Raw genomic sequence first — 272152 nt, forward strand, 5'->3', positions numbered from 1 at the left:
ATAGGGCTTGAAAGATGGCTCAGCAGTTAAAGGCGCTTCTTGTAAAGCCTGATGGCCTATGCTCGATTTCCCCAGTATCCACATAAAGCAAGATGTGCAAGGTGGCACATGTGTCTGGAATTCATTTGTAGTGGCAAGAGGCCCTGGTGTGCCCATCCTCCCTCCTTTCTTTCCTTCCCTTCCTCCCTCCCTCCCTCTTCTTGCAAATAAATAATAAGCAATTGCCTTGGGAAGAACTAGTATTTCACAAAGCTTATCTTGCTATTGGAACTTATTTAACTGTTGAAGAAAAAAGCAGTTCAGCAATACCAGAATCAGTTACAGTGAAGATCGGCTTCCAGGGCGTCGTGGCACTTAGCTATGCCCCAGGAAAATCATCATCTTGGAGTGATAAGATGGTTCAGCTGTTAAAGGTATTTTCTCTCTAAGCCTGCCCAGGTTCAATTCTTATGAAGGTCAGATGCAGGTGGCCCAAGCATCCCATGTTCATTTGCAGTGGTAATACACCCCTATACAAGCACAGGTATGTGTGCAAATACAAATTAAAAACATATATTTTCAGAAATTAATCTTGAGCTGAGGGTGTAGCTCAGTGACAAAGTGTTTGCCTGCTATTTGCGAGAACCTACAGAATGACTGAGGTAAGGCTGGACTAGAGGGAGACTGCTTTAAAAAAAAAAAAATCTGGGCAAGGTGGCAATGCCTATAATCCCAGCAGAGGTAGAGGCAGAGACGGGAGGATCACCATGAGTTCAAGACCAGCCTGAGACTACATAGTGAATTCCAGGTCAGCCTGGGCTGGAATAAGACCCAAACTCGAAAACAAATACATGAATAAGTAAATTAGCCCTAATAAACTTAACTCTGTACTTTAGAAACTAGAATAGGCAAGCCAACTGACCCTGAAACTGCTAAAAGGAAGGAAAATATAAAGACCAGAGCACAGATAAGCAAGAACAGAAAAAGTAGAACCAGTGAAATCAAACAACCTTAAGCTAGCCAAGTGACAAAATGACATAACGACACGGAATCCATCAAAATGATGCGGAATTTACAGACATAAAAGGGACTACAAAATAACTGTGTGCCAACATCTCAGAAGATGCTAAGTAGCTTTCGTTGTTAGGAAAATTCAGTTAAGACTCAAATGATCCTATTTCCTGCCTATGAAGATAGCTACAGTGGAAAAACAAAAGAAGTGTTGGCCAGGCTGTGAAGAAAGTGGGACCCTGGGAGATTACTGATGAGAAAGCAAAATAGTGCAGCTGCGGTGGTTCGTTGGTTCTTCCCACAGATAAACACCAGGTGTAGGAACACACACACACACACACACACACACACACACACACGAGTCTGTGGTGGGAAGATGGACAACTCCACATGCCTGGGCTGTACTGAGAAATCAAGCTGGAGCTGAGCTGGAAGCCTCCTCCCTGTTGACTAGCTATCAGAATGCTGGAAAGAGCTATGCAGCCTGTTGGGGGAGAAAAGGCATCAACAGTCTTAACCAGCAGTAGATCCTGCGAGTTTTATGACTGGACAGCCAGGCCAAATGGATCTGCTGGTGCAATGGTGGCAAGTCTGTTGTAAGGAAAACAACTGCTCTCTGATTGGATTTCAGGCCCACTCCATGGTAAGGAATTCGGGCTTGGTACCGAAAACTTAAATCAAAAGCCTATGGCTAGGTAGATCCTAAGCCCTAGGGAGGAAAATACTAGTTGTCCAGCTAAGTGGATATATTATGTCCACCAAACTGCCCTCTAAACGCTTATGTCTATGTCCATCTATTCATGCTACTCTCACTTTAATTTTTTTTTTTAATGAGAGAGAAAATTGGCACGCCAGGGCCTTCAGCCACTGCGCTCAAACCCCACATGCATGCGCCACCTTGTGGGCATGTGCGACCTTGTGCACTTGCATCCCCTTGTGCATCTGGCTTGTGTGGGACCTGGAGAGTCAAACATGATCCTTACTTAAGCTTCTTAGGCAAGTGCCTTAACTGCTAAACCATCTCTCTAACTTGTGGTTAGAGAAGCTTCTCTTTTCAGATGGTGGTGACCACTGGGTGACTCAAAACCCACCAAAGTGCTGAGAAGAAGTGACAGTGGAGTGTCTAGCACTAAGTGAGACAGCTCTGTTACACCCTGCAATGCTCCCTGTCTGTTGTGGAAGAGGTGGGGGGAGGAATGCAAGAGACAAAGGAAGGGAAGGAGCGCTTACAGTTCTGTCCTCTAGACATAAAGTGGTCTTGATATCTGTGACCTACACAAGATGTTCATAATAGGGAAAAAAATGATATCAAAATAAAAAGGAGGGCTGGAGAGATGGCTTAGCAGTTAAGCGCTTGCCTGTGAAGCCTAAGGACCCCGGTTCAAGGCTCGGTTCCCCAGGTCCCACGTTAGCCAGATGCACAAGGGGGCGCACGCGTCTGGAGTTCGTTTGCAGAGGCTGGAAGCCCTGGCGCGCCCATTCTCTCTCTCTCCCTCTATCTGTCTTTCTCTCTGTCGCTCTCAAATAAATAAATAAATAAAATTATTAAAAAATAAAAAAAAATAAAAAGGACTAGTTGGAAAGAAGGATTTCAGTTGAAGCAGGATTTGAGGAGAAAAGGAAGGGTGTTGGTGGGTTAACTATGATCATAATATATTTATGGAAGTTGTCAATAAAGAGTTAAAAAATTTAAAAATGAGGCTGGAGAGAGGGCTCAGTGTTTAAAGGCACTTGCTTGCAAAGCCTAGGTTTGAGTTTTCAGCACCCATGGAAATCCAGATACCCAGAGTGGTGCAGGCATCTGGAGTGAGTTTGTAGAATTCAAGAGACCCTGCCTCTCTCTCTCCTTGCAAATAAATAACAAATATATATACATTTTTATATTTTCGAGGTAGGGTCTCACTCTAGCTCAGACTGACCTGGAATTCACTATGTAGTCTTAGGGTGGCCTCGAACTCATGGCAATCCTCTTACCTCTGCCTCCCAAGTGCTGGTATTAACCACGCCAGGCTGAATGTATATATTTATTTATAATTCCAAAGCTGCCTGCTTGGGAGTCCTTTAAGGCCCAAGTCAAGGTCAAGGCGCCCCTCCTGGTGAAAACTGCTTTCTCCCACTAGGAGTGTTTCACGTGCTTTTCTCAGATCTAGCTTCCTCTTTACACGTGAACCATGACATCATGGAGAAGTCAGGACGACTTTCCTTGTATGGCTGCCGCAGAGGAGTGTTTGCTTAGGGGTTGCTCGCATCGCTAAGGCACATCTTCTGCTCGATTCTCAAGATTGGGTGATCCCTCCTATTTTACTAACCGGGGTTGGGTGACACTACTTCTGTGGACCACATCCTGATGTGCATGTGATGTGCTTCCCAAAAGTGTGTGTGCCCCATTCAGTTTAAAATATAGAAGTGTTTTTAAATATTTATTTATTTGAAAGAGAGAAAGAAGCAAGTAGAGAGAGGGGGATGATGGGAGAGAGAATGGCCACATCATGGCCTCTAGTCACTGCAAACAAAACTCCAGACATATGTGCCACCTTGTGTATCTGGGTTATGCTGGTACTAGGGAATCAAACCTGGGTCCTTAGGCTTCACAGGCAAGATCCTTAACCACTAAGCCATCTCTCCAGCCCACAAAGGTTTTTTTTTTTTTTTTTTGGTTGGTTTCTTTGAGGTAGGGTCTCACTGTAGCCTAGGCTGACCTGGAATTCACTATGTAGTCTCAGGGTGGCTTCAGACTTACGGCAATCCTCCTACCTCCTACCTCTGACTCCTGAGTGCTGGGATTAAAGGTGTGTGCCACTAAGCCCGGCTTTTTTTTTTTATACATACATACATACACACATACATACATACATACATACACACACACACACACACACACACACACTTATATATATATTTTTTTTTAAAGTAAAAAAAAAAAAAAACACAATCCAAGGCACTGGAGATGCAGCGCCATGGTAAGATACCTACTTAGCTGTGCAAAGTTGGAGATTTGAGCCCTAGCAGAAGGGAAGGAGAGAGAGTAAAGGAACAGTTCTGAAGGAGGAAGAAGTGGGGAAAGAGAGGAAGAGTCATGAAGGGAGAGAGGGAAGGGAGGAACAGTTATAAAGGAGGAAAAAGGGAGGGAGAGAAAGACCGACTTGGCACATGCAGGTTATAGATTCTCATTGTCATCTTCTGAGTTGAGGAACATGGGAGCCCTGCAAGCAGTAACAGTGACAGCAAGAGAGTCCAATGTGCAGACCACCGTCCTGAAGCAGGGCCTGGGGGTGCACACGTGCAATCCCAGCAGCCCTTGCAAGGCAGAGGCAGAAGGATGGCAGTTAATGGCCAGCATGAGCTGCAAGAGTGAGTTCTAGACCACCCTGGGCTAACTAGCAAAACCTTGGTGTCAGTGAAGAGGGATGGGAGGATGATGAGAGGGAGAAAGAGAGCCCCCAGCCCATGAATATGTGGTGGTGGTGTTTTATAAAAACTTCATTCAACTGGAATCCCCAGGAGTAAAGTAGTTCTTGTAGGACTGAGACACTGGAGCTAAGTTCTGAGACCTCTATTGTAGTGTTTTTCTGTTTCTCACAGGAATCCTGGCACCACGTTGCCCCCAAATAGCCTTTTAGAGGACATAACCTCAGAATATTTAAGAAAGAAAATACTTTGTTTTTATGTTCTGCAAAGTTAGGAAAAACCACGTAAGAATGTAATAAGAAACTAGGGCACTTTCCTCCCTGACCCCTCCACAGTGCCTGAATGTGAGGCGCTCATCTCACCTTGTATTTCCCACCAGTCAAAAGATCCCAGAGATTTTGGTCTGTCCAGACCACATCATTTGTTCATTTTGGTTTGTAAAGTGAAAAGTATCCTAAGATGTCAGATGGGGCTTTGGCCAGTCTCAAGCACTGAATTAGAACATAGTGCCAGGCTACTGGGTTCTTCCTTTCTGAGGGTGTGTTTAATGTGTGGTGCAATGAAATTTCTCTAAATAGTAATTTTTTTTTTTTTTTTTTGAGGCAAGGGTTCACTTTAGCGACGGCTGAGTTAGAATGCTGTGTTGCCCCGTCTGGCGTTGAACTTTTGATCCTTATGTCTCAGCTTCCAGAGTGTTGGGATCTCAGACATGGGCTGTGACATCTAGCGAATCTACTCGTAAAAATATTTGTTGCGGGCTGGAGGGATGGCTTAGTGGTTAAGGCATTTGCCTGCAAAGCCAGAACCCAAGTTCAATTCCCTGGGACCCACGTAAGCCAGATGCACAAGGTGACACATGCCATCTGGAGTTCGTTTGCAGTGGCTGGAGGCCCTGGCGCACCCATTCTCTCTCTCTCTCTCTCTTTCTCTGACTCTCTCAAATAAATTTAAAAAAAAAAACAAACCTTAAAAATTGTTGCTGGGTGTGGTGGCACACACCCTCAATCCCAGCACTCGGGAGGAAGAGGTAGGATTGCCATGGGTTAGAGGCCACCCTGCGACTACACAGTGAATTCCAGGTCAGTCTTGGCTAGAGTGAGAGCCTACCTCAAAAAAAAAAAAAAAAATTATTTACTTATTTGAAAGAAGTAATGAGTGCACCAAAGCAGACGCATGTGCCACTTTGTACATTTGGCTTTACTTGGGTGCTGGGGGATCAACCCCAAATCCACTTATCAATAAATAATAATAAGGCTGGGAAGATGGCTCCGCAGTTAAAGGCAGTTGCTTGAAAAACCTAATGGCTGAGGTTCGAGTCCCTGGTGCTCCTGTAAAGCCAGACACACAAAGTGGCACATTCATCTGGAGTCTGTCTGTAGGAGCAGAAGCCCTGGCATACCCATATTCACTCTGTCTCTCATGCTGTTTCTCTATCAAATAAAACAACAATAATAGTAGTAATAATAATGAGTCAGCAATAGAACCATTGAACTTGGGGTTGCAGAGATGGCTCAGCAGATAGAGGTACTTGCTTGCAAAGCCTGCTAGCCCAAGTTCAAATCCCCAGCCCTCCATGTAAAGCCAGATAGGCATTCATTTGCAGCAGCAAGACCCTGGCAGTAGCACGCATGTGCGCACACACACACACACACACACACACACACACAGAAAAAAATAAAAAACTAAGGAAAAAACAAAGCAAAATAGGAGAACTGGCCCCTAGCTCAGAGATGCCTTACTGCAACCCAACTCTTTCCTGTTTTCTGATTTTATTATTTGCATCGACATGTATTGATATTTTAACCTTTAAACAGATGTGTTAAGCAAACATAGTATGTTTTTAAGTTCACTTCAGGTCTTTTGGAATGACTACAGAAATTATTACCCAAATCCAGGCACTTTTGAAGATCAAAGAAGACACTGAAAATAATTAACAGTGTCAAATGATCCATAGCAGGGTCCCCTCAGACTTGCCTGGGCCAGTCAGGACATCTAGTGGCCCTACCTATCTCTAGATAAGGGGGATTTCTGCTTTCATCAGCCTTTTCCCACTAGATTTCATCCTCCCAACCCATCCCCACAGTGCTCAGGATTAAACCCAGGGCCTCCTTTGCACAGGGCAAGCGCTCTACCACTGAGGTTCACTCATCACCCCTTTGTGGTGACTTTCATTTATTTTCAAATTTTCTTGTATTTATTTGCATGTTTGTGTGTATTTAGGCATGCCAGGTCCTCTTGCTGCAAAGGATCATCAGGTGCTCACACCACCTGTTGCATCCAGCTAATATAGGTCTCTGGAGAATTGAACCCAGGTTGGCAGGTTTTGGAAGCAAGCGCCTTTCACCACTGAGCCATCTTCCCAGCCCCTGCGGTGGCTTTTTAAAAAAAAAAAAAAAAAAACAATTATTTTTATTTTTTTTTGAGGTCTTGCTCTAGCCCAGACTGACCTGGTGCTCACTCGCTAGTCCCAGTCTGGCCTCTAACTCATGAACTCACAGAGAGGCTCCTACCTCTGCCCGGCCCCTGTGGCATGTCCAGGGCACTTTCTTCATGTCCATTAACTACTCATTCCTACCTGACTGCCTTCCTCCTCTTCCTGGCTATTCACAAGGCCACACACTTAAATCTGGCCAATCTACCAGCTGGCTGCTGCTTGATTGTCTTTATTAAGAATATATATTTGGGGGCTGGAGAGATGGCTTAGTGGTTAAGCACTTGCCTGTGAAGCCTAAGGACCCCGGTTCGAGGCTCGGTTCCCCAGGTCCCACGTTAGCCAGATGCACAAGGGGGCGCACGCATCTGGAGTTCGTTTGCAGAGGCTGGAAGCCCTGGCGCGCCCATTCTCTCTCTCTCCCTCTGTCTTTCTCTCTGTGTCTGTCGCTCTCAAATAAATAAATTTTAAAAAAAAGAATATATATTTGGGGCTGGAAGGATGGCTTAGCAGTTGAGGCCTTTGCCTACAAAGCCAAAGAACCCAGGTTCGAATCCCCAGAACCCACATTAGCCCAGATGCACAAGGGGATGCACATGTCTGGAGTTCATTTGCAGTGGCTGGAGGCCCTGGCATGCCCATTCTCTCTCTCTTTCTCTGTCAAATAAATAAATACATAAAAATACAATATTTTTTTAAGAAGCATATATATTTGGAGGGCTGGGGAGACGGCTCAGTGGTTAAAGGCACTTGCTTGCAAAGCCTGTTGGCCTGGATTCAATTTCCCAGACACCCATGTGTTGCGTGAATTTTTTTCCTTGGGTCAAATGCACATCTTTTCACCCCAAACAGGGAATAGACAACAGGCCAAATCATGATTGCACCAAAACCTCTTTTGGTGAGCCACTGAGTTTATTGGGGTTACTTACAGATCAGGGTGAGGGGTCACTTACAGGAGTGTGGAGACCCCAAAGCAGCATGAAGAAGTCTCACCCCAGCATGGATGGCAACCTCTCCACGGCTACTTAAATGAAGCTTCCTGTCCCTTGTTCTTCTACCTCTGTATCCTCCACCTCCCCCTGAGGCCACAGCTGGCACAGGGCACCTGAGACCTCAGGTGAGGCTCTGACGAACTTCCCCACGCCCTTCCTTCTATGGGGAAATATCAACAGGCCCAATTTTGACTCTCATGAGAACTGCTGGCCGCCTTTGGAAAAGCTGGCAACAATTGTCTTTTTGGGTGGAGGACAGAACACCTAACACTGATCAAAGCCTGCCCCTCAGTGGCTAACTGCTGTAACCTTGGGGCGTGCTTGTGTGTGGTTTCAGCTCTTCTAGACTTACTTCCTAGGGCTCCCTTCAGGAGGGAATATTTTAATTTGGAGGAATTTGCTATATATAACACCATATAAAGCTGGACAGGCATTCGTTTGCAGTGGCAAGAGACCTTGGTGTGCGCACAGGTTCACACACATATCCGCACATATACATTTAGGGTCTGGGAATGTGGCTCAGTGGGCAGAGATGCTTACCTAGAGTGCAAGAAACCTTGAGTTCAATTCCCAGCACCACATAAGCACATGATAACATGTGCCTGTAATCCTAACACTTGGGAGGTAGAGGCAGGAGAATCAGCAATTCAAGATCATTCTTAGCTATATGCACATTCCTAGGCTGGGCCACATGAGACCTTCTCTTTCTCTCCATTTGGAAGGTAGGCACAGTGGCACTTATCTGTAATCCCAGCACCCAGGAGGTAAAGACAAAAGGATTACAAATTCAAGACCAACATGGGTTGTGTAGTGAGATTTTGTGTCAAATACAGACAGACAGACAGACACACACACACACACACACACACACATTTGTGCTGAGGGTATAGTTAAACGGTAGACTGCTTGCCTACCATGTGCAAAGTCGTGGGTTCAGTACACAGCCACACAGAAAAGCAAACACTCCTCCACATACATTTATTGAATGCATGAGATCACCTTGTTTCCTCCTCTTCAAATTACATTCCGAGTATCAAGGCTGATTTAAAGCAAAACCAAAATAAAAGCAAACACTCAGCTCAACTTTGCCCACTCTAGTCTTTCTTTCTTTTTTAAATCTATTTACTTTTTTTTTTCTGAGAGAGACAGAGAATTGGCACACCAGGGTCTCAGCCATTGTAATCAAACTCCAGATGTTTGCACCACCTAGTGGCCATGTGCAAGCTTGCGATTGCCTACCTTTGTGTGACTGGCTTATGTGGGATCTGGAAAGTTGAACATGGGTCCTTAGGCTTCTCAAGCAAGCACCTAACCGCTAGGTCATCTCTCCTGCTCCAGTCTTTATTTTATTTTATTTTTAATATTTTTAGGGCTGGAGAGAGATGGCTTAGCAGTTAAGCGCTTGCCTGTGAAGCCTAAGGACCCCGGTTCGAGGCTCGGTTCCCCAGGTCCCACGTTAGCCAGATGCACAAGGGGGCGCACATGTCTGGAGTTCGTTTGCAGAGGCCGGAAGCCCTGGCGCGCCCATTCTCTCTCTCTCCTCTATCTGTCTTTCTCTCTGTGTCTGTCGCTCTCAAATAAATAAATTAATTAATTAAAAAAATATATATATATTTTAAAGATTTTTTTGTGGACAGCTTCCATAATTACAGACAATAAACCATTATAATTCCCTCTCCTCCCCCACTTTTCCCCTTCACAAATCCACACTCCTTCATATCTTCTCCCTCTCTCCATTAGTGTCTCTATTATTTTGATGACATCATCTTTTCCTCCTATTATGAGGATCTTGTGAAGGCAGTGCTAGGCACTGGATATCAAGGCCAATTTCTGTCTGGACAATTGCATTGTAAGCAGTCCTACCCTTCCTTTGGCTTATAAAATATTTTATTTATTTGAGAAAGAGAGAGAGAGAGAGAGAGAGTGAACAGGTGCGCCAGGGTCTCTAGCCACTGGCTTTACCTAGGCACTTGGTCCTTTGGCTTCGCAGGCAAGTGCACCTTAACATCTAAGCCATTTCTCCAGCCCCCACTCTAGTCTTTCTTTGTTTTAAATTTTTTTTTTTATTTGAGAGTGAGAGCGACAGACACAGAGAGAAAGACAGATAGAGGGAGAGAGAATGGGCGCTCCAGGGCTTCCAGCCTCTGCAAACGAACTCCAGACACGTGCGCCCCCTTGTGCATCTGGCTAACGTGGGACCTGAGGAACTGAGCCTCGAACCGGGGTCCTTAGGCTTCACAGGCAAGCTCTTAACCGCTAAGCCATCTCTCCAGCCCTGTTTTAAATTTTTTTTTTTAATTTTTATTAACATTTTCCATGATTATAAAATATATCCCATGGTAATTCCCTCCCTCCCCACCCCCACACTTTCCCGTTTGAAATTCCATTCTCAATCATATTACCTCCCCATTACAATCATTGTAATTACATATATACAATGTCAACCTATTAAGTATCCTCCTCCCTTCCTTTCTCCACCCTTTATGTCTCCTTTTCAACTTACTGGCCTCTGCTACTAAGTATTTTCATTCTCACACAGAAGCCCAGTAATCTGTAGCTAGGATCCCCATATGAGAGAGAACATGTGGCGCTTGGCTTTCTGGGCCTGGGTTACCTGACTTAGTATAATACTTTCCAGGTCCATCCATTTTTCTGCAAATTTCATAACTTCATTTTTCTTTACCGCTGAGTAGAACTCCATTGTATAAATGTACCACGTCTTCATTATCCACTCATCTGTTGAGGGACATGTAGGCTGGTTCCATTTCCCAGCTATTATAAATTGAGCAGCAATAAACATGGTTGAGCATGTACTTCTAAGGAAATGAGATGAGTCCTTTGGATATATGCCTAGGAGTGCTATAGCTGGGTCATATGGTAGATCAATCTCTAGCTGCTTTAGGAACCTCCACACTGTTTTCCACAATGGCTGGACCAGATTGCATTCCCACCAGCAGTGCAGAAGGGTTCCTTTTTTTCCACATCCCCGCCAACATTTATGATCATTTGTTTTCATGATGGTGGCCAATCTGACAGGAGTGAGATGGAATCTCAATGTAGTTTTAATCTGCATTTCCCTGATGACTAGTGACGTAGAACATTTTTTTAGGTGCTTATATGCCATTCGTATTTCTTCCTTTGAGAACTCTCTATTTAGCTCCTTAGCCCATTTTTTGATTGGCTTGTTTGATTCCTTATTGGTTAACTTTTTGAGTTCTTTATATATCCTAGATATTAATCCTCTATCAGATATATAGCTGGCGAAGATTTTTTCCCATTCTGTAGATTGCCTCTTTGCTTTTTTCACTGTGTCCTTTGTGGTGCAAAATCTTTGTAATTTCATTAGGTCCCAGTGGTTAATCTGTGGTTTTATTGCCTGAGCAATTGGGGTTGTATTCAGAAAGTCTTTGCCAAGACCAATATGTTGAAGGGTTTCCCCTACTTTTTCCTCTAGCAGTTTCAAAGTTTCCGGTCTGATGTTAAGGTCTTTAATCCATTTGGACTTAATTCTTGTGCATGGCGAGAGAGAAGAATCTATTTTCATCCTTCTGCAGATATTTATCCAGTTTTCAAAACACCATTTGCTGAAGAGGCTGTCTCTTCTCCAATGAGTATTTTTGGCATTTTTATCGAATATCAGGTGGCTTTAGCTACTTGGGCTTACATCTGGGTCCTCTATTCTGTTCCACTGATCTACATGTCTGTTTTTGTGCCAGTACCATGCTGTTTTTGTTACTATGGCTCTGTAGTATAGGTTAAAATCAGGTATGGTGATACCACCAGCCTCTTTTTTGTTGCTCAGTATTATTTTAGATATTCGAGGTTTTTTGTGATTCCAAATGAATTTTTGGATTGTTTTTTCTATTTCCATGAAGAAAGCCTTTGGAATTTTGATAGGGATTGCATTAAATGTGTAGATTGCTTTAGGTAAGATTGCCATTTTCACGATATTGATTCTTCCAAGCCAGGAACAAGGGATGTTTCTCCACTTTCTAGTGTCTTCTGCAATTTCTCACTTGAGTGTTTTAAAGTTCTCATTGTATAGATTCTTTACTTCCTTGGTTAGGTTTATTCCAAGGTATTTTATTTTTTTTGATGCAATTGTGAATGGGAGTGATTCTCTGATTTCATCCTCTGTGTGTTTGTTGTTAGCATATACGAAGGCTACTGATTTCTGTGTATTTATTTTGTATCCTGCTACATTGCTGTAGGTTTTGATCAGCTCTAACAGTTTGCTAGTAGAGTCTTTAGGGTCCTTTATGTATAGAATCATGTCATCTGCAAATAATGATAACTTGATTTCTTCCTTTCCAATTTGTATTCCTTTTATGTGTGTCTCTTGCCTTACTGCTATGGCTAAGACTTCCAAAACTATATTAAATAGAAGTGGAGACAGTGGACACCCTTGTCTTGTTCCTGATTTTAGTGGAAAAGCTTCCAGTTTTTCCCCATTTAGTAATATGTTGGCTGTAGGCTTGTCATAAATAGCCTTTATTATATTGAGATATGTTCCTTCTATTCCCAGTCTCTGTAGGACTTCTATCATGAAGGGATGTTGGATTTTGTCAAATGCTTTCTCTGCATCTAATGAGATGATCATGTGATTTTTGTCCTTCAACCCATTTATGTAATGTATTACATTTATAGATTTGCGTATGTTGAACCATCCCTGCATCTCTGGGATAAAGCCTACTTGGTCAGGGTGACTGATCTTTTTGATATACTCTTGTATTCTGTTTGCCAATATTTTGTTGAGAATTTTTGCATCTATGTTCATGAGGGAGATTGGTCTGTAATTTTCTTTTTTTGTTCTATCTTTGCCTGGTTTTGGTATCAGGGTGATGCTGGCCTCATAGAAGGAGTTTGGTAGGATTCCTTCTTTTTCTATTTCCTGGAAAAGCTTAAGAAGCAATGGTGTTAGATCTTCCTTAAAATTCTGGTAAAATTCAGCAGTGAATCCATCCGGGCCTGGGCTTTTTTTAGTTGGGAGATTATTGATAACTGCTCGGATCTCCATGTTTGTTATAGGTCTATTTAAGTGATTAATCTCATTTTGATTTAATTTAGGTAGGTCATATAGATCAAGGAAATCATCCATTTCTTTCAGATTTTCATACTTTGTGGAGTATATGCTTTTATAGTATGTCCCTATAATTTTTTGAATTTCTCTGGAATCTGTTGTGATGTTACCTTGTTCATCTCTGATTTTATTAATTTGTGTCTCTTCTCTCTTTCTTTTGGTCAGATTTGCTAAGGGTTTATCAATCTTGTTTATCCTTTCAAAGAACCAACTCTTTGTTTCATTAATTCTTTGGATTGTTCTTTTTGTTTCTATTTCATTAATTTCTGCCCTAATCTTTATTATTTCTTCCCGTCTACTACTTTTTGGTTTGCCTTGTTCTTCTTTTTCCAAGGCTTTAAGGCGAAGCATTAGGTCGTTTACTTGCGACCTTTCTAATTTCTTAATATAGGCACTTAAGGCTATAAATTTACCTCTTAGAACTGCCTTCATTGTGTCCCAGAGATTTTGGTATGTTGTGTTCTCATTATCATTTGACTCTATAAATTTTTTGATTTCCCTTTTGATTTCTTCATTGACCCACTCATCATTTAGTAGTGTATTGTTTAGTTTCCATGATTTTGTGTATGCTCTGTAGCCTTTCTTGCTACTGATTTGTAGTTTAATTCCATTGTGGTCAGATAGAATGCAAGGAATTATTTCAATTTTCCTGAATTTGTTAAGATTTGCTTTTTGTCCTAATATATGGTCTATTTTAGAGAATGTTCCATGTGCTGCTGAAAAGAATGTATATTCTGCAGCCTTTGGATGAAATGTCCTGTATATATCTGTTAGGTCCATTCCTTCTATGACCTCATTTAGTCCAGATGCCTCTCTGTTTATTCTTTCCCTGGATGACCTGTCAATTGATGAGAGTGGGGTGTTAAAGTCACCCACCACCACTGTGTTTGGTGTTATCTGTGACCTTAGTTCTAATAGTGTTTGTTTGACGAATTTGGGAGCCCCCATGTTAGGTGCATATATGTTTAGGATTGTAATGTCCTCCTGTTGGAGTGTGCCCTTAATCAATATAAAGTGACCTTCCTTATCCTTTTTGACTAACGTCGGACTAAAGACTACCCTGTCTGATATTAGGATAGCAACCCCTGCTTGTTTTCTAGGCCCATTTGCTTGAAACACCGTCTTCCAACCTTTCACCCTAAGATAATGTCTATCCTTGTAGAAAGGTGAGTTTCTTGGAGACAACAAATTGTAGGATCCTGCTTTTTAACCCAGTCTGCAAATCTATGTCTTTTCGTTGGGGCATTGAGACCGTTGATATTAAGAGATATTATTGAAAGGTGTGTATTTATGTTTGCCATTTGTGTGTGTGTGTGTGTGTGTGTGTTACTTGTTCTACCTGTGCTCTCTTCTGTTAACTGGTATTTGAGTATAGCTGGTTTTTTCTAGGTTCCTTATATGTGTGCTTTTCCTTTTGTTCAGCATGGAGGATTCTATCAAGTATTTTCTGTAGAGCTGGTTTTGTCTTCAGATACTCCTTCAACCTGCTTTTGTCATGGAATGTCTTTATTTCTCCATCTATTTGGATGGATAACTTTGCAGGATAAAGTAACCTTGGTTGACAGTTGTTATCTTTCAGAACTTGGAATACATCACTCCAAGCCCTTCTGGCTTTAAAAGTTTGTGTTGAATAATCTGCTGTAATCCTGATGGGCTTGCTTTTGTAGGTAACTTGATTTTTCTCTCTAACTGCTTTCAATATTTTTTCTTTGGTTTGTGTGTTTGGAAGTTTGAGTATAATGTGGCGAGGAGAGTTTCTTTCTGGGTTTTGTCTGGCTGGGGTTCTAAAGGCTTCCTGTATCTGTATTGGCACCTCTTTCCCAATTTGGGGAAAATTTTCCTCTATGATTTTGTTGAAGATGCCTACTATGCCTCTGGAGTGGAGTTCTTCTCCTTCTACTATGCCCTGAATTCTTATATTGGATCTTTTCATAGTGTCCCGAATATCTTGAAATTCCCACTCATACTTTTCTATAAGTTTGTCTTTCTCTTTGTTGGACTGCATTAGGTCTGCCACCTGATCTTCTAGCTTAGATATTCTGTCCTCTCCCTCATCCATCCTACTGGTGAGATTTTCTACAGAGTTTTTTATTTCATTAACTGTGTTCTTCATTGCTAGTAATTCTGACTGGTTTTTCTTTATTATTTCTATTTCTCTATTTATGTCTTGTATTGCCTTCTTTATTTCATTAAATTGGTGTCCTGCCTCTTCTTTGATTCCTTTGATTTCCTCTTTGATTTCTTCTTTGATTGTTTTCATGTGTTCTTTGACCTCTTTGAACATATTTATAATTATTCTTTTGAACTCTTTCTCAGGCATTTCCTCTAACTCTTTCTCACTGGAGGACATTTCTGATGCATTAATACTTTTAGGTGGATTTATATCGTCTTGCTTTTTAGTGTTTCTTGTGTTATAATGTATATATTTTTGCATCTTGGATTAAGTTAATGCTTGGATTTTCTAGCTAGCTGTGTATTCTTAGCTGTATCAATTGATTTGATGTAATATATTTTCAGGGTAGGACCTTAAGGTATTAGGTGTGGCTCTTAAGACTCTCAGAGTATCTACAAAGATGTTCTTAGGGGTTGAGTTTCCCTGCTATAGGAGTATTCCAGCAGGCTGAGTGGAATAAAATACTGGTAGATTCTAAAATTTAACTAAACACTGTACACATTCAATCAAAAACAGCCCCGAGTATGTATGCAAGAGTAGTTATTATAATGACCAGATCCTCTATCAACAAAGAGGTTTAGATTTCTGGTCTGTTGAGGTATCCAGGTCAGCTTGTGACCAAGTGAGACCCTTCCCTGGTGCAATCCCAGTTACCTTGGGTGATTGTGGTCTCAGTCAAGTTGCTGCCTGGGTCGTCGGGCTGCTGTTCTGATTTCTGGAGCTGGGCACTTGCTTTTCCTACGGGGCAAACTGAGCTGCTGCTGCTGCCTCTGCTGCTGTTGTAGCTGCCACCCCCCGGAGCCACCACCGCTGCTGAAGCTGCCGCTGCCGTGTCCACCGCCGCTGCTCACCCCGAAGCCGCTGCTGCGGGATCTGCCGCCGCTGCCGCTCCTGGGTCCGCTGCTGCTGGGGCCACTGGTACCAGTGCTGGAGCCGCTGAAGTTGCTGCCGAACTCTGCTCCTGCTTGGGTCCCGCCGTCAGCCCAAGTTGGCGTGGCCGGGTCCCGGGCCGCTGCTGTGTTCGCTGGAGCTGGGTTCAGGTGGTGGGGGAGGGGAGGGAGCCGTGGCTGCTCTGGTTGTATCGCTGTTCCACGTGTGTTTCTACCTCGCGGTCTGCTCTTCCCTCCGTTGCTCGCTGCCGCTCTCCCCTCACGTTTCCCGAGTCGCGGAGAGCGCGGTGTGAAGGGAAAATCCCGCACCTGGCTTTTCCTGCGGCTCGAGCCGAGAGTCCGGCGGCTTTCTGCCGCTCCGCGGTTGCGGCGGGTGGCCGAGCCGCCCCGGAGCCACTGTTCCCGCCTGTGCAGGCTCTGGATGCTCTGGAACTCTTCTACTTCTCCGCTGCTGCCTCAATTTCCTATACACCTCACTTTTTAGTAAAAGTGTGTATTTTGCTGAGTTTTTTTGGTCTTTTTCCCCCCTAGGCTGCTTTGGCGTGGTACCTACACCGCCATCTTAACCGGAAGTCTGTTTTAAATTTTTATTAACAACTTCCATGATTATAAAAAATATCCCATGGTTGGGCTGGAGAGATGGCATAGTGGTTAAGCACTTGCCTGTGAAGGCTAAAGGACTCCAGTTCAAGGCTCGATTCCCCAGGACTAATGTTAGCCAGATGCACAAGGGGGCACATGCATCTGGAGTTCCTTTGTAGTGGCTGGAGGTCCTGGCATGCCCATCCTCTCTTTCTCTCTCTATCTGCCTCTTTCTCTGTCTGTCATTCTCAAATAAATAAATAAAAAGTAACAAAAAAAATTAAAAAATAATCCCATGGTAATGCCCTCGCTCCCCACCCCCACTTTCCCCTTTGAAACTCCATTCTCCATCATAGCCTCTCCCCTTTTCAATCAGTCTCTCTTTTATTTTGATGTCATCATCTTTTCCTCCTCTTATGAAGGTCTTGTGTAGGTAGTGTCAGGCACTGTGAGGTCATGGATATCCAGGCCATTTTGTGTCTGGAGGGAGCACATTGTAAGGAGTCCTACCCTTTCTTTGGCTCTTACATTCTTTCTGCCACCTCTTCCGCATTAGACCCTGAGCCTTTGAAGATGTGATAGAGATATTGCAGTACTGAGCACTGTGGTCATTTCTATCCATCACCATGATACCTTCTGAGTCATCCCAAGGTCACTGCCATCTGAAAAGAGAAGATTCTGTACCAAAAGTGAGAGTAACATTAATATAAGGGTATGGCCATTAAGAGAGAAGTGCTTACTGGGCAGTTTGATAAGCATAGTATATACATTTAGCCAGACAGCAACAGACATTACACCCCTAGGGATCATGACTACCCTTGTTTTAAGTTTGCAATATCAGAGATGTATTCCCTCCCATGGAGCAGGCCTCCAGTCCAATTAGAGGGCAGTTGGTTTCCACCATGACAGACATGCCACTGTTGCACCCATTGGCTCATTTGGCCTGGTTGGCCAAATATAAGGCTTGCAGTGTCCACTGTTGAGTATCTTCACTGGTGGTATCTCTTTCTCCCATTGAACTGCATGTAGAATGGCTTCTTCCAGCTTTCTGTCAGCTGGTCTACATGGAGGAGGTTATCAGCTCAGTTCCAGCAGGATTTCTCAGTGGTCTTGCAGCCCCAAAATGTGGAGTCATCAGCAATAGGGTCTTGCCATCTATTCCTGGTGGGAAACCAAGGGTCTTGGCAATGGCCTATAATGTTTTGGGGGCATCAGGGACCTCCCTTGCCAACAACTCACTGGAAGGTATCCCACCCCTGGCATGGAAAATTTTTCTAGCAACAATCTATGGCTCCTGAGTGTTCCATTGTCCAAAACTGGAGGATTCCATATGATTTATTTGCATCCTCTTAGATTTTGATTTGCCCTCCCTCCACCTTTCCTTTACTCAATCTCTTCTCCTGACCTCACTTTGGGACTTTTCACCCCCCCATTAATCTATTCTTCTATTTACATATATATCATACCATCCTATTAAGTACCCTTCTCCCTTCCTTTCTCTTCCCTTTAGATCTCTTTTCTAGCTTACTGGCCTTGCTACTGAGATTTTTCCTTCTCACACAGAAGCCCAACCATCTGTAGCTAGGATCCACATATGAGAGAGAACATGCGACACTTGGCTTTCTGGGCCTGGGTTACCTCACTTAGTAGAATCCTTTCCAGTTCCATCCATTTTTCTGCAAATTTCATAACTTCATTTTTCTTTACCGCTGAGTACAACTCCATTGTATAAATGTGCCATATCTTCATTACCCACTCATCAGTTGAAGGACATCTAGGCTGGTTCCATTTCCCAGCTATTGTGAATTAAGTGGCAATAAACATGGTTGAGCAAGTATTTCTAAGGTAATGAGATGGGTCCTTAGGATATATGCCTAGGAATGCTAGCTGGGTCATATGGTAGATCTATTTTTTAGCTCTTTTAGGAACCTCCACACTGTTTTCCACAATGGCTGGACCAGATTGCATTCCTACCAGCAGTGTAGAAGGGTTCCTCTTTTTCCACATCCCCGCCAACATTTATGATAATTTGTTTTCATGATGGTAGCCAATCTGATAGGAGTGAGATGGAATCTCAATGTAGTTTTAATCTGCATTTCCCTGATAACTAGGGATGTAGAACTTTTTTTGATGCTTATATGCCATCCATATTTCTTCTTTTGAGAACTCTAGTTCCATAGCCCATTTTTTATTTGGCTTGTTTGATTTCTTATTACTTAACTTTTTGAGTTCTTTGTATATCCTAGATATTAATCTTCTATCAGATGTATAGCTGGCAAATATTTTTTCCCATTCTGTAGGTTGCCTCTTTGCTTTATTCACAGTGTCCTTTACCGTACAAAATCTTTGTAATTTCATAAGGTCCCAGTAGTTAATCTGTTGTTTTATTGCCTGAGCAATTGGGGTTATATTCAGAAAGTCTTTGCCAAGACCAATATGTTGAAGGGTTTCCCCTACTTTTTTCTCTAGCAGTTTCAGAGTTTCAGGTCTGATGTTAAGGTCTTTAATCCATTTGGATTTAATTCTTGTGCATGGAGACAGAGAAGAATCTATTTTAATCCTTCTACAGATACATATCCAGTTTTCCCAGCATCATTTGCTGAAGAGGCTGTCTTTTCCCAATGAGTATTTTTGGCATTTTTATTGAATATCAGGTGGCTATAGCTACCTGGGCTTGCATCTGGGTCCTCTATTCTGTTCCATTGATCTACATGTCTGCTTTTGTGCCAGTACCATGCTGTTTTTGTTACTATGGCTCTGCAGTATAGGTTAAAATCAGGTATGGTGATACCACCAGCCTCATTTTTGTTGCTCAGTATTATTTTAGATTTTCGAGGTTTTTTTGTGATTCCAAATGAGTTTTTGGATTGTTTTTTCTATTTCCGTGAAGAATGACTTTGGAATTTTGATAGGGATTGCATTAAATGTGTTGATTGCTTTTAGTAAGATTGCCATTTTCACAATATTGATTCTTCCGATCCAGGAACAGGGAATCTTTTTCCATTTCCTATCTTCTGCAATTTCTCGCTTGAGTGTTTTAAAGTTTTTATTGTAGAGATCCTTCACTTCCTTGGTTAGGTTTATTCCAAGGTACCTTATTTTCTTTGATGCAGTTGTGACCAGGGATGATTCTCTGATTTCATCCTCTGTGTGTTTGTTGTTAGCATATAGGAATGCTACTGATTTCTGTGTATTTATTTTGTATCCTGCTACATGGCTGTAGGTGTTTATCAGCTCTAACAGTTTGCTGGTAGTCTTTAGGGTCCTTTATATATAGAATCATGTCATCTGCAAATAATAACTTGATCTCTTCCTTTCCAATTTGTATCCCTTTTATGTGCGTCTCTTGCCTTATTGCTATGGCTAAGACTTCCAGTACTATATTAAATAAAAGTGGGGACAGTGGACACCCTTGTCTTGTTCCTGATTTTAGTGGAAAAGCTTCCAGTTTTTCCCCATTTAGTAATATGTTGGCTGTAGGCTTGTCATAGATAACCCTTATTTATGATGAATGGGTCTGTAGGACTTTTATCATGAAGGGATGTTGGATTTTGTCAAATGCTTTTTCTGTGTCTAATGAGATGATCATGTGATTTTTGTCCTTCAGTCCATTTATATAATATATTAAATTTATTGATTTGTATATGTTGAACATCCCTGCATCTCTGGGATAAAGCCTACTTGGTCAGGGTGAATGATCTTTATGATATATTTTTGTATTCTGTTTGCCAATATTTTGTTGAGAATTTTTGCATCTATGTTCATGAGGGAGATTGGTCTGTAATTTTCTTTTTTTGTTTTTTTTGGGTGATGCTGGCTTCATAGAAGGAGTTTGGTAAGATTCCTTCTTTTTCTATTTTATGGAAAAGCTTAAGAAGCAATGGCGTTAGTTCTTCCCTGAAGGTCTGGTGAAATTCAGCAGTGACTCCACCTGGGTCTGGGCCTTTTTTAGTTGGGAGATTTTTGATAACTGCTTGGATTTCCGTACTTGTTATAGGTCTATTTCAGTAACTAATCTCATCTTGATTTAATTTAGGTAGGTCATATAAATCAAGGAAACCATCCATTTCTTTCAGATTTTCATACTTTGTGGAGTATATGTTTTTATAGTATGTCCCTATGATTTTTTTAATTTCTCTGGTATCTGTTGTAGTGTTGCCTTTTTCATCTCTAATTTTATTAATTTGTGTCTCTTCTCTCTTTCTTTTGGTCAGATTTGCTAAGGGTTTATCAGTCTTGTTTATCCTTTCAAAGAACCAACTCTTTGTTTCATTGATTCTTTGGATTTTTTTTTTGTTTCTATTTCATTAATTTCTGCCCTAATCTTTATTATTTCTTCCCATCTACTGAATTTCAGTTTGCCTTGTTGTTCTTTCTCCAAGGCTTTAAGGTGAAGCATTAGGTTGTTTACTTGCAACCTTTCTAATTTCTTAATATAGGCACTTAAAGCTATAAATTTACCTCTTAGGACTGCCTTCATTGTGTCCCAGAGATTTTTGGTATGTTGTGTTCTCATTATCATTTGATTCTATGAATTTTTTTATTTCCTTCTTGATTTCTTCATTGACCGATTCATCATTTAGTAGTGTATTGTTTAGTTTCCATGATTTTGTGTATGATCTATAACTTTTCTTGCTATTGATTTGTAGTTTGATTCCACTGTGGTCAGATAGAATGCAAGGAATTATTTCAATATTCGTGTATTTGTTAAGATTTGCTTTGTGTCCTAATATATGGTCTATTTTAGAGAATGTTCCATGTGTTGCTGAAAAGAATGTGTATTCTGCAGCATTTGGATGAAATGTCCTGTATCTATCTGTTAGGTCCATTCCTTCTATGACCTCATTTAGTCCAGATGCCTCTCTGTTTATTTTTTACCTGGATGAACTGTCAACTGATGAGAGTGAGGTATTGAAGTCACCACTACCACTGTGTTTAGTGTTATCTGTGACCTTAGTTCTAAATAGCATTTGCTTGATGAAGTTGGGAGCCCCATGTTAGGTGCATATATGTTTAGGATTATAATGTCCTCCTGTTGGAGGGTGCCTTTAATCAATATAAAGTGACCTTCCTTATCGTTCCTAACTAATGTTGGACTGAAATCTACCTTGTCAGATATTAGGATAGCAACCCCTGCTTGTTTTCTAGGCCCATTTGTTTGAAACACTGTTTTCCAACCTTTCACCCTAATATAGTGTCCACCCTTTATAGAAAGGTGAGTTTCTTGGAGGCAACAAATTGAAGGATGCTGCTTTTTAACCCAGTCTGCAAACCTATGTCTTTTGGTTGGGACATTGAGGCCGTTGATATTAAGAGATATTATTGAAAGGTGTGTATTCATTTTTGCCATTTTTTTTATAGTTCTCCCGGTTTTACTTTTGCTTTCATGTGTTAACTGGTATTTGAGTATTGTTTGATTTTTTCCTGGTTCCTTATATGTGGCTTTTCTTTCTCTTCAGCATGGAGGATTCTTTCAAGTGTTTTATATAGAGCTGGTTTTGTCTTCAAATACTCCTTTAACTTGCTTTTGTCATGGAATGTCCTTATTTCTCCGTCTATTTGAATGGATAGCTTTGCAGGATAAAGTATCCTTGGTTGACAGTTGTTATCTTTCAGAACTTGGAATACATCACTCCAAGCCCTTCTGGCTTTTAAAGTTTGTGTTGAGTACTCTGCTGTAATCCTGATGGGCTTGCCTTTGTAGGTAACTTGATTTTTCTGTCTAACTGCTTTCAATATTTTTTCTTTGGTTTGTGTGTTTGTTAGTTTGATTATAATATGGTGAGGAGAGGTTCTTTCCAGGTTTTGTCTGGTTGGTGTTCTAAAGGTTTCCTGTATCTGCATTGGCACCTCTTTCCCAATTTGGGGGAAGTTTCCTTCTATGATTTTGTTGAAGACGCCTCCCATGCCTTTGGAGTGAAATTCTTCTCCTTCAACTATTCCCTGAATTCTTATGTTTGATCTTTTCATAGTGTCCCGAATATCTTGAAATTCCCATTCATACTTTTCTATTAGTTTGTCTTTCTCTTTGTTGGACTATATTAGATCTGCCACCTGGTCTTCTAGCTTATATATTCTGTCCTCTCCTTCATCCATTCTACTGGTGAGATTTTCTACAGAGTTTTTTATTTCATTAACTGTGTTCTTCATTGCTAGTAATTCTGACTGGTTTTCCTTTATTATTTCTATTTACCTTATTTATGTCTTCTATTGAGCTCTTTATTTCATTAAATTGGTGTCCTGTGTCTTCTTTGATTTCCTCTTTGACTCCTTTCATTCTTTTGATTTCTTCTTTGACTCCTCTTTCATTCTTTTGATTTCTTCTTTGACGTCTTTGAACATATTTACAATCATTCTTTTGAAATCTTTCTCAGGCATTTCCTCTAACTCGTTCTCACTGGAGGTCATTTCTGATGCATTAATACTTTTTGGTAAATTTATATTGTCTTGATTTTTGGTGTTTCTTTTGTTATAATGTATATATTTTTGCATCTTGGATTAATATAATGTTTGGATTTTGTAGTTAGCTGGGTATTATTAGTTGTGTCAATCAATCTGATGTTATATATCTTCAGGATAGCAGCTTAAGGTGCTAGGTGTGGCTCTTAAATCCATCAGATTTAACATATAATTTATCCTGATATGAAAGGTGCAATTAGTACTTCTGGTTCAGGGCTATATACCAGGTTTATTAGGCAGGTACTGACCTGGTGCAATCCCAGTTACCTTTTGGGATGATTTTGGTCTCAGTTATGCTGCGCTCCTGCTTGGGTCCCTCTTTGGTGCACTGTGGGTTCAAGTAAGCTGGCTGGGTCGCTGGACCGCCGCTCTGTTTGCTGGAGCTGGGCAATGGTGGTGGGGGAGGGGGAGGCTGTCGATGGTGACTCTAGTTCTCTCACTGGTCCAGTGATCCTCTATCTCGTGATGTGCTCCTCTGTTGTTCACTGCTGTTCTCCCTTCATGTTTCTTGAGTTTGTGAGGAGCTCCAGTGTGAGTGGGAAATCCCCTCACCTGGCTTTTCCTGTGGCTCAAGCCGAACCTGGTGGCTGTGGCCCTGTGGACCTGGCGCCACCGCTGCAGGAGCCACTTCTGCCTGCCTGAGTGGGCTCTGGATGCTCTGGATTTCTCCTACTTCTCTGCTGCTGTTTTAATTCCTTATACACCTCACTTTTTAGTAAAAGTGTGTATTTTGTGGGTTTGGGGGGGGGCCCTTTTTCTCCCCTAGGCTGCTTTGGCATGGTCCCTACACCACCATCTTAACCGGAAGTCTAGTCTTTCTTAATATTTAATTTTTCTCAGTGCCTCAATGTCTATTTCTTTACCTATACATTGTACATGGTTTTGTTTTCTTACAGTGCCATCTTCTAGTTACTGTCACTTTATCACCAGCAAGTTTGTCCCAGTTAACAAAGATGATGGGGAAAGGGTGCCTGGAAAGCTGGCTCAGTAGTTAAAAGCACTGGCTTGGAAAAGTTGTAGGGCTACCCACATAAGCCAGATGCAGAAAATGGCACAAAGGTCTGGTGTTTGTTTTCAGCAGTAAGAAGCCCTTAACCCCCCTCCTACACACAAACATGCAAATAAAAAATAAATAAAAATTATTTTAAAAAGATAACATGAAAAAAGCCAGGTGTGATGGCACACGCCTTTAATCCCAGCACTCAGGAGGCAAAGGGAAGATGATCACTGTGAGTTCGAGGCCACCCTGAGATTTCATAGTGAATTCCAGGTCAGCCTGAGCTAGATTGAGACCCTACTTACCTCAAAAAGAAAAAAAAAAAGAGAGAGAGAAAAGATAACATGAAAGTAGGCCTGGTTTTCTCTGACTCTGTGTTGCCTGGCGTAGCCTTCAGTGTACAAACTTCATTAAATGCACACTTACAGTCTGAACAAATCCTTTCTGGAGGTGGACACTGGGAATGGAACTCAAAGCCTCCCACATGCCAAACAAATACTCTACCACTGACCTACATCTCCAGCCCCCAGACAGAACTTCCCTTAACCACAAAATTCCAACAACATTGCATTTTCCTATTGTTCCTTGACTTTCACTGAAATTGAATTAATCCTCATTCTTCCCACATTCCCCCTGTGTGAATTTCCTGACTCTGGAAAATTTATTTGTAACCACAAGAGCAATACTCATAGCATGGTCCTATGTGGAGAAATATATGCAATAATCACTACACTATGCAACCACATATGTGGAGTTGTATATGTGATAATCACCACACTATGGAACGGCCTGTGTGTAGGTGTATAGCTGATGATCAATCACCATGCTATGGAACCACATACATGGTGGTATATACGTGATGACCACCATGCCATGGAACCATGTACATGGAGGTATATACGTGATGAACACCATGCTCTGGCACCACCTACGTGGAGGTGTATATGTGATGACCACCACAACAAGGAACCACATACATGGAGGTGTATACGTGAGGACCACCACGCCATGGAACCACATACATGGGGGTGTATATATGATGACCAATCACCACACTACGGAACCGCGTACATGGAGGTGTACACATGATGAACACCACACCATGGAACCATGTACATGGAGGTGTATACATGATGGTTACCACACTATGAAACTGCATACATGGAGGTGTATATGTGATGACCACCACACTACGGAACCGCCTATGTGGGGTGTGTATGTGATGATCCCTACACTATAGACCGCCTATGTGGGGGTGTGTATGTGATGACCCCTACACTACGGAACCTCCTGTGTGGAGGCATGTGTGTGTGCAGAGCGGTGAAATGTTCAAGTTTGATGATGTTCCCAGCTGGGGTCCAACAGTACAGTGCTTTGCCTCAGCTCATACATGATAACTCTAGTGTCACTTTTTTGCACTTTTGTGCACTTTGTTGGTAGTCCCAAGCATAGTGCACATGAAGGCTGTAATATGCATTGTGGAGAGAGCAGGTGTATTTCATAAGACTCATCAACCAGGACTTGGAGAGTTGTGGACTGTGCTCACTGCCGCAGCACATACCCTAACATTGGAACAATACTGAGAAGATTAACATGGACTCTAAAACAAGTGTTACTGGCCAGGAGCTCAGTGTCAATAAAGCCACAAGATATATTCTGTCTTTAAGCAGAAATATACATAAAACAAAGTTATGTGTACATATGTATGCATGTATGCATGCATGCATGTATTGCTTGACAGAACATTGTGGCTGAAGACTTATAGGAAACTAGCCCTCTATTTCCTCTAGGAACAGCTAATTCAGTGTATGGAGAAAGTTTGTAGACAATAAGGAATAAAAAAATGAGAATGGCCGGGCATAGTGGCACACACCTTTAATACCAGCACTCGAGAGGGAGAGGTAGGAGAATTGCCATGAGTTCTAGGCAGCTCTGAGACTATACAATGAATGCCTGATCAGCCTGGGCTAGAGTGAAACCCTACCTCAAAGAAAAAAAAAGAAAAGAAAAGAAAAGAGAGAGAGAAAATGAAATGAACTTGAGTGAACCTAGCATTGTTTAGAATGGTGCAATCTGAATGGTGCTCAGGAGTAGATTGTGGCATTCTGAGTAACGACAGATTATACTAAAATTGAACCATCTATTCTATAATCATCAAACATATTCTGCCTATTTAAAATACTTTGTATTTTAAAAAAATCAACTCCATTCTGTAAATAAGTAATGACTATAATATGTTCGATGTGGCTGACATACATGATGACGTTACTGCCTAAGCTATGATAACTCTCCTGGAAACAATTCACAAAGCCCCCCCACTTTTTTGTTTATTTTTATTTATTTATTTGAGAGTGACAGACAGACAGAGGAAGAGGCAGATAGAGGGAGAAGTGGCACGCCAAGGCCTCCAGCCACTGCAAACGAACTCCAGTTTGCATGCGCCACCTTGTGCACCTGAAAGCCCCACCTCCTTTTTAACTTGATTTTTCGTACACAAACATACTGTGATTTGGTCATACTCTCTTCCCATTCTCACCTTTTGTCTCCCCTCCCTGGCTCCTCATTTCAGTAAACCCCTCTCCTCTTTCCAGCTCTCAGCAGCCTCTTATTCTCAGCACTTTGATGAGTTCAGAGTCTCTCCACCCATCTCTGAAAAGAAGTTTCTCTGGACAAGGCTGAGCACAACACTCATACTCTTTCTACCACCGCCTCTGCCACATCCCCTGAGCCCCCAGCAGCAGCAGCCAGGGGCACCCTAGCTGGGGCACAGTTGGGAAACTCCCCCGCAGCAATGGGATGGCTCCTTGCCAAAAAACCTAATTTTGTCAATTACTTCTTATGACAAAAAAAAATGTGTTCAAACTGGGTGTGGTGGAGCACGCCTTTAATCCCAGCACTCGGGAGGCAGAGGTAGGAGGATCGCCATGAGTTTGAGGTCACCTTGAGACTACATAGTGAATTCTAGGTCCGCCTGGGGCAGAATGAGACCCTACCTCGAAAAAAGAAAAAAAAAAAAAAGGTGTTCAAAACTACATCACACTGGGTGTGATGGTGCAATCCTAGCACTTGGGAGGTAGAGGCAGGAGGATTGTGAATTTAAGGCCAGATTGGGCTACTTAGTGAGACATTATCTCAGAAAAACAAACAAAAAGCCATAAACCAAACAAACAAAAAAACACAGCAAGGGAGTCTTGTATAGGTAGCTATAGGATGTTTTTGTAGGCCTGGGGAAAAAGTAACAGGAATATAAAATTAGTAATTAATATTATTTTTTTGTTTGTTTGGTTGGGTTTTTTGAGGTAGGGTCTCGCTGTAGCCCAGGTTGACCTGGAATTCCCTATGCAGTGTCGGGGTGGCCTTGAACTCATGGTGCTCCTCCTATTTCTGTGCCATCACCATGACTGGCCAATTCTTTCCTTCTCTGTCTCTCTCTCCCTCTCTCTCTCTTTCTTTTTCTTTTTCAATTTTTATTTTTTATTTTATTTATTTTATTTTATTTTTGATTTTTCATGGTAGGGTCTCACTCTGAACGAGGCTGACCTGGAATTCACTATGTAGTCTCAGGGTGACCCCTTAACTCACAGCATTTCTCCTACCTCTGCCTCCCAAGTGCTATTAAATCACTGGATGTTCTGAATTTATTTATGTAGAATTCTTAGTTCTCCTAAAGACCTTATTGAATTGTTTGAAAATAAATTCCTTGCAGTGTAAAGACTCCTAAGATAAGCTGAACTATATGTTTTCTTTTGGGGGCACTGCAGGGAAAGTTAGCTGAAAGTCAAGAGCGCAGCAGTCTTTCCCTGAGTTTCACATTTGGGCTTCTGTTCAGTCTTCATATGTTTTGCTCCAAAAGCAAGTAATGGTTGCCTTATGCCTCAGTTGGAACACAAAAAGAATGGTAAAGCCTCTAAACCTAGTCAGAGATTTGTCTCTGCTCCTAAAGTGGTGACCGATGACAGTCCTCATCCTCAGCTCGCTGTGTGTAGTTTTTGTTGTTTTGGTTTTTTGAGGTAGAGTCTCACTCTAGCTCAGGCTGACCTGGAATTCACTACATAGTCTCAGGGTGGCCTCGAACTCACGACGATCCTCCTACCTCTGCCTCCTGAGTGCTGGGATCAAAGGCTTGATACTTCTTTTTTTCTTTTCTTAACTTTTTAATTGATATCTTCCACCATTGTGGACAATAAACCATGATTATTCCCTCCCCTTCCCCACTTTCCCTTAGACACTTCTTGTTTATCCTGAGGTCATTTTGCTAAGGAGTGGAGGGTGCCAAATTTTTTTTTTAATTTTTTTTTATTTATTTATTTGAGAGCGACAGACACAGAGAGAAGGACAGATAGAGGGAGAGAGAGAATGGGCACGCCAGGGCTTCCAGCCACTGCAAACGAACTCCAGACGTGTGCGCCCCCTTGTGCATCTGGCTAACGTGGGACCTGGGGAACCGAGCCTCGAACCGGGGCCCTTAGGCTTCACAGGCAAGCGCTTAACCGCTAAGCCATCTCTCCAGCCCGGAGGGTGCCAAATTTGACAGTATATTAACTTCATTGTATGGATGCCCAGACCCTGTTCCCCATGTGTGACTTCAGGCATGGTTTCAGTTTCTCACAGCTTGAAATCCTCAGGTGACGGCATAAAACACATTAGGACACACACCCCTCATAAATCTGTTTCGTCCTTGCCTCCCTCAAGAAAGATGAGAACAATGTCTGTATAGGTTAGGAATTGTGTCTCAGTGGGAGAGCTGCTTGTCTAGCATATGCAAGGCCTTGGGCTCATTCTCCAGCACAGCAAAAGAAAAAAAGAAGAAAAGAAAGAAAAATGAAAGGAAAGAGGGAAGGGAGGAAAAAGAAAGAGGTGGGGGAGTGTTGAAGAGATGGCTCAGCATTTAAAGGCACTTGCTTACAAAGCCTTCAAGTCCAAGTTCAATTCTTCAGCATTCCATATAAAAAGCCAGACACAGGGCTGGAGAGATGGCTTAGCAGTTAAGGTGCTTGCCTGCAAAGCCTAAAGACCCATGTTTGACTGTCCCGATCCCACAAAAGCCAGATGCACAAAGGTGAAGCAAGTGCAAGGTCACACATGCCCACTAGGTGGTGCAAGCATCTGGAGTGCATCTGGCTGAGGCTCTGGCGCACCAATTTTCACTCTCTCTTTTGCTCTCTCTAAAATAAATAATGATGATGATGATGATGATGATGTAATAAAAGCCAGACACAAAATGGGCACAAGCAATTCCTTTGTAGTGGCAAGAGACTGTGATGCACTCCCCCTGACATACATGTGCAAATAAATAAAACTTTAAAAAAAGAAACAGAAAGAAAAAGAGAAAGTTTTGCATTTTTTCATGTACTTTTTTATTAATCAGAGAAAAGAAGCAGTAAGACCTAGGGAAACGGCTTACCTTTTAAAGGTGCTTGCTTGCAAAGCTTGTCAGCCTGGGTTCGATTCTCCAGTACCCACGTAAAGTCAAGAGACGCCGTCATGCTCATTCATTTTCATTCTCTCTACCAAATAAATAAATAAAATATTAGCCTGACATGTTGGTGCTTTTCTTTTCTTTTTTTTTTTTTGAGGTAGGGTCTCACTCTAGCCCAGGCTGACCTGGAATTCACTATGGAGTCTTAGGGTAGCCTTGAACTCACAGTGATCCTCCTACCTCTGCTTCCTGAGTGCTGGGAATAAAGGTGTATGCCACCACACCCAGTCTGTGCATACCTTTAATCCCACACTTAGGAGAGTGAGACTGCTTCAAAATGTCAAAAAATAGAATAAAAAATATCTTTTTAAATATTATTATATATTTATTTGAGAGAGAGAGAGAGAGAAAGAGGTAGAGAGAAAGAGAAAGAGAGAGAGAAAAAAATGGGTGTTCTAGGGCCTCCAGCTGCTGCAAATGAACTCCAGACACATGTGCTACCTTGTGCATCTGGTTTACATGGGTCCTGAGGAGTCAAATCTGGGTCCTGTGGCTTTACAGGCAAGTGCCTTAATTGCTAAGCCATCTCTCCAGCCCCAAAATATGTATTTTTAAAGGGTTGGAGAGATGGTTCAACTACTAAAGGCACTTGCTTGCAAATTCTGATGGCCTGAATTTGACTCTCCAGTACCCACCTAACGGCAAAGTGGTGCATTTGCAAAGGAGTTCATTTGCAGTGGCTAGAGGCTCTGGCACACCCATCCCCCCCCCCACTTAATAAATAGATAAATCCATTTTGTTTTTGTTTTTTTGAGGTAGGGTCTCACTGTGGCCCAGGCTGACCCTGGAATTCACTATGGAGTCTCAGGGTGGCCTCGAATTCACAGCAATCCTCCTGCCTCTGCCTCCCGAGTGCTGGGATTAAAGGCATGTACAACCATGCCTGGCTAAATAATATATTTTGTTAAAGAATCAGTAAAAGATACCTAGAAGTAAAGCCACAAATTCAGAGCGAATTCTGAGTTCCAGAAAGTAAATATGTGGGGACAGATGTGGAAGCTCAGGAGTCTCAAGATTCTTGGCCACATCCTAGATGCGATTCAGCTTATCTTGATCAACTGTCTGGTGTGGGGGTGGGAAAATGTACCCCTCCTGCTACCTGAGTAATACTGACCCGTAGTTCTTCCAGGCAATTGAGTGTCTGGTACACTGGAGGCCCAGCAAGCTGCTTCCAAAAAAGTTGTTTCCAAATATATTATGGTATGAGTAACAAGTGAATGAAGGAATGGATTTTTTGTTTGTTTGTTTGTTTTGTTTTGTTTTTCGAGGTAGGGTTTCACTCTAGCCCAGGTTGACCTGGAATTTACTGTGTAGTCTCAGGGTGGCCTTGAACTCACAGTGATCCTCCTACCTTTGCCTCCTGAGTGCTGGGATTAAAGGCGTGTGCCACCATGCCTGGCTAGGAATGGATTTTTTAAAAATTTGAATTTAGTTTTATTTTTAGAGAGAGCAAGAGAGAGAGAGAGAGACAGAGAATTGGTGCGCTGGGGCCTCAGCCACTGCAATCAAACTCCAGACACTTGTGCCACCTGGTGGGCATGTGTGACCTTGCTCTTGCCTCACATTTGTGCATCTGGCTTATGTGGGATCTGGAGAGTCAAACATAGGTCCTTAGGCTTCTCAAGTAAGCACCTTAACCGCTAAGCCATCTCTCTAGCCCTGTGTCTCACTTTTACATGGGGTGCTGAAGAATTGAGCTTGGCCTGTCAGGCTTTGCAAGCAAGTGCTCTTAGAAAAAGGCAGATAGAGGGCTGGAGAGATGGCTTAGCGGTTAAGCGCTTGCCTGTGAAGCCTAAGGACCCCGGTTGGAGGCTCGGTTCCCCAGGTCCCACGTTAACCAGATGCACAAGGGGGCGCACGCGTCTGGAGTTTGTTTGCAGAGGCTGGAAGCCCTGGCGTGCCCATTCTCTCTCTCTCTCCCTCTATCTGTCTTTCTCTCTGTGTCTGTCGCTCTCAAATAAATAACTAAAAAATGAACAAAAAAAAAGAAAAAGGCAGATAGAGAGGGCAGGCACACCAGGGCCTCCAGCCACTGCAAAGAAAATCCAGACACATGTGCCACCTTGTGAATCTTGCTCATTTGGGTAATGGGGAACCAAACCTGGGTCCTTAAGCTCTGTAGGCAAGTGTCTTAGCTATTAAGCCATCTCTCTACCCCAAGGAATGGACTTTTATTTATTTATTTTTTGTGTGGTGCTGGAGCTAGAACCCAGGCCCTGTGCATGATACTACAAGTGCTGGACTGCTAGCTATACCACTGTAAGGGAATTAACTTTATTTATTTATTTATTTATTTTTTGAGGTAGGGTCTCACTCTAGCCCAGGCTGACCTGGAATTCACTGTGGAGTCTCAGGGTGGCCCCAAACTCATGGCAATCCTCCTACCTCTGCCTCCTGAGTGCTGGGATTAAAGGCGTACACTACCACGCCCAGCTGGGAATTAAATTTTTAAAATATTTTGTTTATTTATTTGAGACCGAGAGAATGGATATGGGCATACCAAGGCCTCCTGCCACTTACTGCAAATGAACTCCAGATGCATGCTCCACTCTGCATCTGGCTTTACAGGGGTACTGGAGAATTGAACCAGGCTATCAGGCTTTGCAAGCAAGTGCCTTCAACCTCTGAGCCATCTCTCCAGGTCTGGGAATGAATTTTATGAAGTCATTCCACCTTGAATTTTTAAACTGTATTTTATTATTTATTTATTTTATTTGAGAGAAAGAGAGGGAGGGAGTGAGAGAAAGAGGCAAATAGAGAGAGAATGGGCATTTCAGGGCCTCCAGCCACTTTACACGAACTCCAGATGCATGTGCCACCTTGTGCATCTTGCTTATGTGGCTCCTGGGGAGTTGAACCTGGGTTCTTTGGCTTTGCAGGTGAGCGCCTTAACCGCTAAGCCATCTCCAGTCCCCACCTTGGATTTTTACATTAGATAAAATGATCATAGGAACCCACAGTGCAGGTTACAATACTTTTGCTTTAAACTCAGAAGATATGCCATCCCCCTGTTAAAGGAATCTGAGTTTTCAAGCACTTTTAAGATCATGGGCCATATGTACAAAACGCACATTTGCAGCATTCTGCCAATGACCTACCAAATTAGCTGGTTTCTTTTATTATTGCTGCTGTTGTTTTTAGCGTGTGTATGCATGCTTATGTGTGTGCAAACGTTTGTGTGTGAGTCCAAACATACCATGACCTATGTGTGGAGGTCAGAGGCAGGCTGACCTGGAAATCACTCTGTAGTCTCAGGGTGGCCTCGAACTCATGGCAATCCTCCTGCCTCTGCCTCCGGAGTGCCGGAATTAAAGGCGTGAGCCACCACGCCAGCTAATATTTATTTGAGAGAGTGAAAGAGGGAAAGAGACAGAGAGAGAATGGGCATGCCAGGGCCTCCAGCCACTGCAAATGAACTCCAGATTGCATGCGCCACCTTGTGCATCTGGCTTACGTGGGTCTTGGGGAATCTAACCAAGGTCCTTTGACTTTGCAGGTTAGCACCTTAACCACTAAGCCATCTCTCCAGCCCCTCTCTGAATTCTTGTTCTGCTGTTCTTTGCTGGGCTTTGAACTTCCAGGAAGTTCTTTTGTCTCTGCCTCTTATCTCACCGTTAGTGTTAGCATACCACGGCTTCCAGACTTCTATTTATTTTATTTTATTTACTTATTTTTTTCCCAAGGTAGGGTCTCGCTCTAGCCCAGGCTGACCTGGAATTCATTCTGTACTCTCCGGGTAGCCTTGAATGCATGGTGATCCTCCTACCTCTGCCTCCCGAGTGCTGGGATTAAAGGCGTGCGCCACCACGCCCGGCTGGCTTCCAGCTTTTGACGTCAAACTCTGGTACTCCAGCTTGAGCAGTGATTGCTTCAGCGCACTGAGCCATCTCTCTAGCTCTTATCTATTTCTCAACGTACACGGGATGCTGCTCTCTACCTTGTTTCTTGTGGCAGATTCCTTGGCTCCTGAGTGTGTGGCATCTTTTTCTCTGGGAGGAAAGAGAACAGAGTCAAGAATCATCCAAAATCCTTTCAGAATGGCTTTACACCATCATAGCCTGTGCCTAGAGGAACCTGTACAGGTAACATTGGTTTGGTACGTGGGGCACTTATACCCATCGGCACCAGAAATGCTCAGATGCTCTGTAAAGACAGAACCACAGCAGTTTAGGCTCTTCACAGATACCTAGGATTTTTGCTCAGTCTAGCATGCAACACATGCTTACCATAGCTGAGCATGATGGAACACAGCTATAACCCCAGCACTGGGAGTCTGAGGCTGAAGGACCATGAGATCAATGCCAAGCTAGACTACAAAGTTAGACCCTGTCTCAAAAAACCAACCAAACAGCTAAAAACAGAGCAGAGCAGAACACTAGCATGTAACAGCTTCTCAAAATAAAAATATTTAGCCGGGTGTGGTGGCGCACGCCTTTAATCCCAGCACTTGGGAGGCAGAGATAGGAGGATTGCCGTGAGTTCAAGGCCACCCTGAGATGACAGAGTTAATTCCAGGTCAGCCTGGACCAGAGTGAGACCCTACCTCAAAAAAAAAGTAAGAAAGAAAGAAAGAAAGAAAGAAAGAAAGAAAGAAAGAAAGAAAGAAAGAAAGAAAGAAATAAATAAAAATATTTAAAAAATAACATTTTACTTACTTGTGATGACAGAGAGAAAGAGAGAGGGAGGGAGGGAGGGAGAAAGAGAGAGAGAGAGAGGGAGAGAGACAGAGAAAGAGAATGAGAATGGGCACACCAGGACCTATTGTCTCTACGAATGCACTCCAGACACGTGTGCCACTTTGTGCATCTGCCTTTACATGGGTACTGGGGATTTGAACCTGGGTCAGTAGGCTTTTAAAAGCAAGTGACTTTAACTGCCATGTCCCCAGACCCTTAGAATAAAATTTATTTACTGATCAATGTATTATTTTTTGCTGATTAAATATAATTTTCCCTTGGTGCCTAGGGAATTGTTTCCACTACCCCCACTGACAGTAAAGTGCAAATATGCTCAAGTTCCTTATGGAAAGTAGTGTAATATTTGCATATAACCGGCACACATGCTCCATACACTTCCAGCCATCTGTAGATTACTTAGAATGTCCAACACAATGTAAATAGCCTTAACATCATTTAGGGACTAATGAAAAATGTTTAATTTTAATCCAGTCTTGTCTTTTCAAGTATTTTTAATTGTTTTTCTTTGTTTGCACGTGTCTGTGTCCACTAGGGCCTCTTGCCACTGCAAATGAATTCCAGATGTCTGTGCCATTTTGCATCTGGCTTTATGTGAGTACTGGGGAATTGAACCAGTATGGACAGGCTTTGTAAGCAACTGTTTTTAGCCACTGAGCCATCTCCCCAGCTTCTTTTCAAGCAGATTTTTGATGTGACTGGTTGAATCTATACCCGTAGATCCAGAGGTCAACTACACGGCTCATCACAATGCGACAGAGGTCAACGGCACAGCTCCTTGCAATGCATAGCTGGCGCGCAAAGTCTTAGACAACTTCCTGGCATGGTTTTGATTCAATGGAAAAAGAGATCACAATGATAGTTCCTTCAAGTTTGAGAATTACCAATATGGAAACAAAGTTGTTAGCTGCTAGTCCTGTTTCCTCCCAATTTTTTTCTTTTACCCATTCTCCACTTCTAGACTGTTTTTTCCCCCCTTGGACACTTCTTAAATAAAATGGGGTTAGAACAGTCAGGATAGGGAAGTCACACAGAATGGCACAGATTAAGTTACCCAAGACAGCTTTTTATTTCTCTCTGTGATTTCTGCCCCCCAGCAGGGTTCTTTTGAAGGCTGAAATGACTTCAGTTCATTATTTGCATGATTTTCCATTTAGAAAGTTCATGAACAGATCGTGTCCTTACATGGTATAATTTTCTGCTTTGCTATTATAAAGTTTCTACTTAGGGGATTTCTTTCTCCCATTTGCAAATCAAAAGACCCAATGACACCATCAAAGCCTATGAGAGGGCCGGAGAGAGGGCTTGGGCGCTTGCCTGCAAAGCCCACCACCCCAGTTAGCCACGTAAAGCCAGATGGCAGATGGACAAAGTGGCGCATGTGTCTGGAGTTCATCCACGGTGCCCAGAGACCCCAGTGCACCCATTTTCTTCCTTCCTCTCTCTATCTCTCCCTACTGGGTAAATTAATATTTTTAAATCATATGAGGGATGGAGAGATGGCTCAGCGGTTAAGGCGCTTGCCTGCAAAGCCTAAGGACCCAAGTTTGATTCCCCAGTACCCAAATAAAGCCAGATGCACAAGTTGGTGCATATGTCTGGAATTCTTTTGCAATGACAAGAGACCCTGGAATGCTTGATTTCTCTTTATCTACCTTTTTCTCTCTCTCAAATAAATAAATAAATAACAATATGGCATTCACTATGTAGTCTCAGGCTGGCCTCAAACTCACAGCAATCCTCCTACCTCTGCCTCATGAGTGCTGGGAGTAAAGGCATGCACCACCAAGCCTAGCTAATAAATTAAAAAAAAAAAAAAAACAGCATATGAGAAGCATGGGCTAGAGAGATGGCTTAGCGGTTAAGTACTTGCCTGTGCAGCCTAAGGACCCCGGTTCGAGGCTCGATTCCCCAGGACCCATGTTAGCCAGATGCACAAGGGGGCGCATGCATCTGGAGTTCGTTTGCAGTGGCTGGAGGCCCTGGTGCACCCATTCTCTTTCTCTCTCTATCTGCCTCTCTCTCTGTCACTCTTAAATAAATAAATAAAAATGAACCAAAATATTTTTTAAAAAATTGGACCAATGGCTCCATTTAGGAGATCAGGAACATAGGAAAATTTTCCTACTCACCCAGCTCATTGCCAGCGCTGTCGTAGGTTTTCCTGTAGTAGACTAATAATCTTGTTAGTTGCAGCAAGCCATCTCAAACGCATAGTTCTGGCCAACACCTAAGAACAGGGCTCTCTGCTGGTGATGTTAATTACTTAGTTTAGAGACATGATCTATGTAGCCCAGGCTGGCCTCCAAGCCGGGCTTCCTGCGCCCCCCCGGGGGGGGGTTGGGATTACAGGTGTATCCTGTTATATCCTGACACTGGCCATTTTATTTCATATTCCTTTTTCCAAAACTTTTTATTGACAACTTCCATAAATATAGACAATACGCCATGATTATAATCTCCTCTCATCACCCCTTTTCCCCTCCACTGAATCCCTTCTTTCCAAGTAATCTTTTTTTTTCTTTGTTTTTCAAGGTACAGTCTCACTCTATCCCAGGCTTACTTAGAATTCACTACATAGTTTCAGGGTGGCCTTGATCCTCCAACCTCTGCCTCCCCAGTGCTGGGATTAAAGGCGTGTGCCACCACACCTGGCGGCAACTAATCTATTTTGACATCATTTTTCTTCCTATTATGCAGGTTTTGTTTAGGTAGCATCAACTGCTGTGAGTTATTTTATATTCTAGGGAGTTACTTCATGCTAAAAAGAAATTGGTAGAGGGCTGGAGAGATGGCTCAGCGGTTAAAGTGCATGCCTGTAAAGCCTAAGGACCCAGGTTTGATTCTCCAGGACCCACGTCAGCCAGATGCACAAGGGGGCGCATGCATCTGGCGGTCGTTTGCAGTGGCTAGAGGCCTTGGTGGACCCATTCTCTCTCCTCTATCAACTAAAAATAAAAATAATTTAAAAAAAATTAGTAGAGATTCGTTCAGTTCACAAATAGGCAGAAAACATGCGAGAAAAAAGGAGGAAGGGAAGAGAAAGAACAAGAGGAAGGAAGAAGAAAGACCAAAAGGGCTTGAAAAAGAAGGCGGGAGAGGGAGTTCCAAAGCAAAGGCACGATTCTAGCCTTTAATATTTGTAGTGAGAGGGCCCAGCAAGGTAATGCCAGCACCCGGAGGCTGAGGTAGGAGGATGGCTGTGAGTTCGAGGCCAGCCTGGATTACATAGATCATGTCTTAACATCACGTCTGAATGAGTTGCAGGTCAGCGTGAGCTAGCATCCTTTCTACACACCCTGGTGCAGCGGGTGTAACAAATCGGTCTGGGTGTCTCAGCGGCGGCTGGGTCGTGGTGGGCAGCTGTGGCTTCCCCTGTCCCGCTGCCCGTCCGCACGTCTTGGACACTTGGATGGACGCGTGGGCAGCGCGGTAGACAGAGCTCACGCCCCCTGCACTGTTTCCTAAGTCCTTCAAGGTTATTGGGGGGGGGGGGAGATGGCCATGTTTTGCCACAGGAGTGTGTGTTTGTGTGTGGGAGGGGGACTGATGAAGATGTCCCCGTGTCCCCGAGGGAGGCTGGCCCCCAGGGGCCCGACGTGGGGACCGCCAGAAGCGGCGCCTGCGCTCCTTCGGGAGAGGGCAGGGGCGCGCCATCTGGGAGGTGAGAGGAGGGGTTGCCCGGTCCGCTGGGAAGAGACGAAAGGAATGAGTAATTGGAAATTCTGTCACCGAGACCCCGACCCCGACCCTTTGGCTCTTTCACCGCCCCGCCCCCCCCCCCCCCCCCCCCCCACGGAGAGGCGAGGAGCCTGGAGCCACCGGTGGAGGGACGAGTCACGTTTCGGAGAGGGAAGTGAAATAAAGAGGGCGGCACCCGGGGGGACCCGTGCGTCATTGAGGGACCGAGCCGCGGCCAGTGCGGAGGAGCGCTCGGGACCAGGGGGGGTCAGCGCCTTGCTCCGTGTCCCGCAGCCTCGTGGCGCTAGCCCGGCCACCCCCCTTCCCACGCTCCCAGCGGCCCGGCGCTCCGCTCGGGACTCGGCCCCGGGGCGCGCACGATGTGGCCGCCGAACCGGCCCGGATCCCGCGCGCCCTGGCGCTGGGCGCTGGCGCTGCTGGCCCTGGGCGGCCCGGGGCTGTGCCACGCGAGCCCGCAGCCCGGGGACCCCGCGCGGCCCAGCGCCAGGAACAAGTAAGTGCGCTCCCCTCTCCACCACCACCTAGGGTCGCCACCCCCCCCCCCCGCAAAAAAACACCCTAGCGCCCGGGGGTCCCCGCCTGCACCCTCCTCTCCGAGCCGTCCAGCTCAAATCTCTGTCTTGGGACCCTCATTGACTTCAAGGGCGTCATCTCTTCCTGGTCATAGCGCGCTTCCCGCCGGCCTGTCTCTGGGCGTGGGGTTGGGGGGGGGTTGTCAAGGCAGAGCTGAGCGATCTGGCACCGCACCCCAGCTATCCCGGAGCCCCCATCCCAGCCCGACCCAGGGGCATGGGGCTCGCGTCTCTCCCGTGTTCCGGCTGGATGCTCGCCTTAGGCACAGCCAGCACTTTGGGGGGGGGGGGGGAGGCTGCTTTGGGATGCTCCCGCCTGGGAAGGGGGTGGGTGAGTGACAGTCTCCCTGACCTTCACCGGGGTCAACTCGCCCCCACCCCCCTTCGCCTTGCTCTCCAAGTTTACCTTGCCTTTTCCTCTCTCTCTCCGCCCCAGGAACTGGTGCGCCTACATCGTGAATAAGAACGTGAGCTGCACGGTGCAGGAGGGAAGCGAGAGTTTTATCCAGGCTCAGTACAACTGTGCCTGGAACCAGATGCCCTGTCCATCCGCGCTCGTGTGAGTCCTGGAGGCCCCGGGCAGGGTGGGGCGCAGAGACCCGGGCAAGGGCCGCGGGAGTGGGGTGCGGTGGAACTCGAGACCTTGGGTAAATCCCTTCCAGATCCGATGAAGACCCAAACACTGGGAAGTGTGAGCGCTGAGCGGGTCCTGGCCACGCCTGTGTCTTAAAAGAGCGTGTTGCCTTAAGCGTGGATGGGACCTACGGTTTGTGACTCCCTAGGCCACAGGGCGGGATGAACAATGTCCCCACCCCCGTATCTCTCTCTCTCTCTTGCTCACTCTCTCACTCTTTTCGTTTTTATTACTAACATAAGGCAGCTGTACCTAATTAAATCCATATTGTATATGCTGGGGCACACAGACAATTCTAGAACGTATACTGCTAAAAATCTTTCAGTTGTTTCTTTTTCTCTCACTGAGGTAGGGTCTCACTCTAGCCCAGGCTGACCTGGAACTCACTCCGTTGTTCCAGGCTGGCCTCGAACTCACAGCGCTCCTCCTACCTCTGCCTCCTGAATGCTGGGATTAAAGTCCTGTTTCTAAAAAACTTAAAAAAAAATTTTTTTTTTTTTTTGGCTTGTTTAGTTTTTTCGAGGTAGGGTCTCACTCTAGCCCAGGCTGACTTGGAATTCACCTTGTAGTTTCAGGGTGGCCTTGAACTCACGGTGATCGTTCTACCTCTGCCTCTCAAGTGTTGAGATTAAAGGCATACGCCACCACGCCCGGCTCTAAAAAAACTTTTAAATGTAGGTTTAGCTGAGAGATTTGGCTGGCTGGTGTTCTGAAGTAGGTGAGTTTTTGTCCCAAATATCTTCTTGGGTATTGAAAATATGCCCTTTCTCCTTGAAGTTAGATTTGGGGATTCGCTGAGCAGTTATCAGAGTAGACAAGGGCAAGAAGTTTTTTGTTTATAAAGATTTTAGCATCTTGGGGCTAGGGAGCTTGCTCAGCCCTTACCGGTGCTTGCAAAGCCTCTCAGCCCTTGTTTAATGCCCTACCTCTGCTGGGTGCAGTGTGAGATAGAGCAGGATGCAAAGTGGCACATGCAGGGCATGTGTGCGTCTGACCCCCCACACTCCCCACAAATAAGTTAAAAAATTAAAAAGATTTCAGCATCTTATAAAGCACACAGATTCTGCGAAGCACATCAAAGGCACCAGCTTGTCGGAGGTCTTTGAGTCGCTGTGGAAGTCGGATCTGTGAGCGAACGGCTCCCAGTGCGGGAACATGTGATGGGTGAGATTGTTCCCCACTAAGAATGCAGCATTTGTCTTAGAGCACAGTTGTCATTATGGTGAAGAATGACCAGCAGTAGGCTGCTGGGCCTTTGGCAGCCACGGGGACAGACTGAACTCCAAGAAACTTTTCAGGGGTGCAGGAGATGGAAGGGGCTCCGGACAAGTGGGGAGGGGTGGTTGCCATAGACCAGGTGGGCTGCTTTGGGAGCTGCAAACTGGATAGAATAGGTCCTGTACTGCAAAATGAATGCCACACAAACTCACCAAAACTCAGAAATGTCTATTTCTTTTTACATTTTTATTCCTCTCTCTCTCTCTCTGTATGTGTGTGTGTGTGGGAGGGGCGGGGGCTTCTTGCCACTGCAAACAAAGCATAAAGAACGTAAGGGTCCAGCTCGATGTGGATGGCTAGGGAATTGAACCCTGGACCAGCAGCCTCTGCAAGCAAAAGCCCTTGAGTGCTGAGCCATGTCCTCAGCTCCAAGGTGTCCATTTCTTTTCTTCTTCTTTTTAAAAAAATATTTATTTGTTTATTTATTTGAGGGGAGGGAGAGAGAGAGATGAAGAGGCAGAGAGAAAGAGAGAACAAGCTGGCCAGGGTTTACAGCCACTGCAAATGAACTCCGGACACATGCGCCCCCTTGTGTATCTTACTTATATGGGTCCTGGGGAATTGAAGCAGGGTCCTTGGGCTTCTCAGGCAAATGCCTTAACTACTAAGCCATTTCCCCAGCCCAAGGTGTCCATTTCTAACACATGGAGGAAAAGGATAGAATTGAGTCTCTGGTGTCACAGAAATGAGGATGCTATCGTAGCCATTCAGTAGAGTCACCCTATCTGAAGCTAGAAAGTGGCTAGTCCCTGGCCAGTAGTCAAGAGACATTAGAACACATTAAGTCTCCCCCCCCCGCCCCGCCCAAGGTAGGGTCTCATTCTAACTCAGACCGACCTGGAACTCACTCTGTAGTCTCAAGAGTGTCCTCGAACTCACGATGATCCTGCTACCTCTGCCTCCCTAGTGCTGGGACTGAAGGTGTGCACCACCACACCCGGCCTCCATTAAGTGTTTACATTGGGAGAGAAGCACAAATTGAGTATTTGACACAATGTGAATGAATTATCAGAACAATTTTATTCATTTTATACAAGACTTTTTATCTTGTGTGCCTGTATATGCATTTGTATGTGTATGGGGGAGTGTGCATGTGGAGACCAAAGGGCACCCTCAGATGTCAGCCTCAGCAATGCCATCCACCACACCTTGCTTTTTTCCCTGGGTTCTGGGGATAGAGCTCAACTCCATATTTTTGTAAGGCAGACACTTTACTGACTGAGCTATCTCTGCACTCCCATATTTTGCACTTTTCTGTAACTTAAAAATATACTTTTATTTATTTGCAAGTAGAGAGACATAGAAGAGAGACAGAGAATGGTTGAACCAGGGCCTCCAGCTGTTGCAAATGAACCCCAGGTGCAAATGCACTTTGTGCATTTGGCCTTACGTGGGTTCTGGGGAATCAAACCCAGGTCAGTAGGCATTTTATCCCAGGTATTAGTTTACTTAGTTCTTGCAACAATCCTTCAAGTTGAACAGCGCTGTCTGCTTTAAAATATATTTTATTAATTTATGAGAGAGTGAATGCATATGGGCATGCCAGAGCCTCTTCTCCCTGCAAATGAACTCCAGATGCATGTGCTGCTTTGTGCATCTAGCTTTATGTGAGTATATGTGAGTACTAGGGAATCAAACCCAGGCTGGCTGGCATTCTAAGCGAGAGCCTTTAGTCACTGAGCCATCTGCTCAGCGCCACATTGTCCCCCTTTTAACCTGTGAGTGAGCTGCTTCTCTATCCAGGGCTGCTGGCCCTTGTGGACTAGTCTTTGTCCCTATAGCAATGAGGAATGCATATAGCCAGCTGTGTGTGTGGGGGGAGGCACTACCCCAGCCTGTGCACTGTTGTGGGTCCCCCTGGTTGGGTAGAGTGGAGGAGGAAGGGCCTGCCATTTCTTCCAGCCCCGCTTACCTCATGGCTGGTGCTTGGGTGGGTGCCGGTGAAAGATGACTGTCTCTCTTCTCTGTCCCGGACCAGACCTTGTTTCTTTCATGCGTCTCCCATGTTCCTGTCAGCGATTCCAGATAGTTCCAGAACCTCCTGCTGGCCCAGCAGCTGTTAGCATTTGTGGCATTTGGAGGCATCTTGTCCATGGAGCAGCCTTGGTGCTAGCCAGGACATCCAAGGACCCCAGCTGCAAGGCAGGATGCCTTCACTTTGCCTCCCGACTCGGGCTGAGGCTCCCAGGGCTGGGGTGCTCTACTTTCAGATACCACAAATGGCCCTGGGGTTATCAGCATCCAACCCTGCCCAAACCCTCCTAGCCTATGTTTTGTTTTTCTTGCTTTTTTTTGATTTTTCGAGGTAGGGTCTCACTCTAGCTCAGGCTGACTCGGTAGTCTCAGGGTGGCCTCGAACTCATGGTGATCCTCCTACCTCTGCCTCTTGAGGGCTGAGATTAAAGGTGTGCACCACCACGCCTGGCTTTTTTTTTTCCCAAGATCATTTATTTATTTATTTATTTGTTGCAGAGAGAGAGATAGAAAGAACAAGACAGACAGAATGGGCACTCCAGGGCCTCCAGCTGCTGCAAACAAACTCCAGATGCATACACCACTTTGTGCATCTGGCTGTATGTGGGCACCAGGGAAGAGAATCTGTTGCTAGGTTTTGTAGGCAGGCGCCTTAACTGCTGAGCTATCCCTTCAGCACCCCCTCCTAACCTATCTTATATTGCCATAGAATTTTTCCCTTTTTGTTTGTCCTTTGCATTTAAAACATTTTATCTGCTTATTAGTTATTTATTTGCATGTGTGTGTGGTTGCCAGGGCCTCTTGCCAGTGCAAATGAATGCCGGGTGCATGCACCACAGTTTGTGTCTGCCTTTACGTGAGTATTGGAGAATCGAACCCAGGGCTTTGCAAACAAACATTCTTTGTTTTTTCTTTTCAAAATTGTTTTTATTAACAACTTCCATGATTGGAAACAATATCCCATGGTAATGCCCTCCTTCCCCCCACCTTCCCCTTTGAAACTCCATCATATCCCCTCCCCCTCTCAATCAGTCTCTGTTTTATTCTGATGTCATGATCTTTTCCTCCTTTTATTATGGTCTTGTGTAGGTGGTGTCAGACATTGTGGGGTTTGGATATCCAGGCCATTTAGTGTCTGGGGGGAGCATGTTGTAAGGAGTCCTACCCTTCCTTTGGCTCTTACATTCTTTCCGCCACCTCTTCCACAATGGACCCCGAGCCTTGGAAGGTGTGATAGAGATTTTGCAGTGCTGAGCACTCCTGTCACTTCTTTCCAGCACCATGATGCCTTCTGAGTCATCCCAAGGTCACTGCCATCTGAAAAGAGAAGGTTCTCTACTAGAAGTGAGAGTAGCATTAATATATGGGTATGAACATTAAGAGAAGTGCTTACTGGGCAGTTTGATGGGCATGGTATATACATTTAGGCAGACAGCAGCAGAGGTTACACCCCTAGGGCTCATGACTACCCCTGTTTTAAGTTTTCAGTATCAGGGATGTATTTCCTCCCATGGAGCGGGCCTCCAATCAGATTAGAGGGCAGTTGGTTTCCACCATGGCAGACGTGCCACTCTTGCACCCGTTGGCTCATTTGGCCTGGCTGACAAAATATAAGGCTTGCAGTGTCCACTGCAAACAAACATTCTTAACCTCTGAGTCATCTCCCTAGCCCTGTCCTTTGCAGGTTGTTTTTTTTTTTTTTCAAGGTAGGGTCTCACTCTAGCCCAGGCTGATCTGGGATTCACTATGTAGTCTCAGGGTGGCCTCGAACTCACTGTGATCCTCCTACCTCTGTCTCCTAAGTGCAGGGATAAAAGTTGTGCACCACCACGCCCGGCTTGTCCTTTGCATTTTTGATGGAAATATTTATATACCACAACTTATTTATTTGTTTATTTTTATTTTATTTCCAGTTTTGTGAGGTAGAGTCTCACTCTAGCCCAGGCTGACCTGAAATTCACTCTGTAGTCTCAGGGTGGCCTCAAACTCATGGCAACCCTCCTACCTCTGCCTCCTGAGTGCTGGGATTAAAGGTATGTGCCACCATACCTGGCTCTACCTTTTTTATTTATTTACTTTTAAAGTTTTATTTATTTATTTTTTTCAGAAAGAGAGAGAGGGAGGGAGGGAGGGAAAGAGAGAAAGAGAGGGACAGTGTGTGGGAGAGAGAATTAGCATGCCAGGGCCTCAGAAGCTGGAATCAAACTCCAGACACCTGCGTCACCTAGTGGGCACACGCGACCTTGCACTTGCCTTACCCTTTTGCATCTAGCTTGCATGGGATCTAGAGAGTCGAACATGAGTCCTTAGGCTTCTCTGGCAAGTGCCTTAACCACTAAGCCATCTCTCCAGCCCACCTTTTTATTTTTAATTATTTATTTATTTATTTGAGAGAGAGAGGCAGATAGAGAAAGAATGGGCATTCCAGGGACTCTAGCCACTGCAGACAAACTCCAGATATGAGCACCACCTTTTGCATCTGGCTTATGTGGCTTCTGGGGAATTAAGGCTAGGTCCTTAGGCTTTGGAGGAAAGTGTCTTAGCTGCTAAGCCACCTTTCCAGCCCACCTTTTAAAACCTTCCTTCCATGTGTTTTGGCAAATACATGCAGCCACGTAGCTGCCCCCATGATCAGAATCTGGGACATGTCTGCCATGCCCAGCAGCTGCCTCCTGCGCCTTGCAGCTGCTTCCTTCACACCAAACCTACTTCTCAGCGTGTTTTGTCTTCTGGTCCTACCTGTCCAGAAGACAGTGACAGAAATGGAACCTTTCACTCGGTGTGAACCTTTTTCACTTATACATTCACATTTATTTTGGGTGTTTTGAGACACCAAAATAGTGCCCAGGCTGGCCTTGAACTGTCAATCATACTGTCTCAGCTTCTCAATTGGTGGGATGACAGTGTGCCCCACTATGCCTGGTTCATTTGTGCATTTATTTATTTTTTTGTTTCGCTTATTTCTTCTTGCGTATGTCCATGTGCATTGAGCGCACATATGCTGGGGTCTATGACCACTGCAAATGGATGCCCATCTGGCTTTACCTGGATGGCTGGGGAATTAAACCCAGTGGCAGGCTTTGCAAGCAAGCATCTTTAGCCACTGAGCCATCTCTCTCGGTCCCTATACATTGTGTGTGTGTGTGTGTGTGTGTGTGTGTGTGTGTTTAATTTTTCAAGGTAGAGTCTCACGCTAGCCCAGGCTGACCTGGAATTCACTCTGTATTCTCAGGGTGGCCTCGAACTCATGGCGATCCCCCTACCTCTGCCTCCCAAGTGCTGGAATTAAAGGTGTGCACCACCACGCCCAGCTTCCTATGCATTTATTTTTGAGATATGTTCTCACTGTATGGCCCAGGCTGGCCTCAGAATCCTGGACTTAATCCATCCTGCTGTCTCCTCAGCCTCTTGAGGTTATAGGCACTCCAGGGCACTTGGCTTATTGGGACTTTAAAAAAAATATTTTATTTACTTGACAGAAAGAGGCAGATAGAGATAGAGAGAGAATGGGTGCACCAGGTCATCTAGCCACTCCAAATAAACTCCAGATGCATGTGCCACCTTATGCATCTGGCTTTATGTAGGTACTAAGGAATCAAACGTGGGTCCTTGGGCTTTGCTGGCAAACGCCTTCACCACTATCTCTGCAGCCCCTTATTGGGACGTCTGAGGTCCATTGAGGTATTGCCTGTAGTCATTGCTCAATCCCATTTGCTGGTTGAGGAGTCAAATGCTGTTTTCTGTAAGGGCCAGAGAGTAACCTTTACGCTCGTGTGGCCCAGGCAGTGCTGAGTGCGCCGGTCCGCTGTTAGGGAAGGCATGTGAACTTGTGGCTGCAGATGTCGCAGCCCTGCCGGCAAGCTCCACAGGCCCGAGGGCTACTGTGGGCTGAGGCCTGGGCCATCTCACGAGGGTCTGGTTGGTTTGTATTGGGGCTGTTAGGAATGAAATCTCTATAAACACTCAAAAACAGTATCTGTGAAGCCACTTCTCTTAGGTGTAACTCTCTGGGCTTATTTGTTATTCCCCACTTGCTTTCTCATTTATACCTCGGATATATAAATTTTGACTTAAATGGGTTTCTCTAGCCCAGGCTGACCTGGAATTCACTATGTAGTCTCAGGGTGGCCTCAAACTCATGGTGATCCCCCTACCTCTGCCTCCCAAGTGCTGAGATTAAAGGCAAGTGCCACCATGCCTGGCACTCCGACTTAAATTTATTTATTTATTTGCAAGCAGAAAGAGAGAGAGAGAGGGAGAAAAAGTATGGGCATGCCAGGGCTGCAAATGAACTCTAGATGCATGTGCTACTTTGTGCATTTGGCTTTATGTGGGTTCTGGGGAATCAACCTCAGGTAGTTAGACTTTGTAAGATACTGGGGAATTGACCACTGAGCTGTCTCTCCAGCCCCAACGTTGACTTCTTTAAAATTTTTCTTATTTGTTTATTTAGTAGAGACAGAGACATGGAAGGAGGAAGGGAGGGAGGGAGGGAAGAAGAGAGAGAGAGAGAGAGAGAGAGAGGAAGAGAATAGGCAAACAGACTTTAAACACATGTGCCACCATGTGCATATGGCTTATGTGGGACTGGGAGAATTGAACCTGGGTCCTTAGGCTTCACATGCAAGTGCCTTAACCCCTAAGTCATCTCTCCAGCCCTTGAGTTTTGGGGCTAGAGGGATGGTTTAGCAGTTAAGGTGCTTTGCCTGTGAAGCCTAAGGATCCAGGTTTGATTCCCCAGTACCCATAAGCCGGATGCACAAGATGGTACACCAGATGGAGTTCATTTGCAGTAGCTAGAGGCCCTAGGGTGTCAATTCTCTCCCCTCCCTTTTTTAGTGCCTCAGTGTCATCCAAAATATACCACCCAACATTTTATTTATTTATTTATTTATTTGGGTTTTTGTAGGGTCTCACTCTAGTCCAGGTTGACCTGGAATTCACTATGTAGTGTCAGGGTGGCCTCCAACTCAGGGCGATCATCCTACCTCTGCTTCCTGGGTGCTGGGATTAAAAGTGTGTGCCACCGCATGCAGCCTGCCCACCTGTGTGTGTGTGTGTGTGTGTGCGCGTGTGCGTGTGTGTGTGTGTGTGTGTGTGTGTGTGTGTTTTGAGGTAGGGTCTCACTCTAACCCAGGCTGGTCTAGACTTCACTATGTAGTCTCGGGGCGGCCTCGAACTCACAGTGATCCTCCTACCTCTGCCTTCCAAGTTCCGCCCACCTTTCTTGAGACAGGGTCTCTCCTTGGCCTGGAGCTCATGGATTAGGGCCGACAAGCTTAGCCAGGGAGCTCTAGGGATCCATCCGTCTCTGCCTCCCCAGCGTTCCGATTCCAGGCAGGTGCTGCCATGCTGAGGCTGCCCCATCTTCATGCAAGCACTTTACCGACCGAACTACCCCTTCAGCCCCTATGAGATCCTAAAGAAAACAGTCCTCGGAGGGCCCTGGGAAGGGTCCACGCAGGGCCTGGGCTGCTGGGATACTGTGGAGCAGGAATTTGCAGCAGATACTGGTTCTCTGACAAGTTCCAAGACACTTCTAATCCTCAGATGCCAAGGGAAGCAGATGACCGTGAAAGTTGGAAGCAAAGTTATCTACTAGGAACCCCTCTCCTCCAGGTGCTCCGCCTGGTGTTCGCCTTCCCCAGCACAGAGCGCTTAACGCCAGAGCAAAGCTCAGCGGACTGACATCTTCTCCAGTCGGTTCTCTTCACTCTGACATCCCCAGGAGCAAATCCCATCCAATGCAGAAAGTGCTTTGTGTGTAGATAGTTTGGGGGCATTTTGTTTTTCCTTTGTCATTTTTTTGGATTGTAGAGTGGTTTGAGGCAGAGTCTCCTTCTAGCCCAGGCTGACCTGGAATGCTCTAGCTCCAGGATGGCCTCAAATTCATGGCGATTCTCCTACCTCAGCCTCTTGAGTGCTGGGATTAAAGGCATGTGCCACCACGCCCAGCTTTCTCTTTGCCTTTTAAAAAACTTATAAATTTATTTATTTGCAAGGAGATGGATGGATGGATGGATGGATGGATGGATGGATGGATGGATGGATGGACGGATGGATGGACAGACAGACAGATAGGTAGGTAGATTGATAGATAGACGATAGACAGCAAGCATGGGCCTGCCAGGGCCTCCTGATGCTGCAAACAAACTCCAGACTCATGTACCACTCTGTGCATCTGGCTTTATGTAGACACTAGGGAATTGAACCACAGAGACATCTCCCTAGCCCCTCCTTTCAGCCTTTTTTTTTTTTTAAATGTATTTATTTGCAAGGAGAGAGAGAGATAAAGAGGGAAAATGGATATGCCAGGGCCTTTGGCGGCTTCAAACAAACTCCTGATTCATGGGCCACCTTGTGAATCTGGCTTTACATGGGCAACTGAGGAATCAAAACCCAGGCCATTAGGCTTTGCAAGCAAGGCCCTTAATCTCTGAGCCATCTCTCTAGCCTTCCTTTCTCCTTTTAAACAAACATTTTGCACACACTTGCCTTAAACACTTTTTTGTCCCTTGGCATTGAAGGTGACTTGAATCAGCTTGCCTGGGTGTCGGAGGACACCTGCCAGGGAGTTCTGGAATCCCTGTGCCCCAACCTGGGAGCCACTGATGATGGCAGCTGTCCTTTGGAGTGGCTTCTCATGTATCTCCCTGTAGAACTCAGGTTTTCCTTCCAAGTTTCTTCTTTCTTTTGGCCCCTTTACCTCCTAGGTTCCCTGCAGATGAGATGATGTATTTGGAGAGCTATTTCCAGAACATTCCACACTGATTGTTTTATTCTTTTTACTTATTTATTTGCAAGAAGAGGCAGACAGACAGACAGGGAATGAATGAGGAAAAAAAATAAGTGATTCAGGGTCTCATGTTGTTGCAAATGGACTCCAGACACGTGCTCTGCTTTGTGTGTCTGGCTTTATGTGGGTGCTGGGGAATCAAACCCATGCCCTTGGGCTTTGCAAGCAAGCAGCTTTAACCACTGAGCCATCTCTCCAGCCCTGGTTTTTTATTCCTGTTACCAGCTCAGCCAGGGCAGAGCTGGGGTGTGGGTGGTGGAATCTTAGAAAAATAACTTAAATGCATGAAGCCCTGGGTTCAATCCCCAGTACCAAACCAAGCTTTATGCTTTGGGTCCTCCTTTCCTAACTTAAAAATTTTTTTGTTTATTATTTATTTATTTGAGAGCGACAGAGAGAGAAAGAGGCAAATAGAGAGAGATAGAGAATGGGCACGCCAGGGCCTCCAGCCACTGCAAATGAACTCCAGACACGTGCGCCCCCTTGTGCATCTGGCTAACGTGGATCCTGGGGAATTGAGCCTCGAACCGGGGTCCTTAGGCTTCACAGGCAAGTGCTTAACCGCTAAGCCATCTCTCCAGCCCCTTTGCTAACTTTTTAAAATTATGCCTTGGGGGAAAATGACTGGGACTCAAATAGACTCTATGGTCTTAAGAAAAGCAATTTGCTTCTTGTTAAAGCATATCTAATTCCCATTCATTAGTCTTTCCCTGTTGATTTTGTTCCATCTGCATTAGCATATGGTACTTGAGTTAAAATCCCGAGGTGGCCTGAAAAAGGCAGGTGGGTGTGGGTGCGGGAGGCCTGCGGGGCGCTGCTAATCAGATGAGAGCGGCCAGGCTCCCTGTGGTGTGCTCCAACGAACTGGGTGGGGTGGTGACATGTACTGGAAGAGAAGATAGGAGACTTGGCTTCTGGCCCGAGCTCTCTCCACCACAATATGTGACCGCATGCAAGTCACTGGGCCGCTGAGGCATTTTCCTCAGGGCTTCATGGCAGGGTTGATGGTGGGGAGGAGGCCCAAGGGAGGGAAGTGGTCTGTGAACCCTAAAACCCAGCTGGCACACAAGGGTCAGGCGTGCCTTGCAGGAGCCTGCAGAGCACTCCGTCTCTCCTCAGTTTGTGGGGAGTGCTAAGGACTCACGAGTGGCATTATCTTTGAAAGCTCTGGAACTAAAGCTCATGCTGACTTGTTTGAGAAAGGCTGGATGGAGTGCTGAAGATAACGCAATAACCCGGTGACCTAGGATAATAGGAAAACCACATGCTTAAGATCAGCTTGTAGGGTCAGGGCGCCTCAGGGATGACATTGGAAGCAGAATCCAAGTACCATTTCTTTTCTTTCTTCTTTCTTCCTTCCTTCCTTCCTTCCTTCCTTCCTTTCTTCCTTCCTTCCTTCCCTCCCTCCCTCCCTCCCTCCCTCCCTCCTTCCTTCCTTCCTTTCTTTCTTTCTTTTTTTCCAGGTAGTGTCTCACTCTGGCCCAGACTGACCTGGATTTCACTATGTAGTGTCAGGGTGGTCTCGAACTCATGGTGATTCCTACCTCTGTCTCCCAAGTGCTGGGATTAAAGGCGTGCGCCGCCACGCCTGGTTTGGAGTCCCATGTCTTTAGGCACTGTGTGCCAGGGCCTCATGTATGCTATGCATGAGCTATACCATCAAGCGACATCCCTGATTCTTTGGGAAAAGCAGTCCTTTTCCATATGTGGATAATATTAACATGCTGCACTTACTGAAGTAGGTACTATGCACAACAGTTACCCAATGCTTTACACGCCGATTCTTTTTCTTTTTCTTTCTTTGTTTTTAATTTTCTTTTTTTTTTTGTTTTTGAGGGGGGTTTGAAGTAGGGCTTTACTCTAGTCCAGGCTGCCCTGAAATTTGATATGTAGTCTCAGGCTGGCCTCAAACTCACAACAACTTCCTATCTCTGCCTCCTGAGTGCTGGTATTAAAGGCATGCACCTCTATGCCCAGCCTAATTTTTAAAAATATTTATTTGTTTATTTGACAGAGCAAGAGAGAATGGGTGCACCAGGGCCTCCAGCCACTGCAAATGAACTCCAGATGCATGTGCCACCTTGTGCATCTGGCTTACATGGGTCCTGGAGAATTTAACCTGAGTCCTTTGGTTTTGCAAGCAAGCACCTAAACTGCTAAGCCATCTCTCCAGCCCCTAAAAAATATTATTTATTTATTTATTTGTAAGCACAGAGAAAGGAGAGAGAGAGAGAATGAGATGTCAGGGCCTCTAGCTGTTGCAAATGACTCTAGATTCATGCATCACTTTGTGCATCTGCCTTTATATGGATACTGGGGAATTGAATCTGGTACATTAGGCTTTGCAGGCAAGTACCTTTACTGCCGAGTCATCTCTCCAACCCCACAATGACATTTATTTATTTATTTATTTATGAGAGAAAGAGACAGAATGGGTATGCTAGGGCCTCTAGCCACTGCAAATGAACTCCAGGTGCATGTGCCACCTTGTACATTTGGTGTTACATAGGTACTGAGGAATTAAACTTGGGTCCTTAGGCTTTTCAGGCAAGCACCTCAACTGCTAAGCCATCTGTCCAGCCCCCACATTGACTTTTTAAGACCTGAGGCTGATATGCTTCTAGGGCACGGATTACATCCAGTCTCACACAACTGTTCTCATTTACTACTGGTTACATGGCTTCTTTTTTACATTTTAGTTATGCATATATATATACTCTTATATCCCCAACCTTGCTCCCATTACTGGGGGGGGGGCTGCTCAGTGGGGTTATGGTGTTCACTGTGAGGTCATGTAGGCTTCAGTCAGTCTCCATGGGGTAGGAGCAGGGAACAAAAATGTGAATCTGGCTTCTTCTCAGAATTCATTGCTTCTGTCTGGGATGAAGCAGTTGTCTGGGCTTAGAAACAACAGTGAACCACTTGATCAAATGCTATGACAGAACATGACATGTCTTTACAAGGGACCATTTATCTGGGGGAATCAAGGGAAGAACAGGATAGTTTTCAACATGACAGCACATTGAAAGAGAAACAATGAAATGATTAAATCTAAACTTGCCAATACGTTTTCTTCCTTCCTTCCTGTTTCAAAAGGGTGATGGGTGGTGTTGGGAAAAAAAAAAAAAGTAGGGAGGGTCAAATGAACCAAATTCCTGGTTTTAAAATGCTGACAGAAGGCAAAGCTTCTCAGGGTGTGTCACTTAGAAGGACCCAGCTGCTTTTCAGTTTTTTTTTTTTTCACCTAAGAATACCAAAAGATGAGAGATACGCCTAAAAAGTACACTTTGTTGCGTCAGCCTTTTAGGACAATGTACTTTATTATCCATTCAGTTAAAAGGAAGAAATGAAGCCAGACAGGCGTGGGGGCGCACGCCTTTAATCCCAGCACTCAGGAGGCAGAGGTAGGAGGACTGCTGTGAGTTCGAGGCCACCCTGAGACCACATAGTGAATTCCAGATCAGCCTGGGCTAGAGTGAAACCCTACCTTGAGGAAAAAAAAAAAAAGGAAAGCGGTTCGGGGGGACCCTTTATAAACTGGTCACATCCATGAAAGGGAATTTGCTAAGACCATTCAGTGTTCCCCTAGCCCTTCCCATCTCTGGACACCTTTGGGCTTGTGGGGGTCTCACCTGCTGTGGGGGCTTAATTGGGTTAGCTCAGCATCAAGAAGACACTGCCTGCTTCCTTCAGCCCGAAAGCTGTCCTCTACGTCTGATCTGCCCCGCTGGGACCTTGCCAGAGAATCATGAGATAAGGGCATAAAAATGTCTCCTAAACTGTAGTGGGGGAAAATACCGCTTGTTTTTCTGCTAACTGAAGCTTTTCCATGTATCTGGGAAAAGGAGGACGAGAGCTGATTGCGACAGCCAGGGCGGGGGCGGGTTTTGCAATCGGCCCTTACTACGGAGGACTTGTCTCCATTAAGGCTTTCCCTCCCTGGCTCGTGTCAGCCTTCAGCCCAGAGCTGTCCCATGCTGCTGTCTCCCTTCCTCCTTCCCACCCTCCCTCTTTTCTGCGGTGTGGTACTGGAAATTAAACCTGGGGCCTCATGCTTTCTAAGCACAGCCTTGCACCCAGCCCCCTCACGTACTGTTTGAATGAAGGGCTTGGGTCATGGGGCAGCAGCAAGCCTTTCTTAGTATCGTGAACATTCCAGAATTTCCCACCCGGCTTGCAAGACTGTCAGTGCCCAGGCCTGGTTCCTGCAGGCGTCTCCTACCGTGGAGGCTCTTCCAGGGCGAGGATGCTAGGCCAGCGCCCCAACTCTGTCAGGATAGTGTGTTGCAAGCTCTGCTGGCCAGGCTGTAGAGACTTGGCACCGGTCTGTGGCATCATTGCGGAATACGAGACAAAACACAGAGCGCCTTCTCACTCCAATGGGAGCCAAAGCCGAAATGCTACTCTCTAGCTTGTTTCTTGGACCAGTTAGCAAGGTGCCCTCCCCCGAACCCCATCAGGATCATTACTGGGAAAGCTGCTAATCCCAATTGGTGGTCAATTTTTTGCCTTTAAAAAAAAAAACTTATTTATTTATTTCCAAGTAGAGAGATACAAACTGAGTGAGAGAGACAGAGAGAATACGGGCATGCTAGGGCTTCCAGCCACTGCAAATAAACTTCAGATGCATGTGCCACTTTGTGCATCTGGCTTACGTGGGTACTGGGGAATGGAACTTCAGTCATTAGGCTCTGGAAGCAAGCAAGTGCAGTGGCTGGAGGCCCTGGCATGCCAATTCTCTCTCTCTTGCTTGTTCTTTCTCATAAAAATGTTTTTATTTGGCTTCAGGCCAATGAAAAACCCTGTCTTTGAAAGGATACATTTAAAAAATAAAGGGCTGGAGGGATGGCTTAGTGGTTGAGGTGCTTGCCTACAAAGCCAAAAGACCCAGGGTCCATTCCCCAGGACCCATGTAAGCCAAATGCACAAGGTGGCGCGTGTGTGTAGAGTTTGTTTGCAGTGGTTGGAGGCCCTGGTGTGCACATTCTCTCTCTCAAATAAAGAATTAAATAAATATGGGCTGGAGAGATGGCTTAGCGGTTAAGTGCTTGCCTGTGAAGCCTAAGGACCCCGGTTCGAGGCTCGGCTCCCCAGGACCCACGTTAGCCAGATGCACAAGGGGGCGCACGCGTCTGGAGTTCCTTTGCAGTGGCTGGTAGCCCTGGCGCGCCCATTCTCTCTCTCACTCTCTATCTGCCTCTTTCTCTCTCTGTCACTCTCAAATAAATCAATAAAAATCTTAAAAAAAAAGAATTAAATAAATAATATCTTAAAAATAAAAAGAAAAATATTTTTATTTATTTGAAAGAGGTGAGAGCATGAGAGAAAGAGTGTGGCTTCTCCAGGACCTCTTGCTACAGTAAATAAACCCTAGACGCATATATCAGGGTGTGTATTCAGGTTTACATGGGTACTGGGGAATCAAACCTGGGCCTGCAGGCTTTGCAAGCAAGTGCCTTTAATTATGGAGTCCTTTTGTCCTTTTTATAGCAGCTGTCTCGAGGTCCTAGCATCTCTGCTGGGTCGCCACTGCAACCCACGGTTCATCCACATGGCCCCATGGGGTCTCTGTTATACTCGTACAGGGTAGGATGCTAATTTGTTGATCCAAGGGGGGGAATAAAGCAGACTTTGAACATTCCTTGAGCACTCGGACCCCTTCAAAAAGGTATACATTCTTCCTGTTGTCCCAGTGCAGATCAGCTGGCCCAATCTCAATGGCTGAAATCTCTCAATTGCAGCTGAACGGGCAGCCCTTTCAGCACAAAGATTTCACTTCTGTGCTATATCCCTCTGTTCACACCAGTCCATTTCTACTCAAAGCAACCCTGCATAACTTCTCAGGACCTGGCTATAATAGCAAGACTCTCACACAAACTGCTTGTAGCCCAGTCCAGGTGAAGCTTCTCACCCTCACGAGTCAAACCTCACAGTCTATAGTTCTTACTGCATTCACGTCTTTCAATTCCGACCAAAATAGTCCATCAAGCTGTACTTACAGCACTGCAAGGCATCTCTCAAGCCAAGGTTTCAAATCTTTCCACATTCCTCTTGCAAATCAGCTCCAGCCAGACCTGGTGGCACCTGCCTTTAATCCCAGCACTCGGGAGGCAGAGGTAGGAGGATCACGGAGAATTTGAGGCCACCCTGGACTACATAGTGTATTCCAGGTCAGCCTGAGCTAGCATGAGACCCTACTTTGGAAAACCAAAGGGTTAAAAAAAAAAAAAAGAAAGGAAAATCATCTCCAAAAGGACAAAGCCACACACAGTCTGGTGTCCAGCAGTGATCCCAAATCCCGTTCCTCGGTACCAACTTTACTGTTGCAGTCAGATTCTCATTGCTGGCAGAAATCACTCTGCCGAGAGCAGTTTGTGGGAAAAAGGGTGTATTCTGGCTTACAAACTCCAGGGGAAGCTCCATAGTGGCAGGGGAAAACGATGGCATGAGCAGAGGGTGGAAATCACCTTCTGGCCAACATCAGGTGGACAACAGGAACAGGAGAGCGTGTCAAACACTGCCAAGGGGATACTGGCTATAACACCCATAAGCCTGGCCTCAACAATACACTGCCTCCAGGAGGTGTTAATTCCCAAATCTCCATCAGCTAGGAACATAGCATTCAGAATGTCTAAGTTTATGGGGAACACCTGAATCAAATCATGACACCCCTGCTCTTGGTATAGGCTGAGGGCCCTCCTCAGTGGGGTCATGGCGTACTGTGGGGTCATGAAGGCCTTAGTCCGTGCCTATGGGGTAGTGCAGATGGGGGAATGGGCCATGCCGCAGGTCCCACCCCCTCTGTGGCTCTTACGATCTTTCCGCCCCCCTCTGCTGCAGTGTTCCCTAAGCCATGGCAGACCTGTGGGCAGTCTGATTTAGTGTTGAGTTCTTTGTTCTTTTTTCTGTTGTTGCTCTGTTTTGTTTTTCGATGTAGGGTCTCACTGTAGTCTCAGGCTGGCCTGGAACTCACGATGATCCTCCTTCTTCTGCCTCCAGAGCGCTGGGATTAAAGGTGGGCACCCCTACACCCCACTCTTTGTCCTCTTCTTGAACAGGGTCCTACCTAACACAGGCTGGTCTCAAATTTCTGATTCCCCAGCCTCAATGTCCTGAGGGCTCAGATTAAAAGCCTGAACCACTGAGCTGGAGAGACGGCTCAGCAGCTAAGGCGCTCGCTTACAAGCCCGATGGCCTGGGTTCAGTTCCTCAGTACCCATGTAAAGCCAGATGCACAAGGTGGTGCATGTGTCTGGAGTTTGTTTGCAGTGGCAGGGGACCCAGGGCCCATCCATTCTGTCTCTCTCCTTGATAAAACAAGGAACAAAACCCTGCAGCACCATGATCATCTTGGTGATCACTTTTTCTTCCGTTTTCTTTGGCGCTAGGGATTGAACTCAGGGCCTTGCCCCTGCTCAGCATGTGCTCCACCATCGAGCTGAACCCTTGCTCCTGGTTGCACTTTCAAGGCGCTCGGTACAAAAAGCGGGAAAGAAAGGAGGGAGGAGTCTCGGCTCCACAGCAGAGACAGGCTGTATTCGAGAACAGCCTGAGAAGCGCTCTGGCCAGGCAGATCAGAAACAACTCCCCTTACAGACGAGGAAGGACTTACGGGGCACTGGGGCACTGGAATTCTTCGGCTGCAGCGCGCGTGGCCGGCCTATCTTGCCTCAGGGCTTGGGCCTCTTTAGGGAAGTGATAACCTGACAGGGGCTCCAGATCATTCCAGAAATGTGATCATTGGGAGGGATGGTCTGGGTCATTCTTGGGAAACAGAGTCATAATGAAATGGCAGTCAGAGTTCAAAGATGGAGACATTCTTATTTTAATAGTGCTAATGTATTTTTATATTTTATATTTGCAATAATTTTTTTTACTACATTATCTTTCACATCATGATAATTTGAAGGTAATTATTTAAAAGTCCTGTCTTACCTATCTTCCTTAATCATTGATTCTAAGACAATACTTCCAGGGATCATTTCTATAGTTCCTTAATCATTGATTCCGTATTTTTAAAATACTTTTTCATTTTTTTATTGACAGCTTCCGTAATTGTAAACAACATCCCATGATAATTCTCTACCTCCCTCCACTATCCCCTTTGAAACTTTACTCTCCATCATATCCCTTCCCCCTCTCAATCACTTTCTCTTTTATTTTCTCACTCTAGCCCAGGCTGACCTGGAATTCACTGTGTAGTCTCAGGTTGGCATTGAACACATGGTGATCCTCCTACCTCTGTCTCCTGAGTGCTGGTATTAAAGGTATGTGCCACCATGCCCTGCCCTTTTTAAAATTTTTGTGGTGGGGGAGGGAGGAAGAGAATTGGTGAGCCAGGGCTTCTAGCCACTGCAATTTAACTCTAGACACTGCACCAATTTGTGTGCGTGCGTGATCTTATGTATCTGGCTTACGTGGGTTCTGGGGAGTCTAATCTGGGTTGTTAGGCTTTGCAGGCAAACCTTTGCCACTAAGTCATCTCTCCAGCTTGATTCCATACGTTTTGTTTTTGGTTTATTGAGGTAGGGTTTTGCTGTATCCCTGAATGACCTGGAATTCACTGTGTAGTCTCAGGGTGGCCTTGAACTCACGGCAGTCCTCCTACCTCTGCCTCTCAAGTGATGGGATTAAAGGCATGTGCGACCATGCCTGGAAATTACATATTTTAAAATAATACATTTTATTTCTTTATTTGAAAGCAGAGAGAAATAAAGAAGACAGTCAGAGAGGGTGGGCATGCCAGAGCCTCCAGCCATGATTCCATGCATTCTCAAGTGAAAAGAAAAGTTAAGCTTGAGTTCCCAAATTGACGAAAGTAACTGCCATGTGTCTGAAGAGTAACCTAAAATATATGTATACATATATATCATGTACATACATCAAACATACATATATACATATTTGGTTTTTCGAGGTAGGGTCTCACTGTAGCCCAGGCTGACCTGGAATTCACTATGGAGTCTCAGGGTGGCCTCGAACTCACGGCGATCCTCCCACCTCTGCCTCCTCCCAAGTGCTGGAATTAAAGGCGTGCACCACTACGCCTGGCTCTCTGATATGTATTTTTTTTTTAAAGAAAAAGATTACACCCATTTTTTCTTTCTCTTTCTGATGCTATGTACCAAACCCAAGCCCTTGTCCTTGCTAGGCAAAGGCCCTACCACTGAGGTAAATCCCCACCACTCTAGTTCTGAAACTGAAAAAGACTTAGTCATACCAATTGAAGTCATCTTTTAAAAATAGCTACTTATTTATTTTAGAGAAAGAGAGTGAGCATGCATGTCAGGCTCTTTTGTCACTGCAAACAAACTCCAGACACATATGCTACTTTGTTCATCTGGCTTTATGTGGGTACTAGAGAATTGAACTGGGTTTGGAGGCCTTGCAAGCAAGCGCCTTTAACTGCTGATCCATCTCCACCTACCCTCAGTTGTATTTTTAAAAAGTTTTAATTAAATTTATTATTTATTTGCATGTGCACGCACTCACACACATAAGTCAGGGCTTCTTCCCAATACAAATGAACACCAGAAGTTTGTGCCACTTATAGCTTCTAACTTATGTGAATGGCTTGGAAACTGAACTGTGGGGCAGGCAGGCTTTGCAAGCAAGTGCCTTTAACTGCTGAGCCATATTTCTAACACCCCCATATTCTAGTTTTAATGGTGGAGTTATGCACTGTTCATACTATGTAGTAATTTGCTTTCATAGACTTGGAGACTTTAATTAGTTCTTTGTGCTAAGGGTTGAATTGAAGCCCATGTGCCAAGTAAATTGCATCCTATCGCTGAATATTCCTGGGCAGAACTAAAGTGTGTGTGTGTGTGTGTGTGTGTGTGTATTTAATTTATATTAATATTAATTAATATATGTATATTATATATTTTATTTATTTATTTTATTTATTTATTTATTTTACTATCTATATAGTTGGTTTTTCAAGGTAGGGTTTCACTCTAGCTTAGGCTGACCTGGAATTCACTATGTAGTCTCAGGGTGGCCTTGAACTCATGGTGATCCTTCTACCTCTGCCTCCCGAGTGCTAGGATTAAAGGCATGGGCCACCTCGCCCAGCTGAAAAATATATTTTATTTATTTGAAAGAGAAAGAGAGAATGGGTGCACCAGTGTCTCTAACCACTACAAATGAACTCTAGAAGCATGTGCCATCTTGTGCATCTGGCTTACTTGGGTACTGGGGAATTGAACCTGGGTCCTTTGGCTTTGCTCGCAAATGCCTTAACCACTAAGCCATCTCTCCAGCCCCAGACCTAAGAATTTTCTAACACTGGAATGCAGAAATATATAATTAATTTTTTTTCTTTATTTCTTTATTTATTTGGGAGAGCAAAACAGGCAGGGGGAGAGAGAGAGAGAGAATGGACACACCAGGGCCTCCAGCCACTGTAAACGAACACCAGATTCATGCACCCCCTCCCTTGTGCATCTGGCTGAAGTGGGTCCTGGGGAATCAAACCTGGGTCCTTTGTCTTTGTAGGCAAGTGCCTTAACCACTAAGCAATTTCTCCAGCCCTATAGTTAATTTTTAAAAATAGTCTTATTGGGCCAGGTGTGGTGGTTCACGCCTTTAATCCCAGCACTTGGGAGGAGGCAGAGGTAGGAGGATTGCTGTGAGTCTGAGGCCATCCTTAAACTACATAGTGAATTCCAGGTCAGCCTGAGATAGACTAAAACCCTATTTCAAAATAAAAAGAAAAAAGTCTTATTGAATTATAACTGACATAAAGTGTTCATGTTGGGAATTGTGTCACTTAATATTTCGACATACGTGTATACTCATGGAAGTGACATTATGATTGAGAGATGCCCATATGTATCACACACACCCCTCCAAATTTACTCCACTTCCTGGGAACCCGTCCCCCCACTCCTCCCCACATAGCCCCTCCAGGAGCTGCTTTCTGGTGTTGGAGATCCACTTGCACTTTCTAGGGGGTTTTCTGAAAGTGGTGTCACATGGTACATTCTCTTTCGTTGATCTGGCTTCTTTCATGGAGCACGATTATTCTGGGACTCATCCCTGCCCTGCTGTGCCTCAGCGGTCGATGAGCTTTCTCTGGCGATGGGCACTCGGTGGCGTTCCTTTGCACGCTTGCCCTGCCACCTGCACGTAGTCACACAGTGGCTGGTGACTTGCGATGAGACAGAGTATAGAGGACCATTTATATTGATTCTTTCCCCTGAAGAACAGCTGACGCACTACATACATAACAGGCGTAGAACATGAGCTAAAACCTTAATGGAATTCATGAAACATATTTCAGGGCTGGAGTGCTGGCTTACTGGTTAAGGCGCTTGCCTGTGAAGCCTGAGGACCCCGGTTTGACTCTCTAGAAACCACCTAAGCCAGATGCATAAGAGGTGGCACATGTGTCCGGAGTTCATCTGCAGTGGCTAGAGGCCCTGATGTGCCCATTCTCTCTCTCTGTCTCTCTCTTATAAATAAGTAAAAATAAAATTCAAATAAAAAACATTTTACCTTCATAGTCCTAGAAAATGATAGATTAGGGCTAGAGAAATGGGTTAGTGGTTAAAGGGGCTTATTTGCCAAGCCTAAGGTCCTGAGTTCAATTCCCCAAGCACTCATTTAAAGCCAGATTCATAAAATGGAGCATGCATCTGGAGTTTGTTTACAGTAGCAAAAGAAAAGCCCTGGTGTACCCGTTCTCTCTATCTGTTTTTCTCTCTTCTTCTCTGCTTGAAAATAAGTACAAAATATTAAAAAAAGAAAATGATAGATTAAGGCTAAGAAATTAATATAAGCCAATTTGAATGAGCAGAAAGCTCAGAAGGGCCAAGGGAAGACTTGTAATTCAAATGCTAGTGGTAACTGAGTTTCATTCAACAATTTTTTTTTTTTTTTTTTTTTTGTGCAAGGCCTGTATCTGACCCTGAGATAGGCACCTTGAGGATACAGCAAGGAGCCCTTTCCTATCCTCCAGAAACTTACTTCCAATAGATGAAATGAGACAAACAGAAATGATTACTGAATGAGGATTGTACGAGAAATACAAAGTGTTTAGGGAGAAATTTCTAACCAGGAGAACTCTAAGAACTTATTTGGACATGTGATATCTTAAGGCTTTGAAGGAAAGTTCTAGTTGAATATATGCAGATGTGTGAGAAGGCCAAGACCAGTGTGAGCCAAGAAATGACAAATAAGGATCTCTCTGGAGAGATGGCTCAGTGGTTAAGGCGCTTGCCTGTGAAGCCTAAGGACCCATGTTCAACTCTCCAGATCCCACATAAGCCAGATGCACAAGGTGATGCAAGTGTGCAAGGTCGCACGTGGGCACAAGGTGGTGCACGTGTCTGGAGTTTGAGTTCAGTGGCTAGAGGCCCTGGCATGCCAATTCTCACTTTTTTGAATTAAAAGAAAAGGCCAGTCTGCTGGGCTTGCCTCAAAAATACAACAACAAAAAACAATGTATTTTGTAGGGTGTGGGGGTACATTCAAGGTCATATTGAGATGATTCAGAGTTTGGGTGTTAATTGTTCAAATCAAAGGGACTTGTGAGAGATTTTTGAATAAATATTTATTTATGAGAGAGAGAGAGAGAGAGGGAAGAAAATGATGATGATAGGGCCTTCTGCCACTGCAAACAAACTCCAGACACATACTCGACTTTGGGCATCTGACTTTATGTGGGTATTGGGAATAAAATCTGGGCCATCAGGTTTTGCAAGCAAGTGCCTTTAACTGCTGAGCCATCTCTTCAGCCTGGAAGATTTAAAATTTTTTAATTTATTTATTTGCAAGTAGAGAGAGAGAGAGAAAGACATGGGAGGTGGGAGGGAGACAACGGGTGTGCCAGGTCCTTTAGCTGCTGCAAATGAACTCCAGATGCATGTACCACTTTGTGTACATGGCTTTATTTGGGTACTGGCGAATTGAACACCAGCCATTAGGCTTTACAGGCAAGCACCTTAATTGCTGAGCTATCTCTCTAGCCCCCTGGAAGATTTTTTTTTAATTGTATTTATTTATTTATGAGAGAGAGAGAGAGAGAGAGAGAGAGAGAGAGAGAGAGAATGTGCATGCCAAGGGCTTCTTGCTGCTGCAAAAACTCCAGACATATGAGCCACTTTGTGCATCTGGCTTTACATGGCTGATGAGGAATTGAACTACATAGTGAGACAGTTTTAGCTCCTCTCCCCCAAAAAAGAATGAGTTAGAATGTACAGGGGAGTCGGGTGTGGTGGCACATGCCTTTCATCCCAGCACTCATGAGGCAGAGGTAGGAGAATCACAGTGAGTTCGAGGCCACTCTGAGATTACAGAGTGAATTCCAGGTCAACCTGAGCTAGAGTGAAACCCTAGCTTGAGAAAAAAGTAAAGAATGTCCAGGGGAGCCCAGGGTTGGCGACCAGCTCTTCTTCTGGCTGCTTACTGACACATATAGTTCCTTTCAAAAATATTTAAAATAGGGCTGGAGGGATGGCTTAGTGGTTAAGGCATTTGCCTGCAAAACCAAAGGACCCTGCTTCAATTCCCCAGGACCCACGTTAGCCAGATGCACAAGGGGGTGCATGCATCTGGAGTTTGTTTGCAGTGGTTGGAGACCCTGGTGTGCCTATTCTCTCTTTCTCTCTCCCCCTCTTTCTCTGTTAAATAAGTAAATAAACAAAAATAAAATATTTTATTTATTTATTTGAGAAATAGAGAGATAGGGAGAAAAAGAGAGGGAGGGAGGGAGAGTGGGTACCTCAGGGCCTCTAGCCACTGCAGTGAACATACTCCAGATGCATGTGCCATTTTGTACATCTGGCTTTATGTAGGAACTGGGGAATGGCACCAGGGTCCTTAGGCTTTACAGGCAAGTATCTTAATTGCTGAGCCTTTCTACAGCTCCAAAGTTCTTTAAAAGTTTTTTTTTTTTTTTCAAAATTATTTATTTGAGAGAGAGAGAATGGATGAGTAAGGGTGCACAAGGGCCTCTTGCCACTGCAAACAAACTCCACCCACAGGCACCACTTGTGAATCTGGCTCTATGTGGGTCCTGGGGAACTGAAACCAGGCCATCAGGCTTTGCAAGTAACTGACTTTAACCTCTGAGCCATCTCTCCAGCTCCCCCCTCCCATACTTTTTGAGGTAGAGTTTTGCTTTAGCCCAGGCTGGCCTGGAATTTAGTATGTAGTCTCAGGCTGGCCTGGAACACACAGCGATCCTTCTACCTCAGCCTCTCAAGAGCTGGGATTAAAGGCGTGTGCCACAACATTCGGCTCTCCAGCCCTTAAAAAACAAAAAAACTCCTCAGGAGGCAGAGGTAGGAGGATCGCCGTGAGTTCGAGGCCGCCCTGAGACTACATAGTTAATTCCAGGGCAGCCTGGACCAGCGTGAGACCCTACCTTGAAAAAGCCAAAAAACAAAACAAAACAAAAAAACAACCAAAAGCTTATTGATGACCTCCATTCACGTATACAATATTCCTTGATCATAATCCCTTCCCACTACCCTTTGTCCTGCTAAATCCCTTCCCTCCCCCCCCCCAACAAGTTTCTCCTCTATTTTGATGCCATTTTCCCCCTGCTATTATGCAGGTCTTTTGTGGGTAGCATCAGCCATTATGAGGTCACGAATGCCATGGCCGCTTTGTGTCTGGACGGCAGCGTTCCAAAACAGTCCTTCCCTTCCTTTGGGTCTTACATGCCTTCCACCACCTCTTCTGCAAGGGGCCCTGAGCCTTGGAGGGTGTCATAGAGATGTCTCACTTAGTGCTGAACAGTCCGCTGTCACTTCTCAACACTTTGATGAGTTTTGAGTCTCTCCGTAGTCACTACCATCTGAAAAGAGAAACTTCTGTAACCCCAAAAGTGAGAGCAGCATGAACATAAATATCTAGAGGGCAACTTGGTGGGCACAACACATTCACTTAGCCAAGCATCAGTGGCAGCTTCCTACCTGGGGCTGATGACCTCCTTAGCCATAGGCTTTTTCTGTTTGTTTGTTTGTTTGTTTGTTTCTCAAGGTAGGGTCTCACTCTAGCCCAGGCTGACCTGGAATTAACCATGTAGTCGTCTCAGGGTGGCCTCGAACTCGTGGCGATCCTCCTTACCTCTGCCTCCCGAGTACTGTAAGGATTAGAGGCGTGTGCCACCACGCCCTGCTTAGCCATAGACCTTTGATTAGGTTTTCAGAACCGGGCAGAAACTACCTCTTGCACTGTGTGTGTGCACATGTGTGCATATGCGCGCACATGTGCATGGTGGGTGTGGGGGTGTGTGCATGCCACAGTGCACACGTGGAGGTCAGAGGACAAGTTCCAGAGCTGGTCTTTGCCGTCTACCTCGTTACAGGCACAGTCTCGTGCTCACTGCTCCGTTCTCCAGGCTACCAAGTCTGCGCGCTTCCGCTTCCCGGCAGTTCTCTCCTCTCCGCCTCCCCTCTTGCGGCGGACACGCTGACAGTACAAACGCCTGCCCGAGCTTCTGGCTTCTAACATGGGCTCTGGACATCCAAACACAGAGTACTCAGGCTTCCCACCAAGCACTTTGTCTCCCCAGCTCTGATCATGGACTTCTGTGCTGGAATTACAGACACGAGCCACCGTTTTCCGGTTTGCTTTTATCCACAAGATAATTAAGACCTTACTGTTTATCGCCTGATGATCTGTGGTTAGCTACAATCCATCGTGTGGCCAACTGAGTCCATTATTATAGAATGAACCTGTGTTTTTAGTTTTCTAAAAAATATTTTTAGTTATTTATTTGAGAGAGCGAGAATGGGTATGCCAAGGCATCCAGCCACTGCAGATGAACTCCAGACACATGCACTACCTTGTGCATATGGCTTACGTGGGTCCTGGGAAATTGAACCTGTTTCCTTTGGCTTAACCCCTATACCATCTCTCCAGCCTTTGTGTGTGTGTGTGTGTGTGTGTGTGTGTGTGTGTGTGTTTGTGTGTGTGTTGAGGTGGGGTCTGGCTGTAGCCCAGGCTGATCTGTAACTCTGTAGTCTCAGAGTGACCTCAAACTCATGGTCATATTTTTATTCATTTATTTGCAAGGAGAGAGAGGGAGAGAGGGAGAATGAGTATGTCAGGGCCTCTTGCTATTGCAAACAAACTCCAGACACACGCACCACCTCGTGCATCTGGCTTTACGTGGGTACTGGGAGATCAAACCTAGGCCATCAGGCTTTGCAAGCAAGCACCTTAACTGGTGTTGAGCCATGTCTCCAACCCTGTTTCCAGTTTTATTATGCGGAAGTTTCATGTAAGGCTTTTTACTACTATTTAACTCTTTTACTATCTGGGAGACAGAAGAGAGGCAACTATGACAAGCCTCAAGTTTTTGTTTGAGGTAACTGAGGAGAAATGTTCAGTTTCTTAGATATAATTGGCCTTTTGCTGAGTTGAGCCAAGTACAGCATCTGAAGCCAGACGTGGTAGTGTTCACCTTTAGTCCCAGCACTCAGGAGGCTGAGATAGGAGGATCACTATGAGCTCAAGACCAGCATGGGACTTCAGAGTGAGTTCCAAGTCAGCCTGGGCTAGATTGAGATCCTGCCTGGAGAGGCAGGTTGGAGAGATGGATGTGCAATCAAAGGCACTTGCTTGCAAAGCCTACTGGCCTGGTTTCAATACCCCAGTACCCATATAAAGCCAGATGCACAAAGTGGTGCATGCATCTGGAGTTTGTTTGCAGAGGCCCTGGTGCATTCTCTCTGTCCATCTGTTTCTTCTCTCTCTGTCTCTCAAACATATGTATATGTATTTCAAGGTAGGGTCTCCTCTAGCCCAGGCTGACCTGGAATTCACTATGTAGTCTCAGGCTGATCTCAAACTCACAGCGATCCTCCTACCTCTGCCTCCTGAGTGCTGGGCTTAAAGGTGTGTGCCACCATGCTTGACTTCAGTCTTTCTTTAATATTTTACTTTGATTTATTTATTTGATAGAGAAAGAGGGGGAGAGAAAGAGAGAAAGAGAATGGACATGCCAGGGCCTCCAGCAACTGCATACAAACTCTAAAAGTGTGTGCCCTCTTGTGTATGTGGCTAATGTGGGTCCTGGGGAATCGAACCTGGGTCCTTTGGCTTTGCAGGCAAATGCCTCAACCAATAAGCCATCCCTCCAGCCCAGTCTTTCTTTTCAAAAATTTATTTATTGACATTCATACCTCCCTTGTACACTTCTCCCTCCTGCTGAACTCCTTCCCAACCAAGGGCTTGGGTCACAAGGCCTTGGGACGGCACATCTGTGGTAAAGCCTCATGCTCGTGGCCAGATCCCAGATGTTCTCATGGTGCACACTGTGGGAACACAAGAGTGAGTTCATTAGGGAGTGCCTGGGAGCTGGGTGTTCTGTGATTCCAGTGCCAGGAATGAGGAAACAGGACTGAGTGTTGAGACATGGAGCGGTGTGAGTGGGGGGAGAGCCTATGGCAGCGGTGGGCTGCCCAGTAAGAAATGCTGATCTGTGGGCCTCACTGACTGCATTATTCGAGCCGTGCAGCATTGGCTCAAGCCCACACTCCACCTCCTGTCCCCACTGCGAGCGCAGTGACTGGGTCTGAGGACGTATCTCCCAAAGTCAAGTCCAACCGAAGCATGCGGCTTTATGGGAGCACAGACTCAAGCTATATTTCATGGGCGGGACATAGCTAGCAGCGGGAGGTGATCTCATGTTTAGCAACGGGAGTTTGCTCAGAAGGCCAGTTCCCATCTTCCAAGGGATCTGACTGCGGGGACGGTTCCACTGTCTACGCATGTGACGGAGACTCGACCTCACGGCTGAGCTGCCTCGGTTTTCTTTGATCCCCTCTCTATTGGATGACCGATTGTTCTTTCTTCTGAGCTAATTCTAAATCGTGGGGCAGACCTACTCATTACACTGTGTGCTCAAGGCAAAGTGCTGAGCGGTAAAAGGACTCTAGGTTTTGAAGCCTCACACTTGCCTCTGTAAGTGCACTGAATTAATTCAAGAGGAAATGGAAAAATCAGCAGCTTACAACTGTGGTTTTCCGGCGACTGTATCCTTTGTACTGGGAAACAGACGGTCTCCTGCGAGTGTTTTCATTCTGAACACGTTACTTTGATCTGGGGTCTGTTACTTTCAAAAACACACAAAATTATTTTGTGATCAGGACCCTTTAATCTGGCAGTCACTACATATTTTACATCTCAAAAATATATTTGCCCAAGTGTTTTGACTGACTTTCCTTCTTTTCTTCCTTCTTTCGTTCCTTCCCCCTTCCTTCCTTCCTTCCCTCTTTTCTTTTGTAATAGTGTAACAAATTTTAATTCACAATAAATACTCTGAAAATAGTGAAAATAAAGTATAACAAGCTCTGAGTTTATGAGTACACCAATAGTCACAGACTAGCTTCACAATTGCCTTGAAAAAAACTGCACATTTCAAAGGCGGGCGTGGTGGCACACACCTTTAATCTCAGCACTTGAGGGAGGCAGAGGTAGGAGTATCATTGTGAGTTCGAGGCCACCCTGAAACTATATAGTGAAATTCCAGGTCCGCCTGGCCTAGAGTGAGACCCAACCTCAAAAAACAAAAGCCATCATAGCAATTACATGTAAGTTTTGTAGTTTAAAATTTTAACAACACTGCCATATTTCGCAGAGGCCATCACACCCTCCAGATCCTCTGTGCAAAGGTGGTCTCTCTGCTGTGCCTGGCTTGGACCTCAGCTGGTCCTCATTGCCAGTTCTGGCATTTTAAGTTAGTTATATAGATATCATGTAGAAAAATACAAGGTTCTTTCTTTTGAGGCAGGCTTTCATTCTAGCCCAGGCTGACCTGGAACTCACTCTGTAGCCCAGGCTGGCTTTGAACTCAAGGCAATCTTCCATCTCAACCTCTTCCCAAGTGCTAGGATTGAAGGCATGCACTACTCGGAGTGACTTTTAAGTTTCAGGTGAATTTTCCTGAAAAGCCAAGTGGCATATTTCATATTTCTTTGCTCCCTTGTGATTCATGTCTCCATGCAGAGACCTAAGGAAACGTGTACCATAGCAGGAAAAGATGAGAAATCCTCTTTTGTCGACATGCTGGGAGCTGCAAGGAGGTCCTTTGATTCTTGTCTCAACTGGGGTCAATTGGAAGGGACATCTGAGATCAGAGCCCATCTCCTAATGTTGCTCCAGATGTCTTTGGAGATGGCTGTGGTTTGAATGTCAGGAGGACAAAGTGATTCAGATGGGAAATGTTTTGAAATTCTGAAATTCCCTTTAGTTCTGACATCACTTCTGACTCCCAACTTTATTGCCTCTGCTGCCTGATGGCATTGGCTTTTGGCAGAATGTCAATAAATAGAAAAAACTCACTTATTTATTCATTCACAGGTGTTTTTTTTTTTTTTTTTTTTTTTACAACCAAACTAAAAATAACAAAACCAGCGTCACAAGTAGTTCCTAGAAGATCAGTCTACAGTCTTGACAGTTTCCACAAGAAGTCAGAGTGGGGGGAGGGAAGGAAATCCTGACGCGCCCTGCAGTGTGGAGGGACCATGAGGATGTGATGCTAAATGAAACAAGCCAGGCACCAAAAGACACTTGCTTTAAGATCCCACTTCTGGGGCTAGAGACGTGGCTTAGTGGTTAGGGTGTTAGCCTGCAAAGCCAAAGGATCCTGGTTCGATTCTCCAGGACCCACATAAGCCAGATGCACAAGGAGGCACATGCGTCTGGAGTTCATTTGCAGTAGCTGAATGCCCTGGCACACCCATTCTCTCTCTTTCCCTGTCTCTCTTTCTCAAATAAATAAATAAATAAAATATTTTTTTTAAAAAGACTCCACTTCTGGAACCATAGAACAAAGAGAATGGTGGTCATCAGAGCTAAGGCAGAGGGAGGGACCAGGAACTAGTGTTGAATGGGTGCAGAGTTGCAGTTTGGGAAGATGATCCCAGAGGTAGATGGTGGTGAAGGTTACATAGCAACAAATCACAGAAATGGTTCAAGTGGCTTGGGCGAGATGGCTCAGTGTGTGTGGTAGTTTGAATATGACAATTTGAATGTGTGGCCCCATAGACTCAGGTGTTTTTTAAAATATTTTTATTTTTATTGATTTATTTGACACAGAGGAAGAGGGAGAAAGAGAGAAAGAGAGGAAGAGAATGGGAGCACCAGGGCCTCCAGTCACTGCAGATGAATTCCAGGCGCATGCGCCACCTTGTGCATCTGGCTAATGTGGCCTCTGAGGAATCGAACCTGGGTCTTGTGGCTTTGCAGGCAAACACCTTAACTGCTAAACCATCCCTCCAGCCCGACTCAGGTGTTTTGTTAAAATTAAGCTTGTAACTTGGGTCTCCAGCGAGGAGATGTCACTGGGGGTGGGGGTAGATTCTGGGTCTAGCCAGACGGTGTGTTTGGGAGCAGATCTGAATTCCAGCCCCAAGGCGTGGAGAGAAAGTCTGCGCTCTGGTAGACGTGCCTGCTGCTTGTGGTGCTGGCTGTTTGGTGGCCTCTCTCTGCTTGCATCTGTGAAAGGGAGCTGACGTCTTTCCATCATGGATGGGACTTCCCCTGGATCTGTAAGCTTGAAATAAACCCCTTTTCCTCCCAAGAACTTTGTTGGCTGTTTGTCCCAGCAGCATGGAATTGACTATAACGGTGGCTAAAGAACTTGTGTGGTAGCTTAAATGTGAAGTGGCCCCCGTAGCCTCCCATGTTTGTAATGAGGCCTCATACTTAACCCCCAGCTGGTGGAATCTTTGGGAGGTGGAGCCTTGCTGGAGGAGGCGTGCCCCTGGTGGTGGCCCTTGAGGTTTATTAGCCCAGCTAATAAATAATGTAATAAGTAAATAAGTAACTTGTCCCGTTCTGGCTCACTCTGGCTGCTTCTTCCCTGCTGATGTGATGAGATGTGATGCCTGGCTGTTTGCTCCTGCCACACTTTCCCTGAGAAGAAGAAACCTCCCCTCACCACTATAAGTAATCCCCTTCCCGCCATACAGTGTTTTTAGTCTGGTGTTTTGTCCCAGTCCCTAGAAGGTAACTGCCACAGCCGCACAGGCGTGTTGACCTGAGGGCAGAGCTTCAGCACATGTGTAAAAGCCAGATGTGGGTATATGCGCCTGTAATTCCAACTCCATGGAAGTAAAGGCAGGATGATCCCCGGGACATGCTGGCTTGCGAATCTAGCCAAACTGGTGAGGTGTAGATTTAGTGAGAGACCGGGATCTCAAAAATAAACAGAAAACAGACCAATAAGGAACAATTGACGAAGGTACTTGACATTGACCTCTGGCCTTTACATGCACACATACATATGTGTGTGCACACACATAAATATGCTTATGAACACACAAACCAAAAAATAAAAATAAAAAACCTAAGGGGGGGTTGATGTGGCTCAGTGGTAGAGCTCATGTTTAGAATGCATGATTCTCTTGAGATTGGTTCCCTAGACCCAAAATGAATGGATGAATGGATAAGATGCTAAATTTCATGCTGTGTCTATTTTGCCTCAATTTTATTTTACTGCTTTTTCAATTATTTAAGAGATAGAGATGAGAGAGAGATAGAGAGAGGGGGGGCGGGAGAAAACACATTAAGGGAGAGAATAGGTGCTCCAGTGCCTTTAGCTACTGAAAATGAACTCCAGATGCATGTGCCACCTTGTGCATCTGGCTTACGTGATTACTGGGGAATCGAACCTGGGTCCTTAGGCTTCGCAGGCAAGTGCCTTAACTGCTAAGCCATTGCTCCAGCCCTCAATCTTATTTTTAAAGAAGTGAATTGCTGTGGGTGGAATGCAATGTTGTTCTTTGGGTGCTTGGAGAAGTAGCTGGATGCTGAATAATCCAGCCTGCCCTGGGTGAACAGTTCCAAATGTGGCCTTCACGTGGCATTGCCCTTCTCAGGGGTAGGTGGTTTCTTTTCCAGGCCCTGTTGGGATGCTCCAAGGAGAGTCATTCTTTCTGGTTACTGTACCCATCCACTGTGTCAGAGGAAATGCACACGCTAAATGGACCCATAAGAGTTGGCTCCAGGTTGTTTGGGGCAAGCCAGTGAATGGAAGGGAAAGAACTCATTTGAAAAACGTGTTCTTGGGAGAAATTCCAGCCCAGAATATATCCCTAGGGGGCATTGGACTTTGGATTTATGTACAGTTTTAATAAATAAAATAAAATATAGGTAAATGCCAGGGCTGGGGAAATGGTTCAGTGGTTAAAGACACTTATTTGCAAAGCCTGCTGGCCCAGGGTTAATTCCCAAGCCACCCATTTAAAACTGGATGCAAACAGTGACATAAGGACTAGAGAGATGGTTCAGTGGTTAAGGCCTTGCCTGCAAAGCCTAAGGACCCAAGATCAGTTCTCCAGTACCCACGTAAATCCTGGTGTCCAAGGTGGAACATGCATCTGGAGTTCGTTTGCAGTGGTTTGAGGTCCTAGTGCGACTATTCTCTCTCTGCTGCTTCTTCTCTCTCTCTCAAATAAATAAAAAAAAATACTTTTTTTTTGTTCACTTTTATTTATTTATTTGAGAGCAACAGACACAGAGAGAAAGAGGCAGAGAGAGAGAGAGAGAGAGAGAGAGAGAGAGAGAGAGAGAGAATGGGCATGCCAGGGCCTCCAGCCACTGCAAACGAAGTCCAGATGTGTGTGCCCCCTTGTGCATCTGGCTAACATGGGTCCTGGAGAATTGAGCCTCAAACCGGGGTGTTTAGGCTTCACAGGCAAGTGCTTAACCACTAAGCCATCTCTCCAGCCCAAATAAAATATTTAAAAAGCGACACAAACATCTAATATTTGTTTGCAGTGGCAAGAGGATCTGGTGTGTCTATAAACACACACACACATACATGCAAATAAATAAATAAAATTTAAGAAAGGAAATTATAGGTAAATGTCAAATGCAGAAGGAAAAGTCTCCTTCCTTCAGCAGCTATGCAGACAGTGGCTTTCCAGGGGTGAGCGGTTCTTCTTGGCACAGTGTTTCATTTGAGTTCCCAAAAGGGTGTGTTGTCCAGGCCACCTGCTTGTAGTCTCGTGCGCACAGAGTGAGGGTGACGGGTAGATGTGGGTGTGAACTGTAGATAGCCTGTGCTGCTTTGTTTACCATCGCCTGGGTCTGTGACTCCTCCCCTAGAATTTTCTGTCGGCTGGGGGTGTTCATGCCATTCAGTACTTGAAATGCGGCTTTCGCGACCAAGGAATTTAATGTTTGGACCTGCTGCATTTCAGCCTGTGAAAATTTTTTTAATAATTTTTTTTTGTTTGCTTATTTATTTATTTGAAAGTGACAGGCAGAGAAAGAGGCAGAGAGAGAGAGAGGGAGAGAATGGGCACACCAGGGCCTCCAGCCACTGCAAACGAACTCCAGATGTGTGCACCCCCTTGTGCATCTGGCTAACGTGGGTCCTGGGGAATTGAGCCTTGAACCAGGGTCCTTAGGCTTCACAGGCAAGCACTTAGCTGCTAAGCCATCTCCAGCCCAACCGCTAAGCTGTCTCTCCAGTCCCTGTGCAAATTTTAAAAGCTACATGCGGCTAACAATCACCTTCTTGGACAGCAGGTCTGGGTCACCCTCTGCTGTGCAGTCCCTGTGCACCAGGGTTATGGGACTTAGCTGAGTTCTGGGAATACTGAAAATTCCTATCTGCTTAGGGTTAGGCCAGAGGAGAACCATTTTGTCATTTGTTTAAAATATATGGATGTTGAGGTTGGAGAGATGGCTGAGCAGTTAAGGTGCTTGCCTGCAAAGTCCAAGGTCCCATGTCTGACTCTCCAGATCCCACGTAAGCCAGTCCCACAAAAGTGAGGCAAGTGCAAGGTCGCGCATGCTCAGTAGGTGGTGCAAGCATCAGGGCTGTGGCCCTGGCATGTCAATTCTCTCTCCTTCTCTCTCTCTCTTTCTAAAATAAATAAAAAAATGAATTTAAAAAATATGGACATCAGATCCCCAAAACCTTGGCAAACAGACATGGTCCCATTGGTTACTCAACTACTGATCCAAGGCAGACTGTGCTTAGATAGAAGAGCGGACATTTCAGACAATGGAGCATTTCACAGCCCTCGAAAAAATGCTGTTGGGGGGCTGGAGAGATGGCTTAGTGGTTAAGCGCTTGCCTGTGAAGCCTAAAGACCCCGGTTCGAGGCTCGGTTCCCCAGGTCCCACGTTAGCCGGATGCACAAGGGGGGCGCACGCGTCTGGAGTTCGTTTGCAGAGGCTGGAAGCCCTGGCGCGCCCATTCTCTCTCTCTCCCTCTATCTGTCTTTCTCTCTGTGTTTGTCGCTCTCAAATAAATAAATAAATAAATAATTTTTTAAAAAAAATGCTGTTGGGTTGAGCGAGTGTCTCAGTGGTAGAACACTTACTTAGCAGGGATAAAGCTCCCGGAACCAGAAATGACTATTACCGAGTGACAGAAAGCACCCTGAGATGTCCACGTACGGAGTGACTCCAACTACACGACATCATGGCAAGGCTAGTGGGAAAGTGGAAATGCCAATGGGCACGGTGAAGCGTGGGAAAAGTAGGTGGGTGTGGGGGGGGGGTTAGGGCAGTGAAATGGCACTGAGAGACTATATGACATGGATACAGGTCAGCATATCTGCCCAACACTGAGGGTGATCCCAGTGTGCACCGGGGACTTGGGGTGACAGTGATGCAGGCATGCAGGCCCGCTAGTTGTAACAATCGCACCCCAGCAGAGGAGGCTGTGAACAGAGGAGGCTGTGTTTATAGGAGTAAGGGTCATGTGGGAAATCTCTACGCCTTTTGTTCCTTGTTTTTTCCCCCTTTGGTTTTTTGAGGTTGGGTCTCACTCTGGCTCAGGCTGTCCTGGAATTCACTATGTATTCTCAGGGTGGCCTCGAACTTGTGGCGATCCCCTCCTACCTCTGCCTCCCGAGTGCTGGGATTGAAGGCGTGTGCCACCACACCTAGCTTTTTGCTGGATTTTACTCTCAGTTTAAGCTGCTTTAAACAGTGTGTGCGAGGTCAGGGAGATATAGTTCAGTCAGCAAAGTGCTGTTTCACAAGCATGAGAATCCAGTTTTGATTTCCAGAAGCCACGTAAAAATGTTAAAGGTTTTTGCTTACAAATCTAGCTGGCTAGGGTTCAATTTCCAAGCTACCTACATAAAGCTGTACACAACAAGAGGTGCAAGCAGTAGCAAATGGACCTTGTGTGCCTATATACACTACACATACAAACTTTAAAAAATGCTAGGGGGTGGGGCTGGATGGATGACTTAGCGGTTAAGGCGTTTGCCTGCGGAGCCTAAGAACCCAGGTTCGATTCCCCAGGACCCACGTTAGCCAGATGCACAAGGGGGTGCACGCAGTCTAGAGTCGTTTGCAGTGGCTGGAGGCCCTGCCGTGCCCGTTCTCTCTCTCTCTCCCTTTTTCTTTGTCAAATAAATAAGTAAATAAAATTTTAAAATATGCTAGGGATGGGGTCCCATGTGTAATCCCAGCGCTGTGGAGGTGGAGGCAGGAGGATCCCTCGGGCTTGTGGGACAGCTAGTTTAGCCTCTTTGGTGAGTTCCAGCCCGTTGAGAGATCCTGTCTCAAAGGTGGATATTGCTTGAAGAATGTCATTCAAGGTTTTCCTCACATACATGTACCTACACATGCATGAGCTTACGTGCACACATGTGCGCGCATACACACATGCACATCTATACACACAAAAGACATTTGAAAAAATTAGAGCCCAGTGTGGTGGTGAATGCCTGTAATCCTAGGACCCCAGAGGCAGGAGGATCATGAATTGGAGGTTAGCCTGGGCTACAAAGTGAGTTCCTGTCTCAAAAAACAAAAATTCCCCAGGACTGATACACGAGGTGGCACATGCTTCTGGAGTTTGTTTGTAGTGGCTGGATACTCTGGTGTACCCATTCTCTCTCTACACCCCTCTCAAATAAAAAAATAAAAATATTTTTAAAACTTTAAAAATAATAATAAAAAACCCCAGAGATGACGTGAATGAAGTCAGCGGCAGTTCAATGGACCTGTGGCCTGGCAGGGAGGAGGAGGAGTAACGGGCTCTGAGCTGCAGCCTGTAAGGAAAGAGTCACTAGGAAGAAGTAAGTTGCTCGGATGGTTCCTGAACCCTGACTCAGTAGTTCCAGATCTTTCCTTTCCAGTGAAAGCTCCCGGGCCAGTCTGGCATCTTGGTATGAGTAGTAAACTCCTAAAAATATGGCAAATGCTCTGTGACCCCCCCCAAACAAGGATTTTTTTTTTCTTTTGGTTTTTCGAGGTAGAGTTTTGCTCTAGCCCAGGCTGACCCGGAAGTTACTATGTAGTCCCAAACCAGCCTTGAACTCATAACAGTCCTCCTACTTCTGCCTTCTGAGTGCTGAGATTAAATATATGCACTACCATTCATAGTCCAAACAAAGATTTTTTTAAAAATCATTTTTATTTATTTATTTGAGATGGGAGGAGAATTTGGGCATACCAGGGCCTCTTCCCACTGCAAACAAACTCCAGACACATGCATCTCTTCAGGCATCTGGCTTTACGTGAGCACTGGGGAATCGTACCCAGGTCGTCAGGCTTTGCAAGCAAGTGCCTCCAGCCGCTGAGCCATCTCTCCAGCCCAAGCAAGGACTTTAGTATGGGAGCTAGGGAGTTGGAGGAGGCAAGGAGAGCTCACAGGGACAAGTGGCAGGGCTGGAGGCTCAGGGCCCATGGGTCAGCCCTAAGGGCCTCCACAGAGCCTATGGCAGCTGTGGTCAGGACCCTCCAGAGGGACAGGGTGCTGTCAGGGTTCCAGCTGAGCCTGGGAGGGGAGCCAGGCTGTGACTTGAATGCACTCACTGCTCTGTCTGTGTCCCTCGGCTCGGCCGCCCCATGCTGTCCTGACTCTGCTGTGTGTGAGCTTCTCCCATGTACGCACCGCCCAGCGGCTCCTCTGGACTCACGGCCCTGGGCTAAGCTTGGCCTCTCCTGTGTTCAGAGGCATCGGCCCCACGGAGGAGGTGGGTCTGCGCCCTGGAGGAGGATATGGAGCCCAGGTCAGGATGCTCTGGACTTGGGCTGCACTAGACATCCACTTAGGGAGTTTTGAAAGGTATAGGAATTTTCTGTCCCAACCAATTCAGTTAAAATTGGTGGTAGGTAGGAAAAGGACTTGACTCCTTTTGGGAAGGCACTAGGGAAGAACTCAGACTCCATGACAGGCAAGCACCCTGTCACACCACGGCTTGGAGGCCAGAGTATTTGCCTGCAGTGCCCTGGATGATGGGGCTTGGGAGGCTGAGAATCCTCCATTTTTCTGGGGAGGGGCCACCCTTAGGTTGGTCACTGTGTTACTGGGAAACTGATCTCTCTCTCTCCCTCTCTCTCTTTTAAATTATTTACTTTGACTTCTTTATGATAGAGAGAGAGAGAGAGAGAGAGAGAGAGAGAGAGATTGAGAGAGAGAGAGAGAGAGAGCGCGAAATTGAGAGAGAGGAGAACAGGCATGCGATAGGACCTCCAGCTGATGGAAACTCCAGATACATGTACCACCGTGTGCATTTGGCTTACATGGGTCCTGGGGAATCAAACCTGGGTCATTTGGCTTTGCAGACAAGTGCCATAACTGTTAAGCCATCTCTCCAGGCTGTAAATTTTCTTTCTTTTTTTCTTTCTTTCTCCCTCTCTCTCTCCCTCCCTTTCTTTCTTTCTTTCTCTCTCTCTCTCTCTCTCTTTCTTTCTTTCTTTCTTTCTTTCCTTCCTTCCTTCCTTCTTTCTTTCTTTCTTTTATAAACTTCCAGGACTGTAAACAATATCCCATGGTAATTCCTTACCTTCCCCCACTTTCCCCTTTGAAGCTCCACTCTCCATTATATCCCCTCCCCCACGCAATCAGTCTCTCTTTTATTTTGATGTCATGATCTTTTCCTCCTCTTATGATGGTCTTGTGTAGGTAGTGTCAGGCACTGTGAGGTCATGGATACCCAGGCCATTTTGTGTCTGGAGGAGCACGTTGTAAGGAGTCCTACCCTTCCTTTGGCTCTTACATTCTTTCCGCCACCTCTTCCACAATGGATCCTGCCTTGGAAGGTGTGATTGAGATATTTCAGTGCAGAGCACTCCTGTCATTTCTCAGCCCCATGCTGCCTGAGTCATCCCAAGGTCACTGCATAATTTCTTTTTTAAAAAAAATATATACATACACATACATACATACATACATACATACATACATACATAGCAACAGGATATACTCATCTTCCTCTCACCCTGGCTCGTGTTACCCTGGGAGCCCTCCTCCATGGGGTTATGGGATTCAGTGTGGGGTCATGAAGGCCTCAGTCAGTCCTGAGAGGTGGCAGGGGACCATGCCTCAGGGTATTCCTACCCACTCTGTGGCTTTTACAATCTTGCTGCCCCCTCTTCTGCAACGGGAACCTGGTTTCTGCTAGGAAAATTCTAATAGATTTATGGGGGCAGAGAAACTCCTTTGTAATACCCTCCTGAGGCCCCCCACTGAGGCCTAGAGCCATTGAGCAGGGCTGGAGGCCACCTCTGGGATCTGTCATCCTCCGGCAGGGAGAAATCCCTCCGTGAGCTTTCCCACGGCTGGAGGTGGCCATGTGATCCTTTCCAGCTGTCGCTGGGGCTGGGATGTCCCCTTCCCCACAATAGACTTCAGATCTTGTCAGGAATGCTGTCAGCCTGCCGGGGGCAACCGGGGTCAGAGGGGCGGGGAGACCATGTGGGCAGGCGGGGCAGGGTGGGCCTTCGCTAAGCGATGAACTTGTTCCAAAGGTACAGCCCTCCTGGACAGTAACGAGGGTGTTGGGACAGGCAGCACCTTCTCACCCTCGGGCTCCTGATGTCCATGGTTAAGGACGGGCTTGGGAACGCTGTGGACAGCACCTTTCAGATACTCTTCCAAGGGGCCGAGCTCTGTTCCTGCTGGCTCAGTCTTTTTATCTGAGAGGTTTCCCGCAGGTTGTCATCCACGCGTAGATGAATGAGATCCGCAGGCAAGCCCGTGTTCACATTCCAATTTAATACTCAGAGGAGCAAAGTTTTCTGAGGCTACACATTCTTCCAGCATGATGCTGTGCTTGAGTGTGTAAGGTCATGCAGGGCAGCGGTCTATCTGTGTGCAAGGATTCTTTGGGGAGATGCAGTGGGAGGGGCCGGGGCTGGTGGGTACCTGGACTGAATTAGATGCTCAGGCTTCTGCTGTGTGGGGAGGTGAAATGCCTCCTCCTCTAGATTTTAGGGCTTGCTAGAGAATCTCCAGATGGGTGACTGCTTAAATCTCAGGGCATCTGCCTTAAAAATGGGCTGGAGAGATGGCTTAGCGGTTAAGGTGTTTGCCTTCGAAGCCTGAGGACCCAGGTCCAATTCTCTCTCTCTCTCTCTCTCTCTCAAATAAATAAAGAAAAAAAAATTAAAAATGGCTGGGAGCTTCTGCAAGCTGGGAGGACCTTGGTATGGGGGGGGAGGGGAGAAGAACACTGGGATTTCAATTCCAGCCTTGTTACTTCAGAGTGTTTGTACTTGGGCAAATCACTTGCTGTCAGAAACCTACCTTGACATTCTCTCTACCAAGCCAGGCCTTACAAATCTTAAAAATATTTTTATTTATTTGCAAACAGAGGGAGATAGAGAGAAGAGAGACTGACAGAGAGGAAAGGATAGGCCAGGGCCTCCAGCTGTTGTAAATGGACTCTAGACACATGCCTCTTTGTGCATCTGGCTTTACGTGGATACAGGGGAATCGAACCTGGGTCGTTAAGCTTTGTAAGCAAGTGTCTTTAACTGCTGAGCTATCTCTCCAGTCCATAAATTTTCTTTACATTACTCATTAAAAAAAAAAAAAAAGAAAGAAAGAAAGAGGAAAAAGTAGTAGGGCCAATGAGGGCCCTACTAAAAAAGGGCCTGGGGAGGCATCTCGAACCCTTCACTAAGCTCCTTCACCCGCCATGAGCACCCCTTGATTTTTGTCTCCGTGTGCTGGGCCTCCTTCTTTGGTGTTCTTTGGAAAGTTTCCTCAAGGGCACCTCAGAATCCTCGGGCTTATTAACAGAGTTTCTCTGGGGTGGAGGGCGGGGTGTGAGGGCATCAGTCTTTTTTCATAGTCCCTGTGTGGTTGTGATCTGGACTGAGAACCACCGCCCTGGGAAAATGGGGCGGCTAACCAAGGCTGTCTTGGGATTCCGCGGGGTCCATTGCACTGTCCCATCCAAGTGGGTCCTTTACAGAAGGCTTAGCTACTGTGGTTTTGACCCTTGGGGGATATCAAAGGCCCATTCCTGTTGTCATTTGATTTTCTTTTCTTTCTCCCCCTACATTTATTATTTATTTATTTAAGAGTGACAGACAGAGAAAGAGGCAGATAGAGAATGGGCGCGCCAGGGCCTCCAGCCACTGCGAATGAACTCCCAATGCATGCGCCCTCTTGTGCATCTGGCTAACGTGGGACCTGGGGAATGGAGCCTTAAACTGGCTTAGGCTTCACAGGCAAGCGCTTAACCGCTAAGCCATCTCTCCAGCCCCTCTCCCCATACTTTTCTTGAGGATTTTTACTATATGAAAGTACTCTAACTGATTACATTCTCCTTCTTTTGTCTCTGTCCCCTGCCTTTATCCCACTGAGCCCCGACTTTTGCTAAGTGGCCCCTCTTTCTGTCCTGATGTCTCATTCTTTTTGTTCCCTTCATTATCTATATCAGCATGTAGGACTCAGAATTGTGCCTGTCTTGCGGGGTGTGGCTGATACCTTCTTGTTGCTGGCAAAAAGCACCCGACCAAGAGCAGCTGATGGGAGGAAAGGGTTTATTTTGGCTTACAGACTCAAGGGGAAGCTCCAGGGGAAAATGCAGTATGAGCAGAGGGTGGATATCACTTCTTGGCCAACATCAGGTGGCCAACAGGAACAGGAGAGTATGCCAAACACTGGCAAGGGGGGGAAAGCTGGCTATAATATCCATAAGCCCGCCCCCAATAACACACCTCCAACAAGGTTCCAATTCCCAAATTCTCATCAGTTGGGAATCAAACATTCAGAACATAAAAATTTATAGGGGACACCTGAATCAAACCATCACGTGGGGGTACCAACAACCACCGAGAGGCCATGAATGCACCAGTCAGTCCATGTGGGAGGGCCAGTGCCCCAAAGTACTTCTTCCCATCCTATGGCTCTCACATTCTCTCTGTTCCTTCTTCGGTGTTCTTCAAGCCTTGGACCGTATGGTAGAGATACCTCATTTAGCACTGAGCCCTCAACTGTCTCTTCTTTTCAGCGCTTTGATGGGTTTTGTGTCTCCTCACCATCTATCTATTACTATTATCGTAGAGACGCTTCTCTGGCTAGCTCAGAGGGCAGCGCTCACACCCTTCCCACCGCCTCCTCTGTTCCCTGCAACCTAGCAGATAGGATCAGAATGTCCCGTCCAGTGTGGACCTGGACTGTCTATTGTTATCATCACCTTGATGAGTCTTGGGGTTTCCCTGGGACTCACCACCAGCTGCAAAAAGAAGCTTTCTAATCCCAGGCTGAGAATTGCCCTAGTCTCGGGGCATAAACATAACCATTTAGAAGGTAATTTGATGGACACACTGTATCCATTTAGCCAAAGAACTTCCCCCTGTACGGTCTATGACCTTCCAAGCCACTGGATTTTGACTCTGTTTATTTGTAATTTGCTAGGTAATGTAGCTTAAATTTTTTATTTTATTAATTTATTTCTGAGAGAGAGAGAGAGAGAGAGAGAGAGAGAGAGAGAGAGAAAGAGAGAAATAGGTGTGTCAGAGCCTCTAGCCACTACAAACAAACTCCAGACACATGTGCCACCACGTGCATCTGGCTTCTTGGATTCTGGGGAGTCAAACCTGGGTCGTTAGTTTTCTCAGGCAAGCGCATTAACCGCTAAGCCATTTCTGGAGCTCAGTAGTATCATCTTGAGTCTAAGCTTCAAGGCTGGTACCGACATGGAGTTGCTTGGCTGGCTGAGCCCCACAGCCCTCCCACAGTTCCCACACCTGGTCATCCCAAGTCCCCTACCTCCCCCCACCCCGGCCCCCCATGAGCAGCACGAGGCAATCCTGAAAAAGTGACCCAGAGCTCCTCTTTCTGGGAACTGGCCCAGAGACGGCCAGCTGCTAGGGCTGGAGGGAGCCTCGCGGAGAAAGTGAAACGGTTCAAGGGCGCCGTGGCTCTGAGCCAGAACCTGGAGGCTGTGTCAGTGAAGGACTGTCCATGTGCCTGAGGCTGTGGTCAGTGACGCGGGCAGAGGCACCTGGTGGGGCTGAGCTCTTGCGCCTGTCCCCATGCGTAGCTGCTGCACTCTCTATTCTAGGCCCAGCCTGGATCTGGAGGGCGTTACAGCTCCCGGGAAAGTTCTCCGGTGTTCTGCTCCATCAGGGAACACACACTTTATTTTTTATTTTATTTTTTTAATTTTTGGTGTTTTGAGGTAGGGTTTTGCTATAGCCCAGGCTAACTTGGAATTCACTTATGTAGTCTCAGGGTGGCCTATTTTATTTTATTTTATTTTTTTGTGAATCGAATGTAGGCAAGGGCTCTCCATTGCACTATCTCCACTGCTCTGAACGTGCACTTTAATAGGGTGTTTTTAAAAAATATTCTGTTTTTCTTTATTTATTTGAGAGAGAGAAAGAAGTAAGGAGAGAGAGAGAGAGACAGAGAGACACAGAGAGAGAATGGGCACACCAGGGCCTCTAGCCACTGCAAATGAACTCCAGAAGCATGCGCCACCACGTGCACCTGGCTTATATGGGTACTGGAGAATCCAGCCTGGGTCCTTAGGTTTTGCAGGCAAGAGCCTTAACCACTAAGACATCTCTCCAGCCCTTTAACAGGGGTTTAAAGCATCTGTGTTCACTTTTTGTTACTGTAATGAATATTTGAGAAAAACCAAGTTTATTTTGGCTTGTGATTTCAGAGCTTGCAGTAGTACCCCGGGGCTTTGGGGCCTGAGGTGAGGCAGCATGTCATGGCAGAGAAACTGTGAATGTCATGGCATCTGAGGGGAAAATAAATAGGTAGGGGCTGATGTTTCAGTAGCCTCTTTAAGGAGCCCCCCCCCCCCCCCCGCCGCCCAGGTAATGACCTCATTTCCTTCCGGTAAGCCCCATCACCTATGGGCTCAACCCCAGGCTGATGCCCAAACCTTTACCATGTGGTCCTTACCAGGGCACTTGTCCAAACCATAGCAGCTTCCAAATCTTTGTGATTTCTGTTCTTGGCAGTGTGGGTCCAAATGTTTTATCTTTGGGAAAAGATTTGAATACAAGTAATGTGAGTGTCATTGCCAAAGGCTCACAGCCTGCTTGCTATCTATGGGAGTGTTTGGGAAAGAGGGTGCCCTAATGTGGGAGGAGGGGTGTTGGTCTTGTGAGAGACAGGGACTTTGGGAATGTTTCTTGGAAACACAAAGCAAAACAATCCTGAGTTGCATCTGAAAAAAAAACTCCCTATAAAGCTATGTGTTACAGAAGAGAAATTTGTTATTGAAACAAACGCTAATTTTGAGTCTGAAAACATTCACATCAAATGCCCATTGTGAGACTGTGTTTTTTTCATTTTCTTTCCTTCTTTTCTCTCTCCTTTCTTCCTTTTTTCTTCTTCTCTTTCTTTTCTTCTGCCTTTCTTCCTTCTTTCCTTTCTCTCTCTCTCTTTCTTTCTCTCTCTCCCTCTCTTTCTTTCTTTCTTTCTTTCTGTCTGTCTGTCTGTCTGTCTGTCTCTTGCTCTCTCTTTTTTTCTTTGGTTTTCCAAAGAAGCCCAGGCTGACCTGGAATGCACTATGCAATCTCAGGCTGGCTTCGAACTCATGGTGATCCTCCTGCCTCTGCCTCCTCACTGCTGGGATTAAAGGTGTGTGCCACCATACCTGGCTGTCTTTCTTATTTTATTTTATTTTGAGGTAAGGTCTCACTCTAGCCTACGTTGACCTGGAACTCACTCTGTAGTCCCAGGCTTGTCTCAAACTCACAGTGATCCTCCTATCTCTGCCTCCCAACTGCTGGGATTAAAGTAGTTTGCCACCATACCCAGCTTCTCTTTCTTTCTTTATGTTTTCTTTTTCCAGGCAGGGTCTCACTCTAGCTCAGGCTGACCTGGAACTCACTCTGGATTAGTTACTTGTGTGGCACCCTGGCAACATGCATGACAGAAACAACTTACAGAAGGGAAGGGGCTGGAGAGGTGGCTTAGCAGTTAAGGTGCTTGCCTGCGAAGTCTAAGGACCCAAGTTCGACTCTCCAGATCCCACATAAACCAGACGCACAAAGGTGAGGCAAGTGCAAGGTCGCACATGCCCACTAGGTGGCACAAGCATCTGGAGTTTGATTACAGTGGTTGAGACCCTGGTGCACCAATTCTCTTTCTTTCTATCTCCCTCTGTCTCTGACTCCCTTCTCTCTTTCTCTCTAAAAAAAAAAAAAAGAAAGAAAGAAAGAAAAAGAAAAGAAAAAAACAAGAAGGGGGCTGGAGAGATGGCTTAGCAGTTAAGGCATTTGCCTACAAAGCCAAAGGATCCTGGTTTGACTCTCCAGGACCCACGTAAGCCAGATGCCCATGGGGGCGCTCACATCTGGAGTTCATTTGCAGTGGCTTGTGGCCCTGGTGTGCCCATTCTCTCTCTGCCTCTTTTTCGCTCTCAAATAAATAAATTATATATATATATATATATATATATATATATATATATATATATATATATTTTTTTTTTTTTTTTAAAAAGAAGAGGTTTATTTTGGCTCATAGTTTCAGAGGGCTCAGTCCATGATTGCTTGGTCCTAAGGGCTTAAGCAGAACAACATGGCTTCAGGAGCATGTGACAGAGAATAGCTGTTCACACAATGGTGGACCAGAAGCAGAGTGAGACAGGAAGTGCCCAGCACTAATATACTCCCAAGGACCTGCTGCAGTGATCTACTTCCTCCAGCTAGGCCCCACCTCCCAAAGCCGCCAGAGCCCTCCAAAACAACACTACCATCCGGGGTCGAAACATTCAAAACAGGAGCGTGTGTGAGCTTATTTTGGATTCAAGACATACAGAGTCCAATCAGGGAGGGCCAGAGGAGCTCCTAACATGGTCATTACAGCTAGGTCCTGGGCTGGGGAGATGGCTTTGTGGTTAAAGGCACTTGCTTATAGATCCTGCTGACCCAGGTTCAATACCCCAGTACCCATGTAAAGTCAGACACCCTTAGTGTGTGTAGAGTTTGTTTGCATGGCAAGAGGCTCTGGTGGGCTCATTCTCTTCCTCTTCCTCTCTCTCTCCCCGCAACACACAAATAAATATACTCAAAAAAATCAAGTGATGCACTGGAGAGATGGCTTAGCAGTATCTCTCTTAAGGTGCTTGTCTGCAAACCCTGTCAACTCAGGTTCGATTCCCCAGGGCCCACATAAAGCCAGATACACAGTGGCACATGTGTCTGGAGTCCATTTGCAGCAGCTGGAGGCCCTGGTGTGCTCATTCTCTCTGTCTGTCTCTCATCTCTCTATCTCTTTCTGCTTGCAAATAATTGAGCAGAAACATTGAAAAACAAAAATAAGTAAAGCGAGATCCTGTCCCTTCCGTCTGCAGGTATCGGGTAAGTTTCCGACCCAGATACGTCACTAGGTACAAGACAGTGACCCAGTTGGAATGGAGATGCTGTCCTGGTTTTCGAGGAGCCGACTGCCGAGAAGGCCCCAAAGACCCCATGAAAAGCCCCCGCCCCACGCCTGCCCGACCTCGAAACAGCGTGAAGAAAGCTACAGGTAACGTGCAGTCGGTGCTTGGCTGTGCGTGGCGCGTGGCCACCTTTGATGGTCCCCATGCAGGATTTGTGACGTGCACAGTTGGGCACATAGTCTCTTGTTGGAGAAATCTACTTGAAGGAGCACGAGCAATTGGAGGATGAACTCTCTGGCAAGCAAATTCCTTCACTTGGGTCGCTTGTGGAAGAAGTACCTCGATCCAGGCAGACGGGCAGAGGGTTCAGAGCGGGTGGTTTGGAGGCACCCAGTTTAGGGCATCAGGCCTCCTCCATCCTCTGTGTGAGCACGGTGGTGGGCTCAGTATTGCGCAGGTCTCGAGGTCACGATGCCCACCGTGAGATCATGGCTGTGCTGGTCAGTTCATGTCCAGGTGACAGTGCCCCAAAGTCATTCTCAACCTAATGTCACATCAAAACAGAAGGAAAGGGCTACTTGGAAGGACCAGGGGCTCAGTGAAATGGGGTGGGGGGGTACAAAAGAGGGTAGTGGGACAGGAATATGATCAAATTTTAGCATGTTCATGCACTCTCAATCAAAACAAAGCGAAATCGGGGCCGGAGTGATGGCTCAGTGGTTAAAAAAGCAAAGCAAGGCAGGGGTTCAATTTCCCAGTGCTCATGTGAAGCCAGATGCACAAAGCGGTGCATGCATTTGGAGTTCATTTGCAGTGGCAGGAGCCCTTGGTAAGCCCATATACTCTCTCTCAAATAAACAAGTAAAACTATTTTTTTTAAAAAAAAAGCAAAATCAAAGCTGGGTGTGGTTGCACATGCCTTTAATCCCAGCACTAGGAAGGCAGAGGTAGGAGGATTGCTGTGAGTTTGAGGCTGCCCTCAGACTACATAGTGAATTCCAGGTCAGCCTCGGCTAGAGCGAGACCCTGCCTTGAAATACCAAAAAGACCAAAAAGCAAAATAAAAAACAAACAAACAAAAAAATCAATAATGACTTCAAGGCCAGCCCAGAACTACAGAGTGAGTTTCAGGTCAGCCTAGGCTAGAGTGAGACCCTACCTCAAAACAAACAAACAAAAACAACAAGAAAAAGCAAGGAAAACAGTGACACGTCCAGTGATGCACTCTTCTATCCGTTCTTCAGCCTACAAAAACCCTACATTTGAATTCAAAAGAGTTAAAATTATATTTAAGGACTGGAGAGATGGTGTTGCAGTCAGGTTCACATTGCTGGTAGAAATCACCCAACCAAGAGCAGCTTGTGGGGTGGGGGGAAAAGAGGTTTGTTTTGGCTTATAGGCTCGAGGGGGAAGCTCCATGATGGCAGGGAAAACAATGGCATGAGCAGAGGGTGGACATCACCCCCTGGCCAACATAAGGTGGACAATAGCAACAGGAGAGTGTGCCAAACACTAGCAAGGGGGAGCCGGCAATAACACCCACAAGCCTGCCCCCAGCAATATACTGTTAAGTCCCCAAAACTCTATCAGCTGGGAACCTAGCATTCAGAACACCTAAGTTTATGGGGGACACCTGAATCAAACCACCACAGATGGATGGCTCAGTGGTTAAAGGCACTTGTTTGCAAAGCCTGACAGCCTGGATTGATTTCCCAGTACCCACCTGAAGCCAAATGCAACAGAAGGCGCATGTGCCTGGAATTCGTTTACACTGGTGAGAGATCCTGGAGCATCCATACTCAGTCATTTATTTTTTCAAGGTAAGGTCTCACTCTAGTCCAGGCTAAGCTGGAATTCACTATGTATTCTCAGGGTGGCCTTGAACTCATGATGATCTTTCTACCTCTGCCTCCTGAGTGCTGGGATTAAAGGCATGCGCCACCACGCCCGGCTTCATACTCAGTCTTTTCTTTGTCTGCCTCTTTCTCTCTGTCTCTCTCAAATAAATAAACAAAAGTATTTTTAGAAATCATCTGAACAAGTATGTTAAAGGGATTACGGAGGTGGTTCAGTGGATTCATTGCTTGCCACAGAATTCTGACTACCTGAGTTGGGATCCCTAAACCTTACGTGAAAAACTGAAAGCCCCAGCAGGCTTCTCTGATCCCAATGCCTTCATCAAGATGTGCAGCAGAGACAAGAGAGATTTCCCGGAGGCTTGCCAGTGTGACGGTGGATGAGACACCCTACCTCAAAGTAAGGCGGAAGGCGAGGACGGGCCTGAAAGTCGTCCTCCGATCCCCGCGTGCGTACTGTGGCACAAACGAGCTTGCGCACACACATACACATGCACATCCTAAATAAACAAATAATAAAAACATAAAAATAGGGCTGGAGAGACAGCTTAGCAGCTAAGGCACCTGCCTACAAAGCCAAAGGACCCAGGTTTGATTCCCTAGGACCCATGTAAGCCAGATGCACAAGGTGGTGCGTGCATCTGGAGCACATTTGCAGCGGCTGAAGGCCCTGGCATGCCCAATCTCTCTCTCAAATGCATACATAAATAGGTATTCCTTAAAAAATTTATTTAAAAAAGACAAAAAAAATTAAAAATGGGTTGAATAGTCAGATGTGGTGGTACAGGCCTATAATCCTAGCACTAATGAGGTTGAGGCAAGGGGATTACTAAGAGATTGAGGCCTGTATGAGCTAGATAGTGAGACCATCTCAAACAGACAAAAATGGAGAAAGCCCATGTGGTAGTTTGAATGTATGTCCCCCATTGATTTAGGTGTTAAAATTAACACCTTGGATCTCTAGCTGCCTGGCTGCAGGAAGCGTCACTGGGGGCAGACCTAAGATGCCACTGGGGGAAGATCTGAATTCCAGCTCAAAAGTGTGGAGGGCAGGGAGAGCTCTGGTGGGGTCCCGTCTGCTGCTTTGTGGTGTTTGCTGGCTGCTGGTGGTTTTCTCTCTCTGCTTGGATTTGTGAATGGAAGCAGCTCTTCCACCATTGATGGAACTTCCCTGGATCTGTGAGCTTGAGATAAACCCCTTCCTCCCATAAAACTGTGTCTAGTTGGATGTTCAGCCCAGCGCTGTGGAGCTGTCTACAATAGCCGATACAGCAGCGGTACACACCTGTAATCTCAGAAAAAGGCATGAAGATCTTGAGTCTGAGGCTTGAGGCCAGCCTGGGCTACACAACGAGGTCCTGTTTCCAACACACATGCACACAAGAGTAAGACACATAAAACTAGATAATTGAATTACTCTCATCCCCTTAGGGATAAGCTGCTTTGCAAGGCTGCCTCAGGATGGTTGCTGGTCCCTCAACTTCGCTCTTCTGTTTTCTTCTTTGTTGATACACAGGCTTAGTTTCCTGTGTACTCTCCCCCTCCCCCGCCTCTGCCCATCTTCCTGCTTCCTTAGGCTACTTCACCCTCCCTCCTTAGGCATTCCCCCTTCAACTTTCATCACTTAAGATCTACCACCTTTCCTGCCCTTCTCCCTTGAAGCCTCTTGGATTTTGCCCTCTCATGAGCCCCTTTCTGGCTTCTTGGCATCTCCATACTGCCCATCACCCCCACCTTGCACATTCACACACACATATATCAAGGTTCTAAGCTAGGATCTGCATATGAGAGGGAACATATGGTATTTGTCTGCCTGTCTTCCCTCCCTCCCTCCCTCCCTCCCTCCCTCCCTCCCTCCCTCCCTCCCTCCCTCCCTCCCTCCCTCCCTTCCGTCCTTCCTTCTTTCTTTTGGAGAGAAAAAGAGAGAGAGGGAGGGAGTTGGCATGCTAGGGCCTCCAGCCACTGCAAACGAACTCCAGACACATGTGCCACTTTGTGCATCTGGCTGAGCATCTGGTACTGGGAAATCAAATCTGGATCCTTAGGCTATGCAGCAAGTGTCTTATTAGCTGAGCCGTCTCCCCAGCCCCACAATATTTGTCATTGTGTGCCTGAGTTACCTCGCTTAGTATTTTCCAGTTCCATCCACTTTCCACCAAATGGAATCTCATTGTGTATATGTGCACGTGCTTTTTGTTCCTAAGTGTAACATTAAGAGGATGAGTTTTTTGCGGATCATTTCTTTCCTTGGTATTTTGCTGTTGTAACACTTAATTTTCTCTCTTTTTCGTTTCAAAGAATAGAAGCTTAGCTTCTATGAAATGACCTGTATAAGTTGTTGGCTTTTATTTTTCCCATGAAGTATTTTCAGTTTTGAAATCAGTAGGGTTTCAAAAACATATCTGTAGATTTAAAAATAATTTTTAATGTCAAAGTAACTAAGGAATTTTATTTTATTTTTTATTTTTATTTATTTCAGACTTTTAATTTTATTTATTTATTTCAGACTTTTCCTCACCTTCTACCTTATTTCGAGGCAGGGTGTCTCATCCACTGTCACATTGGCAAGCTTCCAGGAAATCTCTCTTGTCTCTGCCACGCATCTTGATGAAGGCATTGGGATTTAAATAAATTCATTATTTATTTATTTTTATTTTTTGAGGCAGGGTTTCACTCTAGCTCAGGTTGACCTAAAATTCACAATGTAATCTCAGGGTGTGGCCTCAAACTCACAGCGGTGTGGCCTCAAACTCACAGCGATCCTCCTACCTCTGCCTCCCGAGTGCTGGGATTAAAGGCGTGCGCCACCACGCCTGGCTTATTTCTTCCCTTTTTGATCACAGTCATTGTCTCAGTCTGTTTTGGGGTCCCCTAATAGAATGCCAGAGACTAGGTAATTTATAAAGAAGAAATTATTTCTCCCAGTTCTATAGGCTGGAAATCCAAGACCAAGGTCCTGGCATGTGGTAGAGGCCTTCCTGGTCAAAGGGACAAATGAGCAGAAGCCAGGAGAGAGAAAATGTGGCCAAACTCCTTCTCTCATGAGACAGCCACCCCTGCAGTAATGCCACAAGCCATTTCTTTAGTCCTACACCCGAATGCCCTTATAATGGCAGGTAACTTTCAATTTGAAGCTTGGCGTGGTGTTACATTCCTATAATCTCAGCATGCTGCAGATCGGGGCATAGACATTGTGAGTTCAAAGCCAGTCTGGGAGACCTTGTCTCAACGAAACCTAAATATATAAGTAAAATTCAACATGGGCTTTGGAGAGGATGTTCAAACCATAGCTTCCACCCTAACATTTTGTTTTAGAGCATTACTTTACCTGCATATACATTTTGTCAAAGTCTATTCATTCTACAACTATTCGTTAGGCTTCTGTATCTGGCAGGTGGTGTACTGGGTATGTGGGATGAGTGGAAAAATAAAGCAGACACTGTTCTTGACCTTTGTGGAAGACAGACAGTCGGTAGAGATTATAATATGCTGTGACAGCTACTCTGATGAGAAGATGTGAGGTGGGGCCTGATGGATCCTAATACTCCATCCTTGTTCTGTTTAGTTTTGGGGTATGTGTGTGTATGGTGTGGTCTGATGTGTATGGTGTAGTATGGCACCCCATTCTTGCGTATGGTGGGTGTCCCACTCCTGTTTTTTTTTTTTTTTTTTGAGAGAGAGAAAGAGACAGAGAAAAACAGAGAGAGAGAGAGGGAGAATGGGAGTGCCAGGGCCTTCAGCCCCTGCAAATGAACGCTAGATGCATGCGCCCCCTTGCGTGCAGGTCCGACATTGTGCAGTTGCGTTCACTGTGTGTCTGTCTTACGTGGGACCTGGAGATTTGAACATGAGTTCTTAGGCTTTGTAGACAAGCACCTTGAATGCCAAGCCATCTCTCTGGCCTGCAGTCTTTGTCTTTTGAGCTGGAGTCTCTGTCCTCTGATTCTGCAGCTTGAAGGGCTCAGACAATTCTTGGTTCTCTGCCCCCTGTGGGACTGAGGTTGCAGGCATGTGCGGCCATAGCGAGCTGTTTATGTGGGATCTGGAGATGTGAATTCAGGCAGTCTCAGGCCCCCCTCAGGCTGTCATGAACCACTGCATCTGTCTTTATGTGGATGCTGGGAAATCAAACCCAGGTTGTTAGGCTTTGCAGGCAAGTGCCTTAAGGACTAAGCCATCTCTCCAGACCCCCAGCTAATTAAAAAAAAAATATTTTATTTGAGCCAGGCGTGATGGTGCACGCCTTTAATCCCAGCACTTGGGAGGCAGAGGTAGGAGGATCTCTGTGAGTTTGAGGCCATCCTGAGCCTACATAGTGAATTCCAGGTCAGCCTGGAGCAGAGTTAGACGCTTTCTCGAAAACCAAAAAACAAAACAAAAAAATTATTTGAGAGGATGGTGGGGGGGGGGGAAGAATGGGCATGCCAGGGTCACTAGCCACTGCAAACAAACTCCAGATACATACGCCACCTTGCACATCTGGATTAACATGGGTACTGTGGAATTTGGCTTTGCTTGCAAGTGCCTTAACTGCTAAGGCATCTCTCCAGCCCCTAAAAATACTTTCATTTTCATTTCACTGCGATCCTCCTACTTCTGCCTCCCGAGTGCTGGGATTAAAGGTGTGCGCCACCACGCCCGGCTGCTCACTTATTCTTGATTATTTTCCAGCATAAATTTCTTTTTTCAGGCAGACATCTTAACCACTGAGCAATATCTTCAGCCCCCCAATTTGTGTGTGTGTGTGTGTGTTTGTTCTTTATTTTTCAAGGTAGGGTTTCACTCTAGCCCAGGCTGACTTGGAATTCACTATGTAGTCTCAGGGTGGCCTCGAACTCATGGCGATCCTCCTACCCCTGCCTCCTGAGTGCTGGGATTAAAGGCGTGCGCCACCACGCCCAGCAGAATAAATTTCTTACAGTGTAACTGAAGCACCCCAAACCACATTTCTATACATATGGTCAACATATTTTTTGTTAAAAAATTGTAGCAACTTGCCCACTCAGCAGTGTGTGCAGGGGAAGCAGTCGTTTCTTTCCGTGGTATTTCCCCATTCTTGTCTTCTTCGAGTGTCCCCAGATAGAATAAAAATTCCAGTGTTGAAATAAAGTGTCCATTATAGTTCTCTGTAGGAATTTTTTTTTTCACTTGAGTGTTTGGACATCTGGATTTTAGCACTGGCTTCCTGCCAAGATGATTGTAAAAGCTGCTGCTATTGTAAGAGGCGAAGAAACAGCAACATGAAATCCCAAGACCTACCGCAGTCACGTTAGATTTCCAGGGTTTCTCAGCGTAGCACATTAATGCATTCCGTCTCATCACAATCCATGTTGTTTGACTTTTTCCTCTTCCCATAGCATCTCTCTAGAGTAGCAGGTTTGTCTGTGTTAATCCTTGTCCAGTGTTCCTGTATTCTAATCTACTGCCTTTAACAGCGTACAGGGTTTTTTGTTTGTTTGTTTGTTTTTGTTTTTCGAGGTATGGTCTCACTGTAGCTCAGGCTGACCTGAAATTCACGATGTAGTCTCAGGGTGGCCTTGAACTCAGATCCTCTGCCTCCTGAGTACTGGGATTAAAGGCGTGCACCACCATGCCCCACTAGTTTCTTTCTTTCTTTTTTTTTTTAGTTTCTTTCTTTTTAAAAAATATTTTATTTATTTATTTGAGAGAGAGGCAGATACAAAGAGAGTGGGTTTGCTAGGGCCTCCAGCCACTGCAAACGCGTACCAGATCATGTGCTACCTTGTGTATCTGATTTCATGTGGATAGTGGGGAATTGAACCTGGGTCCTTAGCCTTTGCAGGCAAGTGCCTTGGCCACTGAGCCCTCTCCCCAGCTCTATAGTTTGTTTCTTTCTTTTTTTTTTTTTCTGAGGTATGGTCTCACTCTAGCCCAGGCTGACCTAGAATTCACTATGTAGTCTCAGTGTGGCCTTGAACTCACAGCACTCCTCCTATTTCTGTCTCCCAAGTGCTGGGATTAAAGGCATGGGCCTGGCCATACTTTCTTTCTTTATTCTATTTTGAACTACTATTGGTTTCTGTAGTTTTTCTTTTTTTTTTTTTTAATGCTCTATGTGTATGATTAGTTTATTTCCATTTTATGACTCGTTCTCATTGCTATTATTTTTCTCTCTTTTGGATTGTTTCCCTGAAATTATTTTTCTCAAAATAAGGTTATCAGAAATTGAATGCTTATCTTTGGCCTTACCATATATGGCTAGATGCTGGCTCTGGCTCTACTATTGAGAGACCAATAGATATTGCTGTAAGTCCTCTCCCTCTCTCCTTCCTTCACTCCCTCTTTTTCTTTCTTTTTTTCCTTCCTTTTCTTCTTTCTTTCAATGTAGGGTCTCACTCTAACCCAGGTTGACCTGGAATTCACTCTGTAGTGGCTTCAAATTCATAGCCATCCTCCTACCTCCAGAGCGCTGGTAGAGAGAAACAGAGAATCCACAAACCAAGGCCTTCCGCCACTGCAAACAAACTCCAGATGCATGCATCACTGTGTGCATCCGGCTTTATGTGGATACTGGGGAGTTAAACTCAGGCTTTGCATGCAAAGCTCCCTAACCACTGAGCCATCTCTCCAGTCTGATCTCTTTCGATTGAGCCTCACTATGCTAAGCAGCCATCTCTTGTGTTTATTTTCCCCAATTTCCTAACAGGCCTAAATGGGATAGTTTTAGAATAGGGCTGCTAAGAAAAGTAAAACATCTAGGAGTTGTTTTGAGGAACTCTCAAGTTAATATATGATGTTAACACTACCAAACATCTGGATCCCACTAATGTGGCTTTGTATAGTTTTACAGTAGGCAGTCAGCTATTGAGATGTGACAGTCCCTTAATGCGGGAAGGATGTTTCCACATGCTAGAGTAAATAAGGAATGCTTCCCATCAGGGTGAAAGGCATCATCGCGCTCCATGTACGTAATCTCTCTACAGCCCTTGGAGGTTTTGTCCCTCCCCTGTGCAGGCTGCAGAAGATAGTTAGCTTGTGGGCAAATAGTAAATGGCAGCACCAGAATACCACGGGGAAGGTCTGTTTGCCTCCAGAGCCTCTTCAACGCTCTACCACATCACTGCCAGCACTTAGGCAGCTGGACTCTAATGGAAGGTTCCAGTGTATTCTGTAAACACCCCCTTTATTGCCTTTGCAGAAACTGGCTCTAAGTAGAAACTACATTCATGTCCAACATTTTATTTAATATTTTAAAATTTATATATTTACTCGAAAAGAGACAGATGAGAGAGAAAGAGACAGAGAATGGGCACACCAGGACCTCTAGCCACTGCTAACGAACTCCAGATGCATGCACCCCTTGTTCATCTGGCTTTACATAGGTACTGGGGAATCAAACCTGGGCCCTTTGGCTTTGCAGGCAAGCGCCTTAACTGTTAAGCCATCTGTCCACCCCTAACTTTTAAAAAAATTAATTAATTAATAGATTTGCAAGCTGTGTGTGGGGGGGGAGTGAGAATGGGTGCACCAGAACCTTCAGCCACTGCCAACAAACTCCAGACGCATGCGCCAACTTGTGTATCTGGCTTATGTAGGTCCTGGGAAATTGGACCTGGGTCCTTGGGCTTTGCAGGCAAGCACCTTAACCACTAAGCCATCTCTCCAGCCTACCAGCCCTAACTTTTTAATTTTTTTAAAAAAATTTTATTTATTTATTTATTTGACAGAGAAGGAGGGAAGGAGGGAGGGGGAAAGAGAGAATGAATGGGTGCGCTAGGGCTTCCAGCCACTGCAAACAAACTCCAGATGCATACACCCCTTTGTGCATCTGGCTAACACGGATCCTGGAGAATTGAACTAGGGTCCTTTGGCTTTGCAGGCAAACGCCTTAACCCCTAAACCATCCCTCCAGCCCTAATTTATTTTTGTTTTTGACAGATACGGACCCAAGCCGAACCTCACAGCCCAAGGAGACTTTATCACCAACAAGTGCAGCAGACCCAGGTCGGAAAGGGGATCTGAAACAAGAGCCTGAAGGACTCGAGGGGAGGAAGGTGCAGATGCTTGAGGAGAAGGTTGTCCGACTCACTAGGATGGTGCTGGACCTCCAGTCCTCCATGGCAGGCATGAAAGAGAATCTCAAGCACGCCATCCAGGATGACGCCAGCAAAACACCGGGCTCATGGCTCGGTCACCTGCCTCCCCAGCCGGCTCCCCACGGGACCACTGTGGGAGCCACCGAGGCCGTGCCGCAACCCAGCGTGCCGGGGGGCAAGGAATCTGGCATGAAGGACATCGAGTCAGAGCTGGCCGAAGTCAAGGATACCCTGAAGACCAAGAGTGACAAGCTGGAGGAGCTCGATGGCAAAGTAAAGGGCTACGAAGGACAGCTCAAACAGCTGCAGGAGGCCGCCCAGGGCCCCACGGTGACAATGACCACCAACGAGCTGTACCAAGCCTACGTGGATAGTAAGATAGATGCCCTGAGGGAAGAGCTCATGGAAGGCATGGATCGAAAGCTGGCGGACCTGAAGAACACGTGTGAGTACAGGCTGGTGGGCCTGCAGCAGCAGTGTGATGACTATGGGAGCAGCTACCTGGGGGTGATAGAGCTGATAGGGGAGAAAGAAGCGAGTCTCAGGAAAGACATTGAAGCCCTTCGAACCCGGCTGCGGGAGCCCTCCTCCACCCAGCCCAGCTGCTGCGGCAGTGAGAAGAACAGCGACCTCGGCCAGCAGATCAAGGCACTGGACCAGAAGATCGAGAGAGTTGCCGAGGCCACCAGGATGCTGAATGGGCGGCTGGACAATGAGTTTGACCGTCTCGCAGTTCCGGAAACAGACGCGGACTTCGACGCGAGATGGAACGAGCTGGACGCGAGGATCAACGTGACGGAGAAGAACGCGGAGGAGCATTGCTTTTACATCGAGGAAACCCTCCGGGGGGCCATCACCGGCGAGGTGGATGACTTGAAGCGGCTCCTTGATGAGAGAATCCACTCCTTGGAAGATCGCCTAGGGAGTGTTCTCCTGCAGGTGGTCAACGGTTCGGATGCCCAGGCTGGGCCTCCGGGCTCGGTCCTGCCGGGGCTGCCAGGGTCCGGGCACGAGCAGGTCTGGATGGAGCTAAGCCACCTCAAGGACAAAGTTCAAGTGGTCGAGGACTTCTGCCTGCAGAACCTGCCTCCGGGCCTAGAAGGCACCTTGCCAAGGGGAGATGACCACACAGGGGGGAGCCTGAGCCTCTTGGAGTCTCTCAATGATACGATGCATAGAAGGTTCCAGGAAACCGATCGCAGCATCCAGAAGCTTCAAGAAGGTTTCCACTTGCTCTATTCTTACCTGAATAGCACCGAGAAAGAGGTGACTCGTCTTCAGAATGAAGTGGGCGATGGTAGAGCAGGTGAAAACGGTGAAGCAGGTGGGTTTACGAAGACTGGGGAGCAAGCAAGGACGGTGGGGACCACCATCCCGTCTCCACAGACCCCTGTGGCCCCGTGCTGTGGCCAGCTGGAAGAGCGGTGGCAGCAGCTGCAGGAGCGGGTGCTGGCTGAGCTGGGCACGTGTAAGGAGAGCACGCACGAGGCGCAGACGGGGTTGTCTGTGGTTGAGAGCAGGGTGTTGCAACTGGAGCAAACGTGCAGCAGGCTGGACTCCATCTCAGGGGGTCTACAGAGGATCAAAGAGGGGCTCAGCAAGCACGTGGGCAGCCTCTGGAACTGCGTCCGGCAGATGAACGGGACGCTCAGGTCGCATGCCAGGGACATTTCTGGCCTGAAGAACTCTGTGCAGCAGTTCTATAGTCATGTTTTCCAGATTTCTACTGACTTGCAAGATCTGGTGAAATTTCAACCCTCAGGCAGTAAGTTTGAACTTGGTGATTCCATTTCCTGTATATATATATTGCACGTGACAGTATCTGGGATGGCTTTGGGGGTTAACTGCATCGGTGCTATCTCAAGCACAGTTCATAGAGCAGTACCAGTCTGTGAATTAGTAGTAATAAGATAAATAATGCTACCATAGAGGGCTGGGGAGATGGCTTGGTAGTCAATGGCACTTGCTTGCAAAGCTAACTGTCCTATGTTCGATTCCCCAGTACTCTCGTAAAGCTGGACCCAGAAAGTGGTGCATGAGTCTGGTGTTCGTTTGCAAGAGACCCTGGTGTGCCCATAACACACACACACACACACACACACACACACACACACACACACACACACACATACACACCACAAATAAATATTTTTAAAAATGCTACCATTGAAGATACATACCAGAAACAACTAATCTATCTATCTTTCTTTCCTTCCTTTCTTTTTTCTTTCTCTCTCCTTTCTTTCTTTCCTTACGAGCGTGAGAGAGAGGGAGGGAATGCGTGTCCTAGGGCCTCCTGCCACTGTGCATGAAATTCAGACACACGCACCACTTTGTGCATCTGCCTTTACATGAGTACTGGGGAATTGAACCCAGACTGACAGGCTTTGCAAAAAAGTGCCTTTAACTGCTGAGCCATCTTCTCAGTACCCTCAAAACTTTCTAAAAATAATATCACTATAGCATTCAAGCATGGGATCTGTGTGTTTCATAGTAGCATCTGTTCACAACATATAGAAGGTGCAAAAGAAAAGCTGGTCTTTTATCATAGATAGAGGTCAAGAATAAATCTAGGGCTGGAGAGATGGCTTAGTGGTTAAGGCACTTGCCTGCAAAGCCTCACAATCTAGGTTCAATTCCCCAGGACCCATGTAAGTTAGATGGGCAGGGTGGCATATGTGTCTGAAGTTCATTTGTGGTGGCTAGGGGCCCTGGAACGCCCATTCTTTCTCTCTCAAGTAAATAAATAATCTTTAAGAATATTTTTTAAATATTAAAGAAAACAAGGCATGGTGGCGCACGCCTTTAATCCCAGCACTTGGGAGGCAGAGGTAGGAGGATCACCGTGAGTTTGAGGCCACCCTGAGGCTATATTGTGAATTCCAGGTCAGCCTGTGCTAGAGTGAGACCCTGCCTCAAAAAACAAAAACAAAAATTAAAAAAGAATAAATCTATATCATATACTGGGGAGCTGAGGGTGGGGCTCAGATATTTGCATAGTACCTGGGGGCAGTGTGTACTTTTGTCCCCTCCTGAGCCAGGGGAATCTGCCCAAAGCTCTTCCAGTTACCTCTCCATGGCCACCACATTTTGTTTTTCTTCTCATAATCCTCGTCACCATCATCTTTGCATCCTAAAATCTGTAACTTAGATCATGGAGGATCTGTGGTATCTGATAATACTGTGGTATCATTTCCAAAGACACAGACAGGACCATGGCCAAAAACAGGTTAGGGGCAGTAACTAGAAAGGCCCATAGTGCCACAGCCCAGAAAGCTTAGTCACAGGACCAAGAGCAGCATTTGCTGCAGATTAGGTAATCAGTGAGTGAGTGAATGAATGACCGAAGTTTGATAGTTTTGTGTCATATATTCTTATCTGTATTCTTCCTTTTACAAGCCTCAATAATGGCCAGTCTCCCCTTTAAAAAAAATAATTGAAAGATTTTAAGAAATTAGGGGGGGATGGAGAGATGGCTTAGTGGTTAAGGTGCTTGACTGTGAGGCCTAAGGACTCATGTTCAACTCTCCAGGTCCCACGTAAGCCAGACACACAGTGATGCAAGCGCACAATGCCACACATGTGCACAAGGGGGCGCACGCATCTGAAGTTTGATTGCAGTGGCTGGAGGCCCTGACATACTAATTCTCTCTCTCCCTCTTTCTCTTTCATATATGTGTGTGTGTATATATATATATATATACATACATACATATGGGAGGACTGGAGATATTACTCAGTGGTTAAGGCACTTGCCTGCTGACCTGGGTTAGATTCCCCAGTACCCACATGAGGCCAGATGCACAAAGTGGTCCAGGCCTGTCTGTCTTTGCTTGCAAGTAAATAAAGTATTAAAAAGAAAAAAAGAAAGAGTGAGAGAATGAGCATGCCAGGGCCTCTGCAGCCATTGTAAATGAACTCCAGATGCAGGCAAGTGCCTTAATCACTGACCCATCTCTCCCGTCCCAACCCTTTCATTTTTTAAATATTTTTACTCATGAGAGAGAGAGAGAGAAAGTGGGCATGCCGCTGCAAATGAACTCCCAGATGCATGTACTACTTTGTGCATCGGGCTTAAGTGGGTACTGAGGAATCAAACCCAGGCAGGCAAGCTTTGTCAGCATGTACCTTTAACTGTTAAGCAGTGTCTTTATCTACAAAACAAGCGCCATGCTCTGCAGACAAAATCCAGAGCATGTATACAACCAACTACTTCCTGAGGTGCCAAGACGGGCCCTGGCTCTCCCCAGCAGGGCCACAACGACCCCTTTGCCCCCCCACCCCACCCCCAGTTCTAGCCAGTTCCTCCTCAGCGGCAGCCTCATGAGAAAATCCCACAGGCTCACCAAGGCCGTGAAGATTCAGCTCCGCGGGGTGGTCCTGGGTCATCCAGAGGGAACAAGTTAAAAGGGCCTGGCTTGCATGGGGGGATAGGAGATGAGAAAAGAAGCAGAAAGGAGGTAGGGAAATGGGTTCCCTGGTAGAAGCCCTGCTGGGCAGAGCCAACTACCTGAAGTAGTTGGGCACATGATCTGGATTGTGTCTCCACAGCGCTGTGGTCATTTTGCAGATAAGGAGTCACCAGGGCCAGGCAGGGCTATGCCCTGAGCCACTTGGCCCCTGTACTTCAGGGATATAGAGTTAAAGTCATGAGACCTATGTGTGTTCATAGAGCAATTGTCCCTTGTGGGAACAGTGCTGTCTGGACTGTGCTTTATAAAAACAGACAAAACCAGATATTTAAAGTTGATTTGCAGCACTGGGCAGTGTGGGAAGCTGTGTGTATTCTTTAACTCCCTGTGTACTTGGAGATAATGTGTGTGGAGAGAATCTGGCTTTCAGGGTGTGCTCATTTGCACTGGAGCTATGCTGTGAAGGCAGACCTTTTGGACTTGGCAGAACTTGGGATTGACAGGAGCCAGAATTTTTTTTTTTTTCCCCCAAGGTAAGGTCTCTAGCTCAGGCTGACCTGGAATTCACTAATTTACTATGTAGTCTCAGGGTGGCCTCGAACTCACAGCAATCCTCCTACCTCTGCCTCCTGAGTACTGGGATTAAAGGCATGTGCCACCATGCCCAGCCCTTGCAAATAAATAAATGAAAATATTTTAAAAAATTTTATGGGGCTGGGCTGAATTCCAGGTCAGCCTGGGCTAGAGTGAGACCTTACCTCGAAAAAAAAAAAAAATTATTTATTTGCAAGAAGACAGGGGAGAGGGAGAGAGAGGGAGAGAGAGAGAGAATGATCCTGGGCTCACCAGGACCTCCTGCCACTGCAAACGAACTCCAGACACACATTCCACTGGCTTTATGTGAGTACTTGGGAATCAAACCCAGGCCATCAGGCTTTACAAGCAAGTAGCTTTAGCCACTGGAACCATCTCTCTAGCCCCAGAAATAAATAAATAAATAAATAAATAAATACACACACACACACACACACACACACGCACGCACACACACACATATATATGTATGAGACAGAGAGAGAGGAGAGAGAGCGGGAGAGAATAGGCACACTAGAGCCTCTGGCCATTGCATATGAACTTTAGACAACATGTACCACTTTGTACATCTGGTTTTAGATGGCACTGGGGAATTGAACCTGGGCCATCAGGATCACAAGTGTGTGCCTTTAGCTGTTGAGCCATTTCTCCAGCCTGAGGAGTCAGAAATAAATGAACAATGAATGTCCTGTGACTGCAGAGCACCCGAGCCCAGGGAACCTGTAACCTCAGTGTGTGAGCTCCAGCTCACACACTCGGGCCACAGAACGTGTGTGTGTGTGTGTGTGTGTGTGTGTGTGTGTGTGTGTGCGTGTTTGTGTGTGTGTTTTGGTTTTCTGAGGTAGGGTCTTACTCAAGTTCAGGTTGACCTAGAATTCACTGTGTAGTGTCACAGTGGTCTTGAATCCACGGCGATCCTCTTACCTCTGCCTCCCAAATGCTGGGATTAAAGGCGTGTGCCACCATACTCAGCTCCATTTTTTTTTAAGATAGAGAATGGGTTCCTCAGAACCTCTACTCCCTGGAAACCATCTCCAGATACATGCAGCCACAGTGTGCACTTGGCTTATGTGGGCTCTGGGGAGTCGAACCTGGGTCTTCCAGCCCAATGCTGTTATTAATGTATCTTGTTTAGTGCTAGGGATGGAAGCTAGGGCCTCTCCCATACTATTCAGGCACTGAACTCTCTCTCTCTTTATCTCTGTCTCTCTTTCTGTGTGCGTTTTGGAAACACAGTCTCACTCTGGCAGACCTAGCTAACCTGGAGCTTATTCTGTTAGCCCTGGCTGGCTCTCTAACTCTCAGTGATCCCCCTGCCTCAGCCTCCCTAAGAGCTGGCACATCAGCCCCTGCCCAACTATATGAATCTGGGTTAGCAAGGGCTGCTGAAGGCCTGAGGTGTGTGTGTGTGTGGGGGACCTCGAACCCAAGCCATCCTGCATTGTATGGCCAGGCCACACACTCACCTTGTAGTCCTGCGTGCGCCTCAGTTCCAGCGGGTACGAGAACTGCTCTGGGTAGATGCAGTGCCATGGGAAGGAGAGCCAGCAGCCCGGCTACGCTGAGCTTCCTGGCGACTGCACATTTATGGAGTGCTGACTGTGTACACGGCTCTGCGAAGGGCCCAGGGAGCTTGGCATGATCTTCCCTCAGGAAGCTTTCTGGTGGGCTGGGGAGATGGCTTAGTGGTTAAGGCATTTGCCTGCAAAGCCAAAGGATCCTAGTTCGATTCTCCAGGACCCACGCAAGCCAGATGCACAAGGGGGCGCATGAATCTGGAGTTTGTCTGCAGCGGCTGGAGGCCCTGGAAGCTTTCTGGTACAGAGCGTGCAGGTCTGGAGAGTGAACCACGTCCTGTGGAAGCACAGTGGAAGGGTTTCTTTGCTCAATTCATAAGCTCACTGCAAGCCTCCAGCAGGCGACTGGGCAGTGGCTTGGTGCGCGGGGAATGTGGACACAGTGGTTCCAAGCAGACACAGTGGGTTTTAGGAGTAGAGTGAACCTAAACCTCCCTGGACGGGAGACGCACTCGGCCGTTGTGGAGGCCCAAAGGACTTCTTTGACAAGGGGGCCCCAGTGGGGAGCCTTCAAGGCTGAACAGATGCTTAATGAGCAGAATCGAGAGGCTGGTGGAGTGAGCAGGGAGGGGAAGTGAGGAGAGGAACTTCTAGAAGGTGTTACAGGAACTGATAATTGAGCAGTGGGTGGGATTCAGAGAGCAGGCAGGCAAGGCATTTACAGGAGGACTTGATGTAACAGGATCAGTTATTTTTGAATATTTATTTATAGTTATTTATGACAGAAAGAGAGAAAGAGGGCCTCTAGCCACTGCAAACAAACGCCAGACACATGCACCACCTTGTGCATCTGGCTTACATGGGACCTGGAGAATCCAACCTGGGTCCTTCGGTTTTGCAGGCAAGCTCCTTAACCACTAAGCTATCTCTCCAGCTCAAGGATCAGTTATTTTTTTTTTTTTTGCTGTGTGACCTCCTGTCCCACATCTTGGAGGTTTATAGCAGAGCTGCATTATTTCATATGAGTCTTAGCAGGGCACACTTGGTGGTTTCGTTCTGTGTACTGTGCATTGCCCACTTTAGTACCCACTCACCTGTGATTGGTTGGTGCCTGGCAAGAAGATCCAGGCCAACTCAGCCACAGGCCTGGTGCCTCAGTGTCCCTCCATGTGGCTAGTGTGGGTTTCTGGTCAGCCTGGTATGCTCAAGCACTTAGATTTATGACATATAGGTGGGGCCCAGAGATGTCCTAGAATCGGTTTGGAATTCTTAAAATTAGATGCAGGCCTGTGGAGACAGTTTAGTCAGTAAAGGACTTGCCTGGCAAGTACGAGGACCTGAGTTCAATTCCTAGAACCCACATCAAAGACCCGGGCATGGTGGCATGCGCTTGTAAGCCCAGCACCCGGAAGGCAGAGACAAGCGGATCCGTGGGACTTGGTGGCCAGCCAGTCTAGCCCACTCAGCAAGCTCCAGGCCAGTGAGACCCCGTTTTAAGGAAAGGCGCACCCTGCCTGAGAGGAATGACACCTGAGGTCGTTCTGTGGTACACACACACCTATGCACAGGCGCACATGAACATGAATGTGCACATGATGTAAAATTTATATGCAAACTTTTTTTTTTTGATTAAAGTATCATGGCTTTTACTTAAGGCTTTGAAGGGTTCCTAACTTCCTACAGGTGAAGAATGGCTCTATTGTTGTTGTTGAGAAACAGGCCTTGAACTTGAGATCCTACTGTCTCAGACTCCTGAGTGCTGGGATTACATTATGCCTGGCTTAGCCATTGTGTTATTTTATCCCTTTCTTCATGCGTGTGTGTATGTATGTATGTATTATTTATTTGCACGTACAAAGAGAATCTGAATGAATATGGGTGTACTAGGGCTTCTTGCTGCTGTAGATACGCTTCAGAGACATTCACCTCTTGGTGTGTCTGGCTTTACGTGAGTACTGGGGAGTTGCAAGCCACACCTTTAGCCACTGAGCTATCTCCCCTGCTCCACTTTCTTCTTTCTTTCTTTTTTTTTTTCCCAAAGTAGAATCTCACTTTGGCTCAGGCTGACCCAGAATTCACTCTGTAGTCTCAGGGTGGCCTTGAACTCTGGGCGATCCTCCTACCTCTGCCTCCTGAGTACTGGGATTAAAAGTGTGCGTCACCACGCCCGGCTCCACTTTCATTTTTTTCACTTTATTTTGAAAAAATATTTCATTAAGCCGGTGTGGTGGCACATGCCTTTAATCCCAGCACTCGGGAGGCAGAGGCAGGAGGATCGTGGTGAGTTTGAGGCCACCCTGAGAATACAGAGTGAATTCCAGGTCAGCCTGGGCTACAGTGAGACCCTACCTTGAAAAAACCAAAAAAAAAAAAATTATACACACACACACACACACAATGTATTTTTTTTTATGAGAGAGAGAGGAGCAGACAGAAAGAAAGAGAGTAGAGAGAGAGAATGGGTATGCCAGGGCCTCCAGCCACTGCAAACAAACTCCAGATGTACATGCCACCCTGTGCATCTGGCTTAAATGGGTACTGGGGAATAGAACCTGGGTCTTTAGGCTTTTCAGGCAAGTACCTTAACTGCTGAGCCATCTCTCCAGACCCTCCACTTTCTTTTTTTTTTTTTTTTAAACTAATTCATTTATTTACACAAAGATGTTGTGGGGGGCATCTAGGGTCTCTTGCCACTGCAAATGCCCACCTGCCCAGCTTTACATGGGTAGCTGAGGAGCCGAACACGGGCTGGCAAGCTTTTTAAGCAAGTGATTTTAACCACTGAGCCATCTCCCTAACCCCTGGCTGGGCATTTTTTCAAGTAGAGTGAGCCCTGGGGTTGCATATCGCTGCACATAGACACAAGGTCATCTTTCTTTTTCTTTCCCTTTCTTTTTCTCTAAATTCAGAGTGAAATGAGGCATGTCAATGCCCAGACATCTCCTCTTTCAGCACTCACAATGCCATGTATAACTGCTTTTGTTGGCTGGAAGCTCCTTCTTTTTAAGTAAACCAGAAGGCTTCCAGGCCCTTTGTTCTTGGAGCTCGAGGCCATCAGCATGTAGCTCCGGGTCCCCAGGTCCCCTGTTACAGTGGATCCTGTTTCTCCACGTGGGCAGGAGGTTTTGTTCTTTGAGTCACATCTTCCGGCCTCCTTGTCATTTTCCCAGTTTCACCTCACCTTGCGTGGCGACAGTCACTCACCAATGTCCCTGTGAGCTGACGAATGTTGTGGGGTGTCCCAGTGTTTTCCTCCTGGGGTGGGCATGAAGGGCAGAGGCTAACCTCCTGCCAGGGATCCCGGGTAGCCCTAGCCTGTGACACAAGTGTCAACCAGGCATGTGATGGCTGGTCTCTAGCCTGGTTCAGTCATCGGCCTGACACTAAGTGTTGGCAAGACTCCTTCTTTTCCCTGTAGCCTGGGTGAGGAGAGGGAGGGCCCCCAGTGCTCAGGAATGAGGGCAGTGGGACACGGCTGTGGTTAGCAAAGTCTGTCTATGTGTCACACTTCCATGAAGGGACAGCCCGGCTTAGACACCACAGCAGTGTTTCAACATCCTCCAAGGACAGGACGGTTCCTATTTCTTTGCTTCCAGCCCTCTGTTCAGATGTCTGGGTAATGATTCTTTGAACTGGATTCCCTTGTATCTCATGAGGATTGCGGACTTAGGAATCCTGTTTGTGGGGGTGTGTGTGTGAGCGTGTATATTGTACACATGTGTGTGTACAGACGTGTGTGCCCTGTGTGCTTGTGTGTAGAGGTCAGAGGAGAACGTTGAGGGTCATCCAATATCTGTCATTCGCATGTTTGCTTGTGTCTCTCACTGAACCTGCCGTTTTCAGGCACATTCGCTGACCAGCAAGCCTCAGAGATAGTCCTGTCTCCACTCCCCGCAGGGCTGGGGTGCCAGGTATGCATGGCCATGCCCCCACATGTTTACGTGGGTGCTGGGGAACCAAACTCAGGGTCAATCAGACCCTCTTTCAGTTCCTTGTGCTCGCACGGCAAGCGCCGTGACCCACTGAGCCATCGCCCCAGCCCTAAGAACCCTAATTTTATCAACTTCCTCATGTTAAGCTGCAACGTGGAAAGCTTCAGGCTAGTCAATGAGGACTTCCACCACGCCGTGTGGCTGGCGCCCATGGCCCGCCTCCAGCAGCATGATGGCTTTGGCTGTGAACTGAAGATCGACTGAGTCTTAGGCCCGCTTGGGTAGCACCAGTGAGCTGTCAGTTTTATGAATTTACATAAAAAGTAAATAGTGTATTTTTGGACTTCCTGAGAGAGCCTGGTGGTTCCCAGGCGGCTCTTCCCTGTGGGTGTCTGGTTTGTGTAACACCCTACTTAGGAGGTAGGGTCTCGCTGTAGCCCAGGCTGACCTGGAACTCGGTACAACTCCAGGCTGGCCTTGAATTCACAATGACCCTCCTGCCTCAGCATCCCAAGTGCTGAGACTAAAGGCATGTGCCACCACATCTGGCTACTGCTGCAGCTTCTTTTTTCTTTCTTTCTTTCTTTTTTTATTTCAAGGTAGTGTCTCACTCTGGTCCAGGCTGACCTGTAATTATGGAGTCTCAGGGTGGTCTCGAACTCACAGCAATCCTCCTACCCCTGCTTCGCAAGTGCTGGGACTAAAGGCGTGCACCACCATGCCTGGCTCCTTCTTCTTCTTCTTTTGTTTTTTCAAGGTAAGGTCTCATGCTAGTCCAGGCTGACCTGGAACTCGCTATGTAGTCTCAGGGTGGCCTTAAACTCTCAGCGATCCTCCTACCTCTGCCTCCCAAGTGCTGGGTTTAAAGGTGTGCACCACCATGCCTGGCTTTTTTTTTTTTTTCTCTCTCTCTCTTTAGCTCAGGCTGACCTGGAATTCACTATGTAGTCTCAGGGTGGCCTCGAACTCATAGCAATCCTCCTACCTCTGCCTTCCAAGTTCTGGGATTAAAGGCATGTGCCAAATAAATAAAATAAAAATTTATTTTAATTTAATTTTATTTGAGAGGGAGAGGCAGACAGAGACTGAATATGGCCATGCCAGGACCTCCTGCCACTGCAAATGAACTCCAGACATATACAGCACCTTGTGCATTTGGCCCTACATGGGTACTGGGGAATTGAACCTGGATCATTGAGCTTTCAGGCTTGGTAAGCAAGCACCTTTAGCCACTGTGCCATCCCTCTCGTCCTGGCTTCTTTAGTGTTGGGCATAGACACTGAACTCGGCCATTCCAACCTGAGCTGTGAGCACTTTAACCACCGAGCAATCTCCCCAGCCCGACAGCTGCTTTTCTCCATCTCACCCTTGACTTTGGAACAGCAGCATTCTAGAACAGACAGAGCTGTCCTCCCAGCCATGTGTGATCTCCCAGGACATAAGAACTTGCTCACTGGAAAGATTCCACTCTGCAGAGGTGAGGTGAATTTCTAGCAGAAACCAAAACATAAACAGTCCAAGAGCTGCTGCCCCTCACTGGGGTGAGCTCCTGTGGGAGTCAGTGACAGCCAATGACTTCCAGTTCAGATGTCTTGCTGTGGATGCGGCTACGGCCGAGCCAAAGATCATTACAGTGTTCTCTGGTTTGGACTGAGAAATTTTGACCTGTATTCCTTATTTTTCCCTTTTCTGTTCCCTGGGGTTACACTGCCATCTTGTCTGGACTCCTGGCTTCATGGAGTGGCCCTCCAGGGTCTTGAGGAAGAGTCACTTTGTCTCTTTTTATTATTTATTTATTTTTCTAAATTTATTTATTTGATAGAGGGACAGAGGAAGAGAGAAAGAGAATGAGAAGATTTGCTGCTGCAAATGAACTCCACATGCATGCACCACCTTGCTCATCTGGCTTATGTGGCTCCTGGGGAATTGAACCTGGGTCCTTTGGCTTTGCAGGCAAGCACCTTAACTGTGAAGCCAGCTCTCCAGCCCTTGAGCCTTCTCTGATGCGAACCCTCACAGTGCTGGTTTTTATGAGCTAGAGGTTTTTGTCCTCTTCATTCCAACCAAGGCCAGAAACCTGAGAGGGCCACAGGGCCGGAGCAGAGCTATTCACTAGATGTGGACGTGGCGTCCCCTCCACGTTGTCGAGAGAACAATTCGGATTGTCTAAAGACTGGCTTCTCAGTCCTGAGGGTCCTTCCGCATGCCCGCCCACCAGCTACCCTCCCCGCAGGCCTCCAGTCCAGCCATCCTCTCATCACCTCCGATAAGGAGGTTGGCAAGTGTTTGCTTGGAGAAGGCCGTGGTCTGCCTCACTCAGGGAACCCCCTGCCTTGGAGCCCCAGTTTCTCTTGCCTCGGGCTGTGTGGGAGGCGGCTTTACCCAGAACTCAGACTCTGCCCCTTGGCATGGCCATCTCCTGTGATAGTAGTGCCTCGTGCCCATCAGTTAGCATTGTGCGGCACCGCATTCTGCTGGATGTGTTTTATTGTATATTAATTTAATTAGCTTTGACAACATTTCAGTGTGTGTGTGTTCATGTGTGTGCAGGCGCATGCATGCCACGGGGCACTTATGGTGGTTGGAGGACAACTTCAGGGGTCGCGTCTTATCTTCCACTTCAGTGAGAAAGGCTCTCTCATTTATTTATTTTTTATTTTTATTTATTTATTTGACAGAGAGAAAGTGGGAGAGAGAGAGAGAGAGACAGAGAGGGTGCGCCAAGGCCTCCAGCCACTGCAAAGAAACTCCAGACGTGTGTGCCACCTTGTGCATCTGGCTAACGTGGGTCCTGGGGAATAGAACCTGGGTCCTTTGGCTTTGCAGGCCAATGACTTAACCGCTGAGCCATCCCTCCAGCCCTCTCTCATTTATTTTGAGGTAGGGTCTCACTGTAGTCCAGGCTGTCCTGGAATTCACTCTGGAGTCTCATGCTGGCCTTGAACTCACGGTGATCTCCTACCTCTGCCTCCCGAGCGCTGCCGCCACACTCAGCTCTCTTATTCTTGTTGCTCAACTCTGGGCTCCCCAAGCCAGCTGGTCTAGGAGCTTCTGGGAAATTCTGTCTCTGCCTCCTAGCTAGCCATTGGTGTGCTAGGGTTATAGAAGACCGGCAAATCTTGTGACTTTTACATTGGGTCTTGGGATTGAAACTCAGATACTCAGATTTGCACACTGTATTAGTCAGGGTTCTCTAGAGGAACAGAAATGATAGAATGAATCATATTCAAAGGGGATTTATTGGGTTAGTTTACGGCTGTTCAACAATAGCAGTTTGCAGACCTGAGAGTCAAGGAACCTGGCAGCTGCTCAGTCCACGAGGCTGGAGGCCTCAGCTGTCCCAATCTGGCGCTGAAGGCCTGCGTGTCCTGAGAGCCGCTGCTCCTCTGTCCACACCGGTCTTCAGTCCCCGCTGGGAGGCAACAAGCAGCACCGCAGCCAGGTGGTTCTCTCTCCCAGAGCTTCCTTAGACAAAGACCCCCTCCCAGGGGCCACTTGCTCTAGGGGACACACCCACTACTTTATCCATACAGCTATCTCCCTAACCCTAATTAATTTTTAAAAATATTTATTTATTGGAGAGAGAGAGAGAATGAATGCATCAGGGTCTCCTGTCCTTGCAAACGAACTCCAGACACATGCACCATTTTGTGCATCTGGCTTGATGTGGATACTGGAGAATTGAACCTGAGCTGTCGGACTTTGCAAGCAAGTGCCTTTAGCCACAGAGCCATCTCTCCAGTGATGTAATTAATTTTTGAATCAGGAAGCTGTTCGGTATAGCCATCTTGGATCAGACCGCAGTTCCAGTCTTGCCAGGGCAGGCTGGCATCCATGGTCTTTTAAGCCTGTGTCCTCAGCTGACTGCAAAAGAAAGCAACCTTGCCTCTAATCCCTGTCACTAGGCACAGAACTGCAGCCTCGCGGATGCTTGGGGAGTTAATGAGTTAAGTCTTGCTTGAGTGAACTTGAAATTGGATTTTAAATATTTTGTTTTTATTTATTTACTTAAAAGAGAGAGGAAGAGAGGCAAATAGACAGAGAGAGTGTGTGTGTGAATGGGCACACCAGGGCCTGTAGCCACTGCAAATGAACTCCAGACACAGGTGCCTCCTCAGGCATCTGGTTTACGTGGGTCCTGAGGAATCAAACCGAGGCCCTTTGGCTTTGCAGGCAAGTGCCTTAACTACTTAGCCATCTCTCTAGCCCATTCTACCCCTTAAGAAAATACTTATTTATCTGCGAGAAAAGAGAGAGAGAGAGAGAGAGAGAGAGAGAGAGAGAGAGAGAGAGAGAGAGAATGGGCATTCTAGGGCCTCCAGCCACTGCAAACAAATTCCAGATGCGTGTGACCCCTTGTGCATCTGGCTAATGTGGGTCCTGAGGAATTGAGCCTTGAACCAGGGTCCTTAGGCTTCACAAGCAAGCGCTTAACCGCTAAACCATCTCTCCAGCCTGGAAACTGGCTTTTAATCCAAGCTTTGGAGGGGAGGAGAAGATGGGGCTTTCTACCTGGGTGATGTATGCCCCCGGTGAGGCTGCCTCCCTGCCCGCCCATTCATGTGGCACAAGGCCACCATCCCTCGGCAGTCAGGCCAGGTGCTCTGGTTTGATCAGTTCCTCCTCACCATTCATTCCTCAGGTGCTAACCCTCCCCAGCAAGCAACTGGGACTTTGGTGACAAATTCACTTTCGGTGGTCATGGGCTCCCATCACTCTCCAGCTGTGAGAGTTCTCTTTCCAGAGTGTGGAGTGTGGGTCCAGGCCCCGCCTTGCTTTTGCCAGGCCTTGGGCACAGAAGTCACACCATGTGACCAGGGTGGAACCTGGCCTGGAGAGGCTGGGCCTGGGGGCCACAGGCTGAGTCAGTGACAAGCTCTTCACTGTTGCCCTGCTGAGAGGGTGTTGGCTGTTTCCCAGCATGCTCTGCCCAGCCCTGGACTCCCAGGAGATGAATCGGAGATTCTTGGCCCGTGCAAAGATCTTAGCTCACTCTTTCGCTCTGTCTTCTGGGTGTGATGAATAGGAAAATGAGAACCATCCTCGTATGCCTAGACTGCCCTGGTAGGACCCGAGAGGGGCAATGATGGGGGGAGCATTATGGTGCCCACTGCACTGGCTGGCAGGGGTTAGAATGACTGGCAGTGGCCTCTGCTTTCAGCCCCTGTCCCTTTACCAAGCACGAAAATTGCTCAGCGTCATGTGCCTGGCCCCGTGCCAAGCCCTGGGGAGGGGAGATAATGAAGAGGTATACTCCCCAGCCAGCCGGAGAAAACGTAGACAAAATCGAGAGCGTTCCAAAGGGCTTCCTGGTTCAGAGGCCAGATGGCTCCAGCCCTGCTGGGCGGATCTCAGAGGGCTTCTCAGAGGAGGTGATGTTTGGACTAGACCTCAGGGATGGGTGCTTGGCGGTGAGGGTGGGGGGAGGGCGGTATGTGCAGCAAAGGCACCAAGCCAGTGAAACAGAGAGCTGGGCCCCAGTGAAGGCGTGGGGAAATAGAATGGCAGAGAGAGGAGAGGTTGCTTTTGTGGGCTGTAGAGAACCGTGGAAGTTTCCTGCTATTTTTTTTTTTAACTAGTGTATGTGAATTGTACAAAACAACATTTCATTATAGCATTTTCATACATGTATATACAATGTACTTTGATTATATTCACCCCCTTATCTTCTGGTTAGCCCTCCCCTCCTGGTGGTACCCTTCTCTATAGACTATTAAAATTTTTTTTTTATTTACTTGCAACTTGAGAGAGAGAGAGAGAGAGAGAATGGACATGTCAGGGTCTCTTGCCACTGCAAATGGCTCCAGATGCATGCACCATTTTGTGCATGTGGCTTTATGTGGGTACTGGGGAATTGAACCCCAGCCATCAGGCTTTGCAAGCAAGTGCCTTAACCACTGAGATATCTCTCCAGCGCTGACTATCTTTTTTCTATAGACAATTTAAAAAATATTTTTATTGAATTATTTGCAAACAAAAAGAAAGACAAAGAGAGAGAAAGAAAGAAAGACAGAGGGCACACCAGGGCCTCTTGCCACTGCAAATAAACTCAAGACACATGTGCCCCTTTGTGTACCTGGTTTTACATGGGTACTGGTGAAGCAAACCCAACCCAGCATGCTCTGCAAGCAAGCATCTTTAACCATTGAGCAATCTCCCAGCCCTTATTTATATACTTATTTGAGGGGGGGAGGGGGATGGGAGGAAGGAGGGAAAGGAGAGAGAAAGAGAGTGATGTAGCACACCAGGGCTCCCTGCCACTGCAAATGAACTCCAGACACATGTGCCACTTTGTGTATATGGATTTACAAGGGTCCTGGGGAATTGAACCTTGGCCAGCAGGCTTTGCAAGCAAGCGCCTTTTACCACTGAGCCATCTCCCCACACCCCAATACAACTCTCTGTGCATAAAACATAATCAATTGTTTTTCAGTTTATAAAACTCCGTCTTCCTGATTCATCTGGACTGCGAATTCTCTCGCCTCACCACAAGGCTTTCTGTCCCTTCCTTCACTATGATCCTAGAGACATCTGTCATGTTCCTCCTGCAGGGCCCTCTTCCCCTCAATGTCTCTGTCACCATCTATCCCTGTGTTTCTGTAGGAAAAAACCCCCACAGGGGGTCCCCACGCTCTGCCTGGATAAGGCGACACCCCAAATCACTCACTCACGAGAAGCGGTCTTGATGCAAACTGCAAGAGGATTTTATTCCAAGCGCGCTGGGGCCCACAGTCGTACACCGCACAGGGGTAGAGGACTGCAGAGCCCCGAATGCAGGAATGGGGTAGTTTTTATAGGGTTTTTAACAAAGCCTGTGCCTTAGACCAATCATTTTCTAATATTAGGAGCCCCGCAGGGTGTTAGCCAGTCAGTTGGTGCCACCCCATAGTTTCTAAGCCAATTAGTTTATGACCTTGGTGGTCAGCGTTTGCGCAGGTCCTTGGGTGGGAGTAGCAGAGTGTGGTATCAGTCTCCTATGACCTTGGTGGTCTGAGGCAGGCTGCTACAGCCTATGGTGCGAGTTACTAAGGCTTACAGTGTAGGCTACTAAGGCTTACAGTGTGGGCTATTAAGGCTTATGGTGTAGGCTATTTACAGAAACCAAATAAGTGGTTTACTTCATTACTCATTTCCCATCCTTGAGGGCTATCTCATGCCCTTTTACCTAGTTTTATATTAGGAGTGGGCTCTGATACAATGAGAAGAGGGATTCTTTACTTGCTTCTGACAGAGAGTAAAACCTGGAGTTTGAGGTATGCAGGTGGCTCGCTTAAGCTCCCTTTGGAGCGTGATAGTATTTCTGAGCTTCTGAATTCTTGGGCCTTTCATTTCAAGGGGTCACCTCTTCTAGGAGCTGCTCAAGAAAAGACTACTTGTGACTGAGCTTTATTTTAAAACAGGGTTTTAATTTAATTTTATTTTATTTTTGTTTTTTGTTTTTGTTTTTCGAGGTAGGGTCTCACTCTGGTCCAGGCTGACCTGGAATTAACTCTGTCATCTCAGGGTGGCCTTGAACTCATGGTAATCCTCCTACCTCTGCCTCCTGAGTGCTGGGATTAAAGGCTTACACCAACACATTCGGCTTATTGTTTGTTTTTTGAGGTAGGGTCTCTCTCTAGCCAGGCTGACCTGGAATTCACTATAGTCTCAGGCCAGCCTTGAACTCATAGAGATCTTCCTACTTTGGTCTCCCAAGTGTTGGGATGGAAGGCATGCACCAGTACGCCTGGCTAAAAAAATGTTTTTGAGACAAGTTCTTGTTAGTTCAGGTTGGCCTGGAACTCACTGTGTAGCCCAGGCTGGCCTCAAACATATGATTCTTCTGCTTCCGCTTCCTGATACTGGGTTTATAGATGTGCCATTATCCTGCTTTGTTTCTGTATGTGGAAAGGAATTAGCTGGATACCATCCTTGGAAGGACTGAGATAGAACTTACTGAAATTATTTTCTGTAGAGTTTTTTTTTTTTTAATGACATACTGGCTAGAAAAAGCTGAGAATTAGCTTTTCTTGGGATGATCTGGCTGTCTGGCTCTGTGGGTGGAAGGGGTGCTGGTATTTAATCTGCTATTTTTATCATAGAAAATTTTAAAGCAGGGCTGGAGAGATGGCTTAGCAGTTAAGGTACTTGCCTGCAAAGCCAAAGGACCTTGGATTGCTTCCCCAGTGCCCACATAAGCCAGATGCACAAGGTGGCACATGCATGTGGAGTTCGTTTGCAGTGGCTGGAGGCCCGGGCACACCCATTCTCTCTCTCTTTCTCGCTCTCCCTCACTCTGCCTCTTTCCCTCTCTCAAATAAATAAATGAAGATTTTTTTAAAAAAAGAAAATTTTAAAGCAAATTTAGACAGTGGGCCAGCATGTAGTCTTTGACTGCTGATGGTACCTGGTTAAAACTGTACATCCCTGGGCATGGCAGGCACCAGACCGATGGAGGAGTGGGGCCTTTGTATTTGTAAGCCTAACTTTATTATTATTATTAATTTTTGTAATAGAATCTCACTCTAGACCAGGCTGGCCTAGAATTCACTATGTAATCTCAGGATGGCCTCGAACCCACAGAGATCTTCCTACCTTTACCTCCCAAGTACTGGAATTAAAGGTGTGCATCACCATGGCCAGCTACCCTTTTTATTTTTTTTAAGCTTTTCTTTTTTGAGGTAGGGTCTCACTCTAACCCAGGCTGACCTGGAATTCACTACGTAGTCTCAGGGTGGCCTCCAGCTCATGGCGATCCTCCTACCTCTGCCTCCCAAGTGCTGGGATTAAAGACGTGCACCGCCACGCTGGGCCCGTTTTTAAATTTTTTATTGAAAACTTCTGTAGTATAGACAGTGTACTATGATCACACTCCCCTCCTGCAACCCTATTCCCCCACACAAGTCCCCCCTCAGCTTCTTCTTTCTTATAGTTTGATGTCATCTTTCCCCTACTACTAGGCAGGGTTTGTGTAGGTAGTGTCAGCCACTGTGAGGTGACGAATTTTTTAAAAGTCCCAGGGGCAGGGAGGTGCTCAGGAAGGGCTTGCTGGAAGGCCAGTTCCAGGAATGTATTCAGAGGAGGAAGGGGTGGCAGCTTCCGGCTGAGTCACAGTCCACCTAAGAAACTCAGGGAAGAGTGAATCAGGAGGTTCCCCTCTAGGAAAGTCCCTCTCCTGGTGATTCAAGGGTGTAAGGAGATGATGGAATGGAGGAGATGCTCATTTGGGGTCAATGCCAACTGCAGAGGCAGCCTGGGGTCTGACAGTGGGGTGTCGCCACAGTAATCAGCTGGTGTGGCCATCAGCTGTGGCCCTGAGTCTGGCTTGTGCTCAAGGGTATCAGGTCCCCATTGGTAATTTGATCTATGACGTAAGCATACAGTGCAAAGAGGAAATCTGGGTTGGAGAGAGATGGCTCAGCAGTTAAGGCATTTGCGTGCGAAGTCTAAGGACCCAGGTTTGATTCTCCAAGCCCCACATAAGCCAGATGCACAAGGTGGCATATTCGTCTTGAGTTTGTTCACAGTGGCAAGAGGTCCTGGCACACCTGTTCTCTCTCTATCTGCCTCTCTCTCTCTCAAATAAATAAAACATTTAAAAGATAAAGAAAAGAAAGGAGGAAGTTTTCGGTGCTGATGCCAAGATGATGCTGTTTTGGAGAGCCACTATCTATACACAGGGCGTCCTGAGCCAGACGACAGTAGTTCCTTCACAAGGTCATAGGCAGGCTGTCCCCAGGCGATACTATTGCTCTTTATTTCTATGTCCTAGAGGGGACATCAAGCTGTAGATGTCACCAAGACGTCCTTTGCAAGTGACACAAGCGTCATTGAGGCCACACGGGGAGAGGGGGCGGAGGGGGGACACGGATGGACAGACCTGGGACCGAGCCGTGATCTGTAGACGTTTCAACCCCGTGCTTTCCCCTTGCCCACTCTGCAGCAGAGGAGCCCACAGAGGTGCCGCAGACCCCGGCAGAGAAGACCCCGCAGGTCCCCACCAGGCCCCCAACCGAAGAGGCCCCCACCGAGCTGCCTCAGCCAACTCCTCCACCCCCTCCGCCACCTGAGGACCCTACTGGACCACTGCACACGGGCCAGAGGCCTGTGCTGCCCCAGAGGCCCCTACAACCTCCACCACCACCAGCCCGCCCTGGCCGGACAGGACTGCCTTTCCTGCCTGGCTCCACTGGAGTCATCATGGAGACGGGCGAAGCCGGGCCTCCGGGGAGGATGGGTGTGTCTGGACGAGGCCTGCCCCAGGGAGTGGATGGCCAGATGGGGCAGAGGCCCATCCCCAGTGCAGAAGGCTATGCAGGTGCACCAGGTAAGTCCATCGTGGAGGTAGTAAGAGGGTCAGCAGCACATCATCTGAGCCTGCCAGGTCTCTGTGAGGTCAGGATCCTACCGAGGGGTCGCAAGTTTAGAAAGGTAGCCTTCAGGCCTACAGGGATGGCTTAGTGGTTAAGGTGCTTGCCTGCGAAGCCTAAGGACCCAGGTTCTACCCCCCAGCACCCACATGAGCCAGATGCACACGGTGGCGCATGCGTCTGGAGTTCATTTGCAGTGGTTGGAGGCTCTGGCACACCAATTCCCTCTCTCTTTATCTATCTGCCCATCTCTCTCTCTCAAATAAGGAAATAATTTTTTTAAAAAAGAAAGAAAGGCAGGGGGCTGGAGAGATGGCTTAGCAGTTAAGATGCTTGCCTGCAAAGCCAAAGGACCCAGGTTCAAGTCCCAGCACCCATGTAAACCAGATGTACAAGGTGGCACATGCATCTGGAATTCGTTTGAGTGGCTGAAGACCTTGGTGTGCCCATTCTTTCTCTCTCTCTCTCTTTCTCTCTCTCTCTCTCTCTCTCTCTCTCTCTCTCTCGCGTGCGTGCTCTTTCTCTCTTTGCATCTTCCCCACATTTTTCTCTTTCTCTTAAACAAGTAATCTTAAAAAATATAAAAGCCGGGCGTGGTGGCACACGCCTTTAATTCCAGCACTCAGGAGGCAGAGGTAGGAGGATCGCCATGAGTTTGAGGCCACCCTGAGAATACAGAGTGAATTCCAGGTCAGCCTGGGCTAGAGTGAGACCCTACCTCAGAAAACTAAAAATAAAGGTAGCTTCCGAAGGTGGCAGAGATCCGAGGATCCCTTTGTGTGTTCTGACATGAGGAGGCTAGGACACCCCAAAGACAGCATAGGAAATTACCCTTAGAAATGTCATCGCCTAGGGGATTGGTTGGCAGCTCGCCGGCCTTCTCACAAGGAGGGCAGGTGTGCATGAGGAGCCAGCTAGCAAAGGCAGGTGCGCGCCAGGCCCCAGGGCTACATTGGCACAGCCCTGGGACACTTAGTGGAGCGTCTGACCTCCGCGTACTTCCTTTGGCTGGCATACGAGGCCCGGTGCTTGGCTAGGTAGCGCTACCTGGGAGTGGCAGTGGGCAGCACCATTACCATCCCGGGGAGGGTGATGGTGGTGGCGGAAGCAGTGAGGGTGCAGCTAGCAGGGAGAAGGAAACAGTGAGGTCACAAGCCAAGGACGCAACGCAGCTCCATCTCCTCCACCAGCACCAGGGTGCGGAGGAGCGGGATCGATTGTTTCACATGCAAACAAGTGGCCTTGTTGGGGGGCAGGCCATGGCAGCTGGCAGGACAATGCAAAGTGGCCAGGCTGACTGACTGACCATCAGGGGGTCCCAGTCACTGGCAGGGCTGAGGTTGGTCCCTGCCAGCGACAGCCTTGTGCACCAATGACTGGCAGTGTGGGACATGCTGAGGAGACGTTTTCTCCAGCCAGCTATCCTTTTTCCGGTTCCTTCCTTCTCTGGCCTCTGAGCTACGCTGTTTGCAGCTGCAGCCTCCATCCTGGGTCTTATTCTAGCCCTAGCTGGCCTTGAACTCTATGATGATTCTTCTACGTCAGCTTCCCAAGGGCTGCGATTAAAAGTATATGTCCCCATACCTACCTTAGTTACTGCTACTTTTTCATATTTATATATTTATTTATTTTTAGCCCAGGCTGACCTAGAAATCATTTTGTAGTCTCAGGCTGTCCTTGGACTCATAGCAATCCTAGCTCAGCCCCTAGTGCTGGGATTAAAGGCAAGAGCCAAAATGCCAAGCCTCTTTTTAAAAAATATTTATTTTTATTTTTATTTATTTATTTGAGAGTGACAGACAGAGAGAGAAAGAGGCAGATATATATAGAGAGAACGGGCGCACCAGGGCCTCCAGCTACTGCAGACGAACTCCAGATGCATGTGCCCCCTTGTGCATCTGGCTAACTTGGGTCCTGGGGAATCGAGCCTCGAATCAGGGTCCTTAGGCTTCACAGGGAAGCACTTAACTGCTAAGCCATCTCTCCAGCCCCCAGGCCACTTTTTTAATTTTAATTTTTTTTTTGTCTTGTTTTTTTGAGGTAGGGTCTCACTGTAGCCCAGGCTGACCTGGAATTCACTAAGGAGTCTCAGGGTGGCCTTGAACTCATGGCGATCTTCCTACCTCTGTCTCCTGAGTGCTGGGATTAAAAGCGTGTGCCACCACGCCCAGCTAATTTTAATTTTAATTTTTTACTTTATTTATTTGAGAGCGACAGACAGAGAGAAAGAGGCAGAGAGAGAGAGAGAATGGGTGTGCCAGGGCCTCCAGCCACTACAAACTAACTCCAGACGTGTGCGCCCCCTTGTGCATCTGGCTAACGTGGGTCCTAGGGAATCGAGCCTCGAACCGGGGTCCTTAGGCTTCACAGACAAGCACTTAACCGCTAAGCCATCTCTCCAGTCCTCTTTTTAAAAACTTTTTTAAAAATATTTTTTATTTAGCCAGGCATGGTGCCACACACCTTTCATCCCAGCACTTGGGAGGCAGAGGTAGGCGGAGTGCTGTGAGTTTGAGGCAACCCTGAGACTTAATAGTGAAATCCAGGTCAGCCTAGGCTAGAGAGAGACACTACCTCAAAAAAATATTTTTTTTTTTAATTTGAGAGAGGAGAGAGAATGAGAGAATGCATGCACGCAAGGCATACCAGGGCCTCTTGCCATTGCGAAAGAACTCCAGATGCATGTACCACTTTATGCATATGGCTCCACATGGGTTCTGGGGAATTGAACCCCAGGCCATCAGGTTTTACAAGCAAGCATCTTTAAACCACTGAGCCATCTCTCTAGCCCACGTTGCCTTTTAAAATATGAGTTTGAGGGCTGGAGAGATGGCTTAGCGGTTAAGCGCTTGCCTGTGAAGCCTAAGGACCCCGGTTCGAGGCTCGGTTCCCCAGGTCCCACGTTAGCCAGATGCACAAGGGGGCGCACGCATCTGGAGTTCGTTTGCAGAGGCTGGAAGCCCTGGCGCGCCCATTCTCTCTCTCTCCCCCTCTATCTGTCTTTCTCTCTGTGTCTGTCGCTCTCAAATAAATAAATAAATAAATTAAATTAAAAAAAAAATAAAATAAAATGTGAGTTTGAATCCTATTGGTTCTGTGTCTTGTGGATGCCCATGTTCTTTTGCTCTGTTTATACATTTGTGCATCCGGGAGTGTGTACATTCAACCATCCACAGGTTCGGATAGAGGCCGTTTGAACAGGTAACACGTGGAAAGCTGAGGAGATAGCTCAGGTGGTTAAGTGTCCCCGCCCTGCGTCCCCTCGTGTCGTCCTGTGTCCCCTCGAGCACGCATCCTTGCTGTCTGCCTATTTCTTTAGTAACTGAGACTCAATTTGATCCCATCGATGCAAGAAGGAAAAATAAGGTTCAGAAAAATGAACTGTTGAGGTTCTTGACATTCCATCCTTTTGTTTTTCAGGCTACCCTAAATCACCTCCTCTAGCCTCACCAGGTATGTGTCTGTTCAAGAAGAGCCCAGGAGGGTGGTCTGACTTGGTGGTCTTGGCCCTGCCCCTCCTGCCTTCGCCCTCTGGGCTGTTAGAGCGGTTGGAAGAACGCAGGGCCCAGCTCTTCCGCACCCACCAGTGTTGACTGGCCTTTGTGGACTGAATCCCCAGAGAGACTGGGAGGCAGGCCAGAGACAAGGCAGTTTCCCTCCTACTTCATTTCTGCTCATGGATCCCCCAGAAATCACTGGGTGGGCTGTGCCCTGGGTGGTCCTGATGAGCTTCCTGGGACCCAGGCTCTATTGGCTCACCATGCAAGCAGCTCCCTAGATGACTGTTCAGGCCCCAGCACCGGCCCGACCCCACGCGAGCACCCATCTCTGCACACGTCACCTCAATCTCTCAGTGCCCGTTTGCCGCTCACGGGGAGTCTGCTTCACTCTTTGACACAACATCTTTTTCTGTGTCACACACTCCAGTGTCAAATTGCCTCAGCCTCTGATCTGACAGGGGGGACGCCTCTGGCCCTTGGGTGGGAAGCATAGTTTCTGTCCAGTATGCTTTCACATATCCAGGTGATAGACAACGGGCCTGCCATGTAGACCTCGTTTCTAGGTCCTGCCTGCGAACCTCAATATTCATGTCTTTTCTCTGCTCCAGGGGCACAAGTGCCAGCCCTGGTGTCCTTTTCCGCTGGGCTCACCCAGAAGCCTTTCCCCAGTGATGGGGGTGTCGTCCTCTTTAACAAGGTGCTGGTGAACGATGGGGATGTTTATAACCCCAACACTGGTGAGGTTTTTTTATTTTTTAATTTGTGTGTGTGTGTGTGTGTGTGTGTGTGTGCGTGTGCGTGTGTGGAGTTGGGGGGGGATGCGGGGTGGGGGGAGCCAGGCCCTCTTGCTGCTGCAAACTAACATCAGGTGCTAGCAGCACTTTGTGCCTCTGGCTTACAGGGTGGCTAGGGAATTGAGCCCTGGGCCTGCACGCCTTGCAAACAAGCACCTTTTGACTGTTGAGTCACCTTCCCAGCCCTACTGGTGAGCTATGGAAGGAATGTGGTGTTATCTCCTTCCACCCAAATGCAGTGCTCTTGACACTTTTCCTATGTGGGTCCCATGGGGCTGGGGGGGGGAGGGGGAAGGAACATGGCCCAGTGTGGTTAAGACCTGCCCTGGGCAATAGCGTTTTCACCAAGTGTCTAGCTTTGGGGCTGCATGGTGTGTGTGGGTGGGGGGGGGGGGGGCGTGCAGGAGGGGTGGGTGGGGATGACAGCACATGGTCTTAGCACCCACTTATGGAACTGTTGTTCATTTTTTAATGGTCATTAAAAAGGCTCTGCTGGCCATGGCCTGTCACCCTGGCCACCTCCTCCCAGAATTTCATGTGTTTATGATGAACAGAGGCAAACAATGGCCTGAGCCTGACGTGTGCGCCTCATGCGCTGAACCGATTGTGCATTTTGGAACTCATCTGCTGTCCCCTGTCCAGGGCTGCTTCTGGGGACCCTGTAAGGACAGTAAAATAGAGCCTGTCCCAGGCTGTGACAGCACAGCCTTCCTTTCCTCTCACTGTTCTTGGGGGATGGTATGAAGCTCCTCCCAACAGCCAGGTGTGGGGCTCTCTGGGTGTGAGCCTTCCACTCCAGGATGCTTCTCTCCCTGGACCACTGGGCAGCCCAGAGGCAGGTGGGAGGTCTCTCTGTGACCTGAGGTTCCTGTTCCCATTCATGGGGATGTGAACACAGTCCTGTCTGGCCATGGGATGAAGGACTTCACTGCCTCCATGGGGGTTTTGAGTCACTGTCCTCATGTTTGCCTGCCTGGTTACCATGCGGCTAAATGGTACCTGCTTTGAGGGCACTGATTCTGCTGTGCCAGGGGAGGAGAGAATTGGGGTACCACAGGCTGTTGAAAGCAAAGCTTAGCATGCTAATCCATTTTCAGAAGCTCAGAGCCTGGATAGACAGGAAGTAGCTATTTCCTCCTGGGCACAATTGCTGGGGCTTCTGACAAGGTCACCCTCCCGCATTTCAGGGTGCCTTGCTTGGCGTGGGCTTGGGTCATCTTTGCAGTGGGCCAGGAACTTGCAATGCTCTCATTCCCAGAACTGGTCTCAGCCAGGCAGCTTGGACTCAGTCCAGGAAGTTACAGGTGCTCTTTCGGTGACAATGTAGGGCCTGACTTGTCCTCGGGGTCAGGCGCCTCCTGAAAGAGTCCAGAAGCTTCACAGAGAATACTGTTTCACCCTGGGAAGGGGGCAGACCGACAGCCCAGGCTCTTACACAGATGCCCCTCCCTTCTGCTTTCCAGAGCCCACAGCTACTCTGCAAACGCAATGTTGACAGATCTTACTGGCTTCCTTACCTCCAGCCACCACTGCCCTTTTCTCCCTAGGCCCAGCTCACGTGGGTCCATGGGTAACTAGATAGTGCTTCTGGCCACACATGGATGCCACCCATGTATAGGAGACTGGTCCTTCTATATGAGGACTGGCATGGCTTGGCTCAGCATCTACTCTTTACCAGGCAAGGTGGCAAGCTGTTTTTATTGACTCTGCCTCAGTGGCATTGTGCCAAGTGGTGGGGTGGGCATTTGGGTGGTCTCAGTGAGGGAGAAAAGTCCTGGGAGGCATCCAGGATCTGGACAGGTGCTTCATAATGAGCCAGGGGCCGAGCTCACACTCACAGGAGTACATGCTGTCCCATAGCACCTGCAGAAAAGTGACCATGTAGGGCTGAGTCTAGGGGAACGTCCATTACTTGTGCCAAATTCTGGGCTTTGGGAATTACTTGCTGTTCTGTGGACATGACAAGCACGAGTCTGCAATGAACAAGAGTATGCTAGCTGAGGTGGTCCGAGGCTGGGCAGCTGCAGCAGAAGGGGTCACACTGGGGTTGCAAATAGAGCACTTGCCTAGTATTGCGGGAGGCCATGGGTTTGATCCTCATACTTAAAAAAAAAAAAGGTGGGTGGTTGGGGTGAGGATTGACCTTCCACCTTTTTTTAAAAAAAAAAAAAATTAGGAGACAGAGAGAGGGAAGAGAATGGGTGCACCAGGGCCTCCAGCCACTGCAAATGAACTCCAGATGCATGCACCACCTTGTGCATCTGGCTTATGTGGGACCTGGAGAAGCAAACCTGGATCCTTAGGCTTCACAGGCAAGCACCTTAACCACTAAGCCACCTCTCCAGCCCCAGATTAGCCTTTCTTTTATAGGTCTGGTGATCAGCTATCCTAATCTGTTTAGGAATTTGGGCGCTAAAACCCAGGCAGGCAGTCTAGTCCATGGTGTGGGCTACGAAGGTGCCAGTGAGCTCACCCGCCTGTCTGCGTGCCTCCCCCTAGGCATCTTCACAGCTCCGTATGACGGGCGCTATTTGATCACGGCCACCCTCACCCCGGAGAGAGACACCTATGTGGAAGCTGTCCTGTCGGTCTCCAATGCCAGCATTGCCCAGCTGCACACAGCTGGGTACAGGCGCGAGTTTCTGGAATACCACCACCCTCCTGGGGCCGTGCACACTTGTGGGGGGCCGGGGGCCTTCCACCTCATTGTGCACTTGAAGGCAGGCGATGGAGTCAACGTTGTGGTGACTGGAGGCAGGCTGGCCCACACAGACTTTGACGAAATGTACTCCACCTTTAGTGGGGTTTTCTTGTATCCTTTCTTTTCCCACCTCTAGGGTGGCCAGGAAGTGTGAGGGGGAGGTTGTAAAAATTCCAAAGCTTTAATATATTCAGTGTATGTATGTAACTGGAGCACTGGTCTAGTTTTCGGCAGGCATCCCTCTCCTTGCCCCCAGGATGAAGGCCTTGCCTCACTGTTGACGCCACCACCCCTTAAGAGATCCCAGGCAACAGCAGCAGAGACTTTAACTGTGGCCCCTCGTCAATCTGTCACTCTTAACTGGAAGACGTGCCCAGCACCCTCATCTGGAGGCTGCTCCTCCCTGGCATTCCCCAGGCCTACGCTGCCTGTGGAGGCTTGTGCTGCTTCCGCATAGGGCTGGCCACTCACGACCACTGCTGGGGGACAGGGATCAGCGAGGGGCAGGTGGGGGATGCCGGGGACCTGTAGCTGGCTTCAGCTAGGCTGCCGCGTCTCTTCACACTGCACGCAGGAGAAAGGTTGAAACACTGAAATGCTGATTGGGTTTGTCCACTGCCCAGGGACCCAGAGCTTCCACTCTGGGCTGTCGCACACTTGGCTGACAGCTGCTGCCTGGGGCTCACCTCTGCTCACCTGGGTCTGGGCCCTGCTGTGAAGTGGAATGTACCCAACGTTATTTATGACACGTTTTGGGCTCCTTAAATGACATGTGCAACTTAAGTGCAAAGATGGGGAGTGTCAATAAAGATGTCAAAACAAATGTTACTTCTCTGAGTCTGGTGCCTTATAGGCTGTGGGTTGATGCTGAGAAGAAATCTAGGAAATTGGCTTTTTGTAGTTGTAGAATGTAATCTTGCACTAAGTTAATCCCAACTATTAAACCATTATGTGTCAGGATCCAGTTTGTATGCTTGGGTTTTACTTTTGGCTAGTAAACACAGACCAGATGTGTTTGGAGATCAGGGGCCCCCATGCTTCTGCAGCCCAAGGGGGTTCCTTTGGGGGAAGCTGATCTGGTCTCAGGCTAATGAGAGCGAATGCGAATGCTCAGTGCTCCTCTGCAGCGCTCGCTGGCAGATGCGTTTTATTAATCTGGTTCCTTAGCAACATGAGGCCCAACATCAAGCTGATGGCTGGCTGGAAGCAGAGTTCATCTCAGACAGCACAGTCTGGTCCAGGAGGCCCAGCATGGTAACCCTTCCCCAACAGCTGCAGAAAGCTCTAGGCACGTGGGAACCTCAGCTCAGGGTAGTTTTTTTAAAAAAATTATTTATTTATTTATTAGAGGGAGAGATAGTGAGAATGGGTGCACCAGAGCCTCTAGCCACTGCAAATGAATTCCCAGACGCATCTGGCTTACGTGGAACCTGGAGAATTGAACCTGGGTCCTTGGGTTTCACAGGCAAACACCTTAACTGCTAAGCCATCTCTCTGGCCCTCAGGGTAGTTTTTTATTAACCAGGTTGGGTAACTTCTTTGTCAGACAAGCTCCAGTAGGAACATAAGTTCTTCAGGTCCCTGGTGGAAGGTGAAGATGGAAAAATGAGCACTTTAGGATAACTGGCCTGCTCCAAGCAGAAGGGGCTGGAGCTATAAAACGCCTTGAGTTTCAAGGTCTGTTTGCAAAGAGAATTATGGCAGGGAGGAAGGGACTGTGCAGTTGAGTCCTCACTCCGTTTCTACAGCCGGGAACTGGCTAGGGAAGCCACCAGAGTATGCTTGGCAGTCCTACAAATGACTCATGGAAAAAGCCCCAGCAGAGTGTTTTCAGGAAAGCCCAGCTGGCATATGCACATGCTTTTGCCCTCTTCTTTCACACTGTGGCTGGGGTCAGGAACCTGACAAAGACAATGGAGAACCACTGCATCGCTTCTCCATCCTCCCTGGCCATAAAAGTTGCCTAAAAGGTGCATGTAGTAATTACTGCCAACAGCTGGAGAAGGGAGGAAGGCCAGACCCTCACCTGTGTAAGAGACAGCAGGCTTACAAAGGGGGAGCCGTTTGTGGGGATGGAAAATGATGTCAGCCAGGCTCCCAAGCTGCGGGTGACTTCAGAGCAGCTCCATTAAGAAGTCAGTACACCCTTGATGTCATGGACCCTTTGCTCGGAGATATACACCAAAATCTCAGTACTTACTCAAGTTTACAGGTTATGACTTCTTTTAAAATGTTTTCCAAGACAGGGTCTTCCTATGTTGTTTACACTGGTCACAGACTCCAGAAATCCTCCCAAGGGCTCAGGACTACAGGCACACACCACAGGCCAGGCTAAGGCTACAACTTCCAAAATTAAAGAGCTGTTGCTAAGAAAAATGCCAGAGTACTTCAGACAGGACAAGGACATATTACCTCTGACATTTTAACACTACCAAATGGTTCACCGAATTTAAAATGATCACTAAATAAAACCTGCAATAAAAGAATGCAAAGCAAGGGCTGGAGAGATGGCTTAGCGGTTGTGTGCTTGCCTGTGAAGCCTAAGGACCCCAGTTTGAGGCTTGATTCCCCAGGACCAACGTTAGCCAGATGCACAAGGTGGTGCATGCATCTGGAGTTTGTTAGCAGTGGATGGAGGCCCTGGCGTGCCCGTTCTCTTTCTCTGTTGCTCTCAAACAATTAAAAAAAAAAAAGCTATTTGGACTGCAGAGATGGCTCAGTGGTTAAGGCACTTCCTTGCAAAGCCTAATGACGTGGGTTTGATTCTCCAATACCCACGTAAAGCCACATATACAAGATGATGCAGGAATCTGGAGTTTGTTTGCAGTGGCTAGAGGCCCTGGCTCTCCCATTTTGTTTCTCTCTGCTTGCAAATAAATTTAAAAAAAAAAAATGAAAATCATGGCCTGGAGAGATGGCTTGGTGGTTAAGGACCCAGGTTCAATTCCTCCATACTCACATAAACCAGATGCACATAGTGGCACACATGTCTGAAGTTCATTTGCAGTGGCTAGAGGCCCTACTGCATCCATTCTATCTCTTATCTTCCTTTCTTTCAAATAAATAATAAAGGATTTCAAAAAGAATGTAGGGCTAGAGGGATGGCTTGGTGGTGAAGGCACTTGCCTGCAAAGCTTGGACCCAGGTTCAATTGCCCAGCACCCACGTAAGCCAGATACACAAGGTGGCCCATGTGTCTGGAGTTTGTTTACAAGTGGCTAGAAGAGGCCCTGGTGTGCCCATTCTCATTCTCTTTCAAATAAGTAATATATTTTAACAAGAGAATGCAAATCAATCAGAGCTGTACTTTATTTCACATGAGCATATCACTCTGGCTTTTCCAGTGACTGTCATGTTTGTTTTTTTGTTTGTTTGTTTTACAAGGCTAGGGTCTTGCTCTAGCCCAGGCTGACCTGGAATTCACTATGTAGTCTCAGAGTGGCCTCAAACCCACAGTGATCTACCACCTCTGCCTCCCGAGTGCTGGGATGAAAGGCGTGCGCCACCACGTCTGGCCTGTCATGTTTGTCACAGATCATGTGCAGCTTGAGAGAGTGGTTGTTTGTGGACACTGCCAATTCATGCCCATAACTGCTCTGCACACATATACCTGTACTCTCCATAGGCCCTGCTATGAGTGTGAAGCAAGGACACATGCATGTTACAACAGGCTGCAGCACATGCAGAAGGAACTGAATTAAGCTGGGTCCTCTGAGCTCACAGATGGGTGTCCACTGCCCCTCTCACAAGCATTTGAGGCTATTCTGAGTAAAAGAATATTTCCATTTTATAATCCAACTGACGCTCTTCCTTTTCTATCCCAAAGCATACCCCAAAGACCTAGGGCTCTTGTCAGCCTGGCCTCTTGTCATTGGTGAAGAAACTTGAAATACAAAACTTTCTTTGAAGGCCCTGTGATCCAGTATGGGCCCCAGTGACGTGGGTAGGAAGGGCACTGACTTCCGCCATCTGTGGGATGTGAGGTTTTGATTTTACTCTGAAACCACACCAGGGCTATTCCCAGGTACACAGCCGAGGAAGGGCGCGGTGGAGTCGCGAGGGCTCTGGACAGGACTCCCAGGAGACTCTGCAGGCTGATGTGGCCACCAGCCAGGCTACAAGAGAAGTTATACATGAATTAATCATTTCCTGGAAAAACCTACAAAGCAAGAGAGTTAGTTCTTGTGAGTTTAGACTCACTTCTGGAATCAAGTTTTAAAAGTAATCACTGAGAAGAAACATGTCCTCTGATAGCTAAACTTGAGTGTCAGCAGAGATCAAAATGCCAAGTTATGAAAATTATTAATTTCTGGCAAGAGTAAAGAAACATCTAACTGTCCGCGAAAGGAAAGAGCCAAACGCACAGTTATGTTAGTTTATTATTGTAACATTTTGTTTTGAACATCAAACACTGCACCAGAATATGAGCCATTCATTGAGGACACCTTTCCACGACTGAGCACTATGCTGCTGCTGCTGCTGGTCACCTGACAACCTAAGTTTCCTAGTGACACTGCTAACAATCATACTTCATCAGCTGAATGTGATTACTAAATCAAAAGAGCAGTTGTCCCTGCCTGCATACCAAAAAGTAAACAAACAAAAATTTAAGGTTTTCACTTGGAAAGAGAGTTTACTTACTTTAACCAGTTTAAATGAAGCCCAGCATGCTTTAAAATGTGGGAAAACAAAGCTTCCCCGAGTACATAGGGTAAAACATGGAGAGGCAAAACTCCCCGGAGGAATCCATTTTCACCAATCTCAAAAAGACGAAGTGCTGACATCTCACTAACCGTTTCTCCTTGGAGGCCCTGCTGCGCCTCTGCGCGGCCACAGAGAGCCGTGCGGGGCCCTCAGCGCATGGCGTGCGTGGATGCAGGCAGCACTTCTCACCCGCTCAGCTTGGTTCCTTGCCTGCTCTCTCCAGTCTGCCTTTTTTTAAGCAGCTTTTGTTTTCGGATATCACATTAGTGCATTTTTTTTTTCCTTTTTCCAACTGAAAACTGCAGATGTGCTAAGCACAGGGAAACGCAGTCCTGACCACAGGCTAAGTCTGCACGCTCCAGGTCCACAGCGCACCTGGTGCAGCCTTCACGGCCGTCAGCAGTACAAACAAGCTTCAGGACGTGACATCAAAGCAAGCGCTACTGTCAGACTGAACTGGGAGGATGGAGGGCCACCTCACCAACACAACAGCAGCTCGCAGAATGACTTAGAAGAGCCCAGTCTGCATGCAGTGTCCCTGTGACAGCCACGGTCACTGGAGACCATCCTAAGGGTGTGTGTGCAAACACACTTGAGAGCATCTCTCTTTCACAGAAAGAACAAATGTCATTTGTACCAAATGGCAATGGATTTTTAGCACAAACATAACACTTTTGTAACACTACAGCAATAGTAACCATCTACTTTCAGCTAAAGGACTCCTTTAAGTAAGGAAAAACATTCATCAGCCTAAATACCCACTCATCAACCTGCAGTGACAAATTCTAGGGCTAATGGACACTGGGACAGAAGGACCAGCCACCCTCAACACAGGACAGGAGACTCAGATCTTAGGCGGGACCCTGTAAGAAGGCCCATGTGTCCAAAGGCAAGAGCTCTTCCTGGAAAAGAAAAACTACCTAGGCAAAAACTTCTTACAGGACAAGCTAAAAGCAGCTAAAACAGGATGCAGGTTAGGATGTTCAGTACCACACATGTGCAGAGGTCCTACTAAATTCAGGCTTAGGACACAAAGCTTGCAATAATCCCCTAAATCAAAACTGAGCTAAACCCGAGGGCATGCTGATGGCACCTACGAGTAAAGCAGCTGCAAGGCTGCACTAACAGAATCTTAACCCCCTCAGTGGACTGAGCCTTGCAAAAACACAGCCACGTTCCTGTGCCTCCTAACATAAGCTCATGAAGGAAGCCTGGGAACTGTTCAGGATGACGGCTGGCACCATGAAAGCTTGCACCACCCCTCTTCTGGGAGCACGGCCTCCAGGTCTTGTCACTGAGAATTGTGTCAAGGGGTTTTAACATCGCTTGTATTCAACTGCACTGGTAACAGGGCAGAAATCAGGCAGGACACTCAACTCTCCAATCTGGAAAAATAACCAACCATCCTTTATCTAAATCAACTCTAGGATCAGTATTATCTTGGGTGAAGCAAAGTAAAACATGAAAAAGTAAAACACGAAAATAAGTCACCCAACAACTACAGGAGCAGAGCTGGAAATTATGCCACTGGTCTGTATCGGCAGTGGAAGACCATGACCCGGGCCATTTCCAGTCTCCTGGAAGCCCCCTTGAACAGTTCTGTCTTTAGGACTGCAGTGACCAGCTGATCACAAGCTCTGGAGGGGATTCTAGCACTCAACCCTTTCTGGTGCCATCCCTTCCAACATCTGACATGAGCTCGTGACATAAACGGAGCTGCCTAGTGTATTATAGAGAAAATTCAGGGGAATCCCATGTTCCCACATAGGGCAACTTCTGCACTGCCAACTATAGGAGTGGCCCCAGCTGGTCTAGGGACTCTGCTGAGGTGCCGGCTGCTCAGCAGGAGCTCCATGACCCCTTTCTCCCATGGCATGCATGGACTTGATTACATACTGTGATTCAAATTACAAAGCCAGTGCTCTGGCCAATGGCTTTTTTAGCAGGTTCCTCTGTGCTTCCCTGACAAATCTGAAGGCTAGAATTTCATGAATCCTGTCCCAAAACATGATACCTACCCAAAAGCCCACCTAAAAACTAGGCAGCAGACAGAATGAGAGAGCAAAGGGCTGCTCCCAGAACCTAGGATAACTGCTTATCTACATTTCTGAAATGAAGTTGTTGCTTTTGTTTGTTTGCTTTAAAACCCAATTCCCCATATTATTCCAACATCAAATATAGATCTGCATCAAATATACATCTGTTGTTCAGGCTAGGCACAAGAAATAACTGAAAAGGCTTCTCACTTTTGCAGCAGTCACAGATGAGAAAATGATGAAGGGCAATCTTTCCCCAGAAGCCCACACTGGTGCAGCTGGGCTCGGTGGCTCTCAGGTCTTGGGGGGCTGCCCAACTTGGCACACTGAGCAGCTATGGAGAAGTCTCAAGGAGAGACACACACAGGTGGTTTTAACCAGCAACACTAACTGGACCTGTGCTGGTTCACTGAACCTTGACCCTCTGCTCTGGAGAAATCCCTGGAGAGAAACAATCTCAACTGCCCAGTGGAAATTATAACACTTTACTATGTGCAGTAATGTTTTGGTCCATTCTTTTCAGCTATGCAGCTGAAGTGGTGCACAGCATACAATGCTGCAAGAAGCAGGAGAGGCCATGTGTGACTTAGCACAGGCTTCTAACCCGGGCTCAGTCCCTCACTCCTTCCAGGCACTGAGCAGTGGCCTTGGAAGGTGAAGGAGGGCAGCAGTGCCAGCTCCAGACTCGGTCCCTGTTCTGACAGTGGGCGTCTGGTCTTCACCTGCAAGAGAGCAGGCCACTTCCCCTGCTGGCGCTGAGTGACTGTGGCCCCGACTCCACCACAGGTCCTGTTTCAGGCCAGGTCATCCAGGTCCACTTCAGGGATAGGGTCTCGCCAGTAGCAGAAGGAACTGAACTCTGGGCATGGAAAGGCTGAATTCTGCTCCTTATTGAGAAGTGGAAACATGTGATCCACGAGCTCGCTCAGCCTGTGGTACCTAGAAGGGATTGGGGAGGAGCAAACTGTTACAGGACTGCAGGGTACAAGACGCTGGCTATTCGGAGTCCTCACGTATGCTGAGGTGCTGGCTGCTCTACAGCTAGTCAGCTAGTCGGGGTTCAGGCCCACCCCAGGGTCCAGACTTCCTTTCACACACCCAGGACAACCAGAGATCCCTTAACCAGCTACTCTGGATGCAAAAACCACGAAGACAACGTGTAGTTTTGATCCTGCTGGCTGGGCCCAAGATTAGCTCTGTCCTCAGCTGCAAAGCACTGGCTGAGAACTAGGAACACACTTACGATGACTTGTTTCCTTTGGTCCTTTCTTGTATCAATTCACCCTTGGGGTTCACGGTGAATATCCGACAGTCAGGAACACCAACATGTGTGTAAGCAAAGACATCCTGCAAAGACAATGAACTGAGAAGCTCTGCTGGCTCCTTGAGAGCCACAAGCACTACATCAACCCAAAGCCGAAGACTTTGGACAACCCAAACTGTAGTGGCACCAATCCAGAGGACAAACGTACCACATTTGCTCTCACGTGTGGACACTAGCTGGCACTTCTAGTTTTCATGTATTTGTATTTAGGTACATAGAGGCCAGAAAACTCGAAAAGGATTTCTGAGAGGAGAGATCTTAAGAGACAGGAGTGGTGAGAGTAAGGGAAGACATGTGGTTTGAAGGTGGAAGGGGGTATTCCTGGGACAGAGAGCAGGGAGATGGGAAAGAGGTAGGTGTGGGAGGAAGGTCAACTAGAACTAAGTATGTATGAAACTGCCAAAAGGAAACCTGCTATTCTCTCAGCCAATTAAGAAAGCATTAATAATTTTACAAGGTGCTGCCAAACCCAGAGTGTGCGCTGGGAGAGGAGAAAAGCAGGGCCCTCTGAGCACATGGAAGCAGCACCGCGAGCATGCCTCACACTACGGTTCGGGGGGGTGAAGCCCAAGGCTTAAAGCCACTAGGACACAAGGCAGGGCTGCCTGCAGAAATGGCATCAAGCTGCAAAAACAAAGACTGTCCTTCTGAGTACAATTCTGGGGCAGATAGGTGTCTGCGGTGCCACCCCAGTAGCTATGGAAATTCGGAGTAAACTGGACCTAGCAGTGCAGGCCTGCAATCCAGCTACTCAGGAGGCTGAGCCAAGAATAATGCATGGCCAGGCTGGAGACATGGCTTTAGTAATTAAGGCGCTTGCCTGTGAAGCCTATTGACTCGTGTTTGACTTTTCAGGTCCCACATAAGCCAGATGCAGTGATGCAAGCACACAAGGCGGCACATGGGCACAAGGTGGCACATGTGTCTGGAGTTTGATTCCAGTGGCTGAGGGCCCCAGCATGCCAATTCTCTCTCTCTCTCTCACACACACCCCCCCCCCAAAAAAAAGAAAAGAAAAGAAAAAAATTATTGCAGGTTCAAAGGCCTGCCTGAGCAACATAGTTCAGTGCCAGCCTGGGTAACTTCAACTATCTCAAAATGAAAAGTTAGAAAAACAGGTTAGGGGCTGGAGAGATGGCTCAGTGGTTAAGGTGCTTGCCTGCAAAGTCTAATGATCCATGTATGATTCCCCAGTACCCAGGTAAAGCCAGATGCAGGAAGTGGTGCATGCATCTGGAGTTTGTTGGCAGTGGCTAGAGGCCCTGGTGTGCCCATTCTCTATCTGTGTTTGCAAATAAATAATTTAAAAAAAAACATAGGTTAGACTCAATGGTACAGTACATGCCTAGAATGTGCATGGCTGCAGGTTCAGTCTGTGGTAATGGGAATTGGGGATCTGGAATACATTCAATGAAACCCCACTGAGTAGACCAGCCACTCCATTTTGCTTGCAGAACAAGCTTGAGAACCGTGACATGGCTATGCCTAAAAAGCCTCTCTCCTTGAATTTTGCTTACATCAAAATCCAGCAGGAACCCAGGAGACACTTACATTGGGTCGGTTTCCAAAAGCAGCATAAAAGGGCTGCTTAGACGGGGCAAACAGGTTCTTAATGTCATTGAGACACTCAATTTTGAACTTCTCTGGCTTCTTTTCTATCACTTCCCTAAAGAAGAAACACAATCACCAAATTCAAAACGTTAGTTTTACTAGTGTGTGTTTCTGGAAAGATCTTAATGCTCACAAGCACACTACTTTCTTAATCATCTGGAACTGGTACCCTTATTTCTTCTTCTTTGTCAGATGGTCTCATGACAGAATATTTGAATTAGGGGCCTAAGGAAGGAGAAAACTTTTCTTTACTATGTCTGACTACAGTGCTTCAAGGGAGCCAATGAAGACAGACAGAATCATTACAGCCAGGGGAAACCCTGCCAGAGTCCTCTGTGCTCACACACTACACGCGGGCCCAGCCCACACACGCACACATACTGAGGAACCCAGGTCTACCTGTGGAAGGCAGAGAACAAGCTGCTGGGGGACAGCATCAGAGGGCCTCGGGGCAAGATTGTGCCCTTGTCATTGACCCAGTGCAGGTAACCACGGGTCATGTCGGCCATGCCAATGGCACGGGCAGAACAGTACAGAAACTTGTAACCATTCCTAAAATAAAACAAACACACACACATATCCTGTTTAGTTTACATATTCTGGCTAAAGGGAAAACAACAACAAAATCTTTTCTTTTAATAGATCCAAATCAAGTTCCTCTTCCTGTAAAAATCAGAATCTGTTTTAAAAATTTACTTTAGGGGCTGGAGAGATGGCTTTGCAGCTAAGCGCTTGCCTGTGAAGCCTAAGGACCTTGGTTCGAGGCTTGATTCCCCAGGAGCCATGTTAGCCAGATGCACAAGGGTGTGCATGTGTCTGGAGTTCATTTGCAGTGGCTGGAGGCCCTGGTATGCCCATTCTCTCTCTCTGCCTCTTTCTCTCTCTGTCACTCTCGAATAAATAAATAAAAATAAACAAAAAAAAATTTAGTTGGATGAGGGGAGAAAGAGGCAGCTAAAAAGAGAGCGAGTGAGTAGGCATGCCAGAGCCTTCAGCTGCTGCAACTCAACTCCAGACACATATGCCACCTTGTGCACCTGGCTTACGTGGGGATTTGAACCTGGTTTCTTTGGCTTTGCCGGCAAGTGCCTTAACCACTAAGCCAATTCTCCAGCCCTAAAAATCAAATTCTTGAACTTGGCAGGAAGTTAGTTAGGACTACACAGATTTGATCCTCCATGGGAAAACACCCCAGGGAAAAGTGGAGGGAACATACAAACAAAAATGATGTGAACTTCACTAGTACTTTAAAGTGTGTGCGGCACCCAGGCTGAAAGAGCAAGGTCTAAAATGGACCAAAACATGGATCACCTTTAAAGGACACATACAGGGGTCTTATTTGCAGGATAAAGAGCACAGTTACACCTGAATAAATGATGTATTTATAATTTGCTATCATGGCATTCCCAACTCATATTGATGGTAGCAACACACATTACCAGATCACCTTTATTCACAGGCACTAAAATTCCACAAAGGTCATGGCATGGTTTTACATCAAGAAATGTTTTCACATGTGCCTGTACTATTTACTCCAAGAAGTATAATTTTAAAAGGCCCAGTAAATAACCTGAAGATTAAAATCAGTTCTTTTGCTACATTCTAGCTAAAAATAATTGGATTCTCATTATACATGAAGTGCCAAAAACTCAAAGCTGAGAGAATGTAGGCAAAAGCTGTACCATGATGGCAGGTACACACAGCTTCCATTCTGTGAATGGGAGGCTATAAATACCCAGTTTATGTGGGCTGAACCTTTATGCTGTTTTCTCTAGTTCTTGATTCAAGCTCACTGGAGCAAATGGACACACAGGAAGAACTACTCACTCGTTGATGGAATGGTAGAGCTTTGCTATGCCCTGATGAGTCCAGTCTTTACCCAGTTGTGGGAGAATCTGCCCCAGAGCATCAGACCTGAGAAGAGGGCAGAAAAAGGAAGAAACAGCTATCAGGGAGCAAGCAGACAAAGAAAGCATTTCCCACTTGGCTGAATGTGAGCTGTCAACACTGGTTGGGGGAGCAGTCTAGGGACACCCTATCAAGCTGATTTCATCATGTCTTCATGCGACAGCAAAGAGCCCTGTTAAAATAAACCCACTGAAGTGTTTCTAAAAGGAGTCACATGAGAGCCTGACATTCATTTTCAGAGATAAGTTACCACCATACACCTTCTCTATCTCTTCCCGAATCCCAACAATTCATTTTCTTTGAACATCATAATCTAGAGACTAAATACCCAACTCTTTTCAAAATTTATTTTTGATTAGTCATTTATATGGTTCCACCCATCTAATCCCCATCCATAAAATGACTCCACTGGGACTACTTTCAGACATCTTAGGGAAGATGGTTTCCAGGTCACTCCTTATTGTGGCTCAGGGCTGAGTGCCCCCAACACTAACTGTCCCTCCCTGGGCACAGGACTGTTTCCTGCCATCCACAGTAGGCTCAAGCTTACTTCGTGATTGTTCCATCAATATCAGAAATGATGATCTTGTCATTCCAGTTCCACAGGTAAATGGTGCCTGCACAACGGCAGGTACCCTGATACTGGGTTGTGATACTGAACACAACGTCATTGGGGCCATCATGGAGCTTCAGTTTTGCCTTTTATACAAAGCACATGAATAAAGAAAATGAGCTGAAAGCATAGTTTTTGGAACAAAGTCTAAAGCTTTACAGCAAAACTTAGGACAGCGGGTGGGGGGATATATATGAATCAAAATACATTATGCACATGCATGAAAATGTCATAATGAAACCCATTATCATGAATAATTAACATATGCCAATAAAACCTAAGAGCATACAAAGTCAAGGTATGTGGTTTCTTTGGTGTGAGCACGCAGCTCAGCCCAGGGCAGAGTATGCTTATCATCTAGGCAGAGGAAGCCACTACTGGAGGATTGGTCTGTGTTTTCAAGGATTTGCTGATTCCCCACAAAACAAAGCCTCCTGGCTTCCTTTAGTACCTGAGATCACTGTCGTGGCCATGGCCCTGCTGGACCCAGAAGGCCATTTCATAATAAAAAATGTCTCCTATAATGTCACTGCTCCACTGCTGTGGCTCCCAAGAGATAGCATGCTGTGCAGTGCTACGTGAGCAGCATTAAGATGTACCAGGGACGTGTGCAAAAAATACTGATTCCTTGGTTCACTCCCAGAAGCTGAGGCAGGGGTCTGGCTCGGGACAGATGTTACTACTGGACCCACAGGATCACTCGAGACTTACGATCTGCTCCGAGGAGAGCCGGAGAGACTTCTTATATGACGTTGTACTGCAGTGACTGAGAGTCTCCATGGGGATGGTGTCCACTTTGATCGATTCCTCAAACTCCTGTGACCCCTCATCACTCGATGTGTCATCCTCGGCTGGCCTATTCAATATCACAGTTACTAAGATGCAGGAAGGTGTTCTATCTACTGATGGCAGGTTTTAGTGTTAGATCAAGAAGGTAAAGAGAGTCACATGACCATAAATCCAGCCCTCAGGAGCTGAGGCAAGAGGATCTCAAAGCTCAAGGCCAGCCTGGGTTATTACACATACTACCTCAAAAGCACTCAATGTTTTCTAGGATGACAAGTGCTGTTTCTGACTTGCCCCTAACTATGCACACCATTTACTGAAAAGGGCAATTTCTTCCCCGTGTAAGTGGCACAAAATTACTTTCTGCCTTTGACTTATTTTCTGCTATGTCTAGTGAATGCTACAAGGTCTTCCACTCTTGTAGACATGGATGTGTATGTTTTAAAAAGTATAGATTATCAAATATAGATATACTGATTTTCTAAAAACTGTTGGGTCTAGGTTGCCACGGGGAGTTAGAAGATGGAGAGAGAACTTGACCGCTAGGCAGCAAGCAGCTCTTCTAAGGCCAGTTAACTCAAATATCCAAAGGAGAAAACATGCACCCCACCTCGCCCTCCAGGTTCCTTGGGAAGGGTGGGGTTCACAATCCCTTTTCATAGCCCTACCTTTTCTGGCAGCTGGTCCATGGCTTTGTGATGGGGGGGGGGAGGTATTTAGGGAAGAAACTGATAAGGTTTTAGGAAAGCAGCTATTATCTACTGAGTGGCACTGACAAACCACTTTAATGTAATATCTATCTGTAGGAGTGTGCTGTTTCTGACTAAAAATAAACAAAATTGCCAAGATCAACTTTGATGTAGTGGCCAAGTGGGTAATTTCCAAGTGTTATGAGCTGGGAGAAAGGACAGAGCCCTCACCTGGCACTGGTTGGCTCCTTGGAGCTTGACAGGAGGTCACTGGTCGGCGGTACCTCAGACTTTCCCTCCTTGGTCTCTGGCAGCTAACAAGAAAGACGATAATGGCAATGTGCAGTGTTTTCCTACAGACGAGCCTAATTCAACAGCAGCCCTCACTAGGAAAGAGAAAACCTGAATCCACAACTGAAAACTCAGCAAACAGGCTTTCTTTACTTTGAGCCAAAGGACAGAAACCTTAGTGAGAAATTGTGTGCTGCCATGCAAAAATTGGTCTGTTCCATGGAGCCAGCAGTGAAGACATTTTACAAGAGAGCTACTTCAAGTCAGAAAATGCAAGTTGCCCAGAGGTTGGGTCCCTGTCTATACAAAAGCCAGGACCACGCCACAGAAGTGACTGGTGCAGCAGCCTTCTCCTGGGAGTCACTTGGCACCTCCCGAAGGGCGAGAAGGCAGCTGGCCCATGTTGACGTGGGCATGAGCTTGGTCCAGGCAAGACTACCCTCCTGAAAGCTGAAGAATAGTGGACAGAAACCCCCCAGACCGCACTCTAGAAGGAATCAGAAACAGGTGTGACCTGCTGCTCAGTTGGGTGGTTCTCTGACAAGCTCTTCTACTGGCCCTGGGTTGCACATGGGTCTGTGCAGGGCTACAGCCTCCGTACACCAAGGTCAGCTCAGCACCACCCCTTACCCAGCTCTATCCTCTCTGTGCCCACACCCACACCATAGAATGGCACTTCAGACATCCCTTGTCCTGGGCTGCAGACGAGCATCAGCATAAGCAATTGCACTCAGAAACTTCAAAAGCAGTGACCGATAAAGCTGCAAAATAATGCACTTAGCTCACTTTCTTGTATGTGGTACAAAGGATTTTTGAATAAATGAAAGATTCATCACCTGCTTGGTCATGCTTTCTCTCTTTCGCCAAAACCACCAGCGTCCAGATTTCTTTGGCATCTTGTCTTTAACCCACGACTCAACAGTGGCCTGTAAACATTCCATTTGGGGGAAAGTGGGTAATTTAGTGACTGAAAGCACTTGACTCCTCTGTACTGTTAGTCTGTGGGATAGCACCTTCTTGTTGAATGAGTGATGTTCTGCATATCCCCCAAAACACTCTTGGAAAGAAAGACCAGGTCCTGCTTTGGTGGTGAAGCCAAGTGGTCTGACCACAAACTTTAAGGTCCTGGAAGCAGGCCAGCAGGCAGCTCTCAGTTCTGTTTGGCTAATAAGGACTGGTTGGTGGGCTGAAGGTTCTACGTAAAAGGTGTCTTGATCTGACCATATGGGTGTCATGTTTCTGGTGACCATGTGACTCTAGTTTTGCTGCTGCTTTTCATATTAATGTGAAGAAAACTTTTTCATTGATTCCATTTTTTAACTTATTAGTAAAACCTCCCAACTTTCCCTCATTTTCTTCTTTTTTTTTCTCCTTTCTTTCTTCTCTTCTCTTCTCTCCTCCTCCTCTCCCCTCTTCCCTCATTGGCTGGTTTCACTCTCTCACTCTTCTCTTTCATGGTGCTGCAGACTGAGCTCTGGAGTCACGTATTCCAGGCAGGTGCAGTACCACTGAGCTCTATTCCTAGCCCAAACCTCTGAACTTTTCACACATAATCAGGTAACAGTAGTACAGATACTTAACAAAAATGAGAGGAGGGCTGGAGAGATGGCCCAGCGGTTAAGAACACTTCCTGTGAGGCTCAAGAGATTGCTCAATTTACTGGAATACATGTCCGAAGCCTCAGTCGTGCAGGTGAGCAGAGAGTGGGGTCACCGGAGCACCGAGGTCAGTATGAGATCACCGCTCAAGACTGCGTGAGGAGTGGTAGAGTGGGACACCGCATGTCCTGCGCTGGGCACACACACTACACACAAATAGGCCCATAATACAATGTTTTTTTAAAGTGAGGAAATGTGGCAAGTCAGGCAATTTCCCAAATTTTAGTAACACACATAGTAGTTTGGATCTTTTAGATGAGATGTTAAACTTTCAATTGAGACTGGAAAGATGGCTCAGTGGTTATTGGTGCTTACTTGCAAAGCCTGAGGGCCCTGTTTGATTCTCTAGTACTCATGTGGAGCCAGATGCACAAAGAGGCACGTGTGTCTGGAGTCTGTGTACATGGCAGAAGGCCCTGACACATCCATGCTCACTCTCTGTCTTTCTTTTAAATAAACAAAGACATTAGAAAAACTAAACAGAACCTAATTCAACAACACAGACATGAGTTTTCTGTCAGCTGTGATTACTTTGAAGCAGCTTCAGATGTAGATCACTCACCTTCGGCAGGCTCTTCTGGAACACTTGCAAGCTAAGGATCATAGGAGCAGCAAGAGCCCAGTTATAGTAACTGTAAGAGAAGAAAATTGTGGAAATACAGAGATGGTGTCAGAGAAGCAAAACAAGGCTGGGAGAGGGAGCAGTAGAGGAAAGTAGAAAAATAACTATCAACTTGCTTATTCTTTGTAAAAAAAATTTTTTGTTTACATTTATTTATTTATTTGAGAGCAACAGAGAAAGAGGCAGACAGAGAGAGAGAGAATGGGCGCGCCAGGGCTTCCAGCCACTGCAAACAAACTCCAGATGTGTGCGCCCCCTTGCGCATCTGGCTAACATGGGTCCTGGGAAATCAAGCCTCGAACCGGGGTCCTTAGGCTTCACAGGCAAGCGCTTAACCACTAAGCCATCTCTCCAGCCCTCAACGTGCTTATTCTTTTCAACAAAAAGATAATTAATTAAAAAAAGATAATTAATTAATTAAAAAGTAATTAATTTTTTTTCATGTGAAAATTTATTGCTTTAAGAAATAGGGTTGACTCCTTCATTTCCCCTTCGTCACCACCTGCCTGCTGGCCTGTTTATACACAAATGTTCACAAAGAAAAACTGGGATGGTCAAAAACAGCACAGAGTTGGGCTGGAGAGATAGCATAGCAGTTAAAGTGCTTGCCTGAAAAACCAAAGGACCCTGGTTCTATTCCCCAAGACCCATGTAAGCCAGATGCACATGGTGGTGCATGTGGCTGGAGTTAGTTTGTAGTGAGTGTAGGTACTGGCATGCCCATTCTCTCTAGATGCCCTACTCTCTCAAATAAATAAAAATAATTATTAAAAAAACAACAGCGGGTATTTAACAGTGATCAAGGCGAGATTATTTACCGGTTATATATCCGTATTACGAGGTTAGGATTGTCGATAAGTCCAGGGTTTTCTGCAAATTCGTGGTAAGTAATGATATGCTCCATGAATTTTTCTGTAATGTAAAATAATGGCCTCCTTGGTACAGAACACAAGATTTTCTGTAACAGATAGTCACAGTATTTTTTGCAGTGTAGAAATTTTTTCAGAAAGTTAACTTTAATACCCAAAGTCAAAACATTAAACACCTTTTTTTGCCCCAAGGCAAGTAGGAAACTTTTCTATCCTCCCCATTTTCACCCAGCCTGTTTTTATCATACCTTTAGTTCCTCTCAAAGGGAAAGACCAAGGATGGTGCTGGTTATGGAAAGAAAAGCTTCCCTCTGGGTTTTTCTCAAAGTGCGGACATATTAAAAGTTTAGTTTAAAATGAATGTAAAATTGTCAGATATGACACCTCATGTCTGTAATCCCAGCTACTAGGGAGGGTAAGGTAGGACAACTGAGGGTACTGGCCTTCCTGCACTACGTAACAAGTGCAAGGACAGCCTAGGCAACTTGGTGAGACAGTATCTAAACGAAGATAAAAAGAGAGTGCTCCATGGTACAGTATATGCCTAACATGGGTAAGGTCCAGTGCACTGGGGGAAGAGCAAGAACGTGGGACAAAGCCACTCACGGGTGATCTCTCCTGCCTCCAACCTGTTACTTTCTCAGCTTACTCTGTTAGGGGCTTGTGGTCACCTTTCAAGCCTCAGACACAAAGTAATCCTACTTGTTTTGGCCAGGAAGAGGGAGGACCATCACTTTTCTACAACCTCAGGGCTTCTCAGCACCCACCCTCATGTCTGAGTGCTAGTGCTTACCAGGAAGGCAGCTGGGCCCTAGTTCCACAAATATTTCAACAACCTTACAGATGAGAGAGACTCAGCAGTGTGAGATCTGATCTTGCTGCTCTCAAATTCTCAATTTGAAATCATTCTTCCAAGTACATCCCCTCCACAGCTACCCCAACAAGAGACACATTGAAGGACAAAAGGATCTGATAGTTTAGGAAGACAGCTGATGCCCAAGAGCAGTAAAGAGTATACATACCTTCAAATAGCTAAAAGTAAACTTTTCATTAATTTTTTCCATGCCAATAACTCACTGAGCTTATGTCTGCACACAAAGTCAGATTTTCAGTCAAACAATGACCAGGCTGCTTTCTGGGGTTGTAGCAGGGCAAGCACAGCATACCTTTAGAAATTTCTCCATTCTCACTGAGGCCTCCACAAAGGGAGAGGGTGACATCGGGCAAGTCCATGGCAGAGTCTGAGAGGCACTCAGTGCCACTATCTGCAGCTGCACTTCCAACAGACTGTGGAGACTGGGAGCCAGACAGCGTGTCAGACTCGGGCCACTGCCTGGAGCCTGGGTCTGTTTCACTGTGGGAGGACAGACAGATACAGAGACACACATACACACACAGAGAGAGACAGATTTGTTTGATCACAACATTTTATATTTCTATTTTTTGGCTTAGGGCACATAGTCATCTGGAGACTCAAGTCAAACAAGATATCCCTTAAGAGGCAATGGATGAGTAACCAGAAAGACCGCCCCCCCGCCCCCCGCCCCCGTCCCCGAGGTAGGGTCTCACTCTAGCTCAGGTTGACCTGGAAGTCACTATGTAATCTCAGGGTGGTCTCAAAACTCACAGCAATCCTCCTTCCTCTGTCTCCCAAGTGCTGGGATTAAAGGCGTGTGCCACCACACCTGGCAGACAGACAGATCTTTTCTTAAGGTATATTTAGAATGAGGTCATACATGACATTCTGGATACTGAGAAGTTCCTGTTCATAAGAATCACTAGTCACTAACCATAATGTCATCATTTCAAATAGGCTTTCTGATCGTAATGAAAGGATTTTGTATTTATTTGCGTTTCCATAATGAAAATGATAAGCTTAGTTAAGAAAAATCTGAAATTTATCAACCTTATGACCTTAAATTACAAGAAAAAGGCATGGTATATGTCCTGCAGAAAATTACTGTAGGCCAATGCTGTATATAAAAAGAAAAGGAAGACCTGTTCTAAATTCCTCTTAATATTACCTATAAGTAAATTAATAAAAAATCAGAAATTAAGTAAGAAAAATTCCTTAGGAGACTAGATCCATGACAAAAAAAAAAAAGTAGTGAGAAATAAACTGGAAGTAAACTGTCTTTACAGCAGTGAAGTCCAGAACTCAGAAGGAGGTTATTAACTTTTTTTTTTTTCCTAGGTAAGGCACAGAAAGCCAGGTGCTAGGACTGGAGAGATGGCTTAGTGGTTAAGGTGTTTGCCTGAAAAGCCAAAGGACCCAGGATCTACATAAGCCAGATGCATGCATCTGGAGTTCACCTGCAGTGATCAGAGGCCCTGGCAAACCCATTCTCCCTCTCTCTGCCTCTTTCTCTCTCTCAAGTAAATAAATAAATAAATAAATAAAAGTTTAAAAAAAAAAAAAGAAAAGAAAGCCAGGTGCTAGAAGGTGACCAAAACGTAAACTTTTTGAAAAGCCGGGCATGGTGGCGCACGCCTTTAATCCCAGCACTTGGGAGGCAGAGGTAGAAGGATCGCTGTAAGTTCAAGGCCACCCTGAGACTCCATAGTGAATTCCAGGTCAGCCTGGGCTAGAGGGAGACCCTACCTCGAAGAAAAAAAAAAAAAAAAGAATATGTAAACTTTTTGAAATGGAGCATACAACTGGGATGGCACATCACATTTTTTAGTTACAAATATTTACTACTTGATACTTTTTAAATATATTTTTATTTGACAGGGAAAGAGGAAGGGAGGGAGAGGAAGAGGCAGAGAGAGAATGGGCGCGCCAGTGCCTCTAGCCACTGCAAACAAACTCCAGACGTGTGCGCCCCTTGTGCATGTGGCTAACGTTTTGAGTCCTGGAGAACTGAACCTGGGTCCTTTGGCTTTGCAGGCAAATGCCTTAACCGCTAAGCCCTCCTTCCAGCCCTGCTCTACACTTTCTTTTTTTGGTTTTTCGAGGTAGGGTCTCACTCTGGTCCAGGCTGAACTGGAATTAACTCTAACATCTCAGGGTGGCCTCGAACTCACGGCGATCCTCCTACCTCTGCCTCCCGAGTGCTGGGATTAAAGGCGTGCGCCACCACGCCGGCTCTACTCTACACTTTTGATGAAGTATTTAATGCCCCATTTGAGATATTTAAACTTTGTTGTCTTTTTCTAGAAATTTTGTTTTTTTTTTTTTTTAAACACTAGGACTGAGTGCAGGGTCCTCATGCATGCTAAGCAAGCACTCTGTCTGCACTACCTCTCCAGCCCAAGGATGTGTAAGGTTTTATTTAAAAAAAAAAAAAAAATCAAAGCAGGAACAATTAGCATGAATCCCTGAAAGTGCTAGCAGTTGAGTGTGAGGTAGCAGAGTAGACACGTCTTAAGTTCAAAGAAGTTTCAAAATGACTTGTTTTATTTTGCACTGAATGAATGAAAGATTGACTTAGGCTTAGGGAAATGTTCTCTAATAGCAATGCACGCTCGCTTCCAAATACTGAGAGTAAATGGATGGAGAGAGCCTCCTCCTCACTAGAATGGTTAGAAAGCCATGCGTGCTGAGAAACAGTAAGTTGGGGAGGGCAGGGAGGAGCAAGGCCCATGCCGTGTGTTCGTTAAGTGGTCTCCTCTCTCACTGGGCACTTGATGAGGCTCCTCTTGCAGGTGGGCATAGCTGGGTGACTGAGCCATGGACGTGGACATGGACAGTAGCTGTGCTGCACAGTCCTCAGGTGAGGTTCTCTCTCCTTTCCTACCTCCTGCCAGAGGCCCTGAGGGGACGGTGAAACCCTGAGATGAAGAGGGTCCATGTTCCTGAATACATGGGAGCTGAGGAATTAAGCTCAGGTGATCTCAGGCCCCCTCAGGCCCTCACACACTCCTACCTGCTGAGCCATCTGCCCAGCCCTCAAGTCATACTTTCTGTGGAGAAAAAGTTGGGCATTCCTCTAAGGTAGAAATGAACCTGGAATGACAGTTCATGTATATTATATTTAAGGTTCATGTTCAAGTCATTTAAAGATCATGACAGTGGTGGTTTGAATGTATGTCCCCCAGTTGATTCAAGTTTATTAAAAGCTAGTAATTTGGATCTCCAGCCACCTGGCTAGAGGAGGTGTCACTGGGCTGATCCCAGGGTCAACCCTAAGGTCTGGGGTGGATTTGGAATTCCAGCCTGAAGATACGCAAAGGGCCTGGGCTTTGCCTGGAGTTCAAGTGTGCGTGCTTGCTTACAGTGCTGGTGGTAGCTTTGCTCTCTCTCTGTTTGGATCTATGAAAAGGGGGCCAACTTCCTTTGCCACTATGGAACTTCCCCTGGATCTGTAAGCTTTCAAATAAATCCCTTCTTCCATAAACTGTCTGGTCTGGAGGTTCATCCCAGCAATGTGAGGCTGACCGCTGCAGTGAGGATGGGAACCAACGGTGGACAATGTGAAGAACTCACAGTCCCCTGGAACTGCGCCTCACCAGACCCAGGCTAGAGTTCAGAAAAGGCCTCACACTCTTCCGAGGAGTAAAGCTATGCTTATTTTTTGTAAAATGTTCACAAATAAAGATGTATCATTTAAAAACATATAAATAAATATAATAAAATAAATTTCCCCAAGCACACCGAGTTTGCTATTAATAATTATAAACAGGGGGATGGAGAGATGGCTCAGCAGTTAAGGTGCTTCTTGCAAAGCCAAATGACCCATGTTCAATTCCCCAGTACCCACGTAAAGCCAGGTGCACAGTAGCCCATGCATTTGGTGTTTGTTTGCCATGCCTAGAGGCCCTGGTGCACCAATTCTCTCTGTTTCTCTTCTCTCGCTCTCTGCTTGCACATAAATACATTTTAAAAACAATTGTAAACAGCACTGGAGTCACATATCCTTATAAAGGTTTAATTAGTCTGTCATTATATCAAGTGTCTTCACACATAGTACACTGTTAAAGTCTATAGTCAGAACATACTATTTATGAACTGCCAAACCTAAAGCAATAATCAGATTTAGCATAAAGACAAACACTGTGCTCCTTTTCCTCTAATAATAATAATTATGAACTATTTAGAATATCACAGCACTGTTCACCTTTTTTTTTTTTTTTTTTTTTTTTTTTGGTTTTTCGCTCTAGCATAGGCTGACCTGGAATTCACTATGCAGTCTCAGGGTGGCCTTGAACTCATGGCAATCTTCCTACCTCTGCCTCCCGAGTGCTGGGATTACTGTTCATTCTTGAATACACAACATACATGTTACCTTTTAGGAAAATAGAGTGCTGCTACTTCTGGTTCTAGGGCCTTTAAGTCATCAAGGTAAATATCATCAGGTCCCTGGTGCTGACTTCTCTTGTGAACACCTATTTTTATGTGAAAAACAGGAGAGAAAAGTTTAGTTATTTCCCTTACAATTCTGTAAGAAAAAAAAAAGATGGACCATTTACTTAAAGCAAGGCCCTGAGACCACTTTCCCACACTGCAGTGAGTGTTGGGAGGAGTGTTTGTCAGTGACAATGTATTGTGTTTCAAGGGAGAATGTTATTATTAGATTGTATCTTCTAGGGTATTTAAGGATGAAATGTCATGATGTCTGAAATTAAGTTTTAAATAGTTAAAAAATTTACAGTGTGTGAGTTGAGAATTGTGGAGGAAGAAAGCACTCTAGCAAGCAAGAAGATGTGCCAAGTAATGATATTTCAGTCAATGGACCACATACACACTGACAGACCCATAAAATTATAATTAACCTAAAAATTTTATCCCTTGTGATGATGGATGCTGGAGGAAATACATCTACTTGTTGCCAGTCCTGTAGTAGTATATAGGACATGCAATCATGCACCATTTACAATACTTGATAAAAATGACTTGTGTTTTTGATATTTATCACTACATTAGGGTATATATACGTACGCAGAAAAAGTTTACTGTAAAACAGTGTGCCACATTACATGTAGCCTGTATAGCTCATGTGTGCTGTGTCTCAGAGGCCAGGTCCACTGACTTGACATACTACCTAGGTTTGTGAAGAACACTAGGATGTCCACACAATACTACATTGTTTAATGACATACTTTTCAGGCCATATTCCTGTCATTAAGTGATAAGTGACAAAATGTGCCAGGTCCTTCCCTGTGTGCAAGACTGCAAGTCATGATTTCCTATGTTCACGCTAGAAAAACTGGATGGTCTCCTTAACAGTACTTAAAAGAGAACAAGTGATAATAGTTGTTTGGTGAAAGACTTGACAGATGTCAAGTCAGGCCACCATCAGCTAGCTTATGGTCATATTTGGCCACAAACACCCTTGACAGTCCCATTCTTTTATCTCAGACAACTTATTTTTAAATGAACAGCTCTATACCTGTAGAGGATATTTATTAAAACAGTTTGTGTCAATGTAACATTTGGTGTTTGAATTTGTTTAAAAAAATTTTTTTTGTTCATTTTTATTTATTTGAGAGAGAGAAAAAGAATGGGCACGCCAGGGCTTCCAGCCATTGTAAACGAACTCCAGACGTGTGCACCCCCTTGTGCATCTGGCTAACGTGGGTCCTGGGAAATTGAGCCTTGAACCCGTCCTTAGGCTTCATAGGCAAGCGCTTAACCGCTAAGCCATCTCTCCAGCCCTGAATTTGTTTTTAAAGTGAAGCAGGTATTTGGCTTTGTATCGATGGGCAGCTTCAGATAAGGTTTTGCTTCCCTGCACAAAGGATTCAGGGCTCAGGTTCTACCTCACTGTCTCAAGGATCCGTGGAGAACTCTAAACACTCAATGTTCTGAGGCTTGGATTTCAGAAGTGAGTCAAGAGATGGACTCTTCCTTCTCCAGACTAATGTTAGGAGGGAAATTAAACAAAAACCCCGCTGACTAGTGTACATTTATTTTTTAATCCATACCACTGCAAAAATAGTTCTTAACTGGACATTAAGCAAATGTTTCAGGAGAAAACAGGTTTTTTTTCTCTATTATATAAAGCCATCTTATTAAGATTTCACTTCACTGACATATCCAGTTAATAATCAAATGCAAGTTCTGAACCTTGGATAGGATCTAGGTCTGGAAAAATAAACTCGTTAAAATACTTAGTATATCTGGGGGAATCTATGAATTCTTTAAGAGGACAATGGTACTACCATAATCACTGACTCACAAGAAAATCATTTATTTTCTTGGCAAATACTTCTCAAAGGCCTCTTGAGTAGGGTCAGAAGACAGGAGAGACAGTTTAAAGCTTTGCTCTGATGGAACTTACACAGTAACGGAGCAGTCACAGTAGATAAGTCATCCCAGTCAATACATGGCAGGTTCTGACTGGAGAACACAAGTAGGAAGGCAGCTATCACACATTCTTGGAAACACTGACTTAATGCGCCTTCTAAACCCATAGCATGTGATACCTAGCAATTACCTTTCTTCTTGGATGGTGAGTCTACTTTAGCTGCTGGTCTGGGCTCTGAGGGAGCCTCTATGAGGGCTGGGCTGAGAAGGTGGTCGGCATCCAACAGTGAGGAAATCTGAGGTGTCTCAGGAGGAGGCTCGAGAAGTTCTGCAGCAGAAGTTGCATCGCTCAGCTGCTTACACAAGGATCTGGGTTTGGGTTTCACTATAGTACAGATAGCATCTTCAGCGGAAGCATCCTTCTCCACTTCTGTTAGGAGGTTGTCCTCACTGGGGATTACCCGAAAATGGGTATTTTCTGATGGTGTGATTGTAGCTGTCTTAGGGTAATAGTCATATCTTTCTCTTTTGCTGACCTAGAAAAAAAAGTCAGATAATTGCGAAAGTATTAGTTATGATCTATTTCTCATGCATTAAATGTATTTTTAATATCTATTGGGGGGGGTAGAAAGAAGGAGGAAAGGAGGGAGGTAGGGGATGGGCACGCAAGGGCCTCCAGCCACTGTGAACAAACTCCAGATATATGCACCACCTTGCTTATTTGGGACCTGGAAAATTAAACCTGGATCCTTAGGCTTTGCAGGCAAGTGCCTTAACTGCTAAGACATCTCTCCAGCCTGCATTAATTGTATTGTATGTGAAATTTTTGTGTGAACAATTGGCAAAAAGTAATGACTACAATTTGTTCAGTGTCATGGTATGTATTTATAACTGTTCATCTCTGAAGAGTCAAATGCTGAAAGACTGAAGAAACTTAATATTCAAATACAAAAAGATACAAAATGCTCATTTTGAGGGAAACAGCCCATAGTAGTAAATGAAAACTCAACCCAGCTCAAACTACTGCAAGGCTCTTTACATGACTGTAAAAGTGGAAAAGACTAAAGCATAAGCAAAATTTATATTTTTAAAAGCTTAAGTTCAACAAATGATCTAAATAATTTTTTCTTTCAGGAATTATATCTTCCCAGTTTACCCGTAATTCACTATGGGATGGCAAAAGGATTGTTATTGACTCTCTCCCCCTTTCTCAATGCTGGGAAACCCCAGACCTCACTTAAGCTAGGGCAAGCACTCAGCTAACTGGGCCCCACCTAAGCCCAGCTTAATTTCTTTCTTTCTTTCTTTTTTTGAGATCTCTTTAGCTCAGGCTGACCTGGAACTCACTATGTAGTCTCAGGGTGGCCTTGAACTCAGGCGATCCTCCTACCTCTGCCTCCCAAGTGCTGGGTAAGGTGTGCGCCACCATGCCCGGCTTCTTAATTTCTTATTAAAATTTCAGTGTGGAAATTTTAGTTTCCTTTAGGCGCTTTTTAAATTTTCCTATATTAATTAGCAAACAACATTATTTGCTAAGTAGAAACACAAAAAATACAGGATTCCTTTAGCTGCAAGTATCTAAATATGAAAAATGGCAATTTTCAGTGTACTTTTATAACCACAAGAGGGCAATGCAATCATTATTTTCTGTGAGCTCAGTCACAAATTGCTTCTTTAATATTCACTTAGTAGATGAAGGAACTGACCCAGGTTTTTGAGTAAACCCCAGTACCTTGGTGGACTCTGGGAACCCGCCCCAGGTCCACTCCATGTGAGACTCAGATCTGAGCAGGCTCTCGGCTGGTTTCACCTCCAGCTCTGAATCACTCTTAGGACACACTGCCTGGGAATAAGTGCTGGAAACACAAGAGCAAAGACACAAAGGCTTCAGTACTGCTGGGCTACAGAGGGAAAGGAAACAGAAGTTTGAACATATCAACGTAATCTTACAGCTATAAACACTCCACTGATAGAAACATCCATCATTTCTTTCACATAAGTTCTTTTTGATCCCCCCGCTCTTTTTGAGGCAGGGTCTTACTCTAGCCCAGGCTGATCTGGAACTCACTTTGTAGTTCCAGGCTGGCCTCAAACTCACAGCAATGCTACCTCAGCTTCTCAAGTACTGGGACTAAAGGCATGAGCTACCATGCCTGGCTCTTGAGTTTTTTCCCCCCTGGAGTTCCAACTAGTGTTAACTGAGGACTCAACCAAATCCTCTGTAAACATTTTATTACATGCATTGTTTTGTTTGCATGTCACAAAAAATCAATCTGAGAAGCACAAGAACTGCCAGATGCGTGGGCTTAACAACCAGCTAGCATATGAAGCTGTGATCATAGAATAAACAATATGGTGGCATGCATCTCTCACTGTACTGTTTCATTGGTAGTAAATGACTAGACTTAAATAGTAGATGTGCTGATTAGATTTAGAGTTGGCAAACACTATTAGACTGAATCAGATTAAATTTGGGAGAATTAACCACTGGAAAACAAAACAGTTCACATGTTAAGATTTTAGCAAATAGTTGCTCTACTAAATAGAGAAAGAAGTAGAAATACAATGAATAACAGAAAAGCTATTTAATATGCCCTTCCTCTTTCTGTTAACTACATGCATTTCAAGGTACTTACTTCTCTAGTGGGGACCAGTCTCCATCAGATAAGGGGTAGTGATCTCCAGAATGGAAAAGTGAAGGCTCTTTATATTCTTCTTCCTTTAAGGAAGCATTTGAAGGTCCTCTGTGAAAGGGAGAATAAAGCATGTTGACATTTATGTCAGCTTTAAAACATTCCCTTAAATCTACTGACAAAGATAGCTGCTTAATTAGTAATTTATCCTTTTAAAAGAGAAATATGGAGAAATGGGCCAACTGGTCAAGTGCTTCTCTTGAAAGCATAAGGACCTGAATTTGATACTCAGAACCTATATAAAAATGCTGCATCTGGTGGTACATCTGTGTAATCCTAGCACCAGGGAGACAGGAGATCTCTAGGGCTCGCTGGCCAGCCAGTCTAGTCTAATTGGTGAACTCCAGGCCAATGAGAGTCTCTGTCTCTAGGAGGTGGATGGCAGAGTTGGGAAGATTAAAGACAATTGCTTGTAAAGCCTTCTGGCCTGGCTTCAAATCTTCAGCAACCACACATACAGGCAAACAAATACATATATTAAAAAGAGGTGGGAGGCTGGGGAAGTGGCTTAGCAGTTAAAGGCACTTGCTTGCAAAGCTTACTGGCCCAGGGCCACTTCTCCAGTCAGATGCACAAAGTGGCACATGTGCCAGGAATTTGCAGCAGCAAGAGACCCTGGCATGCCCATACTCTCTTTCACATAAATAAAAATTTTAACAAGTACTTTATTTATTTGAGAGAAAGAGGGCGGGGGGAACATGTGCACATGCCAGGGCCTCCAGCCACTGCAAATGACCTCCAGACACATTTGCCGCATTGTGCGTCTGACTAATGTGGGTACTGAGCAATCAAACCTTAGGCTCTGTAGGCAAGTGCCTTAACTGCTAAGCCATTTCTCTAGCCCTATAAAAATATTTTTAAAACGAGTTTGAAGGCATTTCTGACCACTGATCTCCACATGCATGTAGATGCACACACAGAGGGCAATAAAAACAAGGGTGATTCACCAATGCTACCCACAACACATTATTGCAACCATTAGCTATGAAACAGAGGAAGGACAGAAATATGATTAAAAATTCCTTTTTGGTCTGGGAGATGGCTTAGTGGTTAAGCACTTGCCTATGAAGCCTAAGGACCCTGTTTGAGGCTTGATTCCCCAGGGCCCACATAAGGCAGATACACAAGGTGGCGCATGCATCTGCAGTTTGTTTGCGGTGGCTGGAGGCCCTGGAGTGCCCATTCTCTATCTGCCTCTTTCTCTGTCACTCTCAAATAAATAAAATTAAATGAAAATGTATTTTAAAAAATTTCTTTTTATGGGTCTGGATGTGGTTCAGTGGTAGAGCACTTGCCTCCATGCATATGAGCCTGCATTCAATCAACCCCCTCCTCAAATTTCCTCTTGTATCTCTCAGGGTAATAAGGCTCAATATATATTTCCTTCAGGTCCTACAAATCCTAGGTAGCAATATTCTGTTTTAGATACTATGTAATCAAAGATCCAGAGATGCTTAGTAACTTGTTCAAACTCAAAACTTGTGGCCCCCGTTTTCTTTACTAAAAATGTTGCCAATTGTTCTGTGTACTTCTTGGTCGTGGTGAGATTTATGTGGTATATCATACTGAAATCTCCAAAAACTATAAAGACAACCTCTGGAAAGCATACAGTACCTAACTATGTAGATCGAAGAATTTCTTTTAGAACATTCAATGTTCTAATAGGATAGTAAATGTATGTTAGTATCCTGCTGCTTACTTTGGTGGACTAATGGCAGGGACAGAAGCCAGTTTGTTATTCCTTAGTATGTTTGCTTCCCTTCCTTTATATCTTAAGAGAGAATTGGTGCACTAGGGTCCCCAACTACTACCCTTGAATGCTATATGTGTGTGCCACCTTGTGTGCCTGGCTTGTGTGGGACTTGGAGAGTCAAACATGTGTCTTTAGGCTTCATAGACAAGAGCTTTAACTGCTAGGCTATCTCTCCAGTGCTTGTTTTTTTTTTTTTTTTTTTTTTTTTTTGAGGTAGGGTCTGGTCTAGCCCAGGCTGACCTAAAATTCACTAAGTAGTCTTAGGCTGGTTTCCTACTCACAGCGATCCGCCTACCTTGGTTTCCCAAGTGCTGGGACTAAAGGCATGCACCACCATGCCCAACTCTCCTTTTTATCTTAACACACTCTGCTTTGCCACTTGCTCAGACATACCAGCCTGACCTATCACCATTCATATACATGCTGGTAGTCTGGAAAAAAAAAAAAAAGTAATATTAAAGGTACAGAAATTTCTTTTAAAATTACTTATTTCCTCTCTGGGGGTAGGGAGATAGCTAGGTTGGTAAACTGTTTGCCTTGCTATAGCCACCTGATAGTCGATAAAAATGCCAAAAATACTCATTGGAGAAAAGACAGCCTCTTCAGCAAATGGTGATGGGAAAACTGGATATATATCTGCAGAAGGATGAAAATAGATTCTTCTCTCTCGCCATGCACAAGAATTAAGTCCAAATGGATTAAAGACCTGAACATCAGACCTGAAACTCTGAAACTGCTAGAGGAAAAAGTAGGGGAAACCCTCCAACATATTGGTCTTGGCAAAGACTTTCTGAATACAACCCCAATTGCTCAGGCAATAAAACCACAGATTAATCACTGGGACCTCATGACTGCAAAGGACACAGTGAAAAAAGCAAAGAGGCAACCTACAGAATGGAAAAAAATCTTCGCCAGCTATATATCTGATAGAGGATTAATATCTAGGATATACAAAGAACTCAAAAAGGTAAATAATAAGGAATCAAACAAGCCAATCAAAAAATGGGCTATGGAGCTAAATAGAGAGTTCTCAAAGGAAGAAATACGAATGGCATATAAGCATCTAAAAAAATGTTCTACGTCACTAGTCATCAGGGAAATGTAGATTAAAACTACATTGAGATTCCATCTCACTCCTGTCAGATTGGCCACCATCATGAAAACAAATGATCATAAATGTTGGCGGGGATGTGGCAAAAGAGGAACCCTTCTGCACTGCTGGTGGGAATGCAATCTGGTCCAGCCATTGTGGAAATCAGTGTGGAGGTTCCTAAAACAGCTAAAGATTGATCTACCATATACCCAGCTATAGCACTCCTAGGCATACTAAGGACTCATCTCATTTCCTTAGAAGTACGTGCTCAACCATGTTTATTGTTGCTCAATTTATAATAGCTGGGAAATGGAACCAGCCTAGATGTCCCTCAATTGATGAGTGGATAATGAAGATGTGGCACATTTATACAATGGAGTTCTACTCAGCGGTAAAGAAAAATGAAGTTATGAAATTTGCAGAAAAATGGATGGAACTGGAAAGGATTATACTAAGTGAGGTAACCCAGGCCCTGAAAGCCAAGCACCACATGTTCTCTTTCATATGTGGATCCTAGCTACAGATTGGGCTTCTGTGTGAGAATGAAAATACTTAGTAGCAGAGGCCAATAAGTTAAAAAGGAGATATAAAGGGAAGAGAAAGGAAGGGAGGAGGGTACTTAATAGGTTGATATTGTATATATGTAAGTACAATGATTGTGATGGGGAGGTAATATGATGGAGAATGGAATTTCAAAGGAGAAAGTGGGGGGGGAGTTAACATGGGATTTTTTTTATAATCATGGAAAATGCTAATAAAAATTTTAAAAAAACTGTAAGAAAACTTCAAGAGCTAATAAACACTTTCAGTAAAGTAGAAGGATAAAAAATTATACAAATATGTTGAGAAATTAGGGAAACAGTTCCATTCACAATAGGCTCAAACCACCACCACAAACAACAGTAACAAATGAACAAATACATCTATCCACAGAAGTTGAAGACTTCTACAGTGAGAATTTTGAAACACTCAAGAAAGAATTTAAGGCATTAGAAGATCCCATGTTCACGGATGCAGTATGAATATTGTGAAAATGGCCATTCCATCAAAAGCAATCTAGAGATTCAAAGTAACCACAATCAAAATACCAACGCCATACTTTACAGAAATAGAAAAAAAAAAAACTTAAAATTTACTGGATACACAAAATACCCTAAATAGTCAAAATAATCTTTAGCAAAAAGAATGCTGCTATTGTTATCATCACACCAAATGTCAAGTCCTACCACTGACCTGTAGTAATAAGCAGCATGGCACTGGCGCCAAAACAGGCAGATGAATGAACAGAGTAGAGGATGCAAGCCTAAGTCTATGAAATTACAGCTACCTAATTATCTGACAAATACAGAAAAGGCAGCATCTTTAACAAATGGTACTGAGAAAATTGGATTTCTACATGTAGAAGAATGAAATTAGAGCATTATTTCTGACCCTGCACCAAAAAAAAAAAAAAAAAAAAAAACACCCAAAAACAAAAACACCTCAAAAATAGATCAAGAACCTCAATGTAAGACTCAAAACTGAATCAGCCTGAGGAAAAGGTAGGCAGCACACTCCAGATAAAGGCCTGGGTAAGGATTTTCTGAACAGCACTCTGTCGTTCAGGAAATAAGGCAAGCGACTGACAAAAGGGGCCTCGTAAACGTCAGAGGCTTCTGTTCAGCAAAGGAACTGTCCTTTGAGTGAAGAGGCAGTATCTTTGCCAGCCGTGCATCTGACAGAGGGTTCATATCCAGACAACACAAAGAAATAAAAACTAATCAGGAAAATGAACAACCCAATCAAAAAGTAGGCTAGGTAGCTCAACAAACTTTCCAAAAGAACAAATACAAATGTTTATTAATTTTTTTTTGAAGCAGGGTCGCACTCTAGCCCGAGATGACTTGGAACTCACTGTATAATCCAGGCTGGCCTCAAACTCACAGCACTTTTCCTACCTTAGCCTTCTGAGTGCTGGGATTAAAGGCGTGCATCACCACAACCAGGGCCAAATGGTCAATAAATTTTTTTTTTGTTATTTATTTGCAAGCAGAAAGAGAGAGAGAGAGAGAGAGAGAAAAAAAAGGAGGGAGATAGATAAGAGATAGAGAGAATGAGCATGCCAGAGCCTCCAGCCACTTTAAAGGAACTCTAGAGGCATGCACCTCTTTGTGTATCTGGCTTTATATGTGGGTACTGGTGAATCAAGCCCAGGTCATTAGGCTTTGCAGGCAAGTACCTTAACTGCTAAGGCATCTCTCCAGACAAATGCCTTTTTTTTTTTTTTTTTTAAGTGTTCAACATCCTTAGCCACCTGGGAAATGGGATTAAAACTACTTTGGGGTTCTTGCCAGGTGTGGTGGTGCATACTTTTAATCTCAGATTCCATAGTGAATTATTCCAGGAAAGCCTGGGCTAGAGTGAGACCCTACCTCGAAAAACCAAAAACAACCAAAAAAACCTACATTGAGATTCTATCTCACCTCAGTCAGAATGGCTATCATCAAGGAAAAAAATGACAGTAAATACTAGAGAGAATGTGAGGAAAAGGGTACTCTTATTAGTGCTGGTGGGAGGGTAAACTGGCACAGCCACTATGGAAATCAGCATGTAGGTCCCTTAAAAATCTAAAAACTAAAAAGCTAACGTATGACTCAACCATACCACTCCTAGGTATACAACGAAAGAACTCTATTCTACTATAGAGGATGTACACACATCCATGTTCTGTGCTGCTCTGTTTACAATAGCTAGGGAACAGAACCAGCCTAGATTTCCATTAACTGATGACTAGGTAATAAAGATGTGGTAATATACAGATTGCAATTTTGTTCAGCCGTACAGAAAAATGAAGTTAAGAACTTTGCAGGAAACTGGAACTAGAAAATATAGTAAATGAGATAACTCAGGCTCAGAAAGACAAATGCCCCATGTTCTCTGTAATGTGTGGATCTTAACTTCTCATTACCAGATAGTGTTTAAACTGGTGGTACCCGTATAGACCAAGATGGCAGTAACAGACTACGGAGGGGAGAAGGGTCGTTAAGTGTGGGATAGAGCACAAGTGATATAAAGTAATGGGGAGGGCATGGAAAGGGTTAAGCAGGGATGAGGGCAAGTGAAGGGTGAAAAAAGGGAATGGGGTGGGGTGTGGAAGGTTAGTAAAAAGTTATACAAGGGCTAGAGGGATGGCTTAGTAGTTAAAATGTTTGCCTGCGAAGCATAAGGACCCAGGTTCAATTACCTAGGACCCACGGAAGCCAGATGTCTAGCAGAAAATAGGAATAAAAGAAAAACTTGTGTTGCATTACAAAGCCCCCAACAGTCCAGACGTTACCCACAAAGAGCAGAGATAAGTCCTGGTTGCCCTTGAGCCATCTGCAGGGAACAGGACCAGAGAACAGAGAGGTAAGTTCCCTGCCTGTGCTATGAGTCATAGAGGTTTGGGCTGACTGGAGCAGAAATTATAAGAAAGTTAAACTATGCAGCTGCCAGCTCACACCATGTATGCTTCTGAAACCTCGCTTGCTTGTAAGAAGACAGAACTAAAAAGATCCTCTTGTCTAAGCTCCGGCTGTCGCCATTACAGAGAGATCTGAGTGTCAGTCCAATAGTGTAGACAAATCTTCCTCTCCTCTGTGTGCATGACTCTAAGTCTCATTCAGGGAATTCCAGCAACAGATGCTCAAGGTGACACATGCTTCTGGAGTTTGCATGCAGTGGTTAGAGGCCCTGGCATGCCCACTCTCTCTGATTGCACATGAATATAAAAAATGTGAAAATAATGACCCAGCTATAGCATTCCTAGGCATATATCCTAAGGACTCATCTCATTTCCTTAGAAGTACGTGCTCAACCATGTTTACTGCTGCTCAATTTATAATAGCTGGGAAATGGAACCAGCCTAGATGTCCCTCAACTGATGAGTGGATTATGAAGATACAGTACATTTATAACAATGGAGTTCTACTCAGTGGTAAAGAAAAATGAAGTTATGAAATTTGCAGAAAAATGGATGGAACTGGAAAGGATTATACTAAGTGAGGTAACCCTGGCCCAGAAAGCCAAGCGTCATATGTTCTCCCTCATATGTGGATCCTAGCTACAGATGATTGGGCTTCTGTGTGAGAAGGAAAAAACTCAGTAGCAGAGGCCAGTCAGTTAAAAAGGAGATGGCGTGCCAATTGTCTCTCTCTCCCACTCTCACTATCTCGCCTTAAAAAAAATTCTGTTGCCAGGTGTGGTGGTGCACGCCTTTAATCCCAGCACTCGGGAGGCAGAGGTAGGAGGACCACCATGAGTTCAAGGCCACCCTGAGACTACATAGTGAATTCCAGGTCAGCCCAGGCTAGAGTGAAACCTTACCTTGAAAAAAAAAAAAAAAATTCTGTTGTGTTGCTGTATGGTAGGTGACTACAGACATCAATAATCTATCATACATTCTGAAAAGCTACAAGAAAGCATTTTAAAAGTTTTCACCACAAAAAAAAAAAAAATGATGAGAATGTAAGTACAATGATTGTGATGGGGAGGTAATATGATGGAGAATGGAATTTCAAAGGGGAAAGTGTGGGGGGTGGGGAGGGAGGGAATTACCATGGGATTTTTTTATTTTTATTTTTTTTATAATCATGGAAAATGCTAATAAAAATTTTAAAAATTTAAAAAAAAAAAAAAAAGGAGACATAAAGGGAAGAGAAAGGAAGGGAGGAGGGTACTTAATAGGTTGGTATTGTATATATGTAAGTAGAATGATTGAGATGGGGAGGAGATAGGATGAAGAATGGAATTTCAAAGGAGAAAGCTGGGGGGGGGAGGGAAGGGAGAGTATTACCATGGGATATTTTCTATAATCATGAAAAATGTTAATAAAACTTGAGAACAAAAATTAAAAAAAAATGAAAAAAGTTAGACAATATGGAAAAGTCATAAGGAAATGTACTAGTCTATAAACTAATTAAAAATGTAATTTCTCTCTCTGCCTCTGTCAAATAAATAACAATAAAATTTTTTTAAAGGACTAGAGGGATGGCTTAACAGTTAAGTCACTTGCCTGCAAAGCCAAAGGACCCAGGTTTGACTTCCCAGGACCCATGTAAACCAAATGAACAAGGGGGTGCATGGGTCTGGAGTTTGTTTGCAGTGGCTGGAGGCCCTGTCACACCCATTCTCTCTCTCTCTTTCTCTCTGTCAAATAAATAAAAAATATACAAGTAAAAGTAAGAGAATAGGGCTGGAGTTAAGGTTATTTGCCTGCAAAGCCCAAGGATCCTGGTTCGACTCTCCAGGACTCACGTAAGCCAGATGCACAAGGGGGCACATGCATCTGGAGTTCGTTTGCAGCGGCTAGAGGCCCTGGCGTGCCCATTCTTGCTCTCTGAAATAAATAAAATATATTACAAAAAGAATTACTAAAAAAAACTTAAAAACAAGAGACTTTCAGAGGTTTCTGATAATGGAGGCTCTCTTCAGTCCTGGTTTATTTTAAAGTAAAACTTCTCAAAATATGCTAGATACTATCAAAATATGTGACTATAGGGAGACAAGAGGTAGGTCTCAAATCAAGCACATGGCATAAGGACATGAAAGTGTACACATCAGACCATGAAAGCGGCAGAAACAATAGACTGTACCTGTGGTAAACAAGCATGGTGACACAATGCTAATGCAAAACAGAGGGAAAGAACTTAATTTTCAGTTAGTTTAGGATTGATGGGTTGCAGTTGCTCAGGTTCATTACCAGCATGGAAAAGACTACCAGCCTCACAGATCCTCAGCAACAGTGTGCACAGACTGACATATTCCCAGTCCAGGTGCTTACAGAAGAGGCATGGCTACATATAACTCTCAGACTCACCAAACTGCACATTTAGGATCTGCCTATGTTACTGTATGTAAACTATATATCAGCTTAAGTGGAAGGTGGTCACAAAAAGAAAAATCAACAGCTTAAACTGCTTAGTTGGAATAAATTATAGTAGTAAATGAATTTTAAATTATTTGACTGGTAGTAAGAGATAAAGGAGGTTGGTTGGTACCATGACCAAAGATCATAGACTCAATATGATATCAAACGTTTATCAGCAACCTTAGCACTCAAATTCAGTGTGGCTAATGAGGTACATTTGCATTGAGACATAAGATATTTCCCAAAGTCATATACCTCACAGCAGGATCCTGCTTCTCGGCTGTGTGAATGAAGAAGGGCAAAGGCTGTTAAGGTCTGTGTGACCTTCGACACCACTGGAAGGTCTCTAGAAGCCAGTTCCTGACCAGGGGTGAAGAACGTAGCTTCTTGTCAACAGCTGCTCTCTGTGACACTCTTAGGCTCCCTGAAGTTAGCTCCTAGATTCATTTTCTCCTCTGAGATACAGTCTCGCTCTAGTCCAGGCTGACCTGGAATTCACTATGTAGTCTCAGGGTAGCCTTGAACTCTTGATCCTTCTACCTTTGTCTTACAAGTGCTGGGATTAAAGGCATGCACCACCATGCCCAGCCTAAATTTTTTTTTATATATATTTACTTTTAATTTATTTGAGAGTAGGAAAGAGAGAGCGAGAGAGACAGAAAGACACACAAACACACACACGGGGGGGGGGGAGAGAAAGGGGGAGAGAGAGAGAATGGGCGTGCCAGGGCTTCCAGCCACTGCAAAGAAACTCCAGATGCACATGCCACCTTGTGCATCTGGTTTACATGGGTCCTGGGGAATTGAACCAAGGTCCTTTGGCTTCACAGGCAGGCGCCTTAACTGTTAAGCCATCTTTTCTTTTTTTTTTTTTTAAATTAATTAATTTATTTATTTGAGAGTGACAGACACAGAGAGAAAGACAGATAGAGGGGGAGAGAGAGAATGGGCGCGCCAGGGCTTCCAGCCTCTGCAAATGAACTCCAGACACGTGCACCCCCTTGTGCATCTGGCTAACGTGGGACCTGGGGAACCAAGCCTCGAACCGTGGTCCTTAGGCTTCACAGGCAAGCACTTAACCGCTAAGCCATGTCTCCAGCCCTTAAGCCATCTTTTCAACCCTAGATTTAATCTTTTAAGCAAGCCCGCTTTAATTGATTAAGAGTTGAGATTCTTCAGTCTGGCTTAGGTCCTTCATTTTTGCTACTTCTGGTTATATGAAATAACTTCCATCAGTGATGTGGAAACAAAAGTGTTAGAATGAAGTTTTTCAAATCTATTTTGGATATATATTTTAAATATTCTTATTTATTTTCAAGCAAAGAGAGATAGAGACAAAGACAGTGAGACTGGGTGTGTTAGGGCCTCTAGCCACTGCAAAGGAACTCCAGATGCATGCACCACTTTGTGCATCTGGCTTTATGTGGGTACTGAGGAGCTGAACCCTGGTTAAGCTTTTAAGATGCCTCAATCACTGAGCCATCTCTCCAGCCCGATTTTTGCATATGTTTTGAAAATGGTATGTTTTGTACATTTGTAACCAAAATTGTACTGGCATACCATCCAATTTGAAAAGAGCCTTCCTTCCCAAAGGCTAAGAGGCACAATGTTTTTAATAAACATATACACACACAAATGCATGCATACCCATCCATCCTCTGGAAGGAAAAGGTTTCCATGTTATATTCAAGCCCAAAGTTCATCTTTGTGTTTTGAGTTAAGTTTTACTACATATCCCAGTATAACCTGGATCTCACTGTGTAGCCCAAACTGGTCTCTATTTCCTGTATGCAAGAGGTGGCAAGAGAAGCAATGAGAGTTTGAAGCACACTTGGGACTCCACAGTGAATCACTATCTCAGGAAAAAAGATACCAAGCAGGGAAGTTGCACAAGAGGAGAATGTGTCCACTAGAATCTGCTTGGCCAGGGGACAAAAAAAAAAAAAAAAAAAAAAAAAAAATCATTAAGATTAGCTAATGATCTATCTGGCTTTCAGTAACTTCCTGGATGAAATGAACAAAGATATACCACCAGAGCTGCTGAGAGTGACATTTTAGCACCCCATCACAATGTCTGATAATTTCTCCAGAATTGTAAAAACAACAGAATTGTAAAAACAACAACAAAAAAGAGCTAGAGAAATGGTTCAGTGGTTGGAGGCCCTTGCTTACAAACCTGACATCCCACGTTCAATACCCCAGTATCCACATAAACCCAGATTCACAAAGAGGCACAGGCATCTGGAGTTTGTATGTAGTGGCAAAAGGCCCTGACACGCCCATTCACAGTCATATTCTCTCTCCATATATATATATATGTTTTTCAAGGTAGGGTCTCACTCTAGCTCAGACAGACCTGGAATTCACTATGTAGTCTTCTCAGAGTGGCCTCGAACTCACGGCAATCTTCCTAACTCTGCCTCCCAAGTGCTGGGATTAAAGGCAATGTGTCACCATGCCCGGCAAAAAAACTATTTTTAAAAAGAAAATATTCTTTCTCCTGCTTGATTCCATGAAAAAACTGTTGAGGGGGAAAATCCAAACTCACACTATACACCCTTAAGAGCACCAGCCCCTGCCAGCTCCCTGCGCATGAGGCCACACAGGGCACTGCATAAGACCCTGCCCAGGCTGAGAGCCCTACCTTGCTGCATGGGCTCCCTTCTCATCATCGGAGCTCACAGCCACATCACCCGGATCTTCTGCAACCGAGGAAACAGCCTGCTCTTCCTTCTTACTGTCCTGTTTGCACTTCTTTCGCCTGCGTTTTTTCTTTTTGACAGAAGTTGAAGTGAAAACCGTCTCTGCTTCCACAATGTGTGAGATATCTGAACTCTGAGATGGTTTTCCATCTCCTCCTGGTTTCACCAAAGGGGTCTCAATATCTTTAAAGAACTGGTCTTCTGTAGGAATTGGCGAGGTGGCAAGATAAGCAGGAAGCTTTTCCTTAAAGAATATGGAGAAAGAAAAGTCATCAATGACAAACTAGACAGCTGATCACAGCCAACACTTAATCCTCTGAGCAGGCAAGTTTTCCCAGTGGCAGAAAGACATATTCCCTTCAGGTGAGAGGCACAGGGAACTGAGGTCCCGCTGCATGCTAGGCACAAGTAAGCGATAGCTCATTGCAGTACATGCGACTGAGCATGTGGAGAACTGCTATGGAACCTTGGCACAGAACACAGAGAAGCTACAATTTACATGCAGCCAATTCAATTCTCTGCAGAGCTATTCAGAGCAGCAGCAGCAGCAGCATTCGGGGAGAGGCAGCATGTAGGAACAAATCAAGTAGAAGGCAACACGCCTGACACAGGGCGGCTAGGCAGGTAAGTGAAGGGTGGTGGGCAGAGTGGTTCAGGCCAAATTAACTGCGGGTAGAGGAAGGAAGATTAAAATACAGGCAATAATGATAGAGAGCACCCCATACACATATGTAGAAACACCTCCATTTATATAGGCGTGATCTACACATCCTTCTCCTGTCAACAAAGTTGAACCTGGAGGACCAAGCATGTGTTTGGCACCACTGGACAGTTCTCCAACAGGAGAGGCGGGCCCAAGGCCCCATTATGGAGCAGCCTCACTTGTCCAGGTCACATTTGGCTTTGGTAAACATTAGTACCAGAAGAGGGGAGTTTTGTTTGCCTGGAGAACTTTGTGCTCACCACCAACACACTACTGTGGTAAGATATTCTGAGTGCCCCCATGGCACCTAGATGAGAGGCTGTGGGATCTCATGTCTAGGGACGTAATTGAATGACCTTTCCTCCTTCTTTCTTCAAACTGGTTTTGTTTATGGTGGTGTTTCCAAGTTTTATTATAGTAGTGTCTGGGATGAAGGGATGAAAATTACCTAAATACCTATCAATAAGAAAATGGTTGAATATGGGCTGGTTTAGTAGTGCACTTGCCTGGGCTACAACCCCCAGTACCAATGTAAAGCCAGATGGACAAAGTGGTCCGTGTGTGTGGAGGCTATTTGCAGTGGCAGGAGGACCTGGAGCACCCATTCTCTCTCTCTCAACTAAATACATATTAAAAGAAAATGGTTAAATAAACTAGGGCATATTGACACCATGGAAAACTGCAGCTTAAAAAAAACTGAGTCCAATCTAGAGGGAGGGTCTCACGCTAAGTCCAGGCTGACTTGGAATTCACTATATAATCTCAGGGTGGCCTTGAATTCATGGCAATCCTCCTGCCTCTGCCTCCCAAGTGCTGGGATTAAAGATGTGAGCCACCATGCCCGACTTTTGATAATTTATAGTTTTATGAGAAAAGTTTGAAAAACAAAATCCTAGGCAATGGTTTCTTGACAACTATTTTGGCCTGTGTGTATGTGTTTGTGGAGGCCAGAAGTCCATGTTGAGTGTTTTCTGTAGCTGCTCTCCACATTTTTTTTTTTTTTTTAAATTTATGAAAGAGGGGCCAGGTGTGGTGGCACATACCTTTAAACCCAGCACTTGGGAGGCAAAGGTAGGAGGGTCACTGTGAGCTTGAAGCCAGCCTGGGACTACATAGTAGTGAATTCTAGGTCAGCCTGGGCAAAATTTTATCTTAAAATAACAACAAAAACAAAACAAAAAAATATAGAGAATTGGCACACTAGGGCGCTACCTGTGGGCACATATCACCTTGTGCATCTTTCTTACGTGGGTTCTGGGGAGTCAAATCTGGGTCTTTAGGTTTCATAGCCAAGAGCCTTTACTGCTAATCCATCTTTGTAGCCCTCCACCTTATTTATTTGGTTTTTCGAGGTAGGGTCTCACTCTAGCCCAGGATGACCTGGAATTCACTATGTAGTCTCAGGGTGGCCTCAAACTCTCAGTGATCCTCCTACCTCTGCCTCCCAAGTGCTGGGATTAAAGCCCACCATATTTTTTTGAGACGGTGTCTCCCTGAATCTGCAGCTCACCAAACTTTGGCTAAATGAGCTGGCCAGCAAGTCCCAAGAATCTTCTGTCCCCACCTCTCCAGTTCTGAGATTATAGGCATGTGGTAGTTTGATTCACGTGTCCCCTATAAAGGCTCACACCTTTAATACAAGCACTCGGGAGGCAGAGGTAGGAGATCACCATGAGTGTGAGGCCACCCTGAGACTACATAGTGAATTCCAGGTCAGCCTGGGTCACAGTGAGACCCTATCTCAGAAAAAAAAAAAAAAAAAAAATTGCTGTGTGCATGTCTGTATGACTATGGGAACGCATGTTATGGTGCATGGGGAGGTCAGGACTTCAGATACAGGACCTTGCCTTCCACCTTGTTTGAGGAAGGCTCTCTTGCTCGCCGCTGTTATATCAAGTAGCACTATCTATGTGGTAGCCAGCAAGCTTCTGGGGATTCTGCTGTCTTGCTCTCCCATCTTGCCATACGAATGCTGGGAATCTGGACATGCCCTATATGGTTCAGGAGACTTAATCTCAAGTCCTAACACTTGAGTGACAACCACTGCCATCCCCCCAGTGCTTGCTCATTTTTTCTCTCCTAAATCATGAGCTCCTGGAATGCAGGGGCTACATTTTATTCGTGGTATCTGGCTGGCATAGAGCAGTAATTTGCAGCATGGCACATCTGGTCAACAATGAATGCAGTCATGTATGGAATAAGAAAGAGACGGAAAAGTTGACATTATCCAAGTTGACATTGCTCAAGCAGGCTTAACTATTTTTTTGGTTTTTCGAGGTAGACTCTCACTCTAGCCCAGGCTGACCTAGAATTCACTATGTAGTCGAAGGGTAGCCTTGAACTCAAGGCGATCCTCCTACCTCTGCCTCCCAAGTGCTGGGACTAAAGGTGTGCACCACCATGTCCGACAAAAAAATTTTTTTAGAGAGTGAGAAAGAGCAAGGGCACACCAGGGACTCAGCCACAGCAATCGAACTCCAGAAATTTGTGCCACCTAGTGGGCATGTGCAACCTTGCACTTGCCTCAACTTTGTGCATCTAGCTTACATGGGATCTGGAGAGTTGAAAATGAGTCCTTAGGCTTCACAGAGGCAAAAGCCTTAACCACTAAGCCATCTATCTCTCCAGCTCCTTAAGCAGGTTTTGAATAGATCTGTGAAAGTAGCACTTGACCATCAAACCCTCATCTACTGATTTATGCCATGATAGTGAGTGATATGAATTACATGTGATTTTAAGAAACATCAAAAAATGTTTTATTAATTACTGTAATGCTGGAATTTATGATGCTTTAATCTGCTCTTTGCCTTGTTTTTAACAAGGTGATTTTTGTTTGGTAAGTAAATGCAAATGAGGTAACATAGAAACAAGAAAGAGGTCAAGGAAACCACTGCTTGACAAGGCTCCATTTTGTAAATGGTACTAATACAGTACTGCTTTACACCCCAGTGCCCATCAGTTGATGGCTCTTCTGTCACCTAAAAAATGACTTAAAAAATCTCATTTTGCTACTGCTTATTTTGGATGATATTTTACTTTATGCATTTTTTATAAAATTTTTTTATTTAATTATTAGAGAGAGAGAGAGCGTGTGCGTGTGCGCGAGCGGGCATGCCAGGGCCTCTAGCCACTGCAAACAAACTCCAGACGCATGTGCCACCTTGTGCATCTGGCTTAAGTGGGTCCTGGGGAATCGAACCGAGGTCCTTTGGTTTTGCAGGCAAGTGCTTTATCTGTGAAACCATCTCTCCAGCCCTCTTTATGCATTTTTAACACCATCCTGGCAGTTCACCTTCAAAACCAAGAAAGTATCCCTGTATTCTAGTAATCTGTCTTTTTTCTATATGAGAATATATTTCTTACAGAAAAAATATATAATAACTACGAATACATAATTATGAGTTCTAAAGAATCTTTAAGAAGAATCACATTAAATGTATCATGAGTAGTTTATCTTTGTTCAATCTGGTATATACATGCCTGTGAGTCAACAAGGATGGGGAGTTGTGTAAACTATACTCTCTTGTAGGAAAGGCCAATCATATAATCATTTATAAAAAAAAAAAACAAAACAAAACACAGGCCAATTGCTTTAAACATCTTGAGGCCATAACTAATTCTTTAAGGTACTCAAGGTCAGGGATGAAATATTCCTAACACAATCAGTAACTGTGCCTTCCAAACTTAAAGATTACATGTATGCACGCATACATATACTGAAGAGACATGCCTTGCTTACTTGGTAACACTGAATAAATTCTACTCAAGGCCTGCTTATTAAGTAAGAAGCTTTCTGATGTTAGAAAGAGAAGTTTTCTGGGGCTGGAGAGATGGCTTAGCAGTTAATGTTTTTTTTTTTTTAATTATTTATTTATTTGAGAGTGACAGACACAGAGAGAAGGACAGATAGAGGGAGAGAGAGAGAATGGGCGTGCCAGGGCTTCCAGCCTCTGCAAACGAACTCCAGACGCGTGCGCCCCCTTGTGCCTCTGGCTAACGTGGGACCTGGGGAACCGAGCCTTGAACCGGGGTCCTTAGGCTTCACAGGCAAGCGTTTAACCGCTAAGCCATCTCTCCAGCCCGGCTTAGCAGTTAAGATGTTTGGCTTGCAAAGCCTAAGGACCTAGGCTCGATTGCCTAGTATTCATGTAAGCCAAACATGTGGCACATATGTCTGCAAAGGCTAGAGGTCCTAGTGTGCCAATTCCCTCAAATAAATTTTTTCTTTTTTTAAATTTACAAAAAGGAGAAGCTTTCTATATGCTCCCTGTACCCTGGAAGTTGGTGTGGACAAAGTTCTTATTCCTCAGCTACTTTTTTTTTCTTTTTTTAAAGGCTTTCATTTTTTCTTTTATTGTTGATTTATTTATTTTTTTGGGGGGGGGGGCTAGTGGCAGATAGAGAATAGGCATGCCAGGGCCTTCAGCTTCTGCGAACAAACTCCAGACACATGCTCCACCTTGCATATCTGGCTTATGTGGGTTTTGGGGAACTGAACCTGGGTCCTTTGGCTTCACAGGCAAGTGCCTTAACCACTAAGTTCCTTAGTTCCTTTTTGGCAGTTTGATTTGCTTCACAGGCATGTGCTTTAACCACTAAGTTCCTTAGTTCATTTTTGGCAGTTTGATTCTTTAATATAAACCAAAACTTGTCTAAACAGCAATAATCATTTGTACAGTCATGGAAATGGCTCTGTGTCTTGGGACGCACTCTAGAAGCCAGAGCACAGTGCGTGAGGTGGCTGTGCCCCTTGACAACTTACGTATTCTTCTTCAGTCTCTTCCACAAAGAAAGCCTCTCCATTATCACCCAGCTTCATGTGGAGATCCACTGCACTGCCATTGATTTCTATATCAATCTGAGGGGAGATACATGTATGGGTTAGCATTTATAGGCTTTCATTCAAACTCAACTAATCCCAACTCCTGAGCTCTCACAAACCAAACTTGGTACCCCGTTTCTAGGGCTACAGCCTCTCAGAAGCAGTGCTGCCTGTCCAGAGCCCTGGCTTACAAGAAACAAGGGAAGAGAGGGACAGCCAGACACAAAGAAAACGCTTTACTACTTAATATCTTGCGGAATCCCTCTTTATTTTTATGGGAAAGGGCTCTACTATGTATATCCATCTTGCCTCAAACTTGCAGCAATCCTCCTGCTTCAACTTCCCAAGTGCTGGGATTCTACATCTGTGTCACCATGCCTAACTTAATCTGCTAAATATTATAAAATAAGGTAAATATTGTCCACAAACACTTGTACACTTTCCAAGTTAGAGAACAAGCAGGCCTCACCCTTCAGAATTTAGACATTCCCATACTTTACATTACCTGAGTATGTGAGTGGTAAGTAAATTCCCTGTCAGCAAAACCATCCACAGATTACTATGTAAATGACAGATGCTGTTAGCTATCAGTGAGCAAGCAGTGGCTATCTGCAAAGTCTGCTGGTGATGGGCCCCTGTGTACCTACCTGTTACTGAGTTTAGGCCTAGAGCAAAGCCTGGTAGCTGTGTACCGACCTCATTTTCCACTCAAACTCACAGAACGAGAATAATTCAACGAGAAAATCATTGGTCAAGATAAGAAAGAAAGCACAGCCAAAAAACCAAAACTATAAGCTGGGAGGGAGACAAATTTCACTCAAGCTTCACAGTTACAGAAGAAAGAGCTCACTGTGGGGACAATGAGTGTGGAGCCAGTGGACAGACCTGGAAGTGCAGCCCGAGCTTTTATTTCTCTTTTCCTTTTTTTTTTAATTTTAAATTTTAATTTTTATTAACATTTTCCATGATTATAAAATATATCCCATGGTAATTCCCTCCCTTCCCACCCCCACACTTTCCCATTTGAAATTCCATTCTCCATCATATTACCTTCCCATTACAATCATTGTAATTACATATATACAATATCAACCTATTAAGTATCCTCCTCCCTTCCTTTCTCTATCCTTTATGTCTCCTTTTTACCTTACTGGCCTCTGCTACTAAGCGAGCTTTTATTTATAAAAATGTATTTATACTGATATCTACAGATAAACTTTCTATGATGAACTGTAAACAAAAATGGCACAGCAGTAAATTTTTCTTAACCTCAAGGATGATGGTTATCAATTTTGAAGGTGTCTTATGTGCATTTTAAGATTTAATACTGTGCATAACCAGAACCCTTTTTCTCACTGTATGCTATTTATAAACAATAAAAACCAAATAATTAAAGTTATTTCATTTTTAGTTAAAACAGACTTAAACAGATTATCCTTCAAATTTTTACTTTTTGGAGGTTATTCTTACCTAATGTAGCTAGAGAACAGGTGTAATTCTTTTTAGATGCAAATTCCGAATCTAAGTTGCTTATATACCATCTTAGAAAAACCAGTACTGCATAGCCATTACTCAGGTTTTAATTACACTACTCAACATGACTATATGTTATTTTCTTGATTTAACTTTGAATGGGCTTTGGTCTTTCTAGAAGTTTAATCTAACAAATTGTGCTATTGTTGAGGGCACTTTAAAAATATGCAAAAGGGGTTAGAGAATGGCTTAGCGGTTAAGGTGCTTGCCTGCAAAGCCTAAGGACCCATGTTTGACTCTCCATATCCCTGGTAAGCCAGATGTACACAAGGTGGCATACACATATGGAGTTCAATTACAGTGGCTGGAAGCCTGGGTGCATCAATTGTCTATCATAAAAAATTAAAAGGCCAGTCTGTTGGGCTTGCTTCAAAACATTATGCAAAAGCTCTTGAGAAAACCAAGGGAAAAAAAAATTTTTTTTCTGGGAAAAAGAGGTTTATTTTGGCTTACAGGCTTGAGATGAAGCTCCACTATGGCAGGGGAAAGCAATGGCATGAGCAGAGGGTGGACATCACCCCCTGGCCAACATAAGGTGGACAATAGCAACAGGAGAGTGTGCTAAAACTGGACAGGGAAACTGGCTATAATACCCATAAGCCCGCCCCCAACAATACACTCCCTCCAGGAGGCATTAATTCCCAAATATCCATCAGCTGGGAACCTAGCATTCAGAACACCTACGTTTATGGGGGACAACTGAATTACAGAACACCACATAAAGGAAAAAAATTTTAAACATGTTTTTAAAAAAATCTACTTATTTGCAAGCAGAGAGAGATAGAGATAAAGAGACAATGGGTACACCAGGGCCTCCAGCCACTGAAAATGACATATGCATTACTTTGTGCAGCTGACTTTACGTGGGCACTGGGGAAAGGAACCTGGGTCATTAGGCTTCGAAGACAAGTGCCTTAAACACTGAGCCATTTCTCCAGGACAAGCCTCCCCCCCAAAGTTAAAACATTTTAAGAGAAGTACCAAGGTAGAATAAATGCTTCCCAAGGTGATTATCTCAGAGGACACTTATAATATGTTAAATTCTGGTGAAGTGGTTCCTAAAATAACCAGTCATTAATTGCCGTCATATTTCTTACCCTCTGGTTCAACGTTGGCCAATGTATTTAACGATGCTGAAATGGAACGGATACTCAGAAAATACTGGGTGTTGTGGATACCTGGTTTGCTTACCATCTCTGGGTAAGAGTATTTCAGCATCTCTGGGGGATCTGCTCATCCTCACTCATTTCGGACTCATTTCAAGTGGCCTCACTTGTGAAGGTGAGGGTGCTGTCTAAGCCAGACCAGTCCTCATAGTCCACTGTCAGCTACAGGAGATCCAAGTCTTAAGACTCAGTACCAGTACTCTGTGGGAAGCACCTTCTCTGGGGCTTGCTGGAAATGAGCCTGAAGGCACTAGCTCTCACATTTACAAAGATCCCACACAGTCAGAGACAGAGCTTAGAGGTGGAAAAGAAAATCTGGCAACATGTTTAAAATCTCTAAAAGAGCAGTGACTAAGTTAAATGCCCATAGACTTTGGTTACATAAGCTTTCTGCTTAAGCTAGTAGAAGATGGATGTTTGTTAAGTACAGTGAAAACAGTTCCATCAGTTTTGTGGTAAGTCAACAAGTTTACTATCAGAAACATCAAGCAAGCCAGAACCACTGTGAGCAGTGCACATGGAGAGGGGCCACAGCTAGAATGCATGGCTTCCAGAAGGAAGGCAGCTCTGCTTTCATCTGGAAACCCCCACCTGCTTCATTTCAGACCTCTGACTTCCAGAAAGGACTGTTTTGCAACCTGTTGCCCAGATGGACGCACAGACCAGTGCCCGAGGAGCAGCTGTGGGTAAGACTTGGGCAGTAGGATGAGGAAGGCCTGGGGCACTCCCACGCCCAGGGTCCACTGAGCACGAAGACTACCGTGGCAAGCGCTTACTGTGCCCTAGGTCACAGGCTGGACACTTTCAAGTTAACCTCCTTAATCTTCAAAAGTTTTACAGCCATTGCCAATAAGGCACCAAACGGGAGAAGAGTCACTGACCCTCTGGACCAGTCCACATACCAACAGAACACTGTGATGACCTGAGCCATGCAGAGCATGCAGCTGAACTCTGCCCAAATCCTTGACCACTAAATGTAGCATAATAGTTTATCATTTAAGAAAAAAAATCAAGTAAAAGTTTACTTTCTAAAATTAAGCTCCTGATTCTTATATAACTCAGAGTACAGATATTCTTTCAAACAAGTACGTATCAGAAAAAACCATGCAGACAAAGGCATCTTGCTGCCCAGTCGCCTCCTGCAGATGACAAGGCATCTGCTTGCAGTTCCATTTTGAAAGGTAAAGGCATCAATAGTTTGCTATTGATTCCCTCAAAACAGATCCACTCTGTAGAAAAAAAGAAGAGAAAAGAAAAGAAAGAAAGAAAGAAAAATGCAGAGCTAAACTGTGGCTGAACAACTGTTTAGAATGTATCCACATATCTTAAAAAAAAGCACAACTGCTTTTGATTTCTGAAATGACCAAGCTGAGGCCACACCACACAAATGCTGCCACACTGAGATGTGTTTCGCCAAGGGAAATTAATCTTGGAATGCCTAGAAAAGAGAACTTTCCAGGAGAAAACCCACCTTCTCTTAAAACTTTTTTAACAACCTAGACAGAATTTTGTTTCCAAAGACTATCAGTTATTACAAAACAAAACAAACAAACTTCAAAGCAGCTGTTCTCAACCTAAGCAAGTTGGTTCTTAAACAAATACTTTTAAATCTGTGACAACAAATGGGTAAAGATTTTTCATAAGGCTCTGAAACCTTAAAAGAAACAAAACTACCACGAAGTTTCACTAATACCTCAGTATTTATTTATCTGTAGTTTTTTTGAGGTAGGATTTCACTCTAGCACAGGCTGACCTGGAATTCACTATGTAGTCTCAGGGTGGCCTCGAACTCACGGCGATCCTCCTATCTCTGCCTCCCGAGTGCTGGGATTAAAGGCGTGTACTACCACGCCCAGAAATATTTTTGTTTATTTCAGAAAGAGGCAGGTAGTATGGTATGCCAGGGCCTCTAGCCACTGCAAACAAACTCCAGATGCATGTGCCACCATACACACCTGGCTTGCGTGGTTCCTGGGGAGTTGAGTCTGGGTCCTTTGGTTTTGCAGGTAACCACCTTAACCACTAAGCCATCTCTCCAATCCAGTGTGTGTGTGTGTGTGTGTGTGTGTGTGTGTGTGTGTGTGTACATGTATGTGTGTAAATGTCTGTATGGGCATGCATGTGTGTGCCTTGGCTTGCATGTGGAGGTCAAGACAACTTCAGGTGCCAGTTCTCACCTCCCAACTTGCTTCAGGCAGACTCACTCACGTTGCTCACCTCTGTGTCTGCCAGGCTTGCTGTCTCATGAGTTTCTGGGGTTTCCTGTCTCTGCCTTCCTTCTTGACATAGGCACACTAGGGTCCCAAGACACACGCTATGGCATCTAGTTTCTATTGTGGCCCTGGGGATCCAAACTCCGATACTCATGTTTACATGGTCAATGCTTTATCTACAGAGCCTTCTGCCCATTCCCTAACTCAGATTAAAAACTTGACCTCAGAACACACACATTATGCAAGTCTTCTTTGAGAGAAAGGATATAAAATTACCTGAACATTACCAGAACTTATCCCTCTCCCCCCACACACAGAAACAAAGAAAAGGCAACACAAGAACACTAAAGTACAGAACTGCTAGTATAAGCATCTTACCCTATTTTAAAGTGCTGAATTATATGAAAGAAACTGAGTAAATGTGCTGACTTCCTCATTTTTTTCCTGTTTTGCTATTCTTAGTTTCAACATGTAGGATTATCATAATTTTTACTTTCTTTTTCCTCTGGAAAGACTTCTTGTAATAGCTTTTCAATTTGGAAGCAATTTCAAATATCTAGGGCTGGAGAGATGGTTTAGCAGTGAAGGCGCTTGCCTGCAAAACCCAAGAACTCATGTTTGACTCTCCAGGTCCCACGTATACCAGATGCACCAAGTGATACAAGTGTGCACATGGCCACAAGGGGGTTCAGCATCTGGAGTTCGAGGCCCTGGCATGCCAATTCTCTCTCACACTCTTCCTCTCTTACTCTTGCATTAAAAAAAAAAAGCAATACCTAAAGTGCCCAGTTTGGCATGTGATCTGCCCACTGTTCTCCTAACGCTCAAGGCCGGCCGCGAGCGCGCTGCACTTACCACTTTCTCTTTGGATCTCAGGACGCCCAGCTTCCCGAACCGCACGTGAAAAGGTGAACACTGATAGGTACCATCTTGCTGGCGTACCACAACAACATCGATGCACCCGGAGAGGGTGGCTTGGTTTATGCCCTTGTAGAGTTCCTTTACGGTGACGAGCACCTGCCCAGCCAGCTGGCCCACATAATTCATGGTTTGAGACTGCAAGAAAATAAAACAGACGAGACGGTAACACTGAATTTGTGAGCTAATGATAGTGACACGAGGTGTAATTGTAGAAAGTGAACCTATGCTGTTCACTTGCACACCCAATTTCCTAACATTATTAACCTCACTACATTTACAGCAAACCAGTCTCCTGTTAGTAGTGTTAAGACATCTCCATCTACATCTCACACCTTGCTGACGCCTTACCAGTTCCTTTTCCTTTCCTACCAGGAGGGGTGGAGCCAACTGTCATCAGGGACTTCCCACATACCACCTCCCCCATCTGGAGCCTGGGATGACTGCATCCACTCTGGTCACAGCCAAGCAGAAATCACAGACGGGGCATCCCCAAGAAACAGCAGAGACTCATCTTCCCGCAGACACTAGAGGGTTGCAATCTGCATGGAACTGCTAAGAGTGTCAAGGTTCAGACACATGCTAGATGGAGAAAACTGTGGTGGGCTGCCGCAGGCCTGATGCATTTATAACGTTACTTTTAGGAAAAACATTCACGTCCCACAAAGTTTAATGCACAGAAAGGGAATGTAGTCTTGCTCCTCAACCTCAGTTCACCACCCCAATCACGACCACGGTCTGCCAAGGCTTCTCCAGGAAAGGCTCGGCAGGAAGGCTGCAGCTAAACCCAGCTGACCCCTCCTCTTCTTCTACTTAAAAATAACAAAACAAAACACCCAAACCAAACCAAAACTCCCTTTAGTTCTAAGGCTGTCAGACCATCATCAGAAGATGCAATCATGCCACTCACTAGAAAATGCCACCCCCACCCCCGTGATTCTCCTGGATGTAGACAAAGACTCCAAAGACCCTCCAGTACACCCAGGCCAATCCAGAAGACTGACAATTCCCAAGTTATTCATCACAGCAATGGTCTCTTTAAACTCAGCTTTGCAGTTTCCCTAAGCCCAAAGTCCACCTCTGCAGAATCTCTGAGGGACATTCTGTGTTGTTAGGAAATAGCAAACAAACCGGGAGAAGAATGCTGGTCCCCTGAGAAAACAGTGTGGCCTGCCAGTTGTGTGCACGCGTCACCCTGCTCACCACAGAGGGCCAGGGCCGAGTCACTGAACTGCCTTTTCGGCTCGGACACACCAATAAATGTGGAAGCGCGGACCATCAGTTCTATATAAAGTGTAGCCCAGCCCTGGTAATTCTCCCTGGACACTTATGTGACCAAGACTTCAAAATGTACCTACAAAACAGCTGGCTTTGAGCAAAATATATTGGTGACCAAGCTTACAACTATGTAGGAAGGCAACATCCTTTTGTGCTGTTATTTTAAAACAATTATAAGCAGGTGGTGATTCTGGTTTTATTTTTTTAAATAGAGAATGGACACACCAGGGCCTCCAGCCACTGCAAACGAACTCCAGACACATGCGCCAACATGTGCATCTGGCTTATGCGGGATATGGGGAATAGAACCTAGGTCCTTAGGCTTTGTAGGCAAGTGCCTTAACTGCTAAGCCATATCTCCAGCCTTGATTTCTGGTTTTAGAATAATTGACTTGGCCTTGATAGCAAGGCCAGATTAGGCACACATCAAATACTCAATAATCATTTTTTATTATTTTGAGATGGGGTCTCACCCTGTGTGGTTCAGGCTGTCCAGGAACTTATGTAGCCCAGACTGGCCTCAAACTCAAGGCACACCTCCTGTGTCACTTTCCCAAGTGCTTATCGGTATGTGCCACCATGCCTGGCAATAATTCTTTTGTGTGTGTGTGTGTGTGTTTCCAGGTACTGTCTCACTCTAGCCCCAGGCTGTCCTGAATTTTACTTTGTAGTCTGAGGGTGGCCTTGAACTCTTGGCAATCCTCCTACCTCTGCCTCCCAAGTGCTGGGATTAAAGGTGTGCACCACCACGCCCAGCTAATAATTTAATTAATTAATTTATTTATTTGAGAGTGACAGAGAGAGACAGAGAGAGAGACTGAGAACGGGCGTGCCAGGGCTTCCAGCCACTGCAAACAAACTCCAGATGCATGCGCCCCCTTGTGCATCTGGCTAACGTGGGTCCTGGGGAACTGAGCCTTGAACCAGGGTCCTTAGGCTTCACAGGCAAGCGCTTAACCGCTAAGCCATCTCTCCAGCCCTAATAATTTTTTTTAAATAAAGGAATTATCAAAGGAAACACCAATAAACAAGACTTTAAAAAAAAATCAACACTGTGTGGGAAATAAACACTGTCTCCTCAGAATATTCACGTAACATGTACTTTAAAAACTAACCTCCCTTCCAGCTTGAGCCCACTGTAGATGACTCGGAGTTCTAGATCCAATGGACACGGCTCAGGGGCCTGGCCACACCACCAGCCCAGCACCCCAGCAGGACCGCAGCCCACGTGCTCATCGGCCAGGACCCTCCCTGCTGTGCGGTCACAGCACTTTCTCCCAGAAAGCTGCTCAAATGACATGATACAGAACACAGCGTTAAGCTCTTCTTCCCACCATGCGCTTCTCTGGAGCTCCATCCAGGTTGCCATGAAGTTTTGCTGAGCAGTGTTCTGTGGTAAACTCTTATTGTTTACTTCACTAATAACTGAACTGTTGACAGTTTCTAGTTATTACAAACAAAGCCACAATTATAAGCATCTACATACAGGGCTTGTGTGAAAATGAAATTTTCATCTCATTAGGACTAACGCCCAGCAGTGAAATGGCAGCTTGACTCTTCAGAACACTGCCAACTACTCGCAGAGTTGCTTACAACCCACCAGCAAGGTGCGAGAGCGCCCACTACTGGCATCCTCCCCACAGTGCAGCATGGGTCATCCATACTTCTTACTTGAGCTGTGATGACAGGTGTCCTGTGATCCTGGGCTTAACGTGACTTGCCTAGCAGCTGATGCTGAGCAGCCCTTCAAATGCTGATCTGCCATGTGAACGACTCATGCTGGTTGCATGAGAGAGTCCTGCACCTAATTCAGAGGAAAAGGTAATGCACATCTTGTTTCTTATTTCTGTGGCTGCAGTAAACAATTTTATCATGTCAAGAGTAGCTCCAAAAGCAGAAGTGAACTATAATTCAGTTAAGGTTAGTCCATTATTTAATTACCTTCTACCAGGCAATACTCCTCTGCAGCCTGGAACACTCAGGATGGTTACATCCTGTAAGAATACAGGTTCTCAAGAGCCTTTTTGTCTGTCTACAACACCCAAGGAGTCATTTTGTTACTGGCTGAAGACAATGGCAACATTGAAATGAATTTTGTTACGAAGTATGAAAAAACTTGCAATAGCTTAGATCTTTAAAAGCCTGAGCATTGGGCATAGTGGCATATGCCTTTAATCCCAGCATTTGGGAGGCAGAGGTAGGAGGATCACTCTGAGTTTGAAGCTAGCCTGAGGCGACATAGTGATGGGTCAACCTGGGCTAGAGTGAAACTCTACCTCCAAAAACAACAAAACCTGAAAAATGGTTAAGTATCTACATCCAGCCACAGAGAACTATCTTATTAATGTGTAACAAGCTAGCATGGGCTAGAGCATAACATCCATAATTAAGCGTGACTACTTCTAGTCAAGATGATTTTAATCACCATGGTTAAAAGATGTGCTGTTATACATAAAATTCTATTGTGTAAATTCTAGTTGCTAAATGTAGAAAAGTGTATGCTGTCAAAAAAACTGGTTTTCCCTTGGCAGATATGAAACAATTCCACTTATATTACAGAGTACGGAAGAGGAAAGTAAGTAGAAGACAGGGCTTAGTATGTAGCCTGTGGAGGAGGCTGCCTCATGGCTGTGTCTGCAGCCGCTGATCTTCACCTGCATGAGCGGGTGTGTGAAACAGCTTCCTCTTGGCAGAACAGTTGCCATTAAACAGTGCCCACATAGGCCAGCTCCAGCCACCTGAAGCCCAAGAACAAAGACTGACTGCTATGCTGGCCTGAGTGAGCAAGCCCAGTCATGTACAGAAAAACACCCACCAGACACTAGCTTTTGATGCAGCTAGTCACGAGAATAGCAAAGTGACATCAATTACAAGCTATTGTATAGTGAATGATTAAAAAAAAAAAAAGGTGGGGGAAAGGAAGACAATGCAAAGAACAGAGGAGCAGAGACCAAGGGAAAGGAGTGCAAAGGAGGAACCCACATGAAGGGTTGGAGAAAAAGACAAGAAGGGGAAAGTAAAAGGAAAGAGACTATGGAAGGAGAAAGGCTGACATGAGGTGCTCATCCAAAAGTATGCCGTAGAAGGGAAGGAGGTTCAGAGCTGAGCCCTACACCTTGAGGCTCAGAGACATAAAAATACACACACATATATATGCATGTATGTACAATTGCTTGTTTTGTTCTTTTCTTTCTATCTCCCTCTCTTTCTGTCCCTCCCACCCTCTTCTTTTTTCAAGGTAGGGTTGCACTCTAGCCTAGGCTGGCCTCAAACTCATGTGATACTCCTACCTCAGCCTCCCAAGTGCTAGGATTGATCATGTGGGAACCTACTTTTTTGGACAATGGAACACTCAGGAGCCATAGATTACTGTTAGAAAATTTTCAGTGCCAGGGTTGGTATACCTTCCAGTGAGTTGTTGGCCAGGGAAGTCTCTGGTACCCTCAAAACATTACAGGCCATTGCCGAGGCCCCTGGTTTCCCACCAGGAATAGACGGTAAGACCCTATTGCTAAAGATTCCACATACTTGGGCTGCAAGGTCACTGAGAAATCCTGCTGGAGCTGAGCTGAAAACCTCCTCCATGTAGATCAGGTGACAGAAAGCTGGAAAAAACAAACGCTGCATGCAGTTCAATGGGAGAGAGAGAAATCACCAGTGAAGATACTCAACAGTGGACACTGCAAGCCTTACATTTTGCCAGCCAGGCCAGATGAGCCAACAGGTACAATAGTGGCACACCTGTTATGGGGGAAACCAACCACCCTCTAATTTGACTGTAGGCCTGCTCCATGGGAGGGAATACATCCCTGAAACTGAAAACCTACAACAGGGGTAGTCATGAGTCCTAGGGTTGTAACGTCTGCTGCTGTCTGGCTAAATGTATATACTATGCTCACCAAACTGCCCAGTAGGCACTTCTCTTAATGTTCATATCCATATATTAATGCTACTCTCACTGTTGGTTAGAGAAACTTCTCTTTTCAGACGGCAGTGACCTTGGGATGACTCAGAAGACATCACAGTGCTGGAAAGAAGTGACAGAAGTGCCCAGAACTGCAATATGTCTATCCCACCTTCCAAGGCTCAGGGTCCATTATAGAAGAGGTGGCAGAAAGAATGTAAGAGCCAAAGGAAGGGTAGGACTCCTTACAACATGCTCCTCCAGATACAACATGGCCTGCATATCCATGACCTCACAGTGCCTGACCCTGCCTACACAAGACCATCATAAGAGGAGGAAAAGATGATGGCATCAAAATAAGAGAGACTGATTGAGATGGGGAGGGGATATGATGGAGTGTGGAGTTTCAAAGGGGAAAGTGGGGGGAGAGGGAATTATCATGGGATATTGTTTACAATCATGGAAGTTGTTGCAGTCAGGTCCACATTGCTGGTAGAAATCACCCAACAAAGAGTAGCTTGAGGGAAAAAGAGGTTTATTTTGGCTTATAGGCTCAAGGGGAAGCTCCACGATGGCAGGAGAAAACAATGACATGAGCAGAAGGTGAACATCACTCCCTGGCCAACAAAAGGTGGAGAACAGCAACAGGACAGTGTGCCAAACACTGGCAAGGGGACACTGGCTATAACACCCATAAACCCGTGCCTAACAATACACTCCTCCAGGAGGCGTTAATTCCCAAATCTCCATCAGCTGGGAACCTAGCATTCAGAATACCTAAGTTTATGGGGGACAACTGAATTAAACCACCACAGAAGTTGTCAATATAAAATAAGTTAAAAAAAAAAAAAAAAGATGCCGGGCATGGTGGCGCATGCCTTTAATCCCAGAATTCTGGAGGCAAAGGGAGGAGGACTGCCATGAGTTTGAGGTTACCCTGAGACTCCATAGCGAATTCCAAGTCAGCCTGGGCCAGAGTGAGACTCTACGTTGAAAAACAAACAAACAACGACAAAAAGGGTGTGCTCCACCACACATGGCTCAACTAACTGTTCATTCTTAAATATGGAGAGGATCTGGGTGAGATATATCAAATATATCACAGCTATCTCTAAACATCTCTCTGAAGCACATCATTAATTATTATAATAGCAGCACCTCAGTTTTTACTATGTCCCGACTTGAAGACTTATACTTACATTATCACCTCTGACCTATCTTAGAGGCAGGCATTATTTTTGAAGCTAAAGAAACTGAAGCTTGGGCTGGAGGGATAGTTTAGCAGTAAAGGTGTTTGCCTGCAAAGCCACAGGACCTCAGTTCAATCCCCCAGTACCCATGTAAGCCAGATGCACAATGTGGTGCATGCATGTGGAGTTAGTTTGCAGTGGCTAGAGGACCTGGTGCACCCATTCTCACTCTCTCTGCCTCTTACCCTCTCTCAAATAAATACAAATAAATTAAAATTAAAATTAAAAACTGATGCTTAAAGAGAGGTTAGGAGCGGGGCATGGTAGTGCACAAATTCAATCCCAGCACTTGGGAGCAGAGGTAGGATTGTTGTGAGTTCAAGGCCACCCTGAGACTACATAGTGAATTCTAGGTCAGCCTGGGCTAAAGTGAGATCCTACCTCAAGAGAGAGAGACAGAGAGAGAGAGAGAGAGAGAGAGAGAAGGAGGGGAGAAAGGGAGGGAGAGAAGGAGGGAGGGAGAGAAGGAGGGAGGAGGGAAGGAAGGAGGGAGGAGGGAAGGAAGGAGGAGGGAGTTAGGAATTGTTATGCATTGAATGTCTGAGTATGTCTCCCACATCCATCCCACTGCTGAAGCCCTGGCCCTTAAGGTAAAGTATTTGGGGATGGGGACCCTTGGGAGCTCAGGAGATTTAGACGAGGTCATGAGGGTGGACAGAAAGTATCCCACCCCATGATAGACTGTGTCCTCAGAAGGAGAGAGATCAGAGTCTCTAGACACGGTCTTGGCCTTCAAACCTCCCAAGCTGTGAGAAGCCATGTCTGTTGCATCACACACTAGTTTAAGTCAAATGTCATGTCACATTTTGTTCTTGCCATGCTATTTAAGACAAGAATCTTCAACAGTATATGCTGTACTGCTTTTCAGCTCTGGGATGCAGATTTTACCAGTTGACAGAGACTCTGCCTCCCCAACAAGTCCACAGCGGTGAACCAGTGTTGGTGCTAGGCTCACTAGTTTACACTGGCTCCTGCCTCCCTCAGACACACGGCTGCATCAGACAGCACTGCATAACCACAACTAGCTCCCTCCTATGCTGCCGTGCGGCCTCTCTCCTTAAACTACCTGAAATGATGGGGTCTGCTTTCAAACTTTTGTTGTTGTTTTTTGTTGTTGTTTTGTGTTTTTCAAGGTAGGGTTTCACTGTAGTCCAGGCTGACCTGTAATTCACTCTGTATTCTCAGGGAGGCCTCAAACTCACAGCGATCCTCCTACCTCTGCCTCCCAAGTGCTGCTTTCAAACTTTTATGATCAACTGGAGAACTGGGTATGCCTCCCTTTAGAAGGAGTACCCCCAAACTAGACACAATGGCTCAGTTACAGCCAGTACAGTACTTTGCTTAGGTCTGGGTATCTGCTCCCAGGGACTGGGTTAAATGTGAGGAACTCCCAGGAAAGAGGTACTTATTGGGCATTAAACTAGAAATTAAACAACCAGTAGACAGTAAGCAACTCATATACGTACTGAAGGTGACATGGGCCTTTACATAAAATTCAATATGCTGAATAGTTCTTTATGCATGAAATTCAAAAGTGTTCACAATCAGATTTTTCTTATCAAACAAATACTTTAAAGAAGGACATATAATAGTGTCTGAGTAAATGGGGAATCTAAGATTCAATAAAGTTTAAAAATCTGCTTGGTATCCTCTTCTGAGCATCAAAGAGACTAGAGCAGATCCTGACATAGAACAGTTACTTATGAATGGAATATCAGTAACTTCAAATAATGCATTATTTTTCTCTCAAAAACTACTCCTATTTACTTTGAGGTGATGTATTCTATCAAGAATAGTTCATTGAAGAAAAAGAGTAACCCAAGGTACAAGCTTTGAGGCAATCCACATCCACATTCGGAGAGTCTTCTAAATACCATCAAGATCTGTTTCCTAGTGTAAGTTTACTTTCTGGATTTAGTCAGTACTAGCCGTAGTTAGCAGTGCCACTATCAACACACATCTCAACCACAGCTGTCACTCTTCTCCACGTGTCAAGAAAGTGCTACCTTAACCTGGGTACTACCTGTCACCTTCTACAAATACCCATGGTTGAGAAGGACTACTCCTATTCTATAAGGAAGCAAACTTCAGAAGTATCCAGGCCATGACATTGTTCTTTAAAATTTTTTATTTATTGACTTACTTGAGAGAGAGGAAGGCAGATAAAGACAGAGAAAGAGAAAATGGGCATGCCAGGGTCTCCAGCCACTACAAGAACTCCAGACACATATGCCACCTTGTGCATCTGGATTACATGGTGGGGGATGGAAAATCGAACCTGGGTCCTTAAGCTTTGCAGGCAGGTGCCTTAACCGCTAAGCCATCTCTCCAGCCCCGAGAGAGGAGAAGGAGGGAGGGGGGAGGAGGGAGGGAGGGAGAGAAAGGGTGCACCAGGGCTTTCAGCCACTGTAAATGAACTCCAGATGCATGTGCCACTTTGTGCATCTGGCCTTACATGGGTACTGGTAATCAAACCCAGGCCATTAGGCTTTGCAGGCAAGCACCTTAACCATTGAGTCATCTCTCCAGCCCAAGGCATGACATTATTAAGGAGCAAAGACAATATTTAAATTGGATGGGAGTCTAGAAACTATGTCCCTAAGAATATTTCCAAGTTTCAGAAATACTTTAACCATGGTAAAAAGTTTTATGAAAACTCCCAGATTTCTTACTGCACATAATTTTTTCAGCTTTTTTTTTTTATGTGAGAGAGTGTATTTGCATGCCAGGACCTCCAGCTACTGCAAATGAATTCCACTACATGCGCCAGTTTGTGCATCTGATTTATGTGGGATCTGAGGAGTCAAACAGGGGTCCTTAGGCTTCACAGGCAAGCACCTAATCACTAAGCAATCTCTCCTAGCCACTCCCCTTTTTAAGCATTTAAAATTTTTATTTATTACAGAGGGAGAGAGCGAGGAAGGGAGGCAGAGAGAGAGAATGATTTCAGAATGGGCATGCAACTACCACTAGACACTGCAAACCAACTCCTGACACATGTGCCACCATATGCATCTGACTTAGGTGGGTTCTGGGGAGTTGAACCTAGGTCCTTGGGCTTTGCAGGTAAGTGCCTTAACTGCTAAGCCATCTCTCCAGCCTTTTATTTTTTTAGCGTTTTTATTTTATTTATTTTATTATTACTTTTTTGGTTTTTTGAGGTAGGGTCTCACTCTAGCCCAGGATGACCTGGAATTCACTATGTAGTCTCAGGGTGGCCTCGAACTCATGGTGATCCTCCTACCTCTGCCTCCCGAGTGCTGGGATTAAAGGCATGTACCACCTCACCAGCTTTTTTTTTTTTAAGCGTTTTTAAATAGCATGTTTATTTACTGTTACGTGGCCACACAAATACACAATTATTGTAAGAAGTGCAAAGATGTTGCACCCATTCTAGTTTCCTCACCACAGTACAACAGGCAGCACGCACACCCATCCCACTGCTGGACCAAAACTCATGCTAAGAACAGGACTTCTGGGAACATCTTGTGTGGTCAGGCTTGTGGAAAGAGATTAAAATAGCTTTATTGTGTCGTAACCTTCTGCTACAGATTTTGAGGAAACAAGAGATGCCTAGTGACTTCAGGAACTCTACCTTGTGCTTGTGCTCCTGAACTAATAAGCTTGTTCAGGATGTCCAAGAGTGCATTAGGTTGATGAACACTTGGTATTTTTCAAGAACTTTATATTAAGCATACCGTATTAGATCTTCAAAAAGAGACCATGAGTTTCCAAGGTAGCATCACTAGCTTTAGGCTTGAGATGGAAACAAGTTGTTTACCTTCCATCACTGTTGACTAGAACAGGTCTGTCTCCACCCAGGTTCTCGAACGTTTCCACTTCCTTGCTCTTCTCCACCTAAGCCCAGTGCTTAACTGTCTCTCACGGGAGCTGGTGTCCCAGCAGGCTGTGCTCAACTTGTGCTAAATCCCTAGTTTTTCTCCAGAAATCCAATATGACATCCCATATGACATCAGAGTCCTCACTTCCAAGGGAGTAATATACCCAGGGTGGCATCTGCCCTAAGCTTCTGTCTGGCAAGGCGAGGGCAGGAGTTCAAATCCCAGAAGCTTCCCCACATCTTGTGAGACTTAGCTGAGAAATAGATGATAAGAGGAAAGGTTATAAAGTACACAGAAAACGTTATAGATGATATGAAGGAGCACAACAGCATGCTGAGCCTTGACAGCTTAGCCTCCCTGGGACAGCAGCCTTCTAGAAAATGCCTGACTTTGTGCTGCTCAGTGTTTGTTTTTTTTTTTGTTTGTTTGTTTGTTTGTTTTGTTTCCCCCGCTGTCGCAGCAGGTTGTTATTACTTTACAAGCTCACTCTATAAAATAAGAAACAAGAGCAGCTCAAGGACAAGCTCAGCTCCCCGTCCCCATCTCAGCACCACAGAACTGATGGTCCATCAAGGCTACCTCATCTCCTGGAAGCCAAGGCAGTTGGTGAGAAACGCTGACATCTACATGTGTGGAATCCACTGCCTCTCCAAGGCCCTTGGAGGAACAAGGCCCCATCTCTCAGGAGCACACTAAGGTCTTGTCTGTCTGCACAGTATGAGTGGCTGAATAGGGATCTCCTTCACTTCCAGAAACGCTTACTGTTTATCTGTAAACTAAAACCCAGTGTGTCTCCCAGCAAGCTTCCTGAAGGTACCAAATTCTCCAGCCAGCCTTCTTGTCACAATGAAAAAGGAAGTCCTTAGAGGCTTTGCCCAGGAAAGGCTATTCGCTGCAATGCCCCTGAAGGTTTAACTTAGAAACAGTTAAGACAAGTGAGTATTCCATTAAAACCAACAAGGCTCAAGTCAACCTATCAACATGCCTGCTGCATTGGCCTTTTCCAGGCAGGGCTAGTTTGCAAAGAAACCTGCCTACCTCCTTCATGCTAGACCAGGTACTCCACCAGGTCCTTCCAGCTCCAAGCAAACAGTCCTGCTCCACTTCTGTCATAAGGGGCCTTGGATCCATCAGGGAAGAAGACAAATACTGTCTTAACTTACAGAATGCTCTGTGTGAATGTCTTTAAAAAAATTTGTTTTAAAGACAGCGTAAATAATCCAAAGTGCCTTTGAACTTGACACATAGACAAGATTGACCTTGAACTTGTAGTTCTCCTGCTTCCACCTCCCAAGTGCCAGGACTGCAGGCGGGGACCATCACATGGGGTTTCTGCAGTGCTGGGGATAAAACCCTGGGCTCTGTGCATGCTAGGCAAGCCCTCTGCCAACTGCGCCACATCCCCAGCCTTGGAAATGTTATGTTGGTGTCTTTTTTTCCATTCTGTCAAGTCAGGGTCCTGAGCAAGCTACATTAAGTGCTCTACTGAGCTATACTGCTCACCCCTTGGGTGATCTTTAGGAAGACCAGAGAAGAGGAAAAAATCTGCTTGGGAGAGTCAAGGAGGGCTTCAGGAGGTAAACGACACTGTTTCTAAGGGCAGAACTAAGTCCGAGGGGTTATTAGAGTGGGCGGGGGGTGTTCCTGGCAGGTAGTTCCAGGCACAGAGATCAGGCAAAGCAATGGTGAGTCTGAAGGGCACAGGTGAGATGACACAAGGACTGGAACCTAGGGCACGCTTATCCTATGGTGCTGGGTGATGCGACACCACCCGATCACTGGAGGATGAGCTGGGAGGAGATGAGCTATGTCACAACACATTCAAACAGGAGAAGGTGACTCTAGCCCCACCTCTGGGAGGGGAAGGCCGGAGGATCATTCTTGGCTACATAGTGAGTCCAAGACTGGTCTAAGTGAACAAACAGGGCAGCAGATGAACAACTCTAAGGCAAAGGGAGGTACACAGGGCCTGAGAATCAGGAAGCTCTAATGGTTGACTGAGGACATGCTAGGGGAAAGGAAGCAATGGTTAGGATAATGCCTCAGTCTAGACAGAGACACAACAGCCAGGTTCACTAAGGGTTTTTTTGTTTTCTGAGGTAGGGTTTTGCTCTAGCCCAAGCTGCCTGAGATTCATTATGCAGTCTGAGTGTGGCCTCAAACTCACAGTGATCCTCCTACCTCTGCCTCCCAAGTGCTGGGATTAAAAGCGTCTGCCACCACACGCGGCACTAAGAACTACTGAGTGAAATCTAAGTAGGAGGACATAAGGAAAGGTTAGATTTTGGCAGGGAACATCCAATCAACTTGAACACTTCAGTGGCGTAGCCACTAGTGTGTGTTGATAGGTGAGTAGCCCCATCTGTGCTGAGTTAAAATAGGGTTGCTAGCATGAGCACGGTGAGAAGGTTATTTACTGGTGCCACAGGCAACTGTTAAATTGACCTGCTCTTCCAAAGACAAGAAAATAGGGGGGGGGGGCAGTCCAGAAGAGGAGTTCAGTGGGAGGGAGACAAGAAAGGGTCATGATGGGTGAATATGATCAAAACACATTATGAACATATATGAAATTAACAAGTAATTTTTTAAAATAAAAGTCTCAGAGGCCAGAAGCACTAAAAAGAGGGTGATATCCTCTCCCAAATTATTATTTTGGGGGTTATTTTCAAGGTAGGGTCTCACTCTAACTCAAGCTGACCTAGAAGTCACTCTGTTGTCCTAGGCTGGCCTTGAACTCACAGTGATCCTCCTACCACTGCTCCTAAGTGCTGGGATTAAAGGCACGAGCTACCATGCCTGGCCAAATAAAAATTTTCTCAAGTTTAAAAAAAAATCATTATTATTATACAAGTTCAAAATTTGGTACTCACAGTAACTGTCTTGACCATTTTTTGAACTGGAAATTTCCCTGGATGTTTAAGAAAGTCTGACTAAAGATGTTGATGAGTCTGGTCAGAGAAGCATAGCTCCCTGTGAAAACCCATAGTATTTGCTATTTTTTTACCTATTTCTGAATTGAATCTCACGTATAACTGACTTACCCACATCAAGCCTTGGGCACTGTTCTGTGCCCTGCCAGAAATGGATAGGGGAGTTTTAGAAATCTTTAGACTTTGTGTGTGGGAGTCACAGGACTCCCTCCTGAGAGAATGAGCCTTGGCCAAGAAGAGAAGGGCTTTGGAAGATCTGGGGATCTACTCACTTCCCTACAGATTATGAGTTCCCATCACCTCCAAATCTCTCACTTCTTTTTTTCCAGCCAAGTGAAGAAAAATGTCTACGACTTTAGTCAGTTTTCCTCATGGTGGGCCTTGAATAGCATTTGAAATGAGTCAAGTTTTAGTGGCTCAAGAATGTAGGCTCCTGGGCTCCAGATCTGACCCTGTACATAAAATGCTAGAAGCAGAGTTCTTAAGAAGCTGTTATTCATGATTCTGACCAATACCCAGGTTCAAAAACTACCTGTAAGTTCTATTCCAACAACTTTTTCCTCTCAGTTCTGCCTAATCAAGACTGTGTTTCATTCTGTAGCGCAGAACGGCCTCAAATTGGAGGTGATCCTCCTGCCCCAGCCTCTCGGAAATTACAGCTCTGAGCTACCACACTTGGCTGAAGCCCAGGACCTTCCACATTCCAGGCAAGCACTCTACCATTGAGCTACACACATCACTCTGAATATTTTTGGATCCATACTTTTACACAAGATCAGAAATGAGAGAAACATGCCAAATGTTTTCTTATATCTCACAGAATGAGACAGTAAAATTTAAGAGGCAGTTGAAGACTATATATATACATATATATTTTTTTCACACATTGAAAAAAACTGGGTGGGTAGCGTATACTCATTCTAGTGGCAAGTGTCTTCCCTTTCTTGACAACACTCACCTCAGGATGAGTAAATCTAAAGATAGACCCCGGAGAACAAATGGCATCCACACAGGTCATTCTGAAGGACCCGGTGCAGCCCAGCAGCAGCTGTGGGTCTGCAAAGGAAGCTATTGTGGGGAAGTCAATGTGGCAGAGTCAGGGAGAGTGAGGACAACAGATGACCACAGAGCGAAAGCCCAGCTAGGGTTATCTGTTTTCCAGTAGACACTTATGTACACGACACAGCCTTCAAGGAAAACAGCCAGTAATAACGTTACTTTCTTAGCATTCAGTCATGATTCCGTACAGAGCAAGGAAAACGAAATGCTCCTTCTTACACAGGTTTAGATTCAAAATAACATGTTGCTTGAGTAGATCCTAAGATGGTAAGCAGCATGGCAGGAGAGGTGGTCTCCACGTACCTCCTGAGCCCTCACCCATGTCACTGACATGGACTTCCTGCCTGCCCACATGTCTCCTTCACCACTTCCCCCTCGTTTTCCCAACTGTAGACCGATGCTTTATAAGGAAGCTGTCCAGTCATTTAGTTCTTAACTGTTCTGTCCCAACTACAGCATGCCTGGTCCTGACTTCCAGGGGTTAGTGGTGACAGATGCTGTTACAGAGAACATTTCACCTGCCTGAAAACTAAGGAGAAATCTAAGAAGTAAAATCATTAGCAAATGTAATGAGCTTAAGATTTTTGTTAAGAATCAATTAGGAAACACATTAAACTATGACTTAAATTGACCTGGAGAGTGGTTATATCAACACAGGAAAATGACTCACTAAGTGTTTATTGACTCTGCTATGAAATGCAATTTAAGGATTTCAAACAGATATGCTTTGAACTACTCAAATAGATTTTTACATGCAGTAAAATTAACCCCTTTGTAGTGTATATCAAAACGGGTTTTACATATAGTAAAATTCACCCTCTTGTAGTGTGCAGTTCTGTCTTAAGAAAGTAATATGTGATCATATTTAAAATATAAAATAATTAGATTGCTCCTCAACCTCCAAATTCTTTCTTTTTTTAAAAAGAACATTTTTTTAAAAGTTATTTGGAATGAGAGATGGGGAGGGAGAAAGGAAGGGAGAGAATGAATGAGGGAATATGGGCATGGCAGGGCCTCTTGCTGCTTGCTGCAAACAAACTCCAGATGCAGGCTGTACTTTGTGCTCTGGCTTTACATGGGCCTGGGGGATTAAACCCAGTCTGCCAGGCTTTGCAAGCAAGCGTCTTAACCACTGAGCAATCTCTGCAGTACCTAAGTTCCTACTGTAATCAATTCTCCTCCTCAAACTCTCCAGTCTTGTCTTCTGAATACTATACAAATGGAACCGCATAGCACGTAACAGCCTTCTGCCTTTGGTACAATACACTTGAGATTAGTCAACAATTAGTGTCACGGGCACTAGCAGTGTGCTCCTCATCAAGCAATATCCCATGAAATGGTTGTACTCGTTTATTAATTTATCCTGGGTTGTCCCCCATTCTTGGCAACTACAAATAAAGCTAGTGCAAACATTTGCATACAAGTTTTTGTGTGAACATAAACTTATTTTATATGGATAAATGGGAGTGGGACTGGTTAGATGTATTTTGGGAAGAGGTTGATTTTGCAGGCATTGTCTTAAAGATATCTTTGGTGTACTCAAGAGTTTCCAAGAAGAAATACCTCCTTATTTTCAAAATGATTTATGACCCTTATTTTTCTTGTGTGATACTGATGAAAATAAAATGCAAGCTCTTCTTTGCTCACAGCCACAACTTTTTAAGCACAATATATATACATATGTATGTATGTATGTATGTGTATATGTGTGTGTGTGTGTGTGTATCTTTGATAATCACAAAGAACCTGAACTGCAATGCAGTGTTTTACTCTGATCCTTCTTCCTCCTGTTAATCACGGGAGGTGATGGGACAGAAAGAAGAGAAAGTATTACAGCTTAGCCCGTCCAAATGTTATTATATACCTTACTGATTTAATCTTCACCATCATTTGAATTATATACTATGAAGTGTAGGTTAAAAAAAAACACAAAACTTTGGGCCCAGAGAAGATAAGCATCTTACCTGCAGTCAAGCAGCCACACAGAGACAGGTTCAGACAAATGGGCAGGTATGCCTGTCTCTAACACCCATCCTCTTTTCACTGTATCTAGGGACCACAAGTTCCCAAAGAACTTTCAGAGTCGTGTGCAAGTAGAAATTTCACAAGACCATGGTATATGAAAAATGTTAAGCTTTTCATTACTATTAGATTGAAAGATAAAATGCTCTGGTCAGAAATATGTTTTAAAGCACAGAATCTTATCACAAACATTTTTTTCTTATTTTTCCATCCTATACCTTGTATAGTATAAGACAGTTGTATAACTAATGTATTTTGGTAGTGAGATCACTGATAATCACAAGATCTCTAAAATGCTTCCACATTTAAAAGTCACACAATTTTGGCTGGTTGCTATGGGAACCATACACTACTTTTAGAGATGACTTAACATACACATTGGATGCACATGATTTCCTTTGAAATATTACATCTCTATTGGAAGTTCTTTTCAGTTTAAACCTTGGCCTGGAATTGTGATTTTAAGCTGGAAAAGTGACTCAGTGATTAAGGAGCTTGATTCCACAGCATTCATGTAAAGCCAGCTACACAAAAGTGGTGCAAGCATCTACAGTTCATTCATGCAGTGCCTAAAGGCCCTGTCTGCCCACTGTCTCTGTCTTTCTCTTTCTGCTTGCAGATAAATATTTTTTTAAGGGATGGCTTGACAGTTAAGGCCTTTGCCTGCAAAGCCAAAGGACCCACATTAGACAGATGCACAAAGGGGCACATGTGTCTGGAGTTCATCTGCAGTGGTTGGAGGCCCTAGAGTGCCCATTCATTCTCTCTCTCTTTAGCCCTCTTTTTCTGTCAAATAAATAAATAAATAAAAATATGTTAAAATATCTTTTTCAAAAAAGAATTGTTAAGATGGAGAGATGGCTCAGTGGTTAAGGGGCTTGCCTGCAAAGTCTAAAGACCCAGGTTTGATTCTCCAAAACCCATGTAAGCCAGATACACATGATGGCACATGTGTCTGGAGTTCATTTGCAGTGGCTAGAGGCCCCGGTATGCCCATTCTGCCCTTCTGTCTCCCTCTCTCATAAATACATAAAATATTATATATAAAAAAAGAATTGCTGGGCATGGTGGCACACGCCTTTAATCCCAGCCCTCCGGAGGCAGAGGTAGGAGGATCAATGAGTTCAAGGCCAGCCTGAGACTACACAGTAAATTCCAGGTCAGCCTGTGCTTGAATGAGACTTTTTTTGGGAAAAATTATCAGGCTGTAGAGATGGCTTAGTGGTTAAGGCTGCAAAGCCTACGGACCCATGTTTGACTAGCCAGGTCCCACGTGAGCCAGACACAAGGTAATGCAGGTGCACAAGCTGCACATGAGCACAAGGTGGCGCAGCTGTCTGGAGCTCCGTTTCGGTGACTGGAGGCCCTGGTGTGCCAGTTCTCCATCTCCCTCTCTCTGTCATTAAACGTAACTTAAAATAATTCTTTCTTTTAGTCAAAACAATAGCCCTAGACTAGGAACCCTGTAGGTTACAGGCCAAAGAAGGATATTTAAACTTCATTCATCATCTTCCTTTTCATTTTCTCAAAAAGAGAGCTGCTAGTACAGTTGAGCTAACCTTGCAAACTGTTCTTGGGTTGAGGGTCCCTCCCCTGTATCATACGGTACCTGACTCAGCTCAGGTTGGAATGAGCTAGATGAATTACCACTGGGGTTCACAGGGTGTCACATGGCTTTTCGCTGACATATCAGCTATGTGCACTCAATACCTGCAGGCAAGAGTTCAGCAATACTCCTAATAACCCCAGGCTAAAGGGTTTGCTACTGATGAGTATGCTGCTAGACCTGCTTTAGAAAGAAAGCCACATTTAGAAAGAGTCAGACTGCACTTCAAGATGCAGATAATTAAAGAAGTAAAACAAATTTGGCTTACTGTAATTCTGAGATTTTCTGTCATTTGTTTGGATGGGTTGTTTACATGCTAAATACTATTTAACAGCTTCCCTGGGCATTCAATCCATTCCACATTTCAAGAGTACACTGCTGCTGACAAGTTGTTAAAAGAATACATGCCATGAACTAGATTTCTTTCCACTCAACTACAAAAAATCCCTAACTCCTTTAACTATGAAGGTGAAGAATGTCAGTAAGAGAAAATTCTCTTACGACATGCAGACGGAAAACGATGACTCACTGAGACTGTTCATTAGTGAAGAGTATTCAGCTGAGCCACAGGAACACTTTGGATCCAACTGCACCAGCAGACATACATCCCAGTCATCACTCCTCAAGCACAATCAATCTTTAGCACCCAGGAAGCTTCCACCGATACAATTCCCTAAAATAAAAGCTGAAACAAACACTATGGCGTTGGACTGGGATTGCAGGTCCCAGTACAAACTCAAAAATTTAAAATATGTACACAGACAGATGCACAAAATAGAATGCTTATGCCAGGGGTAGAATACATTATTTAAATGCCCTAACTTTCTTTGATAGGAGGATCTAGACACAAGGACGACCCCCAAAGGAAGGCATGCACACAGAATCCACATCTGTTTCTAAATAACATTATCTCCAATAAAAGAAGTCTTTGGAGAAGTGGTTAAAAGATGACACTGAATTATCTGTCAGTGCTGGGGAACAGGGAAGAGCACAAATCAAAAGAACATAGATATGTTAGAGAACACAGGAAAAGAACACTTGCAAAGAGCTCACAGGGAGGAAGCTACCACAATTTGACATAGATTACATTATAATCCAGAGAATAAAGCAAATGCTCATTAATCCACACTGTTGTAAATGAATCTAAGTGAGCAAGAGGAGTGTTCTCTTACAAATGAATTTCAAGGGCTAGAGAGATGGCTTAGCACTTGAGGCACTTGCTGTGAAGCCTAAGGACCCATGTTCAACTCCCCAGATCCCACGTAAACCAGACACACAAGGTGATACATGTGCAAGGTCGCACATGTGCACAAGGGGGCACTTGACTGGAGTCTGACTGCAGTGGCTTGAGACCCTGGCACACCAGTATTCATTCATTCACTCTCTCTCTCAAAGGTGTATGCCACCACATCCAGCAGAAAAAAAGGAATTTCAATTAATTAATGAAGAGAATGGGAATCACTATCAGAATATGATAATAACTGTCACCCAAAGCCCTTCAATAGATGAGAACAGAGGACAAAGGTTTGAGGAGAAACAGAACATGTGAACATTCTTAAGCTACTTCATGTAAGATTTTTTTTTTTATACAAAGGGTGAAATAGGAACTTTACAGTGGAATAGGTCTGCAGCCATCAATTCTGTGGCAAATCATAACTTCACTCTAGTGGTAAAATGACACTAGGCAAAGCCAAGCTGAGGACACAAATATCTGAACAGTCCTCCTTGAAATGCCAAGGTTGTGGAGAGAGAGACCGAGAACTGTCACAGACTGGAAGAGAATGAGGACCCACAACAACTAGAGTATTGGGCAGAAGAAGGAGGGGGGAGTGTTCAGGATTGGATTCTACAACAGAAAAAGGACTTTATTGGAAAAATCTGAATAAAGCCTATACTTTAGTTCTAAAAACAAAACAACTGGTTCAGTCTGTTTGAAAACTCAGCAGGAATTCCAGTGTCCACTTGGGAGTCCTTGGTTAAGTCTCCCCTCAGCTGCACTTGCTGAGGCACTAGAGGAATGCTAATTGTGATTATTATGATCAGCACACACTCACCACTATGATGCAAACACGTCTGACACCCTCTAAGGATTCCAAAATGCCATGTTTCAAGCTGATGGCCAGGGCAAGTCTGTTTCCCCAAACCTGTCATTTTGCAGAGACTGAACAGCTGAAGGTGACACTTCCACTTCCTGCTCCTTTCCTGTGTTGATGCCCGTGGAATTACTTTCCTAGCATAACTTCCATCTTATGACTGAATGTGTCTGTAACAGCTATGGTGCTGTGCTTTGCTAGAACATGAGAAAAAGAAAGGTGATAAATGACTGTCATCTCAGCAACTGTTCCTTGACTAGAGAGACCCTCTTGTTTGCAGTTCAAGAGCTCAGGTAAGCCTGAGCACATGATGAGAACTCTAGCAATTGCACAATTCTCTCTCCACAGCTGCCCAGAATGCACTTCAGGCAGATTTCCTTTTTCTTTGTATGCAGTTTTACGAAGTAGCCTAGGCTGGTTTCAAACTCACAATCCTCCTGCTTCCAACTGCTGGGATTACAAGCTTAAATGCCCTGTTGCAGTCAGAATTGCAATGCTGGTAGAAATCACAAAACAAGAGCAGTTTGTGGGAACAAAGAGGTTTATTTTGGCTTACAGGCTTGAAGGGGAAGCTCCACAATGGCAGGGTTAACGATGACATGAGCAGAGGGTGGACATCACCCCCTGGCCAACATTAGGTGGACAATAGCAACAGAAGAGTATGCCAAACACTGGCTATAACACCCATAAAGCTGCCCCCAATAATACACTGCCTCCAGGAGGCGTTAATTTCCAATTGCTACCAGCTGGCAGAGTGGCATTCAGAACACTTAAGTTTATGGGGGACACCTGAATCAAACCACCACACTCCCATACTTGGTGTAAAAGAGATTTCTAGTGATGGTCCTTTCCAGGTATATAGGAGCTTTAAGATGATGCATCAGAGGCACACACAGTCCTAAGCCTGATTTTACCAAAGGACTAAAATGACACTCTTTACAAAACAACAGTCAGACTGTCCTTTGAAAAATAATCTTCCTCAGAATGACTTACAGGAGATTTTAGATAATTCTGCTAGAGTACAAAATAAAAATTCGAGAAAGTGTTGGGCGTGGTGGTGCACGCCTTTAATCCCAGCACTTGGGAGGCACAGGTAGGAGAATCACCAAGAGTTCGAGTCCACCCTGAGATGACATAGTGAATTCCAGGTCAGCCTGAGCTAGAGTGAGACCCTACCTTGGGGAAAAAAATTCAAGAGAGAAAAAATATTTTTCTGAAACAAGACACAAAATCGTAAGTAACAGAAAATGTTCTATTCTCAAGAAGGTAAAAAGCAATGTAAATACAGACTATTCTAGAATGTGTGTCTGTAATTTTATTCTCCAGAAGTGGGTTGATTTTGCAACCCGGTAGAACTGTATTAGAATACATAAATGACCTAAAAACCAGTGTTTTCCCGAGAGGTGAAAATTTTTGCTCTTTGGGGCAAGTACCAGCCAGATACAGGATTAAGAAGAGCTTTCCCTAGGCACAAAGCTGATCACCCCGACGAACTCTTGGATCGCATAACACTGGCACTCTAATCATGTCAGCCAAGGCTTAGCAAACTGAAGATGCAGTCAGGACCACGGAACCTAAGAGGCAAACTAGGAGTGGGGCTTATATTCTCATCACTTGCTGGAAGTTTCTCCAGCTCTATTATTCATAAACTCAGGCCAGAAAATAACTCAGAGATATTATTTATTAAGCACAAATGAAAATTATTTCTAAGCATCTATCAGGCTAAGACATGGCAAAATAATTATCTGCTGAATTTTGTTTCCTTCAAATTAATAGGTTTAGCCATGCACTGTGGAGTCCGGTGGAAGAATTTATGTTCTTCCATTTTAATTGTAAGCCATCTCTGTCTTTCCTTACTGAAAACATATGGGTTATAAAAATAAAAGTAATAATTTCCCAATACTCTGAATATATTCATAGCCACATTTCCAAAGCTAGGCTCCCTAAAATTTGTGAGCTCATCTGTAAGACCAGGATTAAAACAGGCAAACATGCTAGACAACAGATCTTATGAAAGCCTGCTCTGGTTCCAAACTGCCTGAGTAGCTACACCCCACCCTTAGGCTGCCCCAGCCCCGGTATTGCTCTTCCAGGCTTTCAAGTTTCCTGTCCTCACTGCCACTTGGCCAGACCTACCAAAGCACACCTAGGTATGTGTTCTAGAACCTTCTTTCAGATGCATGGAGCTCTGGTGCAACAAACAGCTAGCACTCCTAAAACATAAAGGAAATGGGAGGAGGAAAGCCAAACCCTTTGAGGTTGTCAGGGGTGTTGCTAGGGAAAGTGGGAGCTAAAAGATGACTTTGAAAATTCTAACTCCTAAAAATGTTACTTTGAAAAGGTTGGTAGTCAAGAAAAGAGGAAGGAATTCTTGCCTTTGACCCTTCCTCCCTGGTTAGTTCAATTCTATGGTTAATGATGGCATAGTTTAGTTTAATAACACCACTTCTGTGAAAAAAAATAAAATAAAATCCTACCTAAATATTATTTTATGAACAATGACCATGTCAGACTGAAGAAATGTGATTAATTTCAGACTCATTCACCTAGTACTGTCCTAGGATTCTGGCAGGGACTATGGAGTAGAGTAGTAACTAAAGCTAGGGCTTTGTTATTCCACTTGGGAAACTGTGGATTCAGAATTGAGAACTTAAAGCTCTGCCTCAGGCAATGCATGCACCAGCATCCTACCACTGCTTCTCGTAGGAAATCTTGTGGAGCCTCTTGGAGTTCCATCAGTGGGTCAGGTCAGGTCCTTTAATGAACAAACAGCTAACAAACAAGGACTGAGGATTGCTCACCCTGGGGCTCCATGGAGTCCCCTAAACTAGTGAGTATGTAAAGACCCAAAGTCAGGTTTCCCTTCTGTCCAAAAACATGTCTGGTAGCCTGTGATCAGGTTGCCTGCAGTAAGAATAACTGGTCTCTACAAGTCCTTATGGCTGTGAACCACACAGAGGTTTTTAAGGCTGGAAGATTTCTTAGGCTATGAATTTGGCTAAGAATTCCTGCTCTACCCCTTACAACACCCCCAAAACACACACACACACACACACACACACACACACACACACACACACGGTAATTGAGGCAATTTAAAGTGGGGAACTTCAGATTATTTGAACATAAACTAGCCTCTAATTTACCAAACTAAAAAAGTTACTTGTTTAAAGGTTCAGAGTGGTGGTGCACACCTTTAATCCCAGCACTTGGGAGGCAGAGGTGGGAGGATCACTGCGAGTTTGAGGTCAGTGAGGGACTGATTACAGAGTGAGTGCCAAGTCAGCCTGCGGCTAGTGTGAACCTTACCTCAAAAATAAACAAAAAGGGCTAGAGAGATGACTTAGCAGTTAAGGGGCTTCCCTGCAAAGCCGAAAGACCTTGGTTCAATTCCCCAGTACCCATGTAAGCCAGATGCACAAGGTGGCACATGCATTTGGAGTTTGTATGTAGTGACTAGAAGCCCTGGTGCACCCATTCTCTCTCTTTCTCTCTTTCCCTCTCTCAAATAAATATTTTAAAAAGAATAAACAAAAGAAGAAAAGAAAATCTACTTGTTTAAAAAAATACAGAAATTATTTTTCAGGCTGGGCATGGTGGCTCATGCCTTTAATCCCAGCACCTGGGAGGCAGAGCTAGGAGGATCCCTGTGAGTTCAAGACCACCCTGAGACTACAGAGCGAATCCCAGGTCAGCCTGGGCCAGAGTGAGACCCTACTCAAAAAAAAAAAAATAAATAAACCAAAAAAATAAAATTATTTTTAACATTTCCAATGTCTAACAAAACACAGGACTTGTCTCATGGTCTTAAAAATTATGAGAATATATATACATATATATTATATGTATGCTCATATACTTATATATACATACACATTTCAAACACCAGAAACCATGAGTAAAGAGTCCTTCAAAACACCAAAATGTGACTTGCAAAGAGTTCAGGTTACTGAAGGCCTGAACCCTGGAAGCCAAGATTCTTTACTGGACACACCCATGTAACAAAGTCAAACTTCTAGATAATCATTACAGCTTATTAAGCAGATATCAAGTTTGGTATCTCAACTACTAGGCATTCAGATATTCATGTTTCCCTTGGGGTGTGTAAATGACTTATGAAACATCAATGACATAAAAGGGAACTGTTAGGAAACCGAACAACATGCAATCTAAGCAAATACCCCATGACTTCCCTTTGGAAAACACCAGCAGTAAGAAGTCTAAGAACTTGCCAATAATGTACACTTGGTAGGTGTTGGTACAACTTATTAAGTGAACTTAAAAACATTTTTTTTTTAAATAAAGAATCGGATCTGTTGGGCTGGGGGGATGGCTCAGCAGTTAAAAGTTTATTTGCAAGCCTGCTAGCCAGGGCCCAATTCCCCAGTACCCAGCCAAGCCAGCGATGCACAGAGTGGCACCTATGGCTGGAGGAGTACCCGCACACTCACTCTCTCTCAATTCAGAAAAAGAGCCATCACAGATGCTCACTACTTTATCTTCTAACAAACATATGTGCACAAACCCATAAACATACATAGTCTATGTTAAAATGGAGATGTCAAAAGCAAATCGCTTCCCTCCATTCATGTTCAAATAAGGTTTTCCCACCAGCATTTGCAAAGTGTGAATCAGTATACCTGTAACCACAGATCCAGAAGCAGAAAGCACACAGAACATGGTCACATTTCTAAAGGTGACAATAAAACATTTTATAGCTTTAAAGTTAACAACCAGAACTTGAATCAGATTTTATAAATAAGTCCTTTTGTTTTGTTTTTCGAGGTAGGGTCTTGCTCTAGCCCACACTGACCTGGAATTCACTATGTAATCTCAGGGTGGCGATCCTCCTACCTCTGCCTCCCAAGTGCTTGGATTAAAGGCATGCGCCACCACACACAGCAATAAGTCTGTTTTTGTTTTGTTGACTTTACGCTTGTTTTCATAAAACTATTCATCCTTAATTTTCTTTAGGCAAGAGGTAAAATGAATGGGAAGAGGCAATAACATCAGTATATTAGTTTGGAACTTCATGGTATATATGAATACACACACACACACACACACACACACACACACACACACACGTGGCCTCTACCTTTTTTTTTGGTTTGTTTTTCGAGGTAGGGTCTCACTCTAGCTCAGGCTGACCTGGAATTCATTATGTAGTTTCAGGGTGGCCTTGAACTCAGTGATTCTCCTACCTCTGCCTCCTAGTGCTGAGATCAAAGGCGTGTGCCACTACACCCAGCTAACCTCTTAAAATAAGCATTTAAGGGCTGGAAAGATGGCTTAGCGGTTAAGCACGCTTGCCTGTGAAGCCTAGGGACTCCAGTTCGAGGCTCAATTCCCCAGGACCCACCCATGTAAGCCAGATGTACAAGGTGGTGCAAGCATCTGGAGTTCGTTTGCAATGGCTTGAGGCCCTGGAGCGCCCATATTCTCTGTCTCTGTCACTCTCAAATAAATAAATAATTAAAAAAATAAAATAAGCACTTAAGCCAGACTTGGTAGCACATTCCTGTAACTCCAACACTTGGGAGTGCTGAGGTAGGAGGATTGAGTTCAGGGCCAACCTAGGCTATATAATGGGCTTCAGGCCAGCCTGAGCTATTATATACCAAGACCTTGAATCAAACCCCCTACACTAAATAAATGTGTTTATATTAATTTATAGGACAGATATCTATAGGTAGAGTTAGATTATACTGTCCCTATCCCTATGTCATATGACTGCTTCCCAAAAACTTCTGGAACTCAAAATGTGTAAGACACATTTGTGTCTTATAGCAAAAGAGAAAATTAAATTTTAAAAATCACACAGGGGTTGAAGAGATTGCTTAGTGGTTAAGGCTCTTGCCTGCAAAGCCAAAAGACCCAGGTTCGATTTCCTAGAACCCACGTAAGCCAGATGCACAAGGGACATGTGTGTCTGGAGTTCATTTGCAGCAGCTGAAGGCCCTGGTGTGCCCATTCTCTCTCTCTGCCTCTATCTCAAATAATAAAAATAAAAAATAAAAAATCATGTATTTTCCCCACAAATTTCAAATTGCAGATTTTGTTTGCAGTCACTTCTCTAACATACTTGTAGTTAAAATACTAGTTCCAGACAGAACACAATGTAGTTTTCAAAAGATCTGACAATGAGAAAAACCATAAAAGTTTATTCCTCAACTACTACTTTGAGATGCAAAAAGTTAAGAACCCTACTATTTATTTTGAAGCCTAGTTATAAGAAAGGTCCTAATTTAAAACAATTTAAGTGTTTTTCTAGGCAGACAGTGATTAAATAAAAACAAAAAGTGCAAGGTGTAAAGACAGTATGCTTGAAGCATTAAAGGGAAGCAGGTAGCCCAGGATTTCTGCCCAGTATTAACATTTCAAAGTAAAATTTGTCATGTTTCATTTTCCAAACAAAAGGCATTAACCATTTGGGGATGCCCCATTTCACTACCCCCCAAATTGAGGGTGCCAGCAAAGAAACAGGAACATGGATGATGGAACTCACCAGGAGACCAGAAGGAACCTTGCCATGGTAAACACCTTGAGTTTTATCTAATGAGGTTTCCCGAACCTTCTCCTCATCTTCACTATCATCTTCTAAGTAAAACATCTTAAAGCTGAAGAAGCTTCTAGAACATGGCCTTTTATAGCAAGGAAGGCAGCATCAAAACAGAAAGCTGTTCTGCTGACAAACTGCTGTTTGCAGACACAGGGATATGGTTAAAACTGAAAGGAAATGGGTCTTAAAAAAAAAAAAAAAAAAGCAATGCATACACAACTTTACCAATGAGATTTGCTCAAACTGCCTCAACCCCTCTCTCCAAAGGAGATAAGCAGGGCCATGGGACAGGCTGTGCCATGTGTTTACACTGATAGGTACCAAGTCCTGCCCAATCACATGACAGTCTCAGCAGCTTCCATCACAGCACAGGGATTGAGTTAATGATTCCTAACACCAATCACACATCCTCATTTTAAAAAATAAAAACAGCTATGCATATGGAGAAAAAAATATTACATAAACACATAAGGGAAATGATTTACATATTTTTGGGGTACCAGTAAATTTCCCAATTTATCCAGGTTTGTACAGTCCAACTAATATTTTTACTTCATCATATTGACATGACCCAGTATTTTTCACACATCTGGGAGATAACTTGCTCAGCATTCTAAATCACAAAATTAGACTTCAAGAGTTTATATGTTGACAATGTAACATTTCTTTGGCAGCTCTCAGTGAGCCAAGTAACCTCAGCTGATTTTTTTCTAAAATCCTGAAATACCCTGAACCCACAAAGTACATTTAATTTTTAACTTGAAATATTTCATTAAAGCCATCTTCTAAGGCTGCTGCTTATTAAAAATAGCTATTAGTCAGGTGCCTACTGAACATTCGCAAGCAGGTAGTACCAACTGCAATAAACTGAGTATGAAAAAAGTGAAAAATTCATAATTTATGTGTATGTTACATGTTGAAATGATATTTTACATAAGGAGTTAAGTAAGACAGTATGATTGACTTTGTTTTTTTCTACTTTTTCAATATTACTTATAGGAAATTTGAAATTCTGCCTTAGCTCACATTAAATGTTTACTGGCAAGCACTGCTCTAGGGCAGAGAAAAGCGTGACAGCAAGGAGACACAGAGGAGCTTAACTTCCTGAAAGGCTGAAGACAACAGGACTTACTCCCTGAAGTGTCTAACCCATCAGCAGTATACAAGGTCCGTACACATTTAATGACCTCTGCATCACTGAACCTTTTCTTTTATCTCGAAACTTCAAAAAGACAAAATTTCCGAAGGATAGTAATACTTAATACAACCACCAAGATTCATGTAAGAAAAAGGAAAATGGCATTCCACTCATCTCCCATGCTGCTGCCCAGCTACCAGATGTAAGGACACATCCATACTCATATGCAATTTAAGTAACTACACAGCACATTCTTTGAAGAGAAATGTGAGCTTTTATGACATAAATCCATGCCCCGTGTCAAGATATAGACCCTTCCCCCACGACATCAAAGAGTAGCGATGGCATGCCATACCAAGGCACCACCAGTGGGCAAAACCTGGAAGGAGAAATGAGAGGCGGGGGAGAAAAGACAGACAGACAGCGGGATGAAGGAGAAGTGGCTGAACATGAAGTGTCCAACAAGTGAGGAAATAAAATGTGGAAATGATGAGAAAGCAGGACATGGAAAAAAGGAGAGGGGATGAAAGAGAAAAATCTTTCCTTTCTCCATTTTAACTGAAGAAGCTGAGGTCAGGCCATCAGCCAGAAGTCCTTCTCTTAGCCAGCCAAGGTGCCCAACGAGACTGTCCAGGTTCTCATTTAGCACTTTTGTTCATTTTGCCAAGCCAAGACCCAGAAAAAGAAACAAGCCAGGGGCAAAGGGAAGGCAGCTGACAAGCAGCAGGGGGAGCAGCCAACAAAGGATGAATGGGGAGGTCGGGAGGGCAGTGGGGATGAACTCTTTTCGGGCAATGTTCACCTCAAAGGCTTCTTTCACAACAAGGCCAGCCGTTTGCTTTCCTACCTATCTTGTGGTATGTTTTGATGGTAACTCACAGAACGTCCTGGCTGCAAAGGCGCACGCCCTCTGGACCCACAGAGGAGGGGACACTTTCTGAGCAGCTAGGTCACCACCGCCACACCCTCTAGCTTCCCCGGCGCTGGCCCCCAAGACTGAGACCTGGGCTCTTGGTTTCAGCCTCCCATCTGTGTGGTTACACTTTCAGTTTGTTCCATCAACAGTAAAATCACAGCCCCTATTTCTCAATCATCCCTAGGAATTTCAAAGAAAAATGATTTTCACAGCAAAGCAACAACTTTTCCCTACAGAGCAACATCCAAGTAAATGGCTGAGTACTGAGACAAAAGTAGTTTCTTCTTCCTTTTGCATACATTTTATTGTTACTTTTTTCTTCTTCCTGGGACAGGCTGGGTCTGGGTCAAGTGATCCTCTCAGCTCAGCAGTGTTGGGACTCCCGGCAAATGCCACTGCGCAGCCTCTAACGATCTACACAAAGGAAGTGGGGTGGGCAGGATGTGGTGCGCGTGGTTGCAATTCCCGCACTCAACATGCTCATTCCAGAGGCCGGCCAGCCTGCACTACACGGCAAGTTCATGGCTAGCCAGTGCTACATAGTGAGGCTATCCTTAAAAATGTTAGAGAAAAGGAAGGAGGGAGCAATGGAGAGGAAAAAGGGAAAAAAGGAAGAAAACATAGATGGACTTCCTCCAAGGCTTCCATATTTCAGAAGCACGTGGCTTAGAGAAACAAGACACATGGCTGTAGACTGAGAAGTGTGTTCAGATCCCACAAGCTGCAACAATGTTGACAGTTATATAGACTCACCTTCCTTCGTAGGTTCCATTTTTTTCATTACAAATCCCACAAGTACACGAGATTATGGATGACAGGCTTTTTACAAACGTGTAAAGAGGGCTGGAGAGATAGCTTAGTTGTTAAGGCACTTGCCATCGAAGCCTAAGGACCCATGTTCAACTCTCCAGGTCCTACTTAAGCCACACAATGAAGACAGAAATGCACAAGGTTGCACATGCACACAAGGGGGCGCACACGTCTGGAATTTGACTGCAGTGGCTGAAGGCCCTGGTGAGCCAATTCTCTCTCTCTCTCTCATTAAAAAAGTGTAAGGATTTATTTAAATGTCTTCCTTTGAAATATACTTGCATGATATGTTAAGTGGTTCAATGGAAATACTTTTAGGCCACATGCTGTCCTTTTACCATAAAACAAAATAAATGTGCTCCCTCCCTCTAGTGGTCATACAGTGAAATGGCAACAATTTTCTCTTACAAATGAGTAACAGAAAACTGCAAGTTTTTGATGAAAATACTTTTCAGGACACGATTACAAAGAATTCTATAATCTCAAGTCTGGTGCACTTGGTTAGTTGGAGAAGAACCACCGTGAGCTTGAGGCCAGCCTGGACAACAAAAAAGAATGGCAAAAAATTACAGGGGGCTGGAGAGGTGACTCAAGAGGTTACTCATTTGCAAAGCCTGACTGCCTGGGTTCAATTCCCCAGTACCTATGTAAAGCCAGATTCACTAAGTGGCATATGCATCTGGAGTTTGTTTGTTTGTAGGAGGACATGGCCTATCCATTTTCTTTCTCCCCCCCCCCAGATAAAACATTCAGAATATATATATATAAAGGGTCTTGGGATGTAGCTCAATTAGTAGAGTCCTTGTCTAACACGCACTGCATGAACTGGGTGTGGTAGTGCCTCAAATCCAAGCACTTGGGAAGTGAAGGCAGGAAGATAAGAAGTTCAAAGGTCATCCTCAGCTACAAAGTAAGTTTGAGGCCAGCCTGGGCTAAGACCCTGTCCCTAAATAAAGATTCCACAATCTCTATTATAATTTTTTTCTATAGTTTTAGACCATTCCTGATGAAGAGACCTCATAAAAAGGGACATAGCCCACCACAAACAAGGATTTCTTTGTCTTTAATTTACAACACATGGATCTCTTCTCATCTACACCCAAGTAGATGAGGTGTTTCTTCCTATACCTGGAATTAGTTTTAATTCCCCATTTAAACTATACAGATAACCCAAAGGGACTAACAAATTTTTTGTTGTTTTTTTGAGGCAAGGTCTCACTCTAGCCCAAGCTGACCTGGAATTCACTATGGAGTCTCAGGGTGGCCCCAAACTCACAGCAATCCTACCTCAGCCTCCCAAATGCTGGGATTAAAAGCATGTGCCACCACACTCGGTGGGACTAACACATTTTATTCAGAAAATTCCTCTTGCTACCACTCTTAGGGTTTTCAAGTATTTGTAACTTAACTGCTTCAAGGGCAACAGTTTACTCAAGTACAGCATTTCATAATATCCTCACACAACACCCAAACCGAACAGAAGAGCAAGTGGCTAATTTATTGAACTGTGGAAGAATCAGATGCAAACAGGTAAAAGCTGGACTCCAAAATGCCTATGGTGGGATGGGAGGAAGAGGCAGGAGACTCCCCCAGAAGCTCAGGGCCAGCACAGTAGCACACCCTGCAGTGTAGCACTCGGGGCGGAAACAGAAGACTCAGTAGTTCAAGGCCAGCCTGGTCTACCAATACAAGTCTGTCTCTCATAAAACAAAGTATCTTTCATTCCTACTCTGTTACTACGATGTTAAGTCATGCAAGCAAGTCCCTGAATATCGCTGTTAAGATTCCAATTTAAAAAGTAAAACATTCACAATTTCTATGTGCCTTCTATGTAAAAGAATCAGACATGGAAAACTAATGTTGCCTTAATATCCAACAAAAATCAAAATAGGAAGCAATTAAGTATTTCCTACAACCTAACTTTCACCATTGCAGACCATGTTTTTTTTCTGGTTTTGTTTTTAATTTTTTTTTAATTATGAGAGAGAGAGAAAGAGGTAGATAGAGGGAGAGAATGGGTGTGCCATGGCCTCCAGTTGCTGCAAATGAACTCCAGATGTGTGCGCCTCCTTGTGCATCTGACTTACATGGGTCCTGGGGAACTGAACCTGGGTCCTCTGGCTTTGCAGGCTAAGCGCCTTAATCACTAAGCAATCTCTCCAGCCCAAGACCATGTTTTCACTATTTCTCCTCCAGTCAAACAAACCCGCCTTCTGGTCTCAAATTCCTAAGCTGAACTTCTTAACATCTGAGGTAGCCTTAGTTTTATAAGCAGTCAGTGTCAATCTAATTTATTTCAACCTAGCTAAGCTCTGAAAGATGTCCACACAACCAGTTTTTGGTTAAAAGTTGTTAGAGCTTTCCCCTATGGCCAATATGCAGACTCCAAGAAACCCCTAATTCTGATTCAAACTGCTATGTCCAAAGGTAAGAACATGCAGATGTAGGAAATTTCAGTAAGTTCTCAGCCAAAGCAGTCACATCATGCTCACCCTAGCTTTATATTATACAGGAGCTCTTAACATGTAGAACAGGATGTCCATGCACGCACACCTACCAAAGACACTGCTGTGAAAATAATAGTCACTACCCAAGCATTTCCTTGGTGACTGCCATATGCCAGGTGTTATGCTATTGCTTCCACACACTTCACATTATCAGAACCCGGAAACACAAAATTTGCTTTTCTTCTTTTCAGACATTTAGGAAGGGACATTATGTTATGTAAGTAACACAAGCAACACTATGTTATGTAAGTAACATAAAGGAAATGATGGAGAGCACCAAACTGCCTCAGTATCTGACCCACACTTTTTTTTTCCAAGCACATTTTATTTCATCCACAGGTCAACAGAACAACCTGACAGCTTAGAGTCAGCTTTCAACCTAACAGTTTATCATATAAATTAAATATGGAGAAGTACACACAAACTTCATTAGAAACGAAGAGCTCATTTTCAAACTCCCATTCCGTAATATAACAAACATCACAGTTTTAATAAGTGAGGAAGGAAAAGTCATACTGTTAGGGCACGATTAAAGACCTGACCAAAATTTCAAAACCTTTAGTAGATTCTAAGCATTGCAGCCACTTCCCACTGCTCCCAGCAGTCCACGTCCAGACCCAAGTGTAAGTAACTTGAGGCACCATACGCAGCCTTCAGAAAACTTTATTTGGTGAAGTGACCCACACTTTCTTAGCAGATTTGTGCAACTGATCTATATTCCAGCAGAGAAGGGCAGGACTATTCCAGAGGCCAATAGGATTGGGGGTCTGGGCATAACAGCAGTGACTGGATTTATGTATCTGTTTAAAAGACATATACATATATATTTATTTGCAAGTGGGGGGAGGTGGGATGGAATGGGTGCACCAGGGCCTTGAGCCACTGCAAATGAACTCCAGATGCATATGCCACGTCGTGCACCTGGCTTTGCATGGGTACTGGGGAATCGAACCCAGGCTGTTAAGCTTTGCAGGCAAGTGCCTAAACTGCTGAGCCATCTCCCAGCCCTGACTTATGTATCTTAATATTTTAAACCTAGGTTGTTTAGCCATGGCTTGTTGACAGGGGGGGAACGAATATTCCTTCTTTGGGAATGAGAAGACTTGCAGCATCCCTGGCCTCCAGCCACCAGAGGCCAGTAGCACTCTCCCCTAAGTGTGGCAAGAATGTCTCCTGCTCACTTCTCATTGTCTGCTAGGGACAAAATTGCCTCTAATTGAGAATCTCTAGTATTTAGTTAGTCCTTGTTGTTTTGTTTGTTGACTGGACTTAAAGAAATATTTTTATTATTTATAGGGACAGAGATAACCACAAAATGGGAGCACCCGGGCTGCCTGCTATTCCAGATGTACGCTCCACTTGTCCATCTGGCTTCATGTGGGTTCTGGAGAATTGAACGCAGAATATCAGGCCTTGCAAGCAAATGCCTTTAACCACTGAGCCATTTCTCCAGTCCTACTGACTGGTCTTGAGAAAGCTTGTATGTACCCCTGGCTAGACTTGAACTCATAGGACCCCAAAGCTGGACTACTGGAGAGAGTGGACCTAGGCCTCTTTTTCTTCCTAATGTGGGCACATTGAATAAATCTCCTTTTAAAAAAAAAAAAATCTTTTATCTACCTGTTAATTTAACTGGATCGCTGAGGATGGTTGGTCAAACCTGGCTTGTTAGGGGCTGTCAGGACCCAGGCTCTGACCCAAAGTCTGGGGGGAAAAAACAAAAAAGAGAAAGAGAGAGAATATGAATGAATACTAGGGCTATATAATGATCATAAATAAGGCTGGGCATGGTGGTGTATACCTTTCATCTCAGCACTAGGGAGGCATGAGGCCACCCTGAAACTACAGAGTGAATTCCAGGTCAGCCTGGGCTAGAGTGAGACCCTACCTCAGAAAAAAATAAGAACCAATGGTTCAAGCTGCTAGGTCTGCACTCAGCTTGGTCTCTCCAAAACTGCTCTGTGCAGGCAAGGCCCCTTCTCCTCCTCAGTATATTCCTTTCTTCAAGCTGTCAAGCATCACATCATCACACTGACATCCTACCAACAAACTCTACTGTACATGGGTGCTACCTTTAATTTTCTAGTTTTATTTTTTCCAAGGGGGCGGGGGAGAGCAAAGAGGAAGAGAAAAAAGAGGGAGGATGAAGAGCAGACCAGGGCCTCTTGCCCCTGAAAACAAATTCCGGATACATGCACTACTTTGTGCATCTGGCTTTACATGGGCACTAGGGAACTGAACCCAGACCACCAGGCTTTGCAACCAAGTGCCTCCAACTGCTGAGCCATCTCCCCATCCCTAGGATGCTACCTTTTAAATTAGTCACCTCAATTTCACTGATATACACCATTGTCCAGAACACTGTCAGTGCCCTTCTTTTCTCCTGAAAAAATTATCTTTCAATTAATTTAAATTAGGTGCTACACAGGATAAATTAGTATTGTATAGTCACACCTCTCATAATCCAGATGTAAACATGATTCATTTCTTACACGCATGATTTGCTAGATAAAGCACTGAATGGTTTTAGCTATTTCTAAAAACCTAATCGACCTAGGAAGGTCAAGCTTTCCCACCACTGACCATAGCAGGACAGCTGAGCAACTCTGAAGGAAATTTACTAGGAGAGGTATTTTCCAGATGGGTAAGTGGTATCACTGAAACCTACTTAGTGTGATAAAGAAGAAATGTGGGACTGCAAGTACCACTCAGTGGCAGAGTGCCAGCATGCCCAAGGTGTGATCCCCAGCACAAAACCAAACCAAAACAGTCAATGGACATTGATCAGGTTGTGTGTTTAATTATACATTTTTATTTTTATCAGTAGTACTAAGTTTCCTCATAGTACACATATAAGAAAGGGAAAAATAAATGATCTATTGAATAAAGTTTAGGCTTATTAATAATGATGCACTTATCATACCCATTTCAACAAGCCTGGTAAGGGTGCAAATGTAAAGTAACTACTTGCTCACATCCCAGATAGCAATGCTCCCCCACACTACATGGATACACCCTCAAACAGAACCATGACCCTGCAAGCATTACTTGGCTCCCCCAAGACCTTCCCTTGGCCACCAAACTATCTGCCAGGAACTGAGAAGGAAACTGCCAGTTTTTACATAACTGGTGTCGATCAATACTTCATAAATTTTATGTATTTCATTTTTGGAGGAGGCTTGTAGTTTTGAGACATCACTGCTGTCCTGTTACCTGTCAGTATGCCATGATGAAATCAAGATGATGCCACAACTCTGGTGGTTGCTGCTGCAAAAAGCAGTGTCTCCGCCTCACACACTGTGTCCATCATCTTTTACTGACTGCTAGGTGGAGAGGATCTTCCAGGATTGTTATTCTAGGAAAGGAACAAGCACCAACTCACTAGTTTGCTTAGTTGACATCACAGATGTGACCACGACTGCATGTCCCCACGGCACATAGTGTTCTCAAAACTAATCTCTTCTGCTTTTAGCTCCAATGCCACCCTGCCCTTTTTCCCAGAGGATCTCATTGGTGGCACAAATTACTCTTTAGGACCACATGGGTGAGTGTTTCCGTGAAAAAGAACATGGAAAGAGTGGGGCCAAGTAAGACAAGGAACCCAGCACCAGCAACACCAGGGATCACAAGAGGTCAGCAGGGGCCCTGGGGGAATGGGCAGAGGCTATGAGGACGCATCAGTCTTCGGTCAAAGGGCAGCTCATGTTTCCTGTCCAGTGCCCACTGCAACCTCGCGAGAGTGTGCAATTTGGTAAGGGTTGTTCCAGTGACTCCCATCTCTGAGGACATGTGGGTGGGTTCTGGGAGACACTGGAACCAGCAGCTGCACCAACCACAGGGTGGCTGTCAGTGCAGCCTGCTGCTGCAGTGGCTGTGACCTACTTCTCCGCAGCTTTACAAGACCACCACGTTAAGGCTGCAGCGGTGTTATTACAAACACATCTGTCCTCTGAGCTACCTCAACCGAGAGGCAGCACCAGGTCAGGGATGTGACACCAGGGATGTGGGAAGGGAAAGGCTGGTGCACTTACTGACCATTCCAGGCTCTGCTCCCTTCCCAGAGCCAGGGTGAAGCAGAGCGCCTGGCTGACAGGACACCTGCTCTTAGCCCTGTGGAGGGGGAGGGGAGGCCACCACAGAGAACTAAGCTTAGCCAGGGAGGGTGATGAAAGGTGGGCAGGAGGGGGCTACTTTAGGTACAGGTGGTAGAGAGACCAAAAGAAGAAAATGGAAGAGCAAGAGAACTCAAGGAAGACATACATCTGAATATAGGGGATTATAATGGACCTGGGGGAAACACCAGAACCTGCCTGCTGATAGTCACATGACTACAAGATCTCACACCAGACACTGCTGCCTTATGATCTCTGCTCATTTTGCCAATCCTCAAATTATGACAGAAACAAAGCAGGAATAAAAAAAGTGATTCAGAAGCTAAATTATTAAACTGTTGGAAACCAGCAGAAATGTTATTACACAAGTCTGAACAAAAATCTCTAGCTGAGGGCTGGAGAGATGACTTACTGGTTAAAGCACTTGCTTGCCTGAGAAGCCTAAGCATCCATGTTCAACTCCCAGGTCCCACAGGAGGCAGATGCAACCGCACAAGGTCACACATGCACACTAGGTGGCACATGTGTCTCAAGTTTAATTATAGTGGCTGGAGGCCCTGGTGCACCAATTCATATGCTCTCTCTTGCTTCCACTCTCTCTCTTGCATTAGGAGGAGAACAAAAAAAAAAAAAAAGGCCAGTCTGTTGGGCTTGCCTCAAAAAAAAAAAAAAAAAAAAAATCTCTAGTTGAAATCTAAACATGATTTTCTGGGGCTGGAGAGATGGCTTAACTGTTAAAGTGCTTGCCTGTAAAGCCAAAGGACCCAAATTTGATTCCCCAGGACCAACGTAAGTCAGATGTACAAGGTGGCGCACATGTCTGGAGTTCATTTGCAGTGGCTGGAGGCCCTGGCACCCATTCATTCTCTCTCTCAAATAAATAAAAATAAAAATCTAAAAAATATTTATTTCCTAAGGATTTTCTTTCAGAGCATCAACAAAGGCTGAAGGACTGTGACAAAAACACCTTAAGGATACTATTGTAACTAGACATTCTATTAAATCCGGAGAGAACTGTATACTTTGAACAAAAAAACCCAAGCTCAGAGCTAGGTGTGCAAGCAGGGAGGCAGTCCTAGTGGGGAATACAGAGGAGGCGCTTGGGCTTGCAAATTTGAGGGGAGAAAAAATAAGATCTATCTCAAAACAAAAACTCAGTCCCAGAATGGTAGCCATTTGTCAAAGCAGCATGGGAGCCACTTAGAGCTCCCAAGGACTAGGGTAGCACAATTTGGACAGCTAATAGCAGTATAACTGGACTATAACCCAAAGAGAAAATGAATACCCATGAGTCCATGTCAATTCAAACAAATAATCTGAATTCATGAGCTGAAATAAAACAATCAATTTTTTCATGCAGAACTCCATATCCCTTAGATAGGGGCTACGCAGAGTAACTTACAAGGAGTACAGGTTAACTTTTCAAAAGTGAAAGCTGACAAACGCACCTCACTCTGGTGACGAAGGCCAGTGGTAAGTGAAATCAGGCTGCTCTGCCTCTGTGGTCTTCCTAATACTCCACACCCCAGTCTTTTCATGAGAAAAACAAGGCAAATTCTAGCAGAGAAGCATCCCACAAATGAGCTCCTCCTCCTCTTTAAAAAACATTTTTTGTTTATTTTATTTATATTTATTTGGGAGCTACAGAGAGAGAGGGAGGGAGGGAGGGAGGGAGGGAGGGAGAAAATGGGTGCGCCAGGGCTTCCAGCCACTGCAAACAAACTCCACACGCGTGTGACCCCCTGTGCACCTGGCTAACATGGGTCCTGGGGAAATACAGCCTCGAACTGGGGTCCTTCGGCTTCACAGGCATGTGAAACTTTTAGCACACGCCTTTAATCCCAGCACTTGAGAGGCAGAAGTAGGTGGATCGCCGTGAGTTCGAGGCCACTCTGAGACTACATAATGAGTTATGGGTCAGCCTGAGCTAGAGTGAGACCCTTCCTCAAAAACCAAAAAAAAAGAAACCTTTATCAAAAGCCCGGTGTGGTGGTGCATGCTTCTAATACCAGCACTTGGGAGGAGGCTAGCCTTGAGTTTGAGGCTACCCTGAGACTGTACAGTTAATTCCAGGTCAGCCTGGACCAGAGTGAGACCCTACCTTGAAAAACCAAAATACAAAACCAAAAAAAATTTAATTGACAACTCCCATAAGCATAAACAATATACCATGATCATTATCCCTTCCCGCAATCCTCCTTTTTCTCCCTCCCTTCCTATTTCCCTCCTGTGAATCCCTTCTTCTTTCCAACTAGTTTCTTTTCTGTTTTGATGTCCTCATTTTCCCCCTCCTGTTACGCAAGGATAAAGGAATGAATAAAAGGAGGTAAAAGATGAATCCAAAAGGGACCCTCTGATTCAGAGGTTTTACAGAGGGTAAGGCTAGAGGGAAAAAAAGGATGGTATTAGCAAATATATCATACAAGAATACATCTCAGAGAGACCAACTTTTCCAAACTCAAAGTCACCAGAGTGCTAAGCTCAAAGGATGAAGAGATACCTTCACCACTGTAGGTTTTACCAAAGGCAATCACAACAGAAACATGCCAATAACTTCTGGAATACCACCTAGACATGGCTACCAAGCAGGTTAGATACTCACTGCCCTCAATCTGAGGAACAGAATCCAATGCCAGACACTGGTAACCTCATGAGGCCACAGGCCAACACAACAGCTGATTCTGCGCATGAGAAGCCGCAGGCTCATGGAGCGCAGGCAGCATCTACGCTCTACCGAGTTCTCCTGCCCTCTGGCCTGCAGACTCTGCTGACAGAGCATCTGCTAACCAGCAGTGAGACAAACAGTTCCCATGTGCCCCAATCAGTCCCTAAACCTGTCTGGTCTGAGAGGAAAGCAGGCTCGAATCAAAACCAGGACACTTTTGAGGCAAGCTCTCATTCTAGCTTAGGGTGGCCTGATCTCAGTGATTCTCCTGCCTCAGCCTCCATAGGGCTGGAAATGAAGGCATGAGCCATCACCCCTAGCTCTAAGACACTTTCCAACAGAGAAGAAGTTATGAGATAAAGCACAGGTGCTAAAAAAGAGGAAAACAAGAAAAGGAAGAAAGAAAGAAACACCACAAAAAGGCCTGGGAATTCTCAAAAATAGTAATCCAAAGGGTTGAAGAGATGGCTCAGTGGGTCAAGTGCCACACGAGCACAAGGTTTGAGTTCAGGTCCCCAGTTCCCCTGTGGTGGCACAGACTGGTAATCCCAGAGTTGGGGCGGCAGAGACAGGAGGATCCCCAGGGCTTGCTAGCTGGCTAGTCTAGGTTCAGTGGGAGACTCTTGCAGAAAAATGGAGAGTGAGTGAGGAGCCTTCCACATGTGAGTACCCATACATAAACACAGCCCATATATAAACATGCATGCATGCACACACCACACACACAAATGTAGAAACCAACAACTCAGTGTACAGTGATGAAAACCAGAGACCTAGGACAAGGGACCCAACACAGGGAATGTAACTGATAATCAGTACAAGGTGGAGGAGACCCCACTGTCAATCAGAAAATGGGAGCTTAAATTCTTGACTGGTGCTCAGAAATGGAACAAATGAAAATTCTAAATCACCAAAGTATAAGCACTGGAAACCAGGACACTAAAATATGATATAATCATGTTACAAGACTATAAAGAAATGTGTGTGAGAGGATTATGTAACAATAAAGGGCACTAAAGTAGTATTTTTCAACACAATAAAATTTTCAGTTACATGAAAATGAATCAGCATTTACACAAAAATGTCAATTACTGGGCTGGAGAAATGGCTTAGTGGTTAGGGTGCTTGCCTGAGAAGCCTAAGGACCCAGGCTTGACTCCCCAGAATCCATGTCAACCAGGTGCACAAGGTCACACAAGTGCACAAAGGTGGTGCACTTGTCTGGGGTCCCACTGCAGTGGTTAGAGGCCCTGGCATGTCAATTCTCTCTCATAAAAGAATTTTTAGTTGTTTAAAAAGTCAATTTCTGGGCTTGAGAGATGGCTTATTTAAGTGCTTGCCTGTGAAGCCTAAGGACCCTGTTTCAAGGCTCGATTCCTCAGAACCCACGTTAGCCAGATGCACAAGGGGGCGCATGCGTCTGGAGTTTGTTTGCAGTGGCTGGAGGCCCTGATGTGCCCATTCTCTCTGCCTCTTTCTCTGTCACTTTCAAATAAATAAACAAACATAAAAAAAAAAGTCAATTTCTTAGAGGTTTTATGAGCTAGTCAGTAACTTTTTTTTTCCTTCTAGATAAGCACTTACTGCACTGTACTAAGTATACACAACAATGTGGCCTTCAAAGAGACACATTTTAGATACAAAAGTATATGCTGGGCTGGAGAAATGGCTTAGCGGTTAAGCGCTTGCCTGTGAAGCCTAAGGATCCCGGTTCGAGGCTCGATTCCCCAGGACCCGCATTAGCCAGATGCACAAGGGGGCACACGCGTCTGGAGTTCGTTTGCAGTGGTTGGAGGCCCTGGTGTGCCCATTCTCTCTCTCTCTCTGCCTCTTTCTCTCTCTGTCTGTCGCTCTCAAATAAATAAATAAAACAAAAAAATTAAAAAAAAAAAAGTATATGCTATGGCCCTGTACATACAAAATCCATAGGCCATAGATAAATAATGGCAAAAATCACCAGGCCTAGATTTATAACTTACATATAAAATTTATATACAAAACTGCTGACTTCAACATTATGAAGATGAAACATGTGAAGGAAGCAAGCACATGAAATGGCTTGTGATATTAAAAACAATCTTTCAACTAAACACTCATTAAAATATAAACACACAAGCTTTTTACAAGGCATTTCTTTTGCCTCTCACTTTCAACCACCCAGACAGTACTACTACCTTCCTAGTTTTATAAAACTTTGCTTTATTTACAAGAAGATTCAGTTAATTCCCCTGCAGTAATAAATACAAGCTTCTTTTAAGCAGGAGCAATGTTCAATTTCCCTTTGCCCGTTTCAACTCTGGCATCTGTTCTGGCTAGAGGCCTAGGCCTGCTACCCGCCTCTTGATGGCTGGCTTAACATCCATCCTCACTTAGTCATCAGAACAAGGCAAGCGGGCACGTGGATCTCCAAACAGGAGGCAACTGAGTCTGCTATGGAGCAAAAGCATAGTCATAAATTTGGAAATGTTCTTAAACCATTCATTTATTCATATATGAAGTAAAATTCCATTTCAGGGCACTTATCTACTGGTGTAGTTACAAAGTGTCAAGTGTCATAGTGAAAAAGGTGTAGCTTAAAAGAATTCTGTTCAGAAAGAACCCGGACACACCTATATTGGTATCAGTGTGAGAAGACAAAACTTTCTGGAGAAGCAGTGGGATGCTCCATCTAATTACACTGTTTAGTTTCTACACAGTCCAGTCCCTGTATGCAGGGCTACAGTGCACAAGTACTCAAATCAGGACCAGTCAAGATTACCAGGGCAAATCCTTCAAGTAGAGTGGCTATGGGCAGATCATGTCCCAAACAGCTCCATTTCCTCCCCAACAGGAAACATTTTGAAGAGGACCTACTAAAAGAAGAATACCGCACACTTGATCTCATCCCAGTGACAAGCTCATTTTGGGAAAGGTAGGCAGAGAACATCAAGTTGAACAATATCTAGCACATTCTAGAGCAAGTACCTAGTGGATGCTGGTGTGGGAATGGAATCAACTCCATTATTTTCCTGCCTGGCTTTCTCTCCCTAGCACAATTGGCCTTGCATAAACAAATGATAAAACACCATGTGACATTAACAATAGATTTCTCAGGGCTGGAGAGATGGCTTAATGGTTAAGGCAATTGATTGTCAAGCCAAAGGACCCAGGTTCAATTCCCCAGGGCCCACTAGCCAGATGCACACAATGGTACATGTGTCTGGAGTTCCTTTATAGTGGCTGAAGGCCCATAGCATGTCATTTCTCTCTCTCTCTTAAATAATAAATTTTTGTTTTGTTTTGTTTTGTTTTAAAGGTAGGGTCTCTGGCCCAGGCTGACCTGGAATTCACTACGTAATTTCAGGGTAGCCTTGAACTCACAGCGATCCTCCTACCTCCAGGTGGTAGGAGTAAAGGTGTGCGCCACCACACCGAGCTATAAATTTAAAAAAAAAATTAATGATTTTATTTATTTATTTATTTGAGAGCGACAGACAGAGAAAGAGGCAGAGACGGGGGTGGGGGGCTGGAGAAATGGGCGCGCCAGGGCCTCCAGCCACTGCAAACGAAATCCAGACACATGCACCCCCTTGTGCATCTGGCTAACATGGGTCCTGGAAAATCGAGCCTCGAACTGGGGTCCTTAGGCTTCACAGGCAAGCGCTTAATTGCTAAGCCATCTCTCCAGCCCTTAAAAAAAAAAAAATTAAGTACAGATTATCAAGTTCTATCAAATACTCATGGGGGAAAAATAAGGCCAGGCGTGGTGGTACACACCTTTGATCCCAGAACTCAGGAAGCAGAGGTAGGAGGATTGCTGTGACTTCAAAGCCAGCCTGAGACTACATAATGAATTCCAGGACAGCCTGGGCTAGAGCAAGTCTACCTCAAATAAAAAAAAAAAAAAACCAGCAACATCAAGACAGTTTCCTAAAATTAAGGATGCCAAATCAATGGACAAGACCTGCTCGAGTCCCCTGAGCAGTGTGGTGGCAGGGCACAAGGGCAATGAGGGACCTTACTGTCACATGGTTGCCTCCCCTTTCACATCGCTCTCAGCTTCAGAACTCTCACTTAGCAAAGAGGGTATTATTTCTGTCCTGCAGAGCTGTTGTGACTCTTAAGAGATAATTAGTGGAAAGCACTCAGCACAATGCCTAACCCACAGCAGGTGCTGCATTCCTGAGAGTCAGTGTTCCTAAACTAGGCCCGAGAGTGAGAATCTGAGGGGATACAGCATACAGTAAAACCTCCCAAGTTCCAAATTTCTATCTTTCAGATAATGCTGGTTAGGAAAATTACTTTGAAACAAGTGACCCATCAGAAAATACAGCTTAGACAGTTCTTTCTTTTTCGGTTTTTGAAGGCAGGGTCTCACTCTGGTCCAGGCTGACCTGGACTATGTAGTCTCAGATCTTATGGCTATAATGTCAAATAGATACCTGTTATTTAAAAAAAATTTTTTTAAAGGTAAGAGATTTTAAAGAAGTTCAAATATGTGGACAGATATTTTGGAGTGTTTATAAGGAAAAAAATAGCCACAACATACTAAAACAAAAGCATATTCCCCATGATGCTTCAATACAATAGGTCCAAACATCCCAGACTCATCAGGTGCATAAGAAAAGCACATCTCGGGCTGGAGATATGGCTTACAAGTTAAGGCATTTGCCTGAAAAACCAAATGACCCCAGTTCAATTCCCCAGGACCCACGTAAGCCAAATGCACAAGGGGGCGCATGTGTTTGGAGGCCCTGGTGCGCCTATTCTCTCCTTCTCTCAAATAAATAAATAAAAATTAAAAAAAAAAAAAGAAAAGCACATCTCTTCATAAAGACAGGTTTATAGACTGAAATCCCATAACACAATTCATGGAGCACCAATTCAAACTTCTAATTTATACTGACTACCTGACATAATAGATATTTAAAAACAAATCATACAATCAAATAACCAGATGACTCTACACTGAATAGATCAGTTAGGGGAGGTTCAATGCTATGTCTCTACAATCGCTGGGCATACTGTGCCAGAACAATAAAGGCCACATCATGATACACTGAGTAAACTATCCCGGCCATCATACAACTCCACTGTTCGTTCAAGATCTGAGGAAAGAAAAGCACTGGGGAGGCAGAGGCACGAGGCTCAGGAGTTGAAGGCCAGTCTAGGCTGCGTGAGACAGTCTCAAAAGCAAAAAAACTATTCAGAACAGATTACTTAAATATTTCTGGGTCAACCAATCCTTCTGTTACATTTCAGAAACAGGTAAAATAAAATTCGTTACGAAAGAAGTTACTTGGTACCGCACACTTATATTTTTTCTTGCAGGACCATCCTTCCTTGGCGCTTCTGAAGAATACTTAACCCCTTCTTCAGCTTCCTTATCTAATAAAGCTAAGTTATAACTAAGACCAAATAATATTTAAGACCAGAATCTTCTCTTTGAAATACTGTTGTCTAATCATGCTTCTTAAACTTTATAATGCTATAACCTTTTAGGCCTCCTTTTAATGCTGCTCAAAATTTCAACCAAATTAACAAGTAACCCAAACCAATGGGAGAGGAACTTTTAAAATTTTTCCGACATACTGAAATAACTGACGTCAACCCACAGCGCCGCTGCTCCCTGTGCTGGCACTCCTGGGTGCAGGGGCTCGTGCCACCAGCCGATCACCCCCCAGGTGCCCATGCAACAATCTGCCTCCCACCTGAAATCCTACTTTCTCACTGTGCCAAAACCCTCAAGGCTCCCTTCTTCTCAGCTCCATCGCCCCCTCAATTCAACATTTACAGAAAGCAAAGGAGGCAAACTGCTTCACCTGCAGGGAATGCCAGGCAAAAGTTGATTCACCCTAATGCTGATTAGCAGCTAGAAGCCAGCCACAGCTGACTCTGGAGAAATCCAGAAAACCACAGAGTACAAAACATCAACACGTGACTGGGTCTGCTGCCTAAAGCTGAGGCCAGACTTTCTAAGAACCCAGGTAGAGGTGAGGCGAGGAAAGCACTCCACCTGGCCCAGCTTCACAGGAAGTCTTCTGGGAGCCAAGGCTCGCCCTGCAAACACAGAAAACCTAGTTTGGGCAGTTCACAGGTTACAAAAGAAGAACTGCATTCCAAACAAATCTTTAAAAGACCACACGTTCTATGAGAGCTACTTAACCATACACAACCTACCTTACTGAAATGTGACCTAAATAATCTAAGAGGAATTCTGGAAGACTCCACTTTTGAAGAATCAAGTACTACCCTGGCTTTTAACAGATGCAGCATGGCACAGGAAAAGGAGCTGACGACGTGACTGTTTTTCTCAGCTTTACAAGTTAAAGGAATTCTCGCTTTTTTCCTCATTTCCTAGTAACAACTTTAATTCCAATCTATACTGACCAGATCACTGAAAGCTAATATACAAAAGCTTTCTTAAGGGCTGGAGAGATGGCTTAGCGGTTAAGGCGCTTGCCCGTGATGCCTGAGAGCATATGCTTGACTCCGGCTACCACGTAGACAGATGCATGGCGACATCGGCATGCGGTGCTGCACATGTGCACAAAGGAGTGCACACGTCTCGAGTTCGCAGTGGCCAAAATGCCATGCTCATTCTCTCTCTCTCTCAAAAATAAAATAAAAAGCTTTAGAAGACTAAATGACAGCGAACAGACAAAATTAGAAAAAAAAAATTTGTTTTCAGCCCTAAAAGTGCATTAGAAGGGACTTACCTTGCAACGTAACACAGTTCATCTCCTAACGCAACTCACTGAGACAGGGTTGCACTACGTGGCTCAGATCGGCCTGGAACTAGTGATCCACCAGCCTCAGCCTCCCATGTGTTGGGTGAGTTAGGATTACATGTATGGCAAACTTGCCCAGGCCTGCCTGGTACATGCTCTCTCTCTCTCTCTTTTTTTTTTAACTTCCCCTTTCCTCCCCTAGACTGAGAAATGGAGTGGGAGGCGACGTCAGCCCAGGCTCCCAGCTGTCCATCGAAAGCAGGGTCAGCACAGCACAGCGGGGACTAGAGTGGCCTTGGCAGAGTTCTGGCATCCCACTACCTCACAAGAGTTGCTGCTGGCCCCTGGCAATCCCTCCCTACTTCATGTGGCCCCTAGGGGTGAGCAACTTTCCCTATTTGTCATGAAAAGGACAGGACCTTAAGCGTGCCAAGTGTTTACAGTTAAAAGAGGACAATACAATCACAAAGAATGAAAGCAATGGTGGGGGAGGTGGGCCCCCAAACCCTAAATTCTAGCAAAGCCACCAAGACAATTTCTTATTCAAATACTGTATCACTGTAGCACTACTACTCCAGCCCATAATAAATATCTTCAAGCTCTTCCAGTGTTTAATGGCGCATGGTTTATATAGGATTCTGCCAACTGCTGGCCCTGCCTGCCAACTAGTGGGTTGTTTTACCAAGAAGGCGGCAAATGATAGGTTTGAAGACCCTGGGCTCAGTCAGAAGTAATGACTTATTTAGCAATGAAGGGTATTAGCCACAGAAAAACAAATGTTCAAATAAAAATAGACTGCCGAAACATTGTCTACCAAACAACAGAGCAGGTACACTCACACACACACACACACACACACACACACACAGTCTCCTGCCAGGTCAGTGCGAAAGAAAAGGATTTAAATTAAAGACAGACAGACAGACTGAAAAACTTCCTGGTGGAGGCTGCTAAGCACCTTAGGAGAAACAGCCCAATCTACCGCCCAGCGAGAACACTTCCCAGATCACAGCACTGTTCTGATGTATACGATGCATACAAAACAGCCCAGGGAACAGCTGTTCACATACAGAACCAAACTAAGTTTAAACTGAGTATCAATACTTAAACATTGAATATATCCACTGCAATGTCCATTCGCCTATAAACTTTTGACCATCTCCCAGATTATCCAGCCAAGGATCATTTGGGAAAATAATTCATTTATGAAGTCCCATTGGTTCCCAGTGACCTGGAAGGACAAAATGCCCTCTGCTTCCTATATTCACATAGCAACCTCCACTAAGGCTCTCCTAAAAGCCAGCTATGTGCTCAGTTATAGACAGCTACTGAAGTCTTCTCTGCTGGGACTCTGGGCCCAATGCAGGCAGCAGCCTAGTCAGTAAACCAAAAATTACAATGCCAGGTGAGGAGAACAAGAATGCAATGATAGGGGCTGGAGAGATGGCTTAGCAATTAAGGTGCTTGCCTGCAAAGGACCCAGGTTCAATTCCTGAGAACCCACCTAAACCAGATGCACATACACGGTGGCTGGCGCATGTCAGTGGAGTTTGTTTGCAGTGGCTGGAGGCCTTGACATGCCCATTCTCTCTCTCTCATAAATAAAATATAAAAAAGAATGCAATGATAAAGAAAACAAAGCCCCCAGGCACTGCATTACTTGCTTAACAGTGCTTTATGGGCTGGCAAAGATTGCTCAGTGGTTAAAGATGCTTGCTTGCACAGCCTGCTGGCCTGGGTTCAATTCTCCAGCATCCACATGAAGCCAGATGCATAATGTGGTGCATGCAGAGGGAGTTCATTTGTAATGGCAAGAGACCCTGGCACGCTGGCATACCTGTGCCTGCCTACACTTACCTACACATGCACACACACACAAAAAAAAAAAAAAACAAAACAGTGCCTTTGGTATCAACTTCTTAAAACTTCCAGAACTTCTTAAAATTAAATATAATGCTTCTATGTTGATTGGCTCTCAACTGTGTCAAAACCTTTCGGGCTGGAGAGATGGCTTAGCGGTTAAGGCACTTGCCTACAAATCCAAAGGACCCAGCGTTGACTCCCCAGGACCCACATAAGCCAGATGCACAAGGGGGCGCATGCATCTGGAGTTCGTTTGCAGTGGCAGGAGGCCCTGATATGCCCATTCTCTCTTTCTACATGCCTATTTTTGTCTCTCTCTCTCTCAAATAAATAAAAATAAAATATAAGAAAATAAAACCTGTCGTTTCATATCTAGCATTCTACGGCTAGGTCTGCCCACCAACGGAGGGACAAAGCCACCCACACGCTCCAGCACTCACACGTGGCTATAGCCTAGCGGCGGGCGGTGAAGAGCCAAGGTGCCGCTGCCCTCCAGGCAAACGGGAGGGAGGACGCTGACTGGGAGAAGCATCTGGGCTGGGACTAAGACACCTGTCTCCACCCTTTGCACCTGGGAGCCAGCTGTCTGCTCTCCAAGGTAATGTTCCTCACCCGTTTCATGCTCAGGTCACTGAAAAGAATTCACTTCAGCCCTACCAACACATAAAAGCAATTGTGGGGTGGGGAGCGAGACTAAGTAACTGGTTAGGTATTCCAGAACGGGTTTCAAAAGGAGCCGGGTATTTATCAAAACATCCTATCAATTAGCGAGGTCAAGGGTTAACAAATACGGACAACTTAAAAAGCATCACTACCGTAGGGCAAAAGAACTTCAGCAGGGCCTGGCTTGCCACCGACACAAGAGACCGGTTGTCAGCGAAGAGCAGAAAAACACTTTTAACTCCCAAATCTGCGCTGAACAATTAAGTCTGGCTGCTTGTTCAGTAGTAACCCTTCAGAGTCTTTCCAAAGTATTCTGAGTTCCAGCACTTTCTGAAAAGAAGGGCGATCTTCCCGCCTGGCTTTGCATCATTTCAGTTCTCCGGAAAAAAAAAAAAAAAGTCATCCCAAATTTGAATGAAAATAGTCAATGTGCGTTGGCTCTTCGGTGTTTAAAAAAAAAAAAATTTTTTTTTAAAAAAAGGATAAAAGATGGACAGAGAAGTCCCCCTCTGGAATATTCGCTCACATCTCATCGGTTCGACACCAGAGGGCGGCGCGGAAAAAGGGGCAAGGAGTGAAATAAATCCTATAAATAAAAATAAAAACAAAACTCCTCACACTTGAACCTGGTCCTCGGCCTGAAAGGAGGCGACGGCGACAGCAGCGGCCACCAAGCAAGCAGGCAAGCAAGCAAGCAACGGGCCCGAAGGAAAATAACAGCAGCAACTTGGCCGCCGCGGCCGGTCGGGCGGCGGGTCACGCGCCGGCGCCCCCTCCCCCAGCGCCGTCATCCCCCGGCCGCAGAGCCCGGCACGCCGTGGGCATGCTGGGGGGGGGTGTGTGTGGAAATCGTCACGTCCACCCGCAGCGGGGGATGCGCGAGTCCGGCCCCGGGTCACTCGTCCGCCCACCCTCCCTCCCCCCGCCGACCTCGGCCGCGTCTACGTGGCGGCGGAGGTCCGGGGTCGTCCGTGGGGCGTCGCTCCCCCCCCCCCACCACCACCACCACCCACCCGCGAGCCCGCGGCGCCCGCCCGAGCTCCCCGAGGCCCGCCCGGCCGCCCGCGAGGACCCGCTCGTACCTGCGGCGCTCGGCCGAGGGAAACGAGGCTGCGGCTGCGGCTGCGACGACGGTGACCGCGGCGCGGGGCGGCGCGGCGAGGACGGGGCTGCGGAGCTCGGGGATTGGCTGAGCGGGGAAGTGCGCGGGGGAACCCGGGGCCGCCCGCCCGCCCGCCCGCCCGCCTCAGGAGCCGCCGGGGCCGCAGCCGAGCCGGGCGGTCCTCATGAATGGGACGCGGGCGGCCGAGCGGGCGGGGGGAGGAGGAGGAGAAGGAGGAGGAGGAGGAGGGCCGCGCGCAGGCCCCGCCCCCGACACGTGACCCGCGCCCGCCGGCCGCCAGGCCCCGCCCCTCCTCCTTCCCCCTCCCCCTCCCCTCCCCGCCCCGGGCCACTGACGCCTGCGGTTTCCTCCTCGCCGCCTGCGCCCTGCGGGGCGGCGTGCACGGGTCCTCCTGCTTCCAGGCCGCAGCAGATGACTTTAATAAAAATTGAAAGAAAAAAAAAAAAAAAGAAAAAAAGCCGGGCGTGGTGGCGCACGTCTTTAATCCCAGCACTCCGGAGGCAGAGGTAGGAGGATCGCCGTGAGTTCGAGGCCACCCTGAGACTCCATAGTGAATTCCAGGTCAGCCTGGGCTAGAGTGAGACCCTACCTCGAAAAAGCAAAACAACAATAACAACAAAAATATTTGAAAAATTGAAAAAAAAGTAAGTAAAATTTCTCCGATAAGCGGCCAGTCACGTACTGGAGGTGCGGGCAAAGGTCTACTTCGTGAAGGTGATCAAACAGTTGTCAACCTTGTCTACGGAGTGCTGAAGAAACATCATCGCATCTTCTGTTATCTGTAGCGTCTCTACCCCCTTTCCCTCCAAATCCCGTGGTATATCTTCGTTTTTAAAATTCACTGTAACTATGGCTCGGTGGTTGAAGACACTTGCGGACAAAGCCTGTCAGCCCAGGTTCAGTTCTTTAGCCACATATGTAAGCTAGATGCAAAAGAAAAAAAAAAGTGGTGCAAGGGCTGGAGAGATGGCTCAGAGGTTAAGGTGCTTGCCTGCAAAGCCTCATGAGCTAGGTTCGATTCCCCAGTACCCAAATGATAACCAGACTAGTGCATGCATGGGAAATTCATTTGCCATGGCTGAAGGCCCTGGCATACCCATTCATATTCTCTTTGTGTCTCTGTCCGTTTCTATTCTCTCTGCTTGCAAATAAATAAATAAAAATATGTAAGTAAAAGCCCGGCATGGTGGTGCACATCTTTAATCCCAGCACAAAGGAGGCAGAGGTAGGAGGAGGATCAATGTGAGTTCCAGGCCACCTTGAGACTCCATAGTGAATTCCAGGTCAGCCTGAGCCAGAGTGAGACCCTACCTCGAAAAACCAAAAAAAAAAAAAAAAAAAAAAGAAGTAAGTAAAGTCATATTTAAAAAAAAAATGATGCAAGGGTTTGTAGAGGCAGGGGGCCCTGGAGCACCTTTGTATGTGAAAAAAAAAAATTTGAAAAGGAAATCATTAAAACAAAATAAAAGTACAGGGGCCTGGGGAAATGGCTTAGTGGTTATGGCACTTAGCTGTAAAGCCAAAGGACCTAGTTTTGATTCTCCAGGACCCACAAAAGCCAGATGCACAAGGAGGCATATGCATCTGGAGTTCGTTTGCAGCAGCTGGAGGCCCTGGTGTACCCATTCTCATTCTTCATCTCTGCTTCTCTCTCTCTCAAATAAATAAAAATAAAAAATACTTAAAATAAACGTACAGTTTAAGAAATGGATTACCAGACTGAGGAGATGCATCGCTCAGTAGTTAAATGGCCTTGCTTGCAAGGCCTGATGGCCTGGGTTCAGTTTCCCAACACCCACATTAAAGTAGATGCACAAAGTGGCACATGTGTCTGGAGTTCGTTTGTAGTTTCAGGTGGGCCTGGCACACTATTTTCTCTCTTTCTAGCTCTCTCAAGTATATACATAAGTAAATAATAAATATTAAAAAGAAATGAATTACCAATATTACATACTATTGATGTCTGTTGCTTTTTTATTTTTTGTCAGCCTGTTCTTTTGTTGAATGAGATACATGGAAGCCCATGCCAGTGGATTCCTTGGCGTGCATCCTGAGCACAGTAATTACAGTAATTCAGGGGTCTCAATATGGACACAGGTCTCTGAACATGCAGAACCTCTCTGTTCTAGACCCAGCCACAGCATCGATGGATCATGGTGGACTGGGGCAGTGCCAAGACTCAGGAACCAGCTCCCCTCACAGGCAAACATTTAATTTTCCCACCCAAGTTCATTTTTCCAGGTTGCCCTAACAGGAATCAAAGCCCAGCAGAGACACACAATTGGTGTCATTGCTGTCCCAAGCACGCTGGGAATTTTCATTTCCTTGTGGCCCTTTATCTGGTTTCACCAGGGAAAGAAAGATAACAGAAGAATTATAATGTCCCCTGCCATAGTCAAGGGAGCTCATGCCAAGATGGAGAAAGCCAGAGAAAGACTTCAGTCCTCACTTTCCAAGTCAACAAAATGGAAATAGTGACATCTTTCTCACGGGACTGCTTTGAGGACTACACATGATTCCCATGAAGTGCCTGGCCTGTGGAACACATTGTCACTGTTTGCTTTCCTTTTCCCAATTTTGATTTTTCCTGTTTCTTTCAGGTCAACCTCACTACCCTTGACTTAAGAGGGAAACACTCTACCAAGCTTCCTTCCTTCCTTTCATCATTCAGGAAGTCCTAGACAACCCCTCCCTTCCTCCAAGGCATCCACCCCTCTCCTAGGGTTTGATACCTTACCCAGAGTTCATTCTCTAGTGACTAATTCACTACTTAAGCAGAGTAGAAACTCATTAAATATTTGTTGCATACAGTCCCTCCACTTCCTGCTCCCAACACCTATGAAGGGGGTGCTTGGGGCAGCGACACACAGCTCCCTGACACCACCCACCACCTTCAGGATCCATGTTTCTGCTAACCATTCACCCCTGTCCTCTATTCTAGATTCACCCCTTACCTTCAGCCACTGAGTTTTCTTAGGCTATTTCAACGGAAGAGGAAACTCTGTTGTCCCTTTCTTTCCTGGCATGTCCCTTTCAATGATTCCAATCCCTTGCACCATTGTTACAAGACATTTCAGCTTCATTGGACCTAAGGCTTGTTCTGTTTTGATGTTGTATTTACAAGTGGACATCTCCCACATGGGAGAATCTACAATGAGCCCCCCCCCCTTCCTTTTGGAATGTTGCCCCCAAACCTGTTTCCTGTATGTGAGGCAGTGATGTAAATATATATGTAAATTCAAGTGTTTGACATGGTGAGAGGTTGGGGCAACACCCCCCCAAGCCTTGGAGCTTTGAAGCTATAACCCCAACATCGGCACCACCTGCCAGCATGCTGTGACCACACATGCCACTATCGGGCAGTTGTGTTGGTGAGACCAGCTTCTCCCAAGAAGGGCTCGTACAAAGTCCTCTCGACCTCTCATTTCCATGGCGGCCCATTTTGTCCTAATTCTGCAATTCAACCAGTTCGTCCTGGAGCGCCTGGAACTCTGCGACAAATGTACCTGGGTCGTCTTCCATGTGAGTTTAATTTGTATTATTCTCTCCTCCTTTAAGCGCAGTCTTAAAAGAATTTAATGAACAACGTGATTCATGACAACATAATTAGATCAACTCCTGATTTCCACATTAAGATTCCCTTCTCACTCCATCCACTAGTCTCAAAACTGCCTTTCCCCGTCAAGCTACCGGGAAGAGCACTGCCGTGTGCCACTTCATGCTGTGAACCTAGTCATGAGGAAGTCACCAATGCCCTTCTGCCTGCCACATGTGGTGGACTCCCTCCGGGTCCCATGTCTTGCCATTCTCTATAGGGTAACGCGCTGTGGAGCACTATTTCCTTTGAAAAACTTTCACCATTTCTCTGTGCATCTGGCTCATGTCGTACTGGGGAACTGAATCTAGGCCAGTAGGTTTTGCAGGCAAGCGCCTTCAACCACTGAGCCGTCTCTCCAACCCAACGTTCTCCTGTTCTCATCATCTGGACTACTTCTGATATCCACATGCCTGTGCTCGGCGTCTTTGGCATCTCCACCAGAAAGGTCCATGGCGCTGTCACATGTCTGTCCATCACTTATGCTCCTTCATCTTACCTCCTATCCACGCTCACGGCACTGTTACCTCTGTACTCATCCTTGCCAGAAAGCTAGCAGGGGGTCTCAGCCCCTTTTAGTCCCTTTCCATGTTGATGCCATCACGTCACTAATACTTTCTTTTTTAAAAAAGGGGGCTGGAGAGATGGCTTAGCGGTTAAGCGCTTGCCTGTGAAGCCTAAGGACCCCGGTTCAAGGCTCGGTTCCCCAGGTCCCACGTTAGCCAGATGCACAAGGGGGCGCACGCGTCTGGAGTTCGTTTGCAGTGGCTGGAAGCCCTGGAGCGCCCATTCTCTCTCTCCCTCTTCTTTCTCTCTATGTCTATCGCTCTCAAATAACTAAATAAAAAATGAACAAAAAAAATATTTTTAAAAAAGGTATTTTATTGCTGGGCATGGTGGCACACACCTGTAATCCCAGTGCTCCAGAGGCAGAGGAAGGAGGATCAGTATGAGTTCAAGGCCACCCTGACACTACATAGTGAATTCCAGGTCAGCCTGGGTCTCCCCTACGTTGAAACCCACCCCCTAAAATTTATTTATTTGCAAGCAGAGAGATATAGAGAGAAGAGAAACAGACAGAGAGAATGGTCATGCTAGGGCTTCCAGCCACTGCAAATGAATTCCAGATGCATGCACCACTTTGTGCATCTGGCTTTACATGGCTACTACGGAATTGAACCAGGGCCGTTAGGCTTTGCAGGCAAGCGCCTTAACCACTAAGCCATCTCTCGAGCCACTTGTTTTTTCTTGCTTGCTTCAGCCAGTCCTTTAGCAATGGAGTAATTTTTTTTTAAAACTTCTGTACTTCTCCTTACATTTTCCTTTTATAAGAATGCACCCAGGCAGGTCCCAGGGAAGTTTGGTGGAAAGCAGAAGTTGTCTGCAAGACATTTCCTTCCTGTCTTATTTCCCAAACTGTAAACTCACCCAGAAATCCAAGTCAGAGCCAGGCGTAGTAGGCCACGCCTTTAATCCCAGCACTTGAGAGGCAGAGGTAGAAGGATTGATGTCAGTTTGGGGCCAACCTGTGATGACTACATAGTGAATTCCAGGTCAGCCTGGGCTAGGGTGAGACTCTACCTTGAACAAAAAAAAAAAAGAATCCAAGTCAGGAGAGACAAGGTGTATCTGTGAGGAAATCTTGAAAGGGGAGAAGGATTTCCCTTTGACACCTTTGCTCTCTTAGACTGAAAGGCAGCCTGGCAGCTTCTGGGGGTCCAGGTGGGGTAGGGGAGCTAACAAAACCTGAGAGAAACAACATCATTGTTCCCAGCTGAGGTGCTTTAACCACTGAGCCATCCCCTGTCCTGGCAACCCAAGTTTGGATCCCCAGAGTCCAGATGCACCGGGCAAGCATCTGTGATCTCAGTATAGACAGATCTGTAATTTGTAAAGAGGAAGGAGGCAAAGACAGGAGAGTCCCTAAGCTCGTGGCCCACCTAGCTTGGCATGTGCAGCAGCAAGCAAGAGAACCCTTCCTCAAACAAAGTGGAAGGTGAGGACTGACTCTGGATGGATGCAGGTCATGTATGCATGTGCCAGCACACACACACACACACACACACACACACACACACACACACACACTAAAAACAAAGAAATAATAAAATTGAAAACAAACAGAAAGTACTAATCAAGCCAAACAATGAAGTTATTAAAGACTCAAATTTTACCAAACTTGTGTGAAAAATGATCAAATAAAAAAGGATACTGGGGGCTGGAGAGATGGCTTAGCGGTTAAGCTCTGGCCTTTGAAACCTAAGGACCCCGGTTAGAGGCTCGATTCCCCAGGACCCACGTTAGCCAGATACCCAAGGGGGCGCACGCGTCTGGAGTTCGTTTGCAGTAGCTGGAGGCCCTGGTGCACCCATATGCATTCTCTCTCTCTGCCTCTTTCTCTGTCTGTTGCTCTCAAATAAATAAATAAACAAATAATAATAAGGATACTGGGTGTGGTGTCACATGCCTTTAATCCCAGCACTTGGGAAGCCAAGGTAGGAGAATTGCTATGAGTCAAGGCCAGCCTGAGACTACATAGTTAATTCTAGGTCAACCTATGCTAAAGTGAGACTCTACCTCAAAAAAACAAACAAACAAAAAAGGAATATAATAAGGGGCTTAGTAGAAGGAGGAAGAGGGACAAAATAATATGAGAGAATTATGATCAAAATATATTACGTACATGTATGAAATTGTCAGTCAAAATTTTGTTAAAAGGAACACAATAGTGAGATGAATAAAACAAAACCTATAATCACACACAAGCCAAAAATTACAAAGACAACTGTGAAAATGTTTATGACGCTTGAAAACTTATATGAAGTGGAGAATTCCAAGAAAAATAAGCAACAAATCTGGACAAGAAAGTCAGAATGGGCACATGAGCATCCAAGAACTTAATCTGCTGTTAACTATTTTCTGCAAACCAAAATCTATGCTGAAATAGTTTTCCAGTTACTTCTACCAAACACCCAAGTAGTACGAAATGTCAGTCTCACACAAGCTATCTTAAGGCATGGAAAAACCTGGTGTGGTTACATAGGCGTTTAATCCCAGCACTAAAGAGACTAAGGTAGGAAGATCACTATGAGTTCAAGGCCAGCGTAGAGCTACAGAGTGAGTTCCAGGTCAGTCTGGGCTAGAGTGAGACTCTACCTCAAAACAACCCAAAAATAATAATAAATAAAGTTTGGAGAAAATAAGGATTCATTATATGAGGTTAGATTATCATACCAAAATCTAATCAGGAGAGCGTAAGAAAGAAAAATGTTAGTTAACCTAATCTCATTCAAATATAGACTCAGAAAAAAAAACATGAATAAAATTTCAGCAATTCAGATCTGGCAAAATAATACATCATAACCAAATTGGCTTATCCAAGAATACAGGTTAAGTTAAAATGGAAAATAAGCCAATGAACATAATTCCTCATATTAGAAGACTAATGATGGGGTTGAGGAGATTGCTGGGTGGATAAATCTACTTGTTGCACAAGCTTGAGGACCAGAGTTTGGATTCCAGAACCCACGTAAATGCTGGGTGGGCGTGGGGGTGTACCTGTAACCCCGAACCTAGGGAGGCAGTGACAAGGAATCCTGGTGCAAGCTGGCCAGCTGGACTAGCCGAATCGGTGAGTTCTAAGTTCAAGGGAGAGAGAATGCCTGAGCGGATAAAGGGGAGAGCGATTGAGAAAGACACCTGGCAGCAGCCTCTGGCCTCTACACACATGCCCATGCACACACATGCACCCACACACGTGTACACACACACACACACACACACACACACATACATACATACATACATGCACACAACACACACACACACAAAAGATTAATCATGATCAAAGCAGATGCAGAAAACCTTTTCAGAGGAGTAAATAAAATTCGTAGAACACAAGTATTTTGTTGTTGTTTTGAGATAGGGTCTCACTCTAGCCCAGGCTGGCCTGGAATTCACTATGTCGTCTCAGGGTGGCCTTGAACTCATGGTGATCCTCCTACCTCTGCCTCCCAAGTGCTGGGATTAAAGGTGTGCGCCACCACTCCCGTCTGGAATACGTTTCCTGACAAAAGTATTTACAAAGCCTATAGCAAATAGGTACTATCCCTTTAAAAATGGGACATTCATCTTCTGTCATATCCATTTCTATTCTGGAAGAGAAGTCCTGAACAGTGGAATAAGGTAAGAAGTGAAATACATCCAGACTGGAAGGGAAAGAACTGGGCTGGAGAGATGACTGAGCGGTTAAGGCTGTTGCCTGCAAAGCCGAAGGGCCCAGCTTCAACTCCCTAGGACCCAAGTAAGCCAGATACACAAGGTAGTATGTGTCTGGAGTTTGTTTGCAGTGGCTGGAGGCCCTGGTGTGCCCATTCTCTATCTGCCTGTTTCTTCTCTCTCCCCTTTTCAAATAAATAAACAAAAATAAACTTCTTTTAATGAGAGGAGTATAAGGTTAGGCAGTGTTGCTAGATATTGAAGTTAACATACAGAATCATTACCATTTATAAAGAGTAACAACAAACGATTAGGAATAAAGTTTTTGAAAGATACATTTAGAATGATACCAAAAACAACAAACCAAGGAAACAATCTAACAAAATATATGTCATACCTTTCTAAAGATGACTCTCAAACTTCACCAAAACATTATGAAGACAATCTATTTATAGGAATAAACGTGTGTGTGTGTGTGTGTGTGTGTGTGTGTGTGTGAGACCAAAGGACTTTGGCAAGCTTAGCGAGCCCTCTGCCACTGAGCTCCATCCCCAGTTCTTAGCTTTATCAGGTGGCATCTCTCTGTGTACCTCAAGCTAGCCTGAACATCATGACCTTCCTGCCTCTGCTTCCTGAGTGCCAGGATTAGAGGAATGTGTCACCACGCCCAGATAGAACGACCATATTTGTGGACAGAAAGATTTCTATAATTGATCTATAGATTCAACACAGTTCCATTCTATTTATGTATTTATTTAAGGAGAGAGAGAGAGCAAAAGAAAGAGAGAATGGGCACACCAGAGCCTCTAAGCCACTGCAAACAAACTCCAGACACATGTGCCACTTTGTGCATCTAGCTTACGTGGGTACTGGAGAATGAAACCTGGGTCCTTAGGCTTTGTAGGTAAGCGCCTTAATTGCTACGCCATGTCTCCAGCCGGCAAATTCCATTCCAAAGAGAGGTCCATTCTTCAAGAAAGTCTTCATATACATCAAAGCTCTGATATGAAGGCAGAATGGTACTGGTATAGGAATAGACAAATAGAGTAACTAGCCAGGTGTGGTGGGGCATGCCTTTAATCCCAGCACTTGGGAGGCAGAGATAGGAGGATTGCTGTAAATTCGAGGCCACCATGAAACTACAGAGCTAGAGTGAGACCTTACCTGGAAAAAAAAAAAAAAAGAAAGAAAAAAAAAAAGACTAAGTACTTTAGAGGACTGGAGAGATGGATCAGTGGCTATGGGTGCTTATTTGCAAAGTCTGACCGCCCAGGGTTCGATTCCTCAGTATACCTGTGAAGCGAGATGTACAAAGTGATGCATGCATCTGGAGTTCATTTGCAGTGGCAGGAGGCCCTGGTGTGCCCATTCTCTCTCTGTCTCTCTCTCTGCCTCTTTCTCCCTCTGTTTGTTGCTCTCAAATAAATAAATAAAAATAAACAAAATTTAAAAAGTCTTTTAAAACATATTTTGGGAACATATAATGGGAATAAAACAAGGCAAAGCAATGGGAATGTAACTCGATATAGATCACTTGCCTAGTATGTGTGAGGCTCTATATTTGATGGCCAGCATTGAAAAAAATATATATATTTAGCTGGATACATGTTACATAGCTGAGTCCCAGGTGAGTTTAAAGCTAACCCGAGCAATTAAGGGAAACTGAATTTTTAAAAAGGCAAAAATAAAAATGCAAGCAACATCCTAGAAGAATAGATTTGCAAGACACATAGTCAACCAAAGATGAGAATGCAGAATATATGAAGAATTTTTATGAATCAACCAAACACTAGCAACCAGAAAAAATGGCAAAAGAAATGGGGAATTTCACAGAAGAAAAAGAATAATTGACCCATAAATTTATTTAAAACACATGTTTTAGCCAGGCGTGGTGGTGCATGCCTTTAATCCCAGCACTCGGGAGGCAGAGGTAGGAGGATCACTGTGAGTTCGAGGCCACCCTGAGACTACAGAGTGAATTCCAGGTCAGCCTGGGCTAGAGTGAGACCCTACCTCGAAAAAATAGACCATGTTTTGTTCAGTTTGCAATCAGGAAAATGTCAATTAAAATTATGATGAACTATCACCACCCATCCATCAGCAGGGTGTTTTTTTTCTTTTTTTCTTTTGGTTTTTTGAGGCAGGGTTTTGCTCTAGCCAGGCTGACCTGGAATTCACATTGTAATCTCAGGGTGTCCTTGAATTTATTGTAATCCTCCTACCTCTGCCTGCCAAGTGCTGGGATTAAAGACATGCACCTCCAAGCCCAGCTATCAGCAGGTTTTAAAGGTAAAGTGTTCAATGCCAATGGACAATCAGAACTCAAAGCCCACTACTGGTTCTCATTCCCAGTGTAGCAATTTTAGAAAACTGTGGTATTGCCTAGAAATTTGAAGGTAGAAACAGAGTAGACCAACGATTCTGGAGTTGGATGTATGTCTTTGGGACACTCTTGCCCAAGAGCACTTAGAGACACATACAGGAATGGGGCAGCATTGCTCATAATTGCAAAGAGCAGTAAAACGCTCGATGCATCCAGTCCAGGTACAGTGGATAATTAAATTGTGATGTCAACATGAGGCACCTCAAAAATAAAATCTTAGGCAAGCGAGTTCTGTAAGATTAAATTTCATTCTGCTGATTCTATTCCATGAGTTATACACTATGTAAGGATGAGAGCAAATAGGCATAGGCAATGAAAACTAAAAAGAGAAATGAATCGTAGGATTTTCAGGAAATTCCACTTGGGAAGTACAGGCAGGAGTTACAAGACAGCTCCAGTTACATCGTGAGTTCAAGGCCAGGTTCTGGGCTATAATGAGACCCTGTCTCAAAAATAAAGAAGGGCGTGGTGGTGCACGTCTTTAATCCCAGCATTCAGGAGGCAGAGGTAGGAGGATCACCGTGAGTTTGACGCCACCCTGAGACTACAAAGTGAATTCCAGGTCAGCCTAGGCTAGATTGAGACCCTACCTAGAAAAAACAAGAAAGAAAGAAAGAAAGAGAGAGAGAGAGAGAGAGAGAGAGAGAGAGAGAGAGAAGGAAGGAAGGAAGGAAGGAAGGAAGGAAGGAAGGAAGGAAGGAAGGAAGGAAGGAAGGAAGGAAGGAAGGAAGGAAGAAAGGAGAGAGAGAGAGAGAGAGAGAGAGAGAGAAAGAAAGAAAGAAAGAAAGAAAGAAAGAAAGAAAGAAAGAAAGAAAGAAAGAAAGAGGGAAAGAAGATGGAGGAGGAGAAGAGGAAGGAAGGAAGGAAGGGAAGGAGAGAGGGAGGAGGGATGAAAGGAAGGAAAGAAGGGAAGGAGGCAGCAAGGAAGGGAGGTAGGGAAAGAGAGAGGGAAAGAAAGGAAAGGAAGGAGGGAAGGAGAAGAAGGAAGGAAGCAGAAGTCCTAGGAAAGCATTACCTGACAGAGGAAGATGAATCAATAAATGACTACATCGCAGTCTTCTAAGTTATTGTGTGACTGTGAGCTTTGCAAGTTTCCCTTCATCATTTACAAGGCAATTTCAGTATGTTTAGAAACTTCCCCAACATGCTGCAAGGAATGGCTTCTTTTCAATAGGGCCTTCACAGAGTTTGTTTTGTAAGTCCTTCTCAATGATGTGGAGGAAACAGTTATGTAAAAACAGTCAGAAGGGCCAAAAAGTAAATAGCTGAAGCTGGAAAGTTCTAATAAGTCACTTATCATTTGCCTTGCTTATCTCCAACACATTCCACCTAGGGTTGTGGTTTGTGTGGTTTTTCCTGGCCCATGCTCTGAGGATAAGGACCTCATTGTGGTTTCATGCTTGCTAGGCAAGTGCATAGCCACTGAGCCACACTTTCGGCTCTGCCATCTATCTTTTAGTTTTGTTTTTTGTTTTTTTTTGATATGTTTTTTAAAAAGATTATTTATTTGAGATGGAGAAGGGGAGTGAGTGAGAATGGGCACATCAGGGCCTCTAGCCACTGCAAATGAACTCCAGATGCATGTGCCACCATGTGCATCTGGCTTACATGGGACCTGGAGAATTGAGCCTGGGTCCTTAGGCTTCACAGGCATGCACCTTAACTGCTAAGCCATCTCTTCAGACCTTTTTTTGTTTTGTTTTGTCTTTTTATTTTGAGGTAGGGTCTCGCTCTAGCCCAGGTTGACCTGGAATTCATTATGCAGTCTCATGGTGACCTTGAACTCATGGTGATCCTCCTACCTCTGCCTCACTCTTTTAGTTTTTTTGTTTGTTTGTTTGGTTGGTTGGTTGGTTTTTCGAGGTAGGGTCTCACTCTAGCCCAGGCTGACCTGGAATTCACTATGTAGTCTCAGGGTGGTCTCCAACTCACAGCGATCCTCCTACCTCTGCCTCCCGAGTGCTGGGATTAAAGCCATGCGCCATCATGCCCAGCTTTTTTTTTTTTTTTTTGAATATTTTATTTATTTGAGAGGGAGTGAAAGAGGCAGATACAGAGAGAAAGAATGAGCATGCCAGGGCCTCTAGCCCCTGTAAACAAACTCCAGATGCATGTGCTGCCTTGTGCATCTGGCTTACGTGGATACAAGGGAATTGAACCTGGGTCCTTGGGCTTCACAGGCAAGCATCTTAACCACTAAGCAATCTCTCCAGCCTAGTTTTTTTTTTTTTTTTTTAATTTTATTTATCTCTCTTTGAGACTGGTGTTGCTATGTGACCCAGGCTGGTCTTTAACTACGTTCAAGGTCTGGAACTCATGATCCTCTTGCCTTCACCTTCTGAGGACTGGGCTTACACCATGACTTACTTGTTTTCTTGTCAAACACTCTGTCATGAAAACAAAGAACCTTCCAGCTATTCCATGGCTTCCTTATTTTCACTGATCATGTTCCATCCAAAAATTAGTGACCTCAGATACTAATATGTCTGAACTGCCAAGAAGCAGAACATCCTATCTACCCCTCGGGGCAGAGCAGACCATCATGTCTGGATCCACTCATGCCATTCCAAGCAGTTATCACAGTTGCCCTACCCAGGAGGTAGACCTATCTGTCAGACACCCTCCTGGGGTCACTTGATGCCATGTACAAGCCGAAATCACTACATAAATCATTATCTCATTGCAGTACCAACTGCCTTCCATAGTTTTCATCTGGGATAGAGAAAATGTGTTCTATAATTTTTTGTTTGTTTGTTTTGTTTTTGGTTTTTCAAGGAAAGGTCTCACTCTAGCCCAGGCTGAGCTGGAATTCACTCTGTATTCTCAGGGTGGTCTTGAACTCACAGTGATCCTCCTATCTCTGCCTCCCGAGTGCTAGGATTAAAGGCATGTGCCACCATGCCTGGCTTTTTTTAATGGGTTTTTAAATTTTTTTTTTTTTTTTTGAGAGCGACAGACACAGAGAGAAAGACAGATAGAGGGAGGGAGAGAGAATGGGCGCGCCAGGGCTTCCAGCCTCTGCAAACGAACTCCAGACGCGTGCGCCTCCTTGTGCATCTGGCTAACTTGGGACCTGGGGAACCGAGCCTCGAACCGGGGTCCTTAGTCTTCACAGGCAAGCGCTGAACCGCTAAGCCATCTCTCCAGCCCCTTAATGGGTTTTTTGAAGAAGGGTCTCACTCTAGCGCAGGCTGACTTGTAATCTACTATGTAGTCTCAGGCTGGCCTTGAACTCATAGCGATCCTCTGACTTCAACCTCCTGAGTGCTAGGATTAAAAGTGTGGACCACCATCTATAATTCAATTCTGTGTCTGAAGAATTTGACTTTCAGCACTGTGGAGATCAAGCTGTGCCCTGCTCTAAGTTACTCCATATTGTATGGAGCAGCGTCTTTCAGGCTGTGCCTTGCCCTAAGCGAGTCCACCTTACAAAACAGCAGTTGGTTCCATTGTGAGTGCAAATGAAGAGGCAGAACGACTCTGCATCTTGTTTGTACAGTAAACAACCACCACCATCTGCCCAGAACAGACCATGTGGTACAGATTGATAACTTATTTATGCAAATAAAATATTATCACCTACGAGTTTATCCAATTACATCAGGAACACAAAAACAGATGGGTCTATCATAACCACGTCAGAACAATCAAGCCCGTGAACCTATGCACTAGGCCAGATGTAACCCCCTCACCTAAGGCTATAAAAGAAGGGGTTCTCCAGGGCTGAGTCATGACAGGCACGCTGACCCGTCACCTAGTCAACCACCAGAAGTCTTACCCAGGAATGCCACAGTGAAGAACCGGTCCCTGTGTCCCTGGGCAGACAGTCTGTCCTAGCTCAAATATAGTTTCTCCTCTTTCAGCTGACCTTCAAACTTCCTGCCACCTAGATCTGCTTTTGACAACCCTGTGCCTTCAACCCTTCTGTGCCTGGAGTGCCTGAAATTTCTTAGCTGGTCCTCTTCAGAGACTTTTCCTTGTCCATAGGCTCCCAGTCTCTGGGAACCCTGCACCCTCTTATTCTTTTATTACCATTACGTAATGCTGCCCCCTCCTCCACCTTTATGCGGCATGTAATATGTCACTTGAGTATTAATATTAATAATTAAGATACAATAGAAGAATTCATGTTTGCCAATGGCTATGAACACCGAATGAAATCAGGAGTACTTGATAAATTGTTAAGTTTAAAAAAATTGAACTAGGGGGCTGGAGAGATGGCTTAGTGGTTAAGGCACTTGCCTGCAAAGCCCAAGGACCCAGATTCGATTCCCCAGGACCCACGTAAGCCAGATGCACAAGGTGGCACATGCATCTGGAGTTTGTTTGCAGTGGCTGAAGCAATCTCTCTCTCTCTGTCTGCCTTTTCCCCTCTCTCAAGTAAACAAATTAATAAAAAAAAATTGAACTAGCTTGTGAATTTATTGTTATTCAATAAATTACGACATTGAGGAAAGGCACAAACATGTCCATCTGGTTTTTATATAGCTTGCTCACATCTGCTGGAATAGTCACCAGGATTTCATTAATGCTCAGGGGCAGAACACTTGGTTTCCTTCCCAAGTACTATGGAGAAAAAGGAAGGAAGGAAGGAAGGAAGGAAGGAAGGGAGGGAGGGAGGAAGGAAGGAGTGGCTGGAGAGATGGCTCAGTAGCTGAAATGCTTGCCTGCAAAGCCTAATGGGGTTTGATTCCCAAGTACACACATAAAGCCAGATGCACAAAGGGGCACACACATCTGGAGTTTGTTTATAGTGGCTAGAGGCCCCGGCATACCCGGCATACCCATTTTCTCTCTCCCTCTCTCTGTGTTTGGAAAGAAAGAAAAAAGAAAGAGAGAAAGAAGGAAGGAAGGAAGGAAAGAGGGAAGGAAGGAAGGAGAGAAAATTTAAAACAACAAAAGGAAGAAAGAAAGGAGAGAGAGAGAGAGAGAGAGAGAGAGAGCGTACAAGAGTGGGGAGGGAGGGATAAAGGCTCAGTGTTCACAATAGTGGACAGTTTCTTGGGCCCAAGACCAGGAGAGATGGGAGGGTAGAATCCAAAGCAAGGGGGAGGAGCTCTCTTTCAGTGAGATCTAAAGCAAAAGAGAGAGCTATCTGGGAATGCTGAGCAAGGGAGGTAGCTGTTAAGGGTTTTCCGAAGGGGCAAGGAAGAAAACTACACTTGGAGGGAAGGGGGTTTAGCCTGTGACTTAAGGTAACTCAAGCAGACCTGATGAGGCTGGCATTCTTCTAGGTCTGGATTTCATAAGCACCCAGTAGGGTTCTCTGGAACGTCTGTAAAAACTCCCTCAGGGAAGTGAGGTTTGGATTTCCACATCCTTACCCAGGGCCACAGGTGTAGCTAGGAAGTGTCCCATTCCTCATCCAGGCCCAGGGGCTGAAAGGCTTACCCAACTCACTTAGCAGTGGATGGAGATCATCTGGTAATGGGCATTAGGCACATCTGTTGGGAGGGGGTGGATGGCAGGAGCGGCTTTCTTGAAATCTAATAGGAAAGGAGAAAGGAAGGGGAAGAAATGAAAAGGAAATAAAAGTAAAAACCTAATGGACAAGTCACCTACTAGCAAAATAATTGGAAACATACATATGTTTTTAAAATTAATTAATTCGTTTTGAAGCAGAAAGAGACGGGGGTGAGGGGAGAGCAAGAGAGAGACCGGGACGCCAGGGCCTCTAGCCACTGCAAGGGAACTCCAAATGCATGCACCACTTTGTGCGTCTGGCTTGACAGAGGTACTGGGGAACTGAACTTTGGTCGTTAGGCTTTGCAGGCAAGCGCCTTAACCACTGAGCCATCTCTCCAGCTCTACACATCTTTTTTCAAACAAATTAAATCCTTTGTGATAGAGTAAGATCTGGTTAATGTAAGTCTGTGAGATTTTTCTATTTCTTTGTTTCACTAAGCTTTCATCAGTTTGTATTTACATTATAGCCAAATGAGTAGTGATAATAGTCATCTTAGAGGCTAAGAGGGCACAGGAATTTTTTTGTTTTTCGAGGTCAGGTTTTAATCTAGCCCAGGATGACCTGGAATTCACTATGTAGTCTTAGGGTGACCTTGAACTCAAGGCAATCCTCCTGCCTCTACCTCCCGAGTGCGGGGATTAAAGGTGTGTGCCACCACGCCTGGGCAGGGCACAGGAATTTTTAACAGCACTTACCTCGAAGGAATCTGCCCACAACATGGTTAGAAACTTTTCAGGAATCCAGCTGTGACATAGCCAAGATTCTGAGGCCAGCCTGGAAAACCCAGATGTGTGAATATTAATATCCCTGTTGCCTGTCTCCATAGCTACGGTCTTAGTTTCTTTTCTGAACAGCCACTAATTTGAATGGAATTTCTGGGCTATGTCCATTTGATTTGTTCTTAAGAATGCATTGCCAGGGCTGGAGAGATGGCTTAGCAGTTAAGTGCTTGCCTTTGAGGCCTAAGGACCCCGGTTCGAGGCTCGATTCCCCAGGACCCATGTTAGCCAGATGCATAAGGGGGCACACACATCTGGAATTTGTCTGCAGTGGCTGGAAGCCCTGGCGTGCACATTCTCTCTCTGTCTCTGCCTCTTTCTCTGTCGCTCTCAAATAAATAAATAAAAATAAACCAAAACAAAAATTTTAAAAAAGTGCATTGCCAGAGAGAAAGTCCAGTAGCTTTAAACTCTTCAAAAGAAACCTCTAGAATGCTCCTTTTTTTCTCCTCAGGTTTTGGTGGGTCTAGCTAATGGCCCTCGCTGAGGTTTCTGTTTATTTATTTATTTGACAGAGAAAGAGAGGAGAGAGAGAATGGGCATGCCAGGACCTTGGCCACTGCAAATGAATTCCAGGCGCATGCGCCCCCTTGTGCATCTGGCGAACGTGGGTCCTGGGGAATCGAACCAGGGTCCTTTGGCTTTGCAGGCAAATGCCCTAACTGCTAAGCCATCGCTCCAGCCCCCTCGCTGAGGTTTTGCAAGTGAGGAAAGCCATATAGCCTTAGGGAGGTGAGTCCACTTTAGCAGTACAGTAGCTGCTGCTTCTCTTCCCTGTCTTCCATTCCCCCCATTTCCTCCTTCACAAAGTTTCTTCTAACCACACTGATTTTCTTAGCCATCTTTGCCTCTCGTTCATCTTTCTCTAAATGACCCTTTTTGCTTGTGTGTATGTATGTGCAATGTGGCGTGGTGTGGTGTGTGTGCACATACGTGTGTGTGTGGTGTGTGTAGTGTGGTGTGTACTCGTATATGTGCCCTTGTGGCGCCCCATGTGCTCACGTGTGGCGACGCCAGGGAGAGGCGCTTGCCTGCAGTGGCTGGAGCAGAGCATCCCGGTCCCACTCCATGGTTCGTCACCTGCTCTTGTTTGAGCTGGAGTCTCTTTTCTCCCCCCCCCATTAGTTTATTTATTTATTTAAAAAAACATTTATTGACAACTTCCATAATGGTAGACAATATCCCATGGTAATTCCCTCCCTCCCCCACTTTCCCCTTTGAAACTCCACTCTCCATCATATCCCCTCCCCCTCTCAATCAGTCTCTCTTATTTTGATGTCATGATCTTTTCCTCCTATTATGATGGTCTTGTGTAGGTAGTGTCAGGCACTGTGAGGTCATGGATATCCAGGCCATTTTGTGACTGGAGGAGTATGTTGTAAGGAGTCCTCCCCTTCCTTAGGCTCTTACATTCTTTCTGCCACCTCTTCTGCAATGGACCCTGAGCCATGGAAGGTGTGATTGAGATATTTCAGTGCTAAGCACTCCTCTGTCACTTCTTCTCAGCACCATGGTGCCTTCTGAGTCATCCCAAGGTCATTGCCATCTGAAAAGAGAAGCTTCTCTAACCAAAAGTGAAAGTAGCATTAATATATGGGTATGAACATAAAGAGAAGTGCTTACTGGGCAGTTTGGTGACCATAGTTTATACGTTTAGCCAGACACCAGCAGATGTTACACCCCCAGGGCTCATGACTACCCCTGTTGTAGGTTTTCAGTATCAAGGATGTATTCCCTCCCATGGAGCGGGCCACCAGTCCAATTAGAGGGCAGTTGGTTTCCACCATGCCACAGACATGCCACTATTTCACCCATTGGCTCATTTGGCCAGGCTGGCTAAGTTTAAGGCTTGCAGTGTCCACTGTTGAGTATCTTCATTGGTGATTTCTCTGTCTCCCATTGAACTGCATGCAGCATGGCTTTTTCCAGCTTTCTGTCAGTTGATCTACATGGAGGAGGTTATCAGCTCAGCTCCAGCAGGATTTCTCAGTGGCCTTGCAGCTCAAGTATGTGGAGCCTTCAGCAATAGGGTCTTACCATCTATTCCTGGTGGGAAGCCAAGAGCCTCAGCGATGGCCTGTAATGTTTTGGGGGTATCAGTGAACTCCCTGGCCAACAACTCACTGAAAGGTATCCCATGCCTGGGACTGAAAATTTCACAGTAACAATCTATGGCTTCTGAGTGTTCCATTGTCCAAAAAAGTAGTTTTCTGTATGACTTATTTATATCCTCTTAGATTTTGATTAGCCCTCCCTCCACCTTTACTTTCACTCAATTTCTTCCCCTGACCTCACTTAGGCCTTTTCACCTCCATTAATCTGTTCTTCTACTTACATATATAGACTAGCATCCTATTAAGCTCCCCCCTCCCTTTCTATTCCCTTTCTAGCTTACTGGACTCTGTTACTGAGTTTTATTCCTACTCACAAAGAAGTCCAGAGTCTCTTTAAAAAAAAAATTTAAAAGTATTTTTAATGATTTACTTGCAAGGAGAGAGAAAAGAAAGAGAAAGAGAGAGAGATAGAGAGAAATGGGCATACCAGGGGCTCTTGCCACTGCAAACAAGATGCATGTGCCACTTTGTGCATAGTTTATGTGGGTACTAGGGAATTGAACCCAGGCCACAATTGCTAATTGCTGAGCTATTCCTCAGGGCAGGAGTCTCTTACTGATCATGGAGCTTGTTGCTGTCCACAAGGCTGGGCCATTCCCTGGTCTCTGCTCCTCTTTTCCTGCCTGGAATTACAGATGCACATGACCACCCCCAGCTGTTTATATGGGTTCTGGAGATTCACACAGGGATGGTTTCAGACCCCCTCAGACCCTCATGCTTGAGCAGGAAGCATCCTTAACCACTAACCCATCTCTCCAGCCCTCTAAATGGCATATGACTGTTAGACAAACATCATCTAACATTTGGAAACTTTGGGAAGGTGCATACGACTTTGTAGATTATTTTCTCCTTTGCCGAGTTTTGCCATTCTAAGAAATTCTTCTGCTATTAAATTCTATTTCCCAGGGTTTCTGAAATAAATGTGTAGTCATTTTCTAGTGCCGTGCAGCTATGGACTAATTAGTGAGTCTATGGGACATCCTCTGAGTTAGTCAGTCATGGTGCACCCTCCACAAACCTTCATAAGAAAGGGTTAGTCTTTTATTCCCCATTTATTTGCAAGGAGAGAGAGAATGAATGAATGAGTGAGTGAATGAATGAATGAGAGGCCTAGCGCTGCCACAAATGAACTCTACATCCATGTGCCATTTTGTATGTCCAGCTTTACATTGGTACTGGGACATTGAACCCAGTCCATCAGGCTTTGCAAGCAAGTGCCTTTAACTGCTGAGCCATTTCCCCAGCCCAGAGAAAACTGTAATTGAGCCCACTTTGTGAGTATTCACATCTGGGTGGAGAACCATTCAGGACTTGTCTCAAAGCTCACAGAAAGAAGGAAGGGGATTTGGGACTGTCAAGCTTGTCTTTGTTGGAACCTCTGCTGCCCGGCACTCTTCTTCACCAGAGGCCAACACATCTGCTGCAGTTGGGTTCACATCGATGGCATAAACCACCTGACCAAGAGCAGCTTGTGTGTGTGTGGGGGGATTTATTTTGGCTTACATACAGAGGGGAAGCTCCATGATGGCAGGGGAAAATGATGGCATGAGCAGAGGGTGGACATCACCTCCTGGCCAACATCAGGTGGACAATAGCAACAGGAGAGTGTGCCAAACACTGGCAAGTGAACACTGGCTATAACACCTATAAGCCCACCCCCAACAATACACCACCTCCAAGGAGGCTTTAATTTCTAATTGCCATCAGCTGGGAACCTAGAATTCAGAACACCTAAGTTTATGGGGGACACCTGAATCAAACCACGACCGTGCATCCTCTCCCCAAAAAGTCAACTCACACTAGACTTTCTGTTTTAGCCTGGAAGGGAAAAGATAAAAGGAAAGTACAAACAGAGGCAAGGCATGGAGGGATAAGGTAAGACAGAAGCCTGGGCCCACTGTCTGGTGAACAAAAAGGAAGGGATCAGGGTGGGAGGCGTGGTGGAGGGAACCTTTTCCAAAGCTGATGTATCATCAAATAAGCCACCTTCATGCCTCTTTCATGTTTGGAGAACTTTCTGGAAATTTTCCAGTGTCAGAAAACACCAGAAGCAGATAGAGATGATCTTTCAAGACCCTAAAGGAGACTCAGCCTGGGACTGTGGAATTGCCATTGGAAGCGGTCTGTGGTTTTGTATGCAGGGCCGAGTCTAGATTTGGGTCACAGTATAGAAGAGTGTGCCTGGGCCCTAAATGCTTTTCCCACTAGGCCGACATCTCTTTACTTCTTCCATTTTTAGCTTCCTAGAGCAAAATTTCTCTTGCTCTTGCTTTGGGTTTGGAGATAAGAGGTTCTCTGGAGAAAGAAGCCCCTTGCTTCAGAGAGGCTTGTCAACTTGTCCAAGCTGTACTCGGTGACACTGCATCATGATGTTTGTAAGCTTGTTTTCAAGTTATTGTTACAAAACGGGACCCTACGGTGGTTGGTATAAATGATTTAGTGTTCAGGGCCAAACTTCCTAAATTGAGATGCTCAATATTTATTAGTGGCCTCGACCTTTGAATGCCTAGGCTAGTTTTCATTGGCTTTTTTTTTTTTTTGAAGGTAGGGTCTCTCTCCAGCCCTGGTTGACCTGGAATTCATTATTTAGTCTCAGGGTGGCCTCAAACTCATGGTTATCCACCTACCTATGCCTCCTAAGTGCTGGGATTAAAGGGGTACACCACTACTCTCAGCCCCTTTTTTTTTTTAAAAAAAGTATTTATTTATTTATTTGCAAGAAGAGAAAGACAGAGAGAGTAGGCATGCCAGGGCATGCAATAGCTGCAAAGGAACTCTAGATGCATGCATCACTTTGTGCATCTGGCTTTACATGGGTACTGGGGAATTGAACTTAGGTCACTAGGTTTGAGCCATCCCTCCAGCCCAAGAAATTGATTTAAAAAATATATCTTTTGGGCTGGAGAGATGGCTTAGCGGTTAAGCGCTTGCCTGTGAAGCCTAAGGACCCTGGTTCGAGGCTCGGTTCCCCAAGTCCCATGTTATCCAGATGCACAAGGGGGCGCACGCGTCTGGAGTTCGTTTGCAGAGGCTGGAAGCCCTGGTGTGCCCATTCTCTCTCTCTCCTTCTATCTGTCTTTCTCTCTCTGTCTGTCGCTCTCAAATAAATAAATAAAAAATTAAATTATTAAAATTATTAAATTATTTTTTATTTATTTATTTGAGAGCGACAGACAGAGAGAGAAAGAGGGAGAGAGAGAGAAAGAGTGAGAGAGAGAGAGAGAGAGAGAGAAAGAGAGAGAATGGGCACACCAGGGCCTCCAGCCACTGCAAACAAACTCCAGACGTGTGTGCCCCCTTGTACATCTGCCTTATGAGGGTCCTGGGGAATCGAGCCTTGAACTGGGGTCCTTAGACTTCACAGGCAAGCTCTTAACCACTAAGCCATCTCTCCAGCCCTAAATTGATTTTTTAACATGAAAATATTTATAAATAGCATAGATGTGTTAATGTGAGGCCAACAGTACAGCTCCATGGTTGAGTGTTTGCCTAACTCATATTAGGTTCTGGGTTCCAGCCAAAGCACTACACAGATACAAAAATCTATATTTACACCTACATTTTTTTTCCCCCAGAGGTAGGGTCTCACTCTAGTCCAGGCTGACCTGGAATTCACTAGGTAGCTATGTAGCCTCAGGGTGGCCTCAAACTCAACCGCTCCTCCTACCTCTGCCTCCCGAGTGCTGGAATTAAAGGCACGCGCCTCCATGCCTGGCTAAACTGTTGTGTTTTTTTTTTTAATATTTATTTATTTGAAAGAGAGATATGGAGGAAGGGAGAGAAAAATAAGTGGTAGAGGGAGAGAGAGAATGGGGGGTGCCACTGCAAATGAATTATAGACACATACGCCACCTTATGCATCTGGCTTAGGTGGGTAGTGGGGAATTGAACCCCAGTCCTTAGGCTTCGCAGGCAAGCACCTTAACTGCTAAACCATCTCTCCAGTCCTACTTATACTTTCTGTAATATTTTATTTAACCTTCCTCTTAAGTATTCAAATAAACATAACCTCTAACCTTTGTGTCCTCTCTGGGTGTGGCTATCACTGATTGGATAATAAAAATAGCAAATACACAGTTCTAACAAGTGCTTTGCATGGATGTTAATCCAATCCTCACAACAAACAGCAGGCATCATTATTATGTCTACGTTGGAGATGACAAATGGATACGCAAGAGATCCAGTAAATCGCTTAAGGCCTCACGGCTACAAGTAGCAATTAGCCCTAGGCAGACAGGCTCCAGAGCCTGCCCTTACTATCTGTCACGGACTTTTTTTTTTCTTGCTTTTGTTTGTTTCAAGGTAGGGTCTCACTCATGCCCAGGCTGACTTGGGACTCACTATGTAGCCCCAGGTTGGCCTTGAACTCACAGCAATCCTCTTACCTCTGCCTCCCAAGCGCTGGGATTAAAGACGTGTCCTCCCGCATTTGGCCATCACCAACCATGTAAGAGACTAATTAGTACATGTGAGAAATGGACTGACCATCATGCTCACCTTTGCAAAATTTAGTTGAAAATGAACCCCAGCTTCATGCAACGCTTCTGGCTTTACATGTGAACTGAGGAATTGAACCCAGGCCAGTAGGCTTTGCAAGCAAGCACCTTTAACTGCTGAGCTCTCTCCCCAGGTTCTCTTCTAGTTTTTATTTATTTGAGAGAGTGAGAGGGAGAAAGGAGGAGAGAGAAAGAGAGAAAGAGAGAGCATGCCAGGGCCTCTAGCCACTGCAAACAAATTCCAGATGCATTCTCCACCATGTGCATCTGGCTTATGTGGGTACTGGGGAATCGATCCTGGGTCCTTAGGCTTTCACGCAAGCACCTTAAACTGCTAAACCATCTCTCCAGCCCTTAGTTTTTTGAATTATTGAATTATAAAGTACTTTATTGTTATCTATGGTCACTCTGCTTTTCATGCCAGAACTTCTTACTTCTATTACTTAGTAGCTGGTGATTCACCTCCCCCCCCCTTCTCCCGCCTCATTGTCTCCCTCCATCCTTCCCTCCCTTCTTCCTTCTTTCCCCTGTAGGCACTTTTATTTTTTTAAAAATATTTTATTTTCCTTCATTTATAGCGATATACAGAGAGATATGCAGAAACAGGCAGGTAGAGAGAGAGTGAGAACGAGCGTGCCACTGAAAATGAACCCCAGATATGTGCGCCCCCTTGTGCAGCTGGCTAAAGTGGGTCCTGGGGAGTCAAACCTGGGTCCTTTGGCTTTACAGACAAGTGCCTTAACCGCTAAGCCATCCCCATCCAGCTCCCCACCCCCACCCTCCGTAGGCACTTTTAAACATGAAGGAACTCTGGGCTGAAGAGATTGCTTAGTGGTTAAAGGCACTTGCTTGCAAAACCTCCTGGCTCTGGTTTGATTTCTCAGTTCCCCACATAAAGGCAGATGCAAAACGTCATGTATGCATTTGGAGTTTGTTTGCAATGGCAGTCCATTCTGGCATGCGTCCCCCAATGTGTACACACACACACACACACACACACACACACACACACACACACAAATAAAATATTTTTAAAAATAATAAAAGTGAAGGCACTCATTTCATCCTTGCTCTGTGTCCATGTGGGAGACAGTTTGTGACCTCATACACACCTTTCAGGTAGCTTACAGGGAGCTCTGGCTTCCACATGGAGAGTGACAGATTTGAAGCCTACCTGGCTAGCTCTGTGATTCTTCTACTAGAGTACGTCTCACCTGCTCCCTGACCTACAAACCCACTTTGATCACAAGTTATCCCTAGATAACAGGTACCAGGCAAGCAAAGTGGACACCCACAAAAGATTGTTTCTTTTTTTTTTTTTTGTCCCAAATGGCTTTTAACCAGTCACAATTTCAGCACAAGATAGAGAACTTTTGTGTATAGCAAGTCATTACAGATGGGTTCGGCTCTGTGAGGTGAACAGGCTTCTGCTCATGTTGTGATATTTAACAAGCTCGGGCTAATCTGATGTGAGAAGACCTAAGGGTGAGGAGCTGTACGTCCAGGTCTTTAGTTTAGCCTGGTGACCACTCCTTTCCCGTGTTTTCTCATTTGCAAGCTGGCCTTCCTGCTTAGGAAAAAAAAGGAAGTTCTTGGTACTATTCATCTTTGTTGAAAAGTTTTGCAATATACCTATAGCAATATACCTCTAGGCCAGCATGACTGTCTTTGCTGCCCTTGAGCAGCTGTCTTTGTGCTAACAGATTCGCCCCGAGCAACCATGCCCTGAACTAGCCTCTTAACAAGGCCTCCATTGTGGAGAAGTAGTCCGTGAATTCCAGCATGATTTCAAAGATTTGAGGATTAGCAACAGGTCTGGTCTAGTTCCTGCTTGCTGAATGGGTAAACATTACAGATGGACCGACCACCCACAGACTGCCTGAGGTTGGGTTCAGCGGGGAGAAGTATTTATTTATTCAAGGTCATTTGAACAGGAACCCTATCCTGATGGAATGTAGCCGGGACCTAGACCGGCCACGCTGCGCACCGTGGAAGGGCATCTAAAGAGGACCAGGGCCCTGGTCTGGGAGCAGACAGGCAGGGAAATGTCACGCTGGATTGAGCTGGACTGCACCCAGGTTGGCATACGCCTTGGGGTGCTCATTACAAGTCCCAGTGAGGGTGGAAGGAACAGAGGCTAACAGGAGCTGTGTGGAAGCGGCCCAGGGAACTGGAAAATTAACGGGGCACATGCGGGGGTTAGAGGTGGGGGAGCAGAAGCCACAATTTCTATCTGCCCCAAGACGTTATGCTACTGACAGACGAACAACCAACCAAAAAAGAAAAAAAAAAACAACCCAGACATATGCCGGTCACGGGTCTGGTTTGCATCAAGTTCTGCAAATGTGCATTGAAGATTTGCTCCTTTATAAGACAGTGTGCAAAGAGGAGGCTTTTAACAAACTTAAGCAAAGAAAGGTAAATAGCACCAATGCAGGAAAAAAAAAAAAAAGAAAAAGAAACAAAAACACGAGAGGCAGTCTGTAGTCTGTGCACAGCACACCCCTCGAGCTACCCGACCAGCCAGACTGAGGTGAGCTTTTATTCTCCATCTGTCTCTATGACCCACCAACAAGCACTGGCATGCTCCCTGGTGACCTGGGGCTCCACTTTCCAAGTTCTCAGTCATCTTCCGTGGTCAACTGAGGTCCAAAAATATTCCATGGGAAAATTCCAGAGACAAATAAAATTTATGTCTTTCTTTTTTCTTTAATTTTTTGTTTTGCATTCAAATGTCATTTATTTATTTTGAGAGAAGAGAAAGGGAGAGAAAGGGAAAGAAAGGGAGAGAGAGAGCGAATGGGCACACCAGGGTCTTCTGACACTGCAAATGGACTCCAGATGCACTTACCACTTTGTGTATCTGGCTTTCCATGGGTATTGGAAAATCGAACCCAGGCCATCAGGCTTTGCAAGCAAGTACCTTTAACCAATGAACCATCTCTCCAACCCTGGAAGTCTTAAGTAGTTTTTATCTTAGCGATGTGGGAAATGGGATGTCTGAGAGTCACAGAGCCATACTTAGCTCTTAGTTGAACTTTAACTTTGGAGTTAGGGTGCTGAATGCTCACAGTCACACAAAACGATGACTGAGTCAATAGCCTCCAGGTTCTTGCCTTATGAATTTGATGAATGAAATCCACAGATTGTAGAGGGTGAAGTTTAGAAAGATCTTTTTAAATTTATTTTTATTATTTTTATTTTGAGAGAGAGAGAGAGAGAAAGAGAGAGAATTGGTGTGCCAGGGCCTCAGCCACTGAAATCAAACTCCAGATGCTTGCACCACCTAGTGGGCATGCGCGAACTTGTGCTTGCCTCACCTTTATGTGTCTGGCTTACTTGGGATCTGGATCCTTAGGCTTTGCAGGCAAGCACCCTAACCATTAAGAAATCTCTCCAGCCCTACAAAGATTTTATTATGGAGCTGAAGAGAAGGAAAGAAGGCTGAGGTTTCGCTGTAAGGCAGGAGGGACTTCCTAGAAATGGGAAATCCCATCTGATGCCTCTGAGTGGGGCCTTTTACGACAACTTAATGGATGGGGTGGAGGGTGAGCTGGTCAGTCCAGCTGGTCCAGTGTCCAGGTGCCACTTCTTGGAAGGCGATAATCTTTCAGGAATGTTCTTGGAAGGGGGAAGTCCTTTAGGGAAGAAAAGACCAGATTTTTTTGACTGACATGTCTGGCCTCCAGTAAGATGGACCCTGCAAGGTCTCCTCTAGGGAAAAAGAGGTAAGGGAGAAACAGACCCCTCTCACGGGCTCAAGGACATTCTTCGGTTTTACTTTTGGAGCTGATGCTACCCCTGGACTGCGTCACTAGTATAATAATGTGATTTTTGTATTTTATGATTGGTTACTATGGTTAATCTCTTACTGTGCCTGATTTATGAATTAAATTTTATCCTAGGTTTCTATGTACTGGGGGAAAACATAGGGTATATAGAACTGTATATAGTTCTCATAGGGTCTAGGCTATCTGAAGCTTCAGGCATCCCCCATGGGTCTTGGGGCATATTCCCTAAGGATAAGGGGAGTTCATTCACTATAATAAAGTGAAGCTGCTATGAGCCAAAGGGTTAGGAGATGTAATGACACGCTAAATGCACGGTGTGGCATTTCTTGGCATTTCTTCTTCTCCCTGGCTGTGCTGGTTCGTCTGCACGGACTGGAGCCTTCTGTCAGTCTTTCCAGCTAAGCTCTTACACATGCCAGACTCCCTGGGCCAAGGCCATGTCCTAGAGATGGTGGGGCAACAAGCTGAAAGGACCAAAGCCATGGACCAATAGAATGGACATCTACTTGTGGAATTTGACATAAGAAATAAGACCTGCCCATATATGATTTAATTAAGGTTGCTGTTATATTGGGATTTTTTTTTTTTTTTCGAGGTAGAGTCTCACTGTAGCCCAGGCTGACCTGGAATTCACTCTGTAATTCCAGACTGGCCTTGAACTCATAGCAATCTTCTACCTCCGTCTCCCAAGTGCTGGGATTAAAGGCATGAGCCACCTATGCTCAGCCACTTTGGGATTTTAATTCTCTGAGCTTAAACTAACAAACAAATATTCACTTTTACAACGCAATAAAATTATATTTATATTTCGTTACATAAATACATATTATATCAATTTTGTGATAGTTCTTCATTTTCTACTTTCTCACAGACAACAGGCATGGCATCAATATGAATAGGAGAGAGGCTCACTGGCTGTGTTGGCTGTCTAGTCTGAAGATCATAAACGACCTAGGGCCAAGGACGCACCTACATCTGCCCTGGCACCGGGAGCCCTGGGGCGATGTCTAGTGTCTTCCCACAGATCTGGTAGAAAATGCTCTCAGAGTCATTAAGGAGGAAAAGTCATGGGAGGGAGATGAGCATTTGTTTATTTATTAATTTTTTTTTTTTTTTTCCCTGAGGAAGGTTGTCGCTGTAGCCCAGGCTGATCTGGAATTTGTTCTGGAATCTCAGGGTGGCCTCGAATTAATAATGATCCTCCTACCTCTGCTTCCTGGGTGCTGGGATTAGAGGTGTGTGCCACCTCACTTGGTGGAGATGAGCATCAGGGAGGGCGAAGTCAGGTGAATGGCAATGTTACAAAGCTTGGGGCAGTGTGAAGAAAGTAGATGCCATGTCTCTGCCCAGGCCAGGATCAGTCACTTTTCCCTTAGGGATTTCATTTTAACAGGAGGTAAGTAGATGAAATAATGTGATTTAGCCAACTCTGAAAAATATTCACAGAATGATGTAGTCTATGTACCCTTTCTCTCTTTCTTTCTTTCTTTCTTTCTTTCTTTCTTTCTTTCTTTCTTTCTTTCTTTCTTTCCTTCTTTCTTTCTCTTTGCCATTTATGAATCTTTTCCTGTATGTGTTTGTTTATTTTTGGCAGACTCTCACAATATAGCCCTAGGCTGGCCTAGAACTCACTATGTAGACCAGGGCAATCTTAAACTTCAGCAACCCTATGTGTCCCAAATGCTGGAATTATAGGCATGTGTCACCATGCCCAGCTTCGTCCTATGGAAAGGGATGCAGAGCAGTGTGTGCTGCTGCTGGTTCTGTGCTTGTTGCTTTTGGTATTTGCCAGCTGGTGATGGTTTCTGTCTGCCTGGATGTACAGAAACCTCTTCTTCCACCACGGATGGAACTTCCCCCCTGAATCTGCATGCTCGAAATAAATCCTTTCCTCCCCTAAGCTGTTCTTGGTTTGGATGTTCATCCCAGGAACATGATGCTCACTACAACAGAAATTGGGTACCAGAGAGTTGGGTGTTGCTGTGCAATGAATCTGACCATGTGAATTTTGGTCTTTTGGAACTTACCTATTCAACCTACATGCAAAAGGAGGCTAGGGCAGTGTCACATTCTCTGACAAGAATGTGATGTCCTCTGGCCTACTCACCTAAGGGCTGAACTCTCAAGTCTTCCTTGGCATCAAAACTACTGGCCCATCGACCATGTCTTCAAATGTTCTTATCCCTCTTACCCAGCCTGAGACTCTGAGGTCCAGTACTATAATTACTTCCTCATGAACCTCTCAATTTAGTTTCCCCATTCTTTCTACATCTACTCACCTTCCAAAGCCCGACTGCATCATAATGATGCTATGTGACTGAATATGTTGCATTTGCACAGAAAATTGCCTAAATGTGCTCAGGAATTTCAGTCAACGCATGACCCAGATCTGACCTGAGCCCTGGCACTTCCTCGAAACCCTGCCACGTCTCCTTCTAAGATCCTGATGCCACACCCCTTTCTTCAGTACTTAGCCAAGTCTCCCATCTTCTCCTTAATCTCTGACTTATACTAGTAACTTGTTATCATGAATCCTTAAGAATGCCTGCAACCCTGGCGCTGAGGAGGCTGGGGGCAGGAGGATCTCAAATTCAAGGCCAGCCTGAGTGATTTTAGATAGGAAGTTCCTCATTGTCTACCTATATCTACCTATATCAGATTCTCCGCCTTCTACCAAAGGTCCAGGCATCCTGTCCAAGTATAGCCAAATTGTCACCTGCCCTCTGATTGACACCCTTTCCTATTGCTTAAGGCTTTAGTCTGCTTTTGCAGTCTCCTCACTCAGAAAGGTCTCAGTGCAATATTTTAATCTATTATCTACCACCCTAACCAACACTCACCCCTACCCCTGTACTCCAGGTGAGGTCATCCCAGCTTCCAGTTTTTCTCTACTTTTCATTCAAGACACCATTTGGCAATGACTGGTATCTATGGATCCCCATATTTTCAATGACCAATTTATTTTTCCAAGTCCTTTCCAAGGTTCCTGTTATAAAACATAAACTTAGGGCTGGAGAGATGGCTTAGCAGTTAAGCGCTTGCCTATGAAGCCTAAGGACCACGGTTCGAGGCTCGGTTCCCCAGGTCCCATGTTAGCCAGATGCACAAGGGGGCTCACGCGTCTGGAGTTCGTTTGCAGTGGCTGGAAGCCCTGGCACGCCCATTCTCTCTCTCTCCCTCTATCTGTCTTTCTCTCTGTGTCTGTCGCTCTCAAATAAATAAATTAAAAAACAAAAAACATAAACTTAGTGCTAACTTCGTCTTTGTCTGGCACAGCTGACCACTCTGTTTGGGGAGGGAGAACATAAACTTTTCTCTTTTACCTCCTTCATATGCCTGGACCTTTTCCCGCTTTCTCCCCTCTACCCTTCTCAGGGTCTTTAGCCAGCTCCTTTTCTAGAACTCTAAACATCCATGTGTACCTCTTTCTCACTTCCTTCTTTCCAGGTCTATTCCTGGAAGCCCATAGCTTTTGGAAGCACCTGTATTTCAATGCCTTTAACAAATATTTTTATTTATTTATCTGAGAGCGAGAGAGAGTAGGAGAGAGAGAGAGAGGGAGAGGCAGATAAAGAATGGGCATACCAGGGCCTCCAGCCACTGTAAATGAACTCCAGATGCGTGCGCCACCTTGTGCATCTGGCTTATGTGGGTCCTGGGGAATTGAACCTAGGTCCTTTGACTTTGCAAGCAAGTGCCTTAACCACTAAGCAATTTCTCCAGCCTTTCAATGCCTTTTTAAATTTTTTTGAATAATATGGACATGACTTTGGTCACTGCAAATGAATTCCAAATGAATCCAACTTTACATGGGTACTGGGGAATCAAACCTGGGCCAGCAGGCTTTCAAGCAAGTGCCTTTAACTGCTGAGCCATCTCCCCAGCCCCATGATCTCTCCGAACCACAGACTTGTCTACCCAACTTCTTCCCAGTCCAATCCTTGGGTTCTCAGGATAACCTTACTCAATATAGAATGTTTTCTTTCTTCTTAAGCCTGTTTATTTTTTTCCATTCCCCCCCCCCTTAGGTAAGTAGCACAGCCCCACACTGTTTGCACTAAATACATCAAAAGACTTCCATTTGTCTATTTCTTTTCTCTTTCCCTTGCTCACTATATCCAATGCATCATCAACATCATCTAACCTTAATTTCAAATTGTCTCTTAGATTTGTCTACCTTTGTGCTCCCAACATCAGTCAAAGTTACCAATTCTCACCTGAGTGCTTTTTTTTTTTTTTTTAAGGTAGCGTCTCACTCCAGCCCAGGCTGACCTGGAATTCACTATGTAGTCTCAGGGTGGCCTCAAATTCATTTCAATCTTCCTACCTCAGCCTCCTGAGTGCTGGGATTAAAGGCATGTGCCACCACACCCAGATTCACCTGCATTTAAAAAATATATAAATGTTAGGGCTGGAGGGATGGTTTAGCGGTTAAGGTGTTTGCCTGCAAAGCCAAGGGACCCAGGTTCGATTCCCCAGAACCCACATTAGTCAGATGCACAAGGGGCACATGCATTTGCAGTGGTTGGAGGCCCTGGCGCACCCATTCTCTCTCTCTCCCCCTCTTTCTCCATCAAATAAATTTAAAAAATTATTTATTTGTTTGTTTGAGAGTAAAAGAGGCAGATAGATAGAGAATGGGCACACCAGGGCTTCTAATTATGACAAATGAACTCCAGATGCATGTGCCACCTTGTGCATTTGGCTTACATGGGTACTGGGGAATTGAACCAGGGTCCTTGGTCTTCGCAGGCAAACGCCTTAACTGCTAAGCTATTTCCCCAACCCCACCTGAGTTTTCTTTTCTCTTTTTTTGGTTTGTCCAGGTAGGGTCTCACTGTAGCTTAGGCTGACCTAGAATTTACTATGTAGTCTCAAACTCTTGGTGATCCTCTTACCTCTGCCTCCTGAGTGCTGGCATTAAAGGTGTGCATGCCACCACACCCAGCTTCCCACCTGAGTTTCTGATGACAGATCAACACTACCATTTTTCCTTCTTTCATTTTGGTCCCTCCCCTCCCCATTATTCCCCACTAAGCTCATCTTGCCTGGCTGGCCAGTTGTGTAACTCTCAGGGTCCACTGTTGGTTAAAACCATTGATGACTTTTCCCCCATGGTAGGCCGAAGATCACTTTCCAGCACTACCACAGCTGGCTAGTAGGGAGGCGGGGTCCAGCTCAGCTTCAGTTTGATGATTCAGTGTCCTGCAACCAAAGCATGTTGTGTGGTGTTTTCAGCAATGGGGTCTTACCATCTAGTTACGGTAGGGCAACTAAGAGTGTTGGCAATACTGTTTTGGGATTATTCCTGACCAACAACTCACTGGGACCCCTAGGCACTGCCATCTTCCATCTGCCAAGTAGCTGTGTCATCATATCTTCCTTAGAGACCCACTCAGAGGGCAGCCAGCATGCTGTCTGCAAGCGCTTATCAGGAGCAGAGGCAAAACCTCTGCGGTCCAGTGCAGTGCATGGTGCTCTCTAACTAATAGGTTTTTTTCCCCCCAGTTATATTTATTCATTTATTTGACAGAGAGAAAGAGGGAGGGAGGGAGGGAGGGAGGGAGGGAGGGAGGGAGGGAGGGGGGGGGGAGAGGGAATGGGTATGCCAGGGCTCCAGTTACTGCAAATAAACTCCAGACATGTGTGCCCCCTTGTGCATCTGGCTTATGTGGGTCCTAAGGAATCAAACCTAGGTCCTTTGGCCTTGCAGACAAATGCCTTAAATGCTAAGCCATCTCTCCAGCCAATAACTACTAGGTTTTTTTAAATTTATTTATTTTTTTAAGTGAAGTTTTTTTTTTTAATTATTTATTTATTTATTTGAGAGTGACAGACACAGAGAGAAAGATAGATAGAGGAAGAGAGAGAGAATGGGTGCGCCAGGGCTTCCAGCCTCTGCAAACGAACTCCAGACGCGTGCACCCCCTTGTGCATCTGGCTAATGTGGGACCTGGGGAACCGAGCCTCGAACCGGGGTCCTTAGGCTTCACAGGCAAGCGTTTAACTGCTAAGCCATCTCTCCAGCCCAACTACTAGGTTTTTTAAAAAAATATTTATTTATTTATTTGAGAACAACAGAGAGAGAGAAAAGGAGAGAGAGAGAGAGAAAATGGGTGCACCAGGGCCTCCAGCCACTGAAAATGAACTCCAGATGCATGCGCCACCTTGTGCATCTGGCTTATGTGGGTCCTGGAGAATTGAGCCTGGGTCCTTAGGCTCTGCAGGCAAGTGCCTTAGCCATCTCTTCAGCCCACCTTTTCTTATTGAGCTAGAGTCTCTTACTGATCCTAGAGCTTGCCTAATCCCAGAACTCATTTTTTTTCAAGTTTCAGTGATTCACTGATTCAGGAGACTGGGGTTACAAATGAGAGCGTGGCCACACAACCACTGAACCATTTCTCTAAAATTATGAATTTGGGGGCCATAATTTAGCTGGTCACAAAGACAGTGAATTCTACTGACAAACACCTTTTCTAGGAGTATTTGTTGAGGCTCGATCCTGTCTGCTCCGGGAATGTCTTGGTGATGCCGAACAGTTTCTAAACAATTCTCCCTCAGGGTCAGAATGGCTTATGAAGGCTCAGAGGGAATACCTCCCAGCCCACAGAAACCCCTCTCCTTCGTCCTGGATTCTACCTTTTCCTCTATGCTCACTGCGGCATTCATGGTTAGTCGTCCGGTGGTTGCACCATTGACCCCTTGGCGTCCTTTGCCTTCACCTCTGTACCCTCAAGTCTCTGCCCAGCTGGCCTGTGCTCAGGTAGAGCTCTTGCCGTGGAGATGATCAAATACCGCTAATCCAAACGCATTAGGTGTGGGCATCACTTTTACCCACCGCTCAAGGCAAATGCTTGTAAAGCCTGCTCTGTGGGCACGGGAGACTATGAATGTGTGCCTCTCTCCAGACAGGAAGAGACTGGAGTGCTGAGATAGGGTGGAATTCTGAAGGCCTCCCTCAAGAGGTCCGCAGCACACATGAATTGAGTCGGTATTAAAAATATATATATTTTATTTATGTATTTGTTTGAGAGAAAGAGGCAGATAAGAGAGAGACAGACAGAATGGGCACACCAGGGCCTCCAGCCACTGCAAACGAACTCCAGATGCCTGCGCCACCTTGCGCATCTGGCTTACCTGGGTCCTGGGGAATCGAGCCTGGGTCCTTAAGCTTTGCAGGCAAGCGCCGTAACTGCTAAGCCATCCCACCAGCCCTTGAGTCAGGATTTTGTTTAATTCCAGCGGCTTGCCTGGTTTCTACATGAAGTATTTTGAGGAACATAGATTAAAGTGATTTTTGCATGGCTACACTTTATTTTTGAACACTTTATTGAGAAGTTTGATACAGGAACATACCGTCATTTGAATGTACTCCGGTTCTGCTGCCCTCTTTGGTCCTCCCTCGCCCCTCCCTATTCCATTCTGATTTTTTCTTTCCTTTTCATTTCAAGGGAGTTCCCGGAGTCTGACTCTTGTTCTGAATGATGGCTTTGTAACAAACTTCCTGTGTTGACAAGGGCCTCATTTCCGCGTCTGTGACCGCCTTAGAAGTGAGGAGCAGTTCCAGATGCTTTCTTAGCCAAGGCCTTTCTACGAGTGTTTTAGAATTCAAGTCCTCTAATTTTTAAAAATCTTATTTGTAATTGTATAGTATGTTATTAGTATTATCATCATCATTATTATTTTCCACCCCCCCCACACAAGGTAGGGTCTCACTCTAGCCCAGGCTGACCTGGAACTCACTCTGTAGTCCCAGGCTGGACTCGAACTCACAGCGATCTTCCTACCTCTGCCTCGCAAGTGCTGGAATTAAAGGCATGAGCCACCCTGCCCAGCTTAGTATATTATTATAACACAACAATATGCAATTGTATCTGTACTTTATGTATCTCTATATAATCACAAGAAAATAATATACAGTTGTATCCCTTTAATAAATGTTTCAACTGGTCAGTGGGATTTTGCTTGCTTAATTAAACCTTTTGTCTTACTGTCTTATTTTGCTTTAAGTTACTTACTAGCAAAAGTCTGAATATTCACTGGAGAGATCCAACCTTAGGGTGAAGAATACTACTGTTTTTTTTTTTTTTTTTTTTTTTTTTTTTTTTTGGTCTCTTTGCCAGAAATCTGTCTGCTTCTACTTGGATGTTGCCTACATATCATCCACTTAGATTCTAGCATAGGAAGATGTTAAAATGATTTTTTCTTTTTTTTTTTTTAAAGTGTTTTATTTATTTATTTGAGAGGGAGACAGAAAGAGGGAGAGGATGGGCACACCAGGGCCTTTAGCCACCGCAAAAGAACTCCAGACACATGTACCACATTGTGCCTCTGGCTTTACGTGGGTACTGGGGAATCAAACCTTTGGTTTTGCAGGCAAGTGCTTTAACCACTGGGCCACCTCTCCATCCCTAAAATGATTTTTAAAAAATATTTTTATTTATTTATTAGAGAGAGAGAGAGAGAATGGATGCACCAGGGCCTCCAGATACTGCAAATGAACTCCAGATGCATGCGCCACCATGTGCATCTGGCTTACATGGGTTCTGGGGAATTGAACCTGGGTCCTTAGGCTTCACAGGCAATCACCTTAACCACTCAGCAATCTCTCCAGTCCCTAAAATGATTATCTATACAAGGAAGAAAGAGAGAGAGACAGAGAGAGAGAGAGAGAGAGAGAGAGGTAAGGGCATGCCAGGGCCTCCTGCCACTTCAAATGAACTCCTGACACATGCACCATTTAATGCATCTGTATTTATATAGGTACTGGGGCATTGAACCTGGGCCGTCAGACTTTGCAAACAAGTGCCTTTTAGCCACTGAGTCTGCTCTCCAGTCCCTAAAGTGATTTTTGCATGGCTATATTTTATCTTTTTAACATGCTATTGAGAATTTGAACACGTGAACATACCTTCATGCGACTGTACTCCGGTTCTATTACCCTCTTTGCTCCTCCCTCCCCCGTCTCTATTCCACTGACTCTTCTCCTCTTTCCAGGGAGCCCTTCCTCTGTTTCGATGTTTCATTCTTATTGTCCTCTTTCCTCTATGTCAAAATGTTCATGGGCTCAAATTTATGCAGGTCTTATGGGGAAACCAGCAACCACTGTGATGTCATGAAGGCATCAGTCGGTTCATGTCAAGAGGACACGGCCCTAGAGTCCTCCTTCCCACCCTGTGGCTCTTACCTACATCACATGGCTATATTTTTAAAATATGTGAAATGTGGGTTGGAAAAATGGCTCAATGGTAAAGGCACTTGCCAACAAAGCCTAACTACCCAGGTTCTGTTCTCTAGGACTCACACAAAGCCAGGTGTATAAAGTGGTGCATGTGTCTGGAGTTTGTTTTCAGTGGCTGGAGGTCCTGGGGAGCCCATTCTCTCTGTCTGTCTCTCTCTTTCTGCGCTTGCAAATAAATAAATAAAAACATTAAAATATGAAAACTTCTTATTGCTTTTCAGCTAAGTTATCTTATCATTTTATATATATTTAAATATTTTATATTTATTTATTTGACAGAGAAAGAGGGAGAGAGAGAGACAGAGAGAGAACGCACCCCAGGGCCTCTGGCCACTGAAAACTAACTCCTTATGTGTGCACCCCCCCTTTTGCATCTGGCTAAGGTGGGTCCTGGGGAATCAAACCTGGGTCCTTTGGCTCTGCAGGCAAATGCCTTAACCACTAAGCCATCCCTCCAGCTCATCATTATATTTTTCACTTATAGCTTTTTTGTGTTTGGTTTCTAAAGGTGCCAACTTTTAAAATAATTTATTTATTTGCACGTATGGGCGTGTGTTTATACATATGGGTATGCCAGGGTCTCTTGCTACTGCAAATGCGAACCCTTCTGGCTTATAAGAGGTAGTTAGGGAATTGACTCCAGGCCAGCTGTCTTTGCAAGCAAGTACATTTAACCACTGAGCTATCTCCCTAGCCCTGGCAACAACTTTAAAAAATATATAGCTTTAGAGGTACTCAACAACTTTTAAAGAAACATTTTTTATTTGTTTATTTGAGAGAAAGACAAGAGAGGAGAAAGAAGGGGTGAGCCAGGCTCCCTGCCACTGCAAACAAACTCCGGGCTCAGGGATCACTTTGTGCATTTCGCTTTACCTGGGTACTGGGGAATTGAACCTGGGCCATCAGGCTTTACAAGTAAGTTTCTTTAACCATTTAGTCATCTCTCCAGCCCCCTGACAACTTTTTGAAATCCCAAAAACCATTATGTAGTTTCATGAGAAAAACTATGTAAAGACGAAGAGCCTCAATAACTAACAAATGAAGAAAGATTCTACTTAAAATACTTAAATAGGGCTGAGAGATGGCTTGGCAGTTTAGGTGTTTGCCTGCAATGCCTAACAACCTGGGTTCGATTCCCCAGTACTCATGTAGAGCCAGATGCACAAAGTGGTGCGTGTATCTGGAGTTTGTTTGCAGCGTCTGGAGGCCCTGGTGCGCCCATTCTCTCTCTCTCTCTCTCTCTCTCTCTCTCTCTCTCTCTCTTTCTCTTTCTCTCTTGCTTTCTCTTCTTGCAAATAAATAAGTAAAATATCAGAAAGATAAAATGCTTAAGTAAAGTAGTCCAATTTGTCATAGGTATGGGACTTGTGAGACAAGTCAAGGCGTTATTTGTTGTCTTTTTTCCCTTTTCTCTTGTCATCTCCCAGCCCTAGACACTTCAGGGGAGCTCTGACCGGCTCCACCAGGGAAAAAAAAACAAAAAACAAAAAACAATTCTTTGCCCCTTGCACTTCCCTGAGTTCTGGCAGGGCCTGGGCAGAGGTCAAGGCTGTCAGTAATTTTCCATTTGCACTGAACATAAATAAACCTGGCTAGGAAGCAGGGAGACCAGGGACGGAAGTTTCCAGCAGCCATGCTGAGTTCTTTGGACCACAGAAATAACCCATACCTTGAATTAAGTAAATATTTACTGGGTGAACAAATGAATAGGAGAACCCATGTCTTACAATTTTAATAGCACATCCCGGAGGTAATTGTCTTTTCCTTCAATTAGGAGAAGAAAATGAGGGCTGGGGTTCATTCCCATTGTTTTCTCATTCTGACATTATCCTGGCTTTTTTATTTTATTTTACTTATTTGTTTATTTATTTAACCTCAGTCAGGAGTTGTTTCTCTTCCCCCTCTGCACAGTTTTCTCTTTCATGAAGTAAAACAGCGCAACCTGCTCTTGGCAGTGTGGCCGCTGGCTTGGGGGGTGTGACTCTGGTAGCAGGCCGGTCCTGTGTGGGAAGTGGAGGACCAGGAAGTGGCCGCATGGACAGGTGCCTGTGAGCCCAGAAGCTTCTCAGGCCTGGTGAGCTCTCCAGAAGGGAATACCGGCCTGTAAAGAGCAGCCCAAATTTATGCGTTAAAAAAACACAAAAGCTTTGTGGGACTAGAGATGGCTTAGCCATTAAGGTGCTTGCCTGCAAAGCCTAAGGACCCAGGTTCAATTCCCTAGTACCCAATAAGCCAGGTGCGCAAGGTGGCACATGCGTCTGGAGTCTCTTTGCAGTGGCTGGAAGCCCTGATGCACCCATTCGCTCTCTCAAAATAAGTCAATAAATAAGAAAAAAGAAAAGTTGAAATAAAAAAAAAACTTTGTAGTGATGCAAACCTCAGAACTGAATAATGTGAACACTTTTTTGTGTTTGTTTTTAGGTTGTTTTTTTTTTTTTTTAAGGCAGGGTCTCACTTTAGCTGGGGTTGTTCTGGAATTCACTCTGTAGCCCCAGGCTGGTCTTGAACTCACAGAGATCCTCCTACCTCAGCCTCTCAAGACTGGGATTAGGGAAAGGTGTATGCCACTGAGCCCAGCCCGGCAAGGCGAGATGATCACTTCTGAAATCGAGCCAATTTCTTCTTCAGTTGATAGTGGCAGATGGATACTTGGAAATAACTAGAACATGCAGTTTGTGCTAAGAACAATGCAGTGTTAGTCTGGACTGAAGATGCTGGCCAGTACTTGGAAGTGTTCGGGGAGCTGCCCAAGCAGTCAATACAACCCTGATTGTTTGCCTGAGAGAATTCACTTTTAATAAAGCTGCCATTTAGAAGAACAGCTGTGGTACCGCAGGCTTCATGGAGGCACCCAGGAGATGAGGGGCTCTGCTTTCCTAGCACACCGTACCAAGAATTCAGGGTTCTCTCTATTTTACTTATTTGCAGACTTGAACCCCGAGAGTCATGTAAATCCCATCCTCCATTGCTTTGCGGTCACACACCTCATAGCACCTCTGTTTCTTGTAATTTAGAGCACTTTATTTTCTGAGGTAGAGTCTACTTTAGTCCAGGCTGATATGAAATTCTCTAAGGAGTCTCAGGGTGGCCTCAAACTCGCGGTGATCCTCCTACCTCTGCCTCCCAAGTGCTGGGATTATAAAGGTGTGTGCCGCCGTGCCTGGCTAGGGCTCTTTTTTTTTTCCCCCCCAATGTAGCAGATATTTTCTGAAAGTCATAATTTCTTAGTCTGATTTTTTTGGGTGTGTGTGTGTGTGTGTGTGTGTGTGTGTGTGTGTGTGTGTGATTATGTGGGGAGGGGTGTGTATGCAGATGTGTGAGCCCTACATGCATGAGTGTGGAGTCCAGAGGATATCTGCTGACCTCCTGTATCACAATTCTGCCTCATTTTACTGAGGTAGGCTCTCATTGGACCTGGAGCTTGTACCATTTTTCTCCTTCTTTCTTTTTTTGGCTTGAGTTTGTTATTTTGTTCCTTTATTTATTTACTCATTTTCAAGCACAGAGTGGGGAGGGGGAGAGAATGAGTGTGCCAGGGTCTCAGATGAACTCCAGATGCATTCACCACTTTGTGCAATTGACTTTGCATGAGTGCTGGTGAACTGAACCCAGACGGGCAGGCTTTGTAAGTAAGTGCCTTTAACCACTGAGCCATCTCTCCAGTCTGGTTTTAGTTTTCTTTAAGACTCAATCTCCTATATTGTCATTATGTAGTTGAAAATGACCTTGAACTTCTGCTCCTCCTGTCTTCTCTCCAGTGCTAGAATGACATCCCTTGCCCTATTCTATTTTTAAATTTTTTAAAAATTTGTTTATTAGAGGGAGAGAGAGAGAGAGAGAGAATGGGCATGCCAGGGTCTCTAGTCATTGTAAATGAACTCTAGACACATGTACCATCATATGCATCTGGTTTATGTGTGACCTGGAGAATCGAACCTGGGTCCTTAGGCTCTGCAGGTGAGTGCCTTAACAGCTAAGTCATCTCTCCAGCCCATTTCTTTTTGAGGTGGGGTCTTGCTCTAGCCCAGGCTGACCTGGAATTCACTATGTAGTCTCAGGCTTGTATAATGGTTTCAGTTAGACTGGCTGACCAGCAAGTTTCAGTGATCCTCCTGTCTCTGTCCCTCCTCAGTGCTGGGGTTACAGGTGTGTGCAACCATGCCTGGCTAGCACCCTGAATTTTTGCCGAGTTCATGAATTTTACCATGTTGCCACATCTCTTTCTCTCTCTCTCCATATTCCCTTCTTTTGCTTCAAAAGCCTCTAGCCAGCTGTTGGAACGAGCATATAGGTAGAGTCCCAAACAATTCTCTCTCCTTTGACCCCTCTGCAATCTATAGCCAAGTCTTGCCCATTTTACCTCCCAAATATCTTTTCAGCCTAAATGCCGTTATCTCCATCACCACAGCAGTCACTGGCACTGCTGGGGCTTCTCAACTGGCTCAGCCCAAAGTAGAACTGGACTCCTCAAGGCTGGGGAATAGAGATGGAGAGGGCTGTAAGGGGCAGGCCGGCATGTATTTCCATGCAAGAGAATTGTCCCCGAGGCTGGAGAACCCTGGTGCTGACCAAGGTTGATGGGTGTAGGGCTGGAGAAATGGCTTAGTGGCTAAGGCGCTTGCCTGTAAAGCCTAAGGATCCATGTTCGACTCTCCAGATTCCACATAAGCCAGACACCCAAAGGTGAGACAAGCGCAAGGTCGCACATGCCCAGTTGGTGGCAAAAGCATCTGGAGTTTGATTGCAGTGGCTGAGGCCAATTCCTTCTTAAAAGAAAAAAAAAAAAAAGGTTAGGATATAAATAAATCATATGGAAACCTACTTTTTTGGACAATGGAACACTCAGAAGCAATAGATTGTTGCCAGAAAATTTTCAGTGCCAGAGACAAGATACCTTCCAGTGAGTTTTGGCCAGGGAGGTCACTGATACCCCCAAAATATTACAGGCCATTGCCGAGGCCCTTGGTTTTCCACCAGGAATAGATGGCTGCAAGGTCACTGAGAAATCCTGCTGGAGCTGAGATGATAACCTCATCCATGTAGACCAGCTGACCCAGAAAGCTGGAAGAAGCCATGCTGCATGCAGTTCAATGGGAGAGAAATCACCAGTGGAGATACTCAACAGTGGACACTGCAAGCCTTGAATTTCACTAGCTAGGCCAAAGGAGCCAATGGGTGCCATAGTGGCACGTCTGTCATAGTGGAAACCAACTGCCCTCTAATTGGACCGGAGGCCTGCTCCATGGGAGGGAATACATCCCTGATACTGAAAACCTACAACAAGGGTAGTCATGAGCCCTTGGGGTGTAATGACTGCTGCGGTCTGGCTAAATGTATATACTATGCTCACCAAACTGGCCAGTAAGTACTTCTCTTAATATTCATACCCACATATTAATGTTACTCTTACTTTTGGTTAGAGAAGCTTCTCTTTTCAGATGGCAGTGACCTTGAGATGACTCAGAAGGCATTATGGTGCTGAGAAGAAGTGACAGAGGAGTGCTCAGCTCTGAAATATCTCTATCACACCTTCCAAGGCTCAGGGTCCATTGCACAAGAGGAGGCAGAAAGAATATAAGAGCCATAGGAAGGGTAGGACATAAGACTCCTTACAACATGCTCCTCCAGACACAAAATGGCCTGGATATCCATGACCTCTCAGTGCCTGACACTATGTACAGAAGACCATCATAATAGGAGGAAAAGATGATGACATTAAAATAAAAGAGAGACTGATTGAGATGGGGAGGGGATATGATGGAGAGTAGAGTTTCAAAGGGGAAAGTGGGGGAGGGAGGGAATCACCAGGGATTATTATCTATAGTTATGGAAGTTGTCAATAAAAAAATGTTTTAAAAAGTTATCTTTTGTTGTTGGTACAAAACACCCAGCCAGAAGCATTTATTGGGGTCGGGAGGGTTTATTTCAGCTCACAATTTCGAGGGGGAAGCTTCAGCATGCCAGGAAAAGCATGGCAGGGCAGGGCAGGGCAGGGCAGGTGGCTGGGGCATCACAGTTTGTCATAGAAGCAGGCAGGAAATTATTAGCTGAGCTGGCTCTGAACACCCAGCGTGCTAGACTATTAAACCTTTATGTCTGCCCTCAGTGACCCACCTCCTCCAACAAGGCTCACCTTCCAAAGGCTCCCCAACTTTCCCAAACTGCCAGCTGGGGACCAAATATTGAAAACCCACTAGGGACATTTCATTCAAACCACCACATTGGGTGAATGTGCGTGAGGGTTTCAGGCTGGGCCGGGATGGCCCTTGCAGAAGTCTATCATGAATAGAAGAGATCAAAAATGAGAGAGAGAGAGAAAAAAAAAAAGTTCGTTCTTTTTTTATGGATTTGAATTTCCATCGGATGCCATCTGCCTCTGCCAGAAGACCTTCCTTTAACATTTCTTGCAGCACAGATCTGTGGATGGTGAATCTCAGAACTTTAGTTTGTCAGAAGTCTATATTTTTTCCTCAATTTTTAAAAATACTATTTTCAGCAGATAGAGAATGCTAAGTAGACAGATTTTTTTTTTTTTTTTTGAGGTAGGGTCTCACTCTGGTCCAGGCTGACCTGGAATTTACTATGTAGTCTCAGGGTGGCCTCAAACTGTCAGGGATCCTCCTACCTCTGCCTACCATGTGCTAGGATTAAAGGCGTGCACCACCATGCCCAGCTTGTTAATTTTTAAACTGTTCTAGTTATTTATTTGCAAGGAAAGAGGGAGAGAAAGAAAGAATGGGCACACTCGGGCCTCCAGCTACTGTAAGTGAACTCCAGACACACGTGGCACTTTGTGCATCTGTCTCTATATGGGTACTTGGGAATTGAACCTGTCAGGCTTTGCAAGCAAGTGCCTTCAATCACTAAGCCACCTCCCAAGCCCTGAACTGTTTTCACTGGGTACTTTAAATATTCTGCTCTAAGGTCCATTGGATTTTCTAGTTGATTACGAGAAATCTCATATGATTCTTATTTTTGTTCCTTGGCAATGTGATCCTATTTTTTCTGATAGTTTTTAAGATTTTTTTCCACTTATTTTTAATCATTTATTTCATTTTATTTATTTGAGAGAGAGAAAGGCAGAGAGAGGGAGAGAAGAGAGAGAGAGGAGAGAGAATGGGTGCACCAGGGCCTCCAGTCACTGCAAACGAACTCCAGACACAGACGCATGCACTACCTTGTGCATCTGGCTTATGTGAGTCCTAGAGAATTGAACCTGGGTCCTTTGGCTTTGCAGGCAAGTGCCTTAACTGCTAAGCCACATCTCTAGCCCACTTTTCTTTTTCTTTAATAAATGATTTTTATTTATTTGCAAGGAGAGAGAGAGAGCATGGGAGTATCAGGGCCTTTGGTCACTACAAATGAATTCTAGATGTATGAGTGCCACTTTGTGCCTGGCTTTAGCTGAGGACTTGAATCTGGGCCTTCAGGTTTTGCAAGCAAGTGTGTTTTACCACTGAGCCATCTTCCCTGTCCCAAGATTTATTTTCCTTTATGGAGTTTTGTTTTAGCAAGTTCATCATGACAGGCCTTGGGATTCTCCTATGTCCTATTTAATACACTTATTTTTCCTTTGACTCTTGAACACTTGGAGGACATTTATGTTTTGCAGAATTGGGGTAGAAATCAGAGCCTTGCTCATCTTTGACAAATGCTCTACCACTGAGTTATACCCCAGCTCCCTTTTCACATTTTATTTTGAGACAAGGTCTTGTAAGTTACCTGTGATGCCCTCAAACTTGTGATCCTCCTGCCTCAGCCTCCCAAGAAGCTGAGATTACAGTTCTATGTCACCAGGTTTGGCTTGGAGTATATATGTGTGTGTGTGTGTGTGTGTGTGTGTGTGTATATATATATGTTGAGGTAGTGTCTTGCTGTAGCCCAGCCTGACCTGGAATTCAACATGTAGTCTCAGGATGGCCTTGAACTTGCAGTGATCCTCCTACCTCTGCCTCCTGAGTATTGGGAGCAAAGGCATGCGCCACCACGCCGACTTTGGGATGTATTTATAATGCACGTTTTGAGGTGCTTATCTGTGGATGTACTCTACCCCTGAGCTACACCTCGACCCCCTTGTCTGCTACTTCTGTCACCTTTATCATTGCAGGGCGTGTCTTATGAATTTTTTTTTCTTGGTTATTAGTGGTGGTGGTTTGAAACGTGCCCCACAGTTCACTTATTGGTGATGATGCCTCATACTCAGAGCCCGGCTGGTGGAGTCTTGGAGGAGTGTATCGCTGGAGGTGGCCTTGAGGTATGTTAGTGCAGACTGACTGGGTGTTAAGTAGCTAGCTCCCAGGGAATCCTTCCTTCCCCTGCTGCTGTGAGCCAGGCTGCGGGGGGAAGCCTGTCATGCTTTCCCTGCCACGATGAAGTGTCCTCTCAACACTGTGACCCTGAAATAAATCCTTTCCTCCCATGAGCTGCTTTCTAAAATATTTATTTATTGTTGAGGCAAGCCCAACAGACTGGCCTTTTTTTTTTTTTTTAATTTTTATTAACATTTTCCATGATTATAAAATATATCCCATGGTAATTCCCTCCCTCCCCACCCCCACACTTTCCCGTTTGAAATTCCATTCTCCATCATATTACCTCCCCATTACAATCATTGTAATTACATATATACAATATCAACCTATTAAGTAGCCTCCTCCCTTCCTTTTTCTTCCCTTTATGTCTCCTTTTCAACTTACTGGCCTCTGCTACTAAGTATTTTCATTCTCATGCAGAAGCCCAGTCATCTGTTGCTAGGATCCCCATATGAGAGAGAACATGTGGCGCTTGGCTTTCTGGGCCTGGGTTACCTGACTTAGTATAATACTTTCCAGGTCCATCCATTTTTCTGCAAATTTCATAACTTCATTTTTCTTTACCGCTGAGTAGAACTCCATTGTATAAATGTACCACATCTTCATTATCCACTCATCTGTTGAGGGACATCTAGGCTGGTTCCATTTCCCAGCTATTATAAATTGAGCAGCAATAAACATGGTTGAGCATGTACTTCTAAGGAAATGAGATGAGTCCTTTGGATATATGCCTAGGAGTGCTATAGCTGGGTCATATGGTAGATCAATCTCTAGCTGCTTTAGGAACCTCCACACTGTTTTCCACAATGCAGACTGGCCTTTTTTTATTTTTTATTTTTATTTTTTTTAATAAGAGGGAGAGAACTGGTATACCAGGGCCTTCAGCCACTGCAACCGACCTCCAGATGCGTACTCACCCCTGTGTGCCTGTGTGACATTGAGTGCTTGCGTCTGGCTTATGTGGGACCTAGAGAGTTGAACATGACTCCTTATGCTTTGCAGGCAAGCGCCTTAACTTTTAAGCCATCTCTCCAGCCCATATTTATTTATTTTTGAGAAAGAGAGGGAAACAGGTAGAAAGAGAGAGAGAGAGAGAGAGGGAATGGGCACGCCAAGGCCTATGTTGCAAACAAACTCCTGATGCATGCGCCACCTTATGCATATGGCTTACTTGGGTCCTGGAGAATCAAACCCGGGTCCTTTGGCTTTTCAGGCAAGTGCCTTAACTGCTAAGCTATCTCACCAGTCCCATGTGCTGCTGTTTTGAAATATTTTTACTTTTATTGATTTATTTGAGAGAGATAGAGAGAATGGGTGCACCAGGGCCTCTTGCTGCTGCAAATGAACTACAGACACATGCATCACCTTGTGCATCTGGCTTTATGTGGGTCCTGGGGAATCAAACCTGGGTTCCTTAGTGCCTTAACCACTAAGCCATCTCTCCAGCCCATGAGCTGCTTTTGGTCTTGTGTTTTGTCCCAGCAATGAGAAGATAACTCCAACATGAGCCATATTTTCCTTGCTTCTTTGCATACTTGTTAATCTTTTTTTTTTTTTTTTTTCAGTGCTAGGGATTGAATCCAGGGTCTTATTCATGTTAGGTGAGCTCATGCTACCACGGAGCAATATCTCCTGAGTATATGCATGCTACATTTTTCATATTTTATTTATTTATTTATTTGAGGGGGAGAGCGAAAGAGGCAGGTAGAGAAAGAAAGACAGAGAGAGAGAGAGAAAAAAAAGTGGGTGTGCCAGGGTCTCCAGCCACTGCAAATGAACTCCAGTTCCATGGGCCACCTTGTACATATGTCTTTATGTGGGTTCTGGGGAATCAAACCCAGGTTATTAGGATTTGCAGGCAAGCACCTTAACCACTGAGCCATCTCCCCAGTCTCTACATTTTATTTATTTATTATTTTTTTCTCAATTTTTTATTAACATTTTCCATGACTATAAAAACTATCCCATGGTAATACCCCCCCACTTTCCCCTTTGAAATTCCATTCTCCATCATATTCCCTCCCTATCTCAATCATTCTACTTACGTATATACAATACCAACCTACTAAGTACCCTCCTCCCTTCCTTTCTCTTCCCTTTATATCTCCTTTTTAACTTACTGGCCTCTGCTACTGAGTTTTTTCCTTCTCACACAGAAGCCCAATCATCTGTTGCTAGGATCCACATATGAGAGAGAATATGTGGTGCTTGGTTTTCTGGGCCTGGGTTACCTCACTTAGTATAATCCTTTCCAGGTCCATCCATTTTTCTGCAAATTTCATAACTTCATTTTTCTTTACTGCTGAGTAGAACTCCATTGTATAAATGTGCCATATCTTCATTATCCACTCATCAGTTGAGGGACATCTAGGATGGTTCCATTTCCCAGCTATTATAAATTGAGCAGCAATAAACATGGTTGAGCACGTACTTCTAAGGAAATGAGATGAGTCCTTAGGATATCTGCCTAGGAGCGCTATAGCTGCAGTCCCTACATTTTAATTGGATACTGGCTATGGTGACTGTTACATTGTTCGACAGCATGTTCATCTGAAGTGTTGGGTTTTCTTCCAACACACTGTCAAGCACTCAGACATCTCATCCTTCTGAGGCTGGCTTTGGATCCAGAAAAGCTTTTAGTCTGAGAATTCTCATGGATCACAGAGTCTTGCTTCATTTGGACTGGTGGTAATAGAATTATTCCAGCCCAGATGAACTTCAATCGTGATTTTTCCCATGCTAGTCCAGAAGCTCTTTCCCTGAGCATTCACAGAGCAGAACCCAGCCAGAGATCATCTGCAGTCCCCCCTCCCCCCAGCCTTCCAGCCCTCCAGTTGCTATATACCTCGTCTTTCCAATGCTCTTTTAACCATCTGAGACCACCCAGTCTCCTTGAACTGCAAGCTCTTTCTCTTCAATTCAGTGAGCCTGGATGGGACACCTTGGCTTCTCTGCAGCCTGAACACTTGCTCTAGCAAGAGGCTAGTGAAGTCATAGGTGTCTCCTAGCTCCCTCTCTCCACCTTCTCTTGGGTGTCCTGCATGTATGTTAGCCAATGCCCCAAACATTTTTTTCCCCCATATATTTTGCCAGGTTTTCTCACTGCTCACAACAGTAATCCTTTGTTAGCAGCCACAGAAGTCCTTTGTAGTACAGTGTTACATTTGATCCTCTGGGGTTCCAGACACTGGGCATTTTTTTTTTCTGGGAGTTCTTGGCTTGGGATTCCAATACCATGTGGCTCTGTCTATGTGAACCCCACATATAGACATAGCTGACTTGAGGAACCCATTACATTTTCTTTCTCCAGAACCCACCTCCAGGCAGATGGCAAGCTCTGGATGGCTTCTCTGTCAGCTGGTGATATTTTTACTGCTCCCACTTTTCTTTTGTCCAAGCCCCCTTTATGCAGCTCTGCTTTGTTCAGGAATCGTGGGATCAGCTCCCCACCTCAATCTCAGTTCACATCTGTTGCACTGGTGTGGGTGTTAAAACTCTAGTCTCTGCTCTAGGGTCTATATCTAGGTAAAATTAGTATTACTGTACAATGGTGAGTGTGTGTGTGTGTGTATGATTCTAACTTAAAATATTTGATTGTGACTTTTTCTTTTGCTTTGTTTTTGAGGTAGGATCTCATTCTAGCCCAGGCTGACCTAGAACTCACTATATAGTCTCAGGGTGGCCTTGAACTCATGGCACTCCTCCTACCTCTGCCTCCCAAGTGCTGAGATTAAAGGCATGAGACATCATGCCTGGCTATTGATTGTGATTTTTTGTTTGTTTGTTTGTTTTTCAAGGTAAGAGCTCACTCCAGCCCAGGCTGGCCTGAAATTCACTATGTAGTGTCAGGGTGGCCTTGAACTCACAGTGATCCTCCTACCTCTGCCTCCTGAGTGCTGAGATGAAAGGCCTGTGCCACCATGTCCACCTGGCTTGATTGTGATTTTATGTGGTCTAGGTTTATATATGGCATAGGAACATTTAAGAGATTTGCTTTTTCTTTCTTTTTTTAAGTTTTTTTTTCTTTTTGTTTGTTTTTGTTTATTTATTTGAGAGTGTCAGAGAGAGAAAGAGGCAGATAGATAGAGAGAGAATGGGTGCAACAGGGCCTCCAAGCACTACAAATGAACTCCAGATGCATGTGTCACCTTCTGTATCTGGCTTATGTAGGTCTTGGGGAATCAAGCCTTGAACTGGGGTCCTTAGCCTTCACAGGCAAGTGCTTAACCGCTAAGCCATCTCTCCAGCCCCTGTATTACTTTTATAAAAGTAAACTGAACTCTCTTTGCTGTGTCCACCTGTAACATAGAAAGTAGACAAACATCCCACAAAATCAGATTTAAAAAATTAATAACCAGTATGTATGCTTTCTTCTCTCTCTCTTTCTCTTTCTGTGTGTGTATGGGTATGCTGGTGTCTCTTACTGGTGCAAGTGAATCCCAAACTTCTGGCTTTACGTGGGTGGCTGGGGAATTGAACCCTGGGCCAGCAGGCTTTACAAGAAGTACCTTTAACTACTGAGCCATCTCCCCAGCCCCGGATTCATAAATTCTCGTGCGTCAGAAAGAGCCATTGGCATCTTTAGATCAATGAGTGCATAGTTTCAGTTATATTTTTTCCATTTAGAAATATCAGGTTTGTGTCTAAGCTACCAAATGATGATGTGGGTAATTTAGATTGATCAGTGTAGTGGCTGAAATAATTCTCAGCACCATGTTGTTGAGGAATCTCAGCAGGGAAAGCTCTGAGAACGAACTGCCAGCTCTCTGACTCACGGCCACCCTGTCCCATCAGGTCCCTCTGCCAGATGGTGGGGATTCTTGGTGGGAGCACATTGTGATTTCATGTGTTTTCACACAATTTCAGAAGTTAGAACACACTGTCTCAAATTTTGTTTTCATATGATTCAATACCTGTCTTGCTTTTTCTCAAGCAAGAACTGGTTGTGCTCCAGTTGGGGGGACTGTAGGATGGGGTGCACGTATCCCACTGCTCTCGTCCAAGTATAACCAGGCCCGACCCTGCTCAGCTTCCAAGATCAGATGTGCTCAGGTGGTGTGGCCTGTAGACACTGGTGCCCATATCCCATTTCTCTACACCCTGGGAGCTCTGCTGCTCGGGATTCTGCTGCTGGCTCTTATGTGGGATGAATTTGGGGCTCTTTACAAATTAAGGGCTCTTTGGCAAGTTTTAAGGGCCTCGGGTCCTGCCAAAGCCTGTTAGCATTGGAGACTTGCCACTGTCAAATCCTCTTCTCCTGTCTGGCTCCGAGCATGTGTCCAGTGAGTGCCCTGTCCTTCTAGGTCCATTTGCCCAGAATTAACCCTTTTACTGAGGCAGGGGGACCCCAGATTATTCCTGGCCAGGCACCTTCCTTGAGGTCTGTGTGGCCCTTGGGAAATTCATTTATCAGCTGTGTTAGTTTATTTTTTGTTTCTATAATAAACTACTCGAAGCTGGGTAACTTTACAAAGAAAAGATGTATGTTTAGCTCATAGTTAAGTATATATAATTTGAGAGAGAAAGCCAAAGAGAGAGACAAATAGAATGCAAATGGCAGACCTCTAGGCATTGCAAATGAAATCCAGACACATGTACCACCTTGTGCATTTGGCTTTATGTGGCTACTGGGAAGTGAACCTGGGTCCTTTGGCTTCTCAGGAAAGCACCTTAACCACTGACCAATCTCTCCAGTTCTAGCTATAGCTTTAGAGGCTAAAACTGTAAGATCAGGTAACTGCACTGGCTTGGTGTTATTGGGGCCTCACAACGGGAGTGTGGGTGTATGAGTGAGGGATCACATCGTGATGGAGGAAGCCAGGTGACTCAGGGGTCAGACAACAACTCTCTCTCATGAAAACTAACCCCAAGTTCCATGAAGACTTCCTTAATCCCTTATACCCACACTTTTTTTGTTGTTGTTTGTTTTTTTTCTAGGTAGGGTCTCACTGTAGCCCAGGCTGACCTGGAATTCACTATGTAGTGTCAGGATGGTCTTGAACTCTTGATGATCCCCTCCTACCTCTGCTTCCCAAGTTCTAGGACTAAAGGCGTGTGCCACCACATCTGTCTCTTTAATCCCTTCTGAGGGAGTGTTTCCTATGACCTCAGGACCCCCACTGAGTCCCACCTGGTAAAGGTCTTGCTATTTCTCATAACACCAGGTTTCCACCACATGAACCCTTGGAAGACAGTTAAGCTATAACGTGTTGTGGTCAAGAATGAGAGCATAGCATCCTGCTTCTGTCCAGAAACTGAACCAGATGAATACACAGTCAGGCAAGAAACAACCTCCAGCCTTGAACATTTTTAAAATATATATTTATTTAGCCAGGTGTGGCGGTGCACACCTTTAATCCCAGCACTTGGGAGGCAGAGGTAGGAAGATTACTGTGAGTTCAAGGCCAGCCTGAGACTACATAGTGAATTCCAGGTCAGCCTGAGCTAGAGTGAGGCCTTACCTTGAAAAACCAATATATATATATATATATATATATATATATATATATATATATATACACACACACACATATATATATA

General features: G+C 45.1%; 2 protein-coding genes across 5 annotated transcripts; one reads left to right on the forward strand and one right to left on the reverse strand.

Annotated features, from left to right (window-relative positions):
• Positions 1-38236: 38236 nt before the first annotated feature.
• Positions 38237-123203, forward strand: Emilin2 (elastin microfibril interfacer 2). The gene is made up of 8 exons (XM_045144206.1): positions 38237-38370; positions 38886-39008; positions 84639-84814; positions 94424-96346; positions 114959-115342; positions 118806-118838; positions 119494-119622; positions 122179-123203. Exons 1-8 carry the CDS (start codon positions 38237-38239, stop codon positions 122514-122516), a joined length of 3240 nt encoding a protein of 1079 aa, XP_045000141.1. The 3' UTR covers positions 122517-123203.
• Positions 123204-126741: 3538 nt separating this feature from the next.
• Positions 126742-221242, reverse strand: Lpin2 (lipin 2). 4 transcript variants are annotated; one of them, XM_045142796.1, is made up of 21 exons: positions 207294-207435; positions 205701-205784; positions 172101-172301; positions 166274-166369; positions 160751-161052; positions 149317-149424; positions 148413-148536; positions 146871-147216; positions 144720-144819; positions 140658-140845; positions 139441-139534; positions 138563-138632; positions 137179-137268; positions 136283-136365; positions 135288-135432; positions 134514-134662; positions 133883-133969; positions 132455-132607; positions 131996-132110; positions 130364-130467; positions 126742-130059 (listed from the first exon to the last, which is right to left on the reverse strand). In XM_045142796.1, exons 3-21 carry the CDS (start codon positions 172290-172292, stop codon positions 129915-129917), a joined length of 2691 nt encoding a protein of 896 aa, XP_044998731.1. In that variant the 5' UTR covers positions 172293-172301; positions 205701-205784; positions 207294-207435; the 3' UTR covers positions 126742-129914. The 4 variants fall into 4 exon arrangements, with proteins under 4 accessions (XP_044998731.1, XP_044998733.1, XP_044998730.1 ...); XM_045142798.1 differs by lacking the exons at positions 205701-205784; positions 207294-207435 and adding an exon at positions 221176-221242; XM_045142795.1 differs by lacking the exon at positions 205701-205784.
• Positions 221243-272152: the final 50910 nt, after the last annotated feature.

The sequence above is a fragment of the Jaculus jaculus genome, chromosome 2 (assembly GCF_020740685.1).
Source record: "Jaculus jaculus isolate mJacJac1 chromosome 2, mJacJac1.mat.Y.cur, whole genome shotgun sequence".
In the NCBI taxonomy this organism is placed as follows: domain Eukaryota; kingdom Metazoa; phylum Chordata; class Mammalia; order Rodentia; family Dipodidae; genus Jaculus; species Jaculus jaculus.

Bases quoted from the DNA above. Each gene is read 5' to 3' on its own strand.
- Emilin2 (XM_045144206.1), top strand. From the start codon at position 38,237: ATGTGGCCGCCGAACCGGCCCGGATCCCGCGCGCCCTGGCGCTGGGCG. The intron at 38,371-38,885 runs GTAAGTGCGCTC...TCTCCGCCCCAG, and splicing joins CGGCCCAGCGCCAGGAACAA to GAACTGGTGCGCCTACATCG. The intron at 39,009-84,638 runs GTGAGTCCTGGA...TTCCGTCTGCAG, and splicing joins CCCTGTCCATCCGCGCTCGT to GTATCGGGTAAGTTTCCGAC.
- Lpin2 (XM_045142798.1), bottom strand. From the start codon at position 172,292: ATGAATTATGTGGGCCAGCTGGCTGGGCAGGTGCTCGTCACCGTAAAG. The intron at 148,537-149,316 runs GTAAGTACCTTG...TTGTGTTTCCAG, and splicing joins GACTGGTCCCCACTAGAGAA to CACTTATTCCCAGGCAGTGT. The intron at 134,663-135,287 runs GTAAGTCTCGAG...TTTGTATAAAAG, and splicing joins GGCTCTCCTCGGAGCAGATC to GCAAAACTGAAGCTCCATGA.